This window comes from Leucoraja erinacea, chromosome 21 (assembly GCF_028641065.1).
Source record: "Leucoraja erinacea ecotype New England chromosome 21, Leri_hhj_1, whole genome shotgun sequence".
Taxonomy (NCBI): Eukaryota; Metazoa; Chordata; class Chondrichthyes; order Rajiformes; family Rajidae; genus Leucoraja; species Leucoraja erinaceus.
In genome coordinates this window covers 10,128,709-10,417,066 of record NC_073397.1, presented here as the reverse complement: position 1 = coordinate 10,417,066, position 288,358 = coordinate 10,128,709, and the positions used below count along the sequence as shown (strand labels likewise).

General features: G+C 42.5%; 1 pseudogene; it reads left to right on the top strand.

Moving 5' to 3' along the window:
- The first annotated feature begins 17,441 nt into the window (after positions 1-17,441).
- LOC129707591 (U2 spliceosomal RNA) lies at positions 17,442-17,622 on the top strand (annotated as a pseudogene).
- Positions 17,623-288,358: the final 270,736 nt, after the last annotated feature.

Below are 288,358 nucleotides of genomic sequence, written 5' to 3'. Positions count from 1 at the left end.
CTGCACACCCTCAATAACAAGAATGTCTTTCCTCAAATTAGGGGACCAAAACTGCACACAATGCACCAGGTGTGGTCTCACTAGGGCCCTAAACAACTGCAGAAGGACTTCTTTGCTTGTTTTGCTATTGCCAACATGCCACTCACTTTCTTTACTGCCTGCTGTACCTGCATGCTTACTTTCATTGACTGATGAACAAGGACCCCCAGATTCTGTTGTACTTCCCCTTTTCCCAACTTGACACTATTTAGATAGTAATCTGCCTTCCTGTTTTTGCTACCAAAGTGGATAACCTCACATTTATCCACATTAAACTGTATCTGCCATGCATCTGCCCACTCACCCAACCTGTCCAAGTCACCCTGCATCTTCATAGCATCCCCCTTGCAGTTCATACTGCCACCCAGCTTTGTGTCATCTGCAAATTTACTAATGTTACTTTGACGTACAGGTTTGGAGGCTGATTCGCTAGTTAAAATAGTAAATCGTCCCTTGTGTGTGTGTAGGATAATGTTAGTATATGGGGCTTGCGGGGCGGAGCGGACTAGGTGGGGCGAAGGGCCTGTTTCCGCGCTGCATCTCTAAACTGACTTTGACTTTGCTGATCTCAACTTTCATTCATCCTCATCCTCCATTTTGACCAACGCGTTGGGACGTTTTGGCTGACCTGCTGAAATCCTCGCAGAAGCAGGTTTCAAATCTTTGACATTTTGTTAAACCAAAGTTGATCCCATTAAATCAGAGTTCTGATAAAAGTAAAACTAATTCAGATAACTGTATCCATCTGTGCCTAAAACGGGAAACAAGTTAAGCAGAAACGTGGCTTCAGACAGTTCTTCCACCTGAAGTGCAGTCCATCGGAACACAAAAGCAAGCTGTATGCTTCAGTTTCCAACACGACATTAGAAAACAGAAAAACCACAGGAGTGCTGCGCTTCACTTTCATTGCTTTCCACATAAGACCATAAGATATTGGAGCAGATTTAGGCCATTTGGTCCATCAAGTCTGCTCTGCAATTTGATCATGGCTGATCAATTTTCTTCTCAACCCATTCTCCTGCCTTGTCCCCGTAACCTATTATGCCCCTACTAATCAACAACATATCAATCTCTGCTTTAAAAATACCCAATGACTTGACCTCCACCTGGCAATGAATTCCATGAATTTACCACCTTCTGGCTAAGAAATATCTCATCTCCATATTAAAGGTACGTCCTTTTATTCTGAGCCTGTGCCCTCTGGTCTTGGACCACTGGAATCATCCTCTCCACATCCACTCATCTAGGCCTGATGCTGGTTTAAATCGAAGATAGACACAGAAAGCTGGAGTATCTCAGCGGGTCAGGCAGCATCTCTGGAATAAAAGGAATGTGTGACATTTTGGGTTAGGATCGTTGTTCAATCTGAAGAAGGGTCCCAAACCAAAATGTCATCCCTTCAATAATTATTATTCTTGATTTAAGTTCCTTATGGACCTGTCCCACTTACGCAACTTTTTTTCGGTGACTGCTGGTACCCGTCATTGGTCTTTGCAGGTCGCCGAAAATTTTCAACATGTTGAAAATCCAGCGGCGACCAGAAAGACGCAACGACTCTTTGGGCGACTGAGGAGACGACACACGACCATACAGCCGACACCCTGATGACATGTTGTCGGTTGAAGCTTTTATGGTCGTGAGTAGTCGCCTAAAGAGTCGTACCTTGTTCTGGTCGCCGATGGATTTTCAACATGTTGAAAATTTTCATCGACCTGCAACGACGTACAACGGGTGCTGGCAGTCACCGAAAAAGTTGCGTAAGTGGGACAGGCCCATAATTCTAAGCACATTCTGTTTCGTACCGTTTCACCTCAGTTCATAGTTGGATTGATCAATGCCAGTATTTGTGGCCCTTGGTTCTCCCATTTCACTCAATTCTTTGTTATCTTCAGAGCATCAGAGACTGAGAGGTGGCCCGATCAAGGTTTAGAAAACCATGAGAGGCATAGATAGGGTAGATAGTCAGAGTCTTTTTCCCAGGAAGGAAATGTCAAATACGAGAGAGTGCACATTGAAGGTGTGAAGGGAAGAGTTTAAAGTGGATGTGTGGTGCAAGGTTTGTTTTACGCAGAGACTTGTGGATGCCTGGAACATTCTGCCAGGGAAGGTGGTAAAAGCAGATATGATAGCAATGTTCAAGAGGCATTTAGACACTTGAACAGGCAGTGAATTGAGCAACATGGATCGTGTTTCGGCTGATGTGATTAGTTTAGATTGGCATCATGATCTGCGAGGGCAAAGTGGACCAAAGGGCTCGTTCCTGTGCTGTACTGTTGTTTGTTCAGTTCATTTTGCTTCTTGAGAAATTTCCACTTAGTTTTGTATCGAGAAACAAGTCAGCCCATTGAGTCCACGCCGGCCAGCAATCACCCTGTACACTAGCACTACCCTACACACCAGGGACAATTTATAATTTCCAGAAGTCAATGAATGTACAAACCTGTACAATCTTTGAAGTGTGGGAGGAAACCAGAGCACCCGGAGAAAACCCATGCGGTCACAGGGAGACATCACCCGTAGTCTGTAGCAGCGCCCGACAGCGCTCGGTACAGAAAGCACCCATAGTCAGCATCAAACCCAGGTCTCTGGTGCAGTAAAGCAGCTACTCTACTGCTGTGCCACTGTGCCACCCTTGTTCAATCCCTCTTAATGTGGATAAAGTGTTAATTCTTTATCCCTGGTTTGGCTCAAATGTCACAGATCTATAATATAGATCAGGCAAATTCCTCGAAAAATATTTCTTGAGTAGTCATAATGACTCTGTGTTGTTTGATTGTAGTCTATTAATCAATAAATAATCAATACATCTCCAACAAGTTCTTGTGCTGAGTCACTGTGAATAATTTGATCATTTGTCTGTGGCTCAATTGTAGCATCCATCAGAGACTAAGACAATAAGAAATAGCAACAGCACCAGGCCATTTAGCCCTTTGAAAGATTCTGTCATTCAATAATATTATTACTGATCTAATTTTCATCGAGTACACCTTCCCTCCTCATCCTCATGAGCCTAGATTCCACCTAATTCAAAATCTTTCCACCTCAGCTTTGATTCAAGGATTCATCATCCATAGCTTTGCAGGCCAAGGAAGTCCATGATTCAAGGGAATCCTTATCCTACCTTACATCGAAAGCCCCAGTCCTAAAATGCTCACCGTTTCTCTTTCCACAGGCATTGAGTAACCTGATGACTGTTTCCAGCATTTTCTGTGTTTATTTCAATTTTTCTGCATTTGTATTCTAAATGTTTCTTTCCTTATATCAGTCTCAATTGCACATCCTCTGATTCCCTGACATTAAGCCCTTTGGTCATAGATTCCCCCATGAGTTTAGTTCATTTTCGAGGAGCAGTACAGAACCAAACCCTTCGGCCCAATGAGTCCGTGCCGACCAGCAATCACCACACTCTAACACACTACGCACACACTAGGGACAAGTTACAATTTTACCAAAACCAATTAACCTACAAACCTGTACGTCTTTGGAGTGCGGGAAGAAACCGGAGCACCCGGAGAAAACTCAAGCAGGTCACGGGGAGAAGGTACAGACAGGACTCGTGGTGAGGATCGAACCCGTGTCTCTGGCCCTCTAAGGTACCAACTCTACCGCTGTGCCATCATGCCACCCTGAGGGAAAACATCCTCTCAGCATTTATTTTGTCAAGCCCCCTCAGAATCTCAAATGTTTCAACTATTTTTCTCTCATTCTTTTAAGATGAAGAGTTGTTCAGTCTGAAGAAAGGTCCCAACCTGTAACGTCACCCATCCTTTGTCTTCAGAGATGCTGCCTGACTCGGTCGAACTCAGTGGGCTGAAGTGCCTGTTTCCACGCTGTATCTCCAAACTAAACTAAACTAAACTAAACTAAACTAAACTAAACTAAACTAAACTAAACTAAACTATACTAAACTAAACTATTCTATGCCCTAGTTATAGAAGGCAAATTCTTCATGCCAGCGATCACCCTGTGCACTAGCACTATCCTACACACTAGGGACTATTTACAATTTTACCAAAGCCAATTAACCTACAAACCTGTATATCTTTGGAATATAGGAGAAAACCGGAGCACCTGGAGAAAACCCTTGCGGTCACAGGGAGAATGTACAGACTCTGTACAGACAGTACCCATAGTCAGCTTTGAACCCGGGTCTCTGGCGCAGTAAAGCAGCTACTCTACTGCTCTGCCACCATGCCACTGTGCCACCCATGTTCAATCCCTCTTAATGGGGATAAAGTATTAATGACACCTCTGTTCCTCAACACTTTCAAGACTCCTAACCTTATTAGACCTCTCAAAATATATCATCTAGTTATCATCAGGATTAAATTATACTTGTCACTGCTCTGCCCAAAATACCTGTGGAATTTATCAGGTAAATTACTAATTTACCTATAACCATCCTCCTCACTGTTGAATTATTTGGAGTCTGGGACTGATTCAGTAACACTAAGCATTAATTACAGGAGCTCACCTGTATTAATGGATGGGAATGACTGAGAAGTAATTTCCCAATCCTTTCTATTGCAGGGTAGACCACTTTTGCGTAGACTTTAGATATACTCTAGACTTGAGAGATAAAGCACGGAAACAGGTCCTTCGGCCCACCGAGTCTGCGCCGACCAGCGATCACTCTGTACACCAGCACTATCCTACACGCTAGGGACAATTTACAATTTTTCCAAAGCCAATTAACCTACAACCCTGTGTATCTTTGGAATATAGGAGGAAACCAGAGCACCGGGAGAAAACTCACATGGTCGTGGGGAGAACGTACAAACTCTGTACAGACAGCACACATAATCTGGATCAAACATGGGTCTCCGGCACTGTGAGCAGCAGTTCTGCCGCTACACCCCTGTGCCATCCTGAGCACCCCTGACTCCCTCAGTCTCAGGCTGCTATTTCTAACTTGTACAAATACTAACACACCATTTTGTTTTTAATATATTTTACAAACTGCTCTTGGCTCAACAGATTGCCTTTATCTCTGATTATAGCGAAGATGATTGGCACAAGGGCATATTGTCTATAATAGCCAATTATATAACCATACGTGGGAGCTGGAACATATATTTATAATGTTGGCAAGTTAATATTAAGGAAAAGCATGACAACTAGCAATTACAATGTGATAAAATCAAAATCAATAGATTTTAATTTTTAAGTATCAGATTAATCATGCTTTTGGATAAGATTATATATCAGATTAATGACTTGATGGATAAGATTATAGACTATTACAAGTGGTAAACTGGTTATGAAACTTATCTGCTCAAAAGTTAATAGTCAGCTGAGACTGTGACAAATTGGCCTGTTTCGAGGTGTGTTTGATTAAAGATGCACAGTATTTACAGAAGAGACAACACTCAAAACATTCTGTCCTATTATCAATCCTTAGCTAAATTTGAATAAATAGAACACAATGTACTGTGTAATCTGATTTATAACACTGTTTATACGCACGGAGCAACCAGTTAATCTGATGAAGCTGCCATTAAATAAAGCATCTCTATCTCCAAAACAAAAATACTGCAGGAGATCAAAGTTAATAAGAAAAGTAAAGGCTGCTTTCTTAACCATGTTTGTGATGTGCCAAGTGAGAGCTGTAGTGTGAAGCGGAGACTATTTAAATGGTGCAGACCTGTCCTTCCTGAAATGAAGGGTGGCTCATTGGCGCAGCGGTAGAGTTGCTGCACTTACAGCGCCAGAGACCCCGGGTTCGATCCTGACCATGGGTGCTGTCGACACAGAGTTTGTACGTTCTCCCTGTGACCACATGGGTTTTCTTCAGTTTCCTCCCACATTCCAAAGGCGTACAGGTTGGTAGGTTAATTGGCTTTGGTAAAACTGTAAACTGTCCTTAGTGTGTAGGATGGTGCTAGTGTATGGGGGGATCGCTGGTCGGCACAGACTCAGTGGGCCGAATGGCCTGTTTCCGCACTGTATTTCTAAAGTCTAAAAGACAGGGGATTCAGATTTAGGATCAGTATCGAATGCCGATGCTAATTTACTTAATAACAATTCCAATTATCACTTTTGATTGATTAGGAAGTTTATAACTGCTGCGTTCTGTAATGTACACATTTATTTTGGCACTGTGTTGTGATATAACATAATTAGAGCATCCATCATGTTGCTTTAACTCATTCACTGCTCAACACAGGGTTTTCTTATTTGCTCCAAGGAAGACACCAGATGGCAGTATTCTTGCAGCTGTTTAATAGATGTAGGCTGCAGCCAGTGAATACAGAGTGGCAAATTATAGAGACGCTGCCCTCAAGCCCAGCTACAAAACTTCATACAAATACTGGGGGCAAACTTGGGCCAGTGTGAGTATGAGTGCAGGACATAGCCTCTCTCCATTCAAAGAAGAGAAAGGCTTCCATTCATGCTTATCAATGGTATCATTAGTGAGAATTTCTGAACACGCTTGCCAATATTAACCACACTCATTCAGCAATTGCCTGGATTAAATAGAAAATTAAATGCACGCTGCACTATCCATAACAATCCATAAGAAAGAATGGGTCGACCGGGTTTGTATTCACTGGCATTTAGTAGGATGAGAGGGAATCTTATAGAAACATGTAAAATCCTTTAAGGATTGGACAGGCTAGATGCAGGAAAAATGTTCCCGATGTTGGGGTAGTCCAGAACCAGGGGTCACAGTTACAGAATAAGGGGTAGGCCATTTAGGACTGAGATGAGGAAAAACATTTTTTCACCCAGTGTAGTGAAGCTGTGGAATTCTCTGCCACAGAAGGCAGTGGAGGCCAATTCACTGGGTGTTTTCAAGAGAGTTAGATTTAGCTCTTAAAGCTAAAGGAATCAAAGGATATGGGGAAAAAGCAGGAACGGGGTACTGATTTTAGTTGATCAGCCATGATCATATTGAATGGCGGTGCTGGCTCGAAGAGCTCAATGGCCTACTCTTGCACCTATTTTTTCTATGTTTCTATGTTTATATGACTAACACCTACACAAATCCGAAGAATATCTCCTTCTCTCCAATGGCTTTTGGAATTTCTCATGCAGGTGATAGTTTCATGGGCTAATCATTTCATGTTATTGGCACTGAAATGTGGCAATCTTCACGCTGTGGCTGCAGCATACTCCATCTACAAGAGCACTGAGCTGCACAACTAGGCATCTCTAACCGCATCTCTCAATCCCATCTCCGCAACCAAGAAAGATGTGGACAACCAGTACATGGGTACACTCTCGCTGACGATTTCCCCTCCAATTCACATGAACATATAACTTCACTTAAAATTATTGTTGGGCCCAGATCCTGGCACGTCTAATCCAGAACATACTGAATTATTGTCATATAAATGAACTGAAAAATACGTATTTCCAGTAAATCTACTGAAGATTGGCGCATAGGAATAAAAACAAACTGTTGCTGATAAAAGTGGAAAGCACTGATTTAAATAAGGTAGTAGAGATAAAATTGCCATCAGTAGTTTTGTCACACAAGGGTCCAATGTGTCATGCTATGTTTATAATCATCATTAACCTGCTTATATTAAAAAGAAATGATGGCATTTAAAATACATTAGTGGCCATGCTTTTTCAAATGAAGGCCTACTGTAATAAAATGTCCTTACAGGGGAACATAAAATGGATTAATTTCAGTGAGGTGGTTTGAGAGATGACAGCAAGTCGTTGATTATGAATGTTCTGGTGTGATATTCCACTGTTTTGCAATTATATTATAGTAGGTAGGTGATGGAGGTTTATTATGAAAGTCATAATATTAATGTTAAATGTTAAACATTTAGTTTAGTTTAGTTTATTCCTCGTATGTTGCAAAAGATACTTGGCTAATAAAGTATGATTATGATTGTCACATGGTGTCATAAAGTCGTAGTCATACAGTGTGGAAACAGGCCATTTGGCCCAACTTGCCCACACCGACCAACTTGTCCCATCTACACTAGTCCCACCTGCCTACATTTGGCCCACATCCCTCTAAACCTGTCCTATACATGTACCGGTCTAAATATTTCTGAAATGTTACAATAGCATGTGCCTCATTTATCTCTGGCAGCTCATTCCATACACCTATCACCCTTTGTGTGAAAAACATACCCCTCAGGTTCCGAGTAAATCCTTCACCCCTCACCTTAATCCTATGCCCTTTGGTTCTCGATTCCTGTACTCTGGGCATTGTGTCCACCCAATCGATACCTCCCATGATTTTATATTCCTCTATAAGATCACCCTTCATCCTCCTACACTCCAAGAATAGAGTCCTAGCCTACTCAACGTCCCCTTGGCCCACCTGCCCAACCGATCAAGATCCTGCTGTAATTTTTGGCAACCATCTTTACTATCTACTAGACCACCTACTTTTGTATCATCTGCAAATGTGCTAGTCGTGACATGTACATTCTTATCCAACTCATTGATACACGTAACAGCAATGGGCCCAGCACCGAACCACTAGTCATAGGCCTCCAGTCTTAAAACAACCTTCCATTATCACCAGATCTATATCGGTGAGACCAAGCGGAGGTTGGGCGATCGTTTCGCCGAACACCTCCGCTCGGTCCGCAATAACCAAGCTGACCTCCCGGTGGCTCAGCACTTAAACTCCCCCTCCCACTCCGTCTCCGACCTCTCCGTCCTGGGTCTCCTCCATGGCCACAGCGAGCAGCACCGGAAATTGGAGGAACAGCACCTCATATTCCGTTTGCGGAGTCTGCATCCCGGGGGCATGAACATCGAATTCTCCCAATTTTGTTAGTCCTTGCTGTCTCTTCCCCTTCCTCAGCCCCCCTGCTGTCTCCTCCCATCCCCCAGCCTTCGGGCTCCTCCTCCTTTTCCCTTTCTTGTCCCCGCCCACCCCCGCCCCCGATCAATCTGAAGAAGGGTTTCGGCCCGAAACGTTGCCTATTTCCTTCGCTCCATAGATGCTGCTGCACCCGCTGAGTTTCTCCAGCTTTTTTGTGTAACCTTCCATCATCACCTTCTGCTTCCTTCCATGAAGCCAATTTTCTATCCATACTGAGGTGCAGTGTATAGCTTTTTATTGTGTGCTATCCAGTCAGCGGAAAGACTATACATGATTATAATTGAGCCATTCACAGTGTATAGGCCCAGGATAAAGGGAACAATGTTTAGTGCAAGATAAAGTCCAATAAAGTCTGATTAAAGATAGTCTGAGGGTCTCCAATGAGGTAGATGGTAGGTCAGGACCTAGTTGGTGATTGGATGGTTCAGTTGCCTGATAACAGCTGGGAAGAAACTGTCCCTGAATCTGGAGCTATAGGTTTTCATACATCTGTACCGCATATCTGATGGGAGAGGAGAGAAGAGGGAGTTATACAGTTATACAAGTTATACAGTCACATAGTACTTAAAAAGGTTCTTTCCCCTACTGAGTCTATGTCGACCGTCAAACGCCTGTTTAGAGTAATCCTATATTTATTTCACTCCTCCCACATTTTCATCAACTGCCCCCAGATTCTACCACAATAGACAATAGACAATAGATGCAGGAGTATGCCATTCATCCCTTTGAGCTAGCACCGCCATTCACTGTGATCATGACTGATCATCCACACTCAGTACCCTGTTCCTGCATTTTCCCCATATCCCATGACCCCGCTATCTTTAAGAGCTCTACCCAACTCTCTCTTGAAAGCATACAGAGAATTGGCCTCCACTGCCTTCTGAGGCATAGAATTCCGCAGATTCACAACCCTCTGTGTGAAAAAGTTTTTCCTCATTTCTGTTCAAAATTGCTTACCCCTTATCCTTAAACTATGGCCACTTGTTCTGGACTCCCCCAACATCGGGAACATGTTTCCTGCATCTAGCGTGTCCAGGCCCTTAATAATCTTATATGTTTCATTAAGATTACCTCTCACCCTTCTAAACTCCAGAGAATATAAGCCCAGCCACTCCATTCTATCAACATATGACATCCCCGGGAATTAACCTCATGAACCTACGCTGCACTCAACCACATATTGGGGCAACTTGCAGTTGCCAAGTAACCCACCAACCCGTACGCCTTTGGGATATGGGAGGAAACTAGAGAACTCAATGGTTCCATGGCTTCTTTATTATCATATGTACCAATGTATTGTATTGTATTGTATTGTATTCAAATTTATTGTCATTGTCTCAATTAGAGACAACAAAATGAATTTTCCTTACAGGCAGTACCATAAAAATAAATAAATAATAAATAATAAAACATATTAAAAATAAAATTGAATTGAATTAAATAAAAGAAAAGCACAAACACAGAAAGTCCACGACACAACACAACACAGTGGCACCAAGGTGAGGAAGGCACCATAGTCCAGCCAGCCTCACCTCCGATCTTCCCAGATGTTCATCCGTGGTCTGGGCCTTCCGAGCACCCGCAGTCGCCGCACCGGGCGGCCCGATGTTCAGGCCCTCACGCCGGGCTGGTGGAACGCCGACGCCGATCCCCGACGGTGAACATCCTCCTCCTCAGCGGCCCGGACCTCCCGATCAGCCGCCTCCCGCAGCTGGAGTCCGCAGCTCCTGAGTCCGGAGGCCGAGCCGGGCGTAGTCGCAGGACCCCGCGTTGTTGATCAGCGCCACCCGCGTTGGGAGCTCCGCAAACCGCAGCTCCATGATGTTGGTGCAGCAGGTCCAGCACTCCGGGCTCCAGACGGCGATCCCCGGCATCACCAGCCCCGCGATGTTACAGCGCTGTCCCGCCGCTACTGGAGCTCTGGTCGATCCCGGCAGGAAAGGCCGCGCCAATCCAGGTAGGTAGGCCGCTGGGGGGGTGAGGACGCGACTCGAATAATAGTCGCGTCCTCTCCAGGAAGCGACCGAACGACGGTATCCCCCGCACCGTGCCCTCTTCCCCCACATAAAGACATTTAAAAAAACATAAAAAACACACTTTAACATAACTAAAAAAACAAAAAAACAAAAAGATACCGGGCTTAAGGTGGAGGCTGCTGGCACCAGCGCCACCGGAAGTACAATGTACAGTGAAATAGCTTTTTTTGTATTCAGCTCATCAACACTATCACCATATATGAGCACAATCCTCCAGTTAGTACAAAATGTACAGAACAGCCCATTGAATCTATATGCAAGAGTGGTCATTTTTGCACCATTTTACAGTCCCAGCTGCAGCTGGACATAAAGGCCCATTAACCGTCTCCCCTCTCCTTGCACGGCCCCCTTCAGCTCTTGTTCCCTGGGGGATGCCTCCCGCAGACGACTTTGAGGGCGTGGAAGGTAAGGGCCCCGATTCTTCAAACTGGGCCATTTGTCCAAGGTCCACGGTGGTCCCCGACTCCCTCCATCATCCTCTCCGGTCCCCCGCCTTCAGGTGCACAGATATATCTCTCCTGCTCTGTTTCTCTTCACCAGTGGAATGGGAGACCACTTGCAATGAGCTGCAGCGGAGGCGGATCATGCATTCCTTGCGCAGGACCAAGTGGCCTTGAGCAAAACCACGTGGGAAAAGGGAGTATGTGCAAACCTCATACACGCAGCACCCAAGGTTAGACTCTGAGGCAGCAGCTCTACCAGCTGTAATAGAGCACTTCCTCCTAATGTGCTTCAAATTTATCACTCTTTAGATTGTCTATATATACCAGCTATAGATCGAAGGCCCGCAATATCTAACCAAGAAGTATTACTGTATGTAATACTTATCATTCAAAGTGTGTGAAGACTGATACAGATAGAGCTTTGAGCTTGGGCCTCCTTGTTCTTGCCTTCTGCAAGAACAACCTCTGACCAAGTTAAATCAGTTGAGTTAATTGATGTTCTTTTGCAAATTAAGGGATAAAACGAGTGTATGTTGAAATGAATAATGAACGTGCTGCAGTAAAATGAACATTAAACAGGGTAGGAGGTTCAGAAGACGAGCGATACATTTTATACATCATGTACTTCACTGTTGGAGAGCTGACAAAGAAACCTGGGGAGGATTCTTGTTGCACTTTGAGAATATTGGTTTACAAAATTCAGTGTTGCTGCTTTGGCACGCACTGTTAGGTATCACTGCCAAATGTGCAATGAGATTTATCTTGTTTCTGATGAACTAGGGAAATGCTGAGATAAGGAAATACTGGCACTTCGTCCGTATAAATGCTGCCTCAATCAGCAAGTGTAATTGGCACAAGTAGATAGAAGAAGTGGCCAGGCCTTCAAAACTTGGACCACAGAAATAACTGCTATGTTATCAAAGGCTCACTTTTAAAATGTAGTTTGCTGACTGTATTTTTACTGCACCAAATCTGTCCTCAACAAGGTTTAAAAATCTAGCATCTTAATACAGTACTTGACTTCTTACTCAGGATTGATAGATTTTTAGAATGTAGAAACAAGATTCAAGAGAGTTTATTGTCAAGTGTCCCCAATAGAAACAAGGAACTGCAGATGCTGGTTTACAAACAACACCAAAAGAAAAGTGCTGGAGTAACTCAGCGGGTCAGGCAGCATCCCTGAAGAACATAAATAGGTGATATTTTGGGTCAGGACCCTTCCTCAGACTGATTTTTGCAAGGCACTGGCAAATCACATATACATCAATGAAATGTGTAGGAAGGCTTTGCAGATGCTGGTTTATACTGAAGACAGACACAAACTGCTGGAGTAACTCAGTGGGCCAGGCAACATCTCTGGAGGATATGGACAGCCAATGTTTTGGGTTGGGGCCCTTCTTAAGTCTGAAGGAAGATCCCGGCCTGAACCATTGCCTGTCCATGGCCTCCAGAGATGTGCTTGACACGTTGAGCTATTCCAGCATTTTGTGTTCTTCTCATGTAAAGTAGCATTGATGACTCTTATTGCAGGTGTCTCGTTTTGTGGTAATATTGGGTGCCAATGCCCATATTTATTTTTGAAATTGCCATTGTTCCCCCCATTTATGATTCTTGGTTCTTGGTTCTTGGTCCAAAATATTCCAAATTAAATTTAAACTGGAGGTGGCGGAGGGTGAACTTAAGCAAAAAGGGTTCTTGGAGAAGAAGAGCTACCTAGTTGCGTCTGGTAGGGTAACTATGGTAGGGTGAAGACTATTCCATGCTTTAATTGTGCGGGGGAAGAATGAATTGCTGTACACATCTGTCTTGGTAGCTGGTATCTCAAATTGGATAGAATGCCCTTGTCTGCTCATAATAGGTTTGGGATTGGTGTAGGTTAGGTCATCTATGTCAAACTGACCATTTAACATTTTGTAAAAACAGATCAAACAGTGATCTTCTTTACGTCTGTCTTGGAGAGGGTTCCACCTTGGTGAATTCAGAAGTTTGGTAACAGTCGCTTCTTTCTCATAGGTATTTGTAACAAATCGAGCTGCCTGTCTTTGGACGCGTTTGATGGATGAAATGTTTCTATTTGTGTATGGATCCCATGCAGCAGCTGCGTAGTCCAAATGTGGTCTAACGAGGGTGAAGTATAGCTTCTACTTGATGGAAGTTGAACAATGAAGAAAGTTGCGTCTCAGAAAATGTAGGACTCCTGTTGCTTTCACCGTTGCATGATGAGTCTGACCATTCCATTGTAGATCGTTCTGTAATTTGATGCCAAGATACTTGGTCTGTTTGGATTCTTCAAGTGTGGGACCAAGGATATTGTATAATGTTTCCCCTGGTTTCCGCTTCCTGGTGACACGCATGGTTTCACATTTGGAAGGGTTGAACTGCGTGCCCTATTGTTGTGACCACTTAATCATAGTATCAAGATCTTTTTGGAGAGCATCTTTATCATCAGCTGACTTAATTGGACGGTACAGCAAACAATATACCACATCAGGCTAAAGCTAGAGAAATAAACCATTTATCAAAACAAAAAAATGTTTTTCCTTTTGGAAACAAATAGGTATCAGTCTTTTGATTGCTGCTGGAAATGTCATCTACTTAATTGAAGGACTATTCTGTGTTTATATTGTTCAGTTTCATTCTGTGTAGAAAATAATTAACTATCAATTTAGAAAATTGCCGAAAAATTAACTAAAACAAAATTATGCATTCAATAAGCACTACCTGTTAACACAGAATATGAAATTGCTTAATAGGGACTTCCTAAGGGCTGGAAATCAATTGTAAACTGCACTAAATTTTATGTCCCACTTTACTACCTGATTGGGAAAATGGTTGAACAAATATTAACTGAGGGATCATTTTTATGTTTAGTCCCACGTACCGTAAGGTTAAAAATAGGGTCTGCATTTGAAAATTGTAAGTTAGAGTTTCAATTTGTGATATTTTTCAACACAGTCTGCCTCAAATCAGCCAAAAAACCCGAAAGATTAAGAACAATTTTTGTCCCAAAATATATCCAATACAATTCAAGCTTTGGAGATGATTTTCAACAATATCCTGTGAGTCAATTATTAAGGGACTTATCAAAACGCATTTTCAGAAATCGGAAAGGGCGGCACGGTGGCGCAGCGGAAGAGTAGCTGCCTTACAGCGCCAGCAATCCGGGTTTGATCCAGACTACAGTCATTGTCTTCCCGTGACCACGTGGGTTTTCTCTGGGTGTTCCGTTTCTTCCCACACTCCAAAGGCGTACAGCTTTGTAGGTCAATTAGCTTGGTAAAATTGTAATTGTCCCTAGTGTGTGTAGGATAGTGCTAGTGTATGGAGATTGCTGGCTTGTGTGGCCTGTTACTGTACGGTGTCTCTAAAGTAAACTAAACTAAATCAGATTATTATTGGGTAGTGGATAAGTTGCTATATATAAAAAAAACTCTATAGTTTTGTAGCAAAGGCTTTTCTGCTGCACTTAAGAGAAGTGTATCATTGACAATATAATGGAAAGGTATTTATTGTAGATAGACACAAAATGCTGGAGTAACTCAGCGGGCTAGGCACCATCTCTGGAGAGAAGAAACGGGTGATGTTTTGGGTCGAGACCCTTCTTTGATAAATTATATAAATTATATTTATAATGTTATAGTTTTTCTGAGGGATTAAAATGGTATAAATGCAATGTAGGGCAGCATCTCTGGAGGACATGGATAAGCAACGTTTCACGTCGGGGCTTCCTCAGACTGAGGTAGGGCCCTAACCCAAAACGTTGCCTATTCATGTCCTTCAGAGATGCTGACTTAACCCGTTGAGTTACTCCAACAGTTTGCGTTCTAGGCAAGATTCTAGCATCTGTAGTTCCTTGTGTCTGTACATGTAATGTTATTTTACTTCGGAGTCACGTGAGTGACTACGTGAAGAGCCCGCTCAGCATGCATGCGCGACATTGCGTTCACGCAGTGCAACAGCGACGTAGCGGGAGTCAGGCACTCCCGCTACAAGTCTGAAGCAAAGGACCATTAGGTAAGCACTTACCTTCAGTTTAAACTAGCGACTTTGCGTTTGTTTTTGCTCCAGGGGGAGCAAAGCAGCAGAGGGAAGCGGCCCCCGTTCGACTCCAGGGAAGGAGCCGACAGTGGAGGGGGGAGAGGCGGCAACGGGACCGCACACGCTGCGGTCCACAGACATGCGTGCTGCGCTGATGCCCAGTCTGCTAAACAGCTGTCTGACCAACAGCAGCGGACTGGAGGGAAATTCAAAAACCGGCCAGTAACCCCTGCATCTCCCGACAAGGAGACTCGCCGCCGGAGATCCGCTGAAATGCCGCCCGAAAACGGCAGACAGCCTCTAACAGCAAGGTCAGGACCAACCTCAGGCTGGAGACAGATACGGAAGATGGAATCAGCTCTTCAAACAAGAAACAAGAGTGTCTGTTTCTCCAAGCCAGAGGAAGGTCATGGCGCTAAAAACTCCAGCGAGACTTGCCTCAGGAGCCGGGGCAAGTCCGCCAAGGGAGCTAACACTCCCACTCCAGTGCCTAACAGCATTGGCCATCTCCCTTGCCGAGGGATTGATGGGGACCAGACTGGACTGGTCAAGAAGAGAGGTCACTGGCTGAGGTTTATCGGGAGTATGCTTGAGGCACAAGATCAGGAAGAGCTGCTGGGTGTGGCCATTATGTGGCTCCACCACTAGCGAGATGGCTTTTTAGTCTCAACTGATCGCTAGCTTACTACCTGTTCTTTTCAAAAAACCTCTCCAAGACAGGTAGTCATGAGGTGTTGGATTCATCACGCCTCCCCTAAATTGCATTTACTCAAAGTGCCCACCGTTATTGGTGGGTACATTAAGCATAGCTTTAAAACCCAAATATCTTAAAATGCGTTTGATATCCCTGACGTCGGTTATCATTTTGCATGCTCATTTCAGAGGGACAGGGTAGTATGGCAAAACACCTGACCCTACTGCTTGCAGTGCTCCGCAACTTCTTAGGAAGTTATAAAACCTGCCCTCAACTTAAAAAATTACAGGACTGTGAGAATGCCGACCTCTCAACCACAGATCCTGCTAGCTGGCTAAGTTATCAAACCAAGCCTAAAAAACTGGAGAAGTATCCAAAATTCGGCATCTAGAGGGCAGGGTCTGGAATGAGCACCACACGAAACCAGCAGCAGTGCCTCTATGCATCCACCAGTAGGTGTTCACCTAATAGTACTGGTGTAAGCTCGGGGCCCGCATGCCAACCCCCAGTAAGCCCTGCTTTTTTCAGGCCAGGGTCCAGAGCGGGCCCCCTGGAAAAATGTGCCACCCCCAACAACACCATCCCTACAGACAAGGAACTGGAAACCGAAGAGATGAACACACCACGGAACAACAGTGAAATAAGATAAGTATGGTTCCTGCCATCACACAAAAGATGAAGGGTTTGTACTAACAAAGCATTCAAGGATAAAATTAAATTAGATCCCATCCTGCTTGGCCTTTTGGCTAAGATTAATAGTAACTGCCATATCAGTTTATATCTGATATGTCCTTTACAAGGGACCATACAATACCAGTACAGCATGCACCCTAGGGGTCTACCCTTCCACTAATAAGACCATGAGGGACTAGCAACTGGGGGTAATCATTATACAGGGGTCATATAGAAGCCTATATGAACCTTTGGTACCAACTAACCAAGATGGTAATGTCGCCATCATTGATATCAAGGGGTCATAATAAACCCAGTATGAACCCTTGGCTCTAAAAATCCCAACATGGTATATGTCGCACCGTCATTGACTTGCCACTTGAGTATCTCGCCAGGCCACGCTTGGAATATTGAAACTGCCAACCTTCCATTCCAAGCATACTTAATGGTAGACATCATCTTAAAAGATGCATACTATTCAGTACCCATTCAAAAAAACTTGGAGATAACTTGGCAGCATTAATTATCGACTATGGCTATTACAGCCAAACTGGTTCCAGATATTCTAACCAGCCCTGGCTATATTAAGGAACTATCGTGGTGGCATGTTCCAATGATATTAACGATGACTAATCCATGGGTATAGCTATCACAGCTTTAGTTATTATTCTTTTAGCTGAGCTTGTCATGCAATCCAGATAGATCTACCATTGAAACCACCGCTCTCAGCCTTGACTAAGATCAAGCGGAGTATCTGTTGTTAGTTGTTCTATTTTGACTCGTCCCTTATCAAGGGACCATATATCAATTGATTTTGAACAGGGAGATGGGGAGGGGCTTGCTTCGTCCACTCCACGCATCAACCAGTATTGCAGTACCTTGAAATATAAATCCTCTACTGTTGACTATTTGGTATTCAACACTCTACCCACTTATCTTTAACTTGGCATAGGAGAGTCAGTATGACACAACCTGTAACAATTAATGGTATCTACCTACCATTCAACAGTGGCAAGAGTATGGGGAGTTAGTAGCAACTGTTCCAGCTACTTAACTTGAACCTTCCATTAAGGCTAGGTGCTCACCCAAAACATGGTGGCCTATGGACTAATCTGGAGTCATCATCACTATAGACACTAGGCGTAAAACCTAGTTTGGAAATTTTGAGTACGCTCTATTGGCAAAGCATATTATCCTGCAGTGCACCATTTTGCATGTTTGTTTATAATTAACAACATCACAGTAGTGACATACACAAACCACTTGGGCAGAATAAATCGATATCATGTGACATTTATTTAACAGTTGGAAACTACAGGTGGTCAAAAATATACGACCATCAGCAAACTTACCTATTAGGTGAGCTAAATACTGTAAACAGATATTAAACCCAAGTATTGCTGGAATTACAAAGCAATATGGAACACCCGATATCGATTTCACTGTATTCAATTGAATTCTCCACGTACTGATGTATGTCGCAAGAAACCACATTTGAGGCAGGGGCAATGAATTAATTCCCACTGAATTAGGAAGCATGAGGGGGGAATCTAATCTATGTTTTTCCCCTTTTTTCCTACCTCATCAGGTACTACGGCCTCATCAGTCGGGTACTCGGCACATGCCACGATAAATTAAACTACTGGATTGCAGATTTGAAAAGCCCATCACTGGGCCTGGATTGCAGAATTGGGAAGACCTCTGCTGGGCCTGGATTGTCAATAGCGCTATCAACACAAGGATAGCATCTCATCGCATATCCACTAGGGAACATACTTGGCGAACATCAAGAAGTGGGAAGATATCATTCAAATACAGGAACTACATATTCAACTACAACAAACCTGTACTGGAGTTCTGGCAGGTCTTCAACACCATGAAGGATTCAGCCAGAAGTGCTCTGTCAGCCTACTTAACTTGGGCACCAGGACCACAGGCCATAGGGTACCCCACTGGTGATCAGATTTAGGAGAGGTTAATCCCCCAGACCCAGGTACACCCAAATCTGGGATGTCAGTATGGACCTGACGTACCTTAGGGGATGGTCACCAGCCAGGTCCCTCACCCTGGAACAGCCCACCCTGAAGGGACATGCTGATGGCCTTGTCTCAGCACAAAGAGTCCAGTTTCCTCCATCCACTACGATTGGACAATATGGTCCACTACACCATGTTACATTACCATTAGGGACTGGGCAAACAGAGCAGACCAGGAACATCAGGTCTAGTTATGGAATTCCGGGCATACCCACCTGAACCATGGTTATGTGTCATGACCCACATTGAACTACATCGACACAATAAGTAATCCTCGAGGGAGAGAAAAAGCCTCATGGGTCAGCCACAAGAAACGTTATGGTCGGGTGACGAGCCAAACTATCTCAAGTGGCTCAAGCAGGTACTGGGAGTTGCTGGAGTACAGATTAATGTGTATAAATCTTACTCCACCAGGACAGCATCCACATCAGTGACTAAGAGGATGGACGTGCCAATGGACCACATCCTGGCTACAGCGGGGTGGTCTAGGGACTATACGTTCCAAACTTTTATAACAAACCACTGACAGAACCTGTATCGTTTGCAGAAAAAGAATCTGCAAAAAATATATAATTTAAGCCCGGGGGAGCATTTGGTCTTGTTGTTGTTAATAACACCATTATTGTTTTTACAAACAGATTCATGGCTGATTACGATAACATACTTCCTCCCTCGAAAGACTTCGGCAGCGAGTGAAGTATGGACTGTTACACGGTTTGAAATCACAAAGCTTTAAAATCTTCACGTAGTCACTCACGTGACTCCGAAGTAAAATAGTAAGATTAAACGAGAACCTACCAGTTTGAAGTTTGATCTGTATTTTATGAGGAGTTACGATGAGGGATTACGTGCCCTCCGCTCCCACCATCAATAATATGGGTCAAACTGATAACTAAGGTCTCCTTTTCTTTACTATGTTTATTTCAATAACTGTGTCTGTCTGTGATTCCACACCGCTGCTTTGAAGTATGTCGCGCATGCATGCTGAGCGGGCTCTTCACGTAATCCCTCATCGTAACTCCTCATAAAATACAGATCAAACTTCAAACTGGTAAGTTCTCGTTTAATCTTACTATTTTATACATTTTATCCAGTTGTTATTGGTAACTATCATCTAACATTACGCTTACTCTGATTGAAAAAAAGCTTGCTATCAATTGTTAATATGGGGACTATTAGATAATTATCACATTATGTTAATTCCAGTGCATATTTCATTAGTGAGGTCAGCAACAGTGCAACATGTAGAGACATCAAGGTACCAGTTACACCAACAGCTGAATCTCTCTCTCTCTCTACATGCACAATGTCAAAATTTAATTTCAGTTTTACCCTGTAACAAAGATTGTGACATAACAGTCTATTGAAAAAAAAATCTTGCTTATGCCGGAAACCTGAAATAAAATCAGAAAGTGAAAACAGTCATGGGGTCATAGAATTGTACAGCATGGAAACTGGCCCTTGAGTCCAACTTGCCCTCATCACCCAACATGTCCCTTCTACACTAGTCTACCTGCCTGCGTTTGGCTCATATCCCTCTAAACCTATCCCATCCATGTACCTGCCTAAATGTTTCTTAAACGTTGTAATTGTACCTGCCTCATTCTCTGGCAACTCGTTCTATACACCCACCACCCTTTGAGTGAAACAGTTACCCCTCAGGTTCCTATTAACTTTTTCCCCCCTCACTTTAAACCTATGTCATCTGGTTCTCGATTTACCTACTCGGGGCAAGTGTATTTACCCTACTCGGGGCAAGTGTATATTCTTCTCATGATGTTGTACACCTCTATAAGATTACCCCGCTTCATCCTGCGCTCCAAGGAATAGAGTCCTAGGCTGCTCAAGCTCCCCATATAGCTCAGGCTCTCGAGTCCTGTTAACATCCTTATAAATATTCTCTGCACCCTTTCTAGTTTGACAACATCTTTCCTATAACAAAACTGAGCACAATACTCTAAATGTGGCCTCACCAAGATCTTATACAACTGCAACATGTTGTATAACAGTAACTGCAATGTTTCCATGTTTTGTTGTAATGCAGTGAAATCCTCACCGCTTGGTGATATGTAAATGATTCTGTAGATAACAAAGATTACAAAAACTAAAGTGAGTTTCTATGCAATTTGCACATTGATTGCCAGTTTCCTCCAAGGCAGAAATTCTTGGCCATAGAATTGAATGAACAAAATGATTAATTGTTCAATCTTGCTTCTTCAACAACTTGTCTATGCTTCATATTAAACTGCAGCAGTCATGTTACTTGTACTAGTTAAACCTCCTGCAATGCTCTCGCGTCCAGGGTTATGAGGTTGAGGCTGATATGTTTATGTTATTTCCCCTCCGTTAATCTTTCAGCCATTTTTGGAAGCAACACAACGTGACAACACACAGCATGGCTACAATTGAATTCCAAAAGTTTTGGGGTAAAACTGGGCTCTTATTGGCTCTGCGGTTCTGAAGTGGAAAACCATGGTGATACTCGCATGGTGATAATCATTTTGAGTCATAGAAAGAGTCATATAGCATGGATAGATACCGAGTTCATGCCAACATTGATAGCCCATTCATGTTGGTTCTATGTTATCCCATTTTTTCATCCGCTCCCTACATATACAGAGCAACTTGCAATGGCTAATTAATCTACAAACCCACACGCCTTTGGGATGAAAACTGAAACACCCAGAGGAAACTCATGCAGTCACAGGGAGAACGTGCAAACTCCACACAGACAGCACCCCTGGTCAGGATTGAACCTGGGTCTCTGGAGCTGTGAGGCAGCTGCTCTACCTGCTCCACCACTGTACTATCCCACTGATCGCTCCATTACAAGAAGGATCCGGTGGCTTGGGGGAAGGTGCATAAGAGGTTTACCAGTATGCTGCCTGGATTATGAGTTATTAGCTACAAGAAGATATAGGATAAACATGGATTGTTTTCTCTTGAACAACAGATTTAGTATGAAGACCTGATAGAAGTATATAAAATTATGAGGCATAGATAGGGTAGACAGTCAGAACCTTTTGGTAATGTCAAAGACTAGAGGGCATAGCTTTCAGGTGAAAGGAACAAAGTTTAAATGAGAGATGTGTGGAACATAATTTTTACACAAAGGATGGTGGGTGCCTGGAATACATTGCCAGAGAAGGAGGAGGTGGACATGATAATGGTGTTATAGGGGCTTTCAGATAGGCACATGGATATGCAGGGAGCTGAGGAATAAGTATAATGTACAGGCAGAGATCGTTTATCTGGGCTTCATGTTCAGTACAGATGTTATGGGCCAAAGGGCCTGTTCCTATGCTGTACTGTTCTATGGTCAATGTAACTTTGTACAGTGAATAATCATATCAAGAACTGAATGAGAGAGAAATCTGAAATAAATCAAACCAATGCCCAAACCCTGAGGTTAGATTAGTGTCTTTATAAGCTTCAGTGCGTCTTGCATCAAAACATTTAATCGTGGGTTTATTAAGTTTTTTGACCTTTCAATTACTCCAGGAACTGTCAGATCTAGCAGAGATCTAGCAGGGTAGATAGTCTATGAATTAATGATAATATTTGTGCAGGGATTAACCGGATTGTTATTACACCAGTAATCATGTACAAATGTCTATGCAGGAAGTTGTGTTCTTGTATTGAGAGAAAATTAATTACTGAGAGCACTATAGATAGTAATAATACATCCGCTACCATGTTACTGCCATCTGTTATAATATTCATCGGCAGAATACATGCAGTTTACTGCAATATGTTCAACGTTTACCTTCACTGCAGTTGCATTTCAATGTTGCGATGTGCTGAATTGCCAATTTTATGAATAATAAGGTGGATATTTTTCAATTATATTTTAGTGGTGATCCAAACACTATATATATTTCCTTGCCGAATATGTTTGGAATTATTGTTTTTTGATAGTTGGTTGTTGGGAAAGAATTACTTGCTGATAAATTATTTTCACTCAAATTAGTGATTGAAATATCGTGTGGAATTTTTATGCGGCAATGGAAGAAAAGTAAACACATTCTGAAACTGTAAACTTCAATGAAAAGTGCTAGGTGTGCTTGCAGTGAGAGAAAATAAACAGTACTCAGAAGGTTACAGATGAGGGCAGAGGTCAGGTGCAGTTTGTTCTTAAATGCCAATGATTCAGCCTGGTCTGCAGGGTGACAGGAAACATGACGTGGGAGTCACGAAGCTCCTTTCATCTTGAGCACTTGGATCCAAACCCCAACAGTAACTGAAAGATAGACAATGCACTTGAGATAAAGTGCTTATGCAAGGCTTCTTGATCTAATGAATCCCAAGGGAATTCCAGCTATAAATTGCTTGGAATTCTCTTCCGTTTCAATTGAACAGCTGATTAGAGAAAGCCCCAATTTCAGTGATTATTAGCCAGTAGAATTAAACTCCATCTAGTTAACTATCATTTACTTTCCTTGGAGACATTATGATTTGATTTTGGGTCACAATCACCTCGTCGCTCAAAATCTTTATTAGTTCATTCTTCACGGTTCTAATCTTACTTATATCCATATTTATAATCTTACCTGTTGGACATACCTTGATCATTAAAGTGTTACATTTGCATTTCATGTCACAGAGTAAATTACCAGCATTACTTCTTGGCTGAACATTCTCCATTTCATGATGAGTTTTAGTCAGCCCTTTCAAGAAGCCCCTCAAATGCAAAATAAAATGGTCAGCTGTGCTGTGTCAGACAGGAGCTAAATGCATGCATCATTTCTTTACTATCAATCACATGGCAGATAGCATGATAATAACAACAATCTGTATTTATATAGCACGGGTAATGTAGGGATTGGTCTTCCACTGATCCTAAGATGGCTGGTCACCTCCTCTCAGGCTATTTTATTTCTCAGAGTGTGGGCCTGTTGTAAACCCCTCTGCCTGGCTGCCTTCCATCTCATCGACATAGTCTAGGACAGAGCAGCATAGCTTCTCCCTGTGTAAATGGCTGGATATATTCAAAGAATGACACTGACAGCTGGTGTAGCACCATAGCTAGACTGCCCAACTTGTCACTGATATTGAATGTTTCACTCAAAACGTCCAGGGAGCAAATTAAAACAAAGCTATTGCAAACTGATAGAGGCCTGGATAGAGTGGATGTGGAGAGGATGTTTCACTCGTGGGAGAGTCTAGGACCAGAGGCCATAGCCTCAGAATAAAAGGTCGTACTTATAGGAAGGAGATGATGAGGAAATCTGCATTTAGTCAGAGGGTGGAGAATCTATGGAATTCCTTGCCACAGAATGCTGTGGAGGCCAAGTCAGTGTGTTGGGAGAGGGGAGAAGAGGGAGTACCAGGGTGAAACTCGTGGGTGAGATGGAGTCAGTGGAAGGGAGGTTTGTTTACTTGACGGTCCGGGCTGCATCCACAATTCTCCGTAGTTTTTTGCGGTCTTGGTTGGAACTGTTCTCAAACCATGTTGTGATTCATCCTGATAAATGCTTTCTATGGCACATCTATAGAAGTTAGTGAGAGTTGTTGGGGATATGCCGAACTTTCTAAACCTTCGAAGGAAGTAGAGATTACAATCTCAGTTCACAGCACAAGAGATTTAGGATTGGCATAAGGAGAAATCTATTTCCTCAGAGTGAGTACCAGAATAGACAATGTGAAGGTTTATTAAATTCTTGTACCCAAAAGTTTACACCTTATTAACAACTGGTTTAGTTAAGTTTAATTTAGTTTAGTTTAGAGATACAGCGTGGAAACAGGCCCACCAAGTCTGTGCCGACCAGAGATCCCCATAGACAGGGACTATCCTACACACTTGGGGCAATTTGCAATCTTTGCGGATGCCAACTAACCAACAAACCCGTACGTCTTTGGAGCGTGAGAGGAAACCGGAGCACCCAGGGAAAACCCACTCGGTCACAGGGAGAATATACAAACTCCATACAGACACCGGCCAAAATCAGGTTCGAACCCGCGTCTCTGGCGCTGTAAGGGAGGAACTTTACTGCTGTGTCACTGTGCTGCCCCATAACATGCAGATCCATAACTAAAATTCTTTAATGTCATGAATTTTGGCTGTGCAACGTCTTTCTTGGGTGCCTTGGATGTGTAGAGAAGACTGTGATGTACTTTATCACTTGCAACAATGCGCAACATGTGTCCCTATCGTTGTAGCTATGTAGCAAAACGAAGAGATTGCCTGTGAAGGTAGTCGTATAACTAATTATTCTCCACTGTACATTCACATACAAAATATTTATGCTCTGCATTAAGCAACTCATCGTGCTATTGAATTAAAAAAGCAATGTAATGCAGAAATTAGGAGTCAGAAATAAAAACATAAAATGTTAGAAATACTCAGCGGGTTGGGCAGCCTCTGTGGAGGGAAAGGCAGAGTTAATGTTTCAGATAAAAGCATTAGCTCCTTTCCTCTCTCTTGTTCTCTCGAGTATTTCCAACATTTTATCTTTTGATGGGACTCAAACACTGGACTCAACACATGATTATAATGTTCAGTCATCTGCTTATTACCTTATGAACAAAAACTTTTAAGTACATAAAGCACTGAATAGACCTTTGAAAGTAAAGATTCCAGTAGATTGATGCATGGAAAATGTCTGACTATGTTGAAAAAATTCTTGGACAAAACTCCAACGATATAACTATATTTTAATTCAAAAGATGATTCAGTTTTACAAATCGTTTGTTCCCGAGTATATAAATCTACAGCATTAAATCTGTAGGTATTAAAAAATTCAAGTCGTTTGCTCCTGCTTTAATAGTTTTTTTTATCTTGATAGTCTTCATTGATCGGACAGGTATATATCACCTGAGAGTTTGATATATTTCCCCTGGGCTCCGCACTCCACGTTCTACTCTCTGTTCTGGTGGGTTGCCAGACATCCTGCTTCTAAACTTATTCCAAGACCAACATCGGCTTGGCTGACCAAGCAGAGAAGTTGCGTTTCAGGCTGCAACACTCCATCATATCCTACTCAGGTCATGGATGAAATACTTTGAACACCAACTTCAAAAAGCAAGAACAGAAGCAAATTGGCAATTTCAAATATGATTCATAGATTTATAAGCATAGATTTATAAGCATCAAAGAGCCACTCAAACCCAGCAATGGTAAAATAATTTACTTTTCTTCACTTCCAAAACCAGCCCAGTGGAGCTCTCTGGAACTTATCTATCTCCTCCATCAATGTTCAGCCTGACATGGATCATGTCGACACTATGAGAGGGTTCATTCTTCCATGCATTCTAATGATTACTTTTCTGATATTCATGAACATGACTCTAAATATGTAATGGAACTTTAAATCGGAGGAACAGTTTATGCATAGAAAAAGAGGAAAGGTAAAGGTAGTGCGTAAGTCCATCAGCCAATTTGACCCTTTTGACAAGCTCTACCATTCACTGTAATGAGGGAATGGTGAATCATGAGAGGAACAGATCGGGTAGATGCACAGTCTCTGGCCCAGAGTAGAGGAATCGAGAAATAGAGGACATAGGTTTAAGGTGAGGGGGGGGGAAAGGTTTAATAGGAACCCGAGGGGTAACTTTTTTCAAGATGACCTACTGGATATAACAAGACGTTATAGAGTTTCGGATCATAGGCTCAATGGCAGCATCCACTTTGTACTGAAGTTCAATGGTAGAACCCTAAAATCCCCATGAAGAGCAAGGGATATCAATCCTTCCCTGTGTAACCATGGCCAAAGGTTGATGATATGCAATATCAGGGGAGCTGAAATGAAAAATATCATCGGGAACTCTGCTGCAGCCCAATGAATTGCTCAGAGCCAAGAAGCCCCTCCATTTGAAGAGCCAGTGTATTTGAGGGGAACCAGATTGAACAAGACAAATCTCCTTTCCGGTTCAGATGAAGTTTCTTTGACCTGCAACATTAACCCTGTTTTCTCTTCCCAGAGATACAGCCTGAGCTGCTAAGTATTTCCAGAATGTTCAGTTTTTATATGACAAGGCCTAAGCTGCGACTAATAATACAGCAGTTCTAAGTTCATGTTGATAAGTTCTTAAGTTATAGGAGCAGAAGTTAGGCCATTCGGCCCATCAAGTCTACTCCACCATTCAATCGTGGGTGATCTATCTTTCCCTCTCAGCCCCATTCCCCTGACTTCTCCATATAACCCCTGGAACCCATACAAGTCAGCTGCAAAATGCACAATGGCATAGCTGCTGCCTCATAGCTCCAGAGACTTCGGGTGCTGTCAGTGTGAAGTTTGCATGTTCTCCTTGTGACCACGTGGGTTTCCTCCTGGTGCTCTGGTTCCCTCCCACATCCCAAAGATCGTAGGTTAATTGACCTTAGTGGATGAGAAAGTGGGATAACATAGATCTCGTGTGAACAATGGACTCGATGGGTTGAAAGGCTTATTTCCATGCTCTATCTCTAAACTAAAACAAACTGGAATTTAGCAGCTAATTCATGTCTTTAGCAGCACTTTGACTGCCTGGATCTCCCAGATGAGTGCAGCTCCAATCATAGTTACAAGTCTTGACACCATCCAGAACAAAACAATTAGGTTGGCTGGTGCTGCAAGGGTCCAAACATTCTCCATCTGTATCTTGTTTTCAGTGTGTACCATCTACGATGTGCACAACTACGTTTCCAGAATCTATCCCACAGCACCAATCTCGTGAGCTCAACCACTGTGAAGGCAAGGGCAAAAAGTGCATCAGAATCCATCGAGTCAGCTTATAATTCACACACCAATCTTAATGTGAAACGAATTTTGCTGCCTTCATTGTCGCTGGGTCAATGGGTTTTTGGATGTCAAATCAGGGCAGGACCTACACAGTAAATAGCAGGGCTCTGCGGAGTGTTGTAGAGCAGCAGGTTCTAGGAGTGCAGGTACATAGTTCCTTGAAAGTGGTGTCACAGGTAGATAGACCTTTGGCACATTGATCTTCATAAGTCAGGGTATTGAGTAGAGAAGTTGGGAGGTCATGTTACAGTTGTACAAGACATTGGTGAGGCCACATTATGTTTGTGTTTTGTTCACCCGATTATAGGAAAGATGTTGTTAAACTGAAAAGGGTGCAGAAAAGATTTACTAGGATGTTGCCAGGACTTGAGGACCTGAGCTATAGGGTGAGATTGAGCAGGCTAGGACTTTATTCCTTGGAGTGCAGGAGGAAGAGGGTGTGTATAGTTGTGTATAGGGTCATGAGAGGAATAGATAATTAAGGTAAATACAGTATTTTACCCAGAGTAGGATCATGACAGAAGCCTCCTCGTGGAGATGCCTGTAAAACGACGACACGATGCACTCTGTAATGCATTGGGTGACCAATTCTGTCAACATGTTAGACGACGACAAAAGCCAACAGCGACCAAGGCAGAGGTCAACGCCCAGAACAATGTCATCGAAAAATTGGCAAACAGCTGATTTGAAGTGACCCAACAACAATCCGCACTGCAGCCCGGGCTCTGTTTCTCGGTGGCAGAATATGCAAGCCCCATCTGCAGCCGCTCTAAACATGCACGCAAGGTGGACACTGCATTGACTGCTGCCCGCAGGAAAATCACAGGACCCCTGAAGCCGACAAACGTTGAACACCTGTACGAGCTGGCAGGCATTGACGAACCATCTCGAAGACGTGATCGGGCAGCTGCAGTAGAACGCTTCAATGCAGACACAGACCCCCGCCACCCCTTGCACAAACACCAACATGCCAAGAAACGCTTGAAGAGTTGGAACAGCTTCATGGAACTAGAGACAACCGTGCCAGGCACCAAAACCAAACAACAGATGGCACCAGGACACCACCTGCCTTATACTACCTGGAAAGCCCTAAACCGCTTCCACACTGGAGTGGGACGTTGCAGACTCAACCTGAAGAAGTGGGTGCTCTCGGACTCTGACAAGTGCAACTGTGGAGAGGTACAGACAATAACCCACCTACTGACTTGCGGCGGAGAGGCATGCACGGCGGACGATGCCCGCAGAGGCACAGATGTGGCACTGGCTGTGGCAAATCGATGGCAGAACGTCAACGAGCGAACAAACCCAGAGTAGGGGAATCGAGAAGCAGAGGACATGGGTTTTAGTTGAAGGGAGGAAGATTTAATAGGAACCTGGGAGGCAACTTTTTTACACAAAGGGTGGCAGGTATATAGAACAAGCTGCCGGATGAGGTAGTTGAGGCAGATATTATCAGGCAGGTGGGACTAGTGTAGATGGGACATGTTGGTTAGTGTGGATAAGTTGGACCGAAGGGCCTGTTTCCATGTTGTATGACTCTATGACTGAATTTCAGCCTAGATTTTGTGTTTCAGTCTCCAGATTCTGGATTCCAACCATGATCCACAACCCAAAGGTGAGCATGCTGACCCCGAGTCAAGGCTGACAACCAGTTAAACCAACCACAAATTAAACAGCTAATTTAAGCTGTCCATTGACCATCTAAAGCTCAATGGGATACAAGCCAGGGATTTTCAAACCTATCCTATTTTAACAATGCATTCCCACCAACATTGTTCTTTGCAATAACTCAGCAACCATGAATGCCAAGAAACCCCTTGATGTAGCGGAAATGAAGTACAACCAGATTTGATTCTTTACAAATGATTAATGTGTGGAGCTGGTGGGGTTTTTTTTTTTGTTGCTCTGGAACCAGTTCTTTGCCGCAATGTATTGTGTACACTGTGGTGGTTAATCTTTCAGGTACTGGAGGCATGAAAGTAATTGTAGCTGCTGCTCTCAGCCTCTCTGTTCTGGGTCAAGAGTTGGACTTGCAACAGCTTCAGTCTCCCAGCTTCTTTGCACTGACTCGAGAAGTTGGACCATATCATACGTTACTTGGCTTCAGAGTGCAAGATCTGTAATGCATACGGTGCTGAAAATGGTGCATGATCTCCAAATATGAATGCGGTTATAAAATTGGTGATAATTTGTTTAATAAGAGACAAAGTCAGATTCACTGGATAGGATTGACAATTGAATTTGTATTCATTCTATACATATGCATCATTTACGTTTAGTTAATGGCTCACGCAAATATATCTGTGACCTTTTTATTCTTCACAAGGTTTAACAAATACTTTTATATCAAGGCTGGCCATAGAAAAATGACTGGAAGCTAATTGTGGCTGACTGCCATCATTTATGTGTACTCAGTTGCTCCAGAATCCTTTTGAACGATATGGCTCTTATATTGGTCACTAGACCACAAAACCTGGCGTCAATAAATCTGATAACATTTTGAAATTGACTCGGTGATAAGTCATTTTATTAGCTCCATTTGCCTACTCTTGAAAACAGGAGCTTTCGTACTCTGGAGATAGGAGCCTTGACATGAAAGGCGATGAGGTTAACAGCAGGGGTAGACTTGGAGGTGAAATACATTAGTTATATAACTCGCAGCAACAGGGGCTTAAACGTATACCATTCCAAATGGGTAAAAAAACACATCCGTTTAAATTGGAAGGTTGAAATTTGGGACATAAATTTTTATACATTTTACAAAACTGACTTCAATGGAGTTATAGAATCATACTAGACCAAGTGCAGACTCCCCCAATGGTGTGATCCCCCAACTCAATATTCCGCCATGCACCCGTCTCCTCCTTTGGAACTGAGCCCGTTCCCAAATGTAAGATTGCAGCCCTCCCCTGCCTGCTGCAGCAGTGAAAAGTTCAGTGTTCCTCTCTTGCAACTTTGTTTCGAAGTGTGTTGGAAGCTGACATGTAAATGGAGAAGCCTGTTTATTTTCGAAATACTTGGGGGGGGGGGGGGGGGGGGGGGGGGGGGGGGGGGGGGGGGGGGGGCGGGGGGCGGGAGAAGGATTTGATTAAAAACATGTACTTCAACACGACGAAATGAAATGAGGAGCGGATACTTAGAAAGAAAAGCGAAACCTCTACCAAAATGGAAAATATCTCGGAGATTGAGCATCATTGGCGTGGCAATGAATCAAAGAAAGAACTAACGGCAGTCACGGCAGGCGGACTGATTTGAGTTTTATATATATACTAGACCAAGTGCAGACCTGTTGTGTCTGCTCCCCCAATGTTTAGATCCCCCAACCCAATATACCACCATGCATCCGTCTCCTCCAATGGAACTGAAGCCGTTCTCAAAAGTAAGATAGCACTGCCCTGCCTCTTTAAAAAAAAAGGGCCTGCTGCAGCAGTGAAAAGTTCAGTGTTCCTCTCTTGCAACTTTGTTTCGAAGTGTGTTGGAAGCTGACATGTAAATGGAGAAGCCTATTTATTTTTGAAATACTTGGGGGTGGGTGGGGGGGGGGGGGGGGGGGGGGGAGAAGGATTTGATTAAAAACATGTACTTCAACACGACGAAATGAAATGAGGAGCGGATACTTAGAAAGAAAAGCGAAACCTCTACCGAAATGGAAAATATCTCGGAGATTGAGTGTCTGGATTGGGCGTGGCAATTAATCAAAGGAAGAAATGCAGCCGGGCGGCAGCCGGACGGCAGGCGGACTGATTTGAGTTTTATATATATATAGATAAGATAGACTAGACCAAGTGCAGACCCGTTGGGGCTCCCCCAATGGTGTGGGCAACCCAATATTCCACCATGCACCCGTTTCCTCCATTGGTACAGAGCCCGTTTTCCAAATGTAAGATTGCAGCCCTCCCCTGCCTGCTGCAGCAGTGAAAAGTTCAGTGTTCCTCTCTTGAAACTTTGTTTCGAAGTGTGTTGGAAGCTGACATGTAAATGGAGAAGCCTGTTTATTTTTGAAATACTTGGGGGTGGTTGGGGGGGGGGGGGGGGGGGGAGAAGGATTTGATTAAAAACATGTACTTCAACACGACGAAATGAAATGAGGAGCGGATACTTAGAAAGAAAAGCGAAATCTCTACCGAAATGGAAAATATCTCGGAGATTGAGCGTCTGGATTGGGCGTGGCAATGAATCAAAGGAAGAAATGCAGCCGGACTGATTTGTTATATATATATATACTAGACCAAGTGCAGACCCGTTGGGTCTGTTTCCCCAACGGCGTTTGCGGGGGGTGAGAAGAGGGGACGGAGGAGGAGGAAACGGGATAGATTTGGGAGGGAAAGGAGAGCGCAGTAGGGGGTGAAGACTGGGAGAGAGATGTGGCGGAGGGGGGATGGGGAAGGGAGGGATGGGGAGAGGTGTGGGGGAAAGAGTCGGGAGGGAGAGTGAGGGGAAGGGGGAGAGACGTGGAAGAGTGGGGAGGGAGGTGGAGAGGGGTAGCAGGAGTGATATCCCAGAGGGATAGGGGGGGGGGGGTAGAGAGGGGATTTGGGGAACGGGGGGGGGAGAGAGAAGGATGGGAGAGGAAGATAGGTAGATAGATAGATAGATAGATAGATAGATAGATAGATAGATAGATAGATAGATAGATAGATAGATAGATAGATAGATAGATAGATAGATAGATAGATAGATAGCACAGAAATTGCCCATTCAGCCCATGGACTACACACCAACCACCTGACACACTATCCTGCACTGATACCATATTTTCATTAGTTACATCCTGATTTTACCACTGACCTACACACAAGGTGCAATATACAGTGGCCAATTAACCTACTAACTCACATGTCTTTAAGGTGTTAGAAACTGGAGCCTCCAGGGAAAACCCACACAGTCTTAAGGAGGAAGAGTAACCCGAGGGGTAACTTTTTACACAAAGGGAGGTGAGTGTATGGAACGAGCTGCCAGAAGTGGTAGTTGAGGCTGGTACTATTGCAATGTTTAAGAACCATTTAGACAGGTGCATGGATAGGATAGGTTTAGAGGGATATGGGCCAAACATAGGCAGGTGGGACTAGTGTGGATGGGACATGTTGGTCATTGTGGGCAAGTTGGGTTGAAGGGCCTTTATCCATGCTATGACTCTAGACTCTATGACTCTAACTCTATGAGAACATGCACACTCACAGTCAGCACCAGAGGTCAGGGCCACTGAAACTGTAATGCAGCAGAATTACTAGTTACAATAGAGATGGTTTTGCTCTCTCCCTTCCAAAGTGATTATATATAATGCAATCAATAATTATTATCCCTCTCCAGGCTTAACAAATTATATATATGTCACCAAAATGCCAGACTAGGAAGCCATTTAGTCCAAAGACCTTTATTTTGTGCAAACTTTGCCTGCAATGTCAGCTTTGACAAAAGTGGGCAGATAAATCTGTTCCCAGCTATGCTTGAAACAACAACAAAAAAATGTGCGCTGTCTTGCAGTGGTTTCAGCCTTTCTGATTAAAGTTTACTGGCCTAAAATATTATATCTATGCACCAATGCTCTCTCCCTAAATATTATATCTATGCACCAATGCTCTCTCCCTAAAATATTACATCTCTGCACCAATGCTCTCTCCCTTGCTGTATATTTCCAGATTTAAAAAAAACTTGAATTAACGTTTTATAGACCTAACAACCTGGGTTCAATCCTAACCTCTGGTGCTATCGTTGTGGAGTTTGCATGTTCTCCCTATGATCGCATGGGTTTCCTCCTTTATTGTCTGGTTTCCGCTTAAAGATGCTCTTGTTGGTACGGTAAATGGCCTGTGGTATAGATAGATGGGTTGCAGGAGAATTGGGGGCTTTGACTCAGGGGACTCTTTTTTTTTTAAACATTAACTCAGTGGGGCTCAATGGCTCCTTTCCATATCTTAAGAAAATTAAAAAAATGTAAATTTTGTGGTTAACAGCATCTGCAGTGCGTCACTTTTGGACTCCTATGTAAACCCCTCACTGGCCAAATTCTTTGCATAAATTCATCTTATTAGTCAAAGAAATGATGAACTGGAGACACCCTTAAACTCAGCAAGAAGGTAATGCTTTGTATGTAAAACCTGAATTTGTGGGTTGCCAAATAGATAATGGCAAATTTTGTAATTAATCCAATAGATATTCATATCCAATTAGCTCCATTAATTCAAATGCTGGTTTTAGCACAATTACCGTTGTCACATTTACATAAAGATAGAATTTTTTGAGTTCCTGGCCAAGGTCTATTTATTTATTAGCTTTATATGTAAATGGAAAACTGGGTTAAAGTTACGCATGTTAATTAAGCGCGATTAACATAAATCTGATCTTCATGACATTAAACCCCATTTACTGATGAGTCCCAACACTAACCTGCTGACTGAACCATTGAATAGAGAGCATTGTGCTCCCTCTGCATTGCACAAGTGAAGAAGATCAGGAACAAATCAACTGGGTTGTCGCAATATTCCAAAAAGCACACTGGTGAAGGTGGGTGGAAGTAAATCATATCCTCCAATTATTCCCCCATTTATCATTTGGGAAAGCAGATTCATTTCTTTATTAATCATGGCAATTACTACTTGTGATGTGATGGATGTGTTTTCCTCTGCTCTACCTTTATTTTGTAAGAGGATTTTTTGCTGCTCTTGTATTAATATTATTTCTGCAAGTATGCTTCTTTTTCTACCAGGATAATAATATTTATGCCATGTGTATCAGTTAGCATTGACAGTCATACGGAAGAGAAACAGGCCCTTCAGCCCACTCAATCCACACTGAGAACAAAAACCCATCCTCATTTATTCTGCACGAGGTTATAGTTTTATTTTTTAGTGATACAGCCCTTCATCCCACCGAGTCCACTCCGACCAGCAATCCCCGTTCACTAACACCATCCCACACACTAGGGACAATTTATAATTTTCACCAAAGCCAATTAACCTACAAAGCTGTACGTCTTCGGAGTGTTGGAGGAAACCAGAGCACCTGGAGAAAATACACGCAGTGATAGGCAGAACCTACAATCTTCGTACAGACAGAATCAAACTCAGGTCTCCGATGCTGTAAGGCAGCAACTCTACTACTGTGCCATCATTCCGCCCCAAATAATCCAAAATTGTTTTGCACATTCCCCGCAATTGCACCCAGGTTCTACCACCACCTGCAGATCAGCGACAGTTTCTCTGGTTCTTGATTCCCCACCTCAAGGTAAAAGACTGATTCTTCCCCCTATTTGTTCACCTCGTGATTTTATACACCACTATAAGATCACCCCACAATCTCCTGTGTTCCAAGGAATAGAGTTCGGGCTCTCGAGTCCTGTAAACATCCTCGTAAATCTTCTCTGCACTCTTTCCAGCTTACTGCTATCCTTCCTGCAGGAGGGTGACCAAAACTGAACGCAATTCTAAATGAGCGACCTCACCAGTATCTTGGCCAACTGTAACATAACATCCCAACTTCTCTACTCTATACCCTAATAGATGAGGGCCAATTTATTAAAAAAACGTCTTTACCACCCGATCTACCTGTGACACCAAATGTTCTAAGAAAATGGATACAAGGATATATTTTTCTGATAGGTTTACTGGGTCACAATTAATATTGAAGAAACACCCTTAATTCCGTGGTCTTAATCAAAGTACAGCAAACTGATCTCACTGGAATGTAATAATAGAACACAGATATGGCGGCACAGTGGCACAGTAGAATTGTTCCCTTATGCCCCTGTCCCACTTAGGAAACCTGAACGGAAACCACTGGAGACTTTGCGCCCCACCCAAGGTTTCTGTGCGGTTCCCGGAGGTTTTTGTCAGTCTCCCTAATGGTCGAAAGTGGTTTCCGCTTCTTCTATGTTCCGGAGATTATTTCAAAAAATTCAAAACCAGCCGTGATTAAAAATAGGTTTCCGTTTTAAAAATCGGTAATTTTTTAGTCGAAGCCGGTTGCGATGCTAGTTGAAGGTGGTTGACGGAGGTTGCAGGTGGTGGAAGGTCTCACCTTCCACTACCTGTAACGTCCGGCAACAATAATCGCCGGAACATAGAAGAAGCGGAAACCGTTTTTTCCGGGTGCTCCGGATTCGTATCAAACTACAAATACTTACAGGTTTATAGGTTAGTTAGTTTCAGTAAAATTTGTAAATTGTCCCTAGTGTGCAGGATAGTGCTAGTGTACAGGATGATCGTTAGTCGGCACGGACTCCGTGGGCTAAAGGGCTCGTTTCCGCGGTGTATCTCTAAAGTCTAAAGTCTAAAGATAGCAATCCAAAATTGGCACCTTATTCTGTTTAGTGTGAAGCAGGCAATAGACTCGTATCCTTAGTATAGAAGGCCATTTGGCTCCATCATCATTGTGAAATGCTATACCATGTCAAGTCACAGATCAATATAGTTAAGTTAAGAATCACAGCATGGAAACAACTATTTGGCCCACTGATCCACGCAAAGTGGGACGACAGATGGCGCAATGGGCTAAGTGTTCTGTGGAGTGGAGTGCATACTATCGTTGTGTCCTTGGGGCAAGACACTTCACCCACCTTTGCCTGTGTGTAAATGTAATGTAATTATGTGAAGCACTTTGGGGTCAATGCAAGTTGACTAAAAATGTGCTATATAAATAAGATTATTATTATTATTATTATTATTATTATTATTATTATTATTATTATTATTATTATTATTATTATTAACCATCAATCACCTATTCTCACTATTTCTATGTTATACCACTCTCTACCCATTAGGGGTAATTTACAGAGGTCAATTAACCAGCAAACCTGCATATCTTTGGGATGTGGGAAGAAACCAGAGTACCCAGATGAAACCCACACAGCCACAGAGAGAAAGTGCAAACTCCACACAGGCAGCATCTGAGGTCAGGATTGAAACCAGGTCTCTGGCGCAGTGAGGCAACATCTCCACAGCAGTGCTGCTGTATCACCCTTTATTTAATGTTAATTGTTAATTGAGTTATTTTAACTAGAACGGAATATTTAATTTCAGATATTTTGACCTTAAATGATAAAAATGTCATTCTAACAGCAAATAGGTGGCATGTGTAAGTTATTGGGGCAAATCCTCCAAAATTATGGAAGAACTCGGATAAGGACATGGACATTTTAAAAAGACAAATTTGCTGGCTGCAATGGAAAAACCCCCAATCCACAAAGAATCACTTTCAAGTTTCAAAACCTGTCTGGCCTGTGGACTTGGGCATCACACAAATATGCAAATGATGTGGACAGGAAAGGCTGAGACGGAGATAACGAGATTATCTTGGATACACAAAGGAAGGAACCAAGTCTCAGCAGACGGTGGTAAACAGGCCAGCCCAAGCTCAATCACCATCTTGGATGACCCATCCATCGAGACAATAGGAGCCCATCCAGGCGATGGGATAACGATCAGGCTGAGGGATCATGACATCAGCCAACCTCTTATCATCGGAAGCCTATTGTTCATGCCAGATCGAAACTGGGAATCATCAAAAGAACCCTTTTATCCAGAGGACCACCTGGGGGTTTCAAAGGAAGCTCAGGTATAAAAACAGTAGTCAAGCCAGAACTCTTTCTCTTTTTCTGCTCTGCTGGATGGCTCGTGAGACCAATTGTAAGTACCCCAGTGACCTGGTGAAATTCCCGAAATAAGATAGAGGTTGAGAAGAAGGGGAAAGAGGGTACTTGCAAGTAAAATTGTGTAAAGTAAGTTTTACGACGTGCCCAATAGTTTTCCGTCCATAGTCTTAGTTTAAAGCATAAGTTTAGCCACGTATTATGTAGTGTTGGTGAGATTCGATTTCTCATTGTTTAATAAAGCCTGTACATTTTAGACTTGCTTTGAGTCCATCTTGGTTTCTGTTTTCTCTCATCAGCACACTCTGGTCAATTCAACCTTTTTTTTTTATCATATCCCACCATAATTCCGAGATCTAGAACCTAGGGGAATCCCTTTTGTTGTATTCTCTCTCTTGGAAACCGCTCGAGTGGAGTGGTGGCCGTTTGACCCTCCGACAAGGGAGAGAATAACTCGGGCAGTTGGGCCCGAAGGGAAATAAAGGGAAACGCAAAACCCCTACATGTGTTAAATTGTTTATAAATTGATACAATTACACCATAGTACAACAAGAATCCACTTCTCTACATTGGCAACACTGTTCTGCTATATTGCCTGCATCTGCTTTCAGGCATTCACTGCATTACCAATGTGTTCTTTCCGATAATATTCATTATGTATAAGCATAAATCCCAATTATTTTTAAGGATTGTAAAAAGCATTATGGTTTGGAACAACAGATCAGGCTCTCAGTGTTTTACCACCCCATTACTGTCAATGAGGGTAATGTAACAACAGAGTAAGCCTTATAAAATCTCCATTATTAGCCATGTTGCTCCATTTGACATTACAAAATACTTGTTAAAAACAGCTGAATATACGGTGTGCGAGCAGGCTATATGGTCCCTCGAGTCTATTCAGTCATTCAATAAGATTATGGCAATTTTCTTTCCCCTCAAGCTTGTAACAACTACAATGTGGTGGGATGGCAGCAGTAACACGGCCACAGTTTCTACATTTGCAGCAGTGACTTCTCTTTAAAAATACATATTTGGTTATAAAGTGCGTTGCGACATCTGGGGGGTCATGAAAGTCATGAAAAAATGTTTTATTTTAGAACTAAGATTTTACAAACTAGTGAGCAAGGAACAGAACTTTGCACACCAGGACTCCACGTTGGGAATTCAGCCAAAAAGGTTGTGACACTCAAGCAGAATCTTGCTATTCATTTGTCTTTCTACATTCGGTAGGCGGCGCGGCTCTGGCCAGCAGCGGCCTCTGCAGCTGTCCGCAGTCTGTGTTTTAATGTAGTTTTTTTGTTATTTTTTGTTGGTGTGTGTGTGTGTGGGGGGTGGGGGTGGGGTGGGGGGGGGGGGGGGGGGGGAACTTTTTAAATTACTGGAGACCCGACCTTTTCTCGTCGGGTTTCCATTGTCGTTGAGGCCGTAACGAGGAGCGGCCTCCAACAGGAGGAAGCCGGGGACTCAGGTGCTACTCACCGTCACCGTCGCGGGGCTGGTCGAGTCCGGAGCGGGTTGCTGCTGCTGCTCCAGCTGCTGAGTCGGAGGCTGCTGCGGAGTCGGAGGCTGCTGCGGAGTCGGAGGCTGCTCGGAGGCTGCTGCGGAGTCGGAGGCTGCTGCTGAGTCGGGGGCTGCTGCTGATGCGGAGGCTGCTGCTGCGGGTCTGCGGAGAGCGGCGCCGGGAGCCCGCGGCTCCTCTGGAGAGAGACCGCTTTTCGGGGCTCCTGCAACGGCGAATTCTCCCACCCGAGTTGCGGGGTCGAAGAGCTCCTGGAGCAGGGCCTAACACCATTGCCCCGCGCGGCTGGAACGGCCGCGGGACTTTACGAGCGCACACCGGGGGCTCTAACACCAAGACCCGGTGTGCGACCTCGCACCACCCGGCGTGGCTTCGATGGCCGCGGGACAATCGCCATCGCCAGCCGGGGGCTTTGACTTTGACTCTGACATCGGGGGGGGGGAGAGTGCAGTGGAGAGATAAGTTTTTTTTGGCCTTCCATCACAGCTATGTGATGGATGTTTATGTAAAATTGTAATTATGTTGTGTCTGGGTCTATTTGTGTGTAATGTATGGCTGCAGAAACGGCATTTCGTTTGGACCTCTAGGGGTCCAAATGACAAATAAATTGACTCTTGACTCTCTCTTGACTCTTTCAGTATGGAAAACTGAGCAGGGTGTGTCATGTTATTGCGTGCGCACACGTATTGTGCCAAGGTTAAGCACCCGTAATTTATTTTCCAGTTCTTACAAGAACCTTAAGGATCCTAGAGTTAATGACCCTAACCCCACATTGACATTATTTGATTTAAGCAACACAGGATAAAACAGGGTAAAACTGGAGGAACTTCACCTCATATTCCACGTGGGTTGCTGACAATCCGTCAGTATGAGTATCAAATCCTCCAATCTTAGGAAACTACTAACAACCCTCTACTTTCTCCCTCACCCCCCCCCCCCCCATCCTCCCCCCCCGTCCTCTCTTTCTCCCCCCCCACGTCCTGTTTCTACCCCCCCCCCCCCCCCCCCCCCCCCCCCCCCACCTGTGGCCCACCTGGACTTGCACCTATTTCACCCCTCCCCCACCTCCTACAATCCTTCCTCTGGCTTCACAATTTACAACTTCTGTCTCACACCTTCCACCTTAATCTCTGCCCTTTGTTCCAATCATCTGCCTATCAAAAGCACCCCTCACCTGTGTCCCACCTACTTTGTCTGCCCCTCCTGCCTTCCAGCTTTCTTCACCACCAACCTGAAATGTCACCTATGCATGTTCTCCAGAGATGCTGCCTGACCAGCTGCATTATGTTCCAGAATGTCATGTCCCTTTAGACTTTTGTCTTTACTTTAGGCTTTAGAGACACAGTGTTGAAGCAGGCCCACCTAGCCCCAACTACTTTAATGATATAGCCTCATTTAAAGAGTTTTGTACTGTAATGTCCCTCATTACTCCAGTCAAGAATTCCTCAATCAATATTGTAATGCCACTTCCTCCTTTATATTATATTCTGGAATGTTCAGTTGCCAGTCCTACCCTTCTTTCAAACTCGCCACTGTGATAGCAATAATATTACCTTCAACATTAGCAACATTGTTCAATATTGGAATAAACCAACTATTAAAAAGATGAAGTTTGATGAAATAAATAGTACGGGCAGTACTTGATTAGTACGGTTGTCAGGGGTTATGGGGAGGAGGCAGGAGAAAGGGGTTGAGAGGGAAAAGTTAGATCAGCAATGATGGAGTACACTTGGCTGATAAGCAGGGTACTGTTATATACCATTTTAGTCAGATCATAGCAGTTAAAGCAAGACCTTTAATAACACCATAAAATTATGTCCTATAAACCCAGAATTTAAAAAATATATTTCCATGCCAAATTTATGGCCTCTTGCAAGCATGAATGATTAAATAAACATGGCTCTTTGTGGCAGCTATATATTTAAGATTGTGATCCAGTTTGCAATAAGTAACCCTGAGGATGCTAGCTATTGTCCCTGAAAATATGGAACAGTTTATTTATCGACAACACTGCATCATACTGCATGAGTTGTAGATGGGCAAAATACTCATTGCAAGCAATCTATTGTATGGGAAATATGGTCATTTACACTGAAAATATTGTTTGTTTGAAAAAAACAGGAAACAGACACTATAGCAACTTCTTCCAATAAATTCAGATTATTTCTGTGGAGAAAGTGTAGTGAATGGTGGGTAGGCAGAGATGGATTATGTGCACTGTCTACCTCAGGCTGGTCCCAACACGTAATTGACAGAGAAATTCCCAAATTATCTTCACATTAATTGGCTTTAGTGCCATCACTATGTACAATTAATCTGAAATATCAAACATGTGGAATTTAATTTATTTGTATTGTATTTGGGCCAAAACAATATTTAATTCAAGCCTCCAACTCTTCTGGAAAAGACAAATGGTAGGAAGGACATAGTTTATAATCTGAGTAATAATGCATGTCTGTTTTTTTTAGCATTGGTGGATAGATTTAATATCAAGAACACATTAGAATAGAATACTGTAAATATTCGAATCTGAATTGGATCCAAATTCAGTCAGTGTAATCTTTTAAAAATTAGTTCAACATTGTCCATTTCATCTGTCATAATTTAATAATATGTGTCAAAACCTGTCTCAATATATAGATTGAAGTTTTCTTCATTGTATGTCCCTTGAATATTTTTTTTATTGAAGTCGGGCTGTTGTTTTAATGCTCCTGTGAAAACTGAGAGTTCACAATTAAAGTTAGTGGATCTGTTAATCTACCTGGTGGTCTGCACAAACATTTTATAAAAAAATGAAAAAAAGCATTTGAACTTTATATTTGAACCACCTTCAACATTCCCTTTAAGCCACCTACTCAACTGTTTTTTATGTCAAAAATATAATTTAGCTGTTAATAACCTGGCCATGTTATCTGGCTAATACATGCATAGAATTTATGACCACAGTTGAAATCACTCCATTTTCTTTTAGTTTGGATATCTAATCAATGTTTTCATGTTTCTTCCTCTGGGAATGTTTAATTAGTTGTACATTTCTGCCGCTGTTTAGGATGAAAAGAGCAAATTAGCAACATGATTGATCAAATTTTCTAAAGTGCTACATTTTGAACCCCAATTAATTTATGTGAATTGATTATGAGAAAACGATCACGACAAGCCAAGGTAAATATGAGAGGAATAATATAATGATGTGGTTAAACCCAAGTTGAAATATATCAGCCAGTTTGGTTAGACACAAAAAGCTGGAGTAACTCAGCGGCGCAGATAGCATCTTTGGAGAAAAGGAATAGGTGACGTTTCGGGTCGAGTCCCTTCTTCAGACTGAGAATCAGGGAAAAGGGAAACGAGAGATATAGACTAGTTTGGCTGGATGGGGCATGTTGGTTGGCGTGGGCAAGTTTCCACACTGTATAACTCTATGATTCTATATGTTGCGTGGGCAAGTTTTTGCTTGTGCAGAACATGATTTTGTATCGAACCATCTTCAGTGCTTCATCAATGACTTCCCTGTCATCATAAGATCAGAATTGGGGTTGTTCATTGATGATTGCACAATGTTCATTCATAATTCCATTCATAACTCCTCAGCCATTGAGCAGGTCATGCTTGCATGCAGCAAGTCCTGGTCAACATTCAGGCAGTGGCTCACATGTGGCAAGAAATAATCCCGCAGTACTAGTGGCAGTCAATGGCTACCTTCAGCAAGAGAAAGTGACCACTTTCCCACTTCATTTAATGGCATTAGCATCGCTAACTCCTCCACGTCATCATCTTGGATGTCACCGTTGATCAGAAACTCAAATATTGACTCCAGAGATGGTGAGGTTGCATAGGGAGCTAGATTAAGTAGTCAAAGAATCATATCAACAGAAACAGGCCCTTGGCTTACCATGGTCGCAAATATAATACTAATCTTATTTACCACTAGATTCAATGTGTTCCATGGCCTTGGCAGTTCAATTGCTTAGATACTTAGATTTATTTACTTTATTACTTTATCACTTAGATACTTGAAGGTTGTGAGAATACCTCCCACCTTCACCCACTCAGGGAGTTTGATCCAGATTCCAACTACCTGCTCACTTTACCTCAGATCCCCTGTAGACCTTCTTCTCCTAAACCTACGTACTCCAGAATAACAGTACTCTGCTTCGTGGAAATGTTTCCTCCCATGTACCCTATCTATCTCCCTCATAATTTTACACCTTTAAGAAGTCTTCCTTAGACACCTCTGCTTCAAGGGAAACAAATTTAACCTATCTGATCTGCCCTTATAAGTGAAATGCTCCATCCCAGGCAAAACACTGGTGAATCTTTACTGCACCATCTCCAATGTAATCATGTCCTTCCTATGGTGTGGTGGCATTTCAGCTCTGAACTAACCAATATTTGTACCACAACCTCCTGCTTTTATATTTTATGCCCCGTCTAATGAAGGCAAGGATCCCATTTATTTTCTTTACCACCTAATCTACCTGTGCTGCCATCTTCAGGAATCCTTGGACGGGTACACTAAGGGCACTGTGGGTTCTTCAATACTCCTTAGGCAAAACCATTCATTGAGTATGTCTGCTTCTTGTTAGCTTTCCCAACACATTACTTCACATGACATCTCACGTATCAGGATTAAATGTCCACGTGTCATTGATCAATATTATCCTGTTTGCTGCGATTATCCTCGCCGTCCAGGCCTGGCGAGAACAAACTTCTTCACAGTGGTGAGTGGTGAGTCTTTTACCCAGAGCTGAGGAATCAAGAACCAGAGGTTTAAGAGGAGAGGGGAAAGATTTAATAGGAACATGAGGGCAACTTGTTCACACAGAGGGTGGGTGGGTATATGGAACAATCTTCCAGAGGAGGTAGTTGAGGTAGGTAGAATAAGAACAACTCAAAAACATTTAGACAGGTACATGGATATGAAAGATTTTTAGGGATCTAGGCCAAATGCAGACCAGTGGATTTATCATAGATGAGGCATTTCGGTTGGCATGGACAATTAAAGCCAAAGGGCCTGTTTCGGTGCTGTTATGTTATCTATGGGTATTGTGATTTCAGGCCTGTTTTGGTGCTGCAAGTAAGATTCCATTGATCCATTGTCAGCACCTATGACAATTAAAGACTCTCTTGATTCTTGTCTTCTGGCTATTTACTTATGATTGCAACGGTTCATGAGAACAGTTCGTCACCACCTTCACAAGATACATAGATACATAGATACATAGAAAATAGGTGCAGGAATAGGCCATTCTGCCCTTCGAGCCTGCACCGCCATTCAATATGATCATGGCTGATCATCCAACTCAGTAACCCGTACCTGCCTTCTCTCCATACCCCCTGATCCCTTCAGCCACAAGGGCCACATCTAACTCCCTCTTAAACATAGCCAATGAACTGGCCTCAACTACCCTCTGTGGCAGAGAGTTCCAGAGATTCACCACTCTCTGTGAAAAATGTATTTCTCATCTCGGTCTTAAAGGATTTCCCCCTTATCTTTAAGCTGTGACCCCTTGTCCTGGACTTCCCCAACATCGGGAACAATCTTCCTGCATCTAGCCTGTCCAACCCCTTAAGAATTGTGTAAGTTTCTTTAAGATCCCCCCTCAATCTCCTAAATTCTAGCGAGTATAAGCCAAGTTAACCCAGTCTTTCTTCATATGAAAGTCCTGACATCCCAGGAATCAGTCTGGTGAACCTTCTCTGCACTCCCTCTATGGCAATAATGTCCTTCCTCAGATTTGGAGACCAAAACTGTACGCAATACTCCAGGTGTGGTCTCACCAAGACCCTGTACAACTGCAGTAGAACCTCCCTGCTCCTATACTCAAATCCTTTTGCTATGAAAGCTAACATACCATTTGCTTTCTTCACTGCCTGCTGCACCTGCATGCCTACTTTCAATGACTGGTGTACCATGACACCCAGGTCTCGTTGCATCTCCCCTTTTCCTAATCGGCCACCATTCAGATAATAGTCTGCTTTCCTGTTTTTGCCACCAAAGTGGATAACCTCACATTTATCCACATTATACTGCATCTGCCAAACATTTGCCCACTCACCCAGCCTATCCAAGTCACCTTGCAGTCTCCTAGCATCCTACTCACAGCTAACACTGCCCCTCAGCTTAGTGTCATCCGCAAACTTGGAGATGTTGCCTTCAATTCCCTCATCCAGATAATTAATATATATTGTAAATAGCTGGGGTCCCAGCACTGAGCCTTGCGGCACCCCACTAGTCACTGCCTGCCATTGTGAAAAGGACCCGTTTACTCCTACTCTTTGCTTCCTGTTTGCCAGCCAGTTCTCTATCCACATCAATACTGAACCCCCAATACTGTGTGCTTTAAGTTTGTATACTAATCTCTTATGTGGGACCTTGTCGAAAGCCTTCTGAAAGTCCAGAGACAACACATCCACTGGTTCTCCCCTATCCACTCTACTAGTTACATCTTCGAAAACTTCTATAAGATTCGTCAGACATGGTTTACCTTTCGTATATCCATGCTGACTTTATCCAATGATTTCACCACTTTCCAAATGTGCTGCTATCCCATCTTTAATAACTGACTCTAACAGTTTCCCCACTACCGATGTTAGACTAACTGGTCTGTAATTCCTTGTTTTCTCTCTCCTTCCCTTCTTAAAAAGTGGGGTTACGTTAGCTACCCTCCAATCCTCAGGAACTACTCTAGAATCTAAAGAGTTTTGAAAAATTATAACTAATGCATCCACTATTTCTGGAGCTACTTCCTTAAGTACTCTGGGATACAGCCTATCTGGCCCTGGGGATTTATCAGCCTTTAATCCATTCAATTTACCCAACACCACTTCCTGACTAACCTGGATTTCACTCAGTTCCTCCATCTCCTTTGACCCGCGGTCCCCTGCTATTTCCGGCAGATTATTTATGTCTTCCTTAGTGAAGACGGAACCAAAGTAGTTATTCAATTGGTCCGCCATATCCTTGTTCTCCATGATTAATTCACCTGTTTCTGACTGCAAAGGGCCTACATTTGTTTTAACTAATCTCTTTCTCTTCACATATCTATAAAAACTTTTGCAGTCAGTTTTTTATGTTCCCTGCCAGTTTCCTTTCATAATCTATTTTCCCTTTCCTAATTAAGCCCTTTGTCCTCCTCTGCTGGTCTCTGAATTTCTCCCAGTCCTCTGGTATGTTGCTTTTTCTGGCTAATTTGTACGTTTCATCTTTTGCTTTGATACTATCCTTGATTTCCCTTGTTATCCACGAAGGCACTACTTTCCCTGATTTATTCTTTTGCCAAACTGGGATGAACAATTTTTGTAGTTCATCCATGCAGTCTTTAAATGCCTTCCATTGCATATCCACTGTCAACCCTTTTAGAATTAATTGCCAGTCAATCTTGGCCAATTCATGTCTCATACCCTCAAAGTTACCTTTCTTTAATTTCAGAACCATTGTTTCTGAATTAAAAATGTCACTCTCCATCCTAATGAAGAAGATCATTTATGCATAGTCTTTTTGGCAAAACTCAGATCCGAAAAATATGGAATAAATAAAATAGACAAAATCAACCAAGCTTTTTATGAGTCAGTCAGGTTTAGTTTCAGTTTTGATCAATGAATGAGGAGAATAGATTCTGCAGTCAGCCAACTCCCCGGATGAAAAAGGACAGACACCTCTGTTGAAACGCACTGTTAAAGCATGGCTCACCACAGTTCTGCATCTTGTCGAGGCCAGCTTGATCAGTTTGAATAGTCAACCCTACAATGGATGGAAATATGAATTGGTGGATGGAAAAATAAATACCTCTGGTTTGAATCGGTCTATCTTAATCCATTCAATGTGGTATCATTGATTCAAAGGTGGAATTATATAGTTGATTACTTTACACCCTCTTAAAACTTGAATTTATATAACTATTGTTTTGTTTAAGCCCACTAAGCATTATAGAACTGAGGACCCAGAAAACTATTTTTTTATAATTTGCCAAATGATTTGCATTGTGTGATTCCAAGAAACGTTACAATTTATTATAATTCATGATACCCTAATTTTATTGAAACATTATCTTCCTTTGATATGCTGTAGGAAGCAGCTATTTAACTATATGGCAATTTTATTATTTGAATTTGCTACAGTGCATCAATCTACTATAATGTGTAATTGAAATGAAATTGCAGTTATATTATCCCATTACTCCCGTCAATTGCATTGAATGTTCTTGCTTATGAAACTGCAGAGCAAAGTATTGAAAGATGGATTAAGCATTTATATGCGCAGAATTTAGGAATGGATATTTTTATTATCGTCAATGCGAATGTTTTCAATACAACAATTAGTTCACCAACTTTGTGGAACATGCTAATACAGCTTATAATGGTGCTGGAATAAAATGGGACATGTTAGAAATGTTCAGTATGCTAGGCAGCTTCTCTGGTCAGAGCTCTCTGTCTTTTGCATTGTAGCGACAGCTATCTCACACAATGAGGGAGTGAAACCTATTTCATCCAGATGCAGTTCCTTTCTACAGCTTTTAATGCAACATGATTGCTGAAGTTTACCCCCATTCACTGGGGGAAGCCAGCAAAGGTTAAGTCAACCCATGCACATAGTGTGTAGAAAGGAACTGCAGACGCTGGTTTATACAGAAGATAGACACAAAGAGCTTGAGGAACTCAGCGGGTCAGGCAGCATCTATGGAGAAAAAGGATGGGTGACTTTTCTGGATGGGATCCTTCTTCAGCCAAGGAATCCAATGTACATGCTGTATGCTTCTTTCTATCCAAGAAGAGGAAAATGATTTCACCTTTGCTTGAACTGAATATGGTTGTCATCTCCTTGGTGCAGCCAAAGGAAGCATATCAGGTCGTCGTTAATATCTCCTAAAACTGCCTGGAATGAACCAGAAATAGAAATCAAAAGCCCTTGTGAACTTGACAGCCACAGGCTGAGCCGACTAGCTACCATTCCTCAGCTGCAGCTGTGCCTGCAACATATGACATCCTCCGTCATCACCTTTGTGGAGAATCTAAGTCTCCAAACATTGCTCCTCCAACAGGTGCATGTAGAACATCTGCTGTCCGAATGATCTTTGGCATTTCCCTCCTCCCCTACCCACCCCTCCTCCCCCGACCCCCACCATCTCCAGATCCAACACCATTTTTTGGTAAGAGCCTCCTAAATACCCCCATTGTATATGTCTCCACCACCATCTCGGGCAACTTGTTCTAGGTACCCACCACCCTCGATGTGTAAAGAAAACATACTCTGCTTTAATCTCCTTTAAATTTTGTCCTCTCACTTTAAAGTTATGCCCTCGTCTTTGACATGGCATATTCTCCTCTTTCCTGTCACTTTAGACCCCAAATGAATGACCACTAGTACACCATTTGAGCCGAGAATAGGATATCTCGTTTCCAGCCCAGCTCCAACCATGGCACTCTAAGGAATAAAATGGAGTTCATCTCTTTACTCTAATGAATTAACACAAACCACCTGGTCCATTGCCAAGAAAGCTGTAAATCATCGAGAGTCTCTTTAAGTATTCTTGTTGGGTTGGTGGAATTGGGGGAAAGTGCTCTTGAAGCTTTAGAATCTGCTGAGTTACTCCTGCATTTGGTGTCTATCGTGGAGATATGGACTTGGATTAAATATAGAGAATAGGGTTTATAGTAAATATGAACTGCAGTCAATGAAGTAAGATAATGAACTTTGCTGGGGTGGGAGACTGCAACCTTCACGTGGTCCGCCCTGTTTCGACAAATGCAATCAGCCAGGCGTGCACAATCAAATAAGCTCAAATAGAACAAGTTGTCCTACAACTTTAGGCTGTGCACACCATACGCAAGAAGAAGAAGAACTTTGCTTAGAACAAACCATCACTCTGCAGCCCAATTTGGTGCCGTTTACTCCTTTTGTGATTTCCAAGTATTTTTTGTAGCCATCCACTGATTATTCTCAGTGGAAGGTTTTCGTGTTAAGATTTAATTGGTCGCTACAGTTATGTACCTCAGAGGAAAAATCCTCTGCTCAGCTGTGAGAGCTCCTGTCACTTGTACGGCATTGGTTTGTGAATCACCAGCTTGCACAGCTGTCTAGTTAAGAGGAACAACTTTAATCCACACTGCTGTTTAGGAGATTCCACGGCTAGCAATCTCAGCACACACCATCCCTACAATGTTCCCTTCCTTGTGGAATCAAAGTCCTTGCCAGCTGCTTTCTGGATTTATCTCATTGCTCTAATGGAAACAATCCCAACTATTTCCATCATCAGCTCAGCTGTGTAGTGCAGGCAAATCCACACTAACATGGTGATATATTGCACAGTATGATGACTGCAAGGAAGATAGTGTAAGAAGGAACTGCAGATGCTGGTTTAAACCAAAGACAGAAACAAAAGGCTGGAGTAACTCAGCGGGCCAGGCAGTAATTCTGGACAGAAGGAATGGGTGACGTTTCGGGTCGAGACCCTTCTTCAGACGGAAGATAGTGTGGCTGACTCATACTATAGTGCCAAGCAGCTCAGTTATCCTTCAGTTAGCGATGAAGACCATGACCAGCCATGATCACATTGAATGGCGGTGCTGACTCGAAGGGCCGAATAGCCTACTCCTGCACCTATTGTCTATTGTTTAGTGAAGACATTAGCTAGTTCCATCAATCATCACTAATCATCAATTAGTGCAAAGGGTATAATAGGACTTTACAGAAATAGTTTTGGCACATGGAGGACAATATCAGGGAAATATTGCAAGTGTCCCAGATATGCTCCTCTTGTCAAAATGAGAGAGGATCAAATACACGGGTTACAGCGCCCTCCATAATGTTTGGGACAAAGGCCCATCATTTATTTATTTGCCTCTGTATTGCACAATTTGAAATTTGTAATAGAAAAAAAATCACATGTGGTTAAAGTGCACATTGTCAGATTTTAATAAAGGGCATCTTTATACATTTTGGTTTCACCATGTAGAAATTACAACAGTGTTTATGCATAGTCCCCCCATTTCAGGGCACCATAATGTTTGGGACACATGGATTCACAGGTGTTTGTAAATGCTCAGGTGTGTTTCATTGTCTCCTTAATGCAGGTATAAGAGAGCTCCCAGCACCTAGTCTTTTCTCCAGTCTTTCCATCACCTTCAGAAACTTTTATTGCTGTTTATCAACATGAGGACCAAAGTTGTGCCAATGAGAGTCAAAGAAGCCATTATGAGACTGATAAACAAGAATAAAACTGTTAGAGACATCGGCCAAACAGGCTTACCAAAATCAACTGTTTGGAACATCATTAAGCAGAAAGATAGCACTAGTGACCTTACTAATCACAAAGGGACTGGCAGGCCAAGGACCACAGCTGATGACAGGAAAATTCTCTCTATAATAAAGAAAAATCCCCACTGTCCGACAGATCAGAAACACTCTTCAGGAGTCAGGTGAGGATTTGTAATGACCACTGTCCACAGAAGACTTAACAAACAGAAAAAGGCTACACTGCAAGATGCAAACCACTGGTTAGCCGCAAAAAATAGTATGGCCAGGTTACAGTTTACCAAGAAGTACTTAAAAGAGCAACCACAGTTCTGGAAAAGGTCTTGTGGATAGATGAGACGAAGATTAAAGGGCCTGTCCCACTTACGTGTCCTTGGCACGCAAATTACGCGTTGAGGCCCACAGGCATCGTATGGCCACGCGGGGCCAGTCCCATTGAGAAGCGTGGAGGGGTATGTAGTTGTGCGCGACATCGTGCGGGGCTCTGAAAATTTTGTAGCAAATGAAATCTTCTCGTGCCAACGGCCTGTCGCGTAACTAACGGCTAAAGTGGGACAGGCCCAAGACCTTGGCACGATGCAACGTCTCATCTCCAACAGCAGCAGAAGCAGGCAAACGACCGCCAAGCTCGGCCTGGGGCTCACGACCGTTGCGGTCCGGATCCGCCCCCACTTCTACTCCCAGAGCGGGGCCAAGAAAATTGAAGATGGACACAAAATGCTGGAGTAACTCAACGGGACCGGCAGCATCTCTGGAGAGAAGGAGTGGGTGACGTTTCGAGTCAAGACCCTTCTTTCAGAATGAAGAAAAGCCTCGACATGAAACGTCACCCATTCCTTCTCTCCAGAGGTGCTGCCGGCCCCGCTGAGTTACTCCAGCATTGTGTCCATCTTCAAAGGACGTCACGTGTTCCAGATGGCTGTGCATGCGCATGAAATCGCGTGGGACCTTCGCGGGACCGTCGCGGCTCAACGCGACCACGAGGTCGCGTAATTAGCGTGCCAAGGACACGTAAGTGGGACAGGCCCTTTCCTTATATCAGAGTGATGGCAAGAGCAAAGTGCAGAGGAAAGAGGGAACTGCCTAAGATCCAAAGCATACCACCTCATCTGTGAAACACGGTGGTGGGGGTATTATGGCCTGGGCATGTATGGCTGCCAAAGGTACTTGCTCACTTATCGTCATTGATGATACAACTGCTGATGGTAGTAGCATAATGAATTCTGAAGTGTAGACACATCCTATCTGCTCAAGTTCAAACAAATACCTCAAAACTCATTGGCGGGTGGTTCATTCTACAGCAAGACAATGATCCCAAACATACTGCTAAAGCAACAGAGGAGTTTTTCAAAGCTAAAAAATGGTCAATTCATGAATGGCCAAGTCAATCACCCGATCTGAACCCAATTGAGCATCCCCTTTTATATGCTGAAGAGAAAACTGAAGGGGACTAGCCCCCAAAACAAGCATAAGCTAAAGATGGCTGAAATACAGGCCTGGCAGAGCATCACCAGAGAAGACACCCAGCAACTGGTGATGTCCATGAATCGCAGACTTCAAGCAGTCATTGCATGCAAGGGATATGCAACAAAATACTAAACATGACTACTTTCATTTACATGACATTGCTGTGTCCCAAACATTATGGTGGCCTGAAATGGGTGGACTATGTATAAAAACTGCTGTAACTTCTACATGGTGAACCTAAAATGTGTAAAAATGTCCTTTATTAAAATCTGACAATGTGCACTTTAACCACATGTGTTTTTTTTCTATGACAAATCTCAAATTGTGGAGTACAGAGGCAAATAAATAACTGATGGGTCTTTGTCCCAAACATTATGGAGGGCACTGCATGTGTTCCAATTGTAAATTCAGCTAGGCATTTAAAAAAATGTAAAAATAGATTTTAACATGCAAACCTAAGCATTTTACTGTAAAATTGATTTTAACATGCATTCCTATGCATTTTATATTTCTAACCCATAAAATAACAGCCAGGATAATGGTTCACCAGGTTTGTAAGCCAGAGAATGAGTATGAATGCTTGAGTCTAATCTTGTTTTCAGGGCAGTGGGAGATCCAATGGACATATTAATATGTGTGGAAGAGAGAGGAGTGCTGAGTTGGTGTAGCAATAGAACAACAAAGTCCTTATTTCATTATTATGATAGGTTTTTCTGAAGTACATTTTGATCTCCTTAAGAAAGGATTGACCAGCCATCAAGGGAGTGCAACAGAGGTTTATTAGATTGGTTCCAAGGGTTTGCCATATGAGGTGAGATGATGGAGTAGACTGGGATTACATTCTCTCGTGTTTAGAAGAATGAGAGAAGATCTAATTGAAGCTAACAACATTGTGAAAGGGACTGGCAGGATAAATGTACCTTCATTTAATAACTGAATGATAGAGACACTGTCTTTGTTGGTTCATACACCAAATCTATTGCCGTTAACTATTCAATTTTTTACGACTACTTATTGGTCTCACAAGTTACAAGCCTATCCATCTTTAAGGTAGAATGGATAGAATTATTCTAATGGAGAAACTTCATGAGAACTATCTCCATTGAAACGATTGCCCATTCTGCTTTGTTAGCAACATCAGGACCCTGTCCAAACATCAGAATGTAGAAACAAGGAACTGCAGATGCTGGTTTACCAAGGATAAACAAAACATGAATAGGTGCTGTTTTGGGTGGATCCAAAATCTCACCTATCCATGTTCTCCAGGAATGCTGCCTGACCTGCTGAGACTTGGGGCTGTCCCACTTGTGCGACCTAATTGGCGAGTTTAGAAGAGTTTTAAAAAATGACATGTTAAAGACCTCCTTCGACTATGTAGAAGACCTCCTTCGACCTCCTTCGACTATGTAGAAGGCCAGCTTCGACTAGCTACGACTAACTTTGGGAAAATTGGACACCGAATAGTGGAGAGTGAAGACGACCTCCTTCGATCTCCTTTGATCTCCCTTCAACCTTCCTTTGACTATGATGAAGACTATCTATGACTGCCTTTGACTACCTTAGACTACCTTCGATTACCCTCGATTACCTACGACTAACATGCCGACCTACTACGACCTACTACGACTAAACCTACGAGTAAAAAAAGTATCGATTTTTTCCATGGCGCCCTTTGTTTACTCGCGGGCATTTTTAAACGTGTATATGCCGTGACCTAGCCGTGATATATGCCGTGACCTAGCTGAGGCCTCGAGTACACGGGGAATACTCTCGAGCATGAAGAAGAGTTACAAAGACCTCCTACGACCTTGTGTCGACCATGCCGCGAGCATGAGTCGAGAGCAAACTCGCCAGAACTAGCGGATTAGGTCGCCCAAGTGGGACAGCCTCTTTACTCCAGCACTGTGCATCCTTTCTGTCCAAATATTGTCTGCCCCCTAATATATTCAGCCTTACAACACTCAGCAGAAACCTGCTAATGAATCTTTAGAGCCACCTTTCTTCATTAATATATTTCATATTGGCTAATTGAAGATCAAGTTCAAGGAGCCTATTTCTCTGTTTGGCCATCCAAATGGAGGCAACCTCCCTCTTCTGCCAGCCATGGTATCCTGATATTGGCCCTTTAGCTGGGCCAATATGGCACTCATGCTGTTTCCATCTTATCATGGTGGAGAATGCTAAACTATATTCAAAACGCTGATTAATTGATTTCCAGAAGAGAATCACAGGTTATGTGAATAATGTTGAAATAGAATGCTGAGGTAGTAGATCAGCTTTACTCTTAAGGAAGGATAGTGTCATAGAGTCATGCTGCAGTGAAATAGGCCATTTGGCCCAACTCATCCATGCTAACCAATATTCCTATATACATCAGTTGATTTACCTGTGTTTGAACCATATCCATCTGAACCTCTCCTATGCATGTACTTGTCCAAATGCCTTTTAAAATGTTGTTGTAGGATGGGGCCGATTTGAAGGGCCTCTTGACCTACAGTATACCTTCTCCTATTTTCTACATTATTATGTTTTAGTGTTCTTATTCTATGTTACTGATTTGCCTTCCAATATCAAATCACTGGTGTCTTGCAGTGAGGATAGTGATGTACTTACAAGTTAACTGTCCATGCTCAGAATATTTACTTTTAAAGTTAAAAATGGAAAGTAATGTATTCACTTATTACAACATCCACATTGGGGTTGGAATGATGCGCTCTGTGAATCAACTCACATTAGGAGCACTGAGATTGGGGTGGCCAAATTTTTGATAACCTGAAGAACACATTTGAGATAAGAGAATAAGCGGAGATAAGGAGGATTTTATTTCAAAGGCAAGTTTTGTGTGCCGATTCAATAGAAATCTCCAAAATGGAACTGGATATGTACACATTCGGAAAAGTTTGCAAGGTTATCGTGGGGCAGCAGTAGAGTCTTTGCTTTATGGCTCCAGGCCATGACTGCAAGTGCTGTTTGTATGGAGTTTGTAAGTTCTCCCTGTGACCACGTGGGTTTTCCCCGGTGCTCCGGTTTCCTCCCACACTCCAAAGACATGAAGGTTTGTAGGATAATTGACTTGTGTAAATTGTCCCTAATGTGTAAGATAGAATTAGTGTACGGGTGAAGATTTGTCACCCGTGGACTCGATGGCCTGTTTCCACGCTAAAACTAAGTTAAGCTAAGACCAGAGTGGTGAGACCGATCAATCCAATTTTCATGGAGCAATAAGTCATTGACCAAGTGGATTCATTCACCGATCTGTAACTCTAATCATCTCTAAAGTAAAGACATTCCACATTGGAGAAGGAGATCATTTGGCCCAGATTATTACTTGGGACAGATTCCAGTCTGCAGAAAGGTCCCAACCAGAAATGTCACCCATATATGTCGTGCAGAGATGCTGTCTGACCTGCTGAGTTACTCTAGCACTTTGCATTCTATAGGGAGATCCCAGCATCTGCAGATCCTTGCATCAACATATATCTGTCACTACTTTCAGAACCAATATGCAGGTGAGAATCATAATTTTAGCACATCTTATACAGTATGTAAGGTCCCAAAACAATGGTGTAAATCCGATTTGGGTTCTTCTGCATTCCCTGTGAGGTGCTGCCAAAACATCTGAAATTAATCTTTCGTACATATTTTATTATATCTAAGCAGGCTGAAATTTTTGCAAGTCAAACTGTCCCTGACGAACAGAAGGTTTATGTAAAAGTTAATCTTACAAGGCATTCCTCTGCCGTGAGGTATATCTTGGCTTTGGAGTAATATTCTTGCACAACTTACATTGACATCGGCAACTACAATTGCAGCAGCAAACCCTGGATTCATAATGGGCACGAATCCAGGCTTCCATCCCCTTCAAATAATAACAGGACTATATAATGAAGATGTCACAACTGCTTCCAGAACAGCACTGGGGCAGCACGGTGGCGCAGCAATAGAGTTGCTGCTGTACAGCACCGGAGACCCAGGTTCGATACTGTATACAGGTGCTGTCTGCACGCAGTTTGCCCATTCACTCCTTGACTGCATGGGTGTTCCAGTTTCCTCCACACACCGCATTGCTTCGGTAGAGATTGTAAATTGTCCTTAGTGTGTGGGATAGTGTAAGATAGGTTGCAGTGATTGCTGGTTGGTGCGGATTCAGTGGGCTGAAGGGCCTGTTTCCACGTTGTATCTCCAAACTAAACTAAACTAAACTAAACTAAACTAAACTAAACTAAACTAAACTAAACTAAACTAAACTAAACTAAACTAAACTAAACTAAACTAAACTAAACTAAACTGTGGGCATGAAGGAAACCATTGGTAGGAAATGGCCCATAGAAAACAGCAGACTCCACAACCTAATGTATGGAGCAAAATATACCAAAATCAAGCAGCAAATGAGTTTAGTTTAGATTAGACATACAACATGGAAACAGGCCCTTTGGCCCACCGAGTACGTACTGTCAAACGACCAACAATCACCCATCCACTAGTTCTATTCTACACATTAGGGATGATGTTTACAGAATTAATTTAATCTACAAACCTGTATGTCTTTGGAATGTGGGAGGAAACCAGAGCACCTGGAGAAAACCCATGTGGTCACAAGGAGAACGTACAAATTGTAAACATTTTAAATGTGCCCGGGCGCTTGACGCTGAAAGGCAAAATGTTTACTGTGAAAATAAACTTGAATCAATAACTGGGCGGCATTATATGTCCTATTTAAAGAGGACATCTCTTGAATTTACCAATATATCCACTTTTCACAGGCAAAGCTCACCTTTGGGGGTAAGTTGCTCTAGGTTTCAAAATTAAGCTTGCGACAGCCTATGTTGAAGTGTTAAGGATGCTGTATGTGGTGGTCTGTGCCTTTCATCAACCAACCCATGAGTGCAACAGGGAGAGGGGCTGCAATGATGTAAACTACTCTTAATTGGAGCAGCATGAAACAAATGGGAATATCTGGTGATGGGTGTATGGAACGAGGTGTTGGAGAAGGTAGTTGAGGCAGGGACTATCGCAAGGTTTAAGAAGCAAATAGACAGGTACATGGATAGAAGGTACTTCGATTTAAACCAGCATCTGCATTTCTTTCCTACACAGGTACATGGATAGGACAGGTTTAGAGGGATACGGGCCAAATGCAGGCAAGTGGGACTTGCGTTGATGGGACATCTTGGCCGGTGTGGACAAGTTAGGCTGAAGGGCCCGTTTCCACACTGTATCACTCTATGACTCTCTGACTCTATCTCATGAAGAACAAAGTTATGTCATAATACCTAGGTTTATGAGTTTCTGTCACGAACACCGGTGTAATTCATTTATAGCTTCCTGTGGATGATGGTTGTATTGGTCTCCAATAGGTTTATAGGTAGTTTCCATTTGTTTTCTGTTTGGTCAGATTTATTATTCAAATGAAACTGATTAAATGTTTTTAATGAGCTTCCCAATCACTGACCTAGTTTAGCGGAAGCATAGTACGCTGGGAATGTTTGCTTACACTAGCAATTCAATGAACTAGATTTCTGTAGCTAGTGGTTACTCATGAAGCCACAGTAGCTTTGCAGCATTCACAGTAGTGAATTGAAATAATTGCATTATGTTTTAGTTACTCAAGGGTTACAAATGACTGACAATCTGATATGCAACAGAGGTTGGCTTCATACTGCATTAATTCACACGTACATGCAGTGAGCTGCCAGAGGAGGCAGTTGAGGGAGGTGCTATCACATTATTTTCATGACGGTTGGACTGATACATGGATAGGAAAGACAAAAATGTTGGAGAAACTCAGCGGGTGAGGCAGGATCTATGGAACGAAGGAATAGGTGACGTTTCAGGTAGTGAGTCCCACTGCAAATTGGAGGAGCAGCACCTCATATTTTGCTTGGGGAGTTTACGCCCCAGCAGAATGAACATTGACTTCTCCAATTTCAGGTAGTTCTTGCTTTTTCCCTTCCTTCCCCTCCCCTTCCCAGCTCTCCCACAGCCTACTTCTCCGTCTCTTCCTTTCCTCTTCCCCCCCCCCCCCCCCCCCCCCCCCCGCCACATCAGTCTGAAGAAGGGTCTCGACCAGAAACGTCACCTATTCCTTCGCTCCATGGATGCTGCCTCACCCACTGAGTTTCTCCGGCATTTATGTCTTCCTTCCATTTTTCCAGCACCTGCAGTTCTTTCTTAAACATAGATAGGAAATGTTGAGAGGATTTGGGCCCAAGCAAAGGGAGTGGATGGTCAAAGTGGCAGATATGATCCCTGTATTGGGGGGTGTTCTCTCTTGGATTTCTTCAAGTTTCTTGGCTCTTTGCAAGTGGAGAATATCCCATCACACACTCCTGACGTGTGCCTCGTAGATGTTTGGAAAAGTTCGGAGGAGTCAGAATGTGAATCAAGCATTCCAGAGTATCCAATTCTTTCATCTTCAATTGCAGTCCAAGATTCAGTTTCGTTTCTGGGCAAAGGAGCCATTGAGGTAATGATGGTGTGAGATTCATTCCTGAAAGTGGGTTTGAAGTCAAGGGGAGGTATTATTATTTTTTTTCAACGCCTAGAACTTGCATGGGGGTGAACATGATAAATAATTAATGCGTCTAAAGTGAAAACTATTTTACAAAATGGACTAAAGATGCAACAGCAATTGCGCTGCAGAAAGTAAAACTCGTCCTTCAGGATTTGTAGGCATGCGATATATGTACAGAGAAAGAGACGATAATAACGTGTTTTTTAAAATTCTTTCACTGAGTGTGGCCATCACCTTCAATGCCGGCATTTACCTCCTAATCTAATTGACACTGTGTGCTAACTTAATAGTCAAAAGTCAAAGTAGCCTTTATTGGTTACACACTTTACACCAGAGTCAGAATAGATAAGGGCAGCAGATTTCCCCCTGAAGAATATTGATGAACCAGATGAGTCTTACAAAAATCTAGTTGGTTCTTTTCTGCCAGCAGTAGGTTATTTTAAATATACCAGATTTATAAATCATGGAATGTCAGGCCTTTACCTCAACCAATGCTGACCAAGATGCCTATCCATGCTAATCCCATTTTCCTACCTTTTCATCAAATCCCTCTATTATTTTCCTATCCATGTACATGCGTCTACCACTTCTTCTGGCAGTGATTTCCATATACCCAGCACCACGTCCATATACCCAGCACCACGTGTGAACAACTTACCCCTCAGATCTCCTTGAAATATTTCCCCTCCCACTTTAAACTTTTTCCCTTTTACTTTTAGACTCCCTGACCCTGGGAAACCTTATCAAATACTCCATATAATTGTATAAACCTCTAAAATGTCACCACTCAGCCTCCTGCGCTACATAGAGGGTCCACCCTAACCAATCTTATCGTGTTTCTGTACCACTTCATTTCATTCTTGGACTTGGTCAGAAGACATTTACCAGATCTGATAGAACTATGTAAAGTTATGAGAAGCATGGGTGGGGTGTACCATCTCTTCTGAACTAGAACAGCACAGCACACGAACATGCCTACAATATCTGTGCTAAATCTCCTCTGCCTGATCCACATCCTTCCATTCCCTGTATGTCTTTCACACAGAGAGTGGTGAATCTCTGGAATTCTCTGCCGCAGAAGGTAGTTGAGGCCAGTTCATTGGCTATATTTAAGAGGGAGTTAGATGTGGCCCTTGTGGCTAAAGGGATCAGGGGGTATGGAGAGAAGGCAGGAACAGGATACTGAGTTGGATGATCAGCCATGATCATGTGAATGGCGGTGCAGGCTCGAAGGGCCGAATGGCCTACTCCTGCACCTATTTTCTATGTTTCTATGTTTCTATGTCCATGTTTAAACAACTCTTAAAACCTACTATTGTCACTGCTTGCATCACCATTCTGGCAGCACATTCCAGGCACTCACCACTCTGTATAAAATCTTGCCCCCCATATCTACTTTACACTTTCCCCTCTGACCTTAAAGCTATGCCCTCTGATCTTTGATATTTTCACCCTGAGAAAAATATTTGGATTGTCTTCCTCACCTATGCCTCTCATCATTTTACAAACTTCTATTAGATCTCTGATATGCCAGAAAAAAAAACATCCAAGCCTGTCCACACTCTTCTTATTGCTAATATGCTCTAATCTAGCAAGCATTCTGGTAGACCTCTTCAACACACACTCCAAAACCTCCCCATCCTTCTTGTAATGGAACAATGAGAATTGCACACTGTACTCCAAATGCAGCCCAACCAATGTCCCAAAAAGTTGCATGACTTCCAGATTATTTTTCTCAATGCCGCAACCGATGAAGGTAAGCATACCATAACCCTTCTTTACCACTCTGTATAAAGTTGCCACTTTCAGGGAGCTATGGACAATGTCCCCCAAGATCCCTCTGTACATCAATGCAGTTAAGAGACTTACCATTACATTTAATCTCACAAAGTGCAACATCTCACACTCACTTGAATTAAACTCCATCAGCTACTCCCCCCCCCCCCCCCCCCCCCCATATCTGTAACTGAGCTAAATCCTACTATATGCGTTGACTGCCTTCCTTACTGTCTGCAACTCCATCTATTATGGTGTTGTCTGCATACTTAATAACTAACTAAATTTCCATCCACGTCATTTATAGTTATAAACAATAGAGGTCCCTGCACAAATCCTAGTGGAACTACATTGGTCACTGGCCTCCAGCCAGATGCACCCTTCCGACACAACCCATTTGTGAGTAAGCCAGTTATGAATCTAAACTACCAAGTCTCCATTGTTCCCATGCATCTTAATCTTCTGGATCAGCCTATAAGAAGGGACTTTATCAAATCCATGTCGACGACATATACCACCCTACCCGCATCAATTATCAACATCACACGAGGGTAAGCATGACCTGTTGTGTACAAAACCATGCTGACTGTTCCTAATTAGCCCATCCTCCTCCAAATGTGAGAAAACGTATCCTGAAGAATCCTCACAAATGGCTTTCCAAGCACTGATATGAGTCATTGGCTTATAGGGATATGGGCCAAACCCAGGCAGGCGGGACTAGTGTCGATGGATCATGTTGGTCAATGTGGGCAAGTTGCACCAGAGGGCCAGTTTCCATGCTGTAAGACTCTATGACTCTATGACTATATCTCTGCTTACCTTCCAAAACAAAGAGACATAATGTCTACTTTCCAGTCTTATGGGACCTTGCCTGTCCACCTCCTTGCCAGACACAGATGCAAAGTAATTTAGTACCTCAGTTACATCCATTTATCCAAGCAAAAGTTCCCTCCTTTATCCTAGAGTGGTCCTATATTCTCTAGTTACTCTTTTTTTTAATTAAGGTACTTACCAATAAAATTTCATGGTTCCTTTTGGCCCTTACAATTATCTGCTTGAGTTCTTTTCTGTTTGATTTATATTCCTCAAAGGCCCCGTCTGGTTTCAGCTTCCTAAACCTTACACATGTTTCCCATTTCCTTTAGTCCAAATTTACAACATTGCTGCTCATCCAAGTCTCCTTTACATTGTCCCTTCAATCCTTCTTTTACTGGAACTCTGATCAGCTTATCATTATACGACTCCCACACGCCTGATACATGACTTACTGTATCCAATAAACAGCTGCTCCTAATTTACTCTCCCTCTTGCCTGCCTAATAATGGGGACACATGAAACTGCAGATGCTGGAATCTTAAGCAAAGAGCAAAGTGTTGGAGGAACTCAGCAGGTCAGGCAGCATTTGTGGAGGGCATGGACTGAAGATGTTTTGGGTTGGGACTGTCTGAAAACGGGTCCCAACCTGAAAGGTCTCATGGCCTTTCCCGCCACAGATGCTGTCTGACAGTTGAGTTCCCCTAGCAACTTCTATTCCTGTTGTAAATAGCCCTTCCCCGATTTAGTACCTCCCCCAAGGCCAAGAGTTATCTTTATTCATCATTGTCTTAAAACGTGTGGAGTTGTGATCACTGTTCCATCTGCATTCTTCCAAGTCATTTTATATATAAAACACACAATAAAAACTCTGCCACAAATTCCTGTGGTGGATTACTGCTTCCTGGCTTCCAGATTTATTCAATAACTTGGATTCAAATCCCCCAACTACTATGGTGGGATTTGAACTCACATCTCTGGATAGCAGCTGCTAATTTGAACTCATGTCTTGGTCTAGCTGTAAGCAATTTGACCTCTTCGACCACCAATCTGTCTGCTGTATTTGTATCCTTCCTTTATAATCTCACAGTTAACAATTGAATTAGAGACCCTGTTATTTTGTTGTCCATATGGGAGCCATTTTCATAGAACTAAAAATAACAGTGAAGATTGCTCCCGATGTTGGGGAAGTCCAGGACAAGGGGTCACAGCTTAAGGATAAGGGGGAAATCCTTTAAGACCGAGATGAGAAGAACTTTTTTCACACAGAGAGTGGTGAATCTCTGGAACTCTCTGCCACAGAGGGTAGTCGAGGCCAGTTGATTGGCTATATTTAAGAGGGAGTTAGATGTGCCCCTTGTGGCTAAGGGGATCAGAGGGTATGGAGAGAAGGCAGGTACGGGATACTGAGTTGGATGATCAGCCATGATCATATTGAATGGCGGTGCAGGCCGTAGGGCCGAATGGCCTACTCCTGCACCTAATTTCTATGTTTCTATGTTTCTATGAATGCATACCAGGCATTTCATTAATTACTTTAGAGTGCATACTTTATTTTCTTGCAATTCCATTAAGTAAGCAGGTATTATCTGATCTGTTTAATTTGTTTATAAAGAAGAAATTGAGTGTTATACCAAATACAGCAATGTTGATCTTCTTCCTGTGCTAATAGCAATCTTCAGACCTACATGTGGCTTCTTTTAGCGAACTGTAAGACACTTTTAAAATTGACATCCATTTTTTTCTCTCGTCCAAACCAAAGGAAATCGTGTTTGGCAATGCGGCAGCTGAGAATTAAGCAGGATGTTCTGTCATTGCTTCTTTCCCAAGTATTATATGAGCTGTCAACTGTGATTGTCTTTTCTGTTTGGATATCAGTTCGGAAAGAATATGTCAAACTGTAATGGGAAAAGCTTTCTTTGGCTTACATGATTGCATTTCATATAAACTCATAGAAGTTTAACAGTGACAAATTTGTTATGCAGTTGCAGAGAGGCATTAGGTAAAATTGACACTAAGTTAAATAGATTATAAATCTTATTTTTCAAAATTATGATATAGAAGGGAGTCTTTGAGCCCTGTAAATCCATGCTGGCTCGTGGAGTAATCCCATTCAATTCACTCAGTGATTAAATCAGTGTCTGTATGGAATTTGTATGTTCTCTCTTTGACCGCATGGGTTTTCTCCGAATGCTCGAGTTTCCTCCCACACTCCAAAGACATGTAGGTTTGTAGGTTAATTGGCATCTGCAAATCATCCCTAGTGTGTAGGATAATGCTAGTGTGCAGGGTGTTCACTGGTCGGTGTGGACTCAGTGGGCAGAAGGGCCTCTTTTTACGCTGTATCTCTAAAGTCTAAAAAGCTTGGCCAAAGCGGTAAGGAATAAAGAATATATTGAAGGTAAAGAGGTTTTGTGAACAAATTCCAGAGGGCAGAACCAAGGCTTGTAAATATGGGGTATATAATTGGGAAGGATGCATGGGTCAGAACAATATAGTTAAGATGACTTCAATTCATGGAGAGGAAGGGAGTTTATCAAATAACGAGTGACTATGCATAATATTTTTCCATGCTGATTTATTTTTCTATTTTATTTGCTATGCCACCCAAGAGACTTCAGATTGGAGGTCAGCCAGTTTCATGTCTGTAATTAAATGATATGAAGTAATAAGAATAGCATAATTTAATTACCCCGTTAATTTTCTCCATTCACATGTAGATAGAAGCCAGGCTGCACTCTTTCAACGAGGGACTCCCTGTTAAACAAATTAAATATTTTTACATTGGTTTTTGAAGAAGTAATCGGACCCTCAGTCCCTTGAGAGTCTGATTACTCGGACACTCATGTGTCTGAGTATTAAAATGATCCCGATGTTGGGGGAGTCCAGAGCCAGGGGCCACAGTTTAAGAATAAGGGGTAAGCCATTTAGAACGGAGACGAGGAAAAACGTTTTCTAACAGAGAGTTGCGAGTCTGTGGAATACTCTGCCTCAGAGGGCGGTGGAGGCCAGTTCTCTGGATACTTTCAAGAAAGAGCTAGATAGTGCTCTTAAAGATAGCGGAGTCAGAGGATATGGGGAGAAGGGCAGGAACGGGGTACTGATTGTGGATGATCAGCCATGATCACATTGAATAGCGGTGCTGGCTCGAAGGGCCAAATGGCCTACTCCTGCACATATTGTCTATTGTCTATTGTCATTTCAAAATATTCAAATGATTTGCTTCCACTTCCACTGCTGTTTAAGGGAAATAGTTCTAAAACACACAATATTTTTAAGAGAAGAAATCCACATGATCTGGGGGCTGCACAGTGGTGCAGTGGTAGAGTTGCTGCCTGACAGGTTTGATCCTGACTACAGGCTCTGTCTGTACAGAGTTTATATGTTTTTCCAGTGACCATCTGCAATTTCTCTGGGTTCTCTTGTTTCCTCCCACACTCCAAAGACGTACAGGTTTGTGGGTTAATTGACTTTGGTCTTCTTCTTCTTTTCGAGCCCACACACAAGATTAGATGTTGTTCAGCCAGAGCTGAACACATTTCTTGGCATCTGCATACAATGGTGTTTGTGTTGTCGCTTGTTGTGCGTGGTGGTGGAAAAATTGGTGGAGACAAGGCCGCGACGTGAATGCTCTTTCCTCGACCTCATTGACTTTGGTATGAATTGTAAATTTATGTGGGTTAGTGTTAGTGTGCAAGGATTTCTGATCGGTTAGGACTAGGTAGGTCGAAGTGCCTGTTTCTGCACTGTATTTCTAAACTAAACTAAACAAAATTTATCTTAGAGGGGCAACATCATATGTTTCAACTGTGACATCTGTTTCTAGATTGCATATTAGAGGCAACATCCACCTTCTCAAGGCTACTCAGGACCTTAGATGTTTCGATCAAATTCACTCTTATTCTTAAAAATATCCACTGACTTGGTCTTCCACAAATTATTTAAGAAGGAACTGCAGATGTTGGAAAATCGAAGGTACACAAAAATGCCGGAGAAACTCAGCGGGTGCAGCAGCATCTGTGGAGCGAAGGAAATAGGCAACGTTTCGGGCCGAAACCCTTCTTCAGACTGACTTTTTTCTTCTTATCGAGTCCACACACACTACACACATATTAACTACCTTCTGACTAAAGAAGTTCCTCCTCACCTCCTTTCTAAAAGAGCGCCCTTTAATTATGAGGCTATGACCTCCGGTCCTAGACTTTCCCACCAGTGGAAACATCCTTTCCACATCCACTCTGTCTATGCCTTTCATTATTCTAGGTTCTATGTTCTGGGTATTGTTTAAATCAATGTAATTGTGATGCTGCTGCAAGCAAGAATTTTATAGTACCGGTACTTCATTTTAGTTGAACGCATGACAATGTACTCAACTTGACTGGACTTGACACTCACTGGATGATGAAGTGCATAATATACCAAAGCATTGTGACTACTGATAGAATAGCCATTTTATTTTTGCTCTTTTCCCCTTTTAAATTGACAGGTCTGCTAGGCATGGAATCATAGAGAGATACAACTTAGAAACAGGCCTTTCGGCCCAACTTGCTCACACCGGCCAATGTCGCAGCACCACCTGTTTGCATTTTGGTCCATATCCCTCCAAACCTGTCCTATCCATGTACCTGCCCAATCCTTATAAATGTGCTATTATTCATCGGGATAAAAAAGTCATAATTTCCAAGGGCTGCCGATAAAAATAGCCAAATTGTAAATGTTTGTAAAACTGTTTTTGTTTATTTATTTCCTGGAATGTGACTAAAAGGGTAAAAGGAAAAGTGTGAAAGCACCTGACAAAGCATTTATTTTATCCAAAACTGACAGGGAAGCTGTCTTTAGATGAAATATGTTATTAATTTGATTACATTCTGTTGCTGAGTATTTAAAAACTCAAGTTTTATTCTTCAATGAAAGACTATTAGTTGACTATTTCTTCAAATAGAAATCTGTTTATCTGAATCCCACTGTATAAGCATAAACCTACTTTGTATTTTTCAAGCTGTCAACATTAACCACAGTGTTAACTGAAGGGAGAACAATGTATTTAGAAAGAGTAGCACTGTGGATGAATTTGAAGTGAATTTAACAAGAAGTGATTTAACATATACTGTAAACGTTTTGTTAATCATTTTGCATTGTAATTTTACTCTTAATTTTACCCTCCCATTTTTTTGCTCCCGTCTCCAGATTCTTTCATGTTCCACGAAGATAAGCTGTAACAATAAAGTTCTCAATACTGTCAATGCTATCATCTACGTAATCACAAAATGCAGTGCCTTGTTTACACTGAGGCAGATTTCCCTGTGATTTCTACCCACATTCAGAATGGGAGCGCAATATTTGGGGAAAGATTTACGAAAGATCACAGGGTCATCTTTTTCAATCAGTGGGTAGTCCATATCTCGAACTAGCAGCTCGAGGAAGCTATAGATGCAGACACAATGCTGACTTTCTAAAGACCTCAGGAAACGTATGGGTAGGGTTTCAATGTAGGTGGCATGGTCAGTAAGTTAGCGGATAACACTAAACTTGGTGGAATTGTGGACAGTGAACAAAATTATCCAAGATTACAAAGGAACCCTGATCAATTGGCCCAAGGAGCTGAGGATTGGCAACTGAATCGGGTAAATACGAGATGTAGGGCAAACCACGACAGAACATAGACAGCTAATGGCAAGGCCATGGGGAGTGCTGTTGAATAGAGCGACCTTGGCAAGGAGGCATATAGTTCTATGAAGGTGCTAACACAGGTGAACAGTGTTGAAAATGAAGGTGCATCCTGATAGAAATCTTGCCCTGGCTGTGAACATGAGCCTCACCTTGTGTTGAAATGATGCTGAGAGGATGTTTCAAAACACATGGAACATAGACCATAGAACAATACAGCACAAGAACAGGCCATTCAGCCCACAATGTCTATGCCGAACATGATGCCAAGACCATCTCTTATCTACCTGCACATAATCCATAAGAAAGAATTGTGGCTATCAGAACCAATTTCCACATTAGGTAGAGGTCCGGCCGCTGGAGTTGAGGGAATTGGTTCACGGGATCGGCGTTTTTTCCACCACCTCGGCTAAGGGCCTGAACAAAAGCTTTTGCCCCGACTACGGATGGACACGGAGGGGAGGCTGGCTTAAGAACATATACTGTAAGTGCCTTTACAAAGCTGAATCTTATGATAAAATCTGGTATTTCAAGAGTGCTCTTTTAATCTGAAATTCAGATTCAGATTTTTGAAGTTGTTAAGAAAGAGAGTTCCATTTCCATTTAATATTTGTTCATTTGTATCGTAAGTAGTGGGTCAAGTATATATTGATATGCATTGACACGATAAGGATGAAATATTGTTCAAAGTTGTTAATGATTAATTAATTTCTAATGATGTTTCCGATGACACTTCAGATCAAAATAGGTGCCATAACGTTAACAGTTCCAGGAGTCGACTCTGACTGCGGGTGCTGTCAGTGTGGAGTTTGTACGTTTTCTCCGTCACTACGTGGGTTTTTTCTGGGTGCTTCGGTTTCCTCCCACACTCCAAAGACATATAGGTTTGTAGCTTTGACAAAATTGTAAATTGTCCCTGGTGTGAGGGATAGTGCTAGTGTCCAGGGATCGCTGGTCGGCGCGGGCTCAATGGGTTGAAGGGCTTGTGTCCGAGCTGTAAGTCTAAACAAAACGAAACTAAAATACTCAATTGGCTCTTTCGGTGGTTTTGTTGCATTTAAAGGAGTGTATTCTTTTCCAAGGGGGATTTCAGTCTGTTCTCCATTATCTCACTTGTAGAAGATATTCAAGTGAAGGACTGGTAGATATCCTAAAAAATACTTTCTGAATAATACAAGGTTATATCAGTAAAGGACACAAAATGCTGGAGTAACTCAGCGGGTCAGGCTGTAGCTCTGGAGAACGTGGATAGGTGCTGTTTCGTGTCTGGACCCTTCTTCAGAATATGAAGAAATGTCATCTATACATGTTCTCTGGATATGCTGCTTGACTTGCTGAGTTACTCCTGTACACTTTGCTAATCGGGGATTGTGCTTAGTTATGGCAATAATTAACTGCACTTTATGTAAGGAAAAAATGTCACTGTGCCTTTGCACGTGTGACAATAAAGCCCCATTGAACCATTGATTGAACGAGGACAACACAATGGAATGCTTGAAACTGGAGTAAAACAAACGTCTGGAGAAACTCAGCAGATCAGGCAGGACCTGTGGAGGGAAATGGACAGATGATGCTTCGGGCGAGACCCTTCCTCTGGACTGAATGAATGGAGGGGAGATAGCCAGGATAAAGAGGTGATGTGGGGGTGGGGGCTGGAGTAAGAGATGGCATGATCCAAGTGAGGAGGGGTGGAGTATAAAGGATGGATGTGCACACTAGGCTGAGGTCAGGTGACAAGAGTGCATGCCCAGATCAGGGGCATGAGATATGGGGCAGTTTGCCTGAGGGGGCTCTGTAGCTCCCTGACACCTCGATGTTCCATAAATGATCAGAAACACAGTCAAAAATGTAAAGTTCCCGGGTATGTAAGTGACTGCTGCTTACTCGTAAGAAGGAAAACCTTTTTGCAGTTGCAGAATATAGTGGTATTCTTAACAAAAAAAAGGAAAGTGGATTTACTCAGGGGAATAACTTACTAACTTCAGAACATGCTTGTCTGCAAACTGGTTCCTGTGGGAGGAACAAAGCTGTATTATCAATCCATGAATGATTTCGAAAATCAATGTACTGTATAATTAGGGCATTTCAAGGGTAAAAATCCTTTTAAACTGTATTGGAAGCATCCCTAAGTCTAAAAACCGTTAGCTTTTATTTTTAACACACATAGATATCATATCAGGGACAGGCTTCAAAACATGAAGATAAATTTGTGGAGAAGTATTTGTAAGTGTATTAAAAAATGGTACAACTGCACCATAAATTGGCACCAGTAGTTCTGGTTAACCAACAGTAGAGGGTAGCATTGAGAAATTCAGCATCAAGTTATTTCATTAGTTATTTCAAACTCCCAGGAGATCCAAAGGTAAGTATGTTTCATTTTATTACCGAGATAACTTACAGCTTATGTAATTTCTTGATGACAAAATGCAAAGTCATAATACAGTGTTGAAGAACGGTCTCGACTCGAAACGTCACCCTGTAGATGCTGCCTGTCCCACTGAGTTACTCCAGCATTTTGAGTCTGTCTCTCTCAAAGAACATTGAGACAAAATGCTTTTCATAGCTCCCTTACTAACTGTAGGTAAAAGGCAGCTTGACAACAATTAAATCTGTGTAACGCCAAGACACTGATCACATTATCTGTGTTTTCTTTATGAAATGATTACATTATTGATTAACAGTGAAGATATTAGCTGGGAAAATATGTATCTTTCCTACGCATTGATTATTATCCAGTCAGGGGATGTAGGCATTGGATTGATGTAGTGGTGCAGGACTGATCAAACCACGAGATTGTGGGTAGAAAACAATTCCTCCACTGTTGAAGCCATAAAGAAATAGGAGAAATAATTTGCTCCTTTGCACCTTCATCAGTTCTGATCAAGTGTCCCAGACATGGGATGTTATGTTTCCCTTTCCACAGTTGCTGCCTGACCTGCTGAATGTTTCCCACAGTTTTTTGTGTTTGTTGTTTGACTAGTCTTTCAGATAGATCTCCCAGTTTAATCACTCGTCTCATATTCTCGTACAGAAGATCTGCCATGTGGGGCTTGATCTTGTCTGAATTTGATATCTAAATATATATGATGTTAGTCTTATATTGGTATATTGGTGTAGCTGATTGTGGGGAAGTTAGACGATTTATAATAGGTGTCAGATGATATCTATATAATTAAAAGTCTCATCTTGACCACTTCCTGTCTGCGCTGTATATTGATTTTAGAAAAAAATGCTACCCTGTATCGTGCTTTTTGGCCATCTTACTCGCAGTCCTCCTCCGCTGAATCAGCCCAGCAGATTTTTCCCATCGATTAAAAATAAAAAAGTTATGAGTGTTTACAAAACCTTGAGATCAGCTGATTGGTCCTCTTGCCTGTCAATTACCGTGATGAAGGTAACGCTCCTTCCGGAGGCGGGGGGGGGAGGCATGACTTAAAACCCTGGATGCCTGGGCGTGAGTCAGTCACTCAGCAAAATCACGAAGGAGAGGCCACGACTAAGCTGTGAATCAACTGAACTGTGAGCCTTCAATATATGATTTGTTAGCCCTTAATGACAATGCCATGAGTTGTTTGGCTTGCTGCCCTGCCTGTGCTTGAAAGTGCAATGCTTAATTGCAAATGAAATGACAATGCCATGAGTTGTTTGACCTGCTGCCCTGCCTGTGCTTGAAACTGCAATGCTTTATTAGGTCTGACTGTGTTTGGAAGGAATAAATGCTTTATTAGGTCCGACTGTGTTTGGAAGGAATAAATGTTTTATTAGGTCCGACTGTGTTTGGAAGGAATCCCGCACATTTCGTGACTTCCACTTAGTGGACAGGTTGCGCTGATTGTGTAATTTCCAGTGAGTGCAGAGGTCGCGTGATTGCGTAATTTCCAGTAAGTGCAGAGGTCACGCTGATTGCGGAAGTGCCGCAGACAGCGGAAGCTCCACAGTAGAGAGGCTGTGCTCAGCCGTGTGAGTAGATTCAAGAAAGTTTACTGTCATATATATGATGTGTGTGTGCGTGCGTGTGCGTGCGTGTGTGCGTGTGTGTGTGTGTGTGTGTGTGTGTGTAAATTGGAATTAGTGGACCAGCCCTCCCGTGTGAAGCTGTGACCCAACAGGTCCCACTTAGTCTGGTATCTATTATAAACCTACTGACTCTCACGACTGACATCTATTATAAACCTACTGACTCCCACAGTTATCTAGACTACACTTCTTCCCATCCTGCCTCCTGCAAAGACTCGATCCCCTACACCTAATTCGTCCATCTACGCCGCATCTGCGCCCAAGATGAGGTGTTCAATACCAGAACATCTGAGATGTCCTCATTCTTTAGGGAACTCTACATCACCGTCTATATCTCTTGTTTCCCTTTCCCCTGATGAAGAGTCTCGAATCGAAACATCACCTAATCCTTTTCTCCAGAGATGATGTCTGACCCGCTGAGTTACTCCAGCTTTTGGTGTCTATTTCCGATAGAAACAAGTGCTGTTCTTTCAAAATAAAGACCTGGTAATTTTATGGTTATCATTACATTATTGACTTTACTTTTACATTTCAGATGATAGTAATTTTATTTTGAGAAGATAATCAAATTTTCACAGAGGCCATGATTGCATTCAATCTTGTACCTCTAGCCCCCAGTGCTATTCACCCAAAAATAAGTACTTTATTGCTACTAATGAGTGACTGCTTGCTTGGCTGAGTATAAAACATCTTCAAGTAAAAAGTAAAACTCCTCTGTTTGGCCCCTACCAAAATTTCTGCTGCTAGGAAATTCACCTCTATTCAGTCGGGCTAAATATGCTATTTTGTACCAGCAGAGTTTGCACTCTGTATCAGTTCATTAATCACTCTGTGTCTCAAGAGGCTGGGACCAAAGTGGCATAATCCTTTTGTCCTGTTTGCCATGACTTTAAATTCATCTCTCTCCTCTTACCTCCCTGCAGCCCTGCTGAAAGCAAATGGAATAGCTGGCCTTTAATGCTCCTTCTAGCACCTTGCTGCACACAGACAATTTCCATGCTTGTCAATTGCACAAGGGAGCACAGTTCAAAATACCTATTTGGCAGTGAAATATTAAAAGTAAACGAGGTTTCAATATAAAGCCATATTGTTTCGCTTATTTTTTGATTAATGTTCAGAATAATCTTCTCCTTGTCCCTGTTCTAGGCGTTCCTGCATTTCATCAAACTACCATAATTGCTACTATTCTCATGCTCCCTTTTTAACTCCATCTTATCATTAGATCACTATCCCTTGATCCTCTGACAGAAAAATGAATCCTTCCCACTGAACGTGCCTCATTTCCCCATTCTGTCTTTCTGCATTCCTCCCTTTTTCCCTATTTCTCCTTCCCCATTTTTATCCCTCCCTCCTTCCCTCACTCACACCTTCTCCATTTCTTTCCCACCCTCCTCCATGTTGGTTTTCCAAACCTGGACTTTCACCTTCAGTCCTTGAGCTGACGATTATTCAGGGCTTTAAGTGTTTATGAAGGAACTGCAGATGCTGGAAAATCGAAGGTAGACAAAAGTGCTGGAGAAACTCAGCGGGTGCAGCAGGATCTATGGAGCGAAGGAAATAGGCAACGTTTCGGGCCGAAACCCTTCTTCAGCCCGAAATGTTGCCTATTTCCTTCGCTCCGTAGACGCTGCTGCACCAGTTAAGTTCCTCCAGCACTTTTGTCCATTCAGGGCTTGACTCTTTTCCAAATTTTTCTGCCTGCGAAACCCTCAGCTACCTTCAAACTCTTTTTTAAGGGCAGCCGCGATGGCACAGTGGTATAGTTGTTGCCTTACAGCGCTTGCAGTGCCCGAGACCCAGGTTTGATCCCAACTATGGGTGCTGTCTGTATGGAGTTTAAATGTTCTTCCTGTGACTACATGAGTTTCCCCTGAGATCTTTCAGTCCCCTCTCACACTCCCGGCAGGGATCACTGGTCAGTGCGGATTCGATGGGACGAAGGGCCTGTTTCCGTGCTGTGTCTCTAAAACTAAAAACTAAAACTAAATCTTTATCCAATCTTTGGGACATCTAACTCTGCACGTTGGCTGGAGAACCCTCTTTAGTAAGTCAGAGGAAGAATGTGATGAGTGTTCACTAAGCCTTTGTCAATGTGATATAGAGGTCATCTAAAATACTCAAAAAAAAGCTGAGAGCAATGAACAAGTGAAAAGACAATGAACAACGAGCCCAATAAATGCTAGCTCAGCACCCGGAAGTCAAATAACCATATAACCATATAACAATTACAGCACGGAAACAGGCCATCTCGGCCCTACAAGTCCATGCTGAACAAATTTTTTTTTCTTTTTTTTTTTCCCCCCTTAGTCCCACCTGCCTGCACTAATACCATAACCCTCCATTCCCTTCTCATCCATATGCCTATCCAATTTATTTTTAAATGATACCAATGAACCTGCCTCCACCACTTCCACTGGGAGCTCATTCCACACTGCCACCACTCTCTGCGTAAAGACGTTCCCCCTCATATTACCCCTAAACTTCTGTCCCTTAATTCTGAAGTCATGTCCTCTTGTTTGAATCTTCCCTATTCTCAAAGGGAAAAGCTTGTCCACATCAACTCTGTCTATCCCTCTCATCATTTTAAAGAAGTCTATCAGGTCCCCCCTTAACCTTCTGCGCTCCAGAGAATAAAGACCTAACTTATTCAACCTATCTCTGTAACTTAGTTGTTGAAACCCAGGCAACATTCTAGTAAATCTCCTCTGTACTCTCTCTATTTTGTTGACATCCTTCCTATAATTGGGCGACCCCTCCTAAATGAAAAGGCTATTTTACTTAACCAAAAATAATCCAGAATATCCAACTGGTTTACTTGTATTGGGAGGAGCGGTTTCTTCTTATAACATTGACGCCAGGTTTTCAAACTTTCAAACTGCAGGCTTTTAGTTAAGCAATATGTTTCCAATTGTAGAAACAAGAGACTGCAGATGCTGGAATCTTGAGAAAGGATAGCAAATCGTTGGATCAGGAAACATCTGTGGACAGACTGGCAACATCTGTACATTTCCCTCCCCTGATGCAGCCCGAGTTCCTCCAGGTATTTGTCTTCTGCTCATATTTCCAATTGTAACCGGTTAACACAGAAGACTGAGGGAGAGCGACTCTAGGTGCTGGATGTTAATTGGAATATGACATTGGGGCATATTTGATCTCGATTCAAGAAATCCCCCTTTAATAAATGATCAAATATACCTTGGGCAAAACACAAAGTGCTGGAGGAACTCAGCAGATCAGGCAGCATCAGTGGAGGGAATGGAGAGACAACGGTTCAGGTCAGCACCTCATTAGGTCATAAGGGATGGGAGTAGAATTAGGCCATTCGGCCCGTCAAGTCTACTCCACCATTCAATCATGTCTGATCTATCTCTCCCTCCTAACCCCATTCTCCTGTCTTCGCCCCATAACCTCGGAGACCTCTGTGTTTTGCTCATTATTCCAGCATCTGCAGTTCTTTGTGCCTCGATCAAATATACCAGCTGTGCATTACTGTTGTGTTGCTGGTGGTTAACAAAGACCAGCTGAGTGAAACTGGGATTACATTGTATTATGCAGTAAGAGTTTATTACAGTCAGTGAGTGGTGGCTTCAACTTGCTTTTTATTTACTATGGAGGCAGCAGATCTTTCCCATGGTCCTTTTGTGTCTACAAAAATGTAGCCAACCTTTCAGGAGGAGAATTAAAAAAATAACTGTGGAAGAAGTTGATATCCCACAGGATGTAAATGTTTTTAAAGTTGTTCCAAAGCATTGTAAGAATAGAAATCACAGTTGGACAACACTGATCGAGCTTAATATAATTTTATAATGTAATATCAGCCCTCTGAGATGAAGATTTTAGCTGGTAAAAGTCAAAATTCCCATGAACAACAATTGAATGTTATTTTTTAATCTCTTGTGAACTGAAAAATCTGTACTAACTCAACTGTAAACGCTAAACATTAGCTTTGGGGGATTATTAATAGCTTCATATTAATGATTCAAGGCAACTAAACAATGTTTGCAATTTCAGTGAGTTTTGATTGGAAATGAATTGGACAAACCTGATAAAATACTTCATGCAAGGTCCTTAGTAATTAAATTAATTTACAGCAGCAGTTAGATCAATTATTCACTTATAACCAAATGCAATATGAAATGACATTAGTTTCTTATCAATGAAATGTGTTACTTGATTACAAATAGGATTTGCTTGGATTCCCACTCGCCTGTGTTTCAAATTCACACCGTTACTAATAAATACGCTTGCGCAAAGGTAATAGATGAGAACAAAAATGGTGTTAATTTCCGATTATATAAACATCTGACATGGCCCTTTGGAAACAGCTACATCCATTGAATTATTCACGGAGCGATATAGCAAGTTTGCATTTTTATGAAGAAACAAGGAACTGCAGATGCTGGTTTACATCAAATGACACAATGTGCTGGAGTAACTCAGTGGGCCAGGCAGCATCTCTGGAGAGCATGGATAGGTGATATTCTGGGTCGGTACAGCATCTGAGAAGCTAATTAACAATTAATTTGAACAGATCCATTTGGGATCATGCAGAAGCAAGCCAATCTGAAGAAGGATCCCGACCCAAAACATTACCTAACCAGGTCCTCCTGAGATAATGCCTTACCAACTGAGTCACCCGAGCACTTTATGTTGTACACAAGATTGTAGCATTTACAGTTCCTCATGTCTCCAATCATAATTACTTTGTCTGAAGCTCCCAAATTTGATGGGAAAATTAGTTTACTTTACAGTAGAAGCAGAAGAAATACATATGCAGCAGCAGACACAACGAGGTTTGTTAACTCAGAATTTCTCAATGAGATTCTACAGATCATTGAGTTTGTGATTCCTTTATTTTCATCTCATGATATATGAAATGGTGAAGTGTAACTTGCTGGGAAATCTTGAATGTCCCGCCCTGATCTACTAGCCCAAATACTAAAGTACTAACCTTGCTAGTTGGTCTTCACTGCAGATACTGAGTCTGTGCTTCACCTATGCAGGGAAACTGCCCCTTGAGCCAGCCCAAATGGCTCTTTCTTTGCTTTATTGGCAAACATTGCTTGATAAATGTCATGGGAAGTGCATTTTTGCTCCATTAAAGGTGCCATATAAATGTAAGTTGTTACTATGAAGAGGAAAGAGATGTAATTTTTGTTGACATGCACTTCATCAGCATCAAAAAGTAAGAAAGAGAGATGAACCTATTACAAGAATCCGAAAAGGACTGCTAATATATATATATATATATATATATTTATATGAATATAAAACTGTCATTTGGGAAAAATATATCTTTATAGTATCATAAATTATGGTGCCACTATTTATGGAAATAAAATTGTCAGTTTCAGTCACCACAAACCATCTTTCCACAGTGAAACAAGCTTCAAGCTCCATCTTTTAATACATCTGCAAGTCTGAGTATCCATTTTATTTCTGTACTCTGTTTATATCAAGGAAGGTGTATTTGTTTTAATTTCCATTACATCAAAACAGACAGAAGACTGTTTTTATTTACAATGTCCTACTTTACTCCCAATCTATAATTCCCCTGATACTTTCTTGAATTTGTGGTAATTCTCTAGGCAAAGGTATTCACAATGGGGTTAGGTGGGGAATTCCAGAAATTTTGACCCAATGACAATAAAGAACTTTTATAGAGTTGCAAGTCAGGATGATATGCGACGGAAGCAAAATGGTTACATTCCCATGCAATTGCTGACATTGTCTTTGCAAGGCAATAAATGTCAGAGGTCCGAGAGTTGCTATCTTTGTTGACGTGACATGTTGCTGCATTGAATTCTCACCCCATGCCCATCTCATCAGGCAAGATGTATCAAAGTGTGAAAATGTACACCTCCAGATTCAGGGATAATTTCGTCCCAGCTTTTATCAGGCAACTGAACCATTCTATCAACATCAAGAGAGTGGTCCCGAGCTACAATCTATCTAATTGGAGACCCTTCGTCTATCTTTATTGGATGTTACTGGATTTAATCTTGCAATTTAATTCCTTTATTGTGTATCTGTACACTATGGATGGCTTGATTGTAATCATGTATTGTTTTTCCACTGCCTGGTTAGCACACAACAAAACCGTTTCACCGTACTTCGGTACATATGCCAATAAATTAAACTAAACCCCTCAGTTCTCTAGACACTGCTCAACCTAGGCAGAACACACTGATGACAAAGAGAATGATTGAAGTTGGGATCACCAGTCTACAAACTGTTTTGGATGGTTTTGAGTTTCATGATTTTACTTCGGAGTCACGTGAGTGACTTCGTGAAGAACCCGCTCAGTGCGCAGGCGCGGCATTACGCCAGCAGTGCAACAGCGGCGGCAGCTGGAGTCAGGCTCTCCAGCTGCACTTTAACAACGGACCGTCAGGTAAGTATACGGTGCGTTGAAATAACAGAGGAGAGTTGCAGTTGTGTTTCCTTTTCAGAAATGTCGACACAACGCAGAAAACTCTCAAAGAGAAACTGCCCCGCTTCAACTCTACCAGCGGGGCAGCAACCGGTGGCAGCGTCGCTCTCAGAGCGTTTCACTATCCCCGAGACCGAGCCAAGCCCAGTCTCGCCAAAGCCTGCACGGCGGACTGGGAAAGCGGCCAGGAAGCCCAATCGGCCGGTCATCTCCGATTCGTCGGAGGGGGACATGTCTCCACCAAAGCGGAGGAGAGACAGCCGCCTGAGCTGCATTCAGCAGCTCCTGGAGGAGATGCTCCACCGGGACATGCAACAAGAGCGCTCCCGGGGAGAAAGGACAGGTACCTCCTCCACAGTGTCTTTGTGCACTGCCCTCTGCTCCCTCATTACTGGAGGCTAGCATTGGTGACCAGGGCTGGGCTGGTCTGGAACAGCGGCAGGCGGATGAACTCGGGAGTATGCCAGGGGTGCAGGAACAGGAACAGCTGTTGGGTGTGGTGGACCGCTTTGTAGCAACCCCACGGGCTGGAGCACCGCTGGAGCCAAGAATGGCGGCCAGCATCAACCACCTATCCAATAAACCATTACTGGAAAAGGTGCTCGCCGAGGTGCTGGAACAACACACAGCACCAGAAAAGTGTCAACAGCCAAATCTGGGGGCATGTGGGGGCACACATCCGGACCCAAGAACTCAAGCTACAGCGGATCCTAAGGCTCCTGACGTCAGCCACCACTGCCTTTGCTCGTTCCGTGGAGACTACGGAGATCAATACATGCCAGCAGGATGTGCTGGCATTAATGTGTACCACACAATTCGAGATCAACAATCTCCGGATGAAAATCATAAGACCTGCCCTCAATCCCAAATTTGCTGGCTTGTGTAAAGCCCCAGCTGCGGAGACGGACGCACTGCTATTTGGGAAAGATCTTAATAAAAAACTGAAGGAGATGGAGGAAGCATCAAAAACCTTCGGCCTAATGAGGGCAGGCCCCGGGACGAGCAAACCAAGACCTCCGATACCCAAGCGGCAGCACGCCCACGGCATCCACCAGTCGACGTCCGGAATATGGGACTGGTGAACGCTTGGGGTCCGCACATTATCCCCAAAGATCTTTTTAGACCAGGGCCCGCAGCGGACCCCCTGGAAAATGCGCCTCCCCCCAACATCGCCAGCACGTCATCAGAACAGAACCTTCAGGAAAATGAAGAAACAGAATCGCCAATAACCATGGAGGTAGGTGGGTCTGTTTCCTACCAGCATATAGAGAATAAGGGTGCTTTACTAACAGGGGGGGAGATTACACTTGTTTAAAAAAGCATGGGGTACTGTCACAAGTGACAAGTATATACTCAACAGCATTAGTGGATATAAAATTCAGTTTATATCAGAAAAAACGCCGCCAGTTCAACATTGGCCCCAAAGGGTATTTTCTCCCTCCGTCAAAGAGCAACGGGAGGGACAAGCTGAACTGGTGAGACTTATCACAAAGGGTGTCATAGAAAAGACCAAACATGAACCCTTGGAATTTGTATCCAATATATTCACCGAAACCAAAAAAGATGGTGGATGTCGCAACATCATTGACTTAACATCCCTAAACAAGTTTGTTAAGTATATACATTTCAAAATGGAAACATTTGTTACTGCTAGACAATTGATTTCCAAAGGATAATACATGGCAAGCATTAATCTCAAAGATGCTTACTATCTAATACCCCTACACAAGGATCATAGCAGATATCTAAAATTTATCTGGATGAGGCAGCTGTGGCAGTACAAAGCACTGCCTAATGGGCTCACGTCAGCCCCAAGATTGTTCACAAATATTGAAGCCAGCCATGGCAATATTAATGAAACAAAAACATATTGTCATGGCATATTTGGATGATATCCTCATAGTGGCAAAAACAATGGAACTGGCTGTGGCAGCAGTCTCAGCTACAAAACAGCTCCTTGAAACTCTGGGGTTCGACCTAAATCCAGATAAATCTAAGTTAAATCCATCCACTATCATGGATTACCTGGGTTTCACAATTAACTCAGTCCATATGACTGTTACCCTGCCAAGGGAAAATGATTGGATTAGCACAATCATGCAATAATTTAATGGTCAACAAAAGACCAACTATTCGACAAGTAGCAACAGTGATTGGTAAAATGGTAGCAGCATTTCCGGCTACACAATTTGGATCTTTGCACTATCAAAATTTACAAAGAGCAAAGGTACAGGCACTAAAACAACATACAGGTCACTATGATCGTGTCATGATATTACCCACGGAAGCAATATCAGAGCTACAGTGGTGGACACAAAATGTTTGGCATAGTTTTAGTCCTATTATCATCACTAACCCTACTTTAGTTTCTTCAGACAGATGCCAGTGCTCAAAGCTGGGGAGCAACTAATTCCATATCCAGCACAGGTGGTAGATAGACTAACCCAGAGTCATCATTACTATCTACACTGGGCATTAACTATTTAGAAATATTGGGCGTCTTTTATGGTTTAAAAGCATATGCATCCAATATGCAGCACTTGCATGTTCGGTTACAAATTGATAATACTACGGTGGTGGCTTATATTAACCATATGGGTGGCATAAAATCTTTATCATGCGACAAATTGGTCAATATGATTTGGCAATGGTGTGTCGAAAGACATATTTGGCTTTCAGCTACCTATCTACCAGGTAAGCTAAACACAGTGGCAGACACCAGGTCACGCAAATTCAATGCTAACATCGAATGGATGTTAAACCCTAAAGTATTTGCTAAAGTTATCAAGCAATATGGAACGCCAGATATTGATTTATTTGCATCAAGACTAAATCACCAGTGACCTATGTATGTCGCTTGGGAACCAGACCCAGAGGCAGCAGCGGTAGATGCCTTCACGCTGGATTGGGGAAAGTTCTTTTTCTATGCCTTTCTCCCCTTCTGCCTCATCGGTCGGGTACCTCGCAAAATGCAGATGGACTCTGCTTCTGGTATTTTGATGGTGCCCGACTGGCCTACACAGCCATGGTTCCCAGTACTACATGACATGGTGGTGGAATCACCAATGGTGTTTCCCAGTGATCCAGGACTATTAACTCACCCAGTATCAGGCATAAGCCACCCATGCCATGAAGACATTAAACTCCTGAGTTGTAGGTTCTGAACAGACCTTACCTGGAACTGGGATTATCCGAACAAACCATCACCACCATGTCAGCATCCCTGTGAACATCCACCAAGAGGCAGTACTTAACCAGCATCAAAAAAATGGGAAAAGTACTACCAGGAAACAGGGACATCATATGCAAGAGCCACAGTAACCAACGTATTGGAGTTCCTGGTCTATCTACACTATCATGAAGGGATCAGCTACAGTGCCATCAACATGGCACGTAGTGCTCTTTCCACTTACTTCAAACCAGCAGGACATCAGGCTATGGGATCCCATCCACTGGTGGTAAAAATGATGAGGGGCATTTATAATATTAAGTCCCCAAGCCCAGGTATACCCATATTTGGGACATCAGTGTCGTCCTGATATACCTCCGGAAATGGCCACCAGCTAGATCCCTCAGCCTCGAGCAATCAACACTGAAGACGCTCATGCTGATGGCACTCGTATCCGCTCAGTGCCATCATTCTACAAGGTCTGGTAAAACAAAGCAGGCCAGGAACATCCAATCCACTAGTGGTATTCCGGGCCTACCCACCAGAGCCACGTATATGTGTGGTGACCCATCTACTACAGTATATGGACACAACCCACAACATCAGAGGGAGTGAACAAGCCTTATGGGTCAGCCACAAAAAACCTCATGGCCGGGTAACAAGCCAAACCATCTCAAGATGGCTAAAACAGGTATTGAAAGCTGCCGGGATAGATATTAATACCTTTAAATCTCATTCCACTAGGGCAGCGTCCACATCAACGGCAGCAAGAATGGATGTACCTATTGACCTCATCCTGAATACAGCAGGATGGTCGAGGGAATCAACATTCAGAACATTTTATAATAAGCCGTTGATGAAACCTGATTCATTTGCAGCAAAGATATTAGAAGCTGCAAATATTTAATTTAAGCCCGGGGGAGCAATTTATTTTTGTTATTGTTAATAAATACCTTTTTGTTTTTCTTGAAAAACAGATTCATTGGTTAAATTACGATAACACTTCCTCCCTCAAGAACTTCGGCAGTGAGTGAATAAAACTGTTACACGGTTTGAAATCACAGAGCTTTGAAATCTTCACGAAGTCACTCACGTGACTCCGAAGTAAAATAGTAAGATTAAACGAGAACTTACCAGTTTGAAGTTTGATCTGTATTTTATGAGGAGTTACGATGAGGGATTACGTGCCCTCCGCTCCCACCCTCATTATATGGATCAAACTGATAAATTGATGTCTCTTTTTCTTTACTATGTTACTTCAAATACTTGTGTCTATCTGTGATTCCACACCGCTGCTTGGAAGTATGCCGCGCCTGCGCACTGAGCGGGTTCTTCACGTAATCCCTCATCGTAACTCCTCATAAAATACAGATCAAACTTCAAACTGGTAAGTTCTCATTTAATCTTACTAGTTTAGTTCATAAGTGATAGGAGCAGAATTAGGCCATTCGGTCCATCAAGACTACCATGCGATTCAGTCAAGGCTGATCTATCTCTCCCCCTCAACCCCATTCTACTACCTTCTCCCCATATACCCTGACACACATATTTATCTAGAATCTCTGTATCACTGTCTTAAATATATATCAATTGGTCTCCAGAGCTTTCTGTGGCACTGAATTCCACAGATTCACCAATTATCAGTTTCCGTTGAAACTGACAAAATAAATTCCTCCTCATCTCCTTCCTAACAGATTATCTGTTTATTCTGAGGCTATGACCTCTGGTCCTAGACTGTCCCACGAGAGAAACATCCTCTCCGCATCCGCTCTATCCAAGCCTTTAACTTTTACATAACGTTCAATGAGATCCTCCCTCAACTTTCTAAACTCCAGTGAGTAGAGTTCCAGTGTCGTCAAACGCTCATCATGTTACCGATGTTAGAACTGTACTCACCAATGTATATGTAGGGTGATCCATCCCATATTGGACATGTCTTGTAGGTGGCGGCGAGCAGGTGGTGAAGTTGCAGAGAGTTGCAATGACTGTTCAGTTAATTTCCTTGCTACTGGCAAACTCTGGATATTAATGATGGAGGTTCAACAACGGTTATGCTATTGAATCCGTGAAAAATGTCCAGATCGTGTTGCAATGTGCAGGCAACATTATGTTATATATAGTACTTAGAATTTTATTACAACTAATCAAGTTTTAAATATATAGACTGCAGTTATCAGAAAATTACAGTACAAGATAGAGCCTTAGGTGAAGAGCATAAAACTAGATGTGGCCTTATTTATCATATCCCGAAAGGCTCAAATAAATGGTATAGCATGTTACTGCAAAATATTATCCTGTCAACCACCAAGCACACAATCTCACCCGTCTTCATTTATTATTACGCCACATCATTTACAGCGTGTCACAAATAATTTCAGGATGATTGGTGTTTCAACTGCTTTCGAAATATTTTCATTCGTTCACATATATCAGCAAGTATCTCTTAAACAAATAGATGTAGGTATGATTGATAATCGAGAGTGCATCAGTGCCCCATAAACTGGAGATGCAGATAAAATCCAAATGATGCAGCTTTGTATTAAAGTCATGTGCTGGCTGGATTATAGCTCCTGTTTGCTGACTGCTGCTGGAATGAAAGGTCAAAAGACAGTTAAAAGGTTGGCTGGCTTGTTCAGCAATAACCATTTAAAAAAAAACACACAGCTCAGTGAGGAGGCTGATCTGTTCCTGCCAGTCAAATGGTGAGAACAAACTGGCCTGAGGACAAGAGATCGAGTTCTCCTGCTACCAACAGATGCTAGAAGGCAGGACTAACATTTCAGGAATTCTCTGTCTCGTGTGTAGTACTTAAGTAATTGCACTCGGAGATGCTTCAGGACTGAATGGGCGATTCTCAGTGATGCAGTAGAGGGCTCTCTTGCAGGATTGAAACTAGAATTAAATGTAAAACAAGTATAAGAAGAATCCTTGTGGTTTTGTGATAAAGGCACAAGTATTTAATCTGTTGTTTAATGGTTTACGCATCTTGACACAAATAACATGGTGGAACACTGACACTTCTAACTGTTTCAATAGCTGGTAGAGTTGCTGCCTCACAGTGCCAGACACCCGGGTGCGATCCTGACCTCGGGGTACTGTCTGTGTTGAGTTAGCACGTTCTCCCTGTGACCGCATGGGTTACCTCCAGGAACTCCGATTCCCTCCTACATCCCAAAGATGTAGAAGCGTGCAGGTTAATTAGCCTCAGTAAATTGTCCCCAATGTGTGGGGAGTGTTTGGGAAAGTGGGATAATGTAGAACAAGTGTGAACAGGTGATCAATGGTCAGGGTGGATTCAGTGGGCCAAAGGGACTGTTTCCGTGCTGTAACTAATTTTCAATGATACTTTATTAAATGACACATTGTTGTCACATGTACCTTGATACAGTGAAATTCGTTGTTTTTGCATACAACCCGGTAAAATCATACAGCAGACCTCACCTAGGCAGCACACAAAGAGTCACCATGTTTCTGACACCAAGTAAGTTACAAATGTTCACCAAAGAGTCATATCTTTCCTTGGACTATCTTGCATTGGATTTTGCCGGCATTCCCTTGCACTAAATATTATTTCCTTATCATGTATACTGTAAATGACTCAATTGTAATTATGTATTGTCTTTCCACTGACTGGATAGCACGCAACAAAAGCTTTTCACTGTACCTTGGTATATGTGACAATAAACTAAACTAAAATAAACTCTTAGAAAAGATGAGTCCTTCAGCAACCCCTGCTGCTTTTCCAAACAATGACACAATTTTAATTCTTGGTCTTCTCCTCTGGTGTTATTTATTGATGAGCACAAGTCCATAGCTCTATGAATACTCATAACAACATCAATGTGGAAGTGGGCCAAAGTCTCCATAAAGTGCCGACAACAAACTTATTGCCGCAGTTGTTTAACAGCCAAGTATTAAAAGACTCATTGGAGTGATTACTCAGCACTTTCAGCCTATTAATCCGGGTTTCACATTGCCTGACATCCATTCCGTAATCATTTCTTACTTTGCAAATCCTGTTATGAACTTTTTGTCTGAAAGACAGCTTTAATTTAATCAGAGGGATACTGAGGAGTGGTATCAATGGTTCCTGAAGGCTCAGAGGAGATGCCAGGTTAACTTCAGGAGAAGGAAAAGGTTTCTGCTTAGTCAGGTGAAACTAAATGTGGGCTTCAATAGACTTCAACTTTAAACAAATTTTAGTTTAGTTTAGTTTTGAGATGCAGCGCGGAAACAGGCCCTTCGGCCCACCGAGTCCGCACTGACCAGCGATCCCTGCACTATCTTACACATACTAGGGACAATTTAGCCAATTATACCAAGCCAATTAACCTACAAACCTGTATGTCTTTGGAGTGTGGGAGGAAACCGAAGTAACTAGGAGAAATCCCAAGTGGTCACAGGGAGAACATACAAACTCCATACAGACAGCACCCGTAGTCGGGATTGAACCTGGGTCTCTGGCACTTCAAGTGCTATAAGGCAGCAACTATACCACTGCTCCACCGTGCCGCCCTTGTATTTGTTGAAAAAAATTGTATAAAGAATTCTAACTTTAAAACTATTTTTTGTTTTATATATGAAGTCAATTGCCAGTTATATCTACATTAGCATTCTCATTTTTTTTTTTACCTAACTCCGAAGATATTTAAAAACCCTAATGTTGGAAATAGTGAAACGTCTGGATAAAATATGATGAAATTCTAGGTATAAGTAGGAATGAATTTTATTATAACAGGAACTTAACATTTAGATATGTCAATTAAAAAGAAATACTCAAAGATTATTTTAACTTCCTACTTAATTTGCGCAGATTTTAATGCAATTACAGTATTTTTTAAATATTTTACAAACTCACACCTCAAACTTCCTCTCCATTCCTAATATGTTATTTGATAGTTAGTGTTATCAGTAGGTTAACAGATGACAGGACATCAATCAAGTGTATTAAGGTGTTGTTCAGACAGGAGGTTTGGATGTACAAGCATGCATCTCCCAATGACAGGCTGGCAATAGCGTAGAATGCATAGCGTAGCATTTCTGACCTTTGCTGTGGAATACTGTAAGTCAAACATTTATTTTGTATTAAATTGAGAGGTTTGATTCTCATCCAGTCTGTTATCTTTCCTTTGCTGACAAGCTTTACATGAGGTGATGAGGATGTACTTCTTTCATTCTCTGCTTTACAGGTAGTAATAATCCAAGCTGCAAGCAAGGAGTACAATTTATTGGTGCGTTCAGTGATATCAAAAGTCTTGGCATATGGCATAGTGGGTGCAGAGCGGTAGAGTTGCAGTGCCAGAGACACAAGTTCGATCCTGACTATGGGTGCTCTCTGTATGGAGTTTGTATGTTCTCCCTGTGACCTGCATTGGTTTTCCCAGCATCTTTGGTTTCCTCCCACACTCCAAAGACGTACAGGTTGGTAAGTATAATTGTAAATTGTCCCCTGTGTGTGTCGGATAGTATTAGTGTGTGGGGATTGCTGGTCGGCATGAACTTGATGGGCCAAAGGGCCTGTTTCCATGCTGTATCTCTAAAGTAAACTAGACGAAATGTATGATGTGTAAACTAATGTAAAATTTGTCAAATATATTTAAAAACAGTCATTTAAATGACATGCGTGTTTTGAACAAAGAACAAAAAGTTGACTGAAGATACAGGATTACATTGCAATAAATATCTCTTCCAACATTTATTTTAAGAGGATATATCAAGTCCATGTTGAAATAATCTGAAAAGCAAAGCAAGCTGGAACATGATAACACTTATTGGGGAAATATTTATTCTGCCAAGGATTGTGTGCCATACTTTGAGAGTAAAGGGGCTGTCCCACTTGGGCGACCTAATTGGCAAGTTTAGAAGAGTTGGAAAAAATGACATGTTGAAGACCTTCTTCGACTATGTAGAAGACCTCCCTTCGACTATGATGAAGACTATCTATGACTACCTTCGACGACCTTAGACTACCCTTGATTACCTACGATTAACATGCTGACCTACTACAACCTACTATGACTAACCTACGAGTAAAAAAAGCCGACCTATTATGACCTACTATGACTAACCTACGAGTAAAATGCCAAAAAGTATAGACCACTCTCGAGCATGAAGGAGAGTTATGAAGACCTCCTGCGACCTCGTGTCGACCATGGTGCGAGTACGAGTCGAGGGCAAACTAACCAGGACTCGCGGATTAGGTCCCGCAAGTGGGACAGGCCCTTGAGTCTTTAGTTTTGACACTCTTGTATCTGAATCAGAAAGTTTAAGATTGGAGCCAAATCCAGAAATCCCTCTTCCCTGACTCACGGTCTAAAGAAAAGTATCGACATCAAACGTCACCTATTCCTTTCCTCCAGAAATGCTGCCTGACCTGTTGTGTTACTCCCGCATTTTGTGTCTATCACCAGAATGTACTAGGCAGAACATATCTGGATCGTTTAAAACTACCTGGGGGGAGGGGGGGTAGGTGTGGTCAGGGTGGTATCTGTGGCTAATGGAAGCCCATACCTCATATCATATCTTACAGCTAGATTTCTATGGACATTAATGCAGTCCATCTAGAGAGTGCACTGAAGCCTAAAATCTATGAATAATGCAGTGATAAACCATTTTCACTACTGTTGACTAGTAAATGGCTCGTGAAGAATTATACAATGGTAGAACCTTGGAAAACTAAAGCTAGCTGGTCTACTGTATCAGCTTTCTAATTTGTCATATCCTCGCAGTCCACGAGCCTTCAACAATACAACACTTTTGAAATTGTCCTCATATATGCTTCTTCCTTTCTTTCAGGCAATGCATTTCAAAGTCATAACTCAGTACTTTAACAAGAAAAAATACACAGATTTTCCCTTCCTGTGTCTCTATTTCCAATCATCTTAACTTTGGTTGTCAATCCATCTGCCAGGGAAAATAAGACTGCCATGTTCTTAAAATGAATGAAGATTTTGAATTAAGTTCCCTCAAATTCAGCTCTGCCAATGGTCACAACTTCTCACATCTGTCCACATAACTGATGCCCCCCGTCACTGTATCATCTTGCAAATCTTTTGGTGAACGTTTATAACTTTGTCAGCGCCCCAAACTCTTGTGTGGGGCCTAAGTGGGGCCTGCTGTATGATGTTACTGGGTAGCATGCTAAACAAAGCATCTCACTGTACCCAAGTACACGTGACAATAAAGTATAATTGAATCATCTCCTCTCAATTCTGCCCAATGCATAAATATCCTTCCTGGATTATGATGGCGCAGATTTAAGCACACTAGTCTTGGGGAGTTCTATCATTGACATAGAAATATTTAGTCTTATGCCTTTAATTTGCATTCTGCGTCTATGTTAAGAAAGCCATCTACCCTAAATCTGCTCCTTAACATCTGCATTTAAAAATTTAACAGCAATGCATCTGTCTTTGTCACTTCTGGGGCAGCACAGTGGCACAGTTCGGAGTGTTGCTAGCTCACAGCTCCAGCAATCCAGCTCCAATCCTGACCTTGGGTGTGGTCTGTGTGGAATTTGCCCATTTTCCCTTAGAGAGTGATAATCTTATCAAATGGTGCTGCTCTAATAAAGTCACTTCACCAGCTTCTGATCTACCACTTCAGAAGTATATTTAGTTTAGTTTAGTGATACAGCGCGGAAACAGGCCCTTCGGCCCACCGAATCCACGCCGACCAGCGAGCGATCCCTGCATATTAACACTATCCTACACACACTAGGGACAATTTACACTTATACCAAGTCAGTTAACCTAAAAACCTGTACGTCTTTAGAGTGTGAAAGGAAAATTAAGATCTTGGAGAAAACCCACACGGTCATGGGGCGAACGTACAAATTCCGTACAGACTGCCCCCGTAGTCAGGATCAAACCCAGGTCTTTGGCAACGCAAGCGCTGTAAGGCAGCAATTCTACCGTACCGCTGCCCAGTAATACATGCCAGTAATAAATGACTAAGGATCCCAAAATATCTCAATATTGAATCACAATTTGTATTTCCTATCTTTGATGTACTAAAGTTTGAAATGACTGCAACCGTATTGGCTGATAAACGTTTGACAGATTCATGTGCAGATCCTCTGCCTGCTATTTAAAAACAACTTGTTTTTAATGGATTAATGCTGCAGCTAAATTGGCATAAATGAACTATCGATTTTCTGCCAATGGTTCCAACAGGAAAATCTAGCCTATGATGTTCATAATAAACTTGCGGTGATAAAAGAACTAATAGAAATAAGCTCCAGCTTTTTTCCACACCCTGGATGATTGCACTTGCCTATGTAAAGCTCGTATCTGTATTATCTTTCAACCTAAGGCTAGCCTTGGGCAGCTTTATTGAGCACATCCTCTATTCCTTTCTACACACTAAATCAAAGGAAAATGAACAAAACCAATTACTTCCACTTTTCTGTCATGTACATTACCTATTCCAATAAAGCCTCAGGCTTTGTGATATTAAGGTTCAGAAGTAGAATTTGTTAGTATCAAAATGTTCCTTATACATTTATGTCCAGTTTTCCTACTGCACCAGAAGCTGAGCAGAACCCCATTTTGCACTGAAATCCTGCATTTTATAAGTTTGTAAGTTCGTAAGTTCTAGGAGCAGAATGAAGCCATTCTGAACTGGTTGGCATGTAACAAAAAGCTTTTGACTGTTCTCTGGTCCACGTGACAATAAACTAAACTAATTAACTAACTATCACTAACTCTCAATAACTTTGGGAAGATTCAGGCTTTCCCACAGCGTCTGGTCAATTGAGGTGCAGTGATAAGGATTCTCAAAGGGAAGAATATACTGACATGGGAAATATTTAGTGTTCGCAGTTGTATGGGCACAGATCCAGAGGGCCGATGCTTAAAAGCCTGTCAGGTATTCAGCACCAAGAGGCAGAACTTTATCTTTGGGTGCAAATACGGAATAGGCACAGTTCCATCTGTCACCTGCTTTATGCTCCCTTTTCAGAACCAAATAAGAGGGAGAGTATACAGTGGATCATCTTGACCTAGTTCTTTAGTCCCAATCTCCTGAGACATCTTTCTCCACAATCTTAATAAGTGCCAGTGTTTGATAGAGAAGTCATGGAGTGCTGGAGTAGCTCAGCGGGTCAGGCAGCATCTCAGGAGAACATGGATAGGTGACGTTTCATGTCAGGATCTGAGACATCACCTATCCATGTTCACCTGAGATGCTGCCTGAACCACTGAAGTGTTCCAGCAGTCTGTGTCTTCTTTTGTACAGCAGCATCTGCAGTCCCTTGTTTCTATGTTTGATAGATATCACCTGTAAATGGAACAATCTCTTTCAAATGCTTTTCTTTTATATGTGACAGGTATCACAACAGCAAGCTGTTGTTTTAACTGATCATAAATGCAACTTCTTTCCCTGTTGTCAACACTGCAACCTCCGGCAACCACCTTCAACTAGCATCGCAACCGGCTTAAGCCACTTTTGACCGTTAGGGAGACTGACAAAAACGTCCGGGAACCGCACGAAAACATTGGGTGTTTTCACACAAAACAAAGCCATGAGAATTTGTAGAATCAAAGCTGCAACATGCGGAAATGAGCCTTGATAGTAGGGGAAGTAACAGGACAGAAAAGAAAAACAGACCTATTCATCGCCTCTTTAAAATGTAATATTGAATCTTGAGGATTGCGAGGTGTCTACATTAGTTTTGTTTCGAGATACTGTGTGGGAACAGGCCCTTCGGCCCACCAAATCCGCACCGACCAGCGATCCCCTTATACTATCCTACACACTAGGGACAATTTACAATCTTTACCCAAGCCAATTAACCTACAAACATGTACGTCTTTGGAGTGTGGTAGGAAACTGGAGCTCTCGGGGAAAACACACTTGGTCATAGGGAGAACGTGCAAACTCCGTACAGACAGCACCCGTGGTCAGGATCGATCCAGGATCTCTGGCGCTGTAAGACGGCAACTTTACAGCTTCGCCTAGTCAGAAGACAAGATGCTGTTCCTTGAGCTTACAGTACGCTGGTGCAATGTAGACGTCAGACTGGGAGTGTGTCACAGAATTAAAGCGATAGACAAGAGGAAACCTGTGCCCCTGTCCAACTTAGGAAACCTGAACGGAAACCTCTGGAGACTTTGCGCCCCACCCAATGTTTTCGTGAGGTTCCCGGGCGTTTTTGTCAGTCTCCCTAATGGTCGAAAGCGGCTTAAGCCGGTTGCGATGCTAGTTGAAGGTGGTTGCTGGAGGTTGCAGAAGACCTTCCACTACCTGCAACCTCCGGCAACCACCTTCAACCAGCATCGCAACCGGCTTCGACTAAAAAATTACCAATTTTTTAAACGGCAACCTATTTTTAATCGCGGCCGGTTTTGAATTTTTTGAAATAATCGCCGGAACATAGAAGAAACGGAAACCACTTTCTACCATTAGGGAGACTGACAAAAACCTCCGGGAACCGCACGGAAACCTTGGGTGGGGCACAAACTCTCCAGAGGTTTCCTAAGTGGGACAGGGGCATTAGGGTCACCCCTGCAGGCTGAACTGAGGAACTGCACCTTCGTTAGCTTCTGGGCACATTGTAGTCCTCAGAAATCAAATGGAATTTAACAATTTCAGGTAAAAAACCTTTCCGGCTTGTGTCAGATTCATCCATGGGCCAGTTTGGGATAAACGTGGTCATAGAGCTGGAGCGCCGGAGGAATCACAGAGGGGGAACTTACCCAGACTCGCCCCCTCACCTGCCAATGAACCATTATACATTCCTTGATCATCGTCTTCTTTGATCTTTCATTTTTGCACCTTACATGCTCTTTGTACCCTTCCAGATCTCGTGTTTCCCTCTCCCCTGACTGTCTGAAGAAGGGTCTGGACTCGAAATGTCACCCATTCCTTCTCTTCAGGGATGCTGTCTGCCCTGCTGAATTACTCCAGCATTTTGTGTCTATCTTCGATGTAAACCAGCATCTGCAGTTCCTTCCTACATGTAAGGTGCAGAGGGCACCTTCCTACATGGGGATGTATATATGTCCCCCCCCCCATCTCCCTTCTGTTTTTTGTTTTTTTTCTGTTTCTTGTTTTTTGTGCTAAATTGTATGTATGCACTGAGTACGAGCAGCTTTCAGTTTCACTGTACATGTATAGTGACAATAAATGGCATATCTATATCTATATCTACATAGTGAAGGAAGGTTGTAACTTTCCCCTTCTACCCCCACTCTCTCTGTCTCTTTCCACAGAACTCTGCTTGACCTCCTACCATCGGGCATCCCCAGCAAGATCCAAATGGCTGTGTGTCACCTTTATTTTGCTGACTCAGATATTTCAATTCCAGCGGCACATCTGGATGAGCTGCTGCCACGCAGTGTCAGGGACCCAGGTTAGATCCCGACTTCAGGTGCTGTCCATATGGTGGTCGCACTTTCTCCCTGTTACTGTGTGGGCTTCCTCCGTTTTCCTCCCACATCCCAAAGACGTGTGGGTTTGTAGCTTAATTGGCCTCTGTAAATTGACCCTTAGGGTGTTGGGAGTGGATGCGAAAGTGGGAGAACATAGAACTAGTGTGATTAGGTGATTGTTGGTTGGCATGTACTCAATATGCCAAGGGGCCCGTTTCCATGCTGCGTCTTTCAACCAATCAATGCATTTGAGGAGTGCAGCAATTACACTTTTCAGATGAAGTATTCAGAGAATTTCCAGAATAAATAAATATTGCTAGAATTGGTAAGGCCTTGATTAAAAAGTTGAAAATTTCCAAATACATTGCAACAGTTCATCTCATGGCTGTGAAGCAGGTAAAAATGGCAAGGTAATATGTGCAGGTAATCAATGTTGCAAACAGCTCATCTTTGGGAGAGGGTGCAGGGTGAACAGTGGGGATCTAAATGATAATTTCCTTTCTAATGAGCTCTTGTTTAGATTTTAAGTGGCAATACTCGCTTAACAAGCCTCTGAGCACCTATTCGCAGCCTAGATTTCAACTGCTTTATCAGATTAGCTTCCTGTGCAGTTTAAGAGCATATAGGCTCATCGAGAGTTAAGGTATTCAGAGTGTATTGCCCTCTGCACCTTATCTGGCATTGAAATTAGCTACAATCATGCGTTCAAGGCCCAGAGTTAGTTTCAACCTATTATCTTTGACGAGGTAAGATTATTAACACTAAGTTAAACAGCCACATTGATTTATCTCACTAATCTTATCACATTAATTAATCTCCAGGTTAAACCAGCAGTTCCTTGTGTCTCCAGGTATAATGCTTGTTTTTTGCACTAACTCAATCAGCTTTTGAATATTACACATCAATGTACATTTATTCCAGTATTTGAAGAGTTTAAAAAATGTTACTCTTTTATCCTCGCCTATGACCAATATCAAATTTATAAGAAAAAATATATACAATTGAGACAACATACTACATGGGCGATCGTTTCGCCGAACACCTCCGCTCAGTCCGCAATAACCAACCTGACCTCCCGGTGGCTCAGCACTTCAACTCCCCCTCCCATTCCCAATCCGACCTCTCTGTCCTGGGTCTCCTCCATTGCCAGAGTGAGCAACAGCGGAAATTGGAGGAACAGCACCTCATATTCCGCCTGGGGACCTTGCGTCCGGATGGCATTAACATTGAATTCTCCCAATTTTGCTAGCCCTTGCTGTCTCCTCCCCTTCCTTAACCCTCTAGCTGTCTCCTCCCACCCTCCCATCCGCCCGCCCTTGGGCTCCTCCTCCTCCCCTTTTCCTTCCTTCTTCCCCCCCACCCCCCACCCCCCATCAGTCTGAGGAAGGGTTTCGGCCCGAAACGTCGCCTATTTCCTTCGCTCCATAGATGCTGCTGCACCCGCTGAGTTTCTCCAGCAATTTTGTGTACCTTCGATCTTCCAGCATCTGCAGTTCCTTCTTGAACAACATACTACTCATGTTTACTCGAGTAAATTGGGAGCCAGGAAATGGGAATGAAATGTAATTCCATTCAATTGAGCATCAATTACCTACCAACTCCACCGTCACCGAAGCCAATTAACCCACAAACCTGTACATTTTTGGGGTGTGGAAGGTAAACGCAGCACCCAGAGAAAACCCACACGGTTACAGGGAGAACATAAAAACTCCATACAGACAGCACCTGCAGTCAGGATCAAACCTGGTCTCTGGTGCTGTAAAGCAGCAACTCTACCACTGTACCATTGTTCCGCCTCTCATCTGGCATCTTTAATATAACAAAATACCCCTGGACCCTTCAGTGAAAAGTCACAAAACACAAATGTTGTTCCAAATTGGGTGCACAGACGCACAACTAGAAGAGCCACTACCTCTCCACCCAGGAACCAGGGCTCAATCGAGACTTTGTGAGTTGCCTGTCTGGAGTTAAAAATTCTTGCTGCGACTGTGTGTTTTCCCTTCTGATATCCTTCCAGATCCCAAAGACAGATTGGTAAATTAATTGGCCACTTTAAATTGCCTGTAGCCTGTAGGTAAGAGGTAACATTGGAAGGAAGTTGATGGGAACGTGAGAAAATAAACATGATTAGTATAGCATTAATGTAAATTGTTTAGTGTGGAGTGAGCGGCTGAAGGGTTTGTTTCCGTGCCGTGTGGCTCAATGACTATGAACATAGGCTAAAAGTGACAAGTGACAGACTGCAACATTATGATTCTTTCTCAAAGACATTCTTACAAAAACTGGCACCAGATGTCATTATCCCAAAGGGAAGGCTATAATTAGGGACTATTTAATAACTTGCATCCACTTCAATCTATTACAAAGCATCCTCAATTACTTAATGTGTCGGAAAGAACTTCTGATGCTGGTTTAATTCAAAGGTAGACACAAAATGCTGGAGTAACTTAGCGGGTCAGGCAGCATATCTGGAGAGAAGGAATGGGTGACGCTTCGGGTCGGAAGGAGGGTCTCGACCCGAAACATCACCCATTCCTTCTTTCCAGACATGCTGCCTGACCCGCTGAGTTACTCCAGCACTTGATGTCTATCCCCAAGTACTTCACTGAAACATATCAATTATGAATGCCATTGGATTGTGATAACAAGGCCAAAAGGAAGAGCTGTGAGTTTCAAGGGGAAAAATTAGTATACGGATGGAATTCCAGTGAAGCATAGCCACCAAAAAGGGAGAGAGACAATTTGGAGGGCAGAAATATGGTGAGTAAAGACTATTAAAGATTAGTTATGAATTCAGGATGAATTTCTACTCCAAAATTCTGTGGTGAAGAGGTGCAGAAGGTCCATTGTTTTACTTTTCCATAATAACCAGATATAACCAGTTTGAGAAGGGTCCCGGACTGAATCATCACCTATCCATGTTCTCCAGAGATGCTGCCTGACCCACTGAGTTACTCCAGCACTTTGTGTCTTTTTTTTAATAAGCCAGCATTAATATTTCCTTGTATCACCAGAAATGTATTCTCTGGTTGCATTACTTTATTAAATGACAGAAAATGCAATCCGCACGTAGATATCTAGCTCAATTGAAACATTTATACTAGCATCTGAACTTTTAGCTAGGCACAAAGACCAGAGTAAATTCTGAGAGGACTGGCCCATTAAAAATACTTTTGCTCTAATTGAAAAAATATTTAAATGTGGAAAATGGTTTAAGTGAATTTGGGACTGAAACTGCTAATGTCTCAGTGCAGCAACATCATAAGTCGTGCCCAGTCCAAAGAAGGAACCGACCCATCGATTTTCTCCAGAAATGATGCCTGACCCGCTGAGTTACTCCAGCACTTTGTGTCTATCAGTGCCAAGTTATGTATTTTTGCCTTCAATTTTCATCATAACGATGAAATAAGAAGGATGCAAAAAGAAACATGTTGCATGTATTAATATAAATCAACTGTAAGTGATTGATGCTCAATTGAATGGAATTACATTTGACTCCCATTTCCTGGCTCCCAACATACATAGAAACATAGAAACATAGAAAATAGGTGCAGGAGTAGGCCATTCGGCCCTTCGAGCCTGCACCGCCATTCAATATGATCATGGCTGATCATCCAACTCAGTATCCTGTACCTGCCTTCTCTCCATACCCCCTGATCCCTTTAGCCATAAGGGCCACATCTAACTCCCTCTTAAATATAGCCAATGAACTGGCCTCAACTACCTTCTGTGGCAGAGAATTCCACAGATTCACCACTCTCTGTGTGAAAAATGATTTTCTCATCTCGGTCCTGAAAGACTTCCCCCTTATCCTTAAACTGACCCCTTGTTCTGGACTTCCCCAACATCGGGAATAATCTTCCTGCATCTAGCCTGTCCAACCCCTTAAGAATTTTGTAAGTTTGTATAAGATCCCCCCTCAATCTTCTAAATTCTAGCGTGTACAAGCCGAGTCTATCCAGTCTTTCTTCATATGAAAGTCCTGCCATTCCAGGAATCAGTCTGGTGAACCTTCTCTGTACTCCCTCTATGGCAAGAATTTCTTTTGAACTTACTAGAGTAAACATTAGTAGTGTGTTGTCTGAAGGAAACACTTTATGTACTGTATATAATCTCACCTAAAGGGTCTGAACTTCTCTGTCCAAAGGGTGGTGGAGGTCATCGTAAATACACCTTATTCTTAAAGTACATGAAGCGCTGTGATGTAAGGTTACCGATTGCAAACTGGCCCTTTGCCCTGTATAGACACAATAGCCTCTACCTGCGTTATACAGTACACATCTCTCCAGTTGCTTGATTCATTTAAACGAATTGCACTCAGAAATTTTCAGTATGTAATAGGCTCAATATTTCAATCAGCTCCAATGGTTATAAGTGGAATTCTGTGCTATTTATAATCAGATATTTTTTTTAAAGAACAAGGGCTGCAAAAGTGTGTGGAAATTATAAGGGTCAAATTCTGCTGCATCAGTTTTTCACGTGTTTTCAGTACTGCTAGATCGCAGCTGATGCAATGGTTGGGCTGCACTGCATTCACTGGGGATCACTGCAGCTGTCAGAAATCTGCTAGGCAAGCCTATTGCTTCAGAGAAACCGCAGATAGGGAAATTACATTCCAGCACCCACTCCGCCTGCTTTTGCTGCAATATTTAATTAAGTATGCAAGGTTACCATTGTGGAGCCCGTCAAATACATAGGCATTGACAATGAACATTTTCGATGCGAAGGATAAAACGTGACACAGGAAACACTTCAAATAAACTGGAAAATACTGTAAATGCAAAGTAGTTCACACATTTAGTTTAAAACTTTTGCCCTTTCCATCAGTGACAGCCACGTTCCACCTCCCCAATATTGTCTCATTATCCCACATGGATCATCTTAGTCACGCTTTGAACCCTCATCTGTGTTGATTTCTCCTGACTCTGCTTCAAACTTACTGTGTAAACCCTGGCTTGCACAAAGATCAAGTGATCTAAAATGTTATAGCCTGATGGTACCCCCACTCACGTATCTTCCAATGTCCAGTTCCATAACCACCCCTGTACTTCTATCCTTGAATTCAATCCTAGTTATGGGGAAAAGGCAGGACAATGGGGTTGAGAGGGAAAGATAGATCAGACATGATAGAATGGCAGAGCAGACTTGATGGGCCGAATGAGCTAATTCTGCTCCTGTAACTTATGAACCTACGAACTTACCCCTGTTAGAATGTTCAGTTATACAACCCTGGTTCAGATTACTGCTAACTTCAATGGACCACACAGAAATTCCTCTTTCTCACAATCCACAATTTCACGTTGCTAACAAAAGATCATAAGCCTGACAAAATCTAAACTCAAAAATCCTTGCCTTGCTGTTTCAGGAAATCTGCACAGTCGGTTGTGAGATAGATCTCTATTATTAAAGGTCAAAGCACAAAAATATCCCCACTTTACCCATCTTGAATATTGGTACTCAGGATGATTATCCATGGCCATTATATCCACTGAGGCAAAGTCATAGTTTCTGTCAGTTGGAGAGGAAAGGATTGCTGATTAAGTACTAGGTTGGAGTGGAGATTTACGAATCATAAAGACAGACAGACAGGAGGGGTCTCCTTATAGGTTTTATTTAAATATTCTATTATTCCAAGACACCAGCATTGATCACATGGTTTTTGCAAGGTTTGGATTGAAGACTATGCCACTGTTTGCCAAACGGCATGGAGTTTCACTGTGAATATTCTATCTGCAATACACTGCATTCTCATTCCAGTGTGTTTTTGAAACCCTAAGTGGCAGAGTATGATTCATGTTAAATATTTATAATACTATTTAATGGATATAGTTGTTGCACAATGTGAGCTCCGCACATTGTTTTTGGAATTACTATATTGATTGCAATGAACAAGTCAAAGCCCTCATCACTGTGACCCCATACCTTGCATTCAGTAAATTAAGGAGCAACAAAAACTGTGCTCAAATATTACATCTATTCATATTGCTCTGTTGACCAGGGCCTCATTTGCAATATGTGTTATTATATGATTTTGTTGTAAATTCTATCAGGTGCTTATGATACAATTGGCCTTGCTTTCATGTGGTGGGAAGTCATGTATTGAAATTGCTACTGTAACTCTTAGTTGAGCTGCATTCCAGGGAGGTAGGATAGAGTTATATGGAAGGACTGGAGAAATTGTGATTATTATTCTTGGAGGAAGGAAGGCTAAGACCATTGTAAAAAAAACCAAAACATCTGCAAATGGAAAATAAAAAATGAAATAGGAAACCATGGGAAAACTCAGGAGGCCAAACGACATCTATGGATAATGAAACTGAATTGACATTTTAGGTTGAGACCCTTCATCATATCTGAGAAAGAGAGGGAACAGGTAAGATTTAAGTTGCAGAGGGGGTGGGGAAGTAATAGGGAGAACAATGGGAATATTTGTTATCAGAGAGGGCCAGGATTTCCCACTTGATAGAGCTTCTATGGTTGCTAGATTACTGATGATGGTTGGAAAGAGAGTAAATGGACAAGTGTATTTCGAGCCTCATGACACCACAGATGCTGCAGAGTGGAGCAAAATACCAACTGCTGGAAAAACTCAGCAGGTCAAGCAGTTTTTGTGGAGAGAAATAGCTAGTCGATGTTTCAGGTTGAGACCCTTCATCTGGACTGCCATTTAGATCTGTGAACTGCCAGGTGGAGAAGACATGGAAATCTGAAGCCTAAAGGAGAACACTGAAAATAACCAGCAGATCAGGACATGCCCATGGAGAGTGAGAATTTGAGCTGATATCAGAGATGGGTAACCTTATAGCAGAATTTACCAGTTCAAACAGTAAAAGTAGGTTATTTGAAGATGTTGATTTGAGGAGGAGTGTGTAGGAAGGAACTGCAGATGCTGGTTTACACCGAATGTAGAATACAAAATGCTGGAGTGACTCAACGGGTCAGGCAGAGTCTCTGGAGAAAAGGAATAGGTGACGTTTTGGTTTGAAATGCTTCATCACACTGTGGGTTAGGGGAGAGGGAAACAAAAAGGTACAAAGAACAAATGAATGAAAGGTATGAAAAGAACAAATCAGATCAATGAAAGGTGGAGCCCACAATGGTCCATTGTTGGCTGTGGAAGAAATTATAACGAAGGGATACGAAGAGTGAAACTAAGCAAGGTGGCTAGAGTGGGGAAGAGACCGAAGAGAGAGGGATGCAAGGGTGACTTGAAATTGAAGAAATCAAAACTCATACTGCTGGGTTGTAAGCTGCCCAAGCAAAATATGAGGTGCTGTTCCTCCAATTTGTGTTTGGGCCTGGGCCTCACTCTGACAGGAGGAGGCCCAGGACAGAAAGGTCAGTGTGAAAATGGGAAGGGGGTTAAAGTGTTTGGCAACCAGGAGATCGCGAAAGCCCAGACGGACTGAACGTAGGTGTTCAGCGAAATGATCGCCCAGAGAGGGCAGAGATTTTTAGGAAATCGCAATATTTCGAGTCAGGGTTAACATTGTCTTCTGGAAAGAAAATCATGTTAAATGTAATAGGATGTAACAAGCAGGATAAATACAAAGGGAATTAATTTATCCAGTATATTTGGCTGTTCAGCAAAACACAAAGTGCTGGTGGAATTCAGCAGGTTAGAAAGAATCTAGTTGGGGGGGAGGAGGGTGAGGGGGAGTGGGGTTTAGGGGGTCAAACAGGCGACATTTTGGGTCGGGAGCCTTCCGCGTCTGCTTAACCTGATGAGTATTTTGCTCATGATTTAAGCATCTGCAAATTTTATGTATCTCCATATTTGGATGTTCATTTGCTAAGGCCACAAAACAGGACAGAACATAAATGTTTATGTGTTCGGATAATGTTTTAGCATGCTGGGACAGTAGTATCAGACTAAAGCAGGGAAAACAGACACCTGAATAAAGGCTGTGGTTCTGACTGAATTGCTGTGACTAATATAGTCCACAGTGTTCAGCATTTCACAGTAACAAAGACAGTTGACAAGTTGAACATCATTGGGGGATGCCAGCAAGTCTATACAAGACTGTTGCTATTTACTATCCTCGCACCCATCGAATGCCCTCCTCCCATAATTGTCTTGGCTTTGGTACAATCTCATCTGGAGTACTGTGTGTCTTTAGTTTAGTTTAGAGTCCGCACCAACCAGCGATCTGTGCGCTTAAATGGCCACGGGACTTACCATCGCCCGGCGGGGGCTTTAACATCAGGAGCCCCAGTCGATGCTGCAGTTGGACTGCTGGACCACGGGAGAAGAACAAAGGGAAGAGATAAAACGTTGCCTTCCATCACAGTGAGGAGGTGTTGGAAACTCACTGTGATGGATATTTATGTAAACTATGTTAAGTGTGGGTCTTGGGTTTTTTTGTAATGTAAAAACTGTAGAAAATGCAATTTCGTTCAAACCAAGTTTGACAATAAAAGGCATTCTATTCTATTCTATTCTATTCTATTTAACACTATCCTGCACAAGGGACAATTTTTACATTGATAAGCCACTTTACCTACAAAGCTGTACGTCTTTGGAGTGTGGGAGGAAACTGAAGTCACGGAGAGAACGTACATACTCCGTACAGACAAGCAACCAGATCCATGATTGAACCCGGGTCTCTGGCTGTAAGCGCTGTAAGGCAGCATCTCTACCTCTGCCACCAGATTTGTTTTGTGTCATTTTTTTTCAGATTTAAAAAGGGATTTAACTTTCATAGAATCAACGTCGAATAGATTCACTGGGATAAAAGGGGATATTGGAATAAAATTGTCCTTTTCCATGCTGGACTTTAGAAGAATGAAAGGCATTGACACTGACATGATTGGGAGCGGGGTTAGTAGATTGGATCGCATGCAAAAGGAACAAGACTAAAATAAAATTCCCCTTGAAAATATACGTTCATCGTACCCTGCGAATTTGTGGCCAATTCCTCCCTTCCGTGGCTTAAATTAAACCTTCATTTTAGTTGGCATGATGACATGATGGCTTCATGAGTAAGACAGGTGCTTCCCTGAAGCATGACCTCATTAAGACGCTTGACCCATTAACCATTAACTAAGTGGTACCTCCAGTGTGAAGGCTCCACTCAGTAATACATGGTCTGTGAGAAAGAAAGGTCTTCTAATGAAGATGTTAACCGTTCCTTTATCAGGTTGGGGTCAAGAGGGAGATTTGACAATGTCATTGCAAGAGATTTCCAGGCCCTCGATACTCCAGAATGATGCTTATTTTGAGTCATAAGGTCCTGGATACTGATGAGCATTCAAGTAGCTGACTCAGCGCTTCTGGTGGCGACAGACTGGCTCTATGAAGAAAGTAACTCAAACAATGAACACTGAACATAGAACAGTACAGCACATAAACGGGCTGTTGTGCCGAACACGTCTTAATGAGTTGCGGCCAATTCCTACCTTCCGTGGCTTAAATTAAACCTTCATTTTAGTTGGCATTATACATGTATTTTTTTTTATTTCTATTTATTTTTCATGCACACTGAATGGACACTGGTTGAGCAACGTTTTTTTGTTTCCTCTGGGTATGCGAATACTCAGGAAATGACAATAAAGATATACAATACAATACAATACAATACAATACAATACAATACAATACAATACAATAAACCAATCCCATCTTCCAGCACATGAGTCTTATCCCTCCATACTCTGCCCTTCCCTGTGCCCATCCAAACGCCTTTTAAATGCCACTATTGTATCTGCCTCCACCACCACACTTGGCAATGCGTTCCAGGCCCTCTCTGTGTAAATAAAACTAGCCCGATGCAAACTTTCCCCATCTCACCTTATAGCTATGGCCTTTAGTATTGGACATTTCCATGCTGGGGTTTAAAGGTTTAATATTATACCGTATTGGCAACCAGGGATGCAACAGGACATTATTCTCTCTACAACTAACGGGCCTGTCCCACTTAGGCGATTTTTCAGCGGACTGCCGGCGACTGTCAACTTGCTGGCAGTCACCTGAAAAACCGGGAACTGAAACGGCGACTGTCAGAGTGGAACACACACAAACCCATCGCAAAGGCGGGGGCCAGGGCAAGTGGGGGAGCGCTGTCTAAAAAATTCCCATGGTGCAAAGCCAGGGTGATACAGACACGATGAACAGGAAGGTTAGTGCTGTAATTAAGACACATAAAGCACAGTTTACAGTAAGTCCTTTAAAAGATGGGGGGAAAGGGGGGCAAGAGGGGAGAAGGAGGGAGAAGGAGTAGAGACAACTTTTAAGAAGCCAGAGGTACACGGCCGTGAAGCTCGGCGGACATTTTGCATTACCAGTCGGTTCCTTGGCTCTGAAAACTACTGCTTACCTTTTTTTGTCTCCAATGAGCCAATGAAATTCACCAGTCAGCACCAGCCCCAACCAACGAGAACCTCCGAGAACCTTCAACCTCCTGGCAACCCAAGGACCCATTGCGACCTACCTACGGCTCGAGAATTCTCGCTAACCTCCATGATGACTTAATTCTAGTCACCGCTAATTTTTCAACATGTTGAAAAAATTTCTGTGACCATAATGAGGCCACGACTAATTCCCAAAATGTGGGAAATCCTCGCGACCATGAAGGCGACTCCCCAGCATCCACCCGTGATCATGTGGCGACCATGTGGCGACTGCAAGACTCCTGCAGTCGCCCAAAACGTCGTCTAAGTGGGACAGCCCATTACAGTTAAATTTCTATGTGAGGGAAAAGGTCACATCTAAATCGGGAAAAGCCTCTACAAAGCCTGCTCCATTGACTGCAGCCTTCTTATTGCCACTCACTGGGATCTGAGGACCACCAGGCCTAAAAGGAGTGATGGGGGGAAAAACTTGGCTTCCATCTCCCAGTGCTGTTTGCGGCTGATCGGCCGATATTAAGGTAACTGATCACTTCCCATCAGATGTCTATGAACTGTGACCCACGGACTTAATATGTAATTCTGTTATATTTCCATTTTACCGTGACATTGAGGCTGACAGGAATCATTTGACGGCCAAGGTGGAATTGGCTAACTCTGCACAAATAGAAATCAAACATTTCACCTTCTTGATTGGTTAGACAAAAAGAAAATCAATGTAATTAAAAATTAGTTGCAAGATGGCTTAGCACTAGGTATGAGGCCTGAAAGTTCCAGCTAAGCAAAGTTAAAGAATATTTTAATTATAGTAATGCAGGAGGTTGTTACTATAATGTACCATTTGGAAGCGAGCCAAATAATGCATTACAGCAAGGTGCGCAGCATAGTCAAACCCCATCGATTCCCTATAAGTGAACCTAAACTGCCTGCAAATTCTGATTAAATACTGTATAGGCTGAAACTTTAAAAAAAAAGGAAACAAATTAAAATGGTGATGAAACAAAGTAGGATATCATTCAAATTGTTTTCTTCAGAATCAAAGATTTCAATAGTTGGTGGTCACAAAGCAATATAAACCTCTCTCATAAAAAGTAATAGAGCAGAAATACCATGGAAGGAAAAATCAGACAGAAATATTTCCCTCAAAATGTTGCACACAATTTTATTTATTTAGCGAATGCAAAGTCCTTTAGCCAAGCAGTTGCCTCTTGATTTGCTGTATGAAGAGTGACAAGTCCTCCTTTGAGTCTTTGTTGAGGGCATGCTTCAATGATGTGTTGCATTGTTTGCTGCTCTCCACAAGCACACCGTGGTGTTGGACTGCTGCCCCATTTGTGAAGGCTGGCCAAGCAGGGGCCATGTCCAGTCCTGAATCTATTCAGCGTCGTCCACTGCTTCCGTGGGAGATTGGTGCCAGGGACCGGTAGGGTGGGGTCTGACACCAGATGTTTATTTGGGACGTCCTTGGACTCCCATTCCTTTTTCCAAGCTGATTGGATTGTGAAATCCGCTGGTAGTGGGTTCTTCCAAATTGGTCGTCTAGATGGAAGTCGAGCAGTGGGTGGGTTGAAGATGTCCATGTGAATTGGCAGGTGAGGGGAGCTTTTGGTCTTTTGGAGCATCCTTTGAGTGAGGACTACTCGCCGGATGTGTGGAGGGGCTATGTTGGATAGGACAGGGAGCCAGGGGAGTGGTGTTGAGCGGATTGTTCCTGTGATGATCCTCATTGTTGAGTTCAATTGGGTGTCCACATGGTGTGTGTGGGATGACCTGGACCAAACAGGGGCACAATATTTGGCTGAAGAAAATGCAAGTGCTGAAATGCGCAGTGTGGGGGCTGCTGCCCCCCACTTTGAGCCAGCAAGCTTACTGAGGAGATTGTTTCTGGACTTCACCTTAGCTGCTGTGCTTTTGAGATGTTCCTTGAAGGATAGGGTCCTGTCAAGGGTCACTCCGAGGTAGGTTGGAGTGGGGGCATACTTCAGTTTGGTCCTGCTCAGATAGATGTTTGGTTCTCTTGTGGCTTCTGCATTATGGAGGTGGAACACACTGGAGACCGTTTTTTCTGGGCTTGGTTTAGGCGCCAGGTTTTGCAGTACTTGTCCAGTTTAGCAAGGTCTTCATTGAGCACCTGTTCCAATGTACCAAAATCTGGTGCTTGGAAGGCCAAACAGATGTCATCTGCATAGATGAATTTGCGGGATTTGGTGGTGGGTAGGTCATTTGTGTAAAGGTTGAACAGGGTTGGGGCTAAGACTGACCCTTGCGGGAGCCCATTCTTCTGCGTTCTCCATGCACTCTTGTTCTGAATGCGCACAATGTACTATGATGTAATCATTAACCATCTTTGGAAAGAGAAGTAAAGATAAGATCTGTTAGATATGCAGAGAATGGAGGGATATGGATCATGTGCGGGCAGATGTGATTAGATTATCTTGGCATCATGTTGGGCAAAGTCACTGTGGGCCGAAGGACCTGCTCCTGTGTTGTCCTGCCCTGTATCTCTATGTCTATTTCATGTCAATGACCTATCATCTGATCGAAATAATTTAATGAAGTGTTAATTTTCTCTCCATAGATCCTGACTGTCTTTCTGAATATTCCCCGCGGTTTCTGTTTTTATTTTAAATTTCCTCAATCCTCAGTATTTTTCTTTCTGTATGAAATCGCTGGGATCTGGAAGGATAGAATGGGGATGGATGGCAGAGGAAATAAGGGATTCTTACCTGAGTGCATTGATACCTGAGTCTATCACCTTAAGGAATATTGCTGTACGTTCCTCCTTTCATCCTGGCTAAGTCTCTTCATAACCTTGATATCCCCCCTGGAACGGACCGTTCATGATCATTTATCCTAACCAGCAAACTTTATTATTTTACAATTGCCTCTTTATTTTCTACTCCATTCCCTGTTGATAAACTAGGACTTTAAATGCCAGAAGAACTATAACTTTTATCATGGGCAAATATTGCAAGGTGCTTCATAAAGACAAACATTAATAAAAAAAATACAGCACAATGGCGCATAAAGAGAAATGGGAGGGGAGTCGGTGGTAGGAATAGGAATGGATTCTGCTGACCAAGTGTGGCAACAAATTACATTTCAAAGAACACCCTAAGGAAAAGGAACAGGCTGAAGGAAATTAGCAAGAGAACTGAGAGTTTAAAGCCGAGGCAAGTGAAACTGAGTATAGCTTATTTAAACAATGCCCTGACATTTAAATAGATCCCATTCATTTAAACCACTAAATCTGCCTTTGAAAATGATATCATTTTTGCTGTACATTTCCTCTCATTCTATCACTGCAGTGTTTACCCTAGACATTACATTTTCTTTGACACTTCATCTGCCAAGTCACTGATAAGTTAATTGTAGGCTTCTCAACTGTATCCCCTATAATTGTGTCTTAAACTCTTTTAATATAATTACATCAGCTATTTTAACTCAGGTGTTTACAAACAGCAAAAAGAGGATGAGCATAGATTTTAGTAATTTGTATAATTCACTCCTGTGTGACTAATATTCTGCTGTGGGGGTGATGTCAGCATCGCAGGGTGACCAGAAAGATTTTCTGACCCAACGTCAAATGTTAGGATTGGGCATGTTTCTCAAAGTCCATTTTCCAGTGCAGGTGTGAGTCTAATGCAGAAGCAGTGATTTCCACTCAGTGACCTGTGTTGCCAGCTGTTTCAATGCACTCCACCTCAAGTCCAATCCAAATACAATGAATGGGTGAAGCAAAATTCCATCGGATTCCCAGCTGCCAGGCCCAGAAAGTCACCCCTTGTGCAGCAGGTTAATCCTGGGACAAGTATAGCAGCTCTATTAAAATCAATGACTCCATGGTTCTTTATTATCACATTTGCAGAGCACAGTGCAATTCTTTTGCACAACCACACAGGCAACCGCCACAATTTTGGCACCATTTAAAATTTAAAAAAAGCTACTGGGATAAAAACTAAATGCATTTCTTTAAAATTTCTTCTGAATTTCTTCTTAAATTTCAGTCTGAAGAAGGGTCTCGACCCAGAAACGTCACCTATACATTTTCTCCAGAAATGCTGTCACACCCCTTGAATTACTCCAGCATTTTATGTCTATCTTCAGTATAAACCAGCATCTACAGTTCCTTCCTGCTCTCTTTTAAATTTAGCTGTGTTAGTTTAATTGAATTTAAATTCCTTTTTCAGAGAAGCTATGTTTAAGTGTTGTAATGAGTTAGAGTTGCGTTTATAATTAAAGTCAGACGCCACAGAAACAGGCCCGCATGTTTTTGAGATGTGGGAAGAAACTGAAACCCATGTGGTCGCAGGGGGAATGTGCAAACTCCACTTAGTCAGCGACCAAGGTGGGGATCAAATCCATGTCTCCAACGCTGTGAGGCACCAGCTCTACATTCTGCGCCACAGTGTATATTACTTATAATATTTCTCCCATCATTTATTAGCAAGTTCCAAATGTTTCTGAAAATAAATCTTTCAAGATGTCCATTAAACACAACTGGCGTGTCTGGGAAAGGTGCTGTATTGATGTCCTGGGGCAAATAGCTAGTGATTTATGGGCAATGGATGATCATCCCTGAAATGTCTCTTCAGGCACAGAAGGATTGTTTGGGGTCTGAATGCAGAAGCTTCCAATTGAAGCAACATTTCACTGCTGTTATCATGCAACTAAACCATCCCACCAACAACTAGAGAGCAGTCCTGAACTACTATCGACCTCATTGGAGACTCTCCAGCTATCTGGTTTTATCTTGCACTAAATGCTGTTCACGTTATTCCCTTCATCATGTATTGTACACAGTGGATGGCTCAATTATAATGATGTATTGTCTTTCCACTAACTGTTTAGCATGAAACAAAAGTGTTTCACTGTACCTCGGTACACGTGGCAATAAACTAAACTCAAACTCACTCATTTCACTTCCAACGCAGTGTGCATGATGTGGTCCCTTCTCCAATGCAGAAACCAATTGGATGAACCCAGAAATAACCCTTCTGCTCAGTCTGCAAAGAGTGACTGAGCTTCCAGATTCCAGTCACTTTAACACTTCACCCAATTCCTTTCTGACCTTTCAGTCTTCAGCCTCCTATATTTCTTCAACACCTGCATGAGGAACAGCATCTCATCTTCTCTTCGGCACGTAGTAGTCTTCAGCACTCAACATTGAATATTACAATTTTAAGGAAACATCTATTTTTCCTCTCTCTCTCTCCACAGATGTTGTCGTGCCTTTCTGTTTCAACATAATATTTTCTCTTTTTCCAGCTCCATCTGTTGATTTGTAAAGTACTTTTTACCCTGACGTCTTTAGTCTGCAGATAGATACAAAACGCTGGAGTAACTCAGCGGGACAGGCAGCATCTCTGGAGAGAAAGAATGAGTGAGCTTCTGGGTCGAGACCCTTCTTCAGATTGAAGTCAGGGGAGAGGGAGATACATAGATAAGGGAGAGTAAGGTGTGAAAACCTGACAAAGGGGATGTAGATCAAGGAAAATGTAGAATAGATCATTGTTAGCTGGGAGAAGGTAACAACAAAGCAAACAGAGAAATAATGTAGTCGGAGACAATCAGACTGGTCGGAGAACTGGGAAGGGGGAGGGATGGAGAGAGGGGGAAAGCAAGGGTTACTTGAAGTTAGAGAAGTCAATGTTCATACCACTGGGATGTAAGCAGCCCAAGCGAAATATGAGGTGCTGTTCCTCCAATTTGCACTAGTATCACTCTGACATTGGAGGAAGCCCAGGACAGAAAGGTCAGTGTGGGAAAGGGAAGGGGAGTTAGTTTAGCAACAGGATCAGGTAGGTTAAGGCGGACTGACTGGAGGAGTTCAGCGAAATGATTGCCGAGCATGCGCTTGGTCTCGCATCGCAATATGAACAGCATCCACAACTGGAACAGCGGATACAGTAGATGAGATTGGCGCAGGTGCAAGCGAACATCTGACTCTCGTGAAAAGACTGTTGCGGTCCTTGGACGGAGTCGAGGGGGGAGATATAGGGACAGGTGTTGCATCTCCTGCGGTTGCAGGGGAAAGTACCTGGGGAGGGGATGGTTTCGGTGGGAGGGAACAAGCTGACCAGGGAGTTGTGGAGGGAATGGTCTCCATGGAAAGTGGAAAGGGGCGGAGATGGGAAGATGTGGCTAGTAATGGGATCCCGTTGGAAGTGGCGAAAATGTTGGAGGATTATGTGCTGTATGCGATGGCTGATGGGGTGAAGGGTGAGGACTAGGGGAACTCTATCCCTGTCGCGATGTGGGAGGGGGAACAAGAATGAAGCTGCGGGGTACCGAGGAGATGTTAGTGAGGGCCCCATCTATGATGGAAGTGAGGAATCGCCGTTCACTAACGAATCTCCGATATCCTGGCATGGAACATTTCATCTTGGGAGCAGATGCGGTGTAGATGGAAGAATTCAAGTAGGGGATAGAGTCTTTACAGGAAGCAGGGTGGGAAGAAGTGTACCTCCATCTTTAGTATGCATCCTATCACATACATTCCCTCTCTTATTCACACCCTGTTCCTCTCTGCAATTTAAACAACCACTGTTCTCTCACTATTCGGTTTCTGAAGAAGGGTTCTTGATGGGAAGTGTTTACATTACCGCTCTTCACAAGGTATCGGCCTGACCAGATTTTCCTGATTTTGAGCCTGAAATCTTCAATCTGTAAAATCATGAAACCTCAACACGTAAATAGTTTTAAAGACATTGGCTTGTTAATGAAGAGCCCGACACTTCCTGTCCTTGTAGTCAATGGATGAGTCAAATTTGCAACAAGAGCACAGGCTTAAAATTCAACAAATCTCCCCATTGAGCATTGAGGAAATTCAATGAAGCAGAGCAGATCACAGGTTAAGGCAACAAAATAGTAAGATTAAACGAGAACTTACCAGTTTGAAGTTTGATCTTTATTTTAAGAGGAATAACGTTGAGGGAATATGTGAAGAACCCCGCCAGGACGCATGCGTGTCATTCTTCAAAGCAGCGGTGTGAAATCACAGATAACTGTAATGACTAAACATGGTAAGATTAGAGAAGAGATACCAGTTCAGGATATGATCAAGGGTGGGAGTGGAGGGCACGTATTCCCTCAACGTTACTCCTCATAAAATAAAGATCAAACTTCAAACTGGTAAGTTCTCGTTTAATCTTACTATTTTACTTCGGAGTCACGTGAGTGACTACGTGAAGATTTTAAAGCTCTGTGATTTCATGCCGTGGAACGAGTCCATGCATCACATCTGCCTTGATTTTGGGGAGAATAGAGTTAACATCATTAGACATCAATACGATATTGAAACCCAACGGTAAAAATATTAACACCAATTATTGCCCCTATTTATGGGGTAAATTATATTACAGAACTTAAATTTGTTTCTGCAAATGTTCCAGGTTCAATGACTGGATTGTTATAAAGTCGTTGGAAAGTTTCCTCCGTTGACCATCCTGCTGTCTTGAGGATTTGGTCCATAGGAACGTCCAACTTCATAGCTGCGGATGTAGCTGCAGCCCTGGTGGAGTGAGATTTTTAAAAATGCTAGTGTCTACTCCAGCCTTTATTAGGACCTGTTTTAGCCATCTAGAGATGGTCGGGACTGTCACTGTTTTGAGTGGCTGTTTGTAGCTGATTAAAGTGACATTTCTTTCCCTCTGATGATCTTAGTATACTCCATATATAATAGTAAGTGTGTTACAATACAGAGACGACCATCTGTCGGGTAGGCCCTGAATTCTGTTTTTAGGCCTGCTGACCCCTGTCTGTTCTGTTTGACTATTTCATTGATGTGAAAAGTTAAATTTCCAGATGAAATAATCATGTTGTCCAACCTTAGTTTCTGTAGTGACTGGACCCTTTGTGCCGTAACCAAGGCCATCAGCATGACTGTTTTCATAGTCAGTTTCTGTAGGGACAGAGCTGTAGCTGGAGACCAGTTTCTTAACATGGTCAGTACAATGCTCACATCCCATATTTGGGAGTACCTGGTTCTTGGGGGATTAATATTAAAATGCCCCTCATGAGTTTGGTTACCAGGGTGTGTCCCAACAGAATGCCGCTCTGTTCCTTGCGCCAGGTATGTTGACAGAGCACTTCTGGCGCAGTTGATGGCACTATGACTGAGCCTCTCATCGTAATGGAGGCTTGCCAGGAATTCCAGAACAGACGGGATGTTCATAGATCTGTGGGTGATGTTTATTGTTGTGACAGTACTTCCCATTTCTTGCTGACACCAAGTACTGATTTTTTGGTGGACTGTCTGTGGCCCGCTGAAATAATTCCACTGTTCGGTCCGTCAGTCCCAGGTGTAGTGGAGGTGCGTTCAACTCTATAAATTAATAGGTTTATATCATTATGACATGGGTAACTCCCCTTGTTGCGGGAAGAACCAGTAAATTAGGTCTAAGATGGATGGTGATGCATGGTTCTAAAACCATGTCGATATCACCGGGACCGATGGTTGAGTAGGCCAATCGGGTACTATCAAAATACCAGACGTGGAGTCTACTGTATATTCCTAAATACCCGACTGATGAGGCAGAAGGAGGGAATGCATAAATAATCCCCCAATGCAGCGAAAAGCATCTGTAGCCACTGCCCCAGGTTCTGGTTCCCAAGAACCTAATTCGATAACTGGTGAGAGCATGGATGTGAATAGGTCGTTAGCTGGTGTTCCATACCGTGCTGTAATTCCAGCAATACATTTTTTATCCAACATCCATACAGTGTTTTCATAGACTTAGCGTGACCTGTTGTCGTTCCCCCTGCTGTGACTCATTGCAATGCGTGTAGCGATATGACACGCATGCGTCCTGGCGGGGTTCTTCACGTAGTCACTCACATGACTCCGAAGTAAAATATATAAATGCATTTGTCTTTTAATTGTTGGGTAAGATGCATTTGGAAAGCATGCAGAAGCGAGAGGTTTGGTGCCATGATGCACTGACTAACTGCTATCTGACTGCAATGCTAGTGTTCTTCCCATGGCCGTCCAACTTTACAACAGCCAATATCATGGTTGGTTTCATATGGTGCAAGGTTTTAATGATCTCCCATGGGCCACACTCATTAAACAAATATTCTGCTGCATGGCAAACCAAAACACAGGATAGAATGCCTGGTGTGCAGACTTGGTCCATAAAATCTTTGACTCAGGGTCATGAATGCATGGGTAAGCCAAAAGCCTTGCTCCATCTCACAGGAGACGTCGGCACATTATGCTGATAAACTGTCGAATATTTATCTTGGACAATGGTCCATATGGGAACTTCTCCAAACATTGTACATTACTTCTGGGTTTAGCAGTGGTACCATATTGAGCTAATAATGCCTTGAGCCTGGATCAAATGATTACACAGAATTGCATCTGTTCTTATATTCTTGCAATGCAAATTAAATATCCCCATATAATTCAGTTAATATCAGAACTTGGCTTCGGATATACTCCTTTTAAATAGAGATGTTGTTTATTTAGCTTATGAATAAAAGCATTTGGCTAAAATCCTTCTGGACTGAATTTTAAGGCTGAAACACCACAGAAAATGCTGGAACTGCTCAGCTTGTCAGGAGGCAAATATGGGAAGAGGAACAGATTTAAACGATAGGGACAATGATCTTTCATCAGAACTGGTATATATTGGGCGGCACGGTGGCGCAGCGATAGAGTTGCTGCCGCTTGCAGCGCCAGAGACCCGGGTATGATCCTGACTATGGGTGCTGTCTGTATGGACTTTGTGCCATTTCCCCGTGACTGCGTGGGTTTTCTCCGAGATCTTCAGTTTCCTCCCACACTCTAAAGACGTATAGGTTTGTAGGTTAATTGGCTTGGTATAAATGTAAATAGTCCTTAGTGTGTATAGGATACTGTTAATGTGTGGGGATTTCTGATCGGTGCCGACTTGATGACTGAAGGACCCGTATCTACGCTGTATCTCTAAACTAAACTGAAACTAAAATAGTTCATTTTTGAGATATATAGAGATATATCTGAGATCAAAAATGAGATATATCATGGTTTAAGATGCAGAGTTCAGGGGAAGGTTTGGAGAGAACAATATGGGTGGTCCGTGATAGACTGGAGGCCAGAAATGATCAATTAGTCAAGGAGGTAGTCGAGCTGAATAAAAGTGGGTGGTAAAACGATCAATGAAAAGGAAAGGAAATATCTGGGCAAGCTGTTAGTCGGACAATAATGAGCTGAAATTGGCTCAAGGAAGGAAGGAAGGAAGGAAAATGCTGATTATCTGAAATTGCTGAAATCAATGTTCAGTCTGGAAAGCTGTAATGTTAGAAGATGAGGTGTTGCTCCTTCAGTTTATGTTGGGCTTTATTAGAACAGTGGGGTATGCCAAAGGCAGAGTTAGAATGGGATTGAGAACTATTGATACAGGCAAAAGGATACCGAGTCCATATTTGTGCACAGAACAATAATCTTCTTTGTGCTTAAGAAGGAACTGCAGATGCTGGAGAATCGAAGGTACACAAAAAAGCTGGAGAAAGTTCTTTGTGCTGTCTTGTTGTCATATTTAAAAGGCCTGACTGTGTCAGGGAACGGAGTGATCTTTCTGCCTCACGTTTTGCCTTCAATAAAGCTGGAAGTGAATGGGGTGGTTGCTGGTAGGTTTTGAATGACATTAAAATGTTTGACATTTAACACCAGTGGACATAGGTTTAAGGTGAGGGGAAAAGATTTAATAGGAATCTGAGGGGTAACTTTTTCACACAAAGGGTGGAGGGTGTATGGAACGAGCTGCCAGAGGAGGTAGTTGAGGCAGGGACTATTAAAAAATTTAAGAAACAATCAGATAGTTACATGGGAAGGCAGGTGTGGAGGAATATGGGCCAAACACAGGCAGGTGGGACTAATGGACACGTTAATCAGTGTGGGCAAGTTGGACCGAAGGGCCTGTTTCCATGCTGTATGACTGTGATTCTATGACTCTACCCACTTGGCTCAAAGTCCCTCTTTTGGGGTTCTAATAACTGCACCCCACTTCTTCCCCCACCCCCGACTCTACACCTCTATTTATAAAGCCAACTTAAAAAATTATTATCAGCTTCAGCAACCTGTTCTGGCACCTTCATAAATTCAATTTTGTTAAATTATTTTATTAGTTTTCCAATATAATACTCATAATTAGTGTTTCAAACACTCCCAGCTTAAGCACAATTTTCAGACAATTATTCACCGCAATCAATACATGTAATGTGAAATTTAAAAAAATAGCAGAGTGCTGTGGAAAGCAAGCCAGGCAAAGTCCGTCAATAGTAAGAGAGTTCATGCATTTGGCCGCATGCCTTGATGTATTGCAGAACTCAAAGCCTTAAATAAATACCTAAATTATTTCAGTGCACAAGTGGAGGATCAAAGGGGGAAAATGGAGGAAGAAATTTGACTTGATCTTGCTGGTTTAGTGATCGTGCAAATATTGAGATGATACCAAGGCAATGTGAGGACCAAATTAGCCACCTAAGCACGGGTCATGCTCCACTTGTTTTTATAGGATCTGCAAGGTCTACTGTTATTGGTTGTGTGCGTAAATTACAAGACCATGGGCATTCTTCAAGAAATATGCAGGTTGCAAAATTCATAACTAACACGTGTGGTTATGGTTCATGTCGGTTTCAGTCAGTATCCATCAGACAGAAGCCAGATTTGTTACATTTTAATTCCCACCTCAATAATGGTCGAAGCCTACGATAGACACAAAATGCTGGAGTAACTCAGCGAGACAGGCAGTATCCCTGGAGAGAAGGAACAGGTGGCGTTTTGGGTCGATATCCTTCTTTAGACAGCTTCAGACGGTCTCGACCTGAAACGTTACCCATTCCTTCTCACCAGAGTTGCTGACTATCCCGCTGAGTTACTCCAGCATTTTGTGTCTATCTTTGGTTTAAACCAGCATCTGCAGTTCCATCATACGCACATGCGCATTAACCACTGCAGGGAATGGGATTAATGATGACTGCACAACACTGAAGCTGAAGCTGACCCTGTTGGCATCATTACCTGTTCACAGTCTAAAGGTGGGATCTACGTGGAAAATTGCGTATCCAATTAACACATTTCATCTCCAGGCTGAGAGAATAGTCTGTAGTTAACAGAGAAGAAAATCTACAGCTGTATACACAATGTGAATGCACTGTCTCACTCATCCAATAGCTTGGTACCTCTGTACTAGTTAAGGATGATGTCTTAATCACATTGATATCAAGAAGTTTACTCCATTATATCTGACTTCCTGACTTTCTAATAAAGCTAACAGTTACTGATCCAGTGAATTGCCTTTCAGCATGTTCACTCTCCACGTTCTATGAAGGATGAAACTTTGAACTGCAGGAAATTACATTTACTGAGTTAATGAGAACATATGAACCATTGGATAATTCTTAATAAGCTAGTCCTTATTAATACCAAATATGTTCATCCCTAAACTTCTGGACCATAGACTTGGGGTCTCCAGCTGCAACTGTCTTAAGACATCTTGACCATCAGGCTTCAGTCAGCTAGAATTGGTCACAAAATGTCCTCCACACTGACCCTCAACACTGGTGCTGTTCAAGGTTGTGTTCTCAGTTCTTTGCTCTACTCCCTGAACTCCCATGACCATGAGGCAAAGAACAACGCCAAAGCAATGTGTAAATTCACTGATTTTACCACTGCCGTTAGACGGATCTATAACAACGATGAGACAAAGTATAGGGAACAGATCATGATGTTGTCATGGCCTTATTGTCAGCAAGGCAAAAGAGTCGGAAGCAAGGAACTAAGGAAGTGAGGACCAGTAACTGATAGCTGTATTAAAAAGTCAGGAAGTCAGATGTAACACAGTCGGAAATAAGGAGGTGAGGGGCTGAACACAACCCTATCCTCTTGATCAGAGCTGTTTAGTTTTGTTTAGTTTAGAGATACAGTGTGGAAACAGGCCCTTCGGCCCACCGAGTCCACACCGACCAATGATCCCCACACATTAACACCACACTATGCACACTAGGGACAATTTACTTTTTAAAAAATATCAAGCCAATTACCCTACAAATCTGTACGACTTTGGAGTGAGGGAGGAGACCGAAGATCTCGGAGAAAACCCAAACGGTCACGGGGAGGCCGTATAAACTTCGTACAGACAGCACTCGTAGTCGGGATCGAACCCGAGTCTCCGGCGCTGCACCCGCTGTAAGGCTGCAACTCAACCACTGTGCCACCGTGCCACCCCGTTCTAGAGATAGTTAACAGTTTCAAGTTCCTAGACATCCATATTACCAGCAACCTAACCTAGTCTTTCACAAAGATGAAAGAAAGTACAATGGCACATTTACTTTCTTAGGTCTCTGGGAAGATTTATCACGTTGATAAGGATTCCCTTGAACTTCTACAGAAGTGCTAAAGAAAGTATTCCTTGCGGCACGATCAGGACGGCTGAGCCCGAACGTGTGCAGTAACAGGGCCTTGACGCCGTCATAGTTGGCCGTTGCAGGTGTGTCTTGCAGGTAGGGCAGTGTCGTGACATACGTGGAAATACCTCGTCTCATCAGCGACGATGTGGTGTGGGTGGAACTGCGCCTCCACGTGCGCAAACCATACCAGGGGCTGATCGGGCCAAAACGGGGGCAGTCTGAGGCTGACCGTGTCCTGCTGGGTGCCCGCAGCGCCGGTGGGAAGGTAATTGTCCTGCATGGTCTCTCCTTCTAACTCTAGTTAGACGCGTCGAGGTCACCAATTTAGCGGATGAAGACAACAGACGGTTGATTAGAATCAGGTTTATTCACAATGCGATTCACCGCTAACGTCTTACCAATTGCCGCTAACACAACTAACCATAACGGTGGTCTCATAATGACGGAAGGGCAGAGCCCTGAAAATCACGCAAAAACACGACCCCTCCCAGAATCACGCGCGCGCGGATTGCGACTGCAGGGTTCGATACTTGCGAGCACCAGCAGGTGCCGCTACAGGGATATGGATTATGCGATAAGGAATTTGTATTACGTTTGGAACTGGCATTGTGGTCCGAAGAGCCTGTTCTTGTGCTGCACCGTTCTATGTTCTAATTTTGATGAAATCTCAAATTCACTGAAGCAGGCAGAGAAAAACTGTAAACGCCAGAGATGTGAGATTCAAGGTTAGAAACGATGAATGTCTGAAAATTGAATCAACATTAAATCTGGAGGTCAAAAATTCTCTTTATGTTTGTACTGCTGATCAAGACTTAGGTTTCACTTAAGGGTGCAGCACCATGTCACACCACAATCACGCTCGAAGCAGCTGCTATAGGTGGATTCATAAATATGGAAAGTGACTTTGAGACAAAGGGAACAACAGATAGCGGCATGGTGGCGCAGCGATAGAGTTGCGGCTATTCTGCGCCAGAGACCCGAATTCAATTCTGACTAGGGGTGCTGTCTGTACCGAGATTGTCCATTCTCCCTGTGTTCACGTGGTTTTACTGGGTGCTCTGGTTTTCTCCCACATTGCAAAAACGTAGAGATTTGTAGGCTTATTGGCTTTGGGAACAAATGTAAATTGTCCCTAGTGTGTGTGTGCGTAGGATAGTGCTAGTGTACGGGGGTCGCTGGTCAGTGTGGACTCGATGGGCTGAAGGGCCTGGTTCTGTGCTGTATCTCTAAACTACACAGAACTTTGTCTGCTCCATCCCACGTGCCTGCACTCTCCCACTTTTTTTACAACTAAAAATTAACTTGTTTATTTCTCTCCTAGTTGTGATGAAGGATCTTTAATCTGGATCATTAATTTGTGTTCTCTTTCCACAGATCTGCATAATCTCCTGAATGTTGCTAGCTTCTTCTGCTTTGATTTTGAATTTCCACTATTGAGTTTCATGTGGAATATAACATTTTCAGCTAACGAGAGAGATAAGGGAAATGGATCAAATGTATGATTCAAATAGGAGATCAGTCAAAAGTTTATAGATTAACAATACAGTAGGACTTCATGCCTCATGAGATCAGGAAGGTGAGGGTGTGAATGCAATCATAAATGGCAATGTGTGCCTGGAGATTGCCCCACTATTGATATTCTAGCTCTATGAAGGCTGGTCAGTATTTTAGTGACAACAGCTACTAGTAATTCATGTAAGAACATATTAATATTATCGCCATTCAAATGTCAGCTGGAATGACCAGCGGGATGAGATGTCAAGGGCAGGATGATTTATCAAATGGACATGTCTAGCTCTGATGGCTTGTCAGTATTTAGCCGCAGCAACGTGAACTATGAGAAAGGGAAGTGGACCCCTATTGAGAGGGGTAAAGTGTCATATTATCCAAAGGGCAAAGGTTCGCATAACGCATTGAGGATGGCAAGGGTCTAAAGGTTTAGCTATGTTTAGTTGCAGCTTAGAAACAGTCCGTTTGGTTCACTGAGTCCACGCCAACCGTCGATCACCTGTTCACACGAGTTCTATGTTATCCCACTTTCACAACTAATCAATACGTGTTACAGGCAATTTACAGAAGCCAATTAATCTACAAACCCACAGGATGAGTCGTCGTCTTCTTCTTCTTCTTCTTCTTCTCCTTCTCTTCTTCTTCTTCTTCTTCTTCTTCTTCTTCTTCTCCTTCTCCTTCTCCTTCTCCTTCTCCTTCTCCTTCTCCTTCTCCTTCTCCTTCTCCTTCTCCTTCTCCTTCTCCTTCTCCTTCTCCTTCTCCTTCTCCTTCTCCTTCTCCTTCTCCTTCTCCTTCTCCTCCTTAAGTTGTAGGACAACTTGTTCTATTTGATCTTATTTTATTGTGCACTTGACCGGGTTGATTGCATTTGTCGAATCAGGGCGGACCACGTGAAGGTTGTAATCTCCCACCCCACAGGATGAGTCGCACTCCGGCCATTCCCTCTTCTCCCCTCTCCCATCAGGCAAGAGGTATGGAAGTGTGTAAACACACACTTCCAGATTTAGTGACAATTTCTTCCCAGAGGGAAGTGTAGGGGGCAGCATGGTGGCGCAGCGGTAGAGTTGCTGCCTTGCATCGCCAGTGACGCAGGTTCGATCCTGACCATGGGTTCTGTCTGAACGGAGTTTGTATGTTTTCCCAATGACCAATTTGGTTTTTCTCCGGTTTCCTTCCACCTTCGGTAAAATTGTAAGTTGTCCCTAGTATGTGTAGGATAGTATGTGTGTAGGATAGTGTTAGTGTTCGGCATGGTTGCGGTAGGCCGAAAGGCCTGTTTCCATGCTGTATCTCTAAACTAATCAGGCAACTGAACCACCCAATCAACAACTAGAGAGCAGTCCTGATTGGATATCCCCAGGCTATCTTTGATCAGACTTTATTAGACTTTATCGTACACTAAATATTATTCATGTTATTCCATTTATAATATCACTGTGGATGGCTCAATTGTAATCATGTATTTTCTTTCCACAAACTAGTTAGCATGCAACAAAAGCTTTTCACTGTACCTTGGTACATGTGACAATAAACTAAACTAACATGGAATTTAATGCCATAAATGCCATATTCTACTAACATTACTTCACCAAACATTATGCAGGAGCCAGAACCATTTTATTTCCACTCTCGAAAGATTCTCACTCTAGAAACAGTGGCCAGTAGCAATAACAGAGCAGGTTCCCACTTCCATTGAGGCACACTCCTGACAAAGACATTGTGCTTTCTTGAGTTTACACTATAAACCCACTGACTCCCATGGCTATCTGGACTACACTTCTTCCCACCCTGCTTCCTGTAAGGACTCCATCCCCTACTCCCAATTCCTCCGTCTACACCGCATGTGCTCCCAGGATGAGGCGTTCCACACCAGGTCATCCGAAATGTCCTCATTCTTCAGGGAACGGGGGTTCTCCTCCCCCACCATAGATGAGGCTCACACCAGGGTCTCTTCCATACCCCGCAACACTGCTCTCTCTCCCCATCCCCCCACTCGCAACAAGGGCAGAGCCCCCCTAGTCCTCACCTTTCACCCCACCAGCCGCCACATACAATAAGTAATCCTCCGTCAGTTTCGCCACCTCCAACGTGACCCCACCACTCGCCACATCTTCCCATCTCCCCCCATGTCTGCGTTCTGCAAAGACCGCTCATTCCTTAACTCCCTTGTCAATTCTTCCCTTCCCTCCCGTACTACCCCCTCCCCGGGCACTTTCCCTTGCAACCGCAAGAGATGCTACACTTGTCACTTTACCTCCCCCCTCGATTCCATTCAAGGACCCAAGCAGTCGTTCCAGGTGTGACAGAGGTTCACCTGCATCTCCTCCAACCTTATCTATTGCATCTGCTGCTCTAGATGCCAGCTGATCTACATCGGTGAGACCAAGCGGAGGCTTGGCGATCGTTTCGGTCCGCAATAACCAACCTGACCTTCCGGTGGATCTGCACTTCTACTCCCCCTCCCATTCCCCATCCGACCTCTCTGTCCTGGGCCTCCTCCATGACTAGAGTGAGCACCACCGGAAATTGGAGGAACAGCATCTCATATGGGGAGTCTGCATCCTGGGGGCATGAACATTGAATTCTCCCAATTTTGTTAGCCCTTGCTGTCTCCTCCCCTTCCTATCTCTCCCTCAGCCCTCGGGCTCCTCCTCCTCCTTTTTCCTTTCTTCTACCCACCCCCCATCAGTCTGACGAAGGGTTTCGGCCCGAAACATTGCCTATTTCCTTCGCTGCTGCACCCGCTGAGTTTCTCCAGTATTTTTTTGTACCTCCTGCTTTCTTGAGTCTGTTGATTCAGAGATCTGCTTGTCATCATCCAGCAGCTGATTTTGGTTCTTCAAAAGAGGGTTATGCTATCTGGGAGCTCTCGCATTAGGGCAAGAGACAATTCATAGTTAATTGTCATTCTCATTACAAGTCTGGAGACACTTACAACGTCTGTACATTATGGACCACAGCCTGTCCTTTGTCATTTATGGAGCTTCAAAGTGCCGTCAGCATGTTAACTGCTCTCCTCCGCCAACTGCTTCTCAAGCAATGTATTTGTTCGTGCAATGCCTTCCTTAGGTTCCAACTCCCCACTTCTAGACATACTTCCTTCATTTAGTGCTGTCATGGGCCATTTGAAAGAGAGAGGTTTCCCAATAGCCTAGCACAGAAATTGGCACTGGTTTGAACTAGTGGGGGTCACAACTAAAATGAAACATGAACACTAATGAGAACCACAGGAGTTTTTGTTCAATTTCATCATTCATTTTATTCTGTCTGAAGAAGGGTCCCGACCCTGTCCATTGCCCTCCGCAGATACTGCCAGACCCATTGAGTTAGTTCCTCCAGCACCTTGTATTTTGCTCAAGATTCCAACATCTTGCTTCTCCATTAATTTGTCCATTAAGATTTATGTAAATCATTCCATCTTAAGCACTTTATTAAATTATGTGGATGGAAGAGCAGACTTCAGAAAGAAAGGACAAGGTATGGTGCAGTGGTCTTTTGTTCTTTATTTGTACTATGTGGGTTTATAAACAGACACTTCCTGGAGGCCAATATTTGGTTCAACATGTGCAGATTCCATTTGTTATTCTTTGTCAACAGGAGAAAGGAGTGAGAGCAGACTTTAATTTTTGGGTAGATATGTGTAATTTTATTATGGCCAGGAGACTTAGAAATTTAAACTCATTAGTTTACTTCCATATACACTGGGGTGCAATGAAATTCAATGAAACAAATCTCTAACTTCTACAGGTGCACAGTAGAGAGCATGCTGACTGGTTGCATCGTGGCTTGGTTCAGCTACTTGAGCGCACTGGAGAGGAAAAGACTACAAAAAGTAGTAATCACTGCCCAGTCCATCATCGGCTCTGACCTTCCTTCCATCGAGGGGATTTATCGCAGTCGCTGCCTCAAAAAGGCTGGCAGTATCATCAAAGACCCACAACATCCTGGCCACACACTCATCTCCCTGCTACCTTCAAGTAGAAGGTACAGGAGCCTGAAGACTGCAACAACCAGGTTCAGGAATAGCTACTTCCCCACAGCCATCAGGCTATTAAACCTGGCTCGGACAAAACTATTAATAACCAATTATCTGTTATTTGCACTTTATCATTTTATTTATTCATGTGTGTATATATTTATATTACGGTATATGAACACATTTTGTAGTAAATGTCTACTATGTTCTGTGTGCTGAAGCAAAGCAAAAATGTCATTGTCCTAGCAGGGACACATGACAATAAACTCACTTGAACTTGATAAATGCAATAATAAATATAAAGATGAGTGCAAAACAGTTGAATTTTTATGAGATGGTGGTGCAAACTGAAGTTTAGTTTTGAGATCCAGAGCCGAAACAGGCCCTTCGGCCCACTGAGTCCACGCCGACCAATGATTCCCGCACACTAACACTATCCTACACGCACTGGGGACAATTTACATTTATACTAAGCCAATTAACCTACAAACCTGTATGTCTTTGGAGTGTGGGAGGAAATCGAAGATCTCGGAGAAAACCCACGCATGTTACGGGGAGAACATACAAACTCCATACAGATAGCACCCATAGTTGGGATCGAACCCGGGTCTCCGGCGCTGTAAGGCAGTAGTGCTACTGCTGTGCCACAGCACCGCTTCATCAGGGTAGCTCTCTTTGAATCCTTTTAAGGCAGTGATCTATAGATAATAAGCAAGGGGGTGAACGATCACTGCTGTTTGACATTCGAGGTTACAGTCAGATCAACCACGCACTAATTGAAACGTTGACCCTGTATCTTTCCTCACTGGTTTTGCCTGGCTTGCTGAGTGCTTCCAGTAATTATCTATTTTAATTGAGATTCCCAGAATCTACAGTATTTTGCCTTTGGACAATTAAATAAATTTCAGTTAATAATCAAATATCCCTATTTTACTCAATTATTTAAAATGACTTAAGTGGAATATAGACTTTTATACCTGGAGGAGTCCAATATTGAAGTATGTGAGTGGTCATACGAAACGTGTTGCATTGTCAATCTGGTTCCCCCTGGAAGAAAATCTATCTCTACCACTTTATAGCAAATTGGATTTGCATCATCCATAAAAATAGTGGAATTAGAATAGGTCACTTAGTCCCTCAAACCAGTTTTATTATTTAGATCACAGCTAATCATTGTTACATTTCCAATTTCCTGCCTTTGTTTTAATGTCCACCTCATCCAATTAACTAATAAAAATAATCAGTCATATTTGAAAATTTCAGTTGACCTACCATCCACCATTTTATAGTATGTAATATGCTTTTTGATATCACTCCTTAATGATCTCTCTCTAACGTTAAGATCTAAACAACTTAGTCAAGAACCCACCAGAAGAAATGGTCTCACTGCACCCTTATCAAATTTCTTAATGACATCAGATAATTTAATCAAATCACCCCTCAACTTTCTAAAGGAAATTCAGCTGTTTAACAGTACATTTTATATAAATCCTCATGTTATTGAGTTTATGTCATTGTAATATAATTAAATTTAAGTATATAAGTAAACCCTATTAGTCAGATTCAATTATCGTTAGTTTGGCACTGTTGATAGTACTCACATCTTTTATGCCTAAGGAGTTTGGAACTCGCACCAAGATTTTAATCTAAATTAACACCACATGCAGTTCTAAAGGAATCTCACTGTGAGAAAAGCAGCAGTCTAAATTTGATCAATCCAAAAAAAGGATGTGGAAATCCTAATATGTGTCAAAACTAGGCGTAGTTTAGTTTAGTTTAGAGATACAGCGCAGAGATCACCGAGTGTGCTCTAACCAGCGATCCCCGTACACCAATGCTATCTGACACATTCGGGACAATTACAATTTTTACCGAAGTCAATTAATCTACAAACCTGGACGTCTTTGGAGTTTGGGAGGAAACAAGAGCGCCCAGAGAAAAACCATGCAGTCACAGGGAGAACGTACAAACTCCATACAGACAATGATTTAATGATTCAATGATTCAATGATACAGCACCCATAGACTGGATCGAACCCGGGTGAGGATGCAATTCTACCTCTGCACCACCGTGCCACCCGTGTTTGTAGAATGAAGCCAGTCAAGTTGTTTGTAGCCGAGGTGATAAGGCAATAGTATGGGGAAAAGGAGGGAAAGAAATAGCTGCCTCCATTCATGGTCTGCGGCTTGTAAATCAGAATGGAGTGCACTTCCCCCCTCGGATTCCTCCTCTGAATTTCGCCACTCGCTTCAGCAAAGTCTGCATGCTGTTGCCTGAAAGCCAGCCAGCAAATACAACCGCTCTCATGAAGAGACAGGTGATGCTGCAGCAAGAACTCAGCCCGAAGCATCTTGAGGCTTTCCTCCAAAAAATATCTGCAGTCTCCTCTATTGAAAGTCAGCATCTTTCATGCAGTCACAACGCGGTCACTGGAGTAGGGCAGGCTCGGAGCTTGAGGACGGGCAGAGACCTACACGTGACAGGGTACCGAGGGAATGCACGAGGGTGATTGATTGACTATATTTTGGGAATTTGGGGGAATTTGCTGTGGCGTTTATTTTTGCATTTTGCTGAGCACTCCGGTGATGATCCCCTCCTCGTTTCCTTGCACTTCAGGTACCTGTTACATAGCTAGTGGCAAGGTTGTACTTCTCACAGGTTTGCACTGCAGATATTGACACCAGCTGTGCTGGAGACTGCAGAGTGCTTGTATCATATTTCAAGTGGCAGTGTGGCTTTTGTAATATGCTTCTTCTACACATCTGCTTAGGTTGCTTTTCCAAATTATGAAGCAAGCCATTAGCAAAGACCCCTTGGTGTTCCGTGGCCACAACTGCGCTGCCATGGTGGTTTAAATGCAGCTTCAGAAAGAATCCATCACGCCTACGACATTGACCTGCATGATTTGCTCCCCGAGTGGCTGACGGGTTCATGTTGACTGAGCGAATTCCCTCTCGGTTCTGGGAAAGATCACATTTAACAGGGGGAATCGTGGAAGGGGATGTGTGTTAAGTCATTAGCATTGTGCACCTCGTGAAAGCCTCCACACGTCATAATGATGGGCTCTCCTTGTTCACTGGACTTCGATGATAGGAGATGGGAGCGTAGACAGCGCCATTACATCGAGAGTTTTAGTGACCTCCATAGTTCAATAGTGGGGAGTAAACTGCAAGATGTTGCAAATATATTTGCAGTTACAGCCAGGATGGGAACAAATACTTTAAAGGTTTATTGCCATGATTACAATGACAACTGTTGGCAATGCATTCCTGGCCCTGATGTGAGATTCTAATCATGGCTGCTGACTTCAGCATGGACATCCTTATGAAAGCAATGATACTGCATCTATCATCCTTTTACTTTGAGTTTAGTTTAGATATTCAGCGTGGAAACAGGCCCTTCAGCCCATTGGGTCCATGCCGAGCAGCAATCACCTGTATGCTAATTTTATCCTGCACCCTAGGGACAATTTACAGAAGCCAATTAACCTACAAACCTGCAGCGGGAGGATATAGGGGCACCCGGAGAAATCCATGCAGTCACAGGGAGAACATACGAACTCCATACAGATGACATAGTCGGGATTGAACCTGGGTTGCTGGCACTATAACACTGCTACTGCAATGCCCAATCCTTTGATTAGGAGAATATTTTTCTGAAAATTCTGGGGCAGTGACTCTGGGAAGACTTTGGGGTGGCACAGCAGTAGAGTCCCTGCCTTACAGCGCCAGAGACCTGGGGTCTGATCCGGACTGCGGGTGCTGTCTGTATGGAGTTTGTACGGTGTCCATGGGGCCACATAGGTTTTCTCCGGGTGCTCCAGTTTTCTCCCACACTCCCAAGACCCGCAGTTTTGTAGTTTAATTAGCTTCGGTAAAATTGTAAATTGTCCCTAGTGTGTAGGATAGTGCTAGTGTACGGGGTGATCGCTGGTCGGAGTTGACTCGGTGGGCCAAAGGGCCTGTTTGTGTGCTATTTCCCTAAAGTCTAAAGTCAATATGGCCTCCCCCTTCCAGCCGTCTGTCCTGCTCATTCTCCTCGTCATAGCAGCTTCCAAGAGGAGTGATAACTCCTGCATCCCAGTCTGTTCTATGCACAAACCTTGAAGTCAGCAAACATTTCTTCAGGGCTTGGATATAAAGGAGGATAGTAAAAGCTTCTTTAGGTATGTGACCAGGAAAAGATTAGTTAAGCCAAATGTGGGTCACTTGAAGACAGAAACAGGTGAATTTATTATGGGGAACAAGGAAATGGCGGACGAGTTGAACTGGTACTTTGTTTGTGTCTTCCTTATTGAAGACAGAACCAATCTCCCAGAAGTACTAGGGGATAGAGGATATAGGTTGACGGAGGAACAGAAGGAAATTCTGTTGACCACAGCACCGGTCAAGACAGCCCAGCAGCGACTACACCCTCTCCGAAGACTACGTAAAGCAGGTCTCCCCACTACACACCTACGGACTTTTTATAGGTGGACAATCGAGAGCACATTGACCTACGGCATCACTTCCTGGTTCGGGAGCTGCAAGGCGTACGAACGGCACCAACTAGACAGGATTGTGAAGGCCGCCAGCAGGATTATTGGTGCTCCACTCCCTTTCCTGCTGGACATATACAGGAAGAGATGTATCAGCAGAGCCATCTCCATCATCAAAGGCCCCTACCACCCATCGCATCATATATTCTCCATCCTCCCATCTGGGAAGAGGTACAGGAGCATTAGCTGCAAAACCAGCAGGATGCTCCTCAGCTTCTTCCCGCAGGCTATAAGACTGCTAAATGGACTTTGCCCCCTGCCAAGTATCGCGCACCAACCACCAACCTGGACACACTGCAGCAGAGCCACTGTTGTGCCGCTGCCGATCGGAACGCCTGTTGAATGTTTAGTAGAGTGTTAAATTTGTTCATGATATATGAATTTTTATTTCTATTTATTTTTAATGCACACTGAATGGACACTGGTTGAGCAACGTTTTTTTGTTACCTCTGGGTATGTGAATACTCAGGAAATGACAATAAAGATATACAAATTCACATTAGTCAGGAAACGGTGTTGTGTAGACTGATGGGACGGAAGGTTGATAACTCCCCAGGGCCTGATGGTCTGCATCCCAGGGTAGTCAAGGAGGTGGCTCTAGAAATCGTGGACGCATTGGTGATCATGTTCCAATGTTCTATAGATTCTGGATCAGTACCTGTGGATTGGACTTACAGAAAACCTTTGATAAGGTCCCACACAGGAGACTAGTGGGCAAAATTAGAGCACATGGTATTGGGGGTAGGGTATCGACATGGATTGAAAATTGGTTGGCAGACAGGAAACAAAGAATAGGAATTAACGGGTCCCTTTCAGAATGGCAGGCAGTGACTTGTGGGGTGCCACAGCCTCGGTGCTGGGACTGCAGCTATTTACAATATATATTAATGATTTAGATAATGAATTAAAAGTAACATTAGCACATTTGGAGATGACACAAAGCTGGGTGGCAGTGTGAACTGTGAAGAGGATGCTATGAGGATGCAGGGTGACTTGGACAGGTTGGGTGAGTGGGCAGATGCATGGCAGATGCAGTATTATGTGGATAAATGTGAGTTTATCCACTTTGGTGACAAGAGCAAGAAGGCAGATGATTAGCTGAATGGTGTCAGATTAGGAAAAGGGGAAGTGCAATGAGACCTGGGTGTCCTTGTTCATCAGTCACTGAAAGTAAGCATGCAGGTACAGCAGGTAGTGAAGAAAGTTAATGGCATGTTGGCCTTCTAACGAGACGATTTGAGTATAGGAGCAAATAGGACCTTCTGTACAGGGCCCTGGTGAGACCTGGAGTATTATGTGCAGTTTTGGTCCCCTAATTAGAGGAAGGAAATTCTTGTTATTGAGAGAGTGCAGCGTAGGTTTGCATGGTTAATTCCTGGGATGGCGGGACTGTCTTATGCTGAAAGAATGGAACAACTGGGCTTGGGGTAAGGGGGAACTGCACAAAAGGGACGGATTGCATCTTAACAGGTGTGCGACCAACATTCTGGCAGGCAGGTTTGCCACTGCTACACGGGTGGCTTTAAACTGAATAAGGGGGGTGGGGTGTCGAATGGGATAGTGGAGAATGGAGTTAAAGGGAAAGGGTTTCTTAAATGTGTGAGCGTAGAGACCGAGGGGTGTAAAATGAGGGTAGAAGCAATAGGTAGCAAGGTGAAAAGTAAAAGTGGCAGGCAGACAAAACCCGGGCAAAAATCAAAAAGGGCCACTTTTCAACATAATTGTATAAGGGGTAAGAGTGTTGTAAAAACAAGCCTGAAGGCTTTGTGTCTCAATGCAAGGAGCATTCGTAATAAGGTGGATGAGCTAAATGTGCAGATAGCTATTAATTACTATAATATAGTTGGGATCACAGAGACATGGCTCCAGGGTGACCAAGGCTGGAAGCTAAACATCCAGGGATACTCAATATTCAGGAGGGATAGAGAGAAAGGAAAAGGAGGTGGGGTAGCATTACTGATTAGAGAGGAGATTAATGCAATGGAAAGGAAGGACATTAGTTTGGAGGATGTGGAATCGGTATGGGTAGAGCTGCAAAACACTAAGGGGCAGAAAACGCTGGTGGGTGTTGTGTACAGGCCACCTAACAGTAGTAGTGAAGTTGGAGATGGTATCAAACAGGAAATTAGAAATGCGTGCGACAAAGGCAAAACAGTTATAATGGGTGACTTCAATCTACATATAGATTGGGTGAATCAAATTGGCAGGGGTGCTGAGGAAGAGGATTTCTTGGAATGTATGCGGGATAGTTATCTAAATCAACATGTAGAGGAACCAACGAGAGAGCAGGCTATTTTAGACTGGGTATTGAGTAATGAGGAAGGGTTAGTTAGCAATCTTGTTGTACGTGCCCCCTTGGGCAAGAGTGACCATAATATGGCTGAGTTCTTCATTAGGATGGAGAGTGACATTGTTAATTCAGAAACAATGGTTCTGAACTTAAAGAAAGGTAACTTTGAGGGTATGAGACGTGAATTGGCCAAGATTGACTGGCAATTAATTCTAAAAGGGTTGACGGTGGATATGCAATGGAAGACATTTAAAGACTGCATGGATGAACTACAAAAATTGTTCATCCCAGTTTGGCAAAAGAATAAATCAGGGAAGATAGTACATCCGTGGATAACAAGGGAAATCAGGGATAGTATCAAAGCGAAGGATGATGCGTACAAATTAGCCAGAAAAAGCAGCATACCGGAGGACTGGGAGAAATTCAGAGACCAGCAGAGGAGGACAAAGGGCTTAATTAGGAAAGGAAAAATAGATTAGGAAAGGAAAAATTTATGAAAGAAAACTGGCAGGGAACATAAAAACTGACTGCAAAAGTTTTTATAGATATGTGAAAAGAAAGAGATTAGTTAAAACAAATGTAGGTCCCTTGCAGTCAGAAACAGGTGAGTTGATCATGGGGAACAAGGATATGGCGGACCAATTGAATAACTACTTTGGTTCCGTCTTCACTAAGGAAGACATAAATAATTTGCCGGAAATAGCAGGGGACCGCGGGTCAAAGGAGTTGGAGGAATTGAGTGAAATCCAGGTTAGCCGGGAAGTGGTGTTGGGTAAATTGAATGGATTAAAGGCACATAAATTACCAGGGCCAGATAGGCTGCATCCCAGAGTACTTAAGGAAGTAGCTCCAGAAATAGTGGATGCGTTAGTAATAATCTTTCAAAACTCTTTAGATTCTGGAGTAGTTCCTGAGGATTGGCGGGTAGCAAACGTAACCCCACTTTTTAAGAAGGGAGGGAGAGAGAAAACGGGGAATTACAGACTAGTTAGTCTAACATCGGTAGTGGGGAAACTGCTAGAGTCAGTTATTAAAGATGGGATAGCAGCACATTGGAAAGTGGTGAAATCATTGGACAAAGTCAGCATGGATTTATGAAAGGTAAATCATGTCTGACGAATCTTATAGAATTTTTCGGGGATGTAACTAGTAGAGTGGATAAGGGAGAACCAGTGGATGTGTTATATCTGGACTTTCAGAAGGCTTTCGACAAGGTCCTACATAAGAGATTAGTATACAAACTTAAAGCACACAGTATTGGGGGTTCAGTATTGATGTGGATAGAGAACTGGCTGGCAAACAGGAAGCAAAGAGTAGGAGTAAATGGGTCCTTTTCACAATGGCAGGCAGTGACTAGTGGGGTACCGCAAGGCTCAGTGCTGGGACCCCAGCTATTTACAATATATATTAATGATCTGGATGAGGGAATTGAAGGCAATATCTCCAAGTTTGCGGATGACACTAAGCTGGGGGGCAGTGTTAGCTGTGAGGAGGACGCTAGGAGACTGCAAGGTGACTTGGATAGGCTGGGTGAGTGGGCAAATGTATGGCAGATGCAGTATAATGTGGATAAATGTGAGTTTATCCATTTTGGTGGCAAAAACAGGAAAGCAGACTATTATCTCAATGGTGGCCGACTAGGAAAAGGGGAAATGCAGCGAGACCTGGGTATCATGGTACACCAGTCATTGAAAGTAGGCATGCAGGTGCAGCAGGCTGTGAAGAAAGCGAATGGTATGTTAGCTTTCATAGCAAAAGGATTTGAGTATAGGAGCAGGGAGGTTCTACTGCAGATGTACAGGGTCTTGGTGAGACCACATCTGGAGTATTGCGTACAGTTTTGGTCTCCAAATCTGAGGAAGGACATTATTGCCATAGAGGGAGTGCAGAGAAGGTTCACCAGACTGATTCCTGGGATGTCAGGACTGTCTTATGAAGAAAGACTGGATAGACTTGGTTTATACTCTCTAGAATTTAGGAGATTGAGAGGGGATCTTATAGAAACTTACAAAATTCTTAAGGGGTTGGACAGGCTAGATGCAGGAAGATTGCTCCCGATGTTGGGGAAGTCCAGGACAAGGGGTCACAGCTTAAGGATAAGGGGGAAATCTTTTAAAACCGAGATGAGAAGAACCTTTTTCACACAGAGAGTGGTGAATCTCTGGAACTCTCTGCCGCAGAGGGTAGTCGAGGCCAGTTCATTGGCTATATTTAAGAGGGAGTTAGATGTGGCCCTTTTGGCTAAGGGGATCAGAGGGTATGGAGAGAAGGCAGGTACGGGATACTGAGTTGGATGATCAGCCATGATCATATTGAATGGCGGTGCAGGCTCGAAGGGCCGAATGGCCTACTCCTGCGCCTAATTTCTATGTTTCTATGTTTCTATGTTTCTATGTATTCACTGGAATTTAAAAGGATGAGAGGGATTCTTATAGAAACATATAAAATTATTAATGGATAGGACAAGCTAGATGCAGGAAACATGTTTAGTGATAGCGGAATCAAGGGATATGGGGAGAAGGAATCAAGGGATATGGGGAGAAGGCAGGAACAGGGTACTGATTGTGACTGATCAGCCATGATCACATTGAATGGCGTTGCTGGCTCGAAGGGCCGAATGGCCTACTCTATTTTCTATGAACATTCCCATGGACTTTTGCAGCTTTTTAACAACTCTAGAAATCACCACGTACAGAACAGCATAGAAATCCCATCTAGCAATTAACCGAGAAGTTGAAGATGAGGGGAGAAGGCTCTTGACCCTACACACCACCCATTCCTTCAATCCAGACATGCTGCCTATCCCGCTGTGTTACTCTAGCATTTTGTGTCTATAATCCCACTGAATATTGCTGTTGTGGAGTGCTGCCTACCGTACAATTATTTTGCTGATTGTGGGATAATTTATTCAATGTTGGCTGCTGCAGTTTCCTGCAAGACCACATAACAGGTTGGCATGCATCATTTTAAGGGCACAAAAGGTTCTATTTAAGCACAAGGTTATTGGTTACATTTGATGAACTGTGAAGCTTAACTGCTATTATTATTGCCTTTCCCAGAGGATCTCCTCTCCTCCCCCTCCCCACCGAGCTCTGAATCTAATCAGGACCTGACTACAAGGCACTGCAGCAATGAAACACAATTATTCAGTAAACTGCTCAAATTGCAAACAGCTTGTTCTCTAATTGAAACATCCTTGTTTTAAATCTGAATATTGAAAGCAATGGGGCTGTGACGGTAACACAAAGTTGCTCATCTTTAAAAAATAAAGTATTTTTAAAGAATGGAAATCAGTTTGGAAGCAGAATATTATTGTACATCACTTTTTTTGGACTGTAAAACTACCAGCCAGATAATGAAGCTGAATGGCCCATTTCACGCAAGCAACCATATCATGCCAATTAGAACACGCCAATTGAGCAAGTTAAACTAACGGTTAGAATGGTAAATTCAAACTATTAATGTTGGCTGATGTGACTAGATTTGTATCACCTAGCCTGTTAGTTGTGGTAAATCTGCCTCTAAAATGCACAGAGAAAAATTGAGGTCCGTTTTTTAGCGTGTCAGTTTAAGGAGAAGTGTTACCAACTTGCTTTTATGTTGTGCCACCGGGAAACGTTCTCACCTTTGCGTAAGGACTGATCATGGTCAAATCCCAGTCCAGAAAATGGTGCACAAAGCTCTAGGTGGACTCTCTGATGCCTCACTGAAGGTCAGCGATGCCAGTTTCAATGGGATTTTAACCCAATGCACTATCTGCCTCCCTTGGTGATTGTAAAGGGTACACCAAGGCATCTTTATGAAGAAGAGAATGGGGTTATCTCTGGTGTCTTGACTAATATTTGTTCCTTAGTTAGTATTACAAAAGCACATTGATTGTTCATTACCACAATAATGTGCACGGAAGTCTGCTTTATGACCACATTTTGAAATCAGTAATTGTTGGGTTTTAATGCCATTTATCTAAATGGTGGCCGATTGGGAAAGGGGGAGATGCAGCGAGACCTGGGTGTCATGGTACACCAGTCATTGAAGGTAGGCATGCAGGTGCAGCAGGCAGTAAAGAAAGCAAATGGTATGTTAGCTTTCATTGCAAAAGGATCTGAGTATAGGAGCAGGGAGGTTCTACTGCAGTTGTACAGGGTCTTGGTGAGACCACACCTGGAGTATTGCGTACAGTTTTGGTCTCCAAATCTGAGGAAGGACATTATTGCCATAGAGGGAGTGCAGAGGCGGTTCACCAGACTGATTCCTGGGATGTCAGGACTGTCTTATGAGGAAAGACTGGATAGACTTGGTTTATACTCTCTAGAATTTAGAAGATTGAGAGGGGATCTTATAGAAACTTACAAAATTCTTAAGGGGTTGGACAGGCTAGATGCAGGAAGATTGTTCCCGATGTTAGGGAAGTCCAGGACAAGGGGTCACAGCTTAAGGATAAGGGGGAAATCCTTTAAAACCGAGATGAGAAGAACTTTTTTCACGCAGAGAGTGGTAAATCTCTGGAACTCTCTGCCACAGAGGGTAGTTGAGGCCAGTTCATTGGCTATATTTAAGAGGGAGTTAGATGTGGCCCTTGTGGCTAAGGGGATCAGGGGGTATGGAGAGAAGGCAGGTACGGGATACTGAGTTGGATGATCAGCCATGATCATATTGAATGGCGGTGCAGGCTCGAAGGGCCGAATGGCCTACTCCTGCACCTAATTTCTATGTTTCTATGTTTCTATGTAATGCAGTCCTGAAGTGCCGAATATGCATATATTACCTTTTTGTTCAGTTGCTGATGAAATCATCTTTTTGACTACAGTACAAACGTGAGGTCACAGCTTTTTTTATAAATACTATTTCTGTTTTACAACATTATTCAAGAAACACAAAAGCAGTAGTCTTACTGGAGTCCTCCCCCCAGTTTATGAGAACTCCTGACTAAAAGTATTATGACTAGATGATATGTTTGCAAATTCTGTATCGAGGTGTTTCTTGTTGATGCCTAATTGATTTAAAAATCTTCAGTAGCTGGGCAAGTTCCTGCACCATGTGGGAGCTACATTGGAAATAGGACAGTACAGCATAGGTACAGGCTCTTCAGCCCACAATGTCCATGTCAAAGTCATCTCCTCTGCCTGAACATAATCAAGTTGATGATGTCAATAAAGTATCATCATTATCCATGTCCCACCATTCCCGGCCTACCTAAAAGCCTCTTAAATGCCACATATGTGACTGCCTACACCACATTACCAGACAGCATGTTCCAGCACCCAACACGTTCTGTGTAAAAATTAAACTTGCCAACAAATCTGCTTTAAATGTTGCCCCACTCACCACAAAGCATTGCCATCTAGTCTTTAAATGTTCCACCCTGGGAGAGACGTTCTGACTGTCTACCCTGTCGATGCCTCTCATTATTTTACCTTGTGGATGTTTCTCGAGTTCCAACTAACCACATGCGCAGGATGTGCCTCGAGATGCAGCAGTCTGAATCCAGAGCGGGAACTATTACTGGGAATGACTGTGGGGCTTATGAAACTGAGAATTTCTAGCATGTGTAGGAAGGTGGTCACACTGCAGATAAGCAAGCAGAGAGGGTTTGAGTGCATGATGGACTAGAACTGGATGGCAGTGTGGACGTCCTACAAATCAATCTCAATCTCTAATAGATTTTTCCCTTGTAGATACTACTGAGGATGCTACTTCCGCAAAGGGGCGCAGTCAGAGCCAAGGGGCTGTAAGGGGCTCTCGGAGCAGAGGAAGGAAAGTGAAAGTATAATAGTGATTGGGGATTATATAGTTAGGCACAGCCAGGTATTTCTGTCAGTCCAGGGTAATATGATCCTTCTGTGTTTCTAATGTCAAGGAGGTCACTGAATAACTGTTGAGGATTCGGAAAGGGAGTGGTGAACAACTGGAGATTGCGGTCTTCAATGGTACCAACAGCTGAGATTGAGAGAGGGATGAGGTCCACAGGAATGGTTTAGGCAGGGAGGAAAGAGTCATGTCATCATGTAGCATGGGAACGGGCTCTTCAGCCCGACACGTCTTGGTTCTTGGTCTCTTGGTCCTCCAAAATATTCCAAATGGAATTTAAATTGAGATGCTTATCCGTGCTGTTCCCATTTTTTTCCATTTGGCCCATATGCTGCTATTTCTTTCCAATTTATCTACCTGTCCAAATGTCCCTTTTTAAACACTGTGATTGTACCTGGGACTACCAAATCCTCTGGCAGCTTGTTCCTTAAACCACCTCTTAATGTGTGAAATATTTGTGTCATTTCAATATGCATTCAATGTTTCCCCTCTATTCTTAAGCTCATGTCCACTTGTTTTAGATATCCCTTGGAAATAAACTGTTACCATCTGCTCTTTCTACCTTTGCCTCCTATCATTAAACCATTTTGCCCAAACTTTATCCAACCCATGTACCCTAACTATCCAGACCAGCCGACTGTGTGGGACCTCAACAAAAGTCTTGCTGAAGTCCATGTATTAAAAGCATGCCCTCATTTTTTCTCCCTCTCCATCCCCTCCCTCACCGTCCCCCTCCCTGCTCCACACCTCTCCCCTCACCCCCCTCTCAGCACCCCCTCTCTCTCCCCCTCAAATTAATAATATTAATATAATATCAAGGGGGGTAATTAGCGTGAGTGCGGGGGGGGGGGGGGGTTAGTGTGTGTGTGATGCTGCATGCCGCCTCCCTCCCCCCCACAACTGCATGTTGGGCGAACAGACCCAACAGGTCTGCACTTGGTCTAGTTGTATTACTAAAACTAAGATCTTGACCACTTTCTGACTTTCTGTTTCATGATTTCTGAAAGAACGCCGCCACTTACGGCCATCATTTTTGGCCACCTCGCTCAGAGTACCCCTCCGCTAAGCTGGGCCAGAGGATTTTTCCCATCAATTAAACATAAAAGAGTTATTAATGTTTTAATAATGTTGACATTCTTTCTGCTGCCCCTGCTGGTGGGAGGGGGGAGGGACTATAAAACCCGGAGGTGTTGTGCCTCAGTCAGTCTCTGCAAGAGTGGGGAAGTGAGAAGGTCACGTCTCTCAGTCTGAGCTGTGAATAACACTGAACATATGTCTACTAAACTGTGAGTGTGGTTTTACTGACCTTGAGTGCCCTTAATGTAGTTTGAAAATGAAAATATGGTTGGTTTGAAGTAAAAGCACTGCAAATGGTTGTTTAAGGGTTTTAGGTTGAAGTAAAAATCACTGCAAATGGTTGTTGGGGGTTTTGGGTTGATCACTGCAAATGGTTGTTGGGGGTTTTGGGTTGAAGTAAAAGGCATTGCAAATGGTTGTTTGGGGGTTTGGGGTTGAAGTAAAAGGCACTGCAAATGGTTGTTTGGGGGGTTTGGGTTGAAGTAAAAGGCACTGCAAACGATTGTTTGTCTAAACTTGACAACTTCCTGTTTGCACTGTATATTGATTTTAGATAAAACACTACCACTTACAGCTGTGATGTTTGGCCATTTTACTCTGCTCATCAGGGACAGAGGATTCTTCCCATCAATGAAAAATAAAAGTGTTATTAGTGTTTAAAAAATGTTGAGAATCTCACTCAATCACGCCATGAAGGCCACACCTTTTCCGGTGGGAGGGGGGGGATTATAAAACCCGGAAGTGTGGGTGTGGCTCAGTCTCTGCATGATGAGGGAGGGAGAGGTCATGACTCTGTCTGAGCTGTGAATCAACTGAACACACTGAATGTCTACTGAACTGTGAGTGTGGTGTTTTGTGTGGTTTTATGGTGCTTGAAATGGTATGAAAATGCATTTGAATGTGGCGGCCTTGCACCCTGCATGAAATGGTATGAAACTGCACTTGAATTTGGTGGCCTTGCACCCTGCTTAAAGTGGTATGAAACTGCACTTGAATTTAGTGGCCTTGGATTCACCTTGAAGTGGTATGAAACTGCACTTGAATTTGGTGGCCTTGAACCCTGCTTGAAATGGTAGGAAAATGGATTTGAATTTGGTGTCCTTTGCACCCTGCTTGAAATGGAATTTCAAGGAATAGCCATGAGTCAACTGCCAGCCCACCAGCCGTGAGTGAGTGAGCTGCCAGCACATTTGGCTTGAAGGACTAAGCTGCCACCCCAATAATCCATTTGGCCCACAATGTCCATACTAGCCCACTGGAGACCAGTCCCTTCAGCCCACAACACCCATATTAGCGCTCCAGAAAGTCCCACCCACCCCCACTGGCCACCAATATTGGAATTAGTGGAGAGGTGGAATATTGCTTCGGGGGACCAGCCCTCCCATGTGAACATGGGACCCAACGGGTCCCACTTAGTCTAGTTATCTTCTAAAGCCATAGAATTTAGAATTCTTCCTGTGGATTATAGCATAGCAAATGTGACCCCAGTGATCAAGAAATGGGGGGCAGAGACACCATGGACTGAACTGTTAGCCTAACATCAGCGGTAGGGAAATTGGGGGAATCTGTATTGAAGTCAGGGCGGCACAATGGTGAGGTGGTAGAGTTGCTGCTTTGCAGCGACAGAGACTCGGGTTCGATCCTGACTGCGGGTGCTGTCTGTACGGAGTTTGTACATTCTCCTGACCACGTGGGTTTTCTCCAAGAGCCCCAGTTTCGTCACACATTCCAAAGATGTAGGTTAATTGGCATCAGTAAAAATTGTAGAATTTCCATAGTGTGTAGGATAGTGCTGGTGTATGGGTATCACTGGTCAGCACAGACTCGGTGGGCCGAAGGGCCTGTTTCCACACTGTATCTCTAAATTAAACTAAACTAAACATATGTAGTAATAGATAATTTGAGTAGAGTGTGTAATGAATGATTAATCTTTGAAGATAATGTGAATATAAGGGGATCTATTGAATAGAGTGCATTTGGATCATTAGAATACATTCCCATGCAGCAGGTTGGTCATTAAGGTTAGGGTATGCAGGTTTTTGTGCTAATACACTGACATGAATTGAGAATTAGTTACAAGACAAAATAGAAATTATGGGAAAAATTGGCCGGGTGGTATTTGTGGTTACCTCTTGGGCCCCAGCTTTTCACAATCCATAGCAGCCATTTAACTGACAGAATCAAATATAATTTTGCTAATGATACCATACTAAGTGGGATTTTTTGAATGGGAAATGATGTAAAGAGGCTTCAAAAGGACAAGGGCAAGCTAAGTGAGGTGGCAAGAACTTGGCAGATCAAATATAATGAGAGACTATCTACTTCAGTGCAGTAATCAAAAAAGAGATTATTTGTTAAATGGTGAACGATTGGTTAGTGTTAATGTTAAAATAAACCAAGCTGTGCATGTGTACAAATTGCTGAAGGTCTGCACGGTACACCATGCACGTTAGACGGTCTATAATATTTGAGGTTTTGTTGAGCGGAATGAGTAGGTTAGTAGAAGATGAGCATTTGTTGGCACTGGGCCTGTAGTCGCTGGAGTTTAGGAGGGGGGACCTCATTGAAACATACAGAATAGTGAAAGACTTGCATAGAGTGGATGTAGAGAGGATGTTTCCACCAGTGGGAGAGTCTAGGACTAGAGATCAGCCTTAGAATTAAAGGACGGTCTTTTAGGAAGGAGATGAGGAGAAATATATTTTGTCAGAAATGTGGTGAATCTATAGAATTCTTTGCCACAGAGGGCTGTGGAGGCCAAGTCAGTGGATATTTGTAAGGCAGAAATTGATAGATTTTTGATTAGTACGGGTATCAGAGTTTATGGGGAGAAGGCAGGAGATCGGGGTTAGGAGGGAGAGAAAGATCAGCCATGATTAAAAGGTGGAGTAGATTTGATGGGCCGAATGGCACTTATGGCACTACTCCTATCACTTATGAAATGACCTTATAAGAGGTAGTAAGGTAGTCTTACAGCAATTGTAAAGAGCCTTGGTGAGACCACACCTTAAGTATTATGTGTATTTTTAGTCTCCTTTTCTAAGAAAGGATGTACTTGCCAAAGATAGAGCATAGCTGAGATTCACTCCATTTGTTCCAGGGTTGGCAAGTTTTCCACATGAGCAGAGATTGAATAGATTAAGGTTGTATTCCCAAGAATTTAGAAGGAGGGATCTTATCAAGCAATCTAAAGGCTTTTCAGGTTCAATGCAAGGGGGATGATTCCCCAGGGGTGTAGGACCAAGGGGCACAGTTCTAGAATAAAGGGTGGGCTCCAAAGGATTAAATTGAGAAGATCGTTATTCACTCAGGCTATGGGACCATTTGGAATTCTCTCCTCTTGAAGGCTGTGAATAATTAATCGCTATGTTCAATACAGGAATTATTGAATTTTTGAACATTAGAGAATAAAAGGATAGGTGGTGAAATGTGTTGAGGAAGATGGTCAGCTATGATCATAGTGAATGCTGGAGTAGGACTAAACAGCCTGCATCTGCTCCTATTTCTTATGTTCTTATGAGTAAGTCATGAACCCTATAACTATTCAGCTGAGGGACAAGCAAACTAACGTGAGCTACAGTAAATCTAATTTAAGTCTTATGGCAAAGTAATTAGAATTAAATCTGAATTATTACAAAGAAGGTGATTAGGAATGGCAGTTTTTAACTGGTTTATTGCAATACGTCACTATGTGCTAAAAAGAAAGTTAAAATTACAGGACCTTCCATGACCAAGGAAAATATTTATTGTTATGAGTAGCTTGGAATAATTAAACTTCACCATAATTCTAAACAGAATGTTCTTTTACAGCTTGAGATGCTCACTTGATGGTAATAGGCATTGTTTAAAGGGCTCTCTTGGTATATGTTGTAGGATGTAATACAAACCCTAGGATTACTTGAAAGCATTTTAGGATTTTGGAAAGGTACATATAATTCAATGCTGTCTTCCGAGGATTTAAGATCTATAGACATGTTATAATACAGTATAAATCGTACATTTTACTCTGGTCAGCTGATATGACTTAAACTCAGTGCCAAAAAACAAACAAGAAATGGCAACTAGTCATCATTTGATGAATTATTGATAAACACTTTTATGAAAGAGCACAGCGTATTACTTACCAGAAATATTTTAGTTCATGTTAAACAACACGTCAATTTAGAGAACAAAGAATTAAAATAAGCTGAGCTTTTGCATACTATCTTTGTTATATAATGACAATGACAAATAGACTGTCCTTGTTGAATAGTATATATATATATATAGACAGATCAAGGCTATATTGGTATATAGTCTGGCAAGGGGCATCACTTTTCCAAATGCAGTGCCAGATTCTTAAATAAGGTGCATTTTTCAACCTGATGTAATAAAAAAATGATTCCATTTGATCCATTTCACAATAGTGTTACATCCATTAATATGGAAATATTGGAGTTTATGTTACAAAAAACAAGGGCGAGTGAGTGAGTGTGTGTGCACACATAATACTACATTTCATTCTATTTACCTTGAGAATGAGAGTCTGCGAGTTCATGGTGCTCTCACCCATTTGTGGTTCCATATCTGCAGCTGTTTTTTGCAGGGATCAGATAGATGGTTGCACAAACCACTTGCTGCTAAAGGATATCGGAAAAATTGCTTGCCTGTTCTGCATAAGATGTTGCACTCAATGACCAAGACTTAATTATAAGAAAATCCAAGAATATATTTTACAATCACACTCTCAGACATTGCCAGAAATCTAAGCATTGAGATCAATGAGCCCAGCAGGATTGCATCCATTAACATTACTAATTTGTAAAGTCTGTCCTATAATAGATACTGTAACAGATCACCCTCACACTGACAACTGAAACCTGCTGCTCTGTAATTATTACAACTAACACTTTAATTGAGGAAGATCATTTGTTTTCCAAGTGCCATGTACATTGCAAAGGATACAAGGAAAAATTGGTCCAATTAAGTGCCATGGATTTCCAGCTCTTTCAAACTTTTTGGTTGGTTTCCAACTTTTGGAGTGGTCTATAGTTAAACACTGAATTTAGTGAACACTGAATTGACCATTTACAAAAGAAATAAAGCTCAAATCAGTAGTTAGCCGAACAGTTAATAATTTTGCATAACATTTTTTAAAACCAAATTAATGCTACTATTTAACGATCTAAATAAATAGTTAACACCTCAGGTAAGTTCCAATGAGAAAGGCCAAGCTATATACCAAGGTTGGGCTCTTCTAGGACTTTATTCTTTGGAGCACAGGAGGCTGAGGGGTAATCTTATAGGGGTGTATAAAACCATGATGGGAATAGAGAGGGTAAATGCTCTCTTCCCAGGATAGGGAAATCAAGAATCCGAGGATATGGGCTTAAGGTGAGAAGGGAAAGATTTAATAGGAACCTTTGTGGCAAATTTTTTATGCATAGGATGGTGGATATATGGAACGAGCTGCCAGAGGAAGTAGTTGAGGCTGGTATATGAACAGCATTTAAACGAACATGGATTCAGGTACATAGATTGTGAAGGTTTAAAGGGATATGGATCAAATGTGAGCAAATGGTAAAGTCAAAGTCAAATCAAAGTCAAAGTCAAATTTATTCGTCACATGTACCGACTAAGGTACAGTGAAATGAATTTGCCATGCAGCGATAGTTGAAAAAAAACCCCACACACAATACACAATAGAATTTAACACAAACAGCCACCACATCATTCTTCACTGTGGTAGAAGGCAACAAAGTTCAGTCAGTCCTCCTCCCTTTGTTCAACTGTGGTCGGGGCCATGAACCCTCCGTAGTTGCCACTACGGACCATCGGATGTACAGACCCTCTCATTGGGACGATCGAAATTCCGACATCGGAATGGTCGAACACACGCAGCAGCTTGGAGTGCCCGAATCGGCCACTTTCCTACCAGAGACCACGGCTTCAGGATGTTATAGGCCACAGGCCGGCGGTCGGAGCTCTTCTCCGGTGATCCCCGGCAAGGGATCCCAGACTCCGGATGGTAAGTCCATGCCACACCTGTGGCTAGAAGCTCCGCAGACCATTGCCCCCACGATGCCAAAGTCACAAGGCCAGCGATCGGAGCACTCCTCTCTGGCGACCCCCGGCAAGGGTTCGCCTCCGCTCCGCGATGGAAAAGTCTACACTGCGCCCGCTGCTGAAGCTCTGGGCCCATCTCTGGGAAAGGCCACTCCAATCCAAGCTGTTAGGCGGTGAGAGAGGAGGTGGAGATGCGACATGAAAAAAGTTGTCTCTCCTTTGAGGAAATGACTTAAAAACAGTTTCCCCCTTTCCCCCGCCACCACCCCCACATAAAACACACTGAGAAAAACTCAAAACAAACACTTAGACATACCAAAAAAAACCCGGTCAAAATAACGAACATGCTGCTGGCAGGGCAGCCGACTCGCAGTGCTCCAACCGAGATGGGTTAGATGGGTATCTTAGTCGGCATGGATGATTTCAGCTGAAGGGCCTGTTTCTGTGCTTTTGTCTCTATAACTCTATAACACATTATGCATGAAGAAATCAGCGAATATCACCAGCAAAACTGTATTCTTCCTTTACAAATCAAATAACTTTAATTTTATTCCATGTCAAAAAACAGGTGAAAAAGAAACCCCACAGAAATCTGATCAACAAATTCAATATTTGTGATGGAAAACTTGAAATTTAGAAGAGGAAACTTCAAAACCAATTAATATTGTAAGCTGTGTTCCCAAAATAGAAGCAATTTACATGACAAGTGGAGATCTTTGAAGAGTGTCCTTGCAGATATAAATGTGAACAGCCTCTTTTCTGAAGAAGGTTTACGACCCGAAATGTCACTATCCATGATTTCTGGGGATGCTGCCTGACCTGCTGAGTTACTCCAGCGCTCTCTGTCTCTTTTCTGAATGTTTCTGTTAAGAGGGGCAGCATAACTCAGAGAACCCTATGTAAAACATATGTTTGTGTTGAACCTATAGTGTAATGCAAACAAAGTAGTGCAAATGTTCCCCATTGGTGACAACTTCTTACTGAGTGACTGAGGTTGAGTATTTATTGAATCAGAAGAGAAACATATTCAGAGGGGAACACTCAGATGCATTCCTGCTGCAATGTCGTGCTTCTAAATGAAAGTGTGCCTTTAAGAATTGGTCATTAGATGAGAGTTATTATCTTGTGCAAAGGATATTCTGTAAATTCTATCTTTATTATTTGTTTATGCAAGCAGCAGTGCAGAAGAGTGCACGGTCGTGACACTGGCAACGAGGGTGGGAAAGTAGGAGTGCAAATAAACTAGTGCAAAGAAACTAGGAAGTTTTTCTGAAAGTTTCTCTAAATTCTCTATAGGGGTGGAACAGAGACGCAGCTGGTAGAGCTGCTGCCTCACAGCACCAGAGATCCAGGTTAGATCCTGATTTCAGGTGCTGTCTGTGTGGAGTTTGCACGTTCTCCCTGTGACCGCGTGGGTTTCCTCCTGGTGCTCCAGTCTCCTCCCACATCCCGAAGACACGCAGGTTTGTCGGTTAATTGACATCTGTAAATTGTCCCTAATGTGTTGGGAGTGGATGAGAAAGTGGGATAATATTGAACTAGTGTGAACAGGTTGGTGTGGACTCGGTGGGCTGAAGGGCCACTGTTCGTGCTTTATCTATAAATGAGCACAATCATACTTAATTGTAAGAGTGTATGAATAATAGTTTACACTGAGGCAGTACACAAGATATGTCCCTTTTTCAGCGCCATCTTGCATCCTTCGAGCTACAAAGTTCCTAAAAATCTAAACTAAACTGAACATGTACAGCACGATTTAATAGCAGAAATTGACTCCACTTGGACTGGGCGCCACCCCAAGATGATGTATGCATGGATTAGGTATGGTCTGCAATGGCACAGAACGGCAGAGCAGCAGTGGAGAGCAGCAACAGCATCGCCAGGCTAAGACAAGCCCTGCAATTCCAACTCAGTGCCACCGCCAGGACAATGGGACTTTAAGGCCAAATTAAGACTACACATATTCAGGAACTTTGAAACTCGAAGGATGCAAGATGGCACAGAAAATGTGGGGGAACTTGTGTACTGCCTAAATGTAATCTATTATTCTTGCACTCTTATACTTAAGTATGATTGTGCTAATTTAGAGTAAGGCAAAAAAAGAAATGTCCTCCCCGTTGGATTGCAACCTTGTCGTGGTCGGGGAGCTTGTGCGTCTCAGTGACCCCTAGAGCTATGCCAGCGGGAGATTTGTCTCCTGTTAGGGTCTCACATGCTGGGCAGGTCGAAGGGTAGAGGCGAGACGAAGAGCGATCCACTGGTCCTCCAGGTTGGAGGTTGAGCACAGGGCTAACAATCCTGGGTCATAAAACAAATATGTTACGGAAACAGCAACTGAAGGAATCAACATTACTGGGCGTGATGGACATCCTGGGGGTAGTGTCCAGAAGCTAGCCCAGAACAGACAGGAGGACCTTCGTTGCTGCTCTACATGCCGGGAGGCATAATAGGCATTAAGTAAGTAAGTAAAAAGGAATTTCACTCTACTTTGGTATATGTGAAAATAAAGTACCTTTGAAACGTCGAACCATTGAAATAGAGTAACAAGGACTGCAGGCAGTAACCAGGGCAGGTACACTAATGATTGCAAATGATACAAGTATCTTAGACCCTGCATGGAATATGGGAATAAGGGAATATGGAATAGGAAGGAATGTTCCTAAGAATGAACAACATTGTCCAGGTTCCAGAGGAGAACACAGAACAGAGGAACACAGACACATGCGAGAAGAAGGTGGCGATATTGTTGCTGATGTTAGATCTGAATACATTGGAAACTTTGGACCATGAATGACAGATCAGTTCTCTTTGACATTGTGGACAGCCTGATGAGACATTTTAATCCCTCACCTTCAGAAATAAATCAGAGTTACAAACTTGGCTTGTGCAACCAAGGATCAAAAGAAATAACTGATTAATACATCATCAGGCTGAACACATTTGCAATTTCCAGACTTTTTTTAGATCTAATGTTGTGGAATTGTGCAGTGTGTGCTTTGGCGAATGAGAGAACTATTTGATACCCTGGGCTTAATGTTCAAGGACATTTGTAAAAAGACGACTCATAGAGTTGCCTTGCAGCACTTGCAACACCAGAGACCCAGATTCAATCCCGACTACAGGCACTGTCTGTACAGAGTTTCTCCCCGTGACTACTCTCTGAGTTCTCTGAGACCTTCGGTTTCCTCCCACACTCCAAAGACATATAGGTTTGTAGATTACTTGGCTTGGTATAAGTGTAAATTGTCCCAAGTGTGTGTCGGATAGTGCTTGTTAGTGTGTGGGGATCGCTGGTCGGTGCGGACTCGGTGGGCCGAAGGGCCTGTTTCCGTTCTGTATCTCGAAACTAAACTAAACTAAACCATCCATATGGACATGGCATCTAAAAAGCAGGCAATTTTGCTCAGGACACTTTTTGGGTGCAAGCGGGAAAAAGTCCTTAGAAAAGGTAATGTATGGTTGTCTTCTCTGAGGTCAATTTACATGGATGCATTAATTGGGTTTGGTGGAGTCCTGTAAGTCAGTGAGTGTAACAAGATGGCAGTCTTGTCTTGCAACCTCAGAGACACACGCATCTTCAGAATACTCTTTTAGGATGGCCCAGTAACAAATGTCACCACAATGCAAATATCTGAAGGAAGCATAAAAACCGAGAATGTCATAAACTCAACATCTCAGGCAACATTTGTGGAAAGAGTAACGTCTAATGTTTCAGGTTGAAGCCCCTTGTCAGAACTTTAGTTTCTTTATCTAAAAAGGGAACTTTTGGTAAAGATGTTGGTCTTCATATGGCTGGTAAGCAATGGGTCAAGGGTATGTAATAGTTTCATTGTGGCATTGTACACACATAAGACTAAAATAATGAAGAGGTGGACAGGAAAACGCTGAACAGAATCTGCTTAGCATACACGGAGCACCGGAAAGTTCACATCCAATATTTGGCAGGAATGCAATTCGATTTTTATCGTCAGATCCAGTTAAGATATAACGAGTTTGCTCAGTAGCAGAGTGTAATCAAGCCAGATCAATGAATTTTTAGATGCTAAGAAAATTAAGGCGATGGGGTGGCAAATGCAATTGAAGAACAGATTCAGTCATGATCTAGTTGATTGATGGAATACTCTCAAGAGGCAGATAGGGCCAGGCCTGCTCCCGCTTGTTGTGTCCTTCTGCTCTTGTGAAAACGATCATGTTGAAACTTTTTCTGCTCTCTCATGGTTTTTCCCGATATACCAATTACTTTCTGGTTGGCAGGTTAATTGACTAGTTCATCTCAAGTTTAAGTGGGTTGTAGAGGAATTACAGGGAGTTATTGGGCATGTGAGGGAAAATAGTTGGTATTGGTATTGGTTGGTATTGGTTTATTATTGTCACAGGTGATGCTGTGAAAAACTGTTTTCTGTTCTATCCAGTTAAATCATTTCATACACAAGTATAATCAAGCCATGTACAAGTATAGTGGATAGTTTAAAGAGAAAAGTAGCTTGAGGGCAGGATATAGTACTGCACCATTATAACTGTGGAGAAAGTGCATACAGAAAAGTACAAGGTCAGCAATGTGGTGGGGTGGAAATTTGGGGCGACGGCCTTATCTTGTAAGGGAAGAAGCTGTTTCTAAATACGGTGGCCCAGCCTTCCGGTGGCGTCATGGAGAATTAAGGCGCGGCATTGAGCTTCTCCCCCGTAAAAAATTGTAAAAGCCGTTTTAAGTCAGCACCGATTTTAAAAAAACTCACCGAAGTTGCCTGGTGTTGTATAAGGGTGATATCATCAGAAGAAGACGTGAAAATCGGGGAGATTAATGGTGAAATCGAGTGTTTAAATGAGTTTAAATGAGCAGAGATAATCGTTCAAGGGCGCCAAAGAAAAACACTATCAGCCTTCAGCTCGAGAAAGTATTGGATACTCTGCAAACGACAGAAGAAGGTTCAGAAGAAGAAGATTCATACAGACAAGGGTCTCTGTTTGAAATGGCAACAAAAGGAGACAAGGAGGAGAAAGAAGTGAAGCAATTGCTTTTAGATATGAATGCTACAATTAACATTACACTGGAGAAGATGCAAAGTATGGAGTCTCACATGGAAACTAGCATGGAGAAACTTTCTCAAAAAATTGATAATACTTGCAGTGAGTTAAAAGAACTGAAAAAGCAGAATAAGGAATTTGATAAGAGATTAAAATCAGAGTGTGTCAGAATTGAAAATGATTACAACAAGAAATTTAAAGGTGTAAAGGATGATTTCGGAAAGCTGGACGAGATAATGGAAGAAATGGAGAATGAGATAAAAGAGATTGTCTCGGAAATAAAGAGTTTGAAACAATCACAGAAAACTGAAGAGGAAAAACTTGGAAGAATGACTGATAAATGTCTGGACCTGGAATCAAGAACTCGGAGATATAACTTGAGAATTCTTGGGGTAAAGGAAGGACGTGAAGGGCATGAATCTCAAGCATGTACTTTCGTTACTGATTTGCTCAAAGATGTCTTTGAACTGTCAGAAGAACCAAGAATAGACGTCGCTAACCGAGTTGGGTATGTTGCAAAAGGAAAAAAGTATTCAAGACAGATAATCGTGAAATTCCGTGACATCTCTTCAGTGGAATTTATATTGAAAAAGATCATTCATGGCAAGAAGCTAACATACCGTGGGGATAATTTGCGAATATTTCGTGATTACTCTCCTGAGGTAGTCCAGAAAATGAGATTGTTTACACCGGCAAGACACACTTTGAGGGATGTCCCGGGAGTAAGATATGGAATTTACTTTCCCGGAAAAATGAAGATATCTTATAATGGCGTTGAACGCTCATTTGCAGTGCCCGGAAAAGCTTTAAAGTATGCAGAGGACATCGTTAAGAAAACATCGGGGCAAGCTGCCGACAAAGAAGAAGATTGAACTTTTTACAGAGCTTTGAACTGATTAAAATGGCCGAGCTAACCAGACAATTAAAAAGCTTATCTCGTTGGAATGTGTTATTCAGAGAGCTTGGTTATATTCAACCTTGGATGAAAAGCTCAAAGTTTAACCCCTTGGCACCTGCCTGTACGGTAGTTAACCCTTTGGTACCGGCCTGTATGATGTATGGTAGTTATAGAAAGGGATATTATGTAAGAATCCGGGGGGATATATATTGGAAAGTTTAGATTAGACTAAGATTGGATAATTGGAAGGACATATATACTTATACAAAATCGTGTATATGTTGTGTTCTATATTTGTTTTGGGGTTTTTTTTACTCTTTATGTCACTTCCTGGTAACTTTTTTTTTAAAAATTTTTATTTTTTCTCTCGGCTGTCACGCACTGGTTTGATAAACTCATATAAGAAAAGACAAAATATGAAACGGTATGTAACTTTTTATGAGGATTCACCAAGGGGGAGGAGCTCAATGTATAACAACATCACGGAGGTCGATACATTTTTTGCCATCATTGATGGCTATTCGTCCTTAAGGTATCTTCCCTTAGATACCTTAATAGCACCTTTTTTTTTTAAAGCACAATTTTTATCTGTTTAATTTTTTTGAAAGTAATTGTATATCACATTCTTTTTTTCTTTTTCTAAGGCACTTTACAAGAAGGAGATGCAATATAAATCTAATGAACCGGGATGACCACCCAAGTCCTAAAATTCTGAGGTATTTGGTTGCACCATATGATTCAGGAATATTACCCTGATTACAATGCAAGACGATAGACAAATAAAGAATGGAGGAATTACATTTTGTAGTTGGAATATAAGGGGTGCCAACGAACCAATTAAGAGGGGTAAAATTTTTGCCCAACTAAAATCGTTGAAAAGCGACATAATGTTTTTGCAGGAGACCCACATGAAACAACAAACACAAATAAGATTAAAGGCGAATTGGATAGGCCAAACATACTACTCCTCATTTACTTCTAAATCTAGGGGTACAGCTATTCTTATTAGGAAAGGTATTCCTTTTAAATTAAAGAATAATATATCAGATAAAGAGGGAAGGTATACTATAGTCTCGGGTGAAATTTATGCAACCCCACTAACTTTGATAAATATTTATGCTCCGAATTTTGATAACCCCCAATTTTTTGATAAAATTATTGATATAATATCAGAGTTTAATTACCAAAATGTGATAATAGGGGGGGACTTTAACTGTGTTTTAGATTCATATCTAGATAAGTCATCAAAACAAAAGAAGAGTAATTTAAAATCTAAAACTAGCGAACTTCTAAATACATATATAAAAAATACTAATATAATAGATGTATGGAGATCTGCTAATCCAGTTGGAAGGGAATACTCGTTTTACTCTCCGGTGCATAAAACTTATTCAAGAATTGATTATTTTTTAGTGGACATGAAATTAATGCCTTATACAAACAACCCAACATACCACATTAGTAGTATCTCAGATCACTCTCCGTTGACATTCTCAGTAAAATTTGAGGGAATGCCGGGTAAAAAAATTTTTTGGAGGTTTAATACACATATTTTAAATGACGTGCAAGGCTATCAATATTTAAAACAACAAATGAAACTTTTTTTCGATACAAATGATATACCAGGTACTTCGCCTTCTTTATTATGGGAAACTTTTAAGGCATTTATGAGAGGAATTATAATTTCATACCAAAGTTTTCAAAATAAAAAGAATAAGACAGAACAATTGTTGTTAGAACAAGAAATCAGACAGTTAGAGTTGGATAATGCCAAAGATTCCACGACAGATAAACACAATAAGATAGTATTACTGAAATTTAAACTTAATCGAATTTTATCGGCAAGAGTAATAAGACTATTCCAAATTACAAAACAGGAACATTTTGAGTTTGGTGACAAGCCACATAAACTTTTAGCTCGCCAATTGAAAAAAAAAGAAAGAGAAAAAATACTATAACCAAAATTAAATCAGAGAAAGGCGAATTACTAATATTACCTAAAGATATTAATAATAGATTTGCCCAATTTTACCAAAACTTATATACATCTAAAATTAAAATAGAAGATAGTAAAATAAAAACATTTCTAGATAACTGTAATCTTCCAATACTGGACCCTTTGGAACAAGAGGAACTAGGAGCTCAAATTACAATCAAAGAAATAAGTGAAACAATAAAATCGTTGAAAAATGGTAAGACACCGGGACCAGATGGTTTTAATAATGAATTTTATAAAAAATTTCAGGAGATAACGGCCCCTTATTTATTTAATTTATACTCCCATGCTTTTAAAGAAAACAAACTACCTGAAACACTAACAGAATCAACTATTACGCTTATTCCAAAAAAAGATAAAGATTTAGAAGATCCGGGCTCGTACAGAGCTATATCACTTTTAAATACAGATCAGAAAATTTTAGCAAAGATTTTAGCAAGTAGATTAAGCAAATATATTAGTAAACTGATAAACCCTGATCAAACGGGGTTTATACCTAAAAGATACTCATTTAATAATCTGAGACGCCTGTTTAATATAATGTACTCGCATAAAGTAGAGGAAGAAGATATATCAATTATTTCTTTGGATGCAGAGAAAGCATTTGATCAGGTAGAGTGGCAATACTTATATAAAGTACTACAAAAATTTAACATGGGAGAGAATTTTATAACATGGGTAAAATTATTATATGATAAACCGATGGCAAGAATTTTAACTAATAACATGTTATCTCAAAAATTTCAACTATCAAGGGGTAATAGGCAGGGATGTGCACTATCACCCCTGCTATTTGCCCTTATGATAGAACCCCTGGCTGAAAGTATAAGAATTCATCCGAATATTCAGGGCTATAATACCAGGGACTCAAAGAATAAAATCTCATTATATGCAGACGATATACTTTTATATATTACAAAGTCACAAACGAGCATACCAAATTTATTAAACTTAATAGAGGAATTTGGGTCTTTTTCTGGATATAGAATATAAACTGGAACAAAAGCGAAATCATGACATTAAAACCTCAAGAACCTACACACTTACTGAAGTTCCCCTTTAAAATCGCAACAGAAAAATTTAAATATTTGGGTATTCAGATTACTAGAAAATATAAAGCATTATTCAATGCTAATTTCATACCTTTATTAAATAAACTTAATACACAGATTAAATTTTGGAAAACACTTCCCTTATCATTATTAGGTAGAATAAATGCAATAAAAATGATCTTCTTACCACAATTACTATACCTATTTCAGTCTATACCGGTATATATACCAAAATATTTTTTTAAAAAATTAGACTCTAACATTACAAATTATATTTGGGACTATAAATCACATAGAATCACAAAAAAAAACTTATGTAAACCAAAAGAGGTCGGGGGACTTTCACTTCCGAATTTTATGTATTATTACTGGGCAGTGCATATTAAGAATATGATTTATTGGTTGGATAGTTCTACACAACAGACAGAATGGATAAAAATGGAGAAGGAGGATTGTCATCCTTGTAATATAGGAACGATCCTCTTTTCCCCCAAAAAAACTGAATAACACAATATATAAGAAGAACCCAATTATATATGGTACAATAAGAATTTGGAAACAAATAAAATTATCTTTAAAATTAAGAAATCTATCACTGTTAATGCCAATTGCGAATAACCCTTTATTTAAACCATCTCTTATTGATAAGACATATAACCAATGGGAAAGTCTCGGAATTAGAAGGATCAGGGATATGTACGAAACAGGAAACCTACTATCATTCCAACAACTACAATTAAAATTTAAATTGAAAAACAACCAATATTTTAAATATCTTCAGATTTGCGACTTTGTGAAAAAATATATACAAGGATATCAAAAAGTAACTCCTGACTTATTGGAAGAAGCAATGAATATTGAAGCTGACTCACAAAAATTAATATCCTATTTATATAATAGTATTCTAAATATAGACCTACCATCGACAGAGGTACTTAGAGAAGAGTGGGAACGGGAATTAATGATAAAAATTACGAAGGTTAAATGGGAAAAATACCTGATATATATTCACAAATGTTCAATTAATGTAAGACATAATCTAATACAATTTAAAATTGTACATAGATTATATTATTCAAAAACAAGATTGAACAAATTTTATCCAAATATATCCGCCACTTGTGATAAATGTCTAGCCCAAAAGGCAACTATAACACACTCCTTAGTTTCCTGCATAAAACTTTATAGATTTTGGAATGATATTTTTGAAATACTTACAAAATTATTCAAGACAAGAATGGAACCTAATACTGAAATGATTATATTTGGTGTAATGGAAGATGGGAATAAATTGAACACATCTCAAAATCTATTCCTTAACTATGGTTTAATAATAGCAAAAAAATTAATACTTAAATTTTGGAAGGGTACATCAATACCAACGCTTAAAATGTGGATTGCAAGTATGTTGGACACCGCTCATCTTGAGGAAATGCGATTCCTCCTAATGGATAAATCAGACCAATTCATAACGAGTTGGTCTCCATTCGTCGTTTTTTTGGAATCATATGGTGCAACACAATTGTAAAAAATAACTGTTTCAGGACTGGACGAGGGTTGGTCAAGACTATAAATAATGATCTCCTTTTCTTTTCACTATTTTCTCTCTCAACTTTCTTCATTTACTCGTTTTCTTTCTTCACACACTATATATTTCACATTTTTCTATCCTTTACTATCTAACCTCTTTTTCTTATTCTCATCTTTTTTCAATGTAACAAAAAAAAAAGAAGTTGTACATAAAAATGTATTATGAAAATATATATTAGGCACTTTGGTGCCATATGACTGTGCTTACTTCTAATAAAATAAAATAAAATATTAAAAAAAAAAAAAAAAAAAATACGGTGGCCCATGCTTTCAAGATTGTGTAGTGTCTCTGATTATGGTGGCTGCTTTTCTGAGGCGTCATGAAGCGTTGATGGAGTCTATGGGTGGGAGGTTGGTTTGTGTGATGGAACATAGAACATAGAACAGTACAGAACAGGTCATTTGGCCCACAATGACTTCAAGATTGGACACAAAGTACTGCAGTAACTCAATGGGTCTGGAGAACATAGACTTAGTGATCTATCCAGGTTCTCCAGAGATGTTGACTGTCCTGCTGAGTTACTCCAGCACTTTATGTCCATTTATTGTAAACCAGCATCTGCAGTTTCTTGTGTCTTGGGATGGAGGTGGAACGTATTTCCAGCTTCAGGTTCCTGGGGGTCAACATCTCCGATAACCTCTCATGGACCCACAATACCTCAACTCTGGTCAAGAAGGCTCATCAGCGTCTCTTCTTCCTGAGGAGACTAAAGAAGATCCACCTGTCTCCACAGATTCTGGTGCACTTCTACCGCTGCAACATCGAGAGCATCCTTACCAACTGTGTCACAGTTTGGTATGGCAACTGCTCTGTCTCCGACCGGAAAGCACTGCATAGGGTGGTGAAAATTGCCCAACGCATCACCGGTTCCTCACTCCCCTCCATTGAGTCTGTCCAAAGCAAGCGTTGGCTGCGAAGGGCGCTCAGCATCGCCATGGACTGCTCTCACCCCAACCACAGACTGTTTACCCTCCCACCATCCGGGAGACGCTACAGGTCTCTCCGTTGCAGGACCAGCAGGTCCAGGAACAGCTTCTTCCCTGCGGCTGTTACACTACTCAACACCGTACCTCGGTGACTGCCAATCACCCCCCCCCCCCCCCCCGGACACTCCTCCCACCAGGAAAAATAAATTAAAAAAACTATGATTGTTTGCACGTAAATGGATTATTTTTTGCTCGTATTGATGTCGCCCTTCTAGGGAGATGCTAACTGCATTTCGTTGTCTCTGTACTGTACACTGCACAATGACAATAGTTGAATCTGAGTATCAAGACCAATTCTTATCTGCCAGCATAGATCCACATCACTCCATTCCCTAATCATACATGTGCCTTCAAAAAAGTATCTTAAATGCCACAATCATATCTGCCTCCATCACCAACCCTGGCAGTGCATTCTATGGACTGAGCAATATTTATTTTTGTTTACAGGGTAAGATGTGAGGGACTATGATTGATAGGATTGCTCTGGGAGGCAGATTAGAATGAATGGGCCAAATGGTCTTTTTCTATATCAAAAGAAAATATAAAACATATTCTTATAAGGTGTACAATGGAGTACAGTTGTGGGCCTGACCCACTTGGTGACTATTTAGGAGACGGCAGGAGACTTTGCTGTTGCCACATGTTCGCGGGTGGTTACCGGGGAGTCGCCATCATGGTCGAGAGGAGTTCCCACATTTTGAAAAATTAGCGGCAACGAGAATTAAGTCGCCATAGAGAGTAGCGCGAATACTTGAGCCGTAGGTGGGTCGCAAGGAGGTCCTAGTGAGTTGCCAGGAGGTCGAAGGGTCTCGGAGGTTCTCGTAGGTTGGACTGCTGACTGGTGAATTTCATTGACTCATTGGTGGAAAAAAAGGTAAGCAGTAGTTTTCAGGACCAAGGAACCGACCGGTCATGTTAAATGTCCGCTGAACTTCACAGCCGTGTATCTCTTGCTTCTTAAAAGCTGTCTCCACTCCTTCTCCCCCCTTCTCCCCCCTTCTCCCCCCTTCTCCCCCCTCTTTTAAAGGACTTACCGTACACTGTGCTTTAGCTGTCTAATTACAGCGCCAACCTTCCTGTTCATCGCAGTGTGTGGCTGTATCACCTTGGCTTTGCACCATGGGAATTTTTTAGACATAATTTTATAGCTGCCCTGCTTGCCCTGGCCCCCACCTTTGTGATATATTTGTGTGTGTGTGTGTGTGTGTGTGTGTGTGTGTGTGTTCCACTCTGACAGTCGCCGTTCCAGTTCCCGGTTTTTCACGCGACTGCCGGCAACTTAACAGTTGCGCAGTCTGCTGAAAAATCGCCTAAATGGGACAGGCCCATTAAGTTGCATAGTCTTACCTTGTCTTAAATATTTCAGCAAAATCAATAAAGCTTCATTTTATTGTCAGACATACTGAACACTTATTACTTATACTTAATGATTGGAAGTGGACCCACCAAATCCCAATTCACCTGAAGTTAATCTGGTCTAAACTTGTATGCTTTGATCCAAAAAATGGCATCAGACATGTTTGACTTCATTTTATTATTAATGTAAAGATCTACTATATACAGTTTTGTTTCTCGACATAAAACTGCTGAGATTTCTAACCTGTAAAATGGGAATTTTGCAGCCATTTTTTTGTCTTTGATTTAGTAATTTTTGTTAAATTTCTGTTCAATTAAATCAGAAAATTTTCACTTAAGCTTCATTAAAACTTTCATAATAATCTTTGATGCTGTTGGTCTTCATTAGTAGTCTTTTCCTACATCGGTGACTAATGGTGACCTTTCACAGAGGAATAACTAAGAATATTTCATTCAGTGATTGAACAATATAGCATGGAACAGGCCCTTCAGCCCATCGAGTCCACGCCGACCATCGATCACTCACTCACACTAATTCTATGTTATCCAGCTTTCTCATCCACTCCCTACACACTAGGGACAATTTACAGAGGTCCATTAACCTACAACCTCACACATCATGGGGATATGGGAGGAAACCAGAGCGCTTGGAGGAAACCCATATAGTTACAGAGAGAACATGCAACCTCCACACAGACAGTACCCTGTGAGGCAGCAGCTCTACCCGCTGCGCCATGGGTTAACCTGCTCGCTCAGGTATGGTAAATTTATTATTTCATTCCTGCTCGTGCATTCTTAACAGGAGGCAACAAATATTTCCATATGATGCAAAGAAGGAAAAACTTACTCTGTCCTAATGTGATTTACAGCCAATAAATCCTTGTGAAGTGAAGTTGCAGCTGTCAAAAACACAAATAGAAACTATAAAGACAAACTATTCAGTCATTATGTATAAAAGCAATTCCAATGTTGAATGATTTGAAAGTTGTGAAGTCTCAACCGAGATGAACCAAGTTTCTAACTGCAAAATGTGACGGTAGGTACCTTTTGAAGTTTGATAAATGGCATTACAACCGTACGAATGAGTTATGTAACAGGCTCTCACCCATCAGTCCATTGTCTTTACATTTGTGTTTAACTGAGATACTGCTGGAGTGCAGGCTAAATAAAAGTAATTGAACAGAATTTTTTGAAGAAATAACCAAGAAGATTGATGAGGGCAAGGCCTTAGAAGTTGTTTATATGGACGTTGATAAGGTAGGCTTCTCTGGAAGGTTTAGATTGAATGGCATTCAGGGAGAGCTAGCTGCCCTGGATACAGAATTGGCTTCATGAAAGGAAGCAGAGGGTGGTGGTGGAAAGTTGTTTTTCAGACTGGAGGCCTGTGACTAGTGCTGTGGTCCAGTGTTCGGTGCTGGGCCATTGCTGTTTGTGGTTCATTTCAATGACTTAGATGTGAATGTGCACGACATGATCAGTAATTTTGCACACAACATTAAATTGGGCGGTAGTATAAACAATGAAAAAGGTTAACAAAAATGACAGCAAGATCTTGATCAGCTGGACAAGTGGGCTGAAGAATGGCTAATGGAGTTCAATGTAGATAAATGTGAGGTGTTGCATTTTGGGAACTTTAACATGGCCAGGACCTACACAGTGAATGATGGGGTTCAAGGGAGTGTTGTAGAGCAGAGGAATCTAGGCATACAGGTGCACAGTTCATTAAAAGTGGCATCACAGGTAGATGGGGTAGTCAAGAAGGCTTTCGGTACATTGGCCTTTACAGTCAGGATATCGAGTAAAGAAGTTGGAACGTTCTGTTACAGTTGTACAAGGCATTAGTAAGGACACATTTGGAGTATTGTATTCATTTTTTATCACCCTGTTATAGGATGGATATCACTAAACTGGAAAGAGTGCAGATAATATTTATGACAATGTAGCCAGGACTCAAGGGCCTGATCTTTAGGAAGACATCGGGCAATCTAAGACTTTATTCCTTGGAGCGCAGGAGGTTAAGAGGTGATCTTATAGAGATGTTTAAAATCAGGAGGGGTATTTGTATGATGAAGGCACAGAGAATTTTGCCTCTGGTAGGGTAATCTAGAAGCAGAGGGGTTTGGTTTAAGGTGAGAGGTGAAAGATTTAATGGAAATCTGAAGCGTAGATTTTTAACTCAGAGGGTGATGGGTTTATGGAATGAGTTGCTGGAGGAGGTAACCGAGGCAGGTACAATAAGACATTTAAAAGACATTTGGACAGGTACATGAAGAGGAAAGGTTTAGAGGGATATGGACCAAATGTTAGTACATGGGACTAACTTAGATGGGGAATCTTGGTTGGCAAGGACGAGTTTGGCCAAAGGGCCTATTTCTGTGCTGTATGACTTTGGCTCTCTGTCTTTATAATTAAATATATCGCTGGAATTCAAGATATTTGGTTAAGCAAAATGTTAACTTTTCTGCACTGAAAATATAACATAGTAAAAAGTAGTAACATAGTAACATAGTAAAAGTTAGATAACACAGTAAAACTGATTGTAAAACATGGAAATGGAATTACAACTGATATTAGTAAGTAAACATTTAAAATATCATATTGCCTTTGGTGCTGTCTCACAGTGGCAATAACCTGGGTTCGATCCTGACCTCGGGTGTTATCTATGTGGAGTTGGTATGTTCTTTCCCCTGTGACCACAGGGAGCTTTGGCTTCCTCTCACATCCCAAAGATGTGCTGGTTCGTAGAGTAATAGGTCTCCATAAATTGCCCTCCAGTGTACAGGGAGTGGATGAGAAAGTTAGATAATGTTGAATTAGTGCGAGTGGGTGATTAATGTTCATTGTGGACTCTGTGGGCTGAAGGACCTGTTTCTATGCTGTATCTTTCAATGATCTGAAAACTAATTAATTTAATGACTGTCATTAAATAATGAAAAGAGGAATTCATCACCAACTTAAATTCCAATTAGCAGTTCTTAAAATGTTCATGAATTGGAATATGAATTACTTTTTGTTCAACTGATTTCAAAACAAATTCCATCACAAATTTATCTCAGTTATTATTCTTTGCAGGTATAATTATCTTGGTTTTTCTGTGTATTTTGCTGAGAAAGGGTGGAAATACTGTATCCTGAATAGTTTCAGTACTGGACTAGAACACCAGAGACACCTGGTCAACTAAGCATTCGGTTTAGTTTAGTTTAGTTTAGAGATAGAGCATGGAAACAGGCCCTTCGGCCTACCGAGTCTGCACCGACCAGCGATCCCCGCACGTTAATACTATCCTACACATACTGTGGACAATTTACACTTATACAAAGCCAATTAATCTACAAGCCTGTATGCTTTTGGAGTAGGGGTGGAAACCAAAGATCTCGGAGAAAACCCACACAGCCATGGGGAGATCATACAAACTCCATACAGACAGCACTCGTTGTTGGGATCGAACTGGGTTTCTGGAGCTACAAACGCTGTAAGGCAGCAACTCTACTGCTGCACCACTGGTTCTGAATCTGCACAGATTATATCTTCAAGTGATTTGTCTCTCATGACTCTTGGGAATGTAAATTTCTTCACTGCATGTAAATTCCACATTATGCAAAGATTATCACAGTGAATTTATTCCTGTTCATTTAGCTGAAAACTATTCATTTCCAGTCATAAATTCAGAAATGGGAAGATTGGCTCTTTGACATGGAAAAGGAGAGAGGAATAAAAGAAAACTGCTCAAGGCACTTCAGAAAGAAGAACATTTTATTGGTTTATTCTGACCCAAAGCTACCTGACCCTGGCCAATCTGAGCCAAACCCACACCCAAGGCTTATCGCCATAAATATAACAATGTCAAACAAATATTGATCTGTTTGCAGATTAAACGTCAAATATTGATCTAAAATCGAAGAGGCAACCATAACAGTAAGGAAGTGGACAAAGTACTGAGCCAGTATAGCATAGGCCATCAATAAACTGAATGTTTTATTGCGTTGCCATCAGACTCGGGTTAGGTAGCCAGCCTCTTATCTTCATAGATCATCTCAAAGAACCTTTACCTGATGTTTGCCATCAACAATAACCCACACAGACTCAGTGTTGAACTTTGAGCTCAACTTTTCTCTCCTTCCACGGTGAAAACTTGCTGGGCATTGGCCTGATGCTTATATGTGGCAGCAAACACTTCCACAGGTAAATCCAATCAGATGGTAGGTGGTAGCTGTACTTTAGAGTTTAGATATTAGATATACACTGCAGAAACAGGCACTTCAGCCCACCGAGTCCGCGCTGACTGGCAACACTAGCACTGTCCTACACACTAGAGACAATTTACAATTTTTAACTGAAGCCAAGTAACCTACAAACCTGTATGTCTTTGGATGTGTGGGAGGAAACCAGAGCACCCAGAGAAACCCAACAAGGTCACAGAGAGAAGATTCAAAGGCATCAAAGGTATCAAAGGTATTTTATTAGTCACATTCACATACACCCAGGTGTAGTGAAGTGAAATGCTTTTTGCCATTTTGCAGCACACAAAAAAAAAGAATACAGACATAACACCAATAAGAGTCTTAAACACAAAGAACATCCCCCCACAATGGCTCCCACCATGAGGGAAGGCACAAAGTCCAGTCCCCAAAGTCAGTTCACCCATAGTCGGGGCCCATTGAGGCCTCCACAGTTGCCTCTATGGAGGCCCGATGTTCCTGGCCGTTCTCACCGGGTGATGTTGCTCCGGCGTCGGGAGAGTCCTCCGAGCGGCCTGGGAACCCTGGAACGGCTGCATCCGCACTGGAGGCCGCGGCTACCGAAGTCAACAAGGCCGCGCCGATTGGAGCTCCACAACTGGCGATCTCATCTAGAGATCCCAGGCTCCCGGTGTAAAGTTCAGCGCCGCCGCCCGCAGCTGGTCGCTCCACAGTCCCGCAGCTCCGCGATGTTTTCCCCAGCGATCCTCAGCTCACCGGAGCTCCAGCGCGGCGACCCAGGCAAGGCATCGCCCGCTCCGCGATAGCGCTCCAGCGCTGTGCCGCCGCCGAAGCCGAGGTTCTGGGCGGTCCCCGACAGGAAACGCCGCTCCAGGCCCGCTGGTAGGCCGCGAGGACGGGTTGAAGCTGCAGCCCGGAGAAAAGCTGCCTCTCCGACCAGGTAGGGACCCTGAAAGGTAGTTTCCCCCTCCCCCCCCCACACATAAAAAAGTCTAGACCTCCAAACAAAACACTTAACTAACTAAAATAAAAAATAAAAAGATGAAGAGACAGACAGCTGCTGGCTGGGCAGCCATACACAGGACAGCGCCCCCTACTTCAAGAATCAATTTAATTGTCACATGTGCCAATTTAGGTGCAGTGAAATTTGAGTTACCGTACAGCCTTACTAAGTAAAAAACAAAAATACAAACTATACAGACAGCACCATGGTCTGGATCGAACCCGGATCTCTGGTGCTGTAAGGCAGCAACTCCACCGCTGTGCCACTGTGCCACTGTGCCGCCCAGGCACCCGAATGGAGGTTGATGCAGAGTGGGGTGGAAGATTGCAACCTTCGCATGGTCCGCCCTGTTTCAACTAATGCAATCAACTCGACGTGCACAAACGGAAGATCAAATAGAACAAGTTATCCAACAACTTTTGGCTGTGCACGCCACACAAAAGAAGAAGAAGTTGATGCAGAGCAAATCTCAACCATGCCCACAACTCCTGAGATATCCAGCTGTTGCCCAGCCCTCCAGCATCAAAAAACATTCCCTTACATTCTCAAACTAAATAAAAAATATTTAAAATATTAAAACGTAAAAGCCCTGTCCCACTGTACAAGTTCATTCCACGAGCTCTCCCGAGTTTTAAAAAAAATCAAACTCTTGGTAAACACAGAGAATGAACGTAGTGGGTACGTCGGAGCTCGGGGACGTCTCTTAGCGCTAACGGCAGGTACTCGGGAAGACTCGCTAACGGCAGGTAAGCACAGGAAGACTTGTGAAGATATTTCAACATGATGAAAAATGTCCACGAGAGGCCAGAGTACCGACGAGTGGCCATTACCGTAAATCTCCGAGTTCGAATCAGGGCAAACTCGGGAGAAATCTTGGAATGAACTCATACCGTGGGACGAGGCTTTTAGTGTAAACTCAAGAAGCAAATTAAACATTTAAGTAAAAAGAACACTATTTATTTATAAACCCAATGTAAAGAAAAACTCCAAAAAGGTGAATACTGAGGTTCTTGTATATTTGAAACAGGGAACTCCCTTCACCAGGTCTGTAACCTGGCACATGGTGTGTGAGTGGTTTGCACAGGGAATCACTTTAACTTCTCCATCTGCTGCGAGGATTCCAAGAGGAGCCTGGCATCGGTGTGGCCGATGGCAAAGTGCCAGTGAACAGCTGTCAGCAAGATCGGGATTTCCGTGTGCCCGTGCATGCATGTGTGGAAATCCCAAATTTGGTGGCATTTGTACAGGGAAATGCTGGAACAACTCCACGTCAAACAGCTGGCGTTTCCCCTTCAGCAACCTGGTCCATTCTATCAAACAAAACAGCAAAAAAAGACAGAAACGTTCTGAATGCATCACGAGGCTGTACGAAAAGGGCTCAGGAAACATGGGTACACAAAGCATCACAGCTGGCTGCAAACATAATTTCCTCAAACCAGCCTACACCCTAATATTTAAAAATAGAATCATGTTGTATGTCCAGACCCATCAGTTTCAATAGTTTTTAACAACTCTGAACTTGAAGGGTACAAAATGTGTGGGAAAGTACTGCAGATGCTGGTTTTAATCGACGATATGGACACAAAATGCTGGAGTAACTCAGCGGGACAGGCAGCATCTCTGGAGAGAAGGAATAGGTGACGTTTCGGGTCGAGACCCTTCATCAGATGATGTCAGGGGAGTTGGCGGTACAGAGATAAAATGTAGTCAGAGACAGTAAGGCTGGTCGGAGAACTATATAAGATGGCGCTGGAAGTGTGGGGAATCTCTTGTCCTGCCTCTGTATAAGCTACCCTTATTGATGTAATGTATTTATATTATTATATAATTAATGTAAATATTATATATTATTTAAGATAATTGTATTTGTTTAATTGTACCTAATATATAGTAAGAGTGTTAATGAACTGTAAGCAAAAATTGAATTTCACTGTACCTAGGAACTTGTGACAAAGTACTCAAGAAGGAACTGCAGATGCTGGAAAATCGAAGGTACACAAAAATGATGGAGAAACTTAGCGGGTACAGCAGCATCTATGGAGCGAAAGAGATAGGCAACGTTTCAGCCCGCAACGTTGCCTATCTCCTTTGCTTCATAGATGTTGCTGCACCCGCTGAGTTTTTCCAGCATTTTTGTGTACATTGTGACAAAGTACCATTGAACCTCAGCCATTGATTTAGGCCTACCTTCAAATTCATGTTGGTCCCAAACCTCATAGAGACATGTTCAGGCAGCCTCTAACAAGACTAGTTGCAGGAGTATGAACTGGAGACTCACGTCAGGGTAGAGACTGTGAAGGTCATTGCGGCTTTAAACTCTGGCTCCTTCCACACTGATTCCGGTGACATCAGCATCATCAGTCTGTGAGCTGGGCAAACGGCCATCCTGCAGGTCACGGTGCAATCTTTGAGAGGCGACAACAGTTGATTGGTTTCACGATGGACGCTGACAATCAGCACCGAGAGTTGCCCATATTTTTGGATTCAATCAAGTGCCTAATGCAAATAAGTCCTTGCAAAGAGCCTTTCCTACAGCTGCAGCAGCCTGCCCTTGTTTGATCGTTTGTTCAATCTCGCTTAAGCAGGTAAACTGCTGTTTTTTTTGTTTAATTGGTTTTGTAATATCTACTTCGACTCTTTGCGGCTGATTTTGTATAGTAATTGAATGTGGTATTGAATGTTTGTGTTACACGTCGCCAATTGGTTTCAACCACAGTGCTCAGGGGAGGAGTAGATATAAAGAACTGCAGATACGGGTTAACACACAAAATGAGACAAAGTGCTGGAGTAACTCAGGCAGCCACACTGGAGAAATGGATAGTTGGCGTTTCAGGTCGAGACCCTTCTGTCTCAACCTGAAGTGTCACCTTTCCGTGTTCTCCAAGGATGCTGTCTGACCTGCTGTGTCTTGTTAGGGTAAGGTAATCAGTTGGATTTGTCATAGGCTGGAAGAGGAAAAGGAGGATTGGTAGAGGAGAAAAATGCATTCAATCCTACACCTAAAACGTCTGCAGTTGGTATGCAATCGTCAAGTCTGTTAAACGCACAGGAAAATGCAAAAGCTAAAATTTTGAGCAAAATACAACATGCTGAAGAAAGTCGCCTTACCTATTCCCACCGCCAGAGGCTGCCTAAAGGGCCTGTCCCACTTGGGCGTCATTTGCGCGTCACGCAGGTGGGGCGCGAAGATTTCGTGAATCACAAAATCCTGGGGTGCCACGTGCGACTGCGCGTCACCATGCACCAAATGACGCGAAATTCCGCCCAAGTGTGACAGGCCCTTAATCCATTAAGTTCCCGCTGAACTATATGTTTCTATCAAGTCTACTAACTCAAGCTTTTATCATCAAAGCAGCAACCAAGGGCTTTGTGACCACGTCATTATTTCCTAAAACCTCTTTGTAATATCTACTTTGACTCTTTGCGGCAGATAGAATGCTCCAGCTTTCTAAACTAGCAAAACTGCAATCTCAGAAAAATTGCACTACTACTACTGTATGTACGTACCCTGTATATATATTTATTGCTCTTATTCTATGTTCGCTCTTCTGGGGAGATGCTAACTGCATTTCGTTGCCTCTGTACTGTATACTGCACAATGACAATAAAGATTGAATCTGAATCAGAATCTGAATTTATCTGATTTAGTTTACTTTAGTTTATTATTGCCACACGTACCAGTGTACACCGGTACAGTGAAAAGCTTTATGGTGCATGTTATACATGATTGTAATCAAACCGTCCGTGTGTGCAGATACAGGATAAAGGGTATAATGTTTCGTGCAAGATTAAGTCCAGTAAAGTCTGATTAAAGATAGTTTGAAGGTGATCAATGAGTAGATGGGAGGTCAGCTACATGATAATTGCTGGGGAGAAACCAACCCTGAATCTGGAGGTATGCATTTTCAAAAGCTCTGTTCCTCTTGCCTGATATGAGATGGGAGAAGAGAGCATAACCGGGGTGAGATGGGTACTTGGTGGCCTTGCCGAGAAACTGTGATGTGTAGATGAAGTCAATGGACGGGGCATTGGTTTGTGTGATGGTCTGGGCTATGTCCACAACTCTGCAATTTCTTATGGTCTTGGACGGAGCTGCTCTAATTTAGAGAACAAGTTATGAGGTTGTCATTCTTCTTCCTGTCCTCCGTCTGATCATTATTTGGTATCTGGCCCACTACTGTGGTGTCGTCTGCGAATTTGTAAATTGAGTTGGATTGGTATTTGGTAGAACCAGTCTCTGTGGTGCATCCTCATTCATGTTAACGTGGACTTGCATCCATTTTTCCTTAAACTTTATACATCAGAATATAGCTGCTACAACTGTGCTTAACTTCGCACTAATCTTCCGCTGCTCATGTAGATAAGTTCTGGAAGGACATTCACAAGATATGAATCAGAGGCCAGAAATGGCTCCACATCTGATACTTTCCTCTTGTCAAGTGGCATCTCCAGTTGCTTGTTTTGACTTAGTTCATCATCAATTGCTCCCTCCTGATACTCTCTGCCTGATTGTCTTCCAGAGAAGATAGACACAAAATGCTGGAGTAACTCAGCGGGTCAGACAGCATCTCTGGAGAAAAGGAATAGGTGACATTTGGGTCGAGACCCTTCCTCCAGAGAATATAGGTATCTCAGGCATCCAAAGTATCTAATGGATGCTGAGCTAGATTTGTGACCCTATCTCGTGTCACCAATGGAATTCACCATAAAAAGGAAAAGCAAATGTGTCGTGGTGGGGAATGCAGCAAATGTGTAAACGATTCTGCGGCAAGGTCAATAACGTGTCTGGTTGCTGATTAGAAGATCCATCTCCTAGTTCAACATGAAGCATTGCTACTTTTACTGAGAATATCATCCGCCTTGAAAGGATGAAGGAACAAAAGAGGAACCTTTATTTGTTGTTGCATTGAATAAAAGAGGCTGAACTTCAAAATGCTTTAATTTTTTATAAAATAAATCCAAAGGTTTGACTTATTTCGGAATGTGTGCTAATATGCAATCCAAATGAAACATATTATTATAAATTCTGTAGACTTCTACGATTAAGTGGTTTAAATATACTTTCTGGCGGCATGATAAAAAATGGTACACTGACATATGACTCGCCCCACTGCTTTGAGATCTTAATGCAGATGTTGAAACATTGGCCTGTGCTTTTACAGGGCAAACTGGTTTTCCTGCAGCTGACACATCAATAAATCCAACTGATGACTCTTAAAGAATAAAGCAATAAGTGCAAGGGAGCACATATTTAATGTGAAATGAAGAGAACTATTATCTTGTTTTAAAATTTTAAACCACTGTTGAATTGTTTAGTTTTTGTTTAGAGATACAGTGCGGAAACAGGCACCTCGGCATAACGAGTCCGCAATGACCAGCGACCCCCATGCACAAACACCATCCCAAACACACTAGGGACAATCTACTATTTTACTAAGCCAATTGGCCTACAAAGCTGTACATCGTTGGAGTGTGGGAGGGAACTGAAGCATCTGAAGAAAACATCTCTCACGGGGGAACGTACATACTCCACACAGACAGCATCCGTAGTCGGGATCAAACCCGCGTCTCTGGTGCTATAAGGCAGCATCTCTATTGCAGCGGCACCATGTCGTGTATATGCAATAAGGAAAGAATTGGCATTTACTATTGAGGTACAGCAGCAAATTCATTCATTCATCATCGTTGAAAACATTAGCGACGCAGTGGTGCTGGCTTCTGACGGGCACGGTGACAGACGCATCACACATCTCTGTCCTCCATGCAGCTGTCAAGCTCCTCTTTTGTCTCTACACCTGCCTCTTCCATCAACGTCTTCAGCATCTTCTTGTTTGGCCGTCCCGGGTCACGTCTTCCATGGGTTCCCACAGCACAACCTTGTTTGCTGGCATTTCTGGGTGGCCGTGGCAGTGACCAGCGAGCCTCATTCTTCTCAACCTGATCTTCTCGGTCAGAGGTGGAATCTCCCCCATAGAGCTGGGTACTGGTGGTGTGGTCCTTCCAACTGACATTTTGAACTTTTCTGAGCATTCGGGTGAAGGTACCATCGTGAGACTTGGACAGTGCTCGAGTGAGAGTCCATGCCTCACACCTGTACAATAATATGGTCTCTACAGTTGCATGGAAGAATCTCAGTTTGAGACCCTTAGACATCCGTGGTGTCCAAATTTCCCCATGTTAATGAGGGCTTTCCATGCGAACGCTGTCCGGACCTTGATGTCATTCTCCGAGCTCTGCATCCTTACTCCCAGGTACTTGAAGTCCTCCACTTTCTTGAGAGATGCACTGCCACGGGTCTTGAGAGGCTCATGGCCACCAATGTTGTACGCCATGTACTCCTTCTTGGCATTGAGATGGAGGTCCACTTACTCGCATTCCGTCTTGACCCTGCCATGTTATGATAACCAGAGGCTTTGATTATTGAAACAGCGACAAGTGTTTAAATTCACCATAGCAGCTGGCGAATTTAATTTAAAATAATTACTTAAATCAGGAATAAAAAGCTAGTTCCAGTATAGTTGAGCATGGAACGATTGGATTGTCGTAAAAACCCATCTAGTTCACAACATTCTTTAATTGATCTGGCCTGGATTTTATCCTAGACCCTGAACAATGCAATTAGATTCATAAGTGCCCTTCAAAATGACTTACTTCATGGCACTGACTTCAAGACCAGTCTGTGAAAAGCATTAAGTTCTTACTGATGTCCAAATCCCTTGATTAAATAAATAATAGAGAATTAAGAAATGCATGAAAAGCAGTTGAGAATAAAGCTTTAGTTTAGTTTTTTCAGTTTATAGATACAACATGCAAACAGGCTCTTTGGCCCACCCAGTCCAGGCTGACCATCGATCACCTCTTCACCCACCAGTTCTGTTATTCCACTGTTTGCATCCACTCCCTACACCTTTGGGACAATTTACAGAGGTCAATTAACTGACAAACCTTTGTGATGTGGGAGGAAACCAGAGCACGGGGAGGAAACCCACAGGGTCACAGGGAGTACGTGCAAACTCCACACAGACGGCCCCCAGGGTCAGGTGCTGGTAAAATAATGTCTCTAATAGGAACTCTACCAACTGCGCCACTGTGTCTCTCTTTATTTGTTCTGCCTTACCAGTGCCTCCAGGCCTGCCGATATGGCTGACTCTTAACCACCCTATGAACAATCCAGAGTTGAAGGGAGAACAGGGGTGAGCATCAATGCTGGCCGTAACTGTGACATACACGTTCAAGGACAAATAAAAGACATTGCCCCTTTCACTGCCCCTGACTTCACAGTCGGTGATTCTGAAGTGTTATTCATGGGTGTAATAAGGCAGCACATTTGAACACTGTCCATCCAACAGTAATGTTAATGAACAGAAAACATCTGACATCAAAGTAGCATTGATAATTCAACATATAAAGGGCCATTTTGTCAATTGTCCAGTCATTTCAGATAAAGATCTTACAATTTCAAGTCAGTGTAACCCAGTCGAATTTGAGGATCCAATTACATTTGATAATATTTGTGTTGATGACCTGTGATAGGAAGCTGGAATGATTAGTTATTTATTTCTGCCTTCAATACAAGGATTTCGAGGACTGCTGGAGTGAAATGGTATCCACTAAATAAAGCTGATGCATGAAACATGATCCATAGTTGACACGTAAACATTGCTTCCAGATGTGTAATTTTCCATGGAGTTTTCTCATAAACCAGGGTTAATTGTTGAAATTGAGGGCTTAGTTTACTCTCATTCTCATAAACCCTCTCTGGACCCTCTCCAATGCCAACACATCCTTCCTCAGATATGGGACCCCAAACTGCTCGCAATGTTCCAAATGCAGTCTGACCAGTGCCTTATAAATCCTCAGCATTACATCCCTGGTTTTGTATTCTAGTTCTCTCGAAATAGATGCTAGCATTGCATTCACCTTCCTTAATATCGATTCAACTTGCAAATTAACATTTTGGGAATCCTGTATCTGCAGCCCCAAGTCCCTTTGCACCTCTAATGTCTGAATCCTCCACATTTAGAAAACAGTCTATGCCTTCTACCAAAATGCATGACACCAAAATTTGCAATGCTGTATTCCATCTGCCACTTCTCTGCCCACTCTCCCAACCTGTCCAATTATTTCAGCAGAACCCCTGCTTTCTCTACATTACCTGCCTCTCTGCCTATATTCGTATCATATCTAGCATTTTCTGTTTTATCACAGCAGGCCTGCTAAATGGAAAGTTTAAAGCTTTGATATTTTCACACAATTATTAAGTACAATAAGTTATCCTGAGATTGCAGTGACAAATGTTGTCTGAAACTTCTTTGTCATTATTAATCCAAACAAAAAGAATGATCTCCTCTGTGAAAACAATGCACAGATACATTTTAGATAATAATGTTGAGCAATTATTTTTTATTTTGTATCCCACTGACTAAATTCTTATCCATAATTATCAGTGTAATACAATGGTTCTGAATAGAGAATTTAGTTTAGTTTAGTTTAGACTATAGACTCATTGCGGAAACAGGCCCTTCAGCCCACCGAGTCCGCGCCAATCAGCAACCCCCATACAGTAGCAGCATCCTACACACGAAGGAACAATTTTACAATTTTTACTGAAGCCAATTAACCTACAAACCTGCACGTCTTTGGAGTGTGGGAGGAAACGGGAGCTGCTGGAGGAATCCCACCCGGTCACAGGAACGTACAAACTCTGTTCAGACAACATCTGGTCAGAATCTAACCCGGGTCTCTGTAAGGCAGCAATTCTACCGCTTGCTACACCAAAGTCTGAAGAAGGGTCTCGACCCAAAATGTCACCCATTCCTTCTATCCAGAGATGCTGCCTGTCCTGCTGAGATACTCCAGCATTTTGTGTTATCTTTGCTATAAACCAGCATCTCCAGTTCCTTCCTACACAGTTTACTGAACTGGCTAGATTGATTTTGGTTTCCACATATGCGGAAAATATGTTTAAGTTCTGATTCCTATGTATCTTATAGTAGGAAAGACAGAAATGTATAACAACATACTACAACACGCTTACTTGACAGTAAAAGTCAACTATAGGTCAATTACTATTGAATGTACTTTCGTCAACCATAGGAAACATGGGGAAAAATACCTTCTATCTGGTACTTGCTGAGCTCTAACTAATTATGTTGAATAGCAACGTGCACTGCATCTGATATCCAGTTCACTAGGCACATCTTTGGTGTGTTTTTCTCAAAAACAGTGTTAAGTTGTGTCAAATAAAATTCTACAGTTTTTTTTCTTCGAAACATTGCATCTGGGTTGTAATGTTCCTAGACAGGGAGAGTCTGGCCATAGGATCAGAATAAATTGATGTACTTTCAGAAAGGAGATGAGGAGATATTTCTTTAGTCAGAGGGTGGTGAATCTGCTGGATTTATTGCCACAGACAGATGTGGAGGCCAAGTCATTGGGTATTTTTAACACACAGATTGACAGATTTTTGATTAGTAAGGGTGTCAGGGAATGATGGGGAGAAGGCAAGAGAATGGGGTTGTGAGGGAAAGATAGATCAGCCAAGATTGAATGTGGACTTGATGGACCATATGGCCTAATTCTGCTCCTATAACTTATGAACATGAATCTGTTCTGTCTAGGGATCCCGGCAGTCCTTTCAGGTTAGGCAGAGGTTCACTCGTACCTTCTCCAACCTCATCTACTGTATCCATTGTTCCAGGTGTGCAGTCTTATTTATCATCGAGACCAAGTAGACTGGGTGATCGTTTTGCTGAACACCTTCGTTCAGTCTGCCTTGGCCTAAATGATCTCCTCGTTGCCAAACACTTTAACTCCACTTCCCTATCCCACACTGACCTTTCGACCTGATGACTAGGAAAAGGGGAGACGAATAGGAAAAAGGGAGATGCAGCGAGACCTGGGTGTCATGGTACACCAGTCATTGAAAGTAGGCATGCAGGTGCAGCAGGCAGTGAAGAAAGCGAATCTCCATGTTAGCTTTCATAGCAAAGTCATTTGAGTATAGGAGCAGGGAGGTTCTACTGCAGTTGTACAGGGTCTTGGTGAGACCACACCTGGAGTATTGCGTACAGTTTTGGTCTCCAAATCTGAGGAAGGACATTATTGCCATAGAGGGAGTGAAGAGAAGGTTCACCAGACTGATTCCTCTATATCTCAGGTTTGTCTTCCCCTGAGTCTGAAAAAGGGTCTCGATAGATTACTCCACCTATTCCTTTTCTCCAGAGATGCTGCCTGACCCGCAGAGTTACTCTAGCTTTTTGTGTCTATCTTCAGAATAGTTTGGAAAATGGATTACTTAGGAAGATGCAATCTATGACGTTGAAGAGCTTGGACATTTACACTTATTTCCCCACTGAGTTAATCAATTGTAAATAACGTTTAATTTAAAAATTAAGCATTTAAACATTTAATAGAGCCTGGTCTGGAGAGCAAAATGTACATGACATTTATAGATTGCATAGAACTTGTATGTATCAGTATCTTGTATTGAGCCCATAGGTTATATTACTGTTAACAGCTGAGTCACCAGAGTAGCTGCAGAGGGATAGAATGTTATATTCCCTGCCAGATGATGATACATTTGAATTCAAGTCCATGCTGACATTTTATCAGTTCTAGTTGGGGGGATGGGGAGCTGGCAGAATTGGTTTAGTTTAGTTTAGTTAAGAAATACAGCGTGGAAACAGGCCCTTTGGCCCACCGAGTCCGCACAGACCCTACCATGTCCCTACACACAATAGGGATAATTTACACTTATACCAAACCAATTAACCCTACATACTTGTACATCTTTGGAGTTTAGTTTAAATTAGTTAAGTTTAGAAATACAGCCCTTCGGCCCACCGAGTCCGCACTGACCAGGGTATCGCATATTACCACAAGTCTACACATATTGGACAATTTAAATTTAGATGTGTATACAAACTAAGGGGATCAGAGGGTATGGAGAGAAGGCAGGTACGGGAATACTGAGTTGGATGATCAGCCATGATCATATTGAATGGCGGTGCAGGCTTGAAGGGCCGAATGGCCTACTCCTGCACCTAATTTCTATGTTTCTATGTTTCTATGTTTCTGTCCTGGGCTTCCATCATTTTCATAGAGAGGCCAAATGCAAATTGGAGGAATAACACCTCATATTTCCTTTGGGCAGCCTGCAACCCAATGGTATGAATATTGATTTCTCTAACTGCAAGTAATCCTTGTATCTCCTCTCTCTCCATCCCTCCCCAACCCTAGTCATTGTACTAGTTTCACTGTCTTTCTGTTGAGTTTCATTGTCTGTATAACTCGTTGTCACCTAGCCCACAGACGACAATGGATCATTGTGGGCTCCACCTTTCCTTAATCATCGTTACTTTTTTGCATATCCTTCCTTTATTTGTTTTACATCTCTCTATATCACCATCTATATCTCTCGTTTTCCTTTCCCCTGACTCTCAGTCTGAAAAAGGGTCTCGAACCGAATTACTCCACCTATTCCTTTTCTCCAGAGATGCTGCCTGACCCGCAGAGTTACTCTAGCTTTTTGTGTCTATCTTCAGAATAGTTTGGAAAATGGATTACTTAGGAAGATGCAATCTATGACGTTGAAGAGCTTGGACATTTACACTTATTTCCCCACTGAGTTAATCAATTGTAAATAACGTTTAATTTAAAAATTAAGTATTTAAACATTTAATAGAGCCTGGTCTGGAGAGCAAAATGTACATGACATTTATAGATTGCATAGAACTTGTATGTATGCATCAGTATCTTGTATTGAGACCATAGGTTATATTACTGTTAACAGCTGAGTCACCAGAGTAGCTGCAGAGGGATAGAATGTAATATTCCCTGCCAGATGATGATACATTTGAATTCAAGTCCATGCTGACATTTTATCAGTTCTAGTTGGGGGGATGGGGAGCTGGCAGAATTGGTTTAGTTTAGTTAAGAAATACAGCGTGGAAACAGGCCCTTTGGCCCACCGAGTCCGCACAGACCCTACCATGTCCCTACACACAATAGGAATAATTTACACTTATACCAAGCCAATTAACCCTACATACTTGTACATCTTTGGAGTTTAGTTTAAATTAGTTAAGTTTAGAAATACAGCCCTTCGGCCCACCGAGTCCGCACTGACCAGTGATCCCCGCACACTACCACAAGTCTACACCTACAAGGGACAATTTAAATTTATACCAAGTATACAAACCAAAGCCGATTAAACTACAAACCTGTATGTTATGCCTCTTTTGCATAGAACATTGGTGAGCCCACCTCTAAAGGTCTTTTTACAGAAATCATCTTCTTTATGTAATGAAGGACAAAAAAATACTTGAAGCGGCACAGTGTAAATCTAACCTGAAGAGAGCAGGTTGTCCAATGAAGAAAGTTTGTTCAGGTTAAACGTGCATCCACTGGGGTTTAGAAGAACAAACAAAGACTTGAATGAGATATATAATATCCAGAGGGTCACAAGGAACTGCAGATGCTGGAATCTTGAGCAAAACACAAAGTGCTGGCAGAACTCCACAGGTCAGGCAGCATCTGTGGAGAGAATGGACAGATAACTTTTCGAGATGGGACAATTCTTCAAACTGGAGAAGGGTCCTGACACAAACATCGCCTGTCCATTCTCTCCACAGATGCTGCCTGGCCTGTTGAGTTCCTCCAGCACTTTGTGCCTTTGCTTCATATCCTTTGCTAAGGTACAGTATAAATTAAGGGAATGTATTCACTTGCTGGAGATTCTATTACTTGGTCACGGTTTAAAAATGAGGAATCGTCCATTTAATATAGAGATTAAGCTATTTTTCTTTCTCTCAGCCGTTGTGATGCATTGGAACCATCCGTGTACTCCAAGGATGCTGTCGGACCTGCTGAGTTACTCCAGCACTTTCTGTCTTCCTGAGGTAAGGTAGTCAGTTGAATTGTCATAGACTGGAAGAGGAAAAGGAGGAGGTAGAGGAGAAAATGCATTAGATCCTACACCTTCAGTGTCTGCAATTTATGTGCAATTATCAAGCCTGATTGACACACAAGAAACTGCAAAAGCTAACATTTTGAGTAAAGCACAACGTGCTGAAGAAGGGTCCTGACCTGAAAAGTCACCTGCCTATTCCCACCCCCATATGCTGCCTATGTTCCCAGGTCGAGGAACAGCTTCTTCCCAGCGGTTGTCACTCTACTCAACAACGTACCTCGGTGACTGCCAATCACCACCACCCCCCCCACCCCCCGGACACTTATTATTATTTATTCAAATCATTTGCTATGTCGCTCTTCCAGGGAGATGCTAAATGCATTTCGTTGTCTCTGTACTGTACACTGACAATGACAATTAAAATTGAATCTGAATCTGAATCTGATCCACTGAGTTCCCCCAGCACTTTGTGTTTTTATCAAGTCTATTAACCCAAGCTTTTATTATCAAAGCAGCAACCAAGGTCTTTGTGACCACATCATGACTTCCTAATACCTGGACCTGTAGATTTCTAAACCAGCTAAACTGCAATCTGGTTTAGTTTAGTTTAGCTTATTATTGCCACGTGTACCGAGGTACAGTGAAAAGCTTTTTGGTGCATGTTGGACATTACTATACATGATTGCATTCAAGCCATCCGATGCATTGGAACTATCTTCCTCAAAGGACTGTGGTTGGATATTTTTAAGGCAGAGGTAAATAGAATCTTGTTCAGCAAGGGGGTGAAAGGTTATCACGAGTAGGAGGTAATGTTCACTCGAGGTTAAAGTCTGATCAGCCATGAGGTTATAGAATGGAAGAGCAGGCTAGAGGGACCATGTATTTTGTTCCAGTTCTTAAATTGTATGTCCATGGGCCTATAAAGATATTTTGGAGATATTACGGGTTCAAAATGAAAATTGAAGCCCTTAATCCAGACTATCACATTTAGCAGCCCAAGAAACAATTACCAATCTCAATTTACAGGCACTACAACCAGAGATTAAGAGTAAACCAAATATTGAGCAAACCAGAATCATTATACAATGTTTTAAACCACCTTAGTAGTACAAGTTCATATTATTACAATTTTTATTTTTGTGTTACACCATAAGAATTATGCTGAATGCTCACTCCAAAGCAGCATATGTTTAGCATACATATTGTGGTTAGAAGCAGCTGAATCTCATTGCAATTTATCTGCTTCATCTTAAATAAGCTATTGTGCTACTGTGCTGTGTCAGCTATAACACCGCCATCATACACGTGGAACAGAAGATTCCTCAGTGTAGCCTTGTGCAGTGTGTCTGACTCCCTGTATCATTCAGACAAAGAATGATGCAGCAAAAACAGCAGAGATTCCTCAGCCCATTGTGTCTGCAGCAACTCCTTGCGGCTCTTTATGGAGTTACATCCAGCCCCGGCTCTTTCCACTTAACTCTTCTGACCAGTTTTTAGAACTGCCCAAAACCTGCCTTAAATTAAGTTTTAACAACATCATTTTTTATATTCTTTTTTTCCAAATTGCAATCTGACAGGAAATCTTAGATGACCACCTTTCAGGCATCAGAAGCCTGTAAAATGATTTAGGTAACTTGGTCAGCATGGATGAGATGGTCCGAACAGCCTGTTTCTGTGCTGTATAGCTCTATGACTCGATGTGGGTGGATGAATTAGAAAGTCTAGAAGCCTCCAATGGGTTGAATTTCAGTAAATTATGGGGGAAAACTAATTCTATTCAGGCATTCATTGAAACCCAGGTCAATGTCTGCAAGCGGTGGTCTATGGAAATTTGGCCCAAATTTACCTTAGCAGTGCAGTGCTACAATATTGTTAGAAAAGGAAGATTCATCTGTCTTTGCAAGAGGGGTAGCAAAATGAGGCACAGATTGCGTAGACAGTCAGAATTTTTTTCCCTGTGTGGAAATGTCAAAGACCAGAGGGTCTCCAGTCTCAGAGAGTGGCAGGCACCAGGAACACACTACCAGAAACGGTAGTGGAGGCAGATACAATAGTCTGCCTCCACTATTTTAAGAGGCATTTAGATAGGCACTTGGATATGTTGGGAATGTAGGGACATGGATCACGTCTAGGTGGAGGAGATTAGTTTATCTTGGCATCATATTCAGCGTGGACATTGGGTACTGCTCTGTGTTCTATCTATGGAAATAAGATAATGTCACTTGAAGTAGCTGACCTGTACTAGACACAGCAAGAAGACATCTAAATGAGTGATTAGTAATTCTAATTTTCTACATTGCCCCCATATTTCATTGGATCAGATCAGGGCTATGTACAAAGTGGCATAAGGACAAAAAGAGACACCAACTCATCTCAATAATAATCTGTAAGAATATAAGATTAGAGATATGCATATGCTCAGATGCCAAATATGGATGCATATGTGCTCTTTTAATGTTGTTCTTCTAGCAGGTGAGTTGATTTGACTTTAGGAGGCAAAGGGCAATATTAGATGTTCCATTCTGGGAATGGACCCAGGTTTTATACTTGAAGTGTATTTCAAAATATTTTTTTTTTCCCAAATAAATCTCAAATATATATAATGCAAAACATTCACGTCAACATTTTCAGCACATTCTTATTTAAATTACAACATAGAATGGTGACGTTTCGGGTTGGAACCCTTCTTCGGAATCGACGCTTCGGGTCAGGATCCTTCCTCAGATTTTATGATTATTTGAAAATTCTGATGTTGGCTGTTCAGGAAACCAGCCGACGTGATCTGCCATCTCACTTTCATAAGGGCTTTGATGATTTAGTGATAGTGATTTAGTGATAGTTTTACAGTTGGCTACATAAAGTAGATAGTTATAATTGATTGCATAATTCCCCTTTAAATCAAGTCTTTGTGATCACATTGTTTAATTTAATGCTAATAATGTTCATATAATTAACCCCATTTCATTTTTGTCTGGACAAATGGCACTTCCTTTATTGAGAAAACTTGTTTGCTGTACAATAGACAACTTGGTATGAATTATACGTACGGCCCCACCTCTAAAAACACTATGTTCAATTCAATTCAATTCAATTCAATTTAATTGTCATTTGGACCCCTTGAGGTCCAAACGAAATGCCATTTCTGCAGCCATACATTACAAACAAATAGACCCAAGACACAACATAATTTACATTTTACATAAACATCCATCACATCGCTGTGATGGAAGGCCAAAAAAACTTATCTCTCCACTGCACTCTCCCCCCCCGCCCCCCCCCCCCCCCCCCCCCCCCCCATGTCAGAGTCAAAGTCAAAGCCCCCGGCTGGCGATGGCGATTGTCCCGCGGCCATTAAAGCCACGCCGGGTGATGCAAGGTCGCACACCGGGTCTTGGTGTTAGAGCCCCCGGCGTGCGCTCGCAGAGTCCCGCGGCCATTCCAAGCCGCGCGGGGCGGTGATGTCAGGCCCCGCTCCAGGAGCTCTTCAACCCCGCAACTCGGGCGGGAGAAGTCGCCGTTGCAGGAGCCCTGAAAAGCGGTCTCCCTCCAGGGACCCGCGGGCTCCCGGTGCCGCCGTCCGCCAGACCCGCAGTTGCAGCCTCCGAATCTCCAGAGGTCGGGCCGCAGCAGCAGCAGCGCTCCACCACCGCTCCACCAGCTCCGGACTCGGCCAGCTCCGCGACGAGGTGAGTCGGCACCAGAGTCCCCGGTCTTCTCCTGTTGGAGGCCGCTCCATATTGCAGCCCCAACCGTGCAGCCCCAACCGTATGTTGGCACTAAATTGTTTAAATATATAGGGTAACTCTAGTTAGCTATGTTTACCACACTGAACAATCTATCCCACCAGGAACAACCATAGGCCTAGTTGTTCACAGTCTTGGCACCTAACACCTCACTCTTCAGCAGGGACTGCATTGGTAGCTACCATGCATTTTTAGAGCCAGCGTCTTTTGCCATTAGCATCAATAAACTTTTTCAAAGAATAAAAAACCTCCAGAATTGAATTTAAAATTAGAATCCCGATTTTGCCTCAGCAACCTAGAATTAATAATGATTGAGCTTTGAACAAAAGCTTTGAAGTCTCAATTGACTTTTGTCTAATCTTTCATCTCAAGAGCCTGTTCCTTGTATCATTTACTTTTTTGACTTCTGCAGAAGGCTTGTTTTCTCAAAAGAATTGCACTTTGATGAATTAGTTTGCAAGAAATAGAATTGGCGAAGAGTAGGAAATTTAAAATGCATGGGTCGTACATTTTGTTACAAATATAACCCTGCTGCAATGTCTGAAATTTGCATGTAAAGGACAATTGATTTCAGATAAATAAAGTCATTCAAAGTGCAAGCTGCGAGCATTCCAGCCCACTCTTTCATAGGTGTCACAGGGACTAGTTGACATAAAAGGAATTGAGGCACAAATGTTGAATGTCTCAACTTTGTAAGCTTTTAAAGACATAAATTTTAGATTTAACTAGACCAAGTGGGACCCGTTGGGCCCTGTTGCCCCAACGCAATATTCCACCACTCACCCGTTCCCCCAATGCAACCCGTTCTCCCAACGCAACCATTTCTCCCAACGCAATAATACACCACACACCCATAGCCCCAACTGTGCAGGTGCGGCTCATTTGCTCTCATCCCCCAACACTCCCTTCCCCTCCTCTCCACCCTCCCTCTTCTCTCTCCTCTCCCTTCTCCCATCTGCATGCTCCCCCACTCCTCACGTCTTCCCTATCACACTCCCCCACTAAACACAATGTTTAAATAACATTTCTCCTCCTCCACTTCCTTCCTCTCCTTACAACAATGTAATAAATCTCTCATCGAACTGGGTGGAACACTGTTGATGGGCAGTTTAGATAAATGAGATCCCATTATTAAGTCATTGTCAGGTGGAACACGGTTCACGGGCAGTTTATGTAAATGAGATCTCAATGTGACATCATAGCTGTAACGGCCAGCAACTGCCACTGCTGTGTTCATGTCATTCTTTCTCAATCTGGATTTTGTAAAGTTGAAAATGTGAATAACTTGTAAAATATAATATCAATCTGAAACTTGATAAAAAAACACACCACAAGGCAAATGTAAGGTGGTCCAAAAATTATAGCACTATCGTGTACCGTTTTGGCGTAATTTCAGGATCACATACACACACACATACAGTGGCTTGCAAAAGTTTTCATACCCCTTGAAATTTTCCACATTTTGTCACGTTACAACCACAAACGTAAATGTATTTTATTGGGATTTTATGTGATAGACCAACACAAAGTGGTGCATAATTGTGAAGTGGAAGGAAAATGATACATGATTTTCAATTTTTTTTCAAATAAAAAACTGAAAAGTGTGGCGTGCAAAAGTATTCAGCCCCCCTGAGTCAATACTTTGTAGAACCACCTTTCGCTGCAATTACAGCTGCAAGTCTTTTGGGGTATGTCCCTACCAGCTTTGCACATCTAGAGACTGAAATTTCTGCCCATTCTTCTTTGCAAAATACCACAAGCTCAGTCAGATTGGATGGAGAGCGTCTGTGAACAGCAATTTTCAAGTCTTGCCAGAGATTCTCAATTGGATTTAGGTCTGGACTTTGACGGCCATTCTAACACATGAATATGCTTTGATCTAAACCATTCCATTGTAGCTCTGGCTGTATGTTTAGGGTCGTTGTCCTGCTGGAAGGTGAACCTCCGCCCCAGTCTCAAGACTTTTGCAGATTCTAACAGGTTTTCTTCCAAGATTGCCCTGTATTTGGCTCCATCCATCTTCCCATCAACTCTGACCAGCTTCCCTGTCCCTGCTGAAGAAAAGCATCCCCACAGCATGATGCTGCCACCACCATGTTTCACAGTGGGGCTGGTGTGTTCAGGGTGATGTGCAGTGTTAGTTTTCCGCCACACATATCGTTTTGCATTTAGGCCAAAAACTTCAATTTTGGTCTCATCTGACCAGAGCACCTTCCTCCACATGTTTGCTGTGTCCCCCACATGGCTTGTGGCAAACTGTAAACGGGACTTCTTATGGCTTTTTTCCAACCATGGCTTTCTTCTTGCCACTCTTCCATAAAGGCCCGATTTGTGGAGTGCACGACTAATAGTTGTCCTGCGGACAGATTCTCCCACCTGAGCAGTGGATCTCTGCAGCTCCTCCAGAGTGTTACCATGGGCCTCTTGGCTGCTTCTCTGATCAATGCTCTCCTTGCCCGGCATGTCAGTTTAGGTGGACGGCCATGTCTTGGTAAGTTTGCAGTTGTGCCATACTCTTTCCATTTTCGGATGATGGATTGAACAGTGCTCCGTGAGATGTTCAAAGTTTGGGATTTTTTTTATAACCTAACCCTGCTTTAAACTTCTCCACAACTTTATCCCTGACATGTCTGGTGTGTTCCTTGGGCTTCATGATGCTGTTTTTCACTAATGTTATCTAACAAACCTCTGAGGCCTTCACAGAACAGCTGTATTTATACTGAGATTAGATTACACACAAGTGGACTCTATTTACTAATTAGGTGACATCTGAAGGCAATTGGTTGCACTGGATTTTATTTAGGGGTATCAGAGTAAAGGGGACTGAATACTTTTGAACGCCACACTTTCCAGTTTTTTATTTGTAAAAAAAATTTGAAAACCATGTATCATTTTCCTTCCACTTCACAATTATGCACCACTTTGTGTTGGTCTATCACATAAAATCCCAATAAAATACATTTACGTTTGTGGTTGTAACATGACAAAATGTGGAAAAGTTCAAGGGGAATGAATACTTTTGCAAGCCACTGTAGAAACAAACAAGATGAGAGTTTTAGTAATATATACTATATTGGGTCCCTGTCACACATGAGGCCTGGTTTCCCCAACGCAATATTCCACCACCCACCCATAGCCCCCACGGGAGACCTGGTCCCCCAACACAACCCGTTCCCCAATGCAATATTCCACCACTCAGCAGTCCCCCCAACCCAACCCATTCCCCATCGCAATATTCCACCACTCATCCATAGCCCCCAACTGCACTGGGATTCTTTTCCCCTTATTTACCCTCCTTTATTTTTAACTTTAAAAAAATGCAAGCTAGGCTGGCAGGACTCAGTGTCCTGGGATAGCAACATTGTAGCGAGCTGGGCTACATTCTCATTGTGACATCATAGCTGTAAGTGCCAGTGCAGAGGGTAGAAATCTTTCTCAAATTGGGGTTTTGTACAGTTAAAAATGTGAATAACTTGTAAACTATAACATTAAATCTGAACGAAACTTGAGATATCACACCACAGGACAATTGTGAGTAAGGTGGTGCAAAAATTGTAATGCTATCATGTACCATTTGGTGTAGTTCCGGGATGACATGGGCAGACAGACACACACATGCACACACGCATAGAAACAAACAAGATGAGAGTTTTAGCAATATATATATATAGATTCAGGACAGCCAAAGCTGCATCTACATAGCATCTTTTTCAGGACATCCCAATAACCTTCATAACCAATGAAGTATTTTTGAAGTGTTGTCACTATTCCACTGTAAGAGATATGGCACCCAACTCGTTAAAATGGTGTATTTTACATTCACCTGAGAAAGCGAGTGGTGCTTCAGTATTACATTGCATCTGCAGGAAGCAGTGCAGAACTCTTTCATTGTGTACTAGTCTTGCCTGGCTTATATTTTCTGTTCTATATTTGCATGTATACGACACTGTGAAATGGATTTTTCAAGGTAGAAACAGAAGAATCAATGTTTATGGGGATTGCATAGGAAATGGAGTTGAGGCCAAAGTTCAGATCAGCCTCCATCTTATGGTAATGCTGTCTGGTCTACCCTTGCTCCTATTTCTCATGTTCTCATCAATTTTCCCAACTTAAAAAGGCTGAAAATTCTGTTGCTGTGCAGTATTAATATTGTGTTAAATCAGACAGATTTAGACCTTCAATGTTTTCTTCAGGCATATTGCACCAACTGCATCTACTGAAATGCAACCTCACACTGTAGCATTACCATTTAGCCAGGTAACCAATCCTTATTCAAATAGAGAACATGCTGGGAACAAAATCTGGTGTACCCTATAAATGAAAGGAAAAATTGATGAAGCTGTGATAAAGGGCTAAATCCAAACCAACATTGGAAACAGAACGACATGGACAGAGTTAAGCAATGCCACCCCAGTGGACCAAGTCAAATCTCTAGCCTGTCACACCAATAATGGATGGTAATGGAAAATAAAAAATGATGGGAGGAGACCCCATATCTTTGCTCATACTATATGATGGTGGAGCCTTGTATTTGACTTCAAAACAAAAGGTTGGACCCTTTAAATTAGTTTCCTCCTGAGAAATCCACCAGCCAGAGGCCAGCCTCTCCAATTTGATTAACTCCATTTAATGTTAAAAATTGGCTCTGTACACCAGATATAGCAGAGGCAATCAGCCTCACATCACCTACAGAGATGAAAGGCCTGTGTTTTAGAAGCAGCCTGACTTTAGCAAAACTGAAGGATCAAAACTGAATGATCAAATCCAGTCAATTATACCCCCATCAGATTACATCTTAAATATCAGCCAAATGATACTGCAGTCATACTCCAATCCTTTTGCTATGAAAGCTAACATACCATTCGCTTTCTTTACTGCCTGCTGCACCTGCATGCCTACCTTCAATGACTTGTGTACCATGACACCTAGGTCTCGCTGCATCTCCCCCTTTTTCCAATCGGCCACCATTTTAGATAATATGTCTTTCCTGTAAACCATGGCCTGTGCCATGGTTGGATTCCACCAAGGCATTCATTTCTAGATACTATTAGAACATTAGTATAAACATGGAGAGAAAGAATGAAGGTCTCGGGTTGGCGTTAGAGTTAATTACCTTGATATCAAGGCTTTAGAACATAGAACAGTACATTGTGTAGAAAGGAACTGCAGTTACACTGAAGATAGACACAAAGTGCTGGAGTAACTCAGCAGGTCAGGCAGCATCTCTGGAGCAAAAGGATGGGTCACAATTCGGGTCTGGATTGAAGAAGAGTCTGAAGAAGGGTCTCGACCCGAAATGTTCCCCATCTTTTTTCTCCCGAGATGTTACCTAACCCGCTGAGTTACTCCAGCAATTTGTGCCTATAGAACAGTACAGCACAGGAATGGGAACTTCAGCCCACAATGTTTGTGCTGAACATGATGCCAAGTTAAAGAGATCTCATTTGCAAGTACATGATCCATATCCCTCTATTCCTTGCACTTCCATGTGTCTATCTAAAAGTTTTTATCACATTTAATTGATCACATGGATTATCAAACAACTACAATAATACAGACGTAAGTAGGAAACAAGAGCAAAGCTCCCCATGGACCAGGGTCAGACAGCATAAAAACAAGGTAAATCACCCCAACCCCAGATATTACACCAAGATTGAGGGCCATGTGAGATTAAATCAGATTTAATTCAAGAACTAAACACAGGAACTATAGGTGGTGCAGTGGCGCAGCCGTAGAATTGCTGCCTTACAGCGTCAGAGACCCGGAGTTCGATCCTGATACGGGTGCTGTCTATGTGGAGTTTATACATTCTCCCCGTGACTGCGTGGGTTTCCTCCAGGTGATCTGGTTTCCTCCCACACAACAAAGATTTATGTACAGGTTTGTAGGTTAGTTGGCTACTGTAAAACATGTAAATTGTCCCAAGTGTGTTAGATAGTGCTGGTGTACCTATAAATATGTAATAAATATCACAATCACAACCCAAACAAAGTCTTCATTCAGATTACATTTGAAACTTTATAGTGTGTTTATATTCTCTGCTTTCCAATATAAACTATTCATGCAAATAATGGATGTTAGAGTAGGTGGCAGATGTAACTCCATATTAATATTATCACTCGGAAATGTCCTCGTTCTTCAGGGAATGGGGATTCCCCTCCGCCACCATAGATAAGGCTCGCACCAGGGTCTCATCCATACCCCGCAACACTGCTCTCTCTCCCCATCCCCGCACTCGCAACAAGGGCAGAGCCCCTCTGTCCTCACCTTTCACCCCACCAGCCGGCAAATACAACAAATAATCCTCCGCCATTTCCGCCACCTCCAACGTGACCCCACCACTCGCCACATCTTCCCATCTCCCCCCATGTCTGCCTTCCGCAAAGACCGCTCCCTCCGCAACTCCCTTGTCAATTCTTCTCTTCCCTCCCGTACCACTCCCACCCCAGGCACTTTCCGTTGCAACCGCAAGAAATGCAACACCTGTCCCTTCACCTCCCCCCTCGACTCCATTCAAGGGCCCAAGCAGTCGTTCCAGGTGTGACAAAGGTTCACCTGTATCTCCTCCAACCTCATCTACTGCATCCGCTGCTCTAGATGTCAGCTGATTTACATTGGGGAGACTATGCGGAGGTTGGGCGATCGTTTCGCCAAACACCTCCGCTCAGTCTGCAATAACCTACCTGAACTCACGGTGGCTCAGCACTTCAACTCCCCCTCCCATTCCCAATCCGACCTCTCTGTCCTGGGTCTCCTCCATTGCCAGAGTGAGCAACCCCGGAAATTGGAGGAACAGCACCTCATATTCCGCCTGGGTTGCTTGCGTCCGGATGGCATGAACGTTGAATTCTCCCAGTTTTGCTAGCCCTTGCTGTCTCCTCCCCTTCCTTAACCCTCGAGCTGTCTCCTCCCATCCCCCAGCCCTCGGGCTCCTCCTCCTCCCTTTTTTCCTTCCTTCGCCCCCCCCACCCCCCATCAGTCTGAAGAAGGGTTTCGGCCCGAAACGTCGCCCATTTCCTTCGCTCCATAGATGCTGCTGCACCCGCTGAGTTTCTCCAGCATTTTTGTGTAGCTTTAATATTATCACTATTCATTTGTAAACTATTCTGGCAGTTTGGGCTATGGTCACTGCAGAAAGGAAGGTAGAAACATTTTTTTTTTTTCATCCCTCTGGATACTTTCAAGAGAGAGCTAGATAGGGCTCTTAAAGATAGCTGAGTCAGGGGATATGGGGAGAAGGCAGGAACGAGGTACTGATTGGGGATGATCAGCCATGATCACATTGAATGGCAGTGCTGGCTCGAAGGGTCAAATGGCCTACTCCTGCACCTATTGTCTATGTATATTTCACTCCCCTTCTCTCCTTATCTGACACCCTATTGTCTCCTCATCTCTGGCCTTTGTAACTTACTCCGCGCATTGGCAAATCATATCCCGCAATCCACCTATCATTTGCCAGACCTTTCCCCACATCCATACCTTTTCCAATTTTTTCCTGCCTACTACAAGCAGTCTGAAGAAATGTCCCGACCTGAAATGTCACATATCCATTCCCTCCATAGATGCTGCCTGACCTGCTGAGTCGCTCCAGCACATTGTGTTTTGCTGAAGATTCCAGCGTCTGCAGTCCCTTCTGTCTCTCGAAATATTTCCAGTTTTAATTATAAATTTATGTGAGTATTTTTCCCTCTGTAAAATGTGAAGTTGAAGCTGAGAAGCACCTCTGATGAACTCTGCTGTGCCCAGTTACAATATCGTGAGTTTTATCTTTCATTCCGTATTAATGCAATAGGTAAATCAAGAATATATAATTGTGCAATGTGGCAGTTTCTGCTTGCGGACCACTCGACTCTTAAATAGTTGCTACGTCATCCTTTGTTTAAAATCTGCCAGAGAATCCTTGTTTCGAAAATAAGTGGTGCATTTATGCCTCTGGTGTGTGACACTATAGATACAAATCAACAGAGAAGGAATGGACCATGAAAGTAGAGCGGACTGGGTGGAATTGAAACTAAATGAAGTGCTGAAGCTGGTTACAGACTACTAATAAAGAGTCTCTCTCTCGCTCTCTCTCTCAGTTCAGCACTGTGAGGAGCATAGTGGAGTTTTCAAAGATCAGGCAATTTACTGCTGTCAGTGTACATAATCTTGCCCTGTTCTGAATGAGTGCCACTTGTTTGAATTATGTAAATAAATCCTGCTGACTCGTTTGAAATTTGAACCCTACTGATGTGTTGCTAATGCTGGCTTCCTGGACAGGCTTAGACAGGAATAAAATACATCGGGCATTACGAATCCAACGCAGGGGTGGAAAGTCACAAGGTCACCACTTTTTCTTCAGCAGGGGGAATGCGAGGTTCATTTACAGAAAGTGGAGGAAGTGAATTGGTGGAGTTTATTTAAACATCTTGAGGTTACATTGTACAGCGGGCAGTGAGTTGTGAGAGATACCCATTTCATAGCCACTCACATGGACAGGTCTGACTCGTATCCAACAAGGTGTCTGTTCTCCTTACACAAACCCACCAGTAAAAATCATAATGTAAGCTTCATTTGCCATCTAGTTTTAAGGTTTGTAAAAGTCCAATACAGTGTTCCAGGCGTACACTGGCCCTATCCCCGAACTCTATCTCCGTTACATTGATGATTGCATTGGTGCTACCACCTACACCCATGCACAACTCATAGACTTCATTAACCTCATCACAAATTTCCATGCTGCACTCAAATTCACTTGGACCATCTCCAACACCTCCCTCCCTTTCTTGATCTCACAGGAGATAGACTATCGACTGACATCTATTACAAAAACCACTGACTCCCACAACTATCTCGACCACATATCTTCCCACCCTGCTTCTTGCAAAGACTTTATCCCCTACTCCCAATTTCTCCGTCTACGCCTCATCTGCGCCCAAGATGAGGTGTTCTATACCAGGACATCCGAGATGTCCTCATTCTTTGGGGAACGGGGGATCCCAACCTCCATCATAGATGAGGCACTCACAAGTGTCTCCTCGGGACCCAGCAGCTCTGCCCTTGCTCCCCCTCCCCCTAGTTGCAACAAAGACAGTGTCCCCCTAGTCCCTAGCAGGAGGTAGCACTGATGCAGTCATCAATGCTTTCACCCCATCAGCCTTGGCATGCAAACACAATCCTCTGACATTTTCTCCTCCTCCAATGAGATCCCACCACTATTCACATCTTCCCATCTCCACCCCTTTCCGCCTTCTGCAGAGCCCGTTCCCTCTGCAACTCCCTGGTTAACTTGTCCCTTCCCACCCAAACCACCTCCACACCAGGTACCACTGCAAACACAGAAGATGCAACACCTGTCGCTAAACCTCCTCCATCGACTGTCGAGGGACCCCAACAGTCCTTTCAGGTTAGGCAGAGGTTCACTTGCACCTCCTCCAACCTCATCTACTGTATCCGTTGTTCAAGATGTGGACTCTTATACAACGGCGAGACCAAACGTAGAATGGGCGACCATTTCGCTGAGCACGTGCATTCAGTCCAGCTGCCTGATCTCCCGGTTGCTAAACACTTTAATTCCCCTTCCCATTCCTACATTGACCTTTCTGTCCTAGGGCTCCACCATTGTCAGAGTGAGGCTAAATACAAATTGGAGGAACTGCATCTCATATTTTGCTTAGGCAACTTACAACCCAGCAGTTTGAATATTGATTTCTCCAACTTCAAATAACCCATGATTTCCCTCTCTCTCTCCATCCCTCTCCCACCCAAGTCACACCAGCTTTTGTTCTCACCTATCTACGCCCAACAATGGCCTATCTCCTTTCTCATTGTTACTATTTTGCATATCTTCCATTCATTTGTTCTATATCTCTCTACATCATCATCTATATATCACCTTTCCCTCTCGCTGCCATCCTTCTGGCCAATGTACAGTCCCTTGAAAATAAAGTGGAGGACTTAAGAGCAAGGCTTCTTTATCAAAGGGAGCTGAGGGAATGCTCTGTGTTCTGTTTCACAGAGACATGGAACACCCCCAGCTCTCCAGACTCAGCAGTCCAGCTTGATGGTTTCTCCATCCATCGCATGGAGCGTACACTGGCATCTGGGAAAGGGGGAGGAGGGGGTGTCTGCCTCATGGTCAACTCTGCGTGGTGCTCAGACGTGGCAGTCCTGTCCAACTCCTGCTCTCCACACCTGGAACACCTGGCTGTGAAGTGCCATCCCTTCAACTTACCGAGGGAATTCACCTCCATCATCCTGACCGCGGTCTCCATCCCTCCCCAGGCAGATGTCCATCTGGCACTGGAGGAGCTGCACACCGTGGTCAATTAGCACCAGACGGCTTACCCCGAGGCATTTACCACCATAGCCGGGGACTTCAACAAAGCCAACCTTAAGAAATCGCTCCCTAACTTCCACCAACATGTCTCCTGCAGCACCAGAGGACCAAACACCCTCGACCACTGCTACACGACCATCAAGGATGCCTATCGCTCTATCCCTCGCCCTCACTTCGGTAAAACTGACCATACTGCGGTGCTGCTTCTTCCTGCCTACAGGCAGCAATTGAAGAGCGCACTCCCTGAGGTGAGGACTGTTCAGAGCTGGTCTTGGTAAGGGGGGGGGGGGGGGGGGGGGGGGGCTTGAATGCCATCATCTCCTACAAGGCTGGAGGCAGCTCAAATGGAACAACTCCTGAGGACTGTTTGGAGTCTGTAGACTGGGCAATGTTCAGGGACTCGGCAACTGACCTGAATTAATACGCCACAGTTGTTACAGACCAATTATACCAGTGCCCAAGAAGAGCAAGGTGACGTGCCTCAATGACTATCGACCAGTGGCACTAATGTCTGTGGTGATGAAGTGTTTTGAGAGGCTGATCATGGTGCAAATCAACTCCTACCTCGACAAAAACCTGGACCCACTGCAGTTCGCTTACCGCCACAACAGCTCAACGGTGGATGCGATCTCGCTGGCTATCCACTCCACTCTCGACCACTTGGACAACAAAAACTCGTACGTCAGGCTGTTATTCATTGACAACAGCTCTGCATTTAATACAATCATCCCCTCCAAGCTGGTTACCATGCTCGCAGAACTGGGTCTCTGCGCATCCCTCTGCAATTGGATCCTCGACTTCCTCATTCACAGACCACAGTCTGTTCGTATTGGTGGAAATGTGTCAGCCTCAATAACAATTAGCACGGGAGCACCTCAAGGCTGCGTGCTCAGCCCCCTGCTGTATTGACACTATACTCATGACTGCGTAGCCGGTCATATTGCAAACTCCATCATCAAGTTCACTGACGACACCACTGTTGTGAGATGTATCACTGATGGAGACGAGTCAGAGTTTAGAAGTGAATCAACCGATTGCCCAAATGGTGCCAGCACAATAACCTGGCTCTCAACACGAGCAAAACCAAGGAACTGATTGTGGACTTTGGAAGGGGTAGGATGGGGACACACAGACCCGTTTATATCAACGGGTTGATGGTGGAAAGGGTCAAGAGCTTCAAATTCCTGGGCGTGCATATTTCCAAAGATCTCTCCTGGTCCCAGAACACATGCAATTATAAACAATGCACATCAGCGCCTCTACTTCCTGAGAAGAATACGGAGAGTCGGTATGTCAAGGAGGACTCTCTCGAACATCTACAGGTGCAAAGTAGACGCTGACTGGTTGCACCATGGGGGGGGGGTTGCTATTGCAACACGCAGGACAATTGCAATTGGGTTTTCTTTTGATGAGCACTGTTGAGGGAGGCAAGGGGAATGCTGGAATCTTACATTCGGGAACAGCTTGAGTTGGAGTACCACGTCTCCCGTGGGGGCTACCAGTATGGAACAAGTGCACTTGGTCTAGTTAGTAATAAAAGTCTTGTTGTCTGCCTTATGACCCATTTCCATTCTATGACATTCTTTACAAGCTTTAAAATTTCTCCTCACAAAACTGGTGAATATAATATTTTGGTGACCACTTGCACATCTATATAACTAAAAGTCTCATTTTGACTACTTGCTGTCTGTGCTGAATATTGATTTTAGAAAAAACACTACGAAATATTGCTATGATTTTAGGCCATCTTACTCACTGTCCTCCGCCGAGGCAGCCCTGAAGATTTTTCTGATCAACAAAAATATAAAAAAGTTATAAATGTTTAAAATATCTTGAGATCAGCTGATTGGTCCTCTCACCTGTCAATCAAGATGATGGAGGTAACACCCCTTCCGGCGGGGCCAGGAGTATAAAGCCCAAATGGTATGAAATTGCATTTGAATTTGGTGGCCTGCACTCTGCTTGAAATGGTATGAAATTGCATTTGAATGTGGTGGCCAGCACTCTGCTCGACATGGTATGAAATTGCATTTGAATTTGGTGGCCTGCACTCTGCTTGCAATGGTATGAAACTGCATTTGAATTTGGTGGCCTGCACTCTGCTTGAAATGGTATGAAATTGCATTTGAATTTGGTGGCCTGCACTCTGCTTGAAATGGTATGAAACTGCATTTGAATTTGGTGGCCTGCACTCTGCTTGAAATGGTATGAAATTGCATTTGAATTTGGTAGCCTCCACACTGCTCTCTCTCTCTCTCTGTCCCTCTCACTCTGTTTCTGCCCCTATCTCTCTATCTCTGGCCCCTCTCTCTCTGCCCTCTCTCTCTCTGCCCTCTCTCCCTACCCCGCTCCCTCTCCCTCTCTAGATGCACCTGCGAGTTGGGGACTATGCATGAGTGGATAGAGCGGGGATGGAGTAAAAGGAGAATGAATAATATTAACATAATATCAAGGGGGGTAGTTAGTGTGTGCTTGTGAGGGGAGGTTAGTGTGCGTGTGTGTGCGTGTGTGTGTGGGGGGGGGGGGGAGGGGGGGGGAGGCATCATTCTGGTGAAACTCCTATGCACCCTTTTCAAAGCCTTCATATCTTTTGTGTATTGGGAAGATGAGAACTGCATGCAATACAATGAATGCGGCTTAACCAAAGCCCTGAAAAGCTGCATCATGACTTCCAAATACTCTAGGGGTAATGAACAGTAGACCTGGATAGAATGGATGTGGAGAGAATGTTTCCAATAGTGGGAGATTCTTGGACCAGAGGTCATAGCCTCAGAATTGAAGCTGGTTCCTTTAGGAAGGAAATGAGGAGGAATTTATTTAATTAGAGTGTGGTGAATCTGTGGAATTCATTGCCATAAAGGCTGTGGAGGCCAACTCAATGGACATCAGTCTGAAGAAAGGTCTCGACCCAAAACGTCACCCATTCCTCAACCCATACGTCTCTCCAGAGGTGCTGCCTGTTCTAATGAGTTACGCCAGCATTTCTTTTCTACCCAAGGGCAGGATTGAACTCGGGTTGCTGGAACTGTGCAAGCGCCTTCCTGCCCTTGAGAAAATGGTGCTGTTTTATGAATGAATTGCAGGTCATTCCGAACACCATTGACATTTCCAATAATTCCATATTTTGCAATGAGCCTTTGTTTTACCAGAGATATTAAAAAAAATTATATTTATGAAGCGATATTTTAATTTTAGTGAGTCTTTTTATATAATTCAAATCCATGACAACTCAGTGCTCCTTAATCAGTTTTTCTTAACATGTTGAAACATTTTTTTAAAAACTTGCTTTGGATAGATCGTAATTTTATCACGCACTCTTATGCATCCAAACAATTAGCACAGTATATAACGTCTGATGCCTAATCTTCTTGTATTGGCTGGGGCATGGTAAAAGCAGTAAATCTCTGTGTGGTATTCTTTCCAAAAGAGTGATTTATCTGAATTCATGCCAGCCTGTGCCTCACACACGAAGCTGTATTTCAGAAAGCTCTTATCGCTCACAGTGGGAGTTTCAGAAAACCAACAGAGTTGTCTGGGGAGAGGGGCAGCTGGTTTTGGAATGTCATATCAATATCTCCATCTGTCAGGTCAGCTGAAAACTGGCATAGGATTAGAAACCTGCCGACAGAACAGTATGGAGTAGGGCAGAAATGCTTAAAGTAAAGCACAAAGGAATCTAATAGCGGGGGCATAAAACTGGACTGAAAAATTGAATCCCAAACAATGTCTGACTCAGCAAAATTCAATATAGATTGCAGAAATATTAACACTTGCAAAGGATAAGAGGTCAAATGATGGCTTAAAGTCTTCAGACTAAAGGGATCAAACATTGCAGGAAATGGTTCTATGTGTTTCACGTCCATGTAAGTAAGCAACCTTAAGTTTCTTTTACAAGCAGTTTTTGAAAGTAGTTTTCTCTTGTAACTAGTGCTATTTTATGCTTTTTGTTCCTGGTTGGACCTGCTCTTTCATTGCTTCTTATTCAATGCTTCATTTGCACCTGAGATAATTCCGGATAAGGCCATCAATCAAAGGGAGAAAATGACAGGACAACTTCCCTCTCAGGAGATCCTCTCGCTTTCTGACAGCCGGGTGTTCTTCCAGCGCTCCTGTGCTATTTAAGAGCCTCACCCTGAGAGCCCTTCTCCTTGTCGGCAGCAGCGGTATCTGACTATATCTTCTCATCGGAGAAGTCCAACTTTCTGCAGAACTGACTGCTGATTGACTGGATTTCTGAAGAGAGTTGAGGGGAAAACATTGCGCTACATCTACAAATTTGAGGAATAAAAAGGAAAGATAAATGACCCACAACATCACCGATGTATTAACATGAACATAAATCACTTCAAACGTAGCTTTAGAAGATATATGCAGGCCAGGTGTTGCCCTCGCTTTTTGTGATCGCTGTGCCCTTGTCAGGAGCGATATTCAAAAGATCCAATCCCAAAATATTTGCCGCAGTTGTTGTACACAGCATGCAACCGTTCCAAAAGTACTGGAATGTTTGGAGACATAACCATTCTTATTCCATTAGTCATTTAATTCCTATGCAAATTTCCTTTATTACCAGATATTTTACTGAAGGCATGAAGACAAGCTGTTTGTGTATACTCAGGACATAAGGCTGCGTGTAATTATATGAAAGCATTTAAGAAATTTGTAACCAATTCCTCGCTGCTACTTTGATTTTAGCATTATCATATTTAAATTAAGTGAGTTAAAACTTCTAAAAAAGAGAGGATATTGATATTTAATGATAACATTTGCCATGCTAATTTACAGCCTACAATTTTATTTTAAATTCTATGTTCTTCTTAACTTTGCTGTTTTGCTTGAGGACTGAACAGAGGTGTTAACTAACAGAGGTTGGTTTAGTTTAGTTTAGAGATACAGCACGGAAACATGCCCTTTTGCCCACTGAGTCTGCACCGACCAGTGATCCCCGGACATTAACACAAGCCTACACACACCAGGGACAATTTACACTTATACCAAGTGTACAAACCCAAGCGAATTAATCTGTTTCCACACTGTATAGCTCCGTGACTCTATGACTCCAATATATGTAATGGTGCCTCGCTATGACAATCAGTGGATTAGATATATGAGAAACAATCCACTGTGTCCTAGTTTAGGCATGCAGTAGTTAATTGAATAAGAACATTTTTTAATGAATTCAATTCACAATAAAAGGTTTGGTCTTGATCATTGTCAACTGTCTGATAATCATTACAACTTTGGCACAATGCAGAATCTTCTTAATTGAGATAGAGACACATCTTAAATTCTGTGCATATAAAACCATTCCAGGCAGCAATGTTCCAATTATATGTTCTTATTAGGTTGTTCTTCAGTATAATCACCTTTGGATGGTGGCGTGCTTGAATTGAAAATGGGGTGTGAATATGCTCATCATTTGAAAAGTACAAAACTAACTGAAGCCAACTCTTTAAGTTATATATTATAAAATCTCTGAGGAGCTTTATTATTATTGTTGTCATTGTAAAGGTTACGCGGAACAACAGCTTGAACTGAAGTAAAGCTTATGAAGATTTTAGGACAGAATTAATTTGTTGTCTTCCTTTCATCCACATACGATGATGGATATGCTTCTTTAAAACCTCTGTGAAAACATTATCACCGGCTACATTTCCTAGATAACAATATCCTGATACTGCAAAGACAGAGTATGCCATAAGTGCAACAACTGAAAGAGTGTTTGGCTTAAAATGTCATCTGATCTATGGTTCTGTGGCCTTGATTGTGGTGTTGGGATCTACAATGTAGCTGAATCCACTGAACGTCATGGTGAGGCACCATTACACATATTAGGGTCATGGAGTCACAGAGCCATACGGTGTAGAAACAGACCCTTCGGCCCAACTTGCCCACACCAACTAACATGCCGCATCTGTACTAGTCCCACTGCCTGCTTTTGGCCCATATCCCTCTAAACCAATCCTATCCATGTACCTGTCTAAATGTTTAAAAAACCTACCCCACACATCTCCTTTAAACTTTACCCCTCTTACCTTAAAGCTATGCCCTCTAGTCTTTGACAGTTCCGTTGCCACCTTCCCTTAGCTAACAATGATCTATTCTACATTTCCCCTGATCAACGTCCCCCCTGACTCTCAGTCTGAAGAAGGTTCTCGACCTGAAACGTCACTCATTCCTTCTATCCAGGGATGCTGTCTTTCCCGTTGAGTTACTCCAGCATTTTGTGTCTATATTTGGTGTAAACCAGCACCTGCAGTTCCTTCCTACACGCCAAGTTTGTCCACTTGTCCACAAGTCTCTCCTTGTCCATAATACCCTCTAATCCAGATAGCATTCTGATAATTCAATAGCGAATTATGAGATTCTTGATAACATCATTTCTTTTAGGACAATTGGAAACTTCTTCCTACTGTGAATGTCAAGAATTCATCAAAGGCATTGAAAGTGGATGTTAATGAGACTTCCATCTTGGCAACTGTATGTAGTCTATCTTACACTGCCTTACAGCAAAGAACCATGAATAAAGGCTTTCTAGATCGGCATCCTAATCCTAAGAGGTTAGTTTATCATTCTTCCATGCTTATTACACTAATTGGCCAAAGCTAAGGACTGCTTTCCCGATGCACATTTTGTGTTCTTTATCAACAGAAATTCTTCTGTTACAATGGACTTAAAATAGCAAAAGACAGCAGCTGTTTCTGGTGGCGTACCTATGAGTTAGATCACAAGCTATGGATTTCTTTGGTAAGTTTCTCTGATTTCTCATGAATTAAATTTTCCCCGCAGACTGGAAAGGCACTTTCACACAGTCAAAAATGCTGGGAGCTTTTCATTGTGGTGGGAAAAGTAATACAATAGTTCAGGTAGACACAAAATGCTGGAGTAACTCAGTGGGTTAGCGTTTGAGTTTGAGTTTAGTTTGAGTTTAGTTTATTGTCGCGTGTATGGAGGTAAGGTGAAAAACCTTTGTTGCTTGCTAACCTGTCAGCGGAAAGACAATACATGATTACAATCAAGCCATCCATAGTGTAGAGATGCATTATATAGGAATATCATACACGTGAATAACATTGCGTGCAAAGTCAGCATCTCTAGAGAAAATGAATAGGTGACATTATGCATCAAGACCCTTCTTCAGACTGAGAGTCTGGGGTGAGGGAAACGAGAGATATCAAAGGACAAATGGAAGACAATGATGAATCACAGCGAGATTGGAGAGAGGATGAGAATTTCATCAAAGTTGACATACCTTGAGGAGATTTCGCAGTGGAGCAGACAAAATGTGTAGGAAGGAACTGCAGATGCTGGTTTACACCGACGATGGACAAAAAGCTAGAATAACACAGCAGCAGGTTATGATAAGAGATCTTTTCTATGCCAATGATATTGCACTAGTTGCCCCAGACGGAAAAACAACTTCAGTAGCCTGTATTAAAGGAAGAATATGTTATATATTTTATTGGTTAAGATAGGAATTTCAAAGCAAACATTGTGACTACTAAAATCATTACAATAACATCTAATCCATTTTAGGCATTGTCTAGGCAGGTGGAAAGAATTGAATAACTTTCTCAATGACCAAGCAAGCATAAATCATCTCCGGAACGAAGGAGGTACTGTTAGGAGCATGTCAGTGTGTTATACAGGTTGTCATAAAAGATCAGATAGAAGCTGTAGTATGTGTGAATGCCTGGCAGATACATTGATAAGAAGAATATCTTGAAGATTTAACTTTGGTAGTATGCTCTTTGGTTGATTTCTGATAACTGTCATTTTATAAGAAAGAAATTATTTGGAAACATAAGGATATTCAATTTCTTATGTTATTTCATAAGAATAATTGTGATGCCCTTGTTGTGTACCTTTCTCAGAACCAGAGTCACTGAATTGTTACAGTAGAGAAAACATCTTTCAGCTCATCAAATCCCTATTGACTCCATGTAGAACAACCTTTTCAGTCCATTCCCCATTTCTATTCTGTTAACCCTACAAGCTATTTTCTCTCAAGAGTCTATTCAATTTGTATATGAGAGACGATTGATTCTTCTAGAAAGATAATCAGCAACAAAGTGCATCGTAAGCACTCGGTGTCTCTCAATCCTCCCCTGCACTTTTGCCGGCCACTTTAAATTTGTATCCCCTGAGCCCTGAATCACCTGCTGTGTGAAAAGCCTAGATCCTTTACGTTAAGCCGTGTCAAGATTAAGACATTGGGTTGATTCAATTTCCATTTTAAAAGCCCATGGCCATTTCATGAGACTGGGAGAAAAATTCCAGAGAAACATGTCATAATTTGGATGCAAAATTAAAGCAGCTGGGATTGAGTAAATCCAATGCAGCCCACACAATCTCCGTTCAATGTTAATGTTCCCCTAAATAATAAAAACAGAAAATGCTTTTAGTTTTTTTTAGTTTTGAGATACAAGCCCTTCGGCCTACCGATTCTGCACTGACCAGCGATCTCCGCAAATTAACACTACCCTACACACACTAGGGACAACTTTTTAAAACATTTATACTAAGCCAAATAACCTACAAACGTATGCGTCTTTGGAATGTTGGAGGAAACCGAAGATCTTGGAGAAAACGCATGCAGGTCACGGGGAGAACGTACAAACTCCATACAGCCAACACCCATAGTCAGGATCAACCCTGCTGCGTATTTGGCGATGTAAGGCAGTAACTCTACCGGTGTGCCAACCCATTTCTGTTTTTTATATCAAGCTTCCTTTGAGCTTGAAGGGAGATCTGATGGAAGTATGTACAATTGTGAGGGGCATAGATATGGAGGACAGTCATGTATTCATGTATTGTCTTTCCGCAGAACCTTTTTTCCAAGGTGGAAATGTCAAATACTAAGGGCCATAGCTTAAGCAGAGAGGAGCAACATTTGTAAAGGAGACCAGACCAAGCGGGACCCGTTACGCCTGGTTCCTCCAACTCAATATTCCACCACTCACCCATTCCCCCATGCAACCCGTTCCCCCAATGCAATATTCCACCACTTACCCATAGCCCCAAACTGCGCAGGCACGGTTCATTTCCCCTCATCCCCTAGCACTCCCAGCCCCCCCTCTTCACCATCCCTCTTCTTTCCCCTCTCCTCCTACCCTCACCCACTCCCTCCCTCACCTCTCCCTCCCTCTCTGTTCCCCTACCCTCAGTCACTCCCTCCCTCCATAACCCCTCTCTGCTCCCTACCCCCCTCCTCTACATCTATCCCCCAGCTCCCTCACTCCTCATCTCTCCCCCTATCTCACTCCCCCACTGAACACATTGTTTAAATAACATTTCTCCTCTTCCCCTTCCCCACTCCCCCCCCCACCTCTCCCTCCCTCTCCTTTCCCCTACCCTCAGATGGCACTCCCCCGAAGCCAATCAATCGAACCCATGTGGGGGGAGAGGGGGAGGGCGATGGCACTCCCCAGAGCCAATCAATCGACCCCACATTGGGGGCGGCGTCGGTATTCACCTCGGCAACATCCCACCCACCCACAATAAAAATCTCGATTTTTTTAATAAATTAAACCTCTCCCCTATTCCAACTCCCCCAAAATGAAAACCGCTTTTATTTTGTAAATGAAACCTCCCCCCAAGAATTTGATTAAAACGGATTTTATTTTAAACCTCACTCCCTCCCTCCGTCCATAACCCCTCTCCGCTCCCTACCCCCCCTTGAGGTGGAAGCTGCTGCTCCCATTGTGATGTAATTGTGGGCTGAACACCGCTCAAGGGCAGTTTATGTAAATGAGATCCCATTGTGATGTCATTGTCGGGTGGAGAACTGCTCACAGGCAGTTTATGTAAATGAGATCCCATTGTGATATCATAGCTGACACTGCATTGTTCAAGTGATTCTTTCTCAAACTGGATATTTAAAGTAAAAAATGTGAATAACTTGTAAAATATAACATCATTGTGAACAAAACTTGATAATAAGACACCACAAGACAATTGTGAGTAAGGCGATCCAAAAATTGTAGCGCTATCGTGTACCGTTTTGCCGTAGTTTCCGGATAACATACACACACATCCACACACGCAGACACACACAGGGTCCCTGTCACATAGGAGGCCTGGTCCCCCAACGCAACCCGTTCCCCAATGCAATATTCCACCACTCACCCGTTCCCCCAATGCAACTCGTTCCCCAACGCAATATTCCACCACTCACCCATAGCCCCAACTGCACAGGGGTGGCTCATTTCCCCTTATTCACACTCCCTTTATTAAACTTTAAAAAAATCCAATTGCACTTGGTGCCAGGAAAAAAAGTCCAATTGTGCTTGCTGCCAGGACTCATTGTTCTGGGATTTGCAACATTGTAGAGGGCAGGGCCATAATCCCATTGTGACGTCAAAGGTGTAACTGCCATTGCAACTTCAAGTCTTTTTTCTCAAAGTGGGGTTTGGTAAAGTAAAAAATGTGAATAACGTAAAATATAACATAAATATGAATGAAACGTGATAAAAAAAACACACCACAAGACAATTGTGAGTAAGGTGGTCGATAGGTAGTGCTATCATGTACCATTTTGGCGTAGTTCCGGGAGCATGCACGCACACAAAATCACAAACATGATGAGAGTTTTAGTAATCTACTAGACTAAGTGGGACCCATTGGGTCCCAGCATCACACGGGAGGGCTGGTCACCAACGCAATATTCCACCTCTCCACCAATTCCAATACTGCTCGGGGGGGGGGGTGTCTGTTGCGCTAGTATGGGTGTTGGGGGTCGAAGGTACTGGTTTCCAGAGGGCTAGTATAGACATTGTGGGCCGTATGGATGCTTGGGCAGGCAACCAACTGTTGCAACGATTTTAAAAGTCAAGCCACGGCAAACAATTGGGCTGCAGACACCCGACCACCAAAATTCATTTTGTGAACACATACTTGTTAAAAAGGGCTGCAGCCACTTTACAGCCGCATCGAGGGGACTCACCGTGGAGTAGACGTACGTTCAGTGTTATTCGCAGCTCAGAGAGCCATCATTGACGGAAAAAATCCTCCGCACTCATATGGCGGAGGGAGGCTCTGAGCGAGGTGGCTAAAAATGACGACCGTAGGTGGCGGCGTTCTCTTGGAAATCGCAGCACAGTCAGCCAAAAGCAGTCAAGATCAGAGATTTAGTAATATAGATACTATTACTAAAAGTCTCATCTTGACCACTTCCTGTCTAAATTTTAGAAAAATCGCTACCCTTCCCTATGATTTTTTTTACCATCTTACTCACCATCCTCCTCTCTTCCAACTGCCCAAAGGTTTTTTCCAATCGGTGAAATAATAAAAAAGTTATGAATGTTTAAAAAATCGTGAGATCAGCAGATTGGTCTTCTCGCCTGTCAGTCACCATGATGAAGGTAACGCCCCTTCCGAGGGAGGGGAATAAAGCCCCGGAGGCCGGACGTGAGTCAGTCATGCCGGAGTGAGTGTTGGGTCCAGGACTGTGAGTCTACGCTGTGAGTGGACTGAACTGTGAGTCTGCACTGTGCTGCTTGAACTGAATTGAAGGGGTGGTCTGCACTGTGTTGCTTGAACTGAATGTCGCGCTCATTCTGGAAGTCCCGCTCACTGCAGAAGTCCCGCTCTGGGGAGAGGTCGTGCTCAACCACGTGAGTAGATTCAAGAGAGTTTTACTGTCATATATATATTGTGTGGGAGTGTGTGATGGATGGTGTGAGTGTGTCAGATGGTGGGTGTGTCTGTGAGATGGAGGGTGTGTGTGTGTGTGATTGTGGGTATGTATGTGAGTGTGAGATGGAATGTGTATGTGAGATAGAGTGTGTGTGTGATGGAGGGTGTGTGTGTGATGGAGGATGTGTGTGTGATGGAGGGTGTGTGTGTGATGGAGTGTGTGTGTGATAGAGAGTGTGTGTGTGATGGAGTGTGTGTGTGTGATGGAGGGTGTGTGTGTGTGTGATCGTGGGTATGTATGTGAGTGTGAGAGGGAGTGTGTATGTGAGATAGAGTGTGCGTGTGTGTGATGGAGGGTGTGTGTGTGATGGAGTGTGTGTGTGTGATGGAGGGTGTGTGTGAGATGGAGTGTGTGTGTGATAGTGTGTGTGTGTGTGATGGAGGGTGTGTGTGTGATGGAGGGTGTGTGTGAGCCCAACAGCCATGAGTGAGTCAACTGCCAGCCCACCAGCCGTGAGTGAGTCAACTGCCAGCCCCCCAGCCATGAGTGAGTCAGCTGCCTGCCCACCAGCCGTGAGTGAGTTGGCTGCCAGCCCACCAGGCCCGCGTGACTGAGCAGCCAGCCCACCAGGCCCGAGTTGAGCTGCCAGCCCACCAGGCTCGATTGACTGAGCTGCCAGTCTACCAGGCCCGAGTGACTGAGCTGCCAGCCCACCAGGCCCAGTTGACTGAGCTGCCAGCCCACCAGGCCCGAGTGACTGAGCTGCCAGCCCAATAATCCATTTGGCCCACAATTTCCATACTAGCCCTCTGGAAACCAGTCCCTTTGGCACACAACACCCATACTAGAACCCCAGAACCTCCCCCCACTGGCCACCAATGTTGGAATTGGTCGAGAGGTGGAATATTGCCTTGGGGGGGCCAGCCTTCTCGTGTGAGCATGGGACCCAACGGGTCCCACTTAGTCTAGTATATAAATAGATGTGCAGGACGAGTTTATTACAAAGTGGTGGGTGCCCGGAACGCTCTGCCAGGGATTGTGTCCAAGCAGATTTGATCATGGCATTTGAGAGACTTTTATATAGGCACATAGATATGCAGGGAATGGAGTAATGTGGATCACATGCAGGCAGAGGAGATTAATTTAATTGGCATCACTTTCGGCACGGATTCTGTGGGCCAAGGGCCCTGGTCCTGCTACACAGTTCTATATTCCTACCCCCACAGTTTTTAATATCCATTTTTTTTCCTCCAAATATTTTCAATTGTTTATCAAATATTTGAAAAATTGAGTTTGCTTTCCAGATTATTCCAAATACTATTTGAACACAATCATCAATTCTGAGAGGCAAGAAAGGAGATGTTATGGTGGAAAGTTTGAAACAGGCTATAACTGCCCAATATTAGAATATATTGATAAAAAAAGGGGGATGGGGGGGGGAATGAGTACGCACCTGAGAGAACAAATACCTGCCCACATTACATCCCAACTGTTCTTGATACTGAGTTGGATGATCAGCCATGATCATATTGAATGGCGGTGCAAACTCGAAGGGCCGAATGGCCTACTCCTGCACCTAATTTCTATGTTTCTATGTTTCTATGATTCTAATTGAAATCACCATCAGTGCTACATCAGCAGTTGTGTAAAACAAATATCAACAAATACACTATGTACTTCAACTGTTTTAGCACCAGACAAAAGATGCAATCAGAACACTTTTCCATTATTTAATGTCTCCACAATATTACCTGTGAATGTAAATCCAAATTTAATTTGATATATGCTGAAGAAAATGCTACTGAAGAAGTATTTATAGAAATCTGTGGTCAGAACTATGATCTGATCTATAGCGTCTGAATTCTTGGACTCTATTGTGCGACAAAAAAGAGGAAAATTTCCTCAGCATGAAGCAGCATGGATCACAGATGTGCCCATAAAGACTTCAGACCAACTGGCTCCATTTTATGTTTTCAGCTGTTTTGATTAATTGTTGATACTTTAGGACAATAGAAATAACTGTTATTGAATGGGGGTTTTTTTCCCTTTATTTTTACTGTGTATGATATATAATACATTCTTAATGAGAAATGTATTGATGTTCTGACTGTATTATTCTATTAACATTATCGAAATCGAGCTGTGTTGATGTACCATGTTTATATAATCTGGAGGCTTCTTCTGGTGTTTAGCGTTACATCTCTACTTGCATTCTGGATGATTCCCTGATATCTTAAATGGTATGGAACATTTACATTTTTCACCTTGAAATTGTGCAATATGGTGCATACTGTAGCGAGTCTTTTAACTTACACTTGAATGCAATATATATGCTTTAAATTGGATTGGAGTGTTCTTGAAAGGGGGGAGGCTGTGCGATCACTGATCACTGGCCTTGGGGGTACCTGGTGAGGGAGTGGAGCAACCGAGTGGGGAGAGGGTGTGGAAGAAGGGTGTGTCCCCCTTCAACGTTTTGAAATTCGATGTATTAAAATCATGTTTTAGTGCACTGTAGAAGTATGATTTCAATGTTTTTTGTATGAAGTATTTTTAAGAGGTAACTTTTTAAGGGGTAACTTTATCCACACAAAGGGTGATGGATGTATGGAACAAGCTGCCAGAGGAGGTAGTTGAGGCAGGGACAATCCCAACATTTAAGAAAATGTTAGAATGATACATGGATAGAACAGGTTTGGAGGTATGGACCAAAAGCAGGTAGCGTAACTGGGACATGTTGGCGGGTGTGGGCAAGTTGCGCCGAAGGGCCTGTTTTCACACTGTATCACTCTATGACTACATTATACCTCCAACATGCATGAACGCTTCAAAATCAAGAGATTGAGTTTTATTGCCATATACTTAAGCATAGAAACATAGAAAATAGGTGCAGGAGTAGGCCATCGGCCCTTCGAGCCAGCACGGCCATTCAATATGATCATGGCTATTCATCTAAAATCTGTACCTCTTTCCTGTTTTTTCCCCATATCCCTTGATGTCATTAGCCCCAAGAACTAAATGTAACTCTCTTGAAAACATCCAGTGAATTGGCCTGCACTGCCTTCTGTGGCAGAGAATTCCACAGATTCACAACTCTCAGCGTGAAGAAAGTTTGTCCTCATCTCAGTTCTAACTGGCCCCCCCTTTATTCTTAAACTGTGACCCATGGTTCTGAACGCCACCAACATCAGGAACATTTTTCCTGCAGTTACAGTAAGTGAAAATCTAGCAGGCAAGCAGGATGCTTTCACCAACCACCCCCATTTGAAGTCCACTATCTTCCACCGTTTCTACCCAGTGCTTGGTACTTACTTCCAGCAGCCACTGGTTGTCCTCCAGGATGCCCCTCTCACTCTTTCCCCTTTCCTCTCTCTTCTCTCTCTCTCTCCCCCTCTCTCCCTCTCTCCCTCCCACCTCTCACTCCCCTCCTCTCTCTCATCCCCTCTCTCCTCTCCCTCTCTCCTCTCTCTCCCCCCCTCTCCCCTATCTCCCTCTCTCTCCCCTCTCTTTCCCCTCTCTCCCTCTCTCTCTCCCCTCTCTCTCCTCTTCTCTCTTTCTCCCTCTCCCCCTCTATCTCCCCCTCTCTCTCTCCTCTCTCTCTCTCTATCACACTCTCCCTCTCTCTCTCCTCTCTCTCTCTCTCTCTCTCCCCCCTCTCTCTCTCTCATCTCTCTCCTCTTTGTCTCTCTCTCCCTCTCTCTCTATCTCCCCCCCCTCTCCCCTCCCTCCTGTCTCTCTCCCCCTCTCTCTCTTTCTCCTCTGTCTCTATCTCATCTTTCACTTTGCCCCCCCCTCTCTCTATTTTCCCCCTCTCTCTCCCTCTTCCCCCCTCTCCCCATTCTCTCCTAGCCTCTCCTCCCTCTCCACCCTCTCTCCCTCTTCCCTCTTACTCCTCTCTCTCTTCCCCCACTCTCCCACCTCTCCCCCTCCCCTATCTCTGTCTCCCCTCTCTCTCCCCCCCCCCTCCCTCTTCTCTCTCTCCATTCACTCCCCCTCTGTCTCTCCCCTCTCTCTCCTCTCACACCCTCTCTCTCTCCCCACTGTCTCCTTCCTCATTCTCTCTCTCCACCTCCCTTTGAGAGTCTATCCCTTCGGTACAGAGACTCTCGTGGCAGCGGCGCATTGCTTCCGACGCCTCCGACGGTCCGGGACTTTTGCACTGTCCGGAGCGCTCCATGGCCAGAGCTGCAGCGAGGGACTCACAGCCCCGGCAAACACTCGCCAGCCCTGCTCCCCACATCTGTTCCCGCCACTGGTTCTGCTCCCATCCCTCCCCCAGCCCCGGCTCTCCAACACCCGCGGACCATGCAGTTTATCCGAGTTTTTACATTTTCATTGATCTCAGAATTTCTCACCACAGAGCGTGAGAAATTTCTGATCAGCGTGAGGGCGTGAGAGTTTGCTTGAGGGCGTGATTCTCACGCTCAAAACGTGAGAGTTGGCAGCCCTGATGTCCTCCAGGTTCAAGAACAGCTTCAACTCATCAACCATCAGACCACCCTGCACAACCCTAACCACAACCCTACTTCAACACTAAACCTCTACCTTATTTCCATAGTGGAGTTGACACCACTGTGGTTGATCTTCATACTTGGATTTTCCACTGTCATGGTCTGAGACACATTTATTTACAATAACTGATCATTTATCGAATGTGTATTGTAATGTTGTTGCCTCTAAAGTGCCTGGAGGGGGGTTTTAAAAGTAAGAATTTTACTCTTCCAGTTCATTCATAGTGCACATGACAGATAAAGGGCAGCACAGAGGCATAGTAGTAGAGCTGCTGTCTTGCAGCATCAGGGACCTGGGTTCGATCCTGACTACAGGTACTGATTGTACAGAGTTTGTACATTCCCCCTGTGACCTCATGGGTATTCTCTGGCTGTGCACTTTTCCCCCCCCCCCCCCCCCCCCCCCCCCCCCCCCCCCCCCCCCCCCCCCCCCCCCCCCCCCCCCCCCCCCCCCCCCCCCCCCCCCCCCACCCCCCCTTGACTCGTGACCATTCAGCGCACTGAGTCCAGACTGGCTCCAAGGAACCCATTTGTGTAATTCATTTTTCCCCATTCCTTATTTCCCCTTAGCTTTACACTTCACATAAATCTATCAGCCCCCCCATTTGACCTTATTTGGTGTTAATTTACTTCAACTAACTTAGCAGCAGATCTCTGGTATGTCAGAGAAAGACAGATCACTCCGAGGAAACATCTGCTGCCACAGAGGAAACATGCAAAGTTCACACAGACAGGACCCATGATCAGGATTCAACCTGGGTATCTGGAGCTGTTTGGCAATAGCACCATCTCCAACAAGGAATGATGACAAAGGTAAATGCATGTTGGAACAAAGAACTGCAGGTGCTGGGTAATACACAAAATGACTCAAAAGTGCTGATATACTGTAACTCAGCAGGTCAGGTAGCAGAACTGCGGTTGCTGGTTCATTTCCTGAAGGGGGTACCGACTCAAAACTATGTTCTCCAGGGATGCTTCCTGACCTACTGCATTTCCACAGCAGTTTGTGTCCTAAAGGTAAGATCATATTCTCCAGTCACTTGAGTGTCTCAGACAATAGGCCCATGAATAATTAGCTCACCTTCTCCCCTTGAATGTCAATTGTAACTCTCCTCCACCAAAGGTCAATGCTACCACTGCAAGGACAAAGTGTAATTTACTAAAGAGGCTTCCCCAATGTCTATAGGGATTCCAGTCCTTGCCAACAACGGTGTTAAAATGGGGAACTGTCAAGAATCAAATATGAAGTGAAATCACTTTATTATTAAGTGCTGAAGCATAGAATAAATGCTGGTTTATGCCCCAGATTGGCACAATGTGCTGGAGTAACTCAGCGCCTCAGGCTGCATCTTTGGAGATACATGATAGGTGATGTTTTGGGTCGGGAGCCTTCTTCAGACCCGACCTAAAACGTCATCCATCCTTTCTCTCCAGACACACTGCCTGACCCGCTGAGTTACTCCAGCACTTTGCGTCTATCTTTATTTTAAATGTTCCCTTTACCTTCCAATCAAGGATGGTTAAAATGACCCACAAACGCCATCCCTCCTCTGAGAAACCTTGTTACATTGCCTTGAGTTTTCACTTGCCTCACTGAAATCCCAGTCCAGCAAAAAAAAAAAGTCTGTTACATTTTGCTTGGGGACCATAAAAAACATTTGTAAGAAATGTTTACAATAGAGCGAGAAGTATTTCTTTCTGATGCTGTGCCCTAATATAAATAATTAGTCGCTGTGGGAACAGAGCAGTTATCATTAAATCTCACTCTCAGAATTCGATCTGCTTTCAGTATAACATGGGTCTGATGACTGTACGTTGTGGCTTGATAGTGCAGCTCTCAGATCAGTCAATGCAGCATAACTGCAGACTTTTAGGCATTGCCTTATCGTCCAGTTTTTCTGATTTATTCACCTACACAAATCAGCATTCCATAAGTATCCACTCACCTGTTCAACTTGGAAGAACGAATATACAAATCACACCAGAGACAAACAAAAATAATGCAAAACATTGGCAAGTACTAGTGGTCAGATATCTGACATTCCTTCGGACAATGTCATTTCTGATTGTTTGTAGGTAATTTGGAAACTGAAAGATTTTTCGGGGTCCATGTGTTCCAGAGAATTGTTTTTCGTGAATGATACAGCAGGTAGTAGGGAATGGTGTAGGGTGGGTAGGCGATGAACTTGTGCACTATTTTTAACACTTAATCAACAGTCGTCCGCCATTTAAAATAAATGTTTGCACAAGCAAGCGATACTATGTGCATTGCACAAGAGACTGAAGATGCCAGAAGCTGGAGCTAAAAAAGAGGAAGCTGCTGGAAGGGCACAATGGATCAGTCAGACTCTGTGGAAGGAAATAGTTGAGACCCTTCATCTGGATTGCAAATTAATAGTTAATGGACGCAGATCCATTGCCAGAGCGTAAATAGTAAATAGTGAAAATTAAACTTATTTATGTATTAATTTGAACTGATGTCCAATTTTCATTTCTAATTTATGTGCTCTCTTTTCAACTAAAACCTTCATTACCTCCCACCACCCAAGCACTATGATAATTTTCACTATGGAGATATTTTCACACCACTTCTCCTTCAGTGACTTCACTGAACAGGTCATAAGGGTCTTGACCCAAAACGTCACCCATTCCTTCTCTCCGGAGAAGCTGCCTGTCCCGTTGAGTTACTCCAGTATTTTGTGTCCATCTTTGATTTAAACCAGCATCTGCAGTTCTATCCTACACACGTCTTCTTCCTTGATCAACTTAGCCTCAACAACTTACCTCTGAGTTCACTGCTCAATGCACCTTTTTTAATTTCTCCCTCTTTATAACTCCCCTTCTTGTATTTCCAACCACAATCTTAATCTTAAAACCTCACCCAGCCTTGCTGCACTCATCATGTCAGTGGCAGGTCAGACCATTTATCACCACTTCCTTGCTCTTCACACATATAACTCCATTGCCTCTCCCTTTAGTTTCGAGATACAGCGTGGAAACAGGCCCTTTCTGTCTTTGCTGACCAGTGATCACCCCATACACTAGTTCTATCTTACACACTAGGGACAAATAACACAAGACAATTAACCTCCAAATATTCACGTCTTTGGAATGTGGGAGGAAACCAGAGCACCCGGAGGAAACCCAAGCGGTCACAAGGAAAACGTTCCTCAGAGGAGTGACTATGGGGTAACCATATACAGCTTCTTTAACAATTACTTCCTTCCACCGTAATATCAAAAGTGACGAAGTTTACTGAAGACTGCACAATGGTCAATTCCATATGCAACTCCTCAGAAAATGGAGCAATCCTTAGCTGTATACAGCAAGAGCATGGATGTATTCAGGCATGGGGCCAGTAAGTGAGCGTTAAAATGCAAGGATATGATCTTCTTTAATAATTGCAAATCTATCTGCCTATTCTTGAAATGGTATTAATGTTGCCAAGTTCTTCACCATCAATGGGGGGGGTCACCATTGACCTGAAACTCAACTTGATCAGCCACATAGACACTGCACGCAGAAGAGCAGGTCAGAGTCTGGTCCAGTTGAGTTTTTGGTCAACGGTAATTCCCAGGGAAATCCATGATTCATGACACCCCATGCCTTTTCCCTCTTCTACAAGACAGAGTCGGAAGGCTGGTGGAATAGTCTCAACCTACCTGGATCTTCAGCTTCAACATCGCTCAAAAAATCTAACTTCAAATTGTATTGGATCCACAATAGACTTAGCAACATATGGATTCAGAATGCAGGAGTAGGCATAGAAGAGGGAGGGTTGAGCCTGCACCGGTAGATATGATCATGGGCCATCCAAGTATCTGTACCTGCCTTCTCTGCATACCCCTCTGCTGTTTGTGATACAAATGACCAATTTAGTCCCTCTTAAATACAGTGCCTACTGGCCTCACCATGCACTCTGTGGCAGAGAGTTCCAGAGATCCACCACTAGACTGCGAAAAAAGTTCACCTCATCTCGGTTCATGATTTTCCCCCCTATCCTTAATGACAAGGACAATGGATGTCTTAGGAACACCCCAACTTCGTAGAACAATACCAATTTGCACTAGCCTGTCCACCCCTTAAGATTTGTCAAGTTGGTTTAAGTGTTAATGTCTCAATCTCCTGCCCCGCTAGAGAGTATAACAGAAATCCAGTCGCCCTACATCAGACAGTCCTGTGAAATTAGGGTTCAGAAATAAGTGCTGAACTTTCTCAGCACTTAATTATGGCAATAATGTCCATCCTATCATTGACTAGGTCGTGGGATTCAGACCATCTACCTCTTAGAAGAGCAGATTCAGATTATCTTTTAATCTTTACTGGACTTTGTTTTGCACTAGTAGATTCCCGAAATCCTATATCTAACAGGGAGGATAGTTGATTGTCCTTTTGCATAACTTTCATTCATTAGTTCTTTGTACGTTTTCATATCTCTCGTTTCCCTCACCATGGACTCTCAGTCTGAAGAAGGGTCTCGACCTGTAACGTTACCTACTCCTTTTCTCTAGAAATGCTGATTTGGCACTAAACAAAAAGCTTTTCACTGTACCTCGATAAATGTGACAATAAACTAAATGAAAACTGAAGGAAACTAAACTGAATTAATAAATAATTCTGTAACACTACTGTTGACCTTCCATATCTTTTCAATGGTCATGGTGTTAATAATTCAACCATCCCTGTATTCCACCACATGGTACAGAAACGGCTTTACATCAGTTTCTCCCGAAAATTAGGGAGGCTAAATAAGCGCTCTGCTTTTCTAACTCTCTTGATTGGCTTTAAAGAATCCTTAAGGGCCTGTCCCTCTTATGCGACTTTTCAGTGACTGTCTTCGACATTGAAGCTCGGTGGCACTTGCTTTTGCAAACCGTAGCTGGATCGACCTTTATCAGCGATCTATACTGAAACCGATAGCTGGATCGACTGTTTTGCATACACACACATTCACACACACTTTGTACGTTTTCACATCTCTCGTTTCCCACACCATGGACACAGTCTGAAGAAGGGTCTCGACCTACAACGTTACACTACTACGCCACACAGATGCACACACGCACACACAAAACGCACACACTGTACCACGATAAATGTGACACAAAACACGCACAAAACGCACAACGCACACATGAATTAATAACACACACACTGCAACACACGCACACACGCACACACGCACGCTTTCACGCACATGCTCCAATAATTCACACATCTTGTATTCACGCACACACGCACACACGCACGTTAATCCACGCACCCAGGCAAACCTCTCTGCACGCTACACACTCACACACCTTTAAAGACACACAAGGGCCTGTCACACTTACGCACTTTTCACCGACATTGAAGCTCGGTGGCACTTGCCTGAAAAACTGCGAGCTGGATCAACCATCAGCGATGAAACCGCGAGCTGGATCGACTGTCAGCACACACAAACACATCGCAAAGATGGGGGCCAAGGGAAAGCGGGGGAGCGCTGTCTGAAATTCACACGGTGCAAGACCAAGGTGATACTCGCGATGAACAGGAAGGTAAAAGACGGCTGCCAAGTCCTTTAAAAAGACGGGGGGGGGGGGGGGGAGAAGGGGGAGAAGGGGGAGAAAGTGGGGAGAAGGGGAGAGAAGGGGGGGGGGATGGAGTGGAGACACTTTTAATAAGCCAGACAACTTTCAATAAAGTTTAGCAGGCATTTAACATCACCAGTCGGTTTTCCTTGGTTCTGAAAACTCGTGCTTGTGTTTTTTTTCCCCCAGTGAACCAATTAAAATGTCCGGTCAGCAAAGGAGATTGCCTACGGCTACCTCGACTATCTATAACTACATGGCGACCCCACTACCACTGCACTGCGAGTTCAAAAGAACCATGCCGACCAATTATTACTCGCGGAAATTTTAACAGCATATTGAAACATTTTCCTCGACCAAACTGAGGCCGCGAGTATGTGGGAACTTCTCTCGAGCATGAAGGAGAGTTACACGTGGACCACGTGTCGAACATACTGCGAGTTTGTGGCGAGCTCTTCTAAACTTGCAAATTTAGTGGCAAGCTCTTCTAAACCTGCAAATTAAGTCACCATAGTGGGACAGGCCCTTTAGTGTGTTCACATACTATTAGCGATTAGACTTTAGACTTTAGAGATAATGCGAGAAAACAGGCCCTTCACCCCAACGAATCCACGCCGACCAGCGATCACCTTGTACACTAACCTGCACACACTGGGGACAATTTTGCAATCCTACAAACCTGTAAGTCTTTAAAGTGTGGGGGTAAACCGGACCCCACGCGATCACAGGGAGAACATACAAACATTGTATAGACAGCGCCCATGGTCAGATCTAACCTGGGTCGTTGGCTCTGCAAGACAGCAAATCTACCGTTGCGCCACTGTGCTGCCCTCTTTAGTTCTAGGTAATCTAATCTAGCCAATCTAGGATTCTAGGGAACTGATATTTTTATACAAGGAGTGATTTTATTTAATGTTGTTACCATTCAATATCTGAACACATGTGACTGTGTTGTCCTTGTTCATCGGGCGATAACTTATGACTCTATTTCTTTCAACACCAGTAATTTGTTTCAATGTCAGAGTTCCATGCTTGCTTTGCAGGCAATTATTATCAGGCACCTTCACTCTTTGAGCTATGTTGCATTGTTTTACAATGTCCTTCAAACACTTCTTCTTTTTAATAAACTGTGTTTTCTGGATAAATTAACCTCGACTTTTGAAGCTGGAATTTGATCTATCATTTTGCTATATTCCATAAACCAAAATAGAACACATACTTTTTTGTGAAGATTGTAAAACATGGTGAAGAGACTCACATTAAATAGTCTTAATATTTATTTATCCCTTAAATAGATTATCTTTGAGATTAGATTTCATTAACAGCACATTTATACTTGGAATTATTTTAAAGTATTCCGAATCATTTAGGTAGTAAAACCAACCTCAATGCCCTTAGATTAAAATCGCTCCTCAAAAATCAACATAGCTTGTACCTTGACACAATTCTCAGCTTGCGCTAATGCTCTTGTGTATGAAATAGCAGTTGGTTGAAGAGCCACAATCTTAAGAGATATCATTCGGGTGACAAATCAAGAGCGAATCTCTTGGGGAACTGTCTTTTCTCCTTCGATGCCTGAATTCAAAGAGCACTTCCACCCCCTTCTTTTCGCTTTATTGCTTGCGTTACAGACCCAGCGTGGATAATGCTATAACTTGTGAGTCTCATTGAGCTCCACTCTGACCATGGGTGACTTTAATATCAAGGGATAATAAGAAAAAAAGTTTTTGATCTCCCATGCAATAAAAAGATTCAGTACTAAGTTGTTATTATCCTCACGTGTCAATATTATTGGGGTATAAATTATTTGATTTTATGATTTGAAAGACAAATCAGGTATTTGGAAAACAACTGGGTAATAATGAAAACTAGATCAAACTTGCTCAATTCAGTCAAGTTGATTGACTTGATCGATGAAGTTACAGTACAGTGAGGGTGGTATAGTAAATGCCATGTATATAGATTTACATAATTTATTTGACCAAGCACCATATACATTTTTTAAACAAAATTAATATTATTGGGATTAAATGGATAGTGCATATGAAATTGGTTGAAGGATAGAAAGCAGTAAGAAGTGGTGATATTTATTTTTCATACAGCAGGGAAGTTTTTTTTACTGGGTTCATAATTTTTATGTAGGCGCACAATTATAATTTCACAATTTAGCAGATGGCCCAAAACTCAGGAAGTAATAAGCATTGAGATGTGTAGTAGTGGACTTCATGTGATGACTGTGTTACAAGCAGGTGAAACCTAACCACTGGAACTGTTGCATGTGGAGAAATAAGGAGAGCTAATATTAACAACTGTGCAGATTTGCTTAGAGTAGAAATACTGAGAGGTGTCTGCCCAAACCTTTAAAGCTAGCAGGACAAATTGAACAAATTAACACTTTTCTAACTGGTAGAAAAGCGCATGACTTTAGATTTATTAATGGGACATCTCTGGGGAAAAAACAGTACTTGCTGGATTTGATGCATTTCTAAGGAGCTGCCTTGATACAATTTTTTACACTAAAGAAGTCCATGTTGGACAACCAGAAATCAAGCCCTTACCAAGATTAATGCTCCATAATCAAAAACAATTAATTAATTTTAAAACCAGCAAAATTTAACTATTTGCTCAATAACCACCAAAAACAATTATTTGTTGTTTGTCAATGATGTGTGCTAAGATTAAATACTACGTAAGTGCTTTAGATGCTCAAACAGGACTACAAAATGTTACGAGAAATGTTGCCAATATCTTAACGAAAGTGAAAGGGATGTTTATTGGGATGCAATCATGGAATTCAGTGGTGTGACGCTACTGTGCAAAATCTAGGAACATTTGCATTTAATCAGATAGCAATGTTACAAAATTTTGAGATTTAAAAAATCAAGTCTGCAATTTATCCCATCAGATAAAGCATAACAATAAGTTTAATTTGACACCTAATTCACTTTCATATCTCAAGTAATAAAAAAGTTATGGCCATTTTCATACTCGGAAATTAGCATCTTGTTCCCTATTGATTTTCTATGGACATAACAAAAAAGCTGTGATCGTGGACAGTCAAAAGCCCATAACCTTCTTAAAAAATTAAGAGAACTGAATGAAATTTTCAGTTATCATAGATTGAAGCATTCTGAACCAAATATAAAATAATCTTACTTGGATGACCTGAAATTAAAGCATATAATTAGTTAGTTACCCAATTGTAGCTAATTTCAAACTTCAATCACTAGATCTAAACATCTATCCATTTCTTAATAAATGATTAACATTTTTAAATAGCCCAAGTGTCCAAATAATATTCACAAATAATTCACAATAAAACATGATTTTTAAATCTCATTTACATCAATTTATAGGCTAAATGGAAGGAATTTAGTGTTCATTTGCTGTAAATTAAAGTCAATTTAAATCGGCTTTCTAGTGGGTTCCTGTGAACGCGCTGGTTTAGAACGTTCACATTGCGCTGGATTTGTGCCCTCAAATTCCCAGAAAAATACTGCGGGATATAAAGAGCCCAAAATGAACTACTCGCTATAGAAAACTTTAATTATAGGGTTATATACAAGCCCCATTTAATGTAAAAATAAGGTACAACCTTTAATTGTTTGCTTTATAAAACCCTGGGGCTGCGAGAGGTTGCGGAGTGAGAGAGTGATTTTTAAACTACTATAAATATTATACAAGGCCAGAAAAACGAATAATACCTTTTGCGACGGGGTCTTTCAGCGATTTTCCGTTAATGATTTACTAGGCTGAACATTTTCGATTGAAACAGCCTAGTAAAAATCGCGTTTTAAACCATCCCCCTCTAAACAGCGCCAAAATCACACACACGGGGTAGGGCAGATGCTCAGCCACGATTCAGGTAGGTTTTGTAACATACCTAAATTCGACAAACTGATTTGATTAAGTATTTTCAAATTCATGCACAGGTTTCAATGATTAAATAAGAAAAACTACTTCCAATAGCAGAAGCTTAAATAACCAATAGATTTTAAAAAATGATCTTTTGTGTGAAGCAGAGCCTTGGATTACAGGGCCTAAAAGGATATAATTTTTTTTTTTTAATTTCTTGGGATCATTTCTTGGGATCATTTCTTGGGTTCATTGATGCTCATGCCATTATTTATTTTGCATCTCAACATACCCTGGGTGGATGATGGTGATGTACTTCTGGCACGGCTGCAGTCCCTCTGGTGAAGGTCATCTCACAATGCCGTTGAGTAAGGAGTTTAAAAACTAATAGCCCTGTCCCACGGTGCGAGTTCATTCCAAGAGCTCTCCCGAGTTTAAAAAAATCAAACTCGTGGTAAGCACGGAGAATGAACGTAGCGGGTTCGTCGGAGCTCGGGGACGTCTCATAGCGCTAACAGCAGGTACTCGGGAAGACTCCCTAACGGCAGGTAAGCACGGGAAGACTCGGGAAGATTTTTCAACATGATGAAAAATGTCCACCAGAGCCCCGAGTACCGACGAGCGGCTATTGCCGTAAATCTCCGAGTTTGAATCAGGGCAAACTCGGGAGAGCTCTTGGAATGAACGCGTACCGTGGGACAGGGGTTTTAGACCCACCAACAATGAAGGAAAGGTGAAGCATCTCCAACTGAGATGCGACTTGGAGGAAAACCTGGGAGGTAGCGATGCTGTCGTGAACCTGCCACCCTTGTTATCCTTGGTAGACGAAGTCATGGATTTGGGAGGTGCTGTTGGACTCGTCTAGGTGAATAACTGCAGTTCATTTCATGGATGGGACAAACCACAACCATTAGGTAATTGATGTTGGCGTACAAATTTTTACAGTGTTGGAAAGGTACCAATCAAGCGGGCTGCATTGTACCGAATGATGTTCTGATTTTTGAGCCATGTTCAAGCTGCATTCAGTGAAAATCATTTTCTCATTCTCCTGATTAGTGTCAGGACAGTAGTGGAAATATTGAGACATGAGGAACTGCAGATGCTGGAATCTTGAGTAAAACTGGAGTAATGGGCCGGGCATGAAGAAGGGTCCTGACCTGAAAGGTCACCTGTCCATTCCTTCCACAGATGCTGCATGACCTACTGATTTACTCCAGCACTTTGTGGAAATTTTGAAAGTATCCAATACTTATTGCTTGTAGGTCTTAATGCCACAAAATGTATAATGAAGTCAATTTGAGTTTCTGGTCAATGGTGACCCCCTCCTCTCCCCTGTGATGCTGATGACAGGAGCCTCATTGATGATAAAAATTAGAATATCAAGAATAGGTGATTGCACTTTCTTTAATTGAATATTATTTTCCATTTAGCAGTAATGTTCCGAAAATTGGTTCGGCATGGATTGCTTCATCCGTTGAGGAGATGTGAATGGAAGTGAACATTCTGCAATCATTACTGAATATCCCTGCTTGTGATCTTCTGGTGGAAGGAAATTCATCGAGGAAGCAGCTGATGATGGTTGATCCTTGCACATTGCCCTGAGGAACTCCTGCTCTGATGCCTTAGGATTGAGATGACCATCAACTATAGTCATCTTGTTAAATGCAATTCTAACTGGAATTCGTTACCAGAGTGTTGCCTGGACTAATGGGTAGCATGTACAGGGAGAGATTGGACAGAATTGTATTGTTTTCTCTGGACCCTTGCAGGTGGCAGTGAGACCTGAAAGAAGTATATAAAAATAAGAGAAGCATAGATAGGGTAGAGACTCAGAACCTTTTTCCCAGGGTGGAAAGTCAAATACTAGAGGGCATAGCTTTAAGGTGAAGGGGGCTGTTTAAAGAAGATGTGTGGGACAACATTTTTTGCTCAGAAGGTAGTGAATGCCTGGAAACAGGGGTGGTGGTTAAGGCAGGTCTGCAGTTTGCTCTACTAGCTGCTATGTTCTGTGGATATGACCCACGTCACAGCTGGTGCTATAAAGCCACTCTTGGTCAATGGATGGCAGTTTGTGCCTTTGTCACTCTCATACTTCTTCCAGGTATTGTCCAACATGATGGAAAACAGATTCATCAGGAGTGGAGGATGGTATCCCGTAGTTATTAGGAGTTTTTGTTGTCCAAGTTCATAAGGTCAAGAGTCAAAGCTGAGAGCTCCCCGGGCTCACTGCCAGTATACCCTCATACTGCCTGATCTGCTGGGTCTTGTTGGTGGAATGGCATGCACCCACTTTTTGTGGTAAAGGAGTCTGGCACATTATCTATAAGGTATGGTTCAATGAGTACAAATTTATATTCAGTAGAAACAATGAATTGCAGATGCTGGGTTATAGAAAAAACCTGTTAGAGTAACCCAGCTAGTCATTCAACATCTCTGGAGAACAAGGGTAGGTGACATTTTGGATCAGGACCTGACCAAAACTTCACTTATCCATGTTCACCAGAGATGCTGCTTGACCCATTGGAGTTATTCCAGTACTTTGTGTCCTGTTGTATTAGGCTGCTTCTTGACTACTCTATGGGAAAACTATCACACTGGACAGCAGTCCTCAGCAGAGGAGTCTACGTGAATGGCAGTCCTGGAGGTGACTCTCTTACATCTGAATTCAATCCCAAGGTCAAATCTGTTTGATCCATCCATTTTGTTATATTTTCTGATTTGACTTAGTGTACTCGTGAGTAGATAGTCGAGCCAATTCTGAGGGAAGCTAACCACGTTGCTAAGGATCTGATGACACATGGGCCGGACTGAACAAGGCCAACAGATATCTTTCCCCTGATAGACATTGTGAATGAGATGGGTTGTTTCCACAATTGGTAGTTTTAACTGAATTGAAATTTTATAGTTGGCATAGCGGGATTTGAACTCCGAAAAGGGAATTGGATAATTACTTGAAGGAACTGCAGAGCCTTGGGGGAAATAAATAGTAGGAGCTGAGACTAATTGGATAGCTCTGACAAATGGCTGGCAGTGTTTTCAGTGGCGTTGTCATCCTTTTTTTACTTTTTGGGAATAGTAGGAGACAAGAAATATTAAATCACATGCCCATTTTACGCCATCCTCCATTTTCCTTCAGCTTCTGATAAATTTGTCCCTGTTATACATATCTCTGGGAGCTAATGCATCTCATATTTCGCTTGGGCAGCTTACAACCCAGTAGTATGAATATTGATTTCTCTAACTTAAAGTAACCCTTGCATTCCCTCTCTCTCCATCCCTCCCCCAACCCAAGTCGAACCACGTCCCCATTCTCACCTAGCAAACAGCTAACAATGGCCTTTCCGTTATCATTGTTACTTTTTTGCACATCTTCCATTAATTTGTTCTATATCTCTCTACATCACTGTCGATATCTTTTGTTTCCCTTTGCCCTGACCACTCTGAAGAAGGGTCTCGACCAGAAACATCTCCCATTCAATTCTCTCCAGAGATGCTGCCTGTCCCGCTGAGTCACTCCAGCATTTTGTGTCCATCTTCGGTTTAAAGCAGCATCTGCAGTTCCTTCCTACACAGAGTGCATTATCAATTAGCCAGTGACCATGAGCTGCAAGCTGGCTTCAGCGATCGTGGCATTATGCTTCAATCTTAAGAGATTGCGGGCATATCTGATCTGTTGGTTGCCTCTGGTCTCACCACTGAGTTCAGGGAAGTCCTGTTACTGAGTTGAGGAACCAGTTACAGTTTGGATGAGGCTCATCAACACTAATCCGAATAGAGCCTGTTCATCAACTGCAGCCCCATTCATTTAAATGGAGTTGCCAACCATCACTAAAAGCTGGATTGAAGGATATGTTTTGTTTTATATAACAATAGATATAGCGAGATATAGATAAGCTAGGTGAGTGGGCAACAACTTGGCAGATGAAATTTAATACTAATAAATGTGAAGTCATTCACTTTGGGAAAAAAAATGATAGGGCAAGTTATTTTCTAAATGAGGAGGAGCTGCGTTGTAATGCAACGCAAAGGGATCTAGGGGTATTAGTACATGAATCACTGAAAGTTAGTATGCAGGTGCAGCAAGCAATCAGGAAGGCCAATGGAGTTTTGGCCTTTATTGCTAGGGGGATTGAGTATAAAAACACGGAGGTCTTGCTGCAGCTGTACACAGTATTAGTGAGACCACATTTGGAATACTGTGTACAGTTCTGGGGTCCATACTTAAGAAAGGATGTACTAGCCCTGGAGGCAGTGCAGCGAAGGTTTACAAGATTAATTCCTGCAATGAGGGGATTGACATATGAGGAAAGGTTAAGTAGGCTGGAACTCTACTCTTTGGAGTTTAGAAGAATGAGAGGCGATCTCATTGAAACATATAAGATCGTGAGGGGCCTTGATCGGGTGGATGCACCGAGGATGTTCCCAATGATCGGGGAAACTAGAACTAGGGGACATAGTTGCAGAATAAGGGGGGGCTCTTTTAAAACTGAGATGAGGAAGAACTTCTTCACCCAGAGGGTGGTTAATTTATGGAATTCACTGCCCCAGGGAGCAGTGGAAGCAGAAACTTTAAATATATTTAAGACTAAAATAGATGATTTTTTAGCTGCCAAGGGGATAAGGGGCTACGGGGAGAGGGCAGGGATATGGACCTAGGTATGGTTAGTATAGTAAGACCTGAGTGATCTCCTGGACAAGTGTCGATCGCCTGGATTGGGGTCGGAGAGAGGAATTTCCCGAATTTTTTTCCCGAATTGGACCTGGGTTTTTATCCGTTTTTTTGCCTCCCCAGGAGATCACGAGGTTCTTGGGGTGGAGAGGGGTGATAGCGGTATAAAGGGGAGGGTAGTGTCTTGTGTTCTGTGTCTTGTGTCTACTGTTTGTGGGTAAGTGTGTCGGTTTAATGTTCAGCCATGAGCGAATGGCGGTGCGGGCTCGACGGACCTGGTGGTCTACTCTCGCACCTACCTTCTATGTTTCTATGTCTATGTTTACTTCATAGTATGCTTGCTTTTAATTAATTAACAACATTTTAATACAATTTATATAATTTTATTATTTTTAAAGCAATTTAAATATTTACAAAGGTTTTCAAAAATTCCTTCGACCATTTTCCAATTATTTCCACTATTTTTGGCTGGAGTTGAGGGGAGACCCGGGGTGGGAGATTGCAACCTCCACGTGGTCCATCCTCGTTCGACTAATGCAATCAACCCGACGTGCACAAAGAAGATCAAATAGAACAACTTGACACAACTGTAGTCTGCGTATGCCGAACCCAAGAAGAGGAAGGGGAGACCCAATAGAAGTATATAAAATCATGAGAGCCATTGATAGGGTGGACAGTCGGCACCTTTTTTCCTATGATAGAAATGTCAAAGAACAAAGGGCATAGTCTTAAAATGAAAGAGGCAAAGTTTAAAGGAGGTGTGAAGGGCACAGAGGGTGGTGAGTGCCTTGGACACATTGCTGAGGGTGGTGGAGGCAGATACAATAGAGACGTTAGGTAGGCACGCGGGTATGCAGGGAATGGAAGGATATGGGTTATGTGCAGGCATATAAGGTTTAGTCTTGGCATCATGTTCAGCACAGATATTGAGGGCCGAAGTGCCTGTCCCTGTGCTGTACTATTCTGTGTTTGATGTTCCATTGGAGAAATGTGGAAACAGTGAGAATGTCTACACCACAAGCTGATGGATGGCTAGAAGGGTGTCAGATGTTATGGGGAGAAGACAGGAGAATGGGGTTAGGAGGGAGTGATAGATCAGCCATGATTGAATGGCGGAGTAGACTTGATGAGCCAAATGGCCTAATTCTACTATCGCTTATCATAAGGAATAGGAGTAGCATTCAGCCAATCAAGTCTACACCATTCAATCATGGCAGATCTATCTCTCCCTCCTAACCCCATTCTCCTGCCTGCTCCCCATAACCTCTGGCACCTGTTACTTATCACATCACTTATGATCTTCTGAGCTGAGCTTTGTATTGTGCTGCCTCATGCCTACATTCTCCTCAAAGCCTTCTCTGCTTTGCAGAACGGCCAGCGATGTGGCCTCAAGGTCACTGGGAGCCACGCGACCATTCAAGGTTAGCACAGTCATAGTGCTCATGAAGGTATGAGGTCTGGCTGCAAATCATACACATTAATTGAGTGTTTGGTTAGTGTGCATTAACACTCCAGCAGGTGAGATAAGCCTGTGATTTTGGAAAACTTAACAATCACACCAGGATCCCACCAGGTTCTTTAGTGACTTGTCAGTTTCTTTGTTGAACTAAATTAAGGCGCATGTTGCAATCAAAAGAGCTTGGACAATTGGTTGGGATGAAAGCCAAACTGTAAGAAAGACGACTGCGCCTCCTTTACAAGAGCAGCCAGCTCCTGAACCTCTACAGACTCACTTGCACTTTCCCACTGCGAAGCATTTCACATCAGCTTGCAAAAGTAGTAAAACCATAGCCTGAGATTTGTGGCACGTTCGTTAGTTCTTCTTCCATCATTGCTCTTCTGGATTCCCCCATTTTTAAACTATTTTATTTCAAACCTTTATGAAAACCCAGCTCAAGGTTATATAGGACACCTACTCTGCAAACAGACTAGTACAGCCCGAGCCAGCCCCTGGGGAGCGGAATGTAGGCTTACAACGCATCGGTTTAACACCGCGTCAAATTGATGGTTCGTCCAACATTTCAGCATCTCCTCAGCATTGAACTGTCAACATGAATTTATGCTGAAGTCTTGGAGTGAGCTGACATATGAGATAAGTCACGTTACTTTCAAACAAACACATAAAATTGTGTAATTTATTTAGTAACGTGTATGGTGGCCGGTTATTTTTTTATTGTGGCCGAAAGCCATTCAAATCAAGAAAATATCAGGTTCTATTTCTGGAAGAATTTAAGCGACTGCAGCATTTCAAACCTTACAGTAAGCTAAGTATTTCCAAAATAAATCTTAAACTAGCATGAGAGTTGACAATAGTAAGAGATATAAGAAACGACACACAGCATGAAAATATTTGGCAGCAATTCAATATTTCATTACGGACATCCATTGTATTATTTTTCAATGATTTCAATTGTGGATACACATTTACTGTAAGATGTTGTTTATTCACATGTTTTAATGAACTTGTTTCTTAGTTTAACTTTAAAAATATCTGAATATAGTGAGTGCTGGAGTACGGTCTAGTTGATATCTTAGAGGGATTATATTACATGTGTGACCTTCACCCATTGATTAGAAAGCTGTCTGCCTAGCTTGGCAATTTCTGTGTACAGCCAGCATTAATTGTGGTCTCCATTGCTGCATACCTTATCCTTAGGACTACTTAATGCAAGTTTTTGTGATTAATGATTCAAGGCTGATGATCAGGAACTGGGTGGATACCGTTCCCTGCTAAAAAGCTCTCTCCTGCTTCATCTTCTTCTTAGTATATATCTTTCTCTGTACTTCCAGTGGAGCTGCAAACTAAAAGGGACGCTCACTAAAACCCCTACTCTGGGGGTACCTTGCTTATGCAGAAGCCTTGAAGTCAAGAGAAAGTATTTCACGTCACTCCCAGTGGACTATGTCCAGATAGCAAATATGCATTGAACTATACCAGCACCCTATAGAAAGAAATCAAATCACGGAAGTATTTGATGGTCCCTTTAAATGTCTGAAGAAGAATTTGACCCCCAATAAAATGCCCGTCCAAGTTTTCCACAGATGGTGCCTGATGTATTGAGTTATTCCAGCACTTTGTGTCATTTTTTCGTAAACCAGCATCTACAGTTCCTTATGTCTACTATGATGGGATTGAGTCCGGTGGACATTCCTGCTGCTCATCATATGTTCAGCCACAGGACATTAAAGCAGGGTGTTAACTGAATAAATGAGCTCCAAATTAGCAAGGCTCATGTTAAATCTGAATTGAATGCTAATTGACTTCAGGATCTGTCTCCTCTTCATTTTTTCTTGTGGCTTGTAGTTTGTGGCTTGTGACTTTCACTAGTATAGCGTTCAGTTTATCCAGAACCATCCATAAATGTGTGATTGCACATCTGACACCACGGTGGAATTTACCAAAAGACAGCTAAGAGATTGAACCAGGGATTATTCTAGTACCTGGAACCAATTAACAGGAGGGAATTGCTGCAGATTTTTGAAAGTTTCCCTTCCTCTACGGCCAGTCCATGTACTCATAAAAACATCCCACAAACAACGTGTGATTTACTTCCACTTTCTGATGTTTCCTATAGTATTGGAACATCAAGCCAAACCTGAACATTTGTCAACAGACCTCTGCAATCTATACTTGAGACATCGATGCCATCCATTAGCAGGCAGACTCACACATTTTACAAACAGTGCCTCTATGGAAGGATTGCTTCAATTTTATATTCAAAAAGATGAAATGCAGTATATTCTCCCTTTACACTTTGCTTGGCAGGATGGCTGCCCGCTGTTTAATGTTTCTGTTGTGGAAATAATAACGAAAGAGCATTTCAGATGTTTTGCCCACTTTGAGCCTGGAATAGTTGTTAGCAATAAGCCACACTCACTGAAAAAGCAGCACATCATCCATAAAGAGGCATTTGTCACAGCATGGCTCTGAAGAGTGGCTGGACGCCACTTTGCTAATGTTGGGGCAAAAGTTCAAGAGGTAACAGAGAGATGGACTGAGGGCCCCTTAAACTCTGAAGCCTTTTTCTAAGACTCTTTTAGTTCTTTCACATGTACATTCCTAGAGTCTTGAAGATGAGTATGGAGAAGCTGAATAAACTGGAGCAGTAAAGGGCAAAAACATTTTTGGCTCTGCCAGGCTATACTGAACCTAACAAAATTATCTCAGTGCTAACCTTGTGTTAAGGTATTATACAGTAGACCAAGGTACAGTAAGGATTTTGCAGTGTCTCCAATATATATCACCAACATTTCCCAAGCAATCTGTTCTAGACCAACCATATCCACTGGAGTTTAGAAGAATAAGGGGGGATCTCATTGAAACTTACCAAATAATGAAAGGTCTGGATAGAGTGAATGTAGAGAGGATGTTTCCACTAGTGGGAGAGTCTAGGACCAGAGGCCATAGCCTCGGAATAAAAGGACGTCACTTGAGATAGGAGATGAGGAAGAATTTCTTTAGTCAGAGGATGTTGAATGTGTGGGATTTATTGCTGAATGCTGTGGAGGCCAAGTCAATAGATAGATTCTTGATTAGTGTAGGTGTCAGGGGTTATGAGGAGAAGGCAGGAGAATGGGTTGAGAAAGGTTGATCAGCCATGATTGAATGGCAGAGTAGACTAGATGGGCCAAATGGCCTAAACCTGCTCCTATCACTGATGAACATGAACCATATTGACACTACAAACAAAAAACACAGAACTTCCTCAGAAGAATTAGGAAGTTTTGGTATATCTGCAGCAACTCTTAGCGACTTCTAAAGATGCACAGTAGAAAGCATGCTATGCAGTTGTATTACAGCTTGGTTTGGGAACAGCTCTGCTCGAAACCACAAGAAATTGCAGAGAGTTGTGCATGTACCCCACTTCACACTGCCTCGGGAAAGCAGCCAACATAATAACACAATAAAAAAAACATTCTCTCTTCTCCCCTATTCCATTGGGCAGAGGATAAAAAAGCTTGTAAGCACATACCACCAGACCCAGGAAATGTTTATTGTCATTATCAGACTACTGAACGATCCTTCCATACGTTAGGGGGTAATCCCGATCTTTTCATCTACCCCATTGCAGACCCTGGACATTTTCTCTGTAACTCTAATGCTAGAATGTTATAAAATTATATTCTCCGCTCTGGTATTTTTCTCTTTGCTTTACCTGTTGTACTTGCTTACTTACGCAATCACGAGCTTTACACTGTATCTCAATGCAAGTGACAACAATAAACCAATACCAATACAAATAGCAACTTTTGCTATTTTGTCTTGAGCACGGGATCCCATAAATGATATTCTACGTGGGCATTGATGTGGTATCGCCAAGGATCCCGATGGAATTTTGCTAGATCTTTCCCAGTGATTTAACTTATTATGGACGTCATGGGAATAATCAATGGCTTTGCAGAAGAAAATTGCATTGTGCTGATGTACAGATCAGCCTTGATCTACAGAATGTAATTTACATTGGCAATAGAATGAGAGGTGATGTGAGGCGGAATTTATTGACTTAGTTAAGATCTGGAATGCACTCGCTGAAAGCAAGACAAATGCAGATTCAACAGTAGTTCTAAAACATGATGCAGATGAATATCTGGTGGAAAATAAAAGTGCAATTGGAGGGGGTCGAATGGAATGGGGCTGATTGAATTGCAAAGGGCTAGCACAAACCTGATGGGCTGATCGGCCTCCCTATGCGATTTTTCATATTGTTGCCACAAATGGTGGAACACTCAGGATACTTTGTCTCTTATGCTTCATCTTGCTCTTTTAGCTTTTCATTTTCATCTATGTACAACTGACCAATTAGCTTAGTTTAGTCTAGTCTAGTCTAGTTTAGTTTTGTTTATTGTCACATGTACTGAGGTACAGTGAAAAGCTTTTTTGTTGCCTGCTATCCAGTCAACAAAAAAAACTACACACGATTACAATCAAGTTGTCCACAGCGTACTGATACAGGATGAAAGGAATGATGTTTGGTGCAAGATGAAGTCCAGTAAAGTCTGATTAAAGGTAGTCCGAGGGTCTCCAATGAAGTAGAAGGTAGGTCAGGACCGCTCCTAGTTGGTGAGAAGAGAGTTCAGTTGCCTGATTATCCGACTGACAGTGTAATCCTTCTCTGTGCTGAACGAGGTAGGTATATATCCTACATCTGTATCCCATGTGGGTCTCAGAATGCACTTCGAGCTAACCTACATTCCATTCCATTTAAATCTTGATGACAACAAGCCTGCATCTTAGCTTGTGATGCCTAGCCTTCAGCGTCTTGGCTACAATGCAATGAAGCAATCCAGTCTGTGACCTATCTCATCCCACCACTATTCTTTTATTCATGATATTCCTCAATATATGCACATTGGCAGGTACTTAATAAATGCATACAATCTTGCAGATACGATTAAAAAAAAAAAAAACTTTATTTGTTTTAAAACTTAAAGGACATCAGGTATTTGAAATGTGAAGGCAATGTGATATATTTTTAGATATTTGAGAACACAAAGTAAATAGACATGCTTCCAGCGACTAACCCAATCTATTAAAAGAGCTATTTTGATCAAGAGCATTAAAGAAGATGATTCATTACTTTAGCCTAAAGCATAGAACTTTGCGATTTTGGGAGTTAAAGAACATCTCATGGAAACAATGAACCTTAGCAGACAAATGAGAGTCATCGGCCTGTCACGCCTATAATGGATTTTTAAGGGACCACTTGCTTTAGTTCCACAAGCTAGTTTACACACTCAACCCTCACCACCCCACCAAACTCATTCTGTTCTATGAGCCACCTGCCATTCTTATTGGATCATCTTCCACTGCCCATTCCAAGTCCCATAAACCCTGTCAGTGAAAATAAAAATCTCTTTCCCCTCCGAGTTCCTATGTTAATGACCATAGGATTTCAAAGTAGAAATAGCACGGGAAAGATTAAAAGTGATTGATGGTATAGATGTTAACAAAATCGTACATATGTATGTATTTTTTTAAATAATATTTTTATAGGAAGCTGTGTACAGTAGTATAAACCGCGGCATATGACAAAATATATTTATTGTACATCTTCCATTTTAATTTTAATTTGACAAAAATGAAATAGAAAAAGAGAAAAAGAGCAAGAAAGAGAGAGAGTGAAAGAGCTAGTGAATGTGTAAACCCCTAAACTACCAAAGAGTGTGGTCGCAGAGTGAATAAGTAAAAACTTACAAGAAAAAGACAAAAATGAAAAATTATAAAAAGAAACAAACAAAAAAAAAGACCAAAACGTGTTGATATACCTCCTTCGTTCACACCACACCCGTCACCCTGTCCGCGAATCGGTTTAATTCCGAAGTTGTGTTGCACCATACTATGCTTGTATTGAATCAATGAAAGGAGACCATATCTTGTTCAAGACCATAAAATTGTTCCGATTTTCCTGCTAAGACGAGTCCTATATCTTCGAGATGTAGCGTTTCAGACATGCTTGTGATCCACATTTTAAGAGTCGGGGTAGATGCATATATGATGTGTGATTGTAATATATGTAACACAAGAGAGAGAGTTGTTTTTAAAAGGATTCCCCAAGTTATGAAATGGTTTTATGAACATGTAGAAACAAGGAACTGCAGATGCTGGTTTAGAAAAGAAGGCACATAGTGCTGGAGCAACTCAGTGAGTCATGCAGCATGACCTGATGACCTACTCCAGCAATCTGTGTTTTCTTTGGTAACATTTGTTCATTTGGCATTAAGAATCTAATATTTATAATTTGCTGTTTTATGAAGATTTAATAATATGCTAATTTAGTACTTTTGTACGCACCAGTCTAGTTGAGGTCATAAAGTTCTTCCCCATAAACGTAAATGCATTTACTCTTTTTAATCACATTTCCTGCTAACTGAAGGAGCACTGAAGTGTCAGAGATGCCAACATTTAGATTAGAACCTGCTTCTTTTCCAAAGTGGAAAGATCCCTTTGACCCATCGAAAGAAAAACAGGGCAGTTCTCAAGATATCCTGTCTCTTTTTCATCCTTTAAACAAAATCGCATAGAACGATGATCTGATCATTTACTGAGCATCATTACCGATGGGGGTTTGCTTCATGCAAACTGGATGTCACATTTCTCATTGGTTATCAATGATCAATGTACAAAGACCTTCATTTTTTTTAAAGTGCTTTGTGATGTCCTGAGGTTATGAACAAACAACATAAAAAATGTAAGCTTCTTTTCTTTATTAAGAGCGTGTATCTGCATTGATAATGTAGATCCACTGCATTAATGTGGACATGAAAGTTTCAATTACATCTGTATTTTAACAACAATATTGCTGCTAACTTGATCAAGTAGCTGCTCCTGGCTTTCATACTCAATGAAATCTGCACGGGGGAATGTAAATCAGGTGAAGTAATATCTGTGGATTGTCGATGCCAACATTTTATTACCACATAATATCTCCTTAAAGTCATTATTTCCAGTGATCACGACAAATACTCAGTATGTGTTATTTTAATAGACTTCAATCGATCTTAATTCTATAAAAATGTAAAATCTAAAGCTGCCGAATAACTGTGAAAATAAGTTAGCATAATGCTTTGGACCACAATGAACTTTGATAAATACATGCAGCTAAATGAATTAAACTTCCAAAAACATTATGACTTTTTGAACCATTGTTCAATTATTCAATACCCGTGCTTGTCACGTGTACCCAGGTACAGTGAAATTATTTTATATCACCTACAGTTCAGTGACAATCCTACTATACACTGGCACAATCATGTTAAGTGTAAGTTTGAGATAGTAGACAACACTGAGTCTGTACACAAAAAACATATTTTAGGTGTTATCTTGTGCCCTTCAAGTCCGATTTAAAAAAATGTTAGAGTCTACAATGAAATGCAGCATTATTTTTGTTTAATTGGACTTGCTGCCATGAAGTTATAGTTTCAATGTTACCTTCTCATTGCTCTATTTTAACAGAGATGTTAACCTTTTGATACCATTGATAAAGTAGTTGCAGATACCGGTGTAGTAATGATCAAATGTTGTTCTTTTTAAGCTACATTTCACTGGTGTTGGTATTACAATAAAGTACTCTCTACTAAAGTTGCAATGTAATCCCAATCAGGCCCAACCATGTTGCAAGAGAAATGATAGAGTTAGTGGTCTGTGTGACAACGGCACAAATGCAGGGAATGTGTCATGCCACAATAGTTGGCATGTGCAGTCACCTCTAAATGCACCAACATTGTTACTAAAATTGATCATGCCACTTACTTGCATGTACAGTGAAGCTAATGAATGTTGCAGGCATCCATATCGTGTGTCTCTATTCATTGGAATCTTAAAATATAAGAACATATGGTTAGAAGCAAAAAATAGGACATTCGGCCCTTCATGCCTGCTTTGCCCTTACGACTCTTCTGACTTTTCTTTCACCTCAGTGTGGTATGTTTGAGCTGTGTGGTTTATGATCGTGCTCGTGATGGGAAGAAGCTAATCTTCAACGTGGAGGTAACAGATCCCAGGTTATCAGTCCTCTACCTTCTTCCTTGTGGTACCTGTGAGAAGACAGTGTGGCCAGCATGGTGTGGGACTTTAATGGCATAAACTGCCTTCTTAAGGCAGCACTTCCTGTAGATCCCATGAAACATGGGAAGGTTAGTGCCCGTGATGGATTGGCAATGTCCGCCACTTCCAATCAAAGTTGGGCCAAATGGCCTGTTTCCATGTTGTATAACTCTCTTAGTGTTTGTTTTCAAATTGCATATCATTAGTGTCCATGATATGATAAAACATTTTAAAGGGCAACAGTAATAAGTGGAACTCAACTGTTGGTGCTTGGGCAGAGGAAATTGAATTTAAATTTGGATTGGTCCATAAACTTCTGACTTGAAGGGAAGAGAAATACTCAACTGAGGAAAGTGGTTACTGATAAGATTATGTTGCACATAAAATATTACCCTTCTTTGAAAAACTATTTTCTCCAACTTTATCTTGATGCAATCAATTTTAAAATAAAATGAAGATCAACTGATAAGCCGGGTAATTTTGATTACATCTAAACTTGAGACAAACAATCGTAGCATCTGCTCAGAAACTGTTGTCGTTTTAACAAGAGTCTGGTTTTATTTGCAAAGCTACTCATTTGTTGATTAAGGGTGTGAAAATTCCATTTCAGATATTAATCTGTTGCCTTAATCTTTTCTTTTATCATAGAGTTTGCCCATTATCCTTCATCCTGGATTGAACTGTTAAGGGGGATATTTTAACCTTGCCTGGTGGGCATAACAAAGGACCATGGTTGAAATTGCTGTGGAGAATCTTCTCAAGTTCCTGCTCAAGCTGTTTTGGAAGTAGGACAAAGGTTTAGGAATACGGGTGAACCAGGTTTACGTGGGATATTGTTGTCTGTAGCAATTTCCAAGTAGGAGGAGGTGTATGAGAGTTGGCGCCTGGACTCAGCGTAGTAACGGTCAGCTCGCCAGACTACCACGGCACCTCCCTTGTCGGCGGGTTTGATGATAATGTCGGGCTTGCTGCAGAGTGAGCAGAGGGCTGTACGAAGCGTCTGAAAAAGGGTCTCAACCCGAAACGTCACCCATTTCTTCTCTCCAGAGATGCTGCCTGCACTACTGAGTTGCTGCAGCATTTTGTGTCTATCCGTGGGATCTCATTAGGACTGCAAGATGATTTAAAGCAGCAGGAACTATGCTCACACAGAGGTGAAAAACTGCTCTGCGGAATCTCCCTTGCACCAACTTCTTATCTACGCATCCATCTGTCCTCTCTTCCTATTTCTATCCTCACTAACACATGGCACTGGGAGTCATCTGGAGCTTACTGCCCTCGAGGTCCTGCTTTTTATCCTTTTGGCTAATTCCCTATATTCACTCTACAGGACCTAACCTCTTTATCTATCTATGTCATTTGTATCAAAAAAGAAGCAAGTTGAAAGAAGAGAGCGAGGAATGGAGAGAAAATGAGGCACCATCCTGCTAGCCGTGTTCCCCTGTCGCAGCTTTGAGCAAGACTGAGCCACTGGGCCAAACCCGAGACCACTAGTGCCACCATGTGGTCAGGACTGGGTTGCCGGGAAGAAACCCTAGACACCCAGTGCCTCCACTGAGGCCAAGACTAACTAGCGTGGAAGAACCTGAGATGCCAGCAGCTCTTCATGCCCACAGATAATGAGGGTCTCTGCCCACACATACACAGAGGCAAAGACTGGTTGCCAGGATCTAGAGACCGCCAGCTCCACCGAACCCAAAGCTGAGCCGCCAGGAAGAATCCTGTACTGGCAGCACCTCCTCTCGAGCTAGGGGCAGATTGCAGGAAAAGCCTGAGATTGCCGTGTCTCCTCCGAAGACCAGGACTAAGTTACCGGGACAACCCCTAGATCGGCAGCATCATCGTATATGCGCTCTGATGGTGAGGTGGCTGCACCATGCAGTCCTGGACTTCTGTACCACTGTAACTACAATAAACCCTGTGAGTTCATCCTACTGCGAGTGTCAGTGTGGTGTCTGCAGAACCCAGTTTTATCCCCGACACCGCAATGATTGTGCACAATGACTTTTGCCTGCTCATCCTCCTTCCTGAGAATGTTCCAAGACATCATGTACCCTGGCACCAGGGAGGCAATGCACCAGCCTGGAGTCCCAGTTGCTGCCATAGAATCTCCTGTTGGTCCCCCTAACTAACGAGTCTCCTATCACTATACCCCTGTTTGACTTCAGCCTTCCCTGCCATGGTATGTTAGCATTCATAGCAAAAGGATTTGAGGATAGGAGCAAGGAGGTTCTACTGCAGTTGTACAGGGTCTTGGTGAGACCACACCTGGAGTATTGTGTACAGTTTTGGTCTCCAAATCTGAGGAAGGACATTATTGCCATAGAGGGAGTGCAGAGAAGGTTCACCAGACTGATTCCTGGGATGTCAGGACTTTCATATGAAGAAAGACTGGATAGACTCGGCTTGTACTCGCTAGAATTTAGGAGATTGAGGGGGGATCTTATAGAAACTTACAAAATTCTTAAGGGGTTGGACAGGCTAGATGCAGGAAGATTGTTCCCGATATTGGGGAAGTCCTGGACAAGGGGTCACAGCTTAAGTATAGAGGGGAAATCCTTTAAGACCGAGATGAGAAAAACATTTTTCACACAGAGAGTGGTGAATCTCTGGAACTCTCTGCCACAGAAGGTAGTTGAGGCCAGTTCATTGGCTACATTTAAGAGGGAGTTAGATGTGGCCCTTGTGGCTAAAGGGATTAGGGGGTATGGAGAAAAGGCTACGGGATACTGAGTTGGATGATCAGCCATGATCATATTGAATGGCGGTGCAGGCTTGAAGGGCCGAATGGCCTACTCCTGCACCTATTTTCTATGTATCTATGCCTCAGAGCCAGGCCTGGTACCACATTACTGGCTGTTGCTTTTCTCCTCTGAACAGTCATCCCACCCAACAGTATCCAAAAGGGATACATTTGTTTTCGAAGGGAATGGCCACTGTAGTTACCTGCACTCTCTGCCTATTCCTTTTCCCGGATGGTCACCCATCTACTTTCTGCCTGTACCTTAGGTGCAGCCACCTCACTAAAACTCCCATCTACAACGTTCTCTTTCAACCAGATCCGGTGGTTTTTCAGCTGCAGTTGCAGTTCCCTCTTGTGCAACGTCAGGAACTGCAGACGGACACACCTCCCACTGGTGTAGTCCTCAGAGACACCTGAGTTTCCCTGACTCCCCTCATCCTGAGGGCGAGCATTCCAGTGTCTTAACACCCATCTATAATGCATCCGTCACCAAATAAGAGTAAAAAAAAAGACTTTACTTTATATCTAAGCAGGAACTGCAGATGCTGGAAAATCGAAGGTAGACAAAAATGTTGGAGAAATTCATCGGGTGAGGCAGCATCTATGGAGCGAAGGAAAGAAATCTAGTTTCTTCGCTTCATAGATGCTGCCTCACCCGCTGAGTTTGTCCAGTATTTTTGTCTACCTTACTTTATCTTTAGTTCAGTTTAGTTTAGTTTAGAGATGCAGTGCAAAAGCAGGCCCATCGGCCCACTGAGTCTGCGCAATCCAGTGATCACCCTGTACACTAATACTATCCTACACACATAAAGGACAGTTTACAATTTTACCCCAGCCAATTCACCTACAAACCTGTACATCTTTGGAATGCGGGACGAAACCAGAGTTCCCAGAGAAAACCCACGGACGCCACGGGGAGAACGTACATACTCCGGACAGACAAGCACCTGTAGTCAGGATCGAACCCAGGTCTCTGGCGCTGTAAGGCAGCAACACTACCACTATGCCACTGTGCCACCCACTTAGAGTCATAGAGTGATACAGTGTGGAAACAGGCCCTTCGACCCAACTTACCCATACCGGCCAAGTTACACTAGTCCAACCTGCCTGCGCTTGGTCCATATCCCTCCAAACTTATCCTAGCATGTACCTGTCTAACTGTTTCTTAAACATTGGGATAGTCTCAGCCTCAACTACCTCCTCTGGCAGCTTGTTCAATACACCCACCACCCTTTGTGTGAAAAAGTTATCCCTCGGATTCCTATTAAATCTTTTCCCCTTCACCTCGAGCCTATGTCCTCTGATCCTTGATTCCCCGACTCTGGGCAAGAGATTCTGTGCCCACCATCTTACTGTCACCCTCTGCTTGGCCTCCACACTGAATCCTCTCGAACCAAAGCTGCAACACTTACCCTCAAACACAACACCTGACCTTAGCACATCACATCTAATAGCCATTTTTATTCTGTTTTTGTGGCAAAATGAATTTAATTTATTGAACTTCAGTTCCCGCAGCTGCGATATGGGGGTGCAAACTCATGTCCCTATATTCAGGATAAGCTTTTTGCAATCAGGCCATTGGTGTGGGATTCAATCACATCCAAAAATCCTGTTCCAACCCACCAACCCAACTGATATTCCAGCTAAGTCTGGCCGAAAGGTTAGCATCTCACCAAGAGATGAAAGGCAATATGATAGTGGGATAGACACAGAGACACTTCCTCAGACCATATTTTAACCCAGACCTGCCTCCGCGGCTATGATTCTTATTCATTTGTTCTATGTACGTTTTCATATTTCTCGTTTCCCTCTCCCCTGACCCTCAGTCTGAAGAAGGATCTTGACCCAAAATGTCACCTAATCATTTTCTCCATACTGCCTGACCCGCTGACTTACTCCATCTTTTTGTGTCTGTCGCTGGACTAACTTGGTGGACCAGGCTGAGCTCAGTGGGCTCAGCCTCATGCTTGTGGTTTATCGCTTGTTTTACTGTTCCAGACTGCAGCTCTCAGAGTTAAAATTCAAGTCTGTGTCATTAGCGGTATAACAGTACAGTCATTGCCCGCAGTGATGGCACTGGCTCTCAGAATTTGCATGACACACAGTGTGCCTGTGGCTATCTGCATCGACACAAGGTAACTTCCCCTTGATTTCAATACTAGAATGTGCCTGGTGATGCCCTCCAATAGTTACACGTAAGGATAGCTCCTAATTTCATTAAAATCAGCAGGTTGTTCCTTGTTGATTGCAGCAAACTGAAGTGTCATCAGCATGCTGCAGTGATGATCTGGCAAGCTGGGGTGGAATCTGATCACCTCACAGCTTCTCCGATACTATTTTATGCAATCGCCAGTTCACTTTGTGCATCTTCAGTGATCTGTAAGTTTATACTGCAGAGCGAAAATAAGAAGAGGCTGATTCTCCCACGGCCAACCTTTTCTTTGGCATGTACTGTAAGTCAAAGACAAAGGAAAAATGTCAACTCAGCCCTTTCTTCATTTGAAAGCCTCTACTTCATTACCCAGCAATTTTCTCAATGCCCAGTATGTCCTTGCATTATGTACTCTTCCCAACAAAATATTTTAAATGTTCAATCATTTTTTTAATATTTCCTTTCCAGGCATGTTACAAGTGAGATGATAGAGTGAGAAGCAGGAAAGGTGATACATCGGAATGAGATAGAGCGTTACAGTTACAAGGGGTGACTGGATTGTAAGAAGGTAAGATTGTAAGATATCCTGTGGCGTTCTGTCCTGCATCTTGGTGGAACCAGTCTGTTGCTGAAGGTCCTCCTCAGGTTGACCAGTGTATCATGGAGGGGGTGAGCTGCAATCTTCTGAATTGTATGAGTTTGTTTCCCTGAGATGGAGGAGGGTGAGTGACGACCTCATTGAGGTTGACAACATTATGAACAGCATAGATAACTCAAACCATTTTGACAGAATTATCAAATAATTCATCAATGCATTTTAAAATATTAGGTCATGAGGTTATGTAATAGGAGCAGAATAAGGCCTTTCGAACCATCAAGTCTACTCCGCCATTCAATCATGGTTTATCTATCTCTCCCTCCTAACCCCATTCTCCTGCCTTCTCCCCATAACCACTGACAACCGTGCAAATCAAAATATGGGCCTTAAGTCCAAACATTTGATTGATTTCCAGCTGCTGCTGATAATGTCTGGGAGCCACTGGTTTAGCGCAAGGAGTAGAATATTTAAAGGGGATTTGAAGAATATTGTTTTTTATCCTGAGCACATCCAGACTGGGAGATGGAAGTATGGACTCTGACAGATATAAGAAGTACATAAAATAGATACAATTTTTGTGTACAACACTTTAAATTAAGTAAAATGGGAGATCACTGCTTGCCACACTAACCTGCATTTGTGGAAATATCAAAGAAAAGTCAAATTGTTTAAAATAATGTAACTGTCCATATATTTTTAACTGAATAGTTATAGTTTAGTGCCATGTAGGAATATACTACAAATAATGCACTGCAATGTGGTAACACGGGACTTGGGATTGGCATCATTCAAAGTGATAGTAAGATTAAACGAGAACTTACCAGTTTGAAGTTTGATCTGTATTTTATGAGGAGTTACGATGAGGGATTACGTGAAGAAGCCCGTCCCAGGACGCGTTGCGGCATACTTCAAAGCAGCGGTGTGGAATCACAGAAAGACACAAGTATTTGAAGTAACATAGTAAAGAACAAAGAGACATCCATTATCAGTTTGATCCATGTAATGAGGGTGGGAGCGGAGGGCACGTAATCCCTCATCGTAACTCCTCATAAAATACAGATCAAACTTCAAACTGGTAAGTTCTCGTTTAATCTTACTATTTTACTTCGGAGTCACGTGAGTGATTCCGTGAAGATTTCAAAGCTCTGTGATTTCAAACCGTGTAACAGTTTTACTACACTCACTGCCGAAGTCTTTGAGGGAGGAAGTGTGTATCGTAACCAACCAATGATTCTGTTATAGAAAACCCAATGGTATTTTACAATAGACACTGAAGAAATTTAACGATCCCTTTGGCTAATCTGAATATTTGCAGATTGGAATCTTTCCTGCAAATGAAAAACAGGTTTTGTCAACAGTCTATAATAAATTATTTCTCTCTGAACGTTTTACCCCCACTATTCTGCTGGAGCCAGGATGTGGTTTATAGGTACGTCCATTCTTTTGCCGTTGACGTGGAAGCTTCTCCTGTGGGATGACAACTTTGACATGTTAGTTTTATCCCAAGAGCTTTAACCTGCTTGAGCCATTTCAAAAAAGGCTTGTTACCCGACCACAAGGTTTTTTGTAACCAACCCACAAGGCTTTTCATCTCCCTCGCATAATTAGGTTGTGTCTATGTAAGGTAAAAAAGGGTCTTGGTACATTACCGTGTTCTCTGGCGGGTAAGCCCGGATTTTATGACTGGATAAAGTATTCCTGGTCTGGTCTGACCATTCCCTGGACAAATGATAGAGATCTGGTCTGAAGCTGTGAGCATGGTGTCCAGTTGAAATAGGAGTAGTGACTGGACCCTCTGTGCTGCTCCATGTGCCTTTAACATATGTTTTTAGTGCATAGAAGGTTCAGGTTTTGGACTCTGGCTGGTGGGATCCCCTGAAGTGTGGTTAACCACTGTGACATCCCATATATAGGTGTACATTGTCTAGGGGTTTAGAGTTTTAATACCCTTCATTACCACCAGCCAGTGACCCCATGGCCTGTTGTCCTGTAGCTGTTTTGAAAAAGAACAGGCAGGGCAATTCTAGCTGTGTTGATGGCACTGTAGCCGAATCCTTCATCATGATGAAGGTTCTCCAGGAATTCCAGTTCGTAGTACCTGATTCGGATGAGTAGGTTTTCCCCTTTATCCTTGCAGTACTTCTCTTGATGCTGGACAAGTGTTGTAGTCCAGTGGATGTTCAAAAGGATGCTGACATGGTGTCGATTATTCAGTATAACAATCCCAGTCCCAGAGGTTTGCGCAGAATCTGCAGCTCAGGAGCTTATTTCTCATGGCACAGTAGATTTGTGCCCGGCTCCGATATTAATAATTCTGGGTACTGGAAAAACACCATCCAAGTTCCAACAACCATGCCATGGCGTGAAGTGAAACAAGGCCTGCGTAAGTCCGTCAGGTACTATCAAATACCTGAAGCAGAATCCTTTTGTACTGTGCGTTGTTCTCGATTGGTGAGGCAGAAGGGAAAAATACATAAAATTAATTTCACCAATGCTGCGTGAACGCATTTGTCTATTTCCATTTTAATTGTCATTGTCAGTGTACAGTACAGCGACAATGAAAAGCATTAATATCTGTTGCATCATATAGCTTGATAGTTTTGTTAAACTTTATATGAAAACATCTAATTGATGTTGTCCTTACTTTTATGTGACCTGGTGTCTGTCACCTTATTTTGCTTACCAGGCAGGTAAGTTGTTGATAGTCCAATACCTCTATGGATATACCATTGCCAAATTGTTTTGACCAACTTGTCATATGATACCGACTTTATGCTGCCATATGGTTAATATAGGCCACCTCCATAGTGTAGTCTTATTTATACCCATACATGCAAGTGCTTAAACTCATAATTTTCACCCGAGCATTTTTTTTTTATTTTTTTTTTTTTATTTTTTTTTTAAGATACTTAATGCCCAGTATAAGTGGTAACCCCACCACTGTCTTTCTGATATTATTTCAGTGGGTAACTTCATGAGATGCTCAATGACAACCTATATGTTGATTTTGATACTAACATCTGAATCATGTAGACAGAAAATGGTATCATTTTCCCCCAATTACTTTGTTATTTGTCGAGTAGTTGGTAGTTTGACCATTAATTTGTTCTTTGTTTGTGCCAATTCAACTATGTTGTCTCTTGGCAACATTAAAGTTACGTGGACTGAATTAATATGAAAGCCAAGATAGTCCAAGAAAGCGCTCTATTTGCTGGTAGAAACCAGACCCACCTACCTCCATGGTTATTGGCGGGGTTGTGTTTTTTCTTTTTGAGTGTTCTTCCCTGTCGATGTGCTGGCGATGTTGGGGGGAGGCGCATTTTCCAGGGGGTCCGCTGCAGGCCCTGACCTAAAAAAGGTTTCTGGGGATAGTGCGGCCCCAAGCTTTGACCAGTCGCATATTCGGGACGCCGACTGGTAGATACAGTGGTGTGCTGCCGCCTGGGTGGAATGAAGAGCTTTGGTATGTTCGCTGCCGGTGGTGCCCTCATGAGGCTAAAGGTCTTAGACGCCTCCTCCATCTCTTTGAGCTGTTTGTTCAAGTCCTTCCCAAATAAAAATGAGTCGGTCTCTACTGATGGAGTTTTGCATAATCCTGCAAATTTAGGATTGAGGGCCGGCCTGATGTTGTCTCTTCTCAGGTTATTCAGCTCATATTGTGTCGTGCACATGAGTGCCAGGACATCCTGTTGGTGAGATGTCATATCTACGGTCTCGACACCCCGCGCATAGGCTGTTATAGCCGCCGTGAGGAGGCGAAGAATGCGCTGGAGTTTGACCTCCTGTGTCCGAATCGGTCGCCCCACGTTGCCCCATATTTGAGGATTGAGGCTCTTGACCTTGAGAGCCTCACAATTATCCGGGGCTGTGTGCTCCTCAAGCACTTGGGCGAGCACCTTCTCCTGCAGTGGTTTGTTGGAGAGATGGTTTATGCTGGCAGCCATCCTTGGCTCCAGTGGTGCTCCAACCCGTGGGGTAGCGACGAATCGGCTTACGACCCCCAGCAGCTCTTCCTGCACACCCTGCTCTCTTTCGGCTCCTTCCGCCTGCCCCATACTCAGACCAGCCTGCCCCTGGTCACCGATGCTAACCTCCCATTCCTGGTCCGAGGTCGCAAAGGGAGGTGCCGGACTCAGCACCATGGAGGGGGCGCCTGCCCTGTCTGTCCGAGAGCGCTGCTGCTCTTGGTAGACCATCCCCTCCAATAGCTGCTGGATGCAGCTTAGGCGGCTGTCTCTCCCCCGCTTTGGGGTGGACATTTCCCCTCCCTCCGACGAATCGGAGACGACCGGCCGTTTGGCTTCCTAGCCCCTTTCCCAGTCCGCCGTGTAGGCTCTGGCGAGACAGGCTCTGGCGAGACTGGCTTGGCTCGGTCTCAGGGATAGCGAAAAACCGCTCTACGAGCGACGCTGCCGCCGGTTGCTGCCCCGCTGGTAGAGTTGGAGCGGGGCAGTTCCTCTTTGCGAGTTCTGCGTTGTGTTCCTGAACTCTGTAATAAAACACAACTGCAAACTCACCTTTCCAATGCCCAAGAGTCGTTCCTGCAGCTCAGGCAGCTGTCTCTCCCCCTCCTGGGTGGAGAGACTTCCCAGTCCAATGTCGTTCCACTGCCGGGTTTTCCACACATCCAGCCCGCTCCCTTTTGCCGTTGACGTGGTCAGGTGCTAGCGGGCTGGCTCGGTCCCGATGTCGGGTTTGCGGACCGCCCGCTAAGCGGTCCTACCGCCTGTTGCTGCCCTGACTCTCTCTTGAGCGGGCAGGTGCAGCATATTTCCCCCCTCAGCCCGCAGCTGATGCTGGCGGGCTTGGTGCAGAGTCGGGAGCGGGCCGCTGATTAGCGGACCTCGCTCTCCCTGTACTCGGGCTGCTGCTCACCTGCACTCGGGCTGCAGCGTACTCCACGCCAGCTCCACAGTGGGTTCCCCTAACGGCTCCGTAAATGTCGGAAGCCTTCTCCCGCCCGCCTTCCTGCCTGCCTCACCTGGACAGTGCGTGGAGAGCGAGCGAGGACTAAGGGGAACCCCCAACAGAGCGCTAGCGCCGTCTTCCAGCTGACAGCTGTAGCCCCTGGGGAGAGTTTACCGGCACCGGCACAGGTCCCATTCATGGTCCGCCGGCGCTCTGTCTCCCTGGTAGCGTCTTTCCTCCCCTCCCTCGAACGGGAAACTCCTGCCAGAGTCCAAGGGGGCCGCTTGCACGTCCCTGCGGGAAAAACAAGCAGACGCAAAGGGGCTGTAAAAGGAAAGGTAAGTACTTACCTAAACTTAGATTCTCTCTCGTTTCTTCGGGAGCCCTGACTCCCGGCTGCCGCTTTGCATGCGGAAACGTAATGCCGCAACGCGTCCTGGGACGGGCTTCTTCACGGAATCACTCACGTGACTCCGAAGTAAAATTATTGTTGTTCTGTGCCAATATTTCTATGTTTGCCCTGTGATATACCCCTGCATGTATTTAGTTGCCAAACCAAATCTATCTCTATGTCGGAGGTGCAAAGGTGCTTATACAGGATTCCCAAAATGTTAATTTGTAATTCAAATTGGTAGTAAGGAAGACAAGTTCAATGCTACCATTATTACAAGAGGACTAGAATATAAAAACAGGGATGTAATGCTAATGGGCCCGTCCCACATACGCAACATTTTCGGTGACTGCCGGTACCCATTATAGGTCGTTGCAGGTCGCCGAAAATGTTCAACATGGTGAAAATCCAGCATAGATGAGAAAGATGCTACGACTCTTTGAGCGACTGAGGAGACTACTCACGACCATACAGGCAATACACCAGCAACATGTCGCGGGGTGAAGCCTATATGGTCATGGGTAGTCGCCCAAAGAGTCGTGCCTTGTTCTGGTCGCCGTTGGATTTTCAACATGTTGAACATTTTCGCCGACCTGCAACGACCTATGACGGGTGCCGGCAGTCGCCAAAAAAGTTGCGTAAGTGGGACAGGCCCTTAAGGCTTTATAAGGCACTGATCCGACCACATTTGGAGTATTGTGAGCCGTTTTGGGCCCCATATCTGTGGAAGGATGTACTGGCATTGGAGAATGTCCATGGGAGGATTACCAGAATGATTGGGCTAACATATGATGACCATTTGTCAGCACTGGGCCTGTACTCGATGGAGTTTAGAAGGATGAAACTTACCAAATAGTGAAAGGCCTGGATAGAGTGGATGTGGAGAGAACGTTTCCACTAGCGGGAAAGTCGTGGACCAGAGTTCAAAGCGTCAGAATAAAAGGACGTACCTGTGGAATGGAAATTGGGAGGAATTTCTTTAGTTATAGAGTGGTGAATCTGTGGAATTCATTCACTCTTAAAGGTCCTTGCACAAGTTTTTTGACTCAACCCCCTTGGTGACACAATGGCACAACAATGAGACCTATGTTTAATAGGGTGCTCTCTCTCTTTTGAGTTTGCATGTTTTTCCTGTGACCACAAGGGTGCTTGGAATTCCTGCCTTCTCCCAACAATGTGCGTAGGTCAGTGGGTTATGTGGCTGCTGTCAATTACCCCTCATGTAAGTGGGTGATGAGAGAACCAGAGGGGAGTGGATGGACATGCAAGAGAGAAGGGAGGACAGGGAAATAAAAGGGGGAATGATGGCAGTGTTTTGAGAGCCAGTATAGCCAGTATGGACTCAATGGGAAAATTGGCCTTCCACTATGTCAAATGAAATAGGATCTCTAACCAGCAGAAAACAAATATTTCCATCAGCCTTATCAGTTCCCTATAATATTTTAAAATCTCTAATCAAAATGCTTCTTCATTATCTAAATTTCAAAGATACAATACCAGTTTGTTTTAAGTCTCATAAATTATCCTTTATGCTATACATTCCTTCAAAGGGCTTCATGGGGCCAAATTATCAGGCTACTAGTCTACATACTAATAATCCAAGAGCCAGAGTTCAAATCCCACCATGGTAGATGTAGAATTTCAATTCTGTTTGTTGGTTTTGATATTTCTTGTAAGTTCTTCTTCATTCATTTTTTATATAGATCTGACTATACATTTTGTCACTTTGTGCTGCTCTTTGTATTTAGCATGCTATTTCTTTCTGTTTCATGTCCTCTGTTTTCTGTGGCAGTTATTTTTTGTTGTAATTTGGGGGAATAAAACAGTTTTGGAACAAGGAGAATAGATTTGGAACAATTCTCTTTGATCATCTGCATTATTAGTCATTAACTATCCCCTTGTGTTGAAAAAACAATGCCTTCAATCTACAACCTTAGCAATTTTCACTTTTAAACATTAAACTGAACTCAATTGTATTACCATCCCTATTAGATGAATGTTCAAGGATCATTAGGCAGCTAACTAAATTTGGCTGATTACTGCAATAATTCGCATTTATGGTGTGTATTTTGATTTGAATAATCACAATACATCCAGATATATCAGGTACGCATTCGGCACTAGAACCGTGACTTTTAGACATACAAAAAAAAGCAAATTGTGCACCTTATAATTTTGCTCCAAATAATATGCCAGAAAGATAAAGTAAATAATGTGCCTGTCACAAATAACGCAAATCTATTGCCGTTAAATAAAAGATGCAGCAGCTTCGGATACAGAGCTGCACTCTGGTTCAATGCGAATATCCAATGCTGTTTCAGTTGTAGTATACTGTGAACTTTGCTAAAATTGCACCTATGGTTTCCCGTATTTTTGCAGCTAATTGTATTCTCCCATTATTCTGGTATCAAATCTGCTTTTGAAAGTTTAGCTCGGTTTAGTTTAGTTTAGTTTATTGTCACGTGTACCGAGGTGAAGTGAAAAGCTTTTGTTGCATGCTATCCAGTCAGCGGAAAGACAATGCATGATTGCAATCAAGCCATTTATAGTGTATAGATGAATGATAAGGGAATAGAATTTAGTGCAAGGTAAAGACAGTCTCCCTTCATAACTGAACAGATGGGAAGAAACTGTCCCTGAATCTAGAGGTGCGCGTTTTCACACTTCTATACCTTTTGCTGATGGGAGAGGGGAATGAGGGAGTGGCCAGGGTGCAACTCGTCCTTGATTATGCCGCAAGCCTTGCGGAGGCAGCATGAGGTGTAAATCGAATCAATGGAGTGGAGGTTAGGTTGGCCTCATCATTTAAAAATAAATGCTCTATTAATGATGAGGCAAATATCAATTCTTCCCAAACTATCAGCAATCTAAGTACAAGTGTAGAGGCTCATTTTTGAATTCCTTTTTGAATTTTTTGGGGGAAAATAAAAGAAAATCTAAAGGGGAATTCATATATTTGTTTTCTGCCATTTCTCCCCTCACCCCGTTATTTTTTTTGTGTCAAATTTGCCATTTAATATACCCCTCTGATTCATGTTCATAAATCCATAGGAGCAGAATTAGAATGAGCTGAAGAGACAAGTGACAAATCCACCAAATGGCCGATGCTGTCAGATGTCCAGCAGATTGTGATCCATTATGTGCAACTGCGCATCTCAGAAAACACTGTCAAAACCTCATGGACCTCACATAAGTTGCTGGATATTGTCCCCTTTTGCAACTTTCTTATCTGATTCTGGCTGCATCCACGTTACTTTTATTTTAACACCTCATTGCTTTCATGTTATTTCACTGCAGTGTTGTCAGGAAATAAATGCCTGTATTGTTTCACTTCGCCAGATAGCATTATTATCCTTTGAAGCACCCAAATAAATCCTCCACCTCCACCACGAGCAGGACAAATGATAGTTAAAATATCCTGCTCTGGAGACAAATCACCCTCACCACCTTGGAAACTGCTTTAGAAGACAAAAACACAATGACTATGTTGGGTCTTTAAGTACACAAGTCAACACAGCCTCTCCATTAATGTGGTTCATTTACTTCTCACATGCAAGGTTACATACAATATCACATGGGCTCCTGGACTTGGCTGTATCTACACAACCAGCATAACAATGTGTAGCAAGGAACTGCAGATGCTGGTTCAAACCAAACATAGTCATAAAAAAGTAACTGGAGTAACTCAATGGATCAGACAGCATCTCTGGAGAAAATGAATAGGTGACGTTTCGGGTCTAGATCCTTTTTCAGACTTCTTCAGAGTTCAGATCTGTCTGAAGAAGGGTCTCAACCTGAAACATTACCAATTTCTTTTCTCTAGAGATGCTATCTGACCCATTGAGTTACTCCAGCTTTTTATGTCTATCTCCAGCGTAACAATGTTTAATGCTCCTCTGCCACTGATAGCTCATTGCCTTTTCCAGCTGCATAAAAAATGACATGGGCTATTCAGCATCGAAAGAGGCCATTCAGTCCAACTCTGACATTTATGCTCTACTCAAGCATCCTATTGTCTTTCCCTTAATCTATCCTCTATTTCCTTTCCCCTAAGAGTAGGACAATCAAGAATCAGGGGACATAGGTTTAAGGCAAGAGGGAAAGATTTAATAGGAATCTGAGGCGCAATTGTTTTCACACAGACGGTGGTGGGTATTTGAAATGAGCTGTCAGAGGAGGTAGGTGATGCAGATACGATAACAATAGGTATGTGGACAGGAAAGGTATGGAGGGATATGGGCCAAATACAGGCAGGTGGGACAAGTGTAGACAGGGCATCTAGATCAGAGTGGGCAAGTTAGGTTGCGGGGCCTGTTTCCATACTGTATGACTCATGAACTTGCACAATCTCCTTTGAAGTGCATCAACACTATTTCATTCAGCCTCACACCGTGATGAAAAGCTCTGCATTCTCACCATTCTTTGGGTAGAGGAATTTTTAACTTCCCCATAGGATTTCATGGTCACTATCATATGGCTAACCTTTAGTTAAGATCTTTCCCAAAAACAGAAGCATTCTCTTTCTATCAACACCGTCAAATCCATTCATAATTTTGGAGTTGGTTTATTATTGTCACCTGAACTGAGATACTATGAAAAGCTATTGTTTGCGAGCTAGTCAATCAAATCAGCTGTTGCTATACATGAATACAATCAAGCCATACACAAGTACAGTAAAGACGAAAATATCAGAGTGCAGAATATAGTTGTCTAACATTGAAACGTTACAGTTACAAAAATAGTCAAATGTCTACAATGAGGCAGGTTGGAAGATCAGGACTGTACCCGAGGTTATGGAAGGACCATTGAGAAGTCTGATATCAGACGGGAAACTGCTCTTGAGTCTGGTGGTATGTGCTTTCCAGCTTTTGTATCTTCAGCCCGATGGGAGTGTGGAGAAGCGGGAATGATTGGAATGATGAATTTGACTGTTTTCCACAGGCAGCGCGAAGTATAGATGCATTCAATGGTGATGAGTCTGGTCTGTGTGATGGACTAGGTGCCATCCACAACTCTCTGCAATTTCTTGCGGTCATGGGCGGTTCTGTTCCCAAAGCAAGCTGTGAAGCAATCCAATAGTCCAGATTTTAAAGACCCCTAGATCGACAAAAGGCAGCATCTCTGGAGAGAAAGAATGGGTGACGTTTCAGGTCGAAACACTTCTTCAGATTGATGCCAGGGGAGAGGGTGGGACAGAGATTGAATGTAGTCGGAGACAGTAGGACTTGTGGGAGAACTGGATAGGGAAAGGGGATGTTGAGAGAGGGAAAGCAAGGGCTATTTGAAGTCAATGTTCATACTGCTGGGGTGTAAGCTACCCAAGCAAACTATGATGTGCTGTTCCTCCAATTTGCACGGGGCCTCACTCTGACAATGGAGGAGGCCCAGGACAGAAAGGTCAGATTTGGAATGGGAGGGGGAGTTAAAGTGCTGAGCAACTGAGAGATCAGATAGGTTAAGGTGGACTGAGTTAAGGTGTTCAGCGAAACGATCGCCGAGCCTGCGCTTGGTCTCGCCGATATACAGGAGTTGACACCTGGAACAGCGGATACAGTAGATGAGGTTGGAGGAGGTGCAAGTGAACCTCCACCTTACCTGGAAAGACTGCGGGGGTCCTTGGATGGAGTCGAGAGGGGAGGTAAAGGGGTAGGTGTTGCATCTCCTGTGGTTGCAGGGGAAAGTACCTGGGGAGGGGGTGGTTTGGGTGGGAAGGGATGAGATGACCAGGGTGTTGCAGAGGGAATGATCTCTGCTGAAAGCAGAAAGGGGTGAAGATGGGAAAATGTGGCCAGTAGTGGGATCCTGTTGGAGGTGGCAAAAACGTTGCTGTATGCGACGGCTGATGGGGTGGAAGGTGAGGACAAGGGGGACTCAGTCCTTGTTACGAATGGGGGGAAGGGGGAACAAGAGCGGAGCTGCGGGATATCGAGGAGACCCTAGTGAGAACCTCATCTATAATGGAAGAGGGGAACCCCCGTTTCCCAAAGAATGAGGACATCTCCGATGACCTGGTATGGAAAACCTCATCCTGGGCGCAGACGCGGCGTCGACAGGAGGAATTGGAAGTAGGGTATAGAGTCGTTACAGGAAGCAGGGTGGGAAGAAGTGTAGTCTAGATAGCTATGAGCTAACAGCTCCCTAACAGACCCCTAACAGGTCACCTCATATCCATCATTTATCAAGGGTCCCATTTGTGTTCAAATAGATAAAATGTTTACACAGTCCATTTAGTTTTCAAAAATTGTAACTGATAAAACTGTTCTGATATAAAATGAATAAATACTATAATACTATAAGAAATTAACTGTAAATGTCATGGGACAGTAAACATATAGCGGAACTGTCTCAGAGCTCGAGAACTCCTTACAACGCCTGACTATGGGTGCTGTCTGTATGGAGTTTTCACGTTTTACCCGTGACTTGCGTGGGTTTTCTCTGGGTGCTCTGGTTTCCTCCCACACTACAAAGATGTACAGGTTTGTAGGTTAATTGACTTGGTTAAATTGTCCCTAGTGTGTATATAATAATTTTAGCATGAGGGGATCGCTGATCAGCATGGACTGGGTGGCCTGAAGGGCCTGTTCCCGCGCTGTATCTCTAAACTAAACTAAACTAAATTTGGTTTGTGATTCTGACCTTAAAATCTCAGTGGAGTTTGTTTGTATATTCTCCCCCGTGGTCTCTGGCTGCTCAGGTTTCCTCCCAAATCCTAAAGACATGCGGTTAGGTTACTGTAAATTGCCCCCTGGTGCACCTTAGTAAGAATCAAAGAGGAGTTAATGAGCAGGAGTAGGGCAAATAAATTGCAGGGATACAGGGAAATAGGAGGAAGAGGACGAGCCAGCATAGTTTCAAGGGGCCATAAGGGTCTCGTTCTGTGTTATTAGAAGGCTTTAAGTATATAAATGCACAAACATGTAAGCCATTTAGAGATGTGAAGGTTGCATCCCTGCACTATAACAGACTAGTTAAAAATAAAGAACCTGTTACAATAGGTACAGTTGAGATGATGTTCAGGACAAGCTGAGTAAGTGTGTGTAGGAGAGAGGATCAGAAGCCAAAAAAATAGTCAGAGAAAGAAGGTGGGAGAAAGTTCATAAGATTGTTTCACATGATGGGGCAGCGATAGAGTTGCTACAGTTACAGCGATAGAGTTGTGACCTTACGGCGCCAGAGACTTGGGTTCAATTCTGACTGCAGGTGGTGCCTGTACTGATTTTGTACATTCTCCCCGTGACAATGTGGGTTTTCTCTGGGTGCTCCGGGTTCTTCCCATACTCCAACGTTGTACAAGTTTGTAGGTTAATGGGTTTCAGTAAAAATTATAAGTTGTCCCGAGTGTATAGGATAGTGCTCGTGAGCGGTGGGATTGATGGTTGGCGCAGACTCAGTGGGCTGAAGGGCCTGATTTGCACACTGTATATCTAAACTAAACTAAAGATTTAAAAATTGGAATGCATCAGATGAGTGAAATGGATCTTACACCTGAAATATTAACTTGGTTTCTCTTTCATCAGATTCTGTCTGAACTTCTACAGGTGCACAGTAGAGAGCATGCTGACCGGTTGCATCGTGGCTTGGTTCAGCTACTTGAGCGCCCTGGAGGGGAAAAGACTACAAAAAGTAGTAAACACTGCTCAGTCCATCATAGGCTCTGACCTTCCTTCCAGCGAGGGGATTTATCGCAGTCGCTGACTCAAAAAGGCTGGCAGTATCATCAAAGACCCACAGCATCCTGGCCACACACTCATCTCCCTGCTACCTTCAGGTAGAAAGTACACGAGCCTGAAGACTGCAACAACCAGATTCAGGAATAGCTACTTCCCAACAGCCATCAGGCTATTAAACCTGGCTCGGACAAAAATCTGATTATTAATAACCCATTATCTGTTATTGCACATTTATCAGTTTATTTATTCATGTGTGTATATATTTATATTAAGGTATATGGACACACTGATCTGTTTTGTAGTCAATGCCTACTACGTTCTGTGTGCTGAAGCAAAGCAGGAATTTCATTGTCCTATCAGGGACACATGACAATAAACTCACTTGAACTTGAACTGCGTGCTTCCAATATCTTCTGTTTTAATTTCAGATTTGTGGATACGGTGGCGTAGTGGTAGAGCTACTGCCTTACAGCACCAGAGACTCAGGTTCGATGCCGACTATGGGTGCTCTCTGTACAGATTTTGTACGTTCTCCCCATGACCTGCGTGGGTTTTCTCTGAGATCTTTGGCTTTCCTCCCACACTCCAAAGATGTACATGTTTGTAGGTTTATGGTAAAAATTGTAAATTGTCCCTAGTGTGTAGAATATTGCTAGTGCACAGAGATTGCCAGTCGGCACGGACTAGGTGGGCTGAAGGGCCTGTTTCCGCATTGTACAGTATATCTAAACTACACTAAAGATTTAAAAAGTGGAATACATCAGATGAGCGAAATGGATCGTCCACCGTAAATATCAACTCAGTTTTTTCTCTCCCCAGATTCTGTCTGACCTACTGAGTCTTTTCATTATCTTCTGTTTTAATTTCAGATTTGTAGTATTTACCTTCCTTTTGATTTTTGGATAGGAGAAGAATCTGCTTCTCTGCTGCAGTCCTGATATTATGAATAAGAATTGCTGCATATTTAAATGGTTGCCCAGTCTAGTAGTAGGCAGCTAGCCCAGTGTAAACGATGAATAATGTCAGCGTGCTCTTGGGAGAATAAAAACATTCCGTATATCTCTGCCCTTGGTTATCTACCCTCAAGGGATTTTCTTTTAGTGAAAGGTTTCCAACCCAATATTTTAGTCCACCATTCAGACCACTGGTGCAAAGAGACACTCTGCCTTGAATTTGTCGAGCAGATATATTTTAGTCCTTTGTGTATGGAGAGAGAGAAATATGGGGCAATGCAAACTCAAAATGATTTTTAATGTACACAGCACATCTAGAATTGTGAGACATGATAGGAATGAATAGTGCTGAACTGCTGAAGAGAAAAACTCACAAAGGACAATTGGAGGTCTTTCCTTAGACAGCGTTACACAGCAGACAATCCCTACCCCGTTTTTATATAGGTATAATCGCATAGAAAATACTGCAGAGAATGACGGATATCTTGGAGTGATTATGAGCCAATAATCTCATCAAAGATTTCAGATGACATCATCTAAAACTTTAAAGCAAAGGTTGAACAGTATATAAATGTCAGTGAAACTCTGAGATGAGATTACGGACCTGAGATCACTCCCGTGTGTGTCTGTCAGTATTTTTTTTAATAACACAGATGACTGAATTTGTGGGAACAGTTTTTTTTGTTCGATTACTTGGTAAGGTTGGCAGTGCCAGGTGCTTACAATGAAACACAACATAACGGGTGAACATGCAGCTGATGTGTGGTGATGTTAATAACAAGTGCTAATTTCAGATGTTTAAAAGGACCGCATCATTGTGCTTTATTATCCTTGTATTCGCACCTTACAATTGAAGTTCAAATAACATATGTAGATTGCTGTGCTTCAACAAATCCCTTGGAATTACAGGCGTCCAACTTAAGTGGCCAAAGTCCCAGTCGAACATTGCTTGAAGAACAATAATTGTCAAGTCAAGTGTTTAATTGTCATATGTACTGACAACGGAACAATGAAATTCTTACTCGCAACAGCATACGTTACAGATCCATAACACCATACACATAGATAATATATAATAAATTAAAAAATCAATAAATTAATCACCCCAGTACTAATGCAAAAAAAATCCTCAAGTCCTTAGTGCAGCCCCAGATAGTCCATGGTTCATGGTTTAGTGTTGTCAGTGTTCAAGCACCTTCATGGTTATTGGGAAGAAAACATACCTGAATCTGGCGGTCACGGTTTTCAGGCTCCTATGTCTTCCTCCCAGTGGTAAGAGTGAAACGAGAGGGTGGACAGGGTGGTGTGCGTCTTTGCTGATGCTGACTACCTTTTTGAGGCAGCGCCATCCATGGATTCCTTCTAAGGTGGGGTGGTCAGTGTCTGTGATGGTCTGGGCAGTGTCTTAGTTTAGTTTAGTTTAGTTTAGAGATAGTTTAATTTCTTTAGTTTAGAGATAGTTTAATTTCTTGTTAATTCTTCCTAAACAAGGCAATGAGCTGGTGAGCCTCTTCTGCATCTCTCTGCAAAACATCTTCATCTTTCCCGTAAAGGATCCTGTGGGGGCACTATTTAAATTTGAGGAAGCCTTAATACTGGGCACTGAAGGAATTACTGGAAGCAGACGTGACACATTTTTTTAAACAAGTGTAGAATTTAACATGGAATTGAAAGGAACAGGATTATTCCACAACTTTTTAGAAACACTGCAGGTTATTGTCCACCATCTCCCCAATCTGCACAGTTTGGTGAACTTGGGTTAATGAATCAGGCGGCTGATTTGTGCAATGCAAAAGATAATGGGCAGGTTTATAAAATGAGCTGCAAATTCACCTTACCCCATTTCACTCTACTGTTCAAGACCATTTTCAAGTTCAGCACATCTGCAGCATGAGATATATATGTCCTACTTCCATGCGAAAGAATCCACTTCTGCTGAATAATTGCATTTACTCTCTCCACGACTTAGGAATAATGAAACAAGTTTCCAATGGCCCCGTATGTAAGTTTTTCACATTTCGTCCTGGACAAGTTGAAACTGCGTCTCTGTAAACATCCCTGGAAGGAAAACTGCTCACTCTTTATGAACCTAGGAGTGAAGTACGGAACCCTCCCTCAAGAAGTATAGGAACATTGTGACTGTGCACTGGTCAGCCCACATTTGGAGCATTGTGAGCTAGTTTTGGGCCCCATATCTGTGGAAGGATGTGCTGGCCTCGAAGAAGATCCAGAGGTGGTTTACGAGAATGAATCCAGGAATGATTGAGTTAACATATAATGAGTGGTTGACGGCACTGGACCTGTACTGGCTGGAGTTTAGAAGGATGAGAGGTGAACTTATTGAAACTTACCGAATAGTGAAAGGCCTGGATGGAGTTGATGTGGAGAGGATGTTTCCACTAGTGTTCCTCTAGGATTAGAGGCCATTGCAACAAAATAAAAGAACGTACCTTTAGAAAGGAGATGAGGATGAATTTCTTTAGTCAGAGGGTGGTGAATCTGTGGAATTCATTGCCACAGATGGCTGTGGAGATGTCAATGGATATTTTTGACATCAGATTCTTGATTAGTACGGGTGTCAGGGGTTATGGGGAGAATACAGGAGAATGGGATTGAGGGGGAAAGAATTGGTCAGCCATGATTGAAAGGTGGAGTAGACTTGATGGGCTGAATGGCCTAATTCTGCTTATGAACTTATTAGATGAACAGTGTAGAGATAGATAAGCAAAAAACTACAGATGCTAGAAATCTGAAAGTAAAACAGAAAATTCAACAGTTTTATAAATCCATTTTTTCCTATGTACATCAAAACGGGTTAGTTGTGATGTAAGATCATATATCCATAACATTGACTTAGTTGTCTCTCTTTTCAAAAATCCAATTTATTTTAGATTTCTTTCAGCTGTGTGTCCAGATATTTTTGGTATGCTTTTTGTGCCTCTCTCTACTATCTTCATTCATCTTAATCTATTTACAATCCATTAGGCAGATTAGTAATGATGAACAAGTATTGGTTCATTATTTTCAAGTGTACCAAGTGAAAAGCTCTATTAGTGTGAAATCCAGTCAAATCATGCTAAACTTGAAAATAGACACAACACGTTGGAGTAACTCAGTGGGACAGGCAGCATCTCTGGAGAGAAAGAATAGGTGACTTATTTGGTAGAGAACTTTCTTAAGAGCTTCTTCAGGTCTGAAGAAGGACTTGACCCGAAACGTCACCTATCCCTTCTCTTCAGAGATACTGCCTGTCCCGCTGAGTTACTCCAGCATTTTGTGTCTATCTTAGATGTAAACCAGCATCTGTAGTTCTTTCCTACACATACTATACATGAGTTCAATCAAACCATACACAGGTACAACAGGTAGTGTTAAAAAAAAAAAACAGACTGCAGCATATATAGTGTTAAAATCTGAACTAAGATTTAAGAGAGTGGACATATTAATGGATGATACCAGGTTCTATTCTGGGACCAGCGGGAAAAGAGTCGGCAAGCTCTGGTGTCATCTTGCATTTTGTACCATGTATCCATAGTCCTCTCATAGATCGCAAGAACAGTTCATGCTAAATTGTGTGTAGTTTTTTTTTTTGTCCTTGCTGCTTTTTAAAAAAAATGTTTTCTTTAAAAGATGGTTTCTTTAAAACCATCTCCATTTTCTCAAACCAAAGAGCTCAACACCACGTCTCATCCCCACAGTACCTTGAGACAATGAGAAACAAGGTACTGCAGACGCTGGTTCGCCAAAAAAAAGGGACCTAAAGTGGTGGAGTAACTCAGAGGGTCAGGAAACATCCATGGAGAACGTGGATGGTGACGTTTCAGATCATAAGGGTAACCCCAGTCTTTCCTGTGATTACCAATGCATGCCAGTGTGTGAATAACATCAGTAAACTCTTGCATTAGATTCATGTCACAGCATCCATAAAACCTTCTTCATTCTTTACCAGTAATTACCCTACTCTGCATATTGATTTCAGAGTCATCCACAATTAACCAAAGAAAAAGAGCACATTTATTAAGTAATGGGTTGAAAATAGATTAACTTTGCCGGAATAAATGAAATGGAAGAATGAGGAAAAAGAATGTGCTATACAATATTCAAGATTCAGATTTATATTAAAATATTATTGCATATTCTAAATTGTTTCATAAATATTATTCATAATAACCATACCATAACTGGCTCTTTCAATTCAAAGTTTAAATTTAAAGCTTGAACACACTAACAAGAAAATATATATGTAAGCATTGTTCTAAATTCCTGGTACTGATTCTAGTCATTCAGATGTCAACAATTCATTGAATATCAAAACTCAGTCAGCATTGTTCAAAATGATACATATTACAATAGATTAATTTAAATCCTGTCATCTCCAGCGTAGACGCCAAACGGAAAATATGTCAGAGCGTAAATGCAGTACGATTTTTAGATCTGAGATCTAGGTTTGATATGATTCCAACTGATATTTTGGCTAAATAATTTACAAAGCAGAAACTTTGATTGTGCAATTGTGAGTCTTCTTCCTCGTGTCCGGCCATCTTCCCTAATCACGTCTTTCCGGTCGGTCAGTGACGGTTGACGGTTGACGGTTGCAGAATTGGCTACTTCACTCACTCACTGTGGTACAGTTTCTGTCGTCAGCATTGCCCGGGAAGCGCCACGTGGAGGTTTTTGCTTGCATCCCGTAATTGTGTGTAACTTGAAATGATAGTTATATAATACACCACACACGTTTTCAATCTCGAGACATGGAGTCATACAGCACGGCAACAGGGTCCAAATCGCCCATGCTGACCAAGATGCACCATCCAAGCTAGTCCCATTTACCTGTGTTGGGTCCATATTCCTCCAAATGTTCCCTATTCATGCCAGCAAGGAAGCTAGTTTTCTATTGCGATGATGGCAAAACTGATATTTACAGTGATTTCTGGAGTACTCATGCAGTTCAACAGAGAGAGATACAGACTTTGTGGTTTGCTTTATCTCTGGAGATGCTGCCTGACCTGCTGAGTAACTCCAGCACTTTGCGTCTATCTTTGGTATACTAGTCAAGTCAAGTCAAGTCAAGTTTATTTGTCACATACACATACGAGATGTGCAGTGAAATGAAAGTGGCAATGCTCGCGGAACAACAAAACAACCAAACAAATTATAAACACAATCATAACACACATTATATTATTTTACATAATAAATAACAGAAGGAAAAACGTTCTGTAGAGTTAGTCCCTGCTGAGAAAGGCGTTTACAGTCCGAATTGCCTCTGGGAAGAAACTCCTTCTCAACCTCTCCATTCTCACTGCATGGCAACGGAGGCGTTTGCCTGACCGTAGCGGCTGGAACAGTCCGTTGCAGGGGTGGAAGAGGTCTCTCATGATTTTGTTTGCTCTGGAGTTGCACCTCCTGTTGTATAGTTCCTGCAGGGGGGTGAGTGAAGTTCCCATAGTGCGTTCGGCTGAACGCACTACTCTCTGCAGAGCCTTCTTGTCCTTGGCAGAGCAATTCCCGAACCAGATGGTAATGTTCCCGGACAAGATGCTTTCCACCGCCGCTGCGTAGAAGCACTGTAGGATCCTCGGAGACACTCTGAATTTCCTCAATTGCCTGAGGTGGTAAAGGCGCTGCCTTGCCTTACTCACCAGTGCTGAGGCGTGTGATGACCATGTCATATCCTCAGAGATGTGGACTCCCAGATATTTAAAACAGTTCACCCTATCCACAGGATCCCCATTTATACTCAATGGAGTGTACGTCCTCGGATGATGTGCCCTCCTAAAGTCCATGATCAGCTCCTTCGTTTTTTTGATGTTCAAGAGGAGGCTGTTCTCCTGGCACCAGAGTGCTAGATCAGTCACCTCCTCCCGGTAGGCCTTCTCATCATTGTCTGAGATCAGGCCCACCACCACAGTGTCATCAGCAAACTTAATTATTGAATTGGAGCTGAACCTAGCCACACAGTCATGTGTGTACAGGGAGTACAATAGGGGGCTGAGGACGCAACCCTGGGGCGATCCTGTGCTCAGGGTGAGGGACTCCGATGTATTCCCTCCCATCTTGACTACCTGGGGCCTGGCGGTGAGAAAGTCCAGGACCCAGGCACACAGGGAGGTGTTGAGCCCCAATTCCAGTAGCTTCCCGGCCAGTCTGGTGGGGACTATCGTGTTGAAGGCTGAACTGTAGTCTATGAACAGCATCCTCACGTAGCCCCCCTTCTGGCTACTACTACTGTCTACTACTGTCCCTACTGCCGGTCCACTAAATCAAGGCCAATATTTCAGTGGATACTGTCATACCAACTCTGTTTTTTTATGGATGGGGTGGTAATTTAAGTTATCTCTGTTTCTACAAATATTTAATTTTCCCAAAAGAAACACACAATCATCAACAGTCTAAGGTACAAAGTAATTTCCTTGTCAGAGCTCTGAGATCAATTCTCTAATTCCATTGTGGCTAGCTCATTGTTTTTTTTGGTGTTTAATCAATCTTTCACTTATTCCACAAATAGAAGTTTATTTCTGCAACTATACAGACAATTAGTAGGCTGCTCATAGTTATGCAGTGACAAGTATGTTAAGAATCAGCCTGATTTTGCTCCTTTATCTACATAGCAGAGGTTCAAACCAAACTCAACTGCCTACTGGAGCCTGACTGGTAAATAATGGCACAAAATGTACTGCAAGTTGCTGGTAGTAACATTGAAAATTGCTGCCAAATCTATTGCCAGCATCTGAAGAAGGGTCTCGATCCGAAACGTCACCTATTCCTTCTCCCCATAGATGCTGCCTCACCCGCCGAATTTCTCCAGCATTTTTTGGCTATCACAATACAATAGTCAGGAATACATTGGAGATTAGACACTGGTACACCTGACCTTCTGCTGGCCCAGTATCTCCCACAACCCCATCCATTTTTACCATTTAACCCTTGTAACTGTTCAAGCCAGCATAGATTTGCCGTTTTGGTCAGCTTTTTGTAATAATAAAAACTGCACTTACTGGAAATGTTCAGCAAATCAAACAGCATCTGTGGAGAGAGAAAATGTTGAAGACTATAAAAGGGTAATGACCTTTCACACATTAGTTATATCAAACAGCACCACTTACAAAGGATAATACTTATTCAGAATTTCTTATTAAATCAATAAAATGATCTATTCTGACATCTTTTAAAGACTGTGGTACTATGGTAAATTGCCTTTACATTTACTGGGGACAAGAGATACAGGATTGTCTCTCAACTAAGCCTGGCCTACAGCATAGAAACAGGCTCTTCAGCCACCGAGTCCGCGCCAACCAGCGATCCCCATACACTAGCACTATCCTACACCATTAGGATGAATTTACGATTTAACCCAAGGTAATTAACCCACAAACTTGTACGTCTTTGGAGTGTGGGAGGAAACCGGAGCACCCGGAGAAAACCCATGCGGTCACAGGGAAAAGTTAAAATATCCGGACAGGCAGCACCCATAGTCGGGATCAAACCCGGGTCTCTGGCGCTGTAAGGTAAGAAGTCTATTACTGTGCCACTGTGCCTATGTTGTCGATGAAAATCGTGGTTATCACTGATTAAATCCTGGAGCAATACTAAGGATGTAAATAGCAATCATTTTTTTGAGGTACATGAAAGAATCAATGACACTCTTGGAAGACGAGGAGGAGAATTCACTATTGCCTTGAGCAAAATTTATCCCCCAAACTGAATGGCCATAACAGACCACCTGGTTAATCATGTTCATGTCTTTCTTGCTTCTGAAACCACAGTGAACACAACTATTTGTTTGAAGTACTTTAAAACTTTCTAATGATGTGGAAGTCATTGTATAAAGACATAATCTTTAGTATCCTATTTCTCATCCCCCCAGTTCAAGGTAAGGCTAGAGAAGATAACAGCACTGAAAACCAATTATTCTTCACTGCCTAATAATTTCCATCCCCCAGTACTATAAGAAACAATGGAGATAGTAAATGCCCTGCAATTCTATAGATTATAGAATAATTCCTGCACATTGGATGGAGGAATGTGTTACACCACCACTTTAAAAAAGAGGAAGAGAGAAAATAGGGAACAATAGACCCGTTCACCTAAGATTTACTTGAAAGAGGGAACATACTAAAGTTTAATATAAAGAATTGATTACAGGATACTTAGAGTTACAGTCATACAGGATGGAAACAAGCCCTTCGACCCAACTCATCAATGCCATCTAAGATGCCCCACCTAAGATGATCCCATTTACCCACAATTGGCCCATATCCCTCTAAATCCTTCCTATCAATACACCTGTCAAAACATCTTTTAAATATTTTACATTGTACCTGTCTCGATAACTTCCTCTGGCAGCTTGTTCCATAGACCCACCATCCTTTGTGTAAAAACATTACCCTTTAGGTTCCGATTAAATTTTTTTCCCTCTCTCCTTAAATCTATACCCGTTGGTTCTTGATTCCCTAACCTTACAAAAAAAAACTGCGCACTCACCCTGCCTATTTCCCCCATGAGTTTATACACTTAACAAAACATCAACACAGTTAGACAAAGTCAACATGAATGTATGCAAAGCTAATAGTGAAGTTCTTTGGAAGGTAAATGGCAGAAAATATAGTGGTGTACCAGTAAATGAGATATATGTGAATTTTCAGCAGTAGAGTGGCAACCTTACAGCGTCAAAGACCCGGGTTCGATCCTAACTACGGGTGCTGTCTGTACAGGGTTTGTACGTTCTCCCCATGACAGAGTGGGTTTTCTCCAGGTGCTCCGGTTTCCTCCCACACTCCAAAGATGTAAAGGTTTGTAGGTTAATTAGCCGGAAAAAATAGTAAATTGTCTCAAGTGTGTAGGGTAGTGAGTGTTAGTGTACGGTGATCGCTGGTCGGCGCGGACTCAGTGGGCCGAAGGGCCTGTTTGCGTGCTGTATCTCTAAACAAGAACTAAACTAAACTAAATTTGTCTCCCACATAAGGTTAGTGTGCAAAATTAAAGAACATGGAATTGAAGGTAACATACTCGTGTGGAATAAAGAATATTTTGCAGACAGGAAGCAGAAAGTAAGAATTAATGGCACCTGGGATGACAGTAATGCAGTACTATGCATCAGTGCCACCGTTCCTGCCATTTACAATACATCAACAAATGCAATATTTTGTAAGTTTGTCATTTACATTAAACTGGGTTGGGATATGAAAAGGATATAAAAATGTTTCAAGGCAATTTAGACTCGTGAGTGAGTAAATATATTGCAGATGCAGTAGAATGTGTATAATTGTGACATTTTCCAGTTTCGTGGGTAAAACAGAAAGTTGGGGATATTTTTAAGTGGGAAATATTGAAATACTAGGCGATCAGAGTATCCTTGAACACCAGTCACTGAAAGCAAATGTGCTGATGCTGCAAAGGTATAGGAAGGTATTTGTGTAGGAAGAAACTGTACATGCTGCTTTATACCGAAGATATACACAAACTGCTGGAGTAGCTCAGTGGGTCAGCCAGCATCTCTGGAGAAAAAGGATGGGTGACCTTTTTTTTTTGTCGGAACCCTTCTTCAGACTGAAAGTAGATGAAGAGGTGGGGTGGGGGGGTGATAACTGGAGGTAGAAAAATGCTGGAACTAATCTGGCAATTAGATGGCCTGGGAAGGATGGAGCCCATAATGGCCCATTATTGGCTGGGGAAAAGATGCAGGGATGCGAATAGTAGAACTAGTTGGACCACTAGGGTGAGGGGGCTGTCAAACGGGATGCACGGATTACTTGAAGTTAGAAAAATCAATGTTAATACCACTGGTTTGTAAGCTGCCCAAGCAAAAAATATGAGGTGTTGTTCCTTCCTTGGTCATTGGCAATGCATCAGAATACAAGGAGTGGTGGACTCAGCCTGGTCCATCCATGGGCCTAGCCCTCACCTCCATCAGTAGCATCTACATAAGGCACTGTCTCAAGATGGCGTTAATTCTCATCAAGGACCACCACTCTCCTGGCCATGCCCTGTTCTCACTGTGGCCATGGGGCAGTAGGTACTGAAGCCTCAAGTCCCACACCAGCAGGTTTAGCAACAGCTACTTTCCTACAACCATCAAGTTCTTGAACCAACCTACACGACCCTGTTTCTATCTCGACAATGGAACACTGTTGCCTACCCCTAGCACTACCATGCACTTGTTTGTTTTCTAATTATGTTTTTGTGCTAACACTGTGCCATGCTTATTTTACACAGTCTTCCTCTAAACACATTTACGTCCAATGTACAACTTGTGTAAAATTGGAGTTTTTCTGAATCCGCGTCCCTGTGATGCTGCAGCAAGCAAGATTTTTCATTGTACCCTGACCGCACTGTCTTTGTGGCAAGAAACTTGAACTTGAAGCTGTCCTCCTGGAGAGAAAAGCTGAGCCTATCTCAGATAGACTGACCTGAAGATGAGTAAATTAATTGTGATTGCTGTACAATCGACCGTTTGCTGTGAGACGTAGGTTTTGTACCACCTGCAATTCAATAGCTGTTATGGGGTTGTCTAAGTTTGAATACTTAGCTCAATTTATTTCAGAGGTGCTTTCAAAATAAAAATAGATGAAGATTTTTTTTGACATTTGAATAAATGAAGGATCTTTGACCTGAAGATAGCGAAGAAAGCGCTATCTTAAAGATAGTGGAGTCAAGGGATATGGGGAGAAGGCAGGAACGGGGTACTGATTTTGGATGATCAGCCATGATCACTTTGAATGGCGGTGCTGGCTCGAAGGGCCGAATTATTGCCTATTGTTTATTGAAACATTAACTCTGTGTCTATTTCCACAGATGCTGCCTGACCTTCTGGGTGTATTCGATTTTCTCAGACTCATTCATTCTCTGGAGTTTAGAAGAATGAGGGGGATCTCAATGAAACCTACCAAATAATGAAAGGCCTAGAGAGAGTGGATGTGGAAAGATGTTTCCAGTAGTGGATGAGCCTTAGACCAGAGGGCACAACCTCAGAATGAAAAGACTTGCCTTTAGAGCAGAGATGTGGAGGAATTTCTTCAGCCAGAGGGTGGTGAATCTGTGGAATTCATTGCCACAGACAGCTGTGGAGACCAAGTCAATGGGTATTTTTAAAGTAGAGATTGATAGATTATTGATTAATAAGGGTGTTAAAGGTTACAGAGAGAAGACAGGATAATAGGGTTGAGATGGAAAATTAGATGATCGAATGTTGGAGCAGACTTGGTAGGCCGAATGGTCTAATTCTGCTCCTATGTCTTATGATGAACATCTGATTCCTGGGATGATGGCACTGACTATGAGGTGAGATTGTGTCCATTAAGCTTCGATTTACCAGATTTAAAAAGAATAAATGGAAATCCTTTGAAACTTACAAAATTCTGGCAAAGCCAGAGAAACTAGGTAGAAGAAACAAAAACAAATTGTTGGAGGTACTCAATGGATTGAGCAGCATCTGTAGCAAGGAAGGAATAGTCAAAGTTCCAGGACAAGACGCCACATCAAGGCTGAGAGTGGAGAGAGAAGGGAGCTGGTATAAAGAGGAGAGGGCGAGTGGTGGGAGGGGGCCATTTGGTGATAGATGGAATGAGGAAGGGCAAAGGATGGACAGATGCAGCCAAATGGGGAAGACAGGTGTAAAGCCAGGAGGGGTGTGAGGGAGAGAGGGTGAAGGGCCTGTCCCACTTTCACGACCTAATTCACGACCTCTGCCGAGTTTGCACTGGACTCATACTCGCAGCATGGTCATCACGAGGTCGTAGGGGGTCGTAGGTAGTTCGTAGGAAGGCCATGATGCTAGTCGTACGTACTCGTGGCATCAAGTAGGTCGGGGCGTTTTTTCTAGCCTGATGAAAAATGTCCACGAATAAAAAAGGTTGTGAATTAGTTCGTGAAAGTGGGACTGGCCCTTTAAGATGGTGACAAAGGGTGGAGGGTGATGATTGGGATACAAAGGATACAAAATCTGACAAGAAAGTAAGTGATACGACGACCCATTTAAGGAGAGTTAAGGGCCTGTCCCACTTTCCCCGACCTAATTCGCAACCTTTCTTACTCGTGGACATTTTCTTCATGTTGAAAGAACGCCCTGACCTACTTGATGCCACGAGTACCTACGACCAGCATCACGACCTACCCACAACCTGCCCACGACCTCCTACGAACTCGTGATGACCGTGCTGCGAGTATGAGTCAAGGGCAAACTCGGCAGAGGTCGTGAATTAGGTCGTGCAAGTGGGACAGGCCCTTAAGGCCGATGAAATCGAATAGCAAAAAGATTCGCCTTCAGTAGCTTTTTTTGCTCATGACTGCAGCAATTTCAGTCTCTCGTGTCTCCTAGATTCAAGGAGGGTGTTTCCCTTGGCTACGGGTTTGTAGAGTGAGGGGGTCACAATCTTAGAATATGCGGTAAGATATTAAAGAATGAGATGAGGAAAATGTATTCACTCAGATGAACTAGCATTTGGAAAGTACTGTCAAAGATGTATCAAACCAGGGCAATTAAGAACAAGTTTTGAGTAATCTATATGTTCATTATGCTTTAGAAGCTAATGGTAGACAGTGAATTATGGTGTACGCCCTGGCATCAATAAAGGATGACATCACTCAAAATATAAATGGCCACATAGGATGAAGAACAGATTGTTCTTGGAATTCATGAGGCCAAAAAGAAATCGTGCTGAGGTTGCAAAGAGTTGATGTGTACGCTCACGAGCGTTATTGCTCTTCTATTGTTTGTTTTTCTCTTGACATTTAGGTAAATCAGTCCAGGCACAGGCAACCAATTTACCAAACATAGGTCAATACAAACACCACCAAGATTCGGCACATGGATTTGCTCTGCAGTGAGCTGTGAATGCCATTTCTGCCTCCTTCATTCTACTCCAAATGGGTACCAAAAATAAAAAGAGCAAATTTGGTAAAACGCCATGTGATGATGGTTTTTTTAATTAAATGTATTTATCGTTTGAGATCTGGGCATCACTGATAAGAGCATGTTTTGATGTTTAACGAGCTGCTGACATGAAATCTGAGGCTTTTATAGGGCTCCTGGTGTGTTTCCACTGAATCATATTGTAATGAATGCTGTGGTACCAGGGTTCAACCTCAGACGATATACCCAAGGTGTCAAAGCAGATTAACTGGAGCTCAAGTGTATAAACAGCCAAATGTGAAGAGGCATCCTATCCAACTTAATGTAATAAAAAGATACACACAAAGACACCAGAGTAATTCAATGGGTCAGGCAGCATCTCTGAAGAAAATGGATAGGTGATGTTTTGGGATGGGACTCTTCTTCAGACTGCAGGTACCAATTTGAAGAAGGGTCCCAACCCGAAACATCACCTATCCATTGTCTTTGTTAAACAGTATACTTGGAAAACATAGATAGGTGATGTTTCAGGTTGGGAGCCTTCTTCAGAATGTAGGAGTTGGGATGATACATTACAGTTGTAAAACATGTTGATGAGGCTGCACTTGGAGTATTGTGTTCAGTTTAGGTCACCCTGCTGTAGGAGAGAAGCCATTAAACTGGAAAGGAAGCAGCAAAGATTTACAAGGATGTTGGCAGGACTTGAGGCCCCAAGCTACAGGGAGACAGTGGGCAGATGAGGATTTTATTTTTTGGAGCTCAGAAATCTGAGGGGTGACTTTATGGAGGTGTATAAAATGATGAATGGCATAGACATGGTGAATGCGCATAGTCTTTTTCCCAGGGTAGGAAATCAAGAACTGGAGGACACAGGTTTAAGGTGAAAGTGAAATTATGTAATAAGAACCCAAGTGGAACCATTTTTACACAGACGGTGGTGGGTATATAAAATGAACTCTCAGTGGAAGTAAAAGTCATTTGGACAGGTGCATGGATAAGAAAGGTGTGGAGGGATATGTCAAATGCAGGCAAATGGAACTAGTTTAGAGGGGACATCTTGGTCAGCATGGGAGTATTGGGCCAAAGGGACTTTTTCTGTGCTGTATGACTCCAGGACACTATGAGGTCACCCATTTAGCATAGCCAGAACCTATCTGTCAGAATTCTAAACTAGTCGGGGTGTATTTGTATTCTGAGATTAACATTGTGGAATTTGCAACTTTGCTACACAGTAACCTTAAATCATGCCAAAATGCCATTGTAAATCCATTAAAATTTGGAATTCCAAAATAAGAAAAAATCAGAACAGGTTTAAGATATAAACCTATGGAAAATATATCAACATCTTTTACCTTGCTGCTAAGCTAAGCTATGACTTCATTGAAATTTATTACATACTCGACCTATTCAGTTTTTTTGTTGTTCAAATCTATGTTAGTATAAAATCAATCTGGCATTAACATTCAGAGCTGCATTGAGCAAAGAAGTACCAGCATCAGTCAAACCTCAGTTACATGCATGAGTGGACAGAAAGGATAAAGCTGAATCAGAAGCTGATGCAAAAATCTGTGAGAAGATGGACAGCCTTGCCATTGTTACCAAAAAAGGAAAATAAGTCAATTTAATAGCAATCAACTTCCCTACAGCACAGCTTCATAATCTGTCGTTTTGTGCATACCTTTATTATAGCACTTATTCTGTTCTATTTTACAGTGTTGGAGTCAAGATCATGACAATTTTGTTAATGCAGCTCAATATTTTATTTCACATTATCTCATTTTTGTTCTTATTCAGTCAGAATAAAACACAGGCCGCAAAGTTAACATTGCAGCCGTTACGTTCAAAGGCCTCACCACAGCCAATAAAGTTAAAAGGGAACCAGTTTTTCTGTGATTACTTTGAGGAATTGCAAAAGAGACAATTCTAAATTTTATACAATTTTCTGTTTTAATAATAAAGTTGATTTTATTTGGGGGGGGGTAGTGTATCAATTACATACCTCTGCGCTCAATACATTTCACACCCAGAACACTTGCTCAATTCAATGAATGTGAAACACTATCCCTTTTTAATTATTTTCTCAATTTTGAATCCAAACTTCACGTCACAAAATATTTATTTTGGCACTAAACAGTCACTAAACAGGTGTAGTGCCAATAAAACCAAGTCTGTTTGGAATGCTGGTTTTAGAACATAATTTTGATGGCAATTGATGATTACCATAATTTGAACTTACCTGAAGGTGTTAAATAGTTACTTGCTGGATTAGCTCAATGAGCAGAGGTAATTTTCATGGAGCTATATGAGCTTCTAGCAAGTCAATGGCCATCCAAGTTGCGATCACTGTCGTACATGGCATTGTAAGGAATGATGATAAAGCACACTCACCAAAATCCTATACTTCCAGCGGCGGAAGTCCGCAGGAACTGGAGGACAGAGATGTGTGGTGCATCCGTCACCGTTCCCGTTGGAAACCAGCACCACTGCATCGCTAAAGTTTTCAACGATGATGGTGTTGGTGATGTATTTGTGGACTTTCTCGCATCTTCTTCCACTGAAGATGTTGATTCTTCTGATTGTGTATTGCAGTCTGTCGCAGGTTTGAGAGAGCATGTTGGTCTTTACTGCAGGGCTGGTTAATCTGCTGAAGGTGGTCTACATCTGAGGGATTGTGGTTCTGTGGGGAAATGTCATCATAACCTCCTGACCCTCCAGTCTGCGTGAGGTAGTGTAGCACCGCCAAGCCTCATTACCTCCTCTCACCATGAACCTGACCAAGGTTGGACACAAAGTGCACGACTAACTCAGCAGGTCAGGCAGCATCTCTGGAGAACATGGATCAGTGACGTTTTGGATCAAGACTATTCTTCAGAGTGATTGTAGGGGGGGGGGGGAGAAGAAAGCTAAAATATCCCCTGATCCAGACAGATATTCCCAAGGGCTCCAGGTACCAATATCCCACAGGATGAGCAAGAAGCATTACAACCTTTGGTATCTCCACTATAAAACCAAAGTTATTCTATTCTTGGTCATTGAATAATGGCATGCTGCTGGCTCTTGTGTATATGCACTCTCATAGACTAAGGAGCAAGTCATTTTGATTCTAATGTATAACAACGGGTCCTTTGAACTACAGGCACTACAGAGAGTGGTGAGGACAGCGGAGAAGATCACCAGATCACCCCAACCTGCAATCCAGGACTTATACCCATCTCGCTGTCGCAAGAGAGCAACCAATATCATCAAAGACACCACCCACCCAGCACACAAACTGTTCACTCTCTTACCATCTGGCAAGCGCTACCGCAGCATGTGGAGTGAAACCACCAGATTCAAAAACAGCTTTTTCCCTCAGGCCATCAGATTACTCAACACACTCAAGAAAATTCCATGAACATTTAACTTTAACTCAATGTCTGCAGTATGCTATTTGCACTTTTCTATATTGCACCTTTATTATTGCACTTTAATAACATACCTCAAAATTTTACTACAGTCTGGCACACTGTGAATATTTTAAATAATGTATATTGTCTATCTTATTGGTATATTGTCTGTCTGTGTTATAAATATTACTTACACATTTGGAGTATGGGGAAACGCAATTTCAATCCAATTTATTTGAATTGACAATAAAGTTTACTTTGAACTTTGAACAACCTGATTTTGGAACTGCATGCCTTTAATATTAACATTATTAGTTCTACCATGGATCATCATCAGAGTTGATGTGGAGGGGATGTTTCCACTAGTGGGAGAGTCTAGGACTAGAGGTTAGAGCCTCAGAATTAAAGGACTTTCTTTCAGGGAGGAGATCAGGAGACATTTCTTTAGTCAGAGGGTGGTGAATCTGTGGAATTATTTGCCATAGAAGGCTGTGGAGGCCAAGTCAGTGGATATTTTTAAGGCCGAGATAGACAGATTCTTAATTAGTACAGATGTTAGAGGTTATGGGGAGAAGGCAGGAGAATGGGGTTAGGAGGGAGAGATAGATCAGTCATGGTTGAATGGTGGAGTAGACTTGATGGGCCGAATGGCCTAATTCTACTCCTATCATTTATAACCTTATGACCTCTCGTGAGTGGTGTGGCATGGTCTTCACTCATGGGAGAGACTGTTGATATTGGGAATTCCATCCCTTTAGTGGACCTTTGTTGTTAAACCCATGAGAGTTAGAAAGGTACAAAACAGGAGGATCTTTCTTTTGGATAATGAGTCTGGAAGTAACAAGATCTTGCACTCTACACATTGGCTGCATAAACATTATTTCTATGCACTGACTGCATGCGTAACTCTCTATACTGTTGTTGTATGCCCTGCTTTCTATATCTAGACTGAACGTGCTGCCATTTATTCCCTGGCTGTTCTTCATTCCCTCTGTCTGCATGCACAACACCCTCTGCCCACTTCCTCTCTGTACCTCGACTGTATATGCCTGCCTACAAACACTGCTCCTTGAAAATTATCCCCGTCTTTAAAGTGGATGGCTGCTTTTACTGCTCTCTGTATAACTGTATGTCTGTGAAATGTTTCCTCTTCTTTTACCCAAATGTTATGTCATCAGCCAGCTTAGATATGAAACATTTGATTCCTTCATCCAAATCACTGAGATGTTGTATGCAGCACCAATCACTGCTGTACCTCAATAATCACTGCCTACTGACCTAAAAAGCTGAACATTTTCTACACTGAGAATATTGGGAGTCTGGAACGCACTGCCTGAGGTGGTGGCAGATACATTAGTGGCATTTAAGATGCTTTTATATAGGCACATAAAAGTGCAGGGATTAGAGAGATATGGATTATGTGCAGGCACATGAGATCAGTTTAACTTGGCATCATGTTCAACACAAACATCATGGGCTGAAGGGCCCATTCCTGTGCTGTACTGTTCCATGTTCTATTTCATATCTATTGACCAATTTTCAATCCATGCCAGTGGATTGTCCCCAGTCCCATGTGCTTTAATTTTGCATATTGACCTCTTATGTGGGATGTTAACATAGTCTTTTGAAAATTAGGATGTATCACTTCCACTAGTTCTCCCTTATTTATATTGCCAACTACATCCTCAAACATCTCCAAATGTCAAACATATTTCCCTTTTATAAATCATTATTAACGTTGTCTAATCCCATTGATTTTCATTAGGTTTCAATCACATCCTTTGTAATACTCTGGCAGTTTTCCTACTTCTGACATCAGACTAACAATCTGTAGTTTTCTCTCCCCCTATTTTTTTTTAAATTGCATGGTAACATTTGGAATTTGTCGGAATTATCCCTAATCTGTAGAGTTTTGTGTAGAACAACAACGCACCCATCATGAAAAGGCATTTGGACAGGTACATAGACAGGTTTGGGGATATGGGCCTAAGACGTGTAGGTGGAATAAGGGGACTAGTGCAGTTGGGTCATCTTGGTCAGCATTGGCAAGTTGGGCCAAAGGGCCTATTTCCATGCTCTATGACGCTATGACTCTATCTATCTCCATAGCTACGTCTTTTAGTATTCCAGAATATAGATTATCTGCCCCCACAGACAGCAGGAACCAGGATCAATGGCCCTGGGGCATGAAAGGGGCATTTTATTTGTCCTTAAAATAAGTGGTAGAGAGGGCAACTGAGATGCTGAAACCATGCTTTACAAGCCATGATGTACATGCCCAGCCAGATGAGGGTTTGGGGGGGGATGGGTGTCGGGGGAGACTTGCAATGATTGTCTTCAGACGATGTTTCCAAGATTACAGTGGCTTTCAATGCATTGCGTAACTTTGCTCTGTCGGGGAATACCCCTTGATCTTGGAGAGCAAATACACGTGGAGCTGGACAATGATGAGCCTGTTGTCTTGCCTCGGGGAGCACTGGGGGCTGGAATGGTTACAGGCTGTGGTGGGTGATGGCTTTGCTTACTGATTACCTCCCCTCCCCCGTGGAAGCACACAAGGATAGTGTGAAGGAAGACTTGTGGACTTCATGTCTTTCATTTTAAAGTCTGAAAATTCAAAACTCTTCTTCGTTAAAATAATAAACAGGAATTGTTGGATTGTTAACTCCGTATTCCGTTATGACACATTTGACCGTTAATGTTTGCTGCTGAAAACGAGTTTGCAATCTTATTTAGCAGCTGCAACAATTGCAACAGTAGTAAATACAAATAACAAAAATAACATCAGTATTTCAAGCCCAGAACATTGCCTAACATGCCCATCACATACAACACTCATCCTCATTGGAGTGACTGTAAAGTTTGTACAGTCGCCGCAGGTTATGAGCACCTGAATTATGGACACACCATACATTTGAGCAGAAGAACCAGAGTGGTGTGGGGTAGTTCAGCGGGTCAGGCAGCATCTCAGGAGGATATGGATAGGCAACATTTCGGGGTGGGTCCCTTCTTCAGATGATGGAAATCATACATTCTTCAGACACCATACGTTTGATAAGCGTTTGGGAAAGCAGTGGGCTGGATGGGGATGGGTTTGCCGGCTGCTGTCGGCATCCTCTGTCAAGTGGGACAGGGACATTTCTGAAGGCCTTCTCTCCCCACTCCTCAAGCCACAACAGATTAGGCTTAGGTCAAGCCGCAAAGAACTGGGAGCACTGATCAGATTTACTTGCTCACTTGCCGAGTCATTGATTCCAGCCATGTCCACTGTCCCAACACCTGCTCAGGCTCCTATCATTTCTATTGCTATGATCCTCTCGCATGCTTTTGTTTTGTTCATTTCCCATTCATTTCTAATGTACCAACACCAATAGAAACATAGAAAACATAGAAAAATAGGTGCAAGAGTAAGCCATTCAGTCCTTCGAGCCAGCACCGCCATTCAATATGATCATGGCTGATCATCTAAAATCAGTACCCCATTCCTGCTTTTTCCCCTACATCCCTTGATTTCTTAGCTCCGAAGAGCTAAATCTAACTCTCTCTTGAAAACAACTAGTGAATTGGCCTGCACTGCCTTCAGTGGCAGATAATTCCACAGGTTCACAGTTCTATGGGTGAAAACATTTCTCCTCATCTCAGTCCTAAATGGCCCACCCCTTTATCCTTAAATCTCCCCCAACATTGAGACATTTTTCCTTGCATCTAACCTGTCCAATTCTTTAACAATGTATATGTTTCTATAAGATATCCTCTCATCCTTCTAAATTCAAATGAATAAAAGTCCAGTCAACCCATTCTTTCTTTTCACTTTTTAAGAAGGGAGGGTGAGAGAAAATGGGGAATTACAGACCAGTTAGTCTAACATCGGTAGTGGGGAAACTGCTAGAGTCAGTTATTAAAGATGGGATAGCAGCACATTTGGAAAGTGGTGTAATCATTGGACAAAGTCAGCATGGATTTACGAAAGGTAAATCATGGCTTGACGAATCTTATAGAATTTTTCGAGGATGTAACTAGTAGCGTGGATAGGGGAGAACCAGTGGATGTGGTGTATCTGGACTTCCAGAAGGCTTTCGACAAGGTCCCACATAAGAGATTAGTATACAAACTTAAAGCACAAGGCATTGGGGGATTCAGTATTGATGTGGATCAGATTTTTCAGAGAACTGGCTGGCAAACAGGAAGCAAAGAGTAGGAGTAAACGGGTCCTTTTCACAATGGCAGGCAGTGACTAGTGGGGTACCGCAAGGCTCAGTGCTGGGACCCCAGCTATTTACAATATATATTAATGATCTGGATGAGGGAATGAAGGCAATATCTCCAAGTTTGCGGATGACACTAAGCTGGGGGGCAGTGTTAGCTGTGAGGAGGATGCTAGGAGACTGCAAGGTGACTTGGATAGGCTGGGTGAGTGGGCAAATGTTTGGCAGATGCAGTATAATGTGGATAAATGTGACGTTATCCATTTTGGTGGCAAAAACGGGAAAGCAGACTATTATCTAAATGGTGGCCGATTGGGAAAGGGAGAGGTGCAGCGAGACCTGGGTGTCATGGTACACCAGTCATTGAAGGTAGGCATGCAGGTGCAGCAGGCAGTAAAGAAAGCGAATGGTATGTTAGCTTTCATTGCAAAAGGATTTGAGTATAGGAGCAGGGAGGTTCTACTGCAGTTGTACAGGGTCTTGGTGAGACCACACCTGGAGTATTGTGTACAGTTTTGGTCTCCAAATCTGAGGAAGGACATTATTGCCATAGAGGGAGTGCAGAGACGGTTCACCAGACTGATTTTTGGGATGTCAGGACTGTCTTATGAAGAAAGACTGGATAGACTTGGTTTATACTCTCTAGAATTTAGAAGATTGAGAGGGGATCTTATAGAAACTTACAAAATTCTTAAGGGGTTGGACAGGCTAGATGCAGGAAGATTGTTCCCGATGTTAGGGAAGTCCAGGACAAGGGGTCACAGCTTAAGGATAAAGGGGAAATCCTTTAAAACCGAGATGAGAAGAACCTTTTTTCACACAGAGAGTGGTGAATCTCTGGAACTCTCTGCCACAGAGGGTAGTTGAGGCCAGTTCATTGGCTATATTTAAGAGGGAGTTAGATGTGGCCCTTGTGGCTAAGGGGATCAGGGGGTATGGAGAGAAGGCAGGTACGGGATACTGAGTTGGATGATCAGCCATGATCATATTGAATGGCGGTGCAGGCTCGAAGGGCCGAATGGCCTATTCCCTGCACCTAATTTCTATGTTTCTATGTTTTCATCATATGTCATCCTGGAAATTAACCACTAGATCCTCGGTCCCTTAGTATTTCTGGGAGATTGTTTGTGTCTTCCTGAGTGAAGACAAAACCAAAGTACTCGTTTTACTGTTCTGCCATTTCCTTGTTTCCCATTATAAATTCACCTGTCTCTCATTGTAAGAGACCTACAATGTCTTCACTAATCTTTTCCTTTTTCCATATCTAAAGAAGCTTTTACAGTCAGTTTTTATATTCCCAGCAATCTTTCTTTCACACTCTTTTCCCCCCTCTCTTAATTAACCTCTTTGTCCGTTGAATTCTCAGGCAACCCTGTCTTTACAGTTCTCAGGCATGGAACCCTGTCTTAACCTGGGGACATCCTGTATCTAATAACAGTAACTAGTTTACAAATATTCAACACAATTTGTTAGAAGTGTTTGAGATGATCCAAACGTATCTCCAACCCGTCTCAACAGTTCAATGCCAGTGGCAACCAAAAGGTGTTGACACTTGTGTCCCGCCTAGGTGAGGTCTGCTGTATGATTTTACCGACCGGGCTGTATGCAAAACAAAACATTTCACTGTACTAAGGTACATGTGGCAATAAGGTATCATTGAATCTGTGAACTGCAATTTTGCCTTTGCTCTTTGCCTTTCCATTGATGCAACTCTTGGTAAGACAATGGGTTAAACTTCATGGTGTGATGCTGTTTAAAGGTCAGTGCTATTGGGAACATCGCATGCTGGTGGGCTTGTTGTGTACCAATGCAGGGTATGCAAGGTTTGGGCAGTGAGTGGCTCTTAAATCAGACACCTGCAGGACAGTTATGCCTACTGCATGCCTGCCATCATTAGATGGGATTGTCTATTATTAACTAGAGCCATCCTCATAGCTTCACCTGCTGGAGGATAATCATTCATTGTAACCTTTGGTTCAACTCAGCTACTGAGTTTTTAAATCCAGCAACTAGCAAGTCTTGCCATAGAATGTTCACTAGTGTGCAATACCTTCCCTGTCTCACTGGAAATTGAGGTGCGTCAAATGCAATCATTTCAGGGTCCTCAATGTGCCAAGCATCATACTCACCTCTGCTGCCCCAATTGTTCTCAGGATAAGGAGGTCCAGATCAAGGAGGTCCAGGATATGCAATTGGAGGGCCCTCATCTCCCTAGGTCCCATGGTCTCAAACATCCACCGTCCAGTGGTGCAGTGTCCTTAAAGATTCTCTGTCCAGGTATTAAGTTTTTTATCCCCTCATCAGCCATTGAACCACGCTGATTTTTCTTCGGGCTTATTTTTACAATCCCCCAAAGCCTCATGTTCCTCTGCATTACAAACCATGCATCACCACTACAGTCAAATCCTCCCCTAAATGGGGATTTTTAAAGCAAAGATTCTCAGATTCTTAATTAGTAAGGGTTATGGGGAGAATGGGATTGAGAGAGAAAGATTGATCTGCCATGATTGAATGCCAGAGTAGACTCGATGGGCCAAATTGTCTACTTCTGCTCCTATGGCTTATGAATTAATGAACTTGCAATGTCCTTTGTCTGCATTATGTTTTATCTAAGGGTCGGGAGTAGCTCTTTCTTTAACTTTACGTTCTGTCTGCCCAACACATTGTATTTATAATAATTTCCAATTCTTTGCAATCCTGTTTACATCAATCCTGTTTACTTCAATGTGGAGAGGGCCAAAAACTTCAAATTCCTGGGCGTGCATATTTCCGAAGATCTTTCCTGGACCCAGCACACTGATGCAATTATAAAGAAGGCACATCAGCAACTCTACTTCCTGAGAAGATTACCGAGATTCGGCATGTCAAAGAAGATTCTCCTGAACTTCTACGGGTTCACAGTAGAGAGCATACTGACTGCTTGCATCATGGCCTGGTTCGGCAACTTGAACATCCAGGAGCGGAAAAGACTGCAAAATGTTGTGTCCACTGCCCAGTCCTTCACCGGCTTTGACCTCCCCACCATTGAAGGGATCAACCAACAACCAACATCATCAGAGACCCACACCATCCTGGCCACACATTCATTTCACCATTGCCTTCGGGAAAAAGGTACAGGAGCCTGAAAACTATAACGACCAGGTTCAGGAGCAGCTTCTTCCCTACAGCCATCAGGCTATTAAACACGGCAACAAATAAGCTCTGAACTGCAACAGACTATTATTATTATTGCACCATATTTGTTATTTATTGAGTATGTGTACATGTGTATATACACACTGAACTTTTTTTTTTCTCCCGTTATGTACTATGTTTACATATTCTGTTGTGCTGCAGCAAGTAAGAATTTCATTGTCCTATCTGGGACACATGTCAATAAAACACTCTTGACTCATGACTCTTGGAAATGAAGCTATTCGAGAACAATGAAATTGCTCACATATATTTCAATACTTCAATTGTTCATCCAACTGTGCAAAAGATATTAACATATGCAATTTATTTACTTAAGTATTTTCAAAGTTTAAAAAAAATACAAGATTCCTGGTTTAAAAATAACATTGATAATCGCTAAGTGAAATAATTGGAAGACTTTTGCAATCACTCTGGTGGAATTAAACATAGTAGCAGTACAATTACTCAGGCCAATGCAACTGTCTTTGGGGACATTCAGGCTGTGTTCATCATTTACAAGGATGGGCTTCATGCTGGTGCCCTGTACATTAGTGAGGCCTTTTCAGCAGCAGATCTAGCAGCCCCCACTAGAAAGCCATTCCATGTAGATTCATCACTCGCTATCACAAAAGGTTAATGTGACCACAGGAGCAGCAGGGATGGTGACCATGTGCAACGTGTCAGGACAAGTATCATCCCACACAATACCTAGTGCTGATAAATCTTTGAGAAGAAATTAGAAGTTATCATGCTTCCTATATTTAAACTCCCATGTTTAAAACCTTCACAAGTCCTTCACCATTCTCTGCACTAACTCCACATTTAAACATTTTAGAGATGCAGTGCAGGAACAAGCTCTTGCCGACCGGCGATCACCCCTTACACACTATTCTACACACTGGGGACAAATTACATTTTTTTACCGAAGCCAATTAACCTACAAACCTGCACAACCTGGAGAAAAACCACGTGGTCATCGGGAGAACTCCATACTGATGGCACCCTTAATCAGGATCGAACCTGGATCTCTAGTGCTCTAAAGCAGCCACTCTACCAATTTGCTGCCGTTAAAATGTTTAACAACGTTATGGGAAAATTTTCCTATAGTGGCTGCAGAAAGATTGAGGGATAGGGTTTCCTTCATAGGGAAAATGTTAAAATGTTGGATAGAGTACATTCTGTACAAATTTAGTCTGGGACAATAAATGTTATATTTAAATATGAAGTGTTTCCCGTAATGGGAGAGTACAGGACCAGAGGGCACAGTATCAGAATAAAAGGACATAGCTTACGAATGGTGATGAAGAGGAATTTCTTTAGCCAGAGGGTGATGAATCTGTGGAATTCATATACAGACAGTGGTGGAGGCCAAGTCATTGGATATTTTTAAAGTGGCGATCGCTAGGTTCCTGATTAGTAAGTGTATCAAACGTTACAGGGAGAAGGCAGGAGAATGGTGTTGAGAGGGAAAAATTGATCAGCCACGATGGCATGGCGAAGCAGACTAGATGGGCTGAATGGCTTAATTTGCTAAATCTTACAAACCTATGAACTTATAATGGATAAACTTAATAAGGTGTGTATACTTAACACTTGCAGAAAGCCATTCTATAATAAGCTATAATCAAATCTAACGAAAAGGTAAGTAATTGTATTCATTTGGGGAGAGTTGTGTTCAACATAGTTAACAATGAAATATTTATGCTTTGTATTGTACATGACGCCTTGTAAACTACTCGATAGTTCAGCCGAAAAGGAATCAGATAGCAAGTGAACGTTACCCAAGTAAAATGGATATAACATCAATTGAACGGTGAAGATGCCAAAACATCACTGTGGGACGGCACAGTGGTGTAGCGGTCGAGTTGCTGCCTTACAATGCCAAAGACCAGGGTTCAGTCCTGACTACGGGTGCTGTCTATACAGAGTTGTACGTTCTCCCTGTGACCGTGTGGGTTTCTCCGGAAGCTCTGCTTTCCTCCCACACTACAAATATGTGCGTGTTTGTAGGTCAATTGGCTTCTGTAAATTGTAATTTGTCTCTCGTGTGTAGGACAGTGTTAGTGTACACGGTGATCGCTGATTGACGCACTCAGTGGGCTGAAGGGAAGGTTTCCATGCTGTATGTCTAAAGTCTAAAGTCTGAACACATTGTTTTCAAACTAAAAATGGGTGATGCATTGGCTGTGAAGCAACAGGTCAGAAGTGGTACTATCTCAGCTACATTGTATTGCAGAGGGAAGAAGGGCAGTGAAGGTCAAATGGACCCGCAATTAGTTCAGATGGACTTGACAACGAGTAATTGTATGTCATGACGTAACTTAAATGCATGTAAAGCTGGGTCAAATAATTATCTTTTGTAGATTCCTATTGAAAGTTTACATTTAATACATTGGGAACATAGTTAGTTCCATTGAAAATTGCACATCATGCTAATCCTGTGGTCAGGTTGAGCAGGCATCAGCTTTATACTCACATGGTGATGTACTCTTTGTATTGTAGGGTTGTTTGTAACTGCACAAATATGCCATTCAATTTCAGAGATAGGAAGGTTTACTGCTGCAATTGACCACATTGAGGAAGCCATTTTACATAGTTAAATTAGAAGATAGAGTTTCTTTGCCTCCCAAAAATATTTTCACTACTTGAACATGTTAGTTATTGAATAGTGACCATTTCCACCACTTTATGAATTGCTTGGAATTCCATGCTCGGTTTGCTCAGTGATTGAGAAAGGCTGGTTTTGTTTTTTTTTACTTTGAAAAAAGAGAAGATAGGGGATGGGGGGAGGTAAAGAGCTGGAGGCATGAAAAGACCAGGACCAATTAAGGCCAGACATAAATGACCTCACGCAGTGTGTTGCTGGTAGGTCCATTGTTAGCCAGGGAAGGTGTGATCTCAAGAGGAACCAATATGGAGAACTGTGGATAGACACAAAATACTGGAGTAACTCAGTGGGACAGGCGGCATCGCTGGAGAGAAGGAATGGGTGACATTTCGGATCGAGACCCTTCTTAAGACTGAGAGTCGGGGAAGAGGGAGACACAGAGATAAGGAAGTATGAGGTGTGAAAATGCGACATCAAAGGGGATGGGGATCAAGGAAAATGTAGAATTTGTTAACTAGGAGAAGTTGACAACAAATCATATAGAGATAAATTCTAATCAGGGGACAGTCAGACTGGTCGGAGAACTAGGAAGGGGAGGGATGGAGAGAGAGGGAAAGCAAGCGTTACGTGAAGTTAGAGGTCAATATTCATACCGCTGTGGTATAAGCTGCCAAGTGTAACATGAGGTGCAATTCCTCCAATTTGCTCTGGAAAACTGGTAAAATGACTAGGGAGGAGGAAGGGGGCAAGGAGGGAGGGAGTGGTGGGAGTAATAGATGAATTTACTTAAAATTAGAGAATTCAATGTGCTATTGCTGGGTTGTAAGCGGCCCAAACACAATATGAGGTGCTGTTCAATTTGCATGTGCCCTCACTTTGATAATGAACGAAGCCCAGGACAGAAAGGTCAGTATGGGAATAGGAGGAGTTTAAATGATTGGTACTGGGTGACCCTGTAGGCCGAGGCAGACCGAGTGCAAGTGTTCAGCAAATTGGTTGCAAGTCTATGTTTGGTCTTGCCGATGTACAGGAGCCCACATTGGCAACACCAGATGCAGTAGATGAGGTTAGAGGAGATACAAATGAACATCTGCCTAACCTGAAAGGTCTGTCGAGGTCCCTGGAAGGAGTCGAGTGTGGAGAATAAAGATAGGTATAGACACAAAGCACTGGTATAAACCAGCATCTGCATTTCTTTGTTTCTACAATTGTGCAGGGATCATCATTTAGCAATGTTACAGAATTTTGAGATTTAAAAAAATCAAGTCTTTAATTTATCCCATCAGATAAAGCATAAAAAGGTTTAATTTGACACCTAATTCACTTTCATATCTTCAGTATTAAAAAGGTTATGGCCATTTTCATACTCGGAAATTGGCATCTTGTTCCCTATTGCTTTTTCATTAACACAAACGCTGTGATCGAGAACATTTAAAAGCCCATAACTTTCTTAAAATTTAAGAGAACTGAAAGAAATTTTCAGTTATTATAGATTGAAGCATTCTGAAACAAATATGAAACAATCTTACTTAGATGACTTGAAATTAAAACATATAATTAGTTAGTCACCTAATTGTAGCTAATTACAAAATTCAATTACTAGATCTAAATATCTATCCATTTCTTAAGAATAGATTAACATTTTTAAATAGCCTATGTGTCCAAATAACATTCACACAAGAATTCACAATATAACATAATTTTTAAATCTCATTGTCATGGGTTTATAGGCCAAATGGAAGGAATTTAATGTTTAATACCTGTAAATTAATGGCCATTTAAAACAGTTTGCGAGTGGGATTTTCTGGAAAGCGACCATTTGGAACGTTGAGGTTGCGGTGATTTTAGTCCCCCATATTGGCAGCAAGTACACTGCCGGTTCTTCGGGGGAAAAAATCACCGTTTCGCAACTTAAAATGTGAATTAAATGCATCTTAAGAAACACTTTTATACATATAAATAAACTACTTTTTTTACCTGTCCCCTACATAAAATCCAGCCCCGTTGTCGGCGTTGATGGCTTCAGAAGCAGATTTTAAAATTACTCCAGCGATTAACTCGTCGGGCAAATTTTTTTTTTAAAACACACAGAACGGCCGTCGGAACGATTCTTTAGCAAAATTTTGCACTCCAACAAAATATAATCCAGGACCAGGTCGGAAAAAAAACGTGTTTTAACCCCCCCCCCAAACGTGCCAAAATCGTGCATACGGCCAGTGGCAGAATTGCAGCGCCGCTGAAGGTAAGTATTGTAACATACCTACATTATTCGACAGGCTGACAATAAATAAATATGGATACATCAAGCAAGATTACTTTATATGTGTTGGTTTTTGCTCCGTAGCTTTTCACCAAGAAATTAGCATTAACTAATAAAAGTTAAAATGCAGAGATGGAAATTAATTTGAAAGAGCTGTGGTTGGGTGATGGTGATTTAAACATTAATTTTTAACATAGGAAATGCCACACACTGTAATTGTGGCCATCACTAAGGCATGGTTGAAAGATGGGCTGGACTAACAACTCTGTTTCCTATGTGTAGAGTTTGCAGGTACAACAGAGGGGGACATAAAGAGGAGATCCATTGCACTGTTAGTTAAGGAATGCAGTACCTCATTATTGAGGGAGGATATTCTGGAAGGCACAGTGTGGAATAATGATATTCTGAGGCGTGTCAATGTGTAGTCGTATGGCTAGAAGCTAAATCTATTATGGGAAATGGGAAAATAAGTCACCTTCCCATGAACTCGCGAGTCTGGTGTAAAGTGGAGATAGAACCAAGCCACCGTCTTCAAATGTGGAAGGTTGCTCAAGCTAGATTGAGGCCCAGGGTCACTAAAATATGGATGGAAAAGGGAACAATGGAACAAATGAATCTTGTCTACCCAACCCTTGAATGAATGAGCTCACAGACATAAGGTCCTGGTGGAGGTACATCAACAAACCTTTGAAAAGACCAGAGGAGCCCATGTAAAAGAAGGTCCATCAAGGACTTTGGTTGTGATAACCTGGGAATAGCCATCACAGAAGGAAGACTGTAAATGTGGAAGTCATCAACATGGAAGTTAACCAGGCCAGTTCACCTCGCAAGGGTAGCATTTAAGTCTAGGTCTTGTGGTTTTGCAAAATAAGTGATAAGTTAGAACGGTGAATCAACCAGTGAGTTAAGGGAAATTGATTGTATGTTGGTAATTCTCAGTAACTTAAGTACTAATAAAGAGAACGTTGTACTGAACCTTAGTTTGAGAGTCTCTTTTTTTGATACATCAGTTGATATGCTACGGATTACACAAATATTATGAAGGAGGAGGTATTTGGAGATCATGAAATGTATAAAGATATGGATAACTTTACATAATGATAAATCCCTGGGGTCTGATCAAGTGAATGCTAGGATTTTACAGGAAATCAAGAAGGAGATTGTTGGGGCCCTGGAAGAGATGTTTCTATCTTTGTGAACCACAGGTGAAGCAGTGGAAGACTGGAGCATAACTAACGTGGCTTTATTTAAGAAGGGCAGCAGGAATAAAGTAGGTAACTATATGTTGGTGAGCTTCACATCAGCAGGGGGACAGTTATTGAAAGGGATTCTGAGAGATGGGGTTAACTTGCATTTAGAAAGGCAAACACTGAGGAAGGATATTTAGCATTGCCTTGTCTGTGAGAAATCATGTTTTTTTGAAGAAATAAACAAGAGGATTTATATTGGCAGGATTCTGTTGATGTGAACTTTAACAAGGCTGCTGTCCAGGTTCAGCATAGTAGGCTAGTTTGGGAGGTTAGAACACGTGGGATTAGGGTGAGCCAACTAATTGGATACAAATTGGCTCAGTGGAGTGGAGGCAGACGGTGGCAGTGTAAGGTTGTTTTTAGAAACAAGGAACTGCAGATGCTGGTTTACATCAAAGATAGACGCACAGTGCTGGAGTAATTCAGTGGGACAGGCTGCATCTGTGGAGAAAAAAGATGGGTGATGATTTGCGTCAGGACCCTTCTTCAGTCTGTTCAGAGATAGCCAGCGGGGCTTCGTCAATCTGATTACTTTTTTGAGGAAGTAATAAAGTCTATTAATGAGGGCAGTTTAGTAATTGGCTTTTAACTGGAATTCAGTAAGGCCCCACATGGTCGAAATGGCTATGGCCTGTGGGATTAGGGCAAGTTGCCAAATGAGATTCAAAATTGGCTTGGCAATGGGAGACGGAGGGAAATATGGGTGGATGTTTGTAGGCTTTTGTAGTTAGATGCCTATAACTTGTGGTGTCACATAGGGTCAGTACTGGGATCATTGCTATTTGTGATTTATGTGACAGACTTGAATATTGACATAGGGGCATTTTCCATAAATTTGGGGAGTTTAGTGGGGTTGTTGACAGTGAGAAATGTAGTCTTAGCCGACAGGATGATATTGATGTGTTGGGATAATGATGTGTTGGTATAACGCAGTGAAAAATGGCAGATAGATGTTTAATCCTGACAAATGTGAGGTGATGCATTTCAGGTATAAGGCAAGCACATGCCGCATGAATGAATTGGTCCAGGGGAGTATTAAGGACAGAGGAACCTTCACAGTTCCTTGAATGTGGTTGTGCATATAAATATCATGGTTAAAAAAAGGCATGGCCTTCTTTAGTTGGGACTTTGAATACAAGAGCAGATTATGCTCCAAGTTTATAAAAACATTGATAGACACAAAATGCTGGAGTTGAGTAACTCAGCGGGTCAGGCCGCAACTCTGGAGAAAAAGAATAGGTGACCTTTCAGTTCAGAACCCTTCTTTAAACATTTGTCAGCTGGAGTACCATGTGCAGTTTTGATTACCACATATAGGAACGATACAAAACTATTGGAGATGGTGCAGAGGAGTTTCCCCGGGATATTGCCAGTGATGGAGCTGTTCCTTTATGTTGAAAGACTGGAGAAGCTCAGTCTGTTTTTGCCTGGAGTGGAGGACATTAAAAACGGGCATAATTCAGGCATATAAATGGGTTTAGATAGACTAGACTATAGTCAAATGTTCCCCTTACGAATAAAACCAGAAGACATAGAACCAGAAGAGTAAAAAAATTGGAAGGGATCTGAGATGGATTTTTTTTCACCCAGAGAATGGTGGGTATCTGGAATGTGCTGCCGGAGAGAATGGTGGAAGCAGAATGGCGGACAGCATTTAAGAAGTGTCTAGATGAGCATTTAAATGACCTTGGCATAGATGGCTATGGACCATGTGCTGGAGAAAGGGATTAATCATGGTGGGTGCCCACTGGTAGGAGTTGTTGTGGTGGCCTGTGCCCATGCTGCATGACTCTATGACTATTTCATCCACTCACCTTCACAACGATGAACCATTTAGATAACATGACAAGGTGCATGTGGTGAAAATGTCACATTGCGTATTGATCTCAAACTGCATTCTGGTTATCAAGGTAGTTCATAGTTCAATGTTCAATGGGTCAATGGTGCTTTTATTGTCACGTGTGTGAAGTGAAATTATTTTCTTGCAAACAGTGCAGAAGAGCATTGCCGTACCTAAGTGCATCCCCGATTAATAAATTGTACAGGAATGGTCTATTGATCCCGCATGCAAGAAGCGCCATGTTTTGTCCACATTCTTGGAAGTATGAGTGGTGCCCGTTCCAGGCAAGCCCCAGGCTGCTGTGGGCCTCTTGCCATCGACTTCCATTGGACATGCAGCGGGGGGCGCCTCCCGCAGCTGACCACGACGGCACAGTAGGCCAGACCTCGGTCCTCTCTCCTCTCGTACCTGCCTTGCTACTCGCCTGTCCTGTCCATTGTCATCGACGACTCCAACCTTCAGGGGATGAAGACTGCTGCTTACAACCCAGCGGTATGAATATTGATTTCTCTAACTTCAAGTAATCCTTGCTTTCCCTCTCTCTCTATCCCTTACCCACCCTAGATCTCCGACTAGTTTCACTCTCCTCCTGATTAATTATTACTGTTTGCATGCCTCGTCATCACATTCCCTTCATCCAACAATGAACCATTGAATATTTCTTTGATTATCGTCTACTTTGATCTGTCCTTTTCACACCGTACACGTTCTTTGTATCCTTTCACTCTCATATATCTATATATCTATATCTCATTTCACTCTCATAATCATAATCATACTTTATTAGCCAAGTATGTTTTGCAACATATGATTTGCCACAGTCATACAAAAAAAAAGCAACAAGACACACAAAATACATTTTAACATTAACATCCACCACAGTGACTCCTCCACTTTCCTCACTGTGATGGAAGGCGGAAAAAAAGTTCAATCTCATCCCTGACTTTCAGTCTGAATAAGGGTCTCGATCCAAAACATCACCTATTCCTTCTCTCCAGAGATGCTGCCTGTCCCATTGAGTTATTCCAGCGTTTTGAGTTTATCTTCGGAGGATGATCATGGGTTGGCTCGGTGGGCTCCCTCTTCCAAGCCAAGGTCCACCAGGTCTTGCATTTGGCCACGGGGAACCGGCTCGGCGGCTACCCCCTGCAGCTGCAGTGATAATTTTTGACTAGTTTTGGATACACAGCATGGAAACAGGCCTTTTAATCCACCCAGTCCATGCCAACCATTGATCACCCATTCATACTATTTCAATGTTATCCCACATTCACGCCCTACACACTCAGGGCAAATTACAAAGGCTAATTAATCTACAAACTCACTCGTCTTTGGGATGCGAGAGAAAACCCTAGCACTGGAGGAAACATACACATTCACAGGGAGAATCTGAAAACTCCACACAGACACTGAAGGTTAAGATTGAACCCGTGTCCCTGGCGCTATGAGGTAGCTGCTCTATCAGCCATGCTCACAGGACTGTTTACCCTCCTACCATCCGGGAGGCGCTACAGGTCTCTCTCCGTTGCCGAAAGCAGGTCGAGAAACAGCTTCTTTCTGGCGGCTGTCACTCTACTAAACAACGTACCTCGGTGACTGCCAAGGGACACTTATTATTTTTTTTAATTCAAATTGTTTGCTATGTCGCTCTTCAAGGGAGATGCTAAATGCATTTCGTTGTCTCTGTACTGTACACTGACAATGACAATTAAAATTGAATCTGAATCTGAATCTGAATCTGAGCTGCGCCACTGTGCCACCCTGGTTGATTTTGTTTTCCAAAGTCTCTAATATAGTATAAATTGGATAATTTGATTGTCCATATGGTGACATGTTCTCATGATGTAAACATTTCCTGCGATTTAAAGATGTGTCGTTGCTAAGAGGGAGTGCAGAGACGGTTCACCAGACTGATTCCTGGGATGTCATGGGATTATGAAGAAAGACTGGATAGACTTGGTTTATACTCTCTAGAATTTAGAAGATTGAGAGGGGATCTTATAGAAACTTACAAAATTCTTAAGGGGTTGGACAGGCTAGATGCAGGAAGATTGTTCCCGATGTTAGGGAAGTCCAGGACAAGGGGTCACAGCTTAAGGATAAAGGGGAAATCCTTTAAAACCGAGATGAGAAGAACTTTTTTCACGCAGAGAGTGGTGAATCTCTGGAACTCTCTGCCACAGAGGGTAGTTGAGGCCAGTTCATTGGCTATATTTAAGGAGTTAGATGTGGCCCTTGTGGCTAAGGGGATCAGGGGGTATGGAGAGAAAGCAGGTACGGGATACTGAGTTGGATGATCAGCCATGATCATATTGAATGGCGGTGCAGGCTCGAAGGGCCGAATGGCCTACTCCTGCACCTAATTTCTATGTTTCTATGTTTCTAAGCACAGTAACTCCACATGTCAACGTAAATCAACATTCCAACTTTCTCTTACAAGTGTGTCCTCTCCTCTAGCCTCTCACCTCTGCCCAGTACTACCTCTCCCTTCACATCTTGTGGTGGCCGCATGAGTTTTAGAAACATAGAAACATAGAAAATAGGTGCAGGAGTAGGCCATTCGGCCCTTCGGGCCTGCACCGCCATTCAATATGATCATGGCTGATCATCCAACTCAGTATCCTGTACCTGCCTTCTCTCCATACCACCTGATCCCTTTAGCCACAAGGGCCACATCTAACTCTCTTAAATATAGCCAATGAACTGGCCTCAACTACCTTCTGTGGCAGAGAATTCACAGATTCACCACTCTCTGTGTGAAAAATGTTTTCCTCAGCTCGGTCCTAAAAGATTTCCCCCTTATCCTTAAACTGTGACCACTTGTTCTGGACTTCCCCAACATCGGGAACAATTTTCCTGCATCTAGCCTGTCCAACCCCTTAAGAATGTTGTAAGTTTCTATAAGATCCCCCCTCAATCTTCTAAATTCTAGCAAGATAAAAATTTGGAGATAATAGGAAGATAATAGGCCAGATTTTGGAGATAATAGGAAGTTTGCTTGAGGACTTGCACAACCCTTGGAGGCTTTGACTAGGGTATGTGTCCTTTGATCAAATGTCTTTTCATGCTGCCCAGTTGTTGAGAGAATAAAAGAGGTGAGCCAATTAGCAAAGGGTGTTTGCTAACTTCAGGACCATTACTTACCTTGAACATAGTTGGTATGCCAAAAGTTGCCATGTCTACCTTTGTTGCCCCTCTCCGGAAAGATATCTGCTGCTGCCGTTTCTGTTGGATGCAAGAGCCAACCTCATTTCACTGTTTTCATCCATTGCTGATAGATAGATAGATCCTTTATTGTCATTCAGACCTTACGGTCTGAACGAAATTATGTTGCCTGCAGTCATACACAGAATCAATAATAACAAAACATACAATAAACACAAATTAAACATCCACCACAGTGAGTTCACCAAGCACATCCTCACTGTGATGGAGGCAAAGTCTTAGTTTCCATCTCTTCCCTCCTTGTTCTCCCTCTGCGCTGAGGCGGTCGATCCAGGCCGGAGATGCCGCTCTCCAGTCCAGCGGACCTCCGTGGTGATGTAGCCGCTGCCGAAAGCCAGAACGCCATCTCCGCTCCGAGACGGCCCGCCACAGCATCAGCTCCGGGCCGCTGCCCCAGCTCCAGGTCCCGCAGTCTCCGCTCCGGGCCGCCGCCCCAACTCCGGGTCTCGCAGTCTCCGCTCCGGGCTGCTGCCCCAGCTCTGGGCAGCCACCCCAGCTTCGGGTCCCGCATGATGACACTTTGACGATGAAAAAGTGATGACACTTTGAAGATGAAAAAAGAGGATTAACATCTAAATAGAAGCACCATTTTGAACAACAAGTCACAAGCACAACCAATATTGCCATATGTTATTGGCCCAATCACAAGAGGAAACTAGCGGCCAAGATATAGTTTGGAATTTTCCACAACACAAGATGGAAGCCCATTGGAATGGAAGAGTGAAACCAAACGTACAACATTTTTACAGAAAGTACAGATAAGTTTAATTTTTTGTTGAAATAAGTACTACCTTTGCCCTGTCAATTTGAAAATGACATCAAATTAATAATCCATTGCCAGTTTCATATGACCTTGGATAAAACGGTTTCTAAATATATAGCTCTGAATATTGCGATTTGAACCATGGGCGGATATTTAATATATCTCATTAGACCACATGCAGCATGTTCTTTTTTTAATTTATAAGTGACACAATGAGGCTGAGTTTATTAACAAACCAATATCCTATGTGATATTTTTAGTTCTCTGACAACACAGTTTTTAATGGGCATATTTGTGTCGTTAAAATGTTTATTGTGGCTAAAAGTACAGTTTATAAAATTAATTCTTAGGATTCAGTTCAGTATATCAATGGCGTAATTGCAATGAGAATTTATTCTCATGGGTGGTACTGGCAGGAAATTCATTTTAATACACAATATTGTCAGAGGCATGATGTTTATGCATGTTTAACTGATCAATCTGATTTTCATTTGATTGGTGTTTCACCGTTTATATTGGGGATGAATTGGCTCAGAGCTGCTGTGTGCAATTTCTGCTGCACACCCGCAGTTCACAAGGATGCACGTCCTAAAGCAAAGTTACAATTCTCTGTTATTCAGTTTAAAAGTTATTATTGAATATACTGCAAAATACATTAGCTTCTGAGGTAAATTGAAGGACCATACAGTCCTTTATCCCTCTTGGGATTAAGTCAGACCAAGTTTCCCTCCATCAAAAGCATCTCCCAAAGCCACCGTTAAACAGATCTGGGTTGAGGTGGATAAAGATTTATCCATACTTAAAGCTTGGGTTTATATGGAAAAGAAGTTCAATGACCTTACAAGTGCAACAAGGGTGAATACAATTCTCGTCTCAACAGCACCATATGGAACCTTTTCAACCACATCTCTGCAATCTCCATGCCTTTCTCCCTATCAAATCCTTTCTAGGCTGCAATATTCTATAAATCCCCCATTCACATACTGCCTTCATGCTCCACACCACCTCATTCCACTTTGCATTAACTGCGCCTCTGAAAACATGTGTGCACCTTCTTTATTCTGTATCTGCATTTTTTTTCTTTAAGTCGTGACTCATTGACTGTTCCTGTCCCTTTCTGCAGAACTAGACACTGCCTAATGTAAGAGATGGAATCAAGAACTGGAGGAATAGTCATCAAGTTCAGACATTAGCGCCACTCAGAGGCTACCCAATGACTGAGGAAACCCACCCAACAAAGGTGAGCAGCAGTTAATGCTGGTGACATTTAATGGCAACTAATGGAGAATTACTTTCCCTCTGGTCAGTTCCGACTCCATATTATTCCGCATTCTGTGCATAAAAAATCAGGGAAGCTAATTCAGATTAAAGCTGAAAATAAAGAGTTAAATTAGAAACATAAAGTTGCTTTTATTTCAGTCCAGAATCTTGAAATATATCATGTTAATATTTGAATCTATTCCATAATAGGGGGATATCAGCTTGCTATGTGTTATTACGATGATATTTCCAGGAATCAGGAAAGCCAATACAATCATACTCACATCTTATAACATAAAATATAACATTATCTCCAAAGGCCATTAGGTAACAGTATATTGGTATCTGTACTTTGATATTACTACCTTGATCGGAAGTAGAATCCCATAATTCAAGCATGGGCTACTGCTATAATAACCCTTCTTGGTAAATCATCTCCAAAGCTTAATGAGCCCATGTAAGTTTAATTACAAACTGTTGATGCTTCCCTTGTATATATCTTCCAATCTCTGAAATATTAGTCCTGAAATTATGTTGCCGTTGTACATTAATACTTAACATATTTAATTTGAAATTTCACTCCACGTTATTCTTGTAATTATGTTTACTGGAAAGATTTTCTGACAAATATTTTAAATGTTCATACAATGGTATCTCATGCTGCAACTTTAAGATCATTGGATTTATTGATACTTTTTCATATGTTTCTGTTTGGTAAAAAAAATACAGTTTAGTGGAAAAGAATGATTAATATGGAAGGTTCAAAATATTTTGAGACTACGAGTCCAAGTATTTCCCCACTGAACGATAATTAATTGTTATCGAGAGTCTTCCTTCTCTTCACTTAGTGATTTCTACACTACTTTGGAAGGTTGCATATTGATGCATAAAGCAGAAAACAAACTGGAATATTTCAGACTGAGGAGTGGTTGATTATTTTTGTGAACATTTTCTACGAGGTCATATAAAACAAAATGCAATATTACGCAAACATCCTTTTTAATATTATCGAAGAAAATGCAACTGATATGTTCAGTATGACTTTTAATCGTTATATATGACAACATTTGAATTTAAAACTAACTTGTTTTCTTTCTTTCTTAGTTTTGAAGGGAAAGTTTGCAACCGGAAACCAGACTCTTACTTCTCACAGATGCTACCTGACCTGTTGAGTGTTTCCAGCATTTTCTGTTTCTATACAACTTAAATAACAGGAGCTGGACTTGGCCAAATGCTCCTTGAACAGGCACCATTATTTAGTAAGATCTTGCTGATCTTTGGCCTCAGCTCCACATTCATGCCAAGTCCCCAATCCCACAATTTACACCCCCCCCCCCTTTTGTCCATTTATCTCAGCTCCCAAACTACCTGAAGTCTACCTGAACTACCTGAGGGCAGCACAGTGGCATAGCGGTAGAGCTGCTTCCTTACAGCGCCAGAGACCCGGGTTCGATCCTGACTACTGGTGTTGTCTGAATGGAGTTTGTGTGTTCTCCCCATGACCTGCGTGGGTTTTCTCCAAGATCTTCAGTTTCCTCCCACACTCCAAGGACGTACAGATATGTAGGTTAATTGGCTGGTATAATTGTACCTAGTGTGTAGGGAAATGTTAATTTCCGGAGATCACTGGTCAGCGCAGACTCGGTGGGCCGAAGGGCCTGTTTCCACAATGTATCTCTAAACTAAACTAAACTAAACTAAACTAAACCTCAAAACTCTCAGGGATAAAAAATTCCAGACTCACAACCCTCTGAGGGAAGATATTCCTCCTTTTCCATAGCTTTTCCTTTGCTATACTGTTCTATTAGTGATGGGCTCCTTAAGTTGAATCAAGGCCTAGTCTCCAGCAACAGGGAAAATATTCCCCAACTGTCTCATCCTTCAAATTTCCTCAAACTAAGAGATATGGGACAGGGTGGATTTAAACAGGTAACAGTTTCAACAGCAGATGAGATGTGGCACAGAGGGAGTTAGGCAATATTACGGGGGTGGATCTTAATGATGGCACAAATGTGTGATCTGAAGGTCAAATTTAACAAATCCTCTGGCTCAGCGTAAGCTTGAAAGGAGAGAGGTGGAGCGAGTGATCGAGGAATGGACTTTATTCCAAGATCTGAACAGAATGGCTTTGAAAATGATAATATTTCCCCATATGACCAAGTTATCCCAGCAAATCCATCAGTGACCATCACTGTATGACATCCACCATTATTAATTGGAAAAAGTGGATGAAAATCCATATTTACTGAAGTTAGCATAGAAGTATGTGCTCTGAACATTCTGTGCTTTAACACAGCACAGAAGTGTTTAATGTCCACCTTGGCTACATTACAACCATGTCTCCTTAATGGTCGTTAGAGAGCAATGCAGCAGTTTTATATTTAAAAGATTAATAAAAATTTAATTAAATCATGACAGGCATGGAAGGGCAGTGATTATTTTGCCTGGAGCAGGTATTGCTGATAGACTCCTTTGTAACCACATTTGTATGAAGTGATTACAGCTTGAGGAACACCATGCCGGAGTCCAAGGTTCAGACCCTGCTGTCCACCATGGCAGGGGAACATCATAGAGTCATAGAGTGATACAGTGTGGAAACAGGCCCTTCGGCCCAACTAGCCCACACCGGCCAATATGTCCCAGCTACACTAGTCCCACCTGCCTGCGCCTGGTCCTTATCCCTCCAAACCTGTCCTATCCGTGTACCTGTCTAACTGTTTCTTAAATGTTGGTTTTGGCCCAACCTCAACTACCTCATCTGGCAGCTTGTTCCATACACCCACCACACTTTGTGTGAAAAAAGTTACCTCTCAGATTCCTATTAAATCTTTTCCCCTATACCTTGAACCTATGTCCTCTGGTCCTAGACTCCCCTACTCTAGGCAAGAGACTATGTGCATCTACTCGATCTATTCATTGATTTTGTACACTATAAGATCACCCCTCATCATCCTGCGCTCCTAGGAATAGAGACCCAGCCTATTCAACCTCTCCCTGTAGCTCACACCCTCTAGCTCTGACAATATCCTCATAAATCGTCCCTGAACTCTTTCAAGCTAGACAATATCTTTCCTATAACATGGTGCAAAGAACGGAACACAATATTCTAAATGCAATCTCACCAACATCTTATACAACTGCAACATGACCTCCCAACTTCTATACTCAATGCTCTGAATGATGAAGGCCAATGTGTCAAAAGCCTTTTTGACCACCGTATCCACCTGCGATTCGACCTTCAAGGAACCATGCAACTGCACTCCTAGATCTCTCTGCTCTACAACACTATCCAGCGGCCTACCATTTACTGTGCAGGTATGAAAATCCAGAAAGCAGCATTGCAGTGGCTTCAGACATAGTTCTCCAAAAGGTATGAGGTTTTGTGTTCAAACTATCTGCAGCACTGTAGCACATGGGGACATTCGACTTGGGGATGAACAACAATTATAGTGGGGTGGCACAGTGGCGAAGCTGGAACTCTATGCCTCCCAGCACCTGACACCCGAGTTTGATCCTAACCTCGGGCGCTGTCTTTGTGGAGTTTGCACATTCTTCCCGTGACTGCATGGGTTTCCTCCGGGTGCTCCGGTTTCCTCCCACATCCCAAAGATAGTAGGTTAAATGGCTTTTTCAAAAGAACCTGGGTCTCTGGCGGTGTGAGGCAGCAGTCCTACCAGCTACGACACTGGTAGATGCTGCCATTAGTATCATGGACATGCTAGAAAGTCAAACTGAAGACTCATTATCTGAATACACACAGTAACAAGAGATGAATTAATAGCACAAATAAAAATAAATGATACAGTCTAATAGCCATTATGGAGACATGGTTTTATAGTGACCCAGATGGACATTAAATATTTTAGGAGACTTAGCTTTTAAAAGAGATAGAAACAAATAAGGGCAGCACAGTGGTGAAGTGGTAGAGTTGCTGCCTCACAGTGCTAGAAACCAACGATCTATTCTAATTACGGGTGCTATCTGTATGGAGTTTGTACGTTCCCAGTCTGAAAAAGGGTTTTGCCCCGAAACGTCACCCATTCCTTCTATCCAGAGTTGCTGCCTGTCCCGCTGAGTTACTCTGGCATCTCCCTGTGACTGCTTGGGTTTTCTCTGGGTGCTCCGGTTTCCTCCCACATTCCAATTATTCATAGTGTGTAGGATAGAATTAGTGTACGGGTGATCGTTGGTCAGTGCAGACTCAGTGGATTCCCATGCTGTATCTCTAAACGAAACTAAACTAAATGGGGAAGGGTTGGATTAAGCCAATAGAAAAAAAAGACCTTAGCTCCTAAAATCTAGAATTGGGATCAGTTTGGGTAGAAGTAGGAAACAGCAAAAGGCTGGAAACATTGACTCAAGATGTATAATGAGCCTTACAGTGATCATGTAAAGCATTGTAGAAGTAGGAAATTAGAGATACATGTGACATGACTTGGTAATTTTCATAAAGAATGGACAAACTAAATTAGAAATAGTAGCGTGAAAGACAAATGAGTAGAATATATAATGGATGGATTTCTTGATCAGTATCCTGAGCTACCAACAAGAGCACAGGATTCTTTATGTTTAGAGTTATGCAATAAGACAGGGTTTGTTACTAAAATCCAAATTATGGGGTTCTTAAGTAAAAGTGAAAGTGGCTGAAAAACCAATTTGTAAATGCAAACAAAGCAAACTTTAAAGGTAGATGCAAAGGGCGGGAGTAACTCACCGGGTCAGGCAGCATCTCTGGAGGAAAAGGAATAGGTGACGTTTCAGATCGGGAAACTTCTAAAGTAAGGTCCCGACCCGAAACGTCACCTATTTGTTTCCTCCAGGGATGCTGCCTGACCCGTTGAGTTACTCCCGCACTTTGTGTCTATCTTTGGTATAAACCAGTATCTGCAGTTCTTTGATTCTACAATCTACAAAGGTGTCAGTCTTGGCCTGACAATGGCAGCTTATAAGACCAGAATGTGCTGGAAACAAACAATGATTTTACGTCGGAGTCACATGTGTGACTACGTGAAGAACCCGCCAGGACGCATGCGTGTCATATCGCTTTCACGCTTGCGAAACGAGAGGCGGGGTGGAGCGTTCCCCCGCAGCGGTAAGTTTGAAACCGCGACCTGCAGGTAAGTGACTTACTCTGCGGTAGTTTTTTGTTCCCCGCGCTGTTTTTACACAGGGGGGAAGCTGGACAAAATAGTGTCCACAAGTGCTGCGAGTGAAGCTGGCTGGGGAGGACCGTGAAGTTGCGGGAGCCAGCAGCAGCTGAAGGCACAAGTTGGGATCAGCTGTGCCGACTTTTGGTCCCGCGCCAGCCAGAACACCACGGCCGGGCGGGAGACTATTCAGAATGGGGCCGTCGACTTTGACAAGTCGAAACAGCAGGAGGCGGGGTGGAACGATGTTCCTCCGTAGCGACAGTTTAAACCTGGACCTGCAGGTAAGTGAAACTGCGGTCTTTATTCTCCCCATACTGTTTCACAGGTGGGGAAACATGGAGAGCTGTGCAAACAACGGCAGGCGGCACAGGAATCACCCTTAAGGGAACAGCTGTGCCCGACTTCGCTCCCGCACCGGCCAGATTAAACACCATGGCTGGGCGGGAGACTACACAGAACGGAGCCGTTGGCTTTGACAAGTCAAAACGGTAGGAGGAGGGGTGGAAGGTCGTTCCCCCATAAAGGCAAGTTTAAGCCTGGACCTGCAGGTAAGTGATACTGCGGTCTTTATTGTTCCCATACTGTTCTACAGGTGGGGAAACATGCACAAGGCAAAGAAGTCGACCAGAGCTGCGACAAAGCTGGCGGAGGAAGACCGCGGAGTTGCGGACGCCAGCAGCGGCCGGTGGCACACGAATCACCCGTAAGGGAACAGCTGTGCCCAACTTTGCCCCCGCACCGGCCAGATTAAACACTGCGTCTGGGCGGGAAGGCAAGAAGAAAACCAAAAGAGTCGTTGATTGATGAATCCGACTTTGAGCAGCCGCGAGTGGCCGGCGACTGTGAGCGCTGGAGACGGTTAAATAACACAAATTGGTGTGTAGATTACATTTTCTTGGGAGGCATGGAGTGCAATAACAACTAACACTTATTTTCTACCTAGCCTTCAGGGATATACAATTGAATTTGTGCAAAAAATTGCCCGGTTCAGCATGTACCGAACTGAATGTTCGTGCCTTCACGATAAGAAAAACTGGAAGCACATGCTGAACTGGAGAGGCTAGATGCTAGGAAATCATGGGGTAATCCCAACACGACTCTTTGGAATTCGTGTCAATATCTTTACGAAAAACAAAAAGATGTGGCTACCAATCATTCAGGTCTGACAAACCTGAATACATTGTGCAGTAAATTCATTCGAAATTGGAGACCTTTGTTACTGCCAAACAATTGATTCCATAGGCTACTTTATGAATTGCATCCATTAAAAGATGCTTACTATACGGTGCCTATGCGGAAGGATTATAGACGTTATTAATTCTAAGCTAACATCTTCCACCGCTAAGGACTACTTGGGGTTCACCCTTGACTTAGTCTACATGTGGGTAACTTATCAAAAGAAGGTACAGACTTAACTGAGGCCAACAACCTCATAGACATCAGTAAACCACCTATTCAACTGGTAGCAAGGGTAATTGGCAATACTGTGGCCTTTCCAGCCACACTGTTTGACCTTTGTATTACCAATAATTACAAGGACAAAGGTATAAGCACTTAAAACCAATACCGATCATGTGCAGAGACCAATGAGACTACCAATCTAAGCAATCACTGAATTACAATGATAGGGGAAATATTGGGCATTGTTGAAACCCTATCATTGTCCAGCAACCATTGAATGGTGCTACAAACTAATGCCAGTGTTCATGGTTGGCGTGTTACTAACCCCATCTCTAGTTGTGGATATAGATGGGATGCACAAGAAGCATCATTGCTTCAGATACATGTCATAAACTACTTGGAAATGTTGGGTGTGTTCTATGGACTAAAATCAAACTGTTCAAAAATGCATCAGCATGTTAGACTACAGATTGATAACACCACCATGGTGACATATACTAACTACATGGGTGGAATCAAATCGGTATCATGTGATAATCCGGCTAACACAATTTGGCAATGGTGTATTCAGAAAAACATTTGAATATCAGCTAGTTACCTACCAGGTAACCTCAAATTCAGTGGCAGACACCAGGTCACGCAAATTCATGACAAACA